We start from the raw sequence: 288,358 nt of genomic DNA, 5'->3' as shown, positions 1-288,358 counted from the left end.
ACATTGTTGATGTCTGTGTGGAGTGCTAGTAGCGCAGTGTCATCTGCGTACTGAAATATTTGACTTCGTGTGGCTAGGTTATGAACATCGTTAATGTATGTGTTGAATAGAGTAGGTGAAAATATGGCGTCTTGTGGGAAACATTGTCATTTCTAATCCCAGGATGTAACATGTTCCTATTTTTCTTACTTGTGTTCTGCTTGAGAGATAGTTCCTGAACCAGGTATGTAGTGTTTCTCTTATTCCGATTGAGTATAGTTTGGTCCAGTAGCCCACTCAGGATTTAATATTAGGGGGGGGGGGAGTTGAGAATTTGAGAATACACACTACGCATCGCATATGACCTATGACTGAGCATCTGCAATGATCGCTAATTCATAAGTAGCATAGAAATAAAAGACACGACGCAAGATAAATTTAAAAAAAATGAATTTTAATTAGGAAAAGATTGATTTTTGGAAACTTTTGTGATGTTTTTTCCTTTTTCTATGGGGAACCAGGGCCCCATGGCTTCCCTCTGGGTGCGCTACTTGTTTAGTTAATAGTATGTCATGTTCAAGTGTATCAAAAGCTTTGATTAAGTCAAGAGGTATATGGATAGCAGACTTGTTTTTACCGAGAGCTTTGTTTATGGTGATGGCGATGTCTTCTAGAAAGTGAAGGTGCTTTTTGTTTTCTGAAAGCCGTATTGGTTTTGTGAGATAATGTTGTATTTCTGTAAATAGTTCTGTAGTCTGGTGTGTGTTGTTTTTTCCAGAATTTTTTAGATGAATGGCAGGTTAGCTATTGGTCTGTAGTTCTGTGTATTACTTTTTTTACCATGTTTGTAAATTGGCGTAATTATAGCAGTTTTTAGTTCTTGTGGAATAATGGCAGTGTCGAATATTATGTTCACGAGTCTCAAAACTATTGGATTTATTTGTTCGTAGTGTGATAAAAGATCTACGAGTTTTATTTCGTTTATTCCTGGAATAGTCTTTGGTTTTGGCTGTAAGTGTGCTTCCTTCAGTTCCTGTTTTGATACAGGTGGAAAATACGTAGTTTGCTGTTGACATTGTGTTGGTAATTTTTTGTTGATCGTTGGTAGATTATCTTTTTTTGAGTTGTATAATATTATTTGTGAAGGCGTGGTTGAATTAGCCTGCTAGTTCCTCATGGTTTATATCCTGACAGAAGCATTTTGCAATAAAATCATGTGCTGAAGTTTCTTTTTTCGAGTTAGTAATTCGTTAAGTATAGCAAATGTTTGATTCATACTGTCATGAATACTCTGTAAATTTTGAGAAGTAGTATTGTGTTTTAGCCCTACGAATTTTTGTTGTTATTTGATTTCTTGAGTTTTTAAATGTCTTCATTTCTCTATGGGTTATTGTCTGTATGTATTTTCGTATTGATACGCTTTGCTGCTTTTTTGAATATTTGTGAACATTAGTTGAAAATTCTCATATAAAGTTCCATAATCATTTATTTTGTGCAGGAATTCCAATTTGTATTTTTTATAAAGTTGTTGACAATGATCTTGAATATGATAGTTTTGTAGAGTTTTGCAGTGTTGTGGGTAGGAGGAAGTGGTGTAATGAAACGAAGCTGAAAGACAGTAGTGATCGCGATTTTGGTGTTAATTATTGATGAGGTATATGTACTGATGTGAGCCGGTGTGTTGATATGGTCAATGCATGATTGCGTTAGTGAAATGTTGAATCTTTCTTCTCTTGTTGGGGTCTTTATGGTAGGGTTCATGTTGTACTGACTTAATATATCAAGTATGTGTCAGTGTTGAAGAAGCGTGGTCAAGAGTATTATGTTACTGCTGCCTATTAGGATGCGCCGATGTGTTGTATTGGCTTCAGTGCTGCCTAGACATGATTCTAATTCATGCAGAAAGCTGAGTAGATTATTATCTAGGGGTGAGTATATTATGTTTATTTTGTATTTGACTATGTTTGTTGTAATTTGTGATTTCCAAAATTAGTCTTTCCTCCTGTTTGAAAGGAGTTTGGTTTTCGCCCACACTGTATTTTTCTTTGGTAAATGCCACAATGTCAGCCCCTCTTTTTAGTATACATAAGTTGTAGGTGTGGTAATTATTGATGTTGTATGCATACGTTTCCGTGTGGTTTATGACTACTTTCAGTATTAGTACATCAATGTTTGTCAAAGTGTAGTTGTGTAAAATTCGATGTAGCTTAAAAATACCAAAGCGCTTTTCATCGATTTTTACATAGGCCAATCACATGAGAACTGTAAATAACCTTGTTTGTTTCTATGTATATTTTGCTAAATATTAATGTAGTTAACCCTATTGGAAGTGATGTATTTACTGTTTTAACATCAAAAACAAAGCCAATACTTTCCCAACGGAACTCTGTATATAGCTATGTGTAAGAACACAAGAACGTTGTTTACAATTATCTGTATGAGAACGTTGTTTGCGAGCTCTGCGCATAACAACTTTAAAGTTAGTATCTAAGAGTGCCGCTAGGTTCAGACAAGTTTCTGCTGACCGCCAAGATAATAAAAAAGGCAGTGCTCGGGGGAGAACAAAGAGCGGGTCGAACTTAAAAGAAGATGAAAGAGTCATGCCGAATTCTTCGGGGTTTACTACCCTTAGTGCAAGTACCCGAGATCGCAAAATAAAAGATGCTGAGCCGAGCATAAGGGACTTCCAGTCGTCGGCAGAGGAGAGGCAGTCGGAACCAGAGCAGTAGCGGCAGAGAAAGAGGAGAGGCAAGGCACCAGTTACTAAGAGAGTCCAGGTCCAGTTGCAGAGAGAGGAGTGTCCAGATCCAGTTGCCGAGAGAGCAAGGCAAAGCGCTGTTGTCAAAGAGAGCCAGAGCCAGTCGATGGCAGTTACAGTCATCGGCGGTCGGCAAATAGAGACACAAGTTCCCGAAGTAGGATCCAGAGGAGAATTTGCCCGTATACCGAAACCTTTTGTATGTGCTATTCGAGTACCGCAAATTGCAGTCCAAAAGTCCGCCAATATGCCGATGTGATACCGCTGAAGCAAGACACTTCTGAAGGAAGCCTAAAACTGCAGATGAAAGAAATGCCAGAAAGACATTAGTGTAAGACTCTTGACTGAATGTGCGACACAGCCTCTGTAAGTTCCATCCTTTTTGTACATTATCGTTTATAATCTAGGACAGGCATGGACAACATTTCCTAGCTCGGGGGGAGCCAAATTATCATTCTGTCTCCAAGTAAAGGGCCGGACCAAATTATTAAATAAAATAAACTAATATTAAATTAATTAAAACAAGTTGCTTCTTCATATTTCATTTATTTATAATAAATGAAATATGAAGCTCTGATATAAAGCTCTACATAAATTTTATAATATAATGAACGACATAACAATTTAATGTGAAGATTGGCCTTGTACTTCAACTATGAGACTATCAATATTGACGTTAATATTACTTAAGGATAATCGCATAGAATTTTTGAGGTTTTCGTTCGCTATTCTTGTCCAAATTTTTGATTTATTTTATTTCATCCTCGAAAAAAAAACTGTTCACACATATATGTGTGTGCTGCCGAAAAGACAAATGATTTATCTTGAAAAGGCGCGTAAATTTGTATATTTTTCTTCTACTAAATAAAATTTATTAAAATCCGTCAAAGCAATGTTGTTAAATTGTGATTTCAGCATTAAATCCACCTGAAGATCAATAAGTTCCATCTGTAAGTTTTCTGGCACCTTATTAACATCAGCATCCATCGGACGAGCAAATATATAGAATATGGAGTCTGTTTTTGAAGACGGCAAACCTTGTATCATATTGCTCTATTAGTGCCTTCATTTCATCTCCATAACAATTATAAGTGATATTTTTATGAGTTGCTAGAGTAGGAAAATGATAACAATTTTTAGCTCTTATCTGACTTTCCCACAATCTTAGTTTATTACAAAAAGCTTTGACATGTTCATGCAGTTTATGAACCAATTGTCCTTGTTTCTGCAATTTAAGATTCAGTTCGTTTAGTTATCCGGTGACATCTACAAGGAATGCTAAATCACACACCCACTCATCATCTTTTACTTGGTTAGTTGTGTTTCCTTTTATGTCCATAAAATCTACAATGTCTTGTCTCAGATCATAAAAAAATCGTTTTAACATTTTACCTTTACTCAACCACCTTACTTCACAATAATAAAACACATCTTCATAATCCGATAATAGGTCTGCCAAATACTCCTTAAATTGGTGGTGATTAAGTGCACGTGACTTAATAAAGTTAATACTGGCTACTAAAACTTCCATACCATTTGTGAATTTAATCGATTTTGCACAAGATTTTGTTGGTGGATAATGCAATGAAAATTTGTTAAATTTTCCGGATGGATCTGTGTGAACTCCATTTAAGCCCAAATCTCTCAAAGACTGTGTTGACTGTTTCAAATATATCTTCGCCGGCAGATGTTCCTTTTAACTGCCGAAGCGCCAATAATTCTTCTGTGATGTTGAAATCCGCATCAACTCCTCGAATAAATATTGCTAGTTGTGCTGTATCGGAGGCATCGGTGCTTTCATCCAAAGCAATTGAAAATGCTTGAAATCTAGCAATCTTCTCTTTTAAACTATTTTTGATATCATCAGCCATAATTTCTATACGTTGGACAACAGTACGTCTCAACAAACGAATATTCTCGAAGTCATTTTTCTTTTCAGGACATATTATATTTGCAGCATCCAGCAGACATTCTTTGATAAATTCTCCTTCACCAAATGACTTAGAATGCTTAGCGATTTTTTCGTTTACCACAAAGCTGGCTTTGACAATGCTGTGGCGCTGCGTTCTTTGCTTGTTGAACATTTGCTGCTGGGTATCCAATTCTTCTTCAACTTCTGTATTTCATCTTTCATAGTTGTCCTTCAATTTTTGGGTGATCTGCATGTCTCGACATAAAGTGTCACTTCAGGTTGTATTCTTTGTTGTTTGATACGGATTCGTTGCACAACAAACATACAGGCAAACTTTTATTCAGATTAAAATAATAATCCTCCGTCCAGTTGTTTTGAAATTGACGATTCTCTGCATCTACTTTTCTTTTTTTTGCAGTAACCTCTGACATTGTCCCAAATTTATAAGCGATATTCAGAACTGTCAAACAAAACTGTCTTCTACACCGCAGGCACCGAACAGAACATAACATTAATACAGGCACTGAACAAAGCACAACACCAACGCAAGTACCGGACTGACACGTTGTGACATGTTCACACACGAGACTAGTCAAAGTAAGAAAGAAACCTTGGTTGGAGAAAACATAGTGTGTTTTGCGCAAGTCATATGACGTCAGCTTAATGTGAGTTAGTAGAGCACACCATGTTTTCTCCCACCATGAATCAGACAAACTTCGCTGAAATAGATTAGGGCCAGATCAAAAGAAGTAGAGAGCCGGATCCGGTCTGAGGGTTACCCATAAGTGACCTAGGATATATGTTACATATGGTCTGTTAAGAATTAGTTTAATAGTTATAAGGAGTGTCCATAAGAGACTCAATTGGCATGTTAGAAGTTGATAAGAAATTTGTAAAAATAACTTAGCAGAGAGTTAGCTAACTTCTTTGCGAGTAAACTAGAAGTTTAATAAGCTGAATTTGTAAGCAGAGAGTAAATAAATTTTGGAGTTAAAGAGATTATTTAGTGCTGAAGTAAAAGGGTTCTAATTTTATGCTATAAATTTTATAGATGGGTAGACAAAGCAATCTCCCTGATGTTTGATTCATGTATATTTCATATTAATGTAAATAAATGTGTTTTGATTATTTGCTAAAAGAGTGCTGCCTGATTTATTTTACAATGCGCTGTATCTAAAAATAATCGGATTTGTGTGCGGGAAAAAACTAAGGCATGAAAAGCACAGTTTAATTACTTAAGAACTACGACGGTTTATTTAAACTTTGTTGAAGGAATTTACGCTAGTAAGAGAGAGAGAAAGAGAGAGATCTACCGGACGTTTTATTGAGTCTTATGCCGAATATTGATATATTGGATGGTGCAGTCCTACAAATAAATTTTCTAGTGTTCATAGCAGTGTTATCAATGTAAGCCAGTGTTTCTTTATACTTCTTTTGTTTCTGAGTATGACCGTGAAGTCGGTATTGGTGGAAATGTTGTCTGTCCATTTCTTCAAAAGAGTCAAAGACCTTGAAGTTTAAATTTTCTGACTGGATATGTTCGCCTAGGTTTGAAATTTCTATGATATAGTTTTTAACGTAATTTCAAATCCTTTTCCTCACGGATGTGGAGCATTAATATTTTGTACTGGTAGGCTGTGTAGGACAGATTCTCTTGCAATTATATAAACTCGAGTGTTTTCATTCTATCTCATAAATACTTGTGAATCTTTAGTCCACTGGAACTTGTAGTTTTTCTTTTCCTTGCTTGGTATAAAAGATTTTTAAAGTATGGAATACAGTGCTCAGGGAGGTTATATCGTAGTGTGTAGTGATCGTGCAAGCTCCTGATAAGATAAGCATTATTTTCAGTTATCGTTGATAAAATTACTTAATATTGCGTAGTTGTATTTGCCTTGCGTATTTTAGTGCGTCTGTTTGTGTGTTTTTGGTGTGTTATAACTTATTATTTGATAAAACACGTTGTGTTTTATCAAATAATATGTTTATCAAATGGCCAAATAATATCAAATAATATGTCAAATAATATCATATCAAATAATATGTTTTATCAAATGGCGAACCAGTAATGATGGTTCGCCATCTTTATCAAAGAACAGTAGTATAAAAGAAATGAGTAAGTGTGCTAGCTGTGAAATGTACGCTTTGCGGAGTGCGGTCGGAGTGTGGATAGATGATAATAAAGGATTGAATGTGTGTAGAAAATGTAGGGAGAATGAGGAATTGAAGTGTATTTCGGATCGTGAGTGTGATATTTTTGTCAAACTTCAGAATGAAGAAAATAGCGATATGACAAGAAACGGCAAGGTCGTACATGAGAATTATGAGAGTGTAAATGTAGAAAGTGTGAATGATAGTATTAATGGTTTCTCAGAGAATAAAAAAGATGAGTTAGATGCATTGAGTGAGATCGCGTTGATGAATGGTGCGATAGAAAGGGCAAAACAGCAACTAGATTGCATGAACAAAAGTCGACTAAATGAACCGACCAATAATAAAAGGTATGACAGGAAAAATAGACGTATGAATGTGAACATGAACAAAATGAAGGATAGAGTGCTGTATGGAGACTCGTTAGTACGAGGTGTGTTAGTAGAGGATTTGACAAAATCGTACCAACCTGGTGCAACCATAAAGGATGTAACTGAGTCTATTAGAGAGCAAAAGGAAAGGGTGAAATAAATGATTGTTGTGGCAGGTACGAATGATTTGAAAGGAGATAAAATGGAAATGATAGAAGACCTGAATGAATTATTTGAGGTAGCAAAAGAAAAGAGTGAGAGAGTTAGAATGATTAGTCTTATGCCACGGTATGACAGTGAAATGTTTAAAAGGAGGGCCATAATTGCGAATGACTTTATGCGTGGGTTATGTATGACGAGTGGTGTGGAATTTGTGGACGTGTGGAGTGAGTTTGATGGGTGAAAGGATCTATATAATATGGATGGCTTGCATTTGAATGGTTACGGTGTAAGAAGACTTGAGAAAGTGTTGCTGAATGTAGTGGATGTGCAAATTCAGGGAAACTAGATTTGTTAAGGGGGGGAGTACATATACAGTCCTTAGGGAGGCAGTTGAATGTAAGAATGAATATAATATGCTAGAGCAAGTAAGGACAACAAACCAGAGTGGGACAGTTAATATAAGGCATCAAGGTAGGGTTGGGGCTAATGGGGGTCTTAAATTCATGTACACTAATACTAGGAGTATTAGGAACAAGAAGGAAGAGTTTTTGGCCATGGTTGGCACTTCCAGACCACAGGTTATTGGTATTAGTGAAACATAGCTGACTGTAGATGATATAGCTAGTGGGGTTGAATGTGATGGGTACAGTGTGTTCAGGAATGACGGAGAGAATAAAATGGGGGAGGAGTATTCTTGATAATAGCTGATGAGCTACAGCCAAGGAGAATAGAAGATGAATTGCAGGATAGAGAAAAGAGCACATTTGAGACCATTTGGTGTGAGATTGTGGCTAGCAGAACTAAATATACAGTTGGGTGCTGCTATAGACCAGGTGATGGAAAAGATGGTGGTGACAGTATGCACAAGCAAATAGAAGAAATGAGTGGAAGGAGGGTGATTATTATGGGAGATTTCAACTATGGTCGCATTGATTGGAGTGAGGGGAGGACACACGGGAGGAAGGAATTGGATTTTATGCGGTTATTAAGGGATAACTATCTGCGACAGCATGTAATGGAAAATACTAGGGGTCAGAGAGTGCTTGACCTAGTAATTACATCTGAGGATTTGGCTGTAACAAATATGACCACATTGCCACCAATCGGTGAGAGTGATCATAGGGTCTTGACTTGGGAGGTGGCTAAAGGTGTAGAATTTTCAATTAAGACAGGGTACATGTTAAATTATTGGGCTGGAAAGTATGACAAGCTTAGGAGTTTGATTGGCTCAGTGCCATGGCATGTACAACTGCAAGGACTAGAAGTTGATAGTGCATGGGAGGTAGTTAAGAAGTGTTTGCATGAAGCAATGGCTGACTGTATACCTAGAGTCCGAATAATAAATCAAGTAGGGGTTAAATGGATGAATAACACCATTAAGCTTGAGCTTCAAAAAAAGAAACAACTATGGAGGGAATTTAAGGAGAAAGGTGACCGGCAGGCACATGAATGATATAAATCGCAGGCCAGAAGGGTGACGAGTGTGGTAAGAAAATCAAAAAAGGATTACGAAAGAACATTGGCCATGCAGGCTAAAGAGAATCCTAAACAGTTTTTTAGATATGTAGCGAGTAAAAGGAAAAATGTACATGGCGGAATGATTTTAAAGAATGCCGATGGTAGGGAAGTAACTGAATCAGTTGAGATAGTTGAGTTACTGAGTGAACACTTTGCAAGAATATATCATCCAGGTGGTGACATTGCAGAAACGAATAAACCAGTAGATTATACGGGAATTGTGGTGAATGAAGTGGAGGTGAGTAGTCTATTGCATAACCTAAATGTCAATACATCTGTTGGATTGGATGGTATACCAGCTCGTGTAGTACGAGAAGCAGCTAAAGAATTGTCAGTACCCTTGACCATTTTGTTTAATTTGAGTCTCGGGACTGGGTTAGTCCCGAGCGGGTGGAAGGAGGGGAAAATAGTTTCACTGCATATAGGTGGTTCCAAGACTGCTGTTGTAAATTACTGACCGATTAGGATATCAGGAAACATTGTCAAGGACTTAGAGAAATTAGTCAAGAAAAGAATACAGGATTGGATAGATGAAAATGGGATATTGTATGGGGGACAACATGGTTTTGTGAAGGATAGATCATGCCTCAGTAACTTGCTCACGTTTTACAACACAGTGACGGCTGAACTGGATAGGGGTAGTGGGTTTACAGTGATACTACTGGACCTTGCCAAGGCCTTTGATAGGATACCACATGGAACATTAATCAGTAAACTGGAGCAGACGGCGATGGATATAGGTTTGGTGATTGGATAGGAGGGTGGTTGAAGGAGAGATACCAGAGAGTGGTTTATTCAGGAGTGGAGTCAGAAAGACGGCTTGTGACTAGTGGAGTGCTGCAGGGCTCTGTTCTTGGACGACTGCTTTTTATTTGTTCATCAATGATATTGGAAAGGATTTGAGAGGAAGTGTTCACTTGTTTGCTGATGATGCAAAGTTGGGTAGAGCAATTGTGAATGCACAGGATGTCAAAAGTTTACAGGATGATTTGGATAGTTTGGAGGACTGGGCTAGGAAAAATGGATGTCAGTTTAATGTGGAAAAGTGTAAGGTTATGCACTTTGGGTTAAAAAGAATAGCAGCAGTATATCGCATTGATGGAACCGTACTCCAGGAGATTGATGAGGCCAGGGATTTCGGAGTGCTGGTGGATAGAGAGTTGAAGTTTAGGGGGACACATTGCAAAAGTGACTAAAACAGCTCACCAAATCACTTGGCTTCTGAAAAATACTGTAACATGCAGAGACAAACAAGTTGTTGTTCCTCTGTATCGAGCCTTGATAAAATCCCATCTGAATTCTGTGCCCAGTTATGGGCACCAGGGTTTCTTCATGATGGGGAGGAAGTGGAGAGGGTCCAGAGACGAGTGACCAAGATGATAACAGGTCTGTGGAATGAACCTTATGAGAATAGGTTGAAGATTTGTGGGTTGCAGAAATTGGACGATAGGCGAAGGAGGAGTGATATGATTGAGACATTCAAATTACTGAAGGGTTTTTATAAGATTGATCCAGAAGATATTTTTGAAAATATGACTGGTGGTGGGAGGACTAGGGGCCATGCATGGAAGCTGGGCAAGAGCGTGGTTGACAAGGGTGTTAGAGCTAGGTTTTTTACTTGGAGAGTGGTGAATGAGTGGAATAAGCTTCCAGAGTCTGTTGTGGGTGCTATGACCATGAATGAGTTCAAGGCAAGATATGATAGATACTGTGTGAATGTTGAATAGTTATTCCAGACATGATGTTAGGGCCTCCCTCGATGAGTCTGTCGACTCCTTGGAGTTTCCCGGAACAATAATAATAATAATAATAATAATAATAATAATAATAATAATAATATTTAAATTGGTGTTGGGAGTTTCTTGTCAGTTAGGATCGATGTTGTCGACCTTGTTTTTTTGCTTGCTGCAAGAATTCGGTCTCTCAGATGTCTGCTTGTAAAAGAACGATGATTGGTGGCAGTCTCTCTCTCTCTTTTTTTTTTGTGGGCTTCGGCTGATAGAGGCGATGTCTGTGGTTGCGAATGGTATGCCAATTTTGGTGCCCATCAGTTGCACTATGTTGCTTAAGTCTTCTGTTTTTTCTTTTGATATTCCCTCTATTTGAAGTTATTTTTGGAGTATGTGCTCGATTTTGCATTTCAGGGTGTTTATCTCTTTAGACAATTCTTCATTTTCGCGCTTAATGTTTTCTTGTGTTTCTATCGCTACCGCTAATATCGTCTTTACGAGTGTCTCTGACAGTTCCTAACATTTCTTCAATTGTCACGTTATTGTACTGTATGTAATGTTCATACTCCTCGGATTTTTTATTGATTTGCTCCGTGTGTGGGTATTTCGCATATCTTTAACCATGAGTTTGAATGAATGTACGTTATATGTAATTTTTGTATCAGGAAGAGACTTACCTTGATGTGCGTCATGACTTTTGTTGTGTCTGTTCTTTGTTCTTCATTTTCTCACGGCATTGTATACAGCGTCATTCGGTACGTTTCGAGACTACTTTTGCTTTTCAAGTGCTTTCTGAGATCCTTGACCAGTGGTAGTGTTGTCTTCGACTGCATCCAGAACAACGGAGCCCGTCCTCTTTCTCGCTTGATGGCTTATTGCACTTGTTACAGATCATTGTGCTTGGTGACTTTCGATGTCTCGGTGACCTTTGGACTTTCTTCCCTTTAGCAACTGCAGTGCGTCTTTTAAAATGGCGACATCCTTTTTTCCTTGCTGGTTGGTGATAATAGTTCACTCTATTTACACTATCAGCGCAAAAAATGTGAATATTATTTAGCCAATTTCGATGAATTAAACGTCCCTCTTCAGCATAACAAGTGGAATTAAATAGCAGCACTTTCAAATTAAAAATATTAGCTAAAACCATTTTAACACTATAAACACGGATGCAGCGAATAGTGATAGCCTGTGTAGCTCAGTAGAAGTGGCGTTTGCATTCTACAGTGCGTGACCGCATGAAGAAAGGATTTAGTGGTTCACATCTAGTCGCCGACTAGAGGAAATTTTTCTAAGCGTTTTTTCGACCGGTTCCCGAGTTAGTCGATCTCTGGCACGGGCTAGCGGGATTTTTCTCCCGGAAACTCGGGTTTTTGTCCCGTAAACTTAAGAAAATCGACCGTCGAACCCACACTATTTTCAGACATTAAAAATATTGTGTTAGGGTTAAGGACCACGAGATGGCGGCACTAGCTTGCGCCTTCTTCACTGCGTACCGATGATTCAGTGATAGCTTTGGGCCAGCTATTTCTCTGATTGGTTACCAGTGGAGATTGAACTGCCCACTCAGTCTCCAAACGTTAGATAGGGTAAACGACTCCCCTACTCCCTATACGGGAACAACATAGGCGTTAGCTGATTTTTTTTATTAGTAATAATAGTATACTACATAATAATATACTACAACATAATAATAATAATAATTAATCTTTATCGGTGCACTTGGTGCAGTTTCCATGATTTTAAAGAAAACAAAACTAGGATACGAAATTCCTAAATATAATATTAACATATCTCATCTGTTGTATATGGATGACTCGAAGTTGTGTGTAAATTCGGCATAGCAGATAGACTCTTCGCTGAACACAGTTCGTATTTTCAGTCAGAACATCGAAATGGAATTTGGTCTAGATAAATGCACTGTATTATCTATTAAATGAGGAAAAATTAATGCCATAGCAATTTTAATTTTGATGAAGAGAAATATATAAAACCAATTTCAGCTGACGAACACCATAAATTCCTAGGCATATTAGAAGCGAGTGCTATTCTCCACTCGAAAGTTAAATAACAGGTAGCAGCAGAATAATACACCAAAACAGCTAGAAATATTCTGAAAACAAAACTAAATGGATTAAACACAATTAGAGCAACGAACTCTTGGGCTATACCAGTGATCCGTTACACAGGTGGCATAGCAGATTGGACAAAAGAAGACCTAGAAATATTGGACTATAAAACTACAAAATTAATGACTATGGATCATGCATTACATCCACGAAGTGTTGTTGAGTGGTTGTACCTACCAAGTATAATAGATGGACACAGTCTGCTGCAAGTAAGATAGAATGTGGAAGAAGAAACTAGTTTAAAAAGTTACATGAACAATAACTCTGAGCAAATACTTCAAGAAATTACACAAGAGGGCCTTCTAAAAGCAACAGGAAACAAATTGATTCCAAAAAAAAAAAAACAGCAAAATAACCCATATGTGACTGGGAAAAAATCCTTGCATGGCCAATTTCTTCGAGATACTGAGGAAAACAAAATTGACGTGAACAAGACATGGCAGTGGCTACAATATGGATATATTAAAAAAGAAACAAAAGGATTTATTCTATCAGCTCAAGAACAGGCTTTACAAACAAATGCAATCAAAGCAAAATTGTGAACATCAATAATAACATAAATGCAGATTATGCGATCAGAAAGATGAGACTATAGAACATCTAATCAGTGCCTGCATCAAGATAGCTCAAACTGACTATAAATACCGCCATGATAAAGTGGCCAAAATAATTTATTGACATGTATGCAAAAAATATGCCTTTCCTACTTCTGATAACTGGTGTCAGCATAAAATAGAGACTGTATTGGAAAACGAAACAGCAAAAATTCTCTGGGACTTTAGAATATAAAACTGATCAGCATTTGAAACACAATAGACCTAACATCAGATTTTCAAACATTGAAAGGTTTGGATTATTGATATCACAGTACCCAGTGATAATAACATTAACAATAAAGAACTGGAAAAAATTATTAAATGTCGAGATTTGGCAATCGAAGTTGACGGGCTGTGGCTTAAACACACCAACGTCATCCCGACAGTTATCGGTGCTTGTTGCAGTTTCAAAGAAGCTATCCAACTATTTACAGCAATTAAACATCAACGAAGTTACCCCAACTGATCAAAAAAAAAAAAAACAGCATTACTCGGAACAATCTATATTTTATGACGTTACCTGGAAGGCTATTCTTAGATTCTTGGATAGAATCTGAATTATTCTCTATCACTAGTCAAGTTTAGACTTAGTTTAGACTGTGTATCAATGATGTGAATAAAGTAATAATAATAATAATAATAATAATTAATCGTTATCGGTGGACTTGGTGCAATTTCAAAGAAGCCATCCAATTATTTAGAATTAAACATGAACGAAGTGAACTCATATGCTCTACAAAAAACGGCCTTACTTGGAACTCCTATCTTAGGAGTATGTTAAATAACAACAAACAGGTGAACAGAAAACCGACCGTTCATTAATGAGAAATGTTTAAAAATATTCAGAAGCATTGATCAGTTTTTGGACTGTATGGGATATTACGAGAATGTCCTAAACAGGGCTTTGTTCTTCAACAACAAACTTACAACGGAATCAGTCCCAGAAGAGTGGAATGATGGAAAAAATTGCCCCTGTACAAGGAAGAATTCAAAGTTAGTGATGTCCAACGAAAGCACAGAGTGCGTATATGAGTGGCGAGCATATTAGAGAGGCTGGTTAGAGACAAAACACCAGGAGGTTATGCTGGTCTTGAAATTCATGCTTGTCCTTGTTATCATTCAGAGAGTGAGGTGTGATTGAAGTCTGATTAGCGGAATAATGAATTACTGACCATTTAAAACTATTACAGTATTTAGAAATTTATTTACATTTAATCATACAAATACAACATTATTTTACAAATGATATTCTATCTTTTTTAATTTAGCTACTTGAATACAAATTCTAACCCACGGTTTTTCTTTATGAAGACTGGCTGAAGCTCACTGGCTAGAGCTATGTTGACTGCATATGGCCTGTGTTTAAGCAACAGAGTGAGACGATGTGAAATGGCTATGCGCGCGCATGAAATCACAGTGCTGCTTCGAGGACTTAAAAGCTCCTACAACCGAGCAAGCCAACGTAGCTTTGACTAGACGAGCAAGCATCGGCCTTCGATACACAACGCAAAGCTCAATTATTGCTGCACAAGCTTAAGCCATCTTTTGTCTACAAATATAAAAGCCTAAATGGAATGCTTATAAATTGCATTAGAGAATTTGACTGTAATGAATATGACCATGTTGCCACCAATTGGTTAGAGTGATCATAATGTCTTGACCTGGGAGGTGGCTAAATGTGTGGAATTTTCAATTAATTCCACATGAAATTTCCAATTACATGTGGAATTACCAGGCTGGTAAGTATGGCAAGCTTAGGAGATTGCTTGGTTCAGAGCCATGGCATGTAAAATTGCAAGGGCTGGATGTTGATAGTGCATGGGAGGTGGTTAAGAAGTGTTTGCAGGAGGCAATGGGTGACTGTATACCTAGAGTCCGGATAGTAAATCAAGTAGCGGTTAAATGGATGAATAACACTATTAAGCTTGAGCCGCAAAAAAAAGAAACAACTCTGGAGGGAATTTAAGGAGAAAGGTGCAGGCCCATGAACTGTATAAAGCACAGGCCAGAAGGGTAACGAGTGTGGTAAGAAAAGCAAAAGTGGATTATGAAAGGAAATTAGCCACGCAAGCTAAAGAGAATCCCAAACAGTTTTTTTGATATGCCGCAAGTAAAAAAAAAGTGTATACGGCAGAATGATTTTAAGGAATGCCGATGGTAGGGAGCTAACTGAATCATATATATCATATGATATATATGAATCATATAGTGAAATTACTGAGCGAGCATTTTGCAAGAGTATGTCATCCAGGTGGTGATATTGCAGGAATGAAGGAACCAATAGCTTATACAGGAATTGAGGTGAATGAAATGGAGGTGAATAGTATATTACAAAACCTTTATGTGAATATACCTGTGGGATTGAATTGTATACCAGCTAGGGTCTTACATGAAGCAGCTAAAGAATTGTCAGTGCCATTGACCATTTTGCTTAATTTTAGTCTCGGGGTCTGGGTTAGTCAAGAGGGGTGGAAAGAAAGGAAAATAGTTCCACTGCATAAAGGAGGTTCAAAGGCTGCTTTTGCAAATTACCGACCGATGAGCATATCAGGAGTCGTTGTCAAGGTTTTGGAGAAAGTAGTCGAGAGAAAAATACAGTATTGGATAGATGAAAATGGGATACTGTATGGGGAACAGCATGGTTTTCTAAAGGGTAAACCATGCCTCACTAACTTGCTTACGTTTTATAACACAGTGACGACTGAACTAGATAAGGGTAATGGGTATACAGTGTTACTGCTAGACATTGCTAAGGCCTTTGACAGGATACCAAATGGAATTCTAATCAGTGAACTGCAGCATATAGGGATGGATATATAGGGTTGATGAGATGGATAGGAGGTTGGTTGATGGAGAGATATCAGAGAGTAGTATATTCAGGGGTAGAGTCCAAAAGACGACCTGTGACTAGTGGTGTGCCACAGGGTTCTGTTCTTGGACCACTACTATTTAATTTGTTCATTAATGATATAGGAAAAGATGTGAGAGGAACTGCTCATTTGTTTGCTGATGATGCAAAGTTGGGTAGGGCGATAGTGAATGCAGATGTCAAAATCTTGCAGGATGGCTTGGATAGATTGGAGGACTGGGCTAAGGAGAATGGATGTCAATTTAATGTGGCAAAGTGTAAGGTTATGCATTTTGGGGTTAAAAGATTAGCAGTAGTATACCACATTGGTGATACTGTACTCCAGGAGATTGACGAGGCCAGGGATTTGGGAGTATTGGTGGATAAGGAGGTTGAAGTTTAGGGGACACGTTGCAGTGGCTAAATCAGCTCATCAAATCACTTGGTTACTGAAGAAACTTTGACGAGCAGAGACAAGCAAGTTATTGTTCCTCTGTATCGAGCCTTGATAAGACCCCATATTGACTACTGTGCCCAGATCTGGGGAAGGGATTTCTTCTTGATGGGGAGGAGGTGGAGAGGATCCAGAGGCAAGTGACGAAGATGATAGCAGGTCTATGTAATGAAGCTTATGAGAACAGCTTGAAGATTTGCGGGTTGTAGAAATTGGTTGATAGACGGAAAAGGGGTGATATGATTGAGACCTTTAAAATACTGAAGGGTCTCTATGAGATTAATTCAGGGAATATTTTTCAGAACAGGACTGGTGGTGGGAGGACTAGGGGCCATCCATGGAAATTGGGCAAGAGTGTGGTTAGCACGGGTGTTAGAACTAGGTTTTTTACTTGTAGAGTGGTGAATGAGTGGAATAAGCTGCCAGAGTCTGTTCTGGGTGCCATGACTGTGAATGAGTTCAAGGCAAAGTATGATAGATACTGTGTGGATGTTGAATATTTGTTCTTCACATTATGTTTAGGACCTCCCTCGATGAGTCTAAGTACTCCTTGGAGTTGCCCATAATAATAATAATAATAATAATAATAATAATAATAATAAATGCATTTATTAACTAATAAATATTACTTCTTTTTCAATTAATGAGCTTGCACAGCAATCATAGCAAGCATGGAGAACTCGCCCCTGCAAAACACAAACCAGCAAAACCAGCGTTGAAGAGAAATCTTTTGAGAGAACAGCATAACATTCTTAACAGGGTATCATTGATTAGTAATTTGGCCACAATTTATAAGAGGGTTAGTAATCTGGATTTTTCTAAAGCATTTGATCGAGTACCACATGAAAAACTACTATTAAAACTGAATACGATAGTGATTTCATAACTTGGTTACACAGATGGTTGAAGGATAGAAGCCAGCGAGGGGATGAATGGGGTACAGTATCCAAGAAAGGAAGGGAACGAGCATCAGAGTACCACAAGACTCAGTTCTCAGATCACTGTTATTTTTTAAGTTATATAACAATGACATATCTAGTAGGGCGCTAGCATCGTCCTTAGCAGTGGCTTACTTGATACGCGTTTTTGAGATAAGTCCTTAGGTTTAATAAATATTGGCGGTATTGTTAAATATAATTGATGTTATTTTCTTTATTTTGACTGTGTTGTTTAGTCATGATTGTTATTTTGAAATATTATTTCAAAGGCGTTCTTTATTAGGACACCGATGCTTATGAGAAAAATGGCAGCCAACAGATAGAAGTTGAATGATATCAATATGCGGTATTTAGTGCAATGTATCGTGTGTACAATGTATTCATCGCCGAAAGTGAATGGTTTGTGGTACCAGAGAAAACAAGAATGGAGAGAATGTTTGTGGGAAATGTTTCGTGAGCAAAAGCAAGAAATGCGAGTGGTATCGAGGGAGGATGAATGAAATGACCGATATTAAGAATAAAAGTGTTGTGGAGAATGTAGAGGAAGAAGAAGGGAATGAAAGTGCACGAAATACAAATGAAAGTTTGAAGGAAGTGGATGAAAGTAATAACATGGATGATGAGATGCTAGTTGCAGAAAGTAATTACACTCTTACCTACACTCCTTCACAGGACAAAAACGTGAGCTCGAGCTTCTGGAGAAACGATTGGCATGCAGTACAAAAGGCATAGAAAGAAAACCAAAATAGGAAAAGAAAGTGCAAGTGCGAGAAATTGGGAAAAAAAGAGAACGTATCGTATGGGAATTCGATGATAGGAGATATACTTAAGGAGAAAACAACGAAAGCATATTTCCCAGGTGCAAAGACAAAGGATGATAATGAAGTTGTACCTTTGCAGAAGAAAGAAGTGGACGGGTTAATTGTTTTCGAGCAGACACAAATAATTTGAAAGGTAGGAAGTATGCAGTAAGAGATTATATGAAACAGTTAGTGGAAGAAGAAAAAATAAAGTGTAAAAAAGTAAAGATTGTTACTTTGCTGGCTCACTATAATAGGATAAGTTTGAGAAGAAGAAGAGTCATGATTACTAATATGTCGATGGCAGTCATCATGCAAAGATTATGCAGGAGGAAAGTGTGCATTTATTGTGCAGTGTTAAGTGAATTTGATTGACGAAATGACCTCTATATGTTAGGAAAAAGTGTTGTTCACAAAGAGAGAGAGTTTGGAAGTGAAAGTTCAAACCCATGGAAACTACAGATATTAGGCAGAAGTAATCAAGCATGTGTCTCGCCATCCCTGGAATAAATGAATGTGAGTGCAAGAATGACCAGGAGGAAATAACCACCACTGGATAGATGAGTGCAGAAATGATTGTGCAGATCATGGTTAAATTCCTCAGGTTTCAAATCTGAATGGGCAAGTAATGACATTATGTAGGGGTAATTGTGGATCACAAGGAATGATAGAATGCATTTAAGCGAATGCCCTGAGCATTGGTCAGCTTGATTTAGTCAACAATATTGGCATCGACGAGACCTGGTTGTCAGAGAGTGGTGTAGTTATAGGGATAGAATTTAACGGATATTGTATTTTCAGAGAAGATAGAGGAAATAGGGCAAGAGAAGAGGTTTATTGATGAATACTGAAGAACTTCAACCAACAAAAATAGAAGTTAAGGAAAATTATAGATCTGAGGGAAATAGCTCATTTAAGGCTGTCTGGTGTGAGATAGAGGCCAATAAGACATGATATATTGTTGATATATGCTATAATTCTGCTGTCCTGAATTATAGCATATACGAAGAAGAAAATGTAGATGGCATACATCGGCAATATAGCATAATGAATGTAGGCCAAGTAATTATCATGGGAGACTTCAACAATGGGGAATATAGATTGGAAGGAGGAAAGGACACATGGCAAAATAGAAAGGGAATTTATGCAGTTACTAAGGCACAATTACTTGAAACAGGCGGATGGAATCACGGCGTTTGAGAGTGTTCTATCTGGTGATAGCAACAGAAGATTTATCTATAACTGCAGTAGAAACTCTATCTCTAATCGGGGAAAGTGACCATACAATATTTTTCTAAGAGGTTGCTCAGCATGTAAACTTTTCAGTAAAGAAAGTGTTTATGTGAAACAAACCTGACGATGTCGTGTCAGTCTAACCCCGGAAAGGGATAGAATTTTTGTTAAAAACACTAGTTCGAAAACGAGTGTTTTTAACTCCACAAAAACTTACTATAATATATATTTCAAACGAGTATTATGACCAAAAAATAAACAGGAAGCTAAATTAAATAGTTTTCAAACCAAATGTCTGCATAACATATCAAAAATATTTTCTCCCCAACACATAGCAAATGCTGATTTATATAAGCCGACTGTGCAAAAATCATCACTGATAAAATAAAAATAAAAAAAGAAGACTGAAATTGAATCAACACATACTAAGAATGGACAGCAGAGATTCCTAAAGTGGCTTTGTAATGGATCTCAGATGGAAAACGGAAAGGCCTAAATAAACTTGTCAAATAACACCAAAGAAAGAAGAATCGCTGGCTGAAAGCTGAACTGGTGGCTTAGGATAGAAGCATCTGAAAGAAAAGGATTTCGGCCTTATCCTCTTAGTGCCTTATGAGGCACTAACAGGATAAGGACGTAAATATGTGTATTTATTTGATTATGTCGATAAGTTATGGATATTTAAAGCATATGGAAAGAGATTGTTTGTGTAAAGTATGACTTGAATATAAGGAAAATGGATGGATATATATTAAGATCAAAATGTATATATATATATTAAGTAAAAATATATTAAGATGGATATATATTAAGATCAGAGCAAAAGTCGGAAACAGCGAGTGTCGTACAAATGTAGTAAATGACATAACAGAAAAGGCAGAGGGTAGTAAGACAGAGGAAAAGTAATGGAACTGCATAGACGAATACAGAACAGTAACATCGCTACTATGAAGGACGGAAATAGTAAGATGGAGGGACGAATTGAGACGCGTGCATGATTGAAACAGAAAATTGTGAGATAAGTGTGGTGATTGGAGGTGTAAACAGGAAGATGACTTGTAGAAGTAGAAGATAATTGTTGCAGTAGATTTGTGGAAAGGTATCGTGCTGTATGGAAACTGTGGTAAAAGATTTGAAAATGGAGTTGGTGTTGAAAGTATGTCTGAGAGGAACAACGATAGAAAGTGACTGAAGCTGTGCAGGTATGCAGGAGTTGACTGCTGATATAGATCAAATGACTTACGAGGAAGTGTGAATGAAGTAGCACGGGATTTTTCCATTAATATATAAAAAATAACAAAATAGAAATAATAAATAATAAAAACTAAATACGCTTCTTTTAAGATAAAAAATATCTACTTAGTCTTACATTTTAAATTTGCTTTCATTATTTCACGGCCTCAACAAAACTAACGGCCCCCCCAAGGGGGCCCGCGGCTTACAGTTTGGGAAGCGCTGCTTTATATGATCTGCTGAAGATTTAATATACCTCATTGTTGCTTTCATTTGCAGCCTCTGCCATTGTTCTCACTCAGTGATTTCATCCGTATTACTGCTTGTAATAACTAAAAAAATCAACATGCAAAGCAGAATTTGTAAGGACCAAAGGCACTAGATACGTCTCCTGTCTAAATGGCATTCGTGCCTTTTGAATTCTTGCCAAGACTATGGATTGTAATTTTGGTCTTTTCATGTTTTCTCCACTCTCACGGCCTTATGATAAAACATCCTAAATACAAGGAAAGCCTATTTTTTTCAACTTTTTTGCAACAGTTCTTTTTTTTTAAGTCTTGCATAGACAACTAAGGTGTATACTCCTTCACTAGTCCACAAACTAGCCACAGTTTACTTCCTCTAAAACTTCTCCAGAAAGTCATCAGAAAAATATTCTGATGACTTTCTGGATATATTTCCCACCACCAATAGCCTTGATATGTATGTCTCATGGCCTTAATGGTATTCCTCCACTTCTAATAAAAGCTTATGCTTCATACCCATTTTGTATTGTCTATAGAGGCTGTCATATGACTCATTTGATATCGATTGAATACTTTGGATGCAAGGTCTATCAGATGTTTCCAAAAAAAAGAGAGGTAAAAGTCAACCATTAAACTATCACCCTATTGCTCAGACCTCAATAATTTTAAAAATAATGGAAGAGGTCCTCAACAGCCAACTGCTTTACCAATTACTTAGTGATGACAAAGAAGGATCTTGCCTCTTTCCACAACAGATATCCTAACATACCCCACCAAACTTTCGTGATGAATGCCATAGAAAAATAGAAAGAAGCTCAAGTAATCGCTCTTGATATTTGAAATGCAATTGATCGAGCCTGGCTTGTTGGCCATATTACTAAGCTATCATCTTATGGTATTCATACTTTTCTTGGTGAATGGATTATCAGATTCTTCTCTGGTCGTTTATTTCATGTTATAGTGGATGGTTTATTTTCATCATCTTTTATTCAATGCAAGAGCCTGTGTAGCTCAGCGGATGTGGCGTTTGCACACCGCCGCGCTTGGCCGCACGAAGGAAGACTTGGTTTCGAGTCTAGTCGCGGACTAGAGAAAATTTTCCTAAGCCTTTTTTCGACCGGTTCCCGAGTTAGTCGATCTCTGGCACGGGCAAGCAGGTTTTTCCTCCCGGAAACTCGGGTTTTTCGTCCTGTAAACTCAAGAAAATCGACCATAGAACCCACATTATTTCAGACATTAAATATATTGTGTTAGGGTTAGGGACCACGAGATGGCGGCACATTTGAGCCGTCTCTCTTCACTGCGCACCGCTTAATTAGTGATAGCCTTGGGCCATCTGTCTCTGATTGGGTACCAGTGGAGATTGAACTGCCCACTCAGTCTCCAAAAGTTACATAGGGCTAAATAGCCTCGCCTACTACCGTATACGGGAATAAAAAGGCGTTAGCTGATTTTTTTTTTTTTTTTTTTTTTTATTCAATGCAATGCAATGCTGGTGTATCCCATGTTTATGTGCTTACACTTACTCTTTCAATGTAAGAGAGACAGAAGTCATTGATGTATGCATTCCGGCCACTGCATTAGAAGCATTTATGCAAATTTACGTAAATATCACTTAAGCAGTGAGTAACGTTTATGTACATGCAAAATACTTGGTCACGTGAGTCACCACGCATTCTAGGCAGCTCTTTAAAAATGACGCTGGTCTGTAATCATCAATGTGTTGATCACAATGAGAAAAAACAAAAGATTTTTCAGATTGATAAGGAGCATATTGTGTGTGCTCTTCTGACTGGAGCCACGATTTTGAAAACGACATGGCTGACTGGTATCTCGAAAGTTATCCGGCTGTTTAATCAGTGGAAAATGACACATATTGTTTGTCTAAAAGCTTTCAGTGACGATATCGCCATCGTCTGAGAAGGATTATACAGAACAAATATAACTTCCTTTGCACAGCAATTGAATGAAGCATTTAATGATGACAGTTCCCGATTCATATTTCACCGAACTGTGGGCAGGGAATTGAAGAGGATTGGTATTAGCAGTCACAGTCCTATAAGGAAACCACTGATTTCGGCAGTTTCTAATTCAGTGGCCGGTGTTTGTAGCACAAGCCTGTTGGATTTAGTAACGTCGTCTCATACAATGATAATAGGTGTCACCCCAATGCTAGCAACTACAAAGTGAATTCACGGAGTTCTTCACTCGGGAAGTGGCTGGGCACTCCCGACATCATAGTTATTTATCATAGGTAAAGTTTCTGGAATTCCAGATCACGGGACTAAATATGATAAATTAAGGAAACAGATAGGTGACAGGCTGTGGCGTGATCATTCGATGGGGAGAGAAATCAGCAATACATGAGACTTGATCTGGAATCAGTTATTTATGCAATGTCAGATGGTATTTGTAACTTTGCTCTAACACCCCTGCTAAACACACTCTTGCCCAGCTTCCATAGGTATCCCCTAGTTCTCTCACCACCACTCCTGATCTCAAAAATATCCTCTGAATTAATCCTATAGAATCCCTTTAGCAATTTGAATGTCTCAATCATATCTCCCCGTTTCCGCCTATCAACTAGTTTCTGTAACCCACAAATCTTCAACCTGTTCTCATATGGTTCATTCCATAGACCTGCTATCATCTTAGTCACTCGCCTCTGGATCCTCTCCACCTCCTCCCCATCAAGAAGTAACCGATGTGACCAAATCTGGCACAGTAATCGAGATGAGGTCTTATCAAGGCTCGGTACAGAGGTACAATAACTTGCTTGTCTCTGCTCGTCAGTTTCTTCAGTAACCAAGTGATTTGATGAGCTGATTTAGCCACTTTTGCAATGTGCCCCCTAAACATCATCTCCCTATCCACCAACACTCCCAAGTCCCTGGCCTCATTAATCTCTGGGAGTACAGTTCCACCAATGTGGTATACTGCTGCTAATCTTTTCACCCCAAAATGCATAACCTTACATTTTGTCACATTAAATTGACATCCATTCTCCTTAGCCCAGAACTCCAATCTATCCAAGCCATCCTGCAAGATTTTGACATCTTCTGCATTCACTATCGCCCTACCCAACTTTGCATCATCATCAGCGAACAAATGAACTGTTCCACTTAGATCCTTCCCTATATCGTTAATGAACAGATTAAACAGCAGTGGTCCAAGAACAGAACCCCGCAGCACCACTAGTCACAGGCCGCCTTTTGGACTCTACTCCTGAATAAACTACTTTGATATCTCTCCATCAACCATCCACCTCACCAACCCTATATCCATTCCCATATGTTGTAGTTTACAGATTAGAATTCCATGTGGTATCCTGTCAAACGCCTTTGCCAGGTCCAGCAGTATCACTGTAAACCCATTACCCTTACCCAGTTCAGCTGTCACCTTGTTATAAAACTTGAGCAAGTTACTGAGGCATGATCTACCCTTCACAAAGCCATGCTGTCCCCTGTACAATATCTCATTTTCATCAATCCATTGCTGTATTTTTCCCTTGACTACTTTCTCCAAGACCTTGACAACGAAAAAATGCCAACAGAAGATTGTCAGTTCATGAATGGGAAGCGTTCAGATTAATACAAGAACTTGGTGGTAATAAAGCTGTAGGACTGGATGGGATATCACCATGTATATTGTGGCGTTGCTAGAAACAGATGTCAGTGTCCTTTACTTGGTTCTTCAATGGAAGTCTGGTAATTGGAACAGTCCCAGAAGACTGAAAAGAAGGAAAAATAGTGCCATGGCATAAGGGAGAATGCAAGTCACTGGTGTAGAACTTAACACCAGTGTGTATATCAGACGTACTGGTGAAGGTGTTAGAGAGGCTGGTTATAGATATATGAATTACCACAGTACAAACTTAGATTGATGAGAATGGAAATCTTTCGATCGTTAAGTGGTTAAGAGATCTGGTGTGAATGAGAATGGAAATATCCATGCATTAACTTGGTTACAATTTATATCAGGATAACTAGTGTGTTGGCCAGAGGAAAGGCTTATACAGGAGACAGTGCTTATATAATTTAACAAAACTCAGAGTAGAAGCCTGTGTAGCTCAGTGGATGTGGCGTTTGCACACCATGGCGCTTAACTGCACGAAGGAAGACTTGGTTTAGAATCTAGTCGGCGACTAGAGGAAATTGTTCTAAGCCTTTTTTCGACCAGTTCCCGAGTTAGTCGATCTCTGACACAGACATGCAATTACATGCCTACATGGAAACTACTGATTTCTATGAAGAACTGGAAAGTTTGTCTACAGCAGTGTCAGGAACACCGTAACTGGATATAAAACTGGAAAAAAGTGATGTGGTCGGACGAGTCACAGTACACCTTGTTCTGTACCAATGGTTGGCCAGAGTCTATGAAGCAATGAACCCAGTTTGCATTAATACAACTTAAGGTCCTGGAGGTGGAGTCGGGCATGTTCTGTTAGTACAGAACTGGTCTCTGATACTACTGGAAGGTCTGCGTGTCCTCCAAGGAATATCTGATCTGAATACTTGCCAATCACAACTTCCTGCTATGCCGACTTTTTATCCAGTAGGGGATGATTGTTTTATGGACAACAATGCTGTCCATTGTACAAGAATTGTTCAGCAAGTGACAGTGACTTCCACCACAAAGCCTAGGTCTGAACCTCAAGAATGTGCAGGATATGTTACAAAAACAGATCTGGGAGCAAAATCCTTTCAGCAAATCTGAGCCAGTTAAAACAACTACCCTGCTGAATGCCTGGTATGTTGAAGACGTAGATGCAATCCAATATCTTGTGGAATCTATGCCAAACCTCATATGCGCTGTAATTCGAACTAAAGAAGGTCCAACACTGTATTAAAAGTTTCTAATTCAGTGGCAGGTATGTATATATTGATGTGTACATGAGGCACATGTTACATAAATCATATGATATGAATCACATAACATGTGCCTACTGGCTTGTCTTGGTTCCATCTGCGTTATCACGAGAATGCATTATAGTTTTCAAGGAACATATAATCAACTTTAAATCTGCTGGGATGAAGAATCTTGGTTTGGTTCCAAAGAACCCAGTGCCTACTATTAATGGTAGGGAAAGCAAGGTTATAATTCTCATGATAAAAGTTTAATGTAGTCCTGATGTTCTTGGATTCTAATTTTATCAGAATGGCCAGTCTGCTCAAAATACCAGTTGACATGAAGAGGGTACACACTTAGACAGCTGGCAGAGAAAGACATGGTGAGTTGTCCTTGGTAGATGGTGTTAAAAGTAGAGAGCATCTGAACTGGTTTGAAGGTTGTGTATAGACTGTACTTGCAAAGAATCCATGTTATTTCTTTTGATGTTTCTTTGAGATGGGGATAGAGATTCTTTTTACACCAGATTATAGTCTGGTTGAGGGATGATAACCATCGATAATTTTCTGGATAGTAGTTTTGTTATAACCATTAGTTACCAAAGTGATTTTTATTTTATTTAATCCTTCCAACAGATGCAAATCAGAAGAGCAGACTGTACAAGTTCTGTGCATGTGTGACGTTTGTTAATACCTATCTTCTGTAATGGATGACAGTGTGAAGATTGATGGATTATCTTCCAGAGAAAATCCATTTCCTATAAACAGAATTCATATTCAATAGTGAAGTTGATAAGGGAGTACAAAGATTTTTTATCCAGAAACTGCAATAACTGCATCTCTGAGTGGACCACAGATACTGGGAAGATATCAAAATTGAAGCAAAGCCAAATATGAAGGAAAATGTTACTGAAGAGTGTTTTCTAGATGATCCATAAAATAATCAGCTAAAGCTAGGACTGCCCATAGCTGTTCATTTAATCTGCTGGTACAGCTTATTCTGCCATGTAAAATAGCCTGCATAGATAGTAAATTTAAACATGCTAACAATGTCCTCAGAAAAACCAGCAGTAAACAACTGAAGAGTTTCCTAAAGTGATATGTTGGTGAATAGGGAAACTCCAAAGGAAACCATTATTTTATTCTTCAGCAAACACAGTTGTTTGCTGAAGGATAAAAGTTTTATTTTTGAAATCACTGGTGTTTTTAACATAAGAACTATCATGTTCAGTGAAGTTCTTTGGAACAAAATCAAAACAAAAAATTCCAGCAGATTTATATTTGAGTGTCTGTTCCTCAAAACTTGCAAAACTTTATGCCATCATCCAAATCTTAACCATTTTAAGTTTCTAAGTACTGAGAAGTAATCACCATAAAATGTTCATTTTTTTAAAAAATATCGAATAAACTATTTAATTTTAAATTACGTATGCATTTTGTTCCTTTGAACTCTAATAGTGCATTCTCCTGATAACTCAGCTGTGACCAAGACTTGAGTCAGCAAGTTAGTGAGCATATACTACGTAACTCAAACCTTGCAATTCGTGTTTTGAGCATAGTTAATGCATCTTCTTTTTAACTCCCTGACTATGTCCATGTACTAATGGATGAAATATACAGGAGTTAATGCTTGTAAATATATAATATGTCCTAGTACATATGCTCCTTTAAAGCATCTCATCCCATTTACACTATCTGCAAATTGTATATGTTTTCTTTTCTGGGAGAAAACATATACAATTACATAATATGCATAAATACTATAAAATAAAGTTCTTAAATAAATTAGAAACTAATCCAATTCAATAATCTCAGGGACAGCAAATACATGTTTGGAAGTGTATAACTTGCAAATATATACTAATTATGTTAACATAATAAAGGAAGAGGCAAAAGACTAGTGGTGTGTGGCATAAGGTACTCTGGGATCTCCAATCAAGAATAATTAAGTCTGCCAAAAGATTAGTATACCAAATGGCAATTCATAAGTTGGCAATGTGGTGAACGACACTATCATACCGACCTGTTTTCAAAGTAATACCTATTTTAGTAAATAATGATATCCATCAGCATCATTTTCTGGTAATAGTCCCACAATATTTCATGATTACTTTCAACAATATACTTTAATATTGTCTATAATTTATCAGACCTCTTAAGAAAATAACTATCCTAAATTTCACTTCTGCAATGTACAAATTTTTCCTCCCAATCAATGGAAAAGAGGGAGGGGGAAATAATTTACTACAGAAATATTTTAATAGTCTGTAAAAGAAATTAAAAAACAGAATGTTAATTAATTATGTAAAGTTCTAAATAAACTGGTTTTGTATTATGAAGACAACCATGTTTGCTGTTTTATATGAGAAAACTTCTGTTCAAATTCTGTATAGGACATAAATTCTTTTCAGCTGAAGGTAAGTCAGCTAGTGTCATATGCCACAGAGATATTCTGAAATACCTACTTTTGATATTTTCATTTTCCAGTCTGTTTAAATGACCATACCAATTTAGATAAGCTTGGCTCACACATTTTAATATCATTAACATCAATTTTTCTGATATCTTAATTTTTTTAAAATATGGTTTGCAATTAGTGCCATTTTTAATGGCACTAATTGCAGCAAACCTAATTTGTCCCTAATTTATCTCTGAGCTCTCCAATCCATGATCTCCATTCTTTAATCAACTAACATTCGGGTTCAATTCTGAGTTCTTTATGTTCAAGCTGGTTTGACCATTGTCTTGTGTGATAGACTGGTAGCTAATTTTGCTCATGTTCTGTGTTATTCAACTGGCACTTCCCATCATGCAGGCTATGTTTATTTTGTTATCAATTCCTTATTTATTTGTAATTTTGTATCTTCACTAAAAAGAAATTGTGGTAAATAAGCTAAAATGTATTACTAGAAGCTCACTAATAAGAATCCAATTAATGTTTGTGTTCTTGCTTATAACTAAGTCTTTTTCATTGTTAATTTCCATGCCAAATCTGTCAAACCAATTACTGAATCTGGTTAAGGGCTCTTTAAGACCTGTGGTAAGAAGATGATACATATTGCAAATAATAGTGTAAATGCTGTACAACCATGACCTCATTTAACAATTAAACCATCTTCTTGACATCAGTGCCATGCTCATATTACTGCTTTTGACAACTATGTTTACAGTGCTTAGAATTAACTAATATCCCTGCCAAATTTTGAAATGTATAAAATGTAGCAACAGCGTAATAAAAAAATCAACGTTTTATATTCTTTAACAATCGAAACAAAGATTCGGCTGAAAACAGAGTATATTTATTAACAAAGACCCACAATTAATTGCAAATATTTAAATCATTTGGGTACAGCATGTTTAGGAAGGACAGAAAAGACAGGAGGGTAGTACTATTAATGATCCACACTATCACCCACAAATCTCTTATTTCCTCTACCTCCAACAATATAGTCTCACCAAGCATAAATTCTGCATTCCATCTTTGTTTTCCAAATTTTAAAACCTTACATTTTGCAACATTGAACTCACATCCCCATTTGCTTGCCCAATCACTCAATTTATTCAAATCTTCTTGCAAGGCCACAACATCTTCACTACTCTTTATGGTTCGTCCCAACTTTGCATCATCTGCAAACAACTGAATATCTCCATCCAAATCTTTGCCAATATCATTAATATACAAGTTAAATAGTAATGGCCCTAAAACAGACCCCTGAGGCACTCCACTAGTCACTTTCCTTTTCCTGGATATCGCACCCCCATACACAACTTGTTGATACCTATCAGATAGCCAGTCTCCAATCCAATGCACTAATCTAATATCCAACCCCATCTGCTCTAGTTTGACTGTCAACTCATCATGAGGTACTCTAACAAAAGCCTTTGCAAAATCCAAGTATATTACTGTGTATCCTTCTCCTCTGTCCAAGGAAGCAGTCACTTTATTGTAATAAGTAAGTAGATTACTAAAACATGACCTCCCTTCAGCAAATCCATGCTGTTCATCAAAGATTATACCATTGTTGTCAACCCAATATATGTTGAACTAAAAAGCTGTATATTATGCAAAATCATGAGAATGCTATCTTTGGTTTTGTGGTATCAGTTACTGAATAGAAAATATCAGCAATGCATGGGAAGCTTTGAAAAGGTGCTTAAATGAGGTAGTACCTGAATGTGTCCCCACCCAGTTTGAATTAATCTTATTAAGCAAGAGATCCATAAGATGTTGTAGGAATATTGTGAGATATAATATAGATGAGGGAAAGGCATATACTCCATTTTCCTAAACTCGGCAAAGGCATTTGACAGGGTGCCACATGATAAGCTGATATTCAAGTTGCAGCACATGGGTCTGGATGTCAGATTGGTCAACTGGATTCAGGATTGGCTGTCTGATAGGTCAGAGAGTTGTGTATGGTGGAGCAATATCAAAGAGGCAGAAGGTTACAAGTGGGGTTCCACAGGGCTCAGTACTAGGACCTATATTGTTTAACCTTTATACCAATGACATTGTCCATGGATTGCAAGGGGATATTCGGTTGTTTGCAGATGATGGGAAGGTGGGAAGGGTTATTAGTAATAGTGCAGATGTGGTAGCCTTGCAAGAGGATTTGAATAAGTTAGATAGATGGGCAAATGAATGGGGGGACAGTTTAATGCAGCAAAATGTAAGGTCATGAGGTTTGGGACACATCAATGGGACGAGTTAAACTGCAGGAAGTAGGAGAGACAAGAGATCTGTGCAAAGGGAGTGAAGGTAATACAGAGGATTGCTGCAATAATGAGAAGGACACTGACCTGCACAGATAAAATGGTTATCATTCTGTTTTATAAAACTCTGATCAGCCCACACTTAGACTATTGTTCTCAGATCTGGTCCCCAGGATTTGAAGGGGATAAATTAACTGTGGAAAGGGTACAAAGGCAGATAACAAAGATGGTGTCGGGACCGTACAATGTTAGTTATGAGGATCGGCTGAGGGAGTGTGGACTGCAGAGTTTGGTGGATAGAAGGAGGGGTGATATGATTGAGACTTTTAAACTGTTGAGAGGTGGTTACAGGGTCGACACTGGGATTCCCCATTCTGATATTTGCCACATCACTCTACTTGAGACTGCCTGCCATTCACGATTAGCCTCGTATTTTCTGTTGAATACTATGGCTACTCCTTTTCCTTGATTCTTTCGCTTGGTTGAACAACAGGAAGGAGTCATGACAAGGGGCCATCCCTGAAAGTTACGAAAGGAAACAGTGAGAAAAAGGGTGAGGAGTGGTTTCTTTGCATGGAGGGTGGTTGAACCACAGAATGCATTGCCTGATGGAGTGGTGAGAGCGAAAACAGTCAATGCATTTAAGGAGTGGTATGATAGACTGTGTTTCCTAGGAGGGACCTCCCTCAATGAGTCTTGATAGACTTGTGTTTCTTAGAAATGACCTCCCGTGATGAGTCTTTTGACTCCACGGAGGTCTGAATAATAATAATATAAGTGTGGATATAAGGAGTTATTAAATATACATAAAATGCAAGCCAGAAAACATACAAGTATTGTATAGAAAGGTAAATTAAATTGGAATATAAAAAAAAGTGTGGGCTAAAGGCAAACCCAAAGAATTTTATTGTTATACTATAAGTAAAAGAAAAAAGAATGAATGTGGAAGAATGGTAAATGCAGATGGCATTCATGTGTCAGAAGATGAGATTTTTCAAATGACGAGTGCTCACTTTGCTAAGATCTATCAACCAGGTATGCTAATATGCTGATGAGATTGTTCAGTTATTGAGTGCTTTATTTGGTGAGGTGAATGAGATTGAAGAGCTGTTGCACAACTAGATAAGAATTTGGCAACAGGGATAGATGAGATATCAGCACATACACTAAAGGAATGTTCAATCAAACATCCCATTAGTATATGTGCTTGTATAAACTGAGTCAGAAAAGATACCACAGGAATGGAAAGAATGTAAGCTAGTTCTGTTGTACAAGGGCGGTGCAAAAACCAATATGTCTAACTACCAACCTATCGGTATCTCTGGAGCAGTGGTGATTTTAAAGAAGTTGGTAAGGACATGCATACAGAAATGGATTAAGAGGCAAGCTATAATTTGCAAAGAACATTAGGTTACTAAAGGGAGAATAAATCTCGTTTTAGCAATTTGTTAATATTTTATAATAATGTTATGGCCGAGTTGAGTAGAGGGAATGGACATACCATGATAGTTGGACTTTGCTAAGGAATTTGATAGGATATCATATATATATATCAAAGGTTGTTGCATAAACTGAATAATAAGAGTGGCTGACGGACAGGTATCAGAAAGTAGTATATGGGGAGAGGGAATGAATCTATCAGATTTAAATTAATCATGTGATGTATCCCACTGTTGGTCAATCTATACATTAATGATATTAGGAAGCATTCTGACAGGAGATGTTCAACTGTCCACTGATGATAACAAGCATGGCAATCAGGAATACTACTGATGTATAGCATTTACAGAATGATCTGAATAAGGTGGAACAGTGATCAAATGATAATGGTTGTCAGTTCAAGGTTAGTAAATGTAAAGTTATGCACTTTACATTATTTGGCACAATGAGATTTCCAATGGCATATTATAATGGTGGAATTATACCATAAGAGATTAGGCTACAGATCTTGGAATTATGGTGCAGTGGCACACCAAGGTGGGGGGGGGGGAGAGGGATCCTCACCCCAAAAAAGAAAAAAAACATTAGGAAAAGATTTTTGGAAAATTTTCTAATTAAAATTCATTTTTTTTATATATGTTGTGTCAAGTCTTCTATTTCTATACTACTTATGAATTAGCAGTTACATAAGGTGGGAATATCCTATAGCTCTCAGGAATCGCCGCTATGAACGAAGTGGTGCTTGGGTGGACCGAGGGAAACTTCATTTGCCCGAGCTGGGTCAGTGGTGGTCACAGGTATCATGTATTGGCGATCACTGCAGATGCTTAGTCATAGGTTGTATGCAGTGTGTATTCTCCAATCATCTAATCAACTCAGCCCCACCCCCTCCCAAGATTAAATCTTGAGTGCTCGGCCTCTGTCAAGATTAAATTCTGAGTGTGCCACTGTTATGGTGAATAGGAATTTGGAATTCAAAGGTCACACTGCCAAAAACACAACTGTGAGGATAACTGCGATGCTGAAACACACACTGAGATGTAAGAATAAGGAAGTCATTTTGTCTCCTGAGTTCAAAGGAGTTGTGGAAAGAGTACAAAGATGACATGAGGATTATGAAAAGCAATTGAGAATGTGTGAACTGCAGACACTGGCAAACAGGAGTGATATGATAGAGTTCCATAAACTTCTGAAAGGGTGTTATATGTTATCGATTAATGGAATTTTTCATTATATGGAAAGTGTGAAGAGGAAAAGGGAGCATCTATGGATGTTAAAGTTTGTATATAGTTAAGGGGTGAAAGCTAGATTTTTCTTTCATAGAGCAGTGAGCGAATCAAGGGCTCTATTATTATTATTCTTCTTATTATTATTATTCATCTATTATTATACACTCTACATAATGTAAAGTTAACTGAGAGATTAGTTAAAAAATTTTCGATGCAAGAATGATCCTTTTTCAAACGATAAAAACTGAAAGGTCATGTAAAAACATGAATAGATCTAATAAACCATTTTAAAAACAGCTACATACACCAACACTGAACAAAAGATATGCTAATAAAAACAGGTGTCAAGTCATCACAAATGAAACAGAAACTTGCCCATCTCACCTAATGGCTAGATAATTGACTCAGCTGAATTAAAAAATAACTTAGAGGGTACATCAGTTACTGTATAATGCAAAAACTGTTGCTAAAACTTAAACACCATGGTAGAAACTTAATATAACATTCCTTTAATAAAATTTTATATGTACAACTACAAGATTCTTGCAGCAACATCTCATTATTCTGATGAACTTGAATGCCTTCGTTTTTTACTTTTATAAGAATCATGCTTTGAATGCTTATGCTTGGAATAAGAGTGTTTTTTGTTATGCCCACTATCATGAGAACTCCTTTCTCTCACTGATGAAGAATAACTATAACTTGAATTAGTTTCATAGTGCTTAGATGAACTTTCATTATCTGTTGCATTTTTCATTTTTTTTCCATGAGGTGACCTGTGCCTGGATGAACTGTGTGAAGAATAATGATATTCACTTTTGTTCCTTCCACTGTCAGATTTTTCACTATGGTGTCTTCGTTTCACCTCTTTCTGACTTGAAACATAAGGAGTGTGGTGCTTTTGTTGATGTTTATTCGTAGCATTAGATTTATGACTATCAAAACTATGAGATGGTGAATTCTTATTTCTACTTGAAGAAAATGCAGTTTTATCACTGTCTAATTTAATACTCCTATCCAAGTATTTATGATCTGATTTTCTTGAGATGTGCATTTCCTTTACTGTTGTATTTTTCTCTGATGGGGTGTTACTTCTACTATGTTTTGTTCTCTTTTTATGAGAAGATTTCTTTTCTTTTGATTCATCTACATCATCACTACTTAATAATAATTCATAATCACCTTGCTGATGGCCCTTGGCACTTTCTTTCAAGATACATTTTGGCTTTTCCTTTTCTTTCCAATAGATATTTTTCCCTTTAAGTTTAGCAACTGATTGACTAAAATCAACATGAATGCGCCTATCATCAATCAGAACATTATCCATTTTAAAGTATGCATTCTCACAATCTTGTTCTTTCTCAAATTCAATAAAAGCATATTGTAATGATTCCCCAGTTTTTCTATCTTTTATGACTTCGCAACTCCTTATTGGCCCAAAACGTGAGAATATTATCTCCAAATCTTCAGCAGTTGTTACAGGATTAAGTTTACATACAAACAGTACATCTTCAGGAGGTTTTATTTCAGCATCCGGAATATCTCCAATCATCTCTAAAATAGTAGCTCGAGCTTTGGCCTCTTTATCTTTAATCTCTTCTTCAATTTCCTCTATGCTTTTGCCTTTAGTGTCATCAATCTCTTCATCAGCTGCAATGCGGTCTGACTTCAGCTGTTCTTCAGTAGGTTCTGGTGATCTATCTGGAATTATGAGACCTTCTGGATCATCATATGGATCATCGAGTATAACAGCATGAGTAATTCTAATATCTTGGTAAGGTCTACCATGATCATCACAAATAGCATCATTGATTTTATTTAAAATTTCAGCTCCTTCAGCAACTTCACCAAATACTGTGTGTACTCCATCTAGATAATCAAGATCTTCACCAAGTGTAAGGAAAAACTGAGATCCATGCATATTATTTCCATTATTTACCATTGACAGAGTACCAAATTTCTGGTGCTTAAGTCTTGGTTTTGTTTCTGCTTCAAAGAATTTTGCTTGCTCACCATATAGTTGACAAAACACCGACTCTCCACTGCGTCCAGTACCTGAAGGGTCTCCACTTTGTGCAATAAAATTATGTTCTATTTTGTGGAACAAACAGAAATTATAAAATTTCATCTTGCATAATTTCAGGAAGTTCAAACATGTTCTTGGCCTCTCATCAGTATATAAGTCCACAGTAATATCCCCTACTGTTGTTTCCAAAATAACTGACATCTTCATAAATTCTCTCAAATGATGCTGTAGAAGATTAAAAAAAGTTTCGTATGTGATTAGTTCCATAAACACAAAATATACACTTTTGAACTAATACTTTTCATAATTTTAATTCCACAAGAAAATAAAGGTATAGTTTGACTTATATGTGTAAAATGGTTACTGTGTCTGTCTATCTACCTACATATATATATGTATTGACCATTTGCTCTGCTAATAGAATTTTTTGTTTGGTATTAATGAGTTGAGTGACATCAAGTTAACATTTTGATTAATATTTTCCAACTTCAACAATGTTACTGTGAATGCTAACATTTTGTTATATGTTTGTATGTTCTGTAGTTTTTTTTTTTTTTTAATTTTAATATATAAAAGCATTCAATCTTCAAATAGAATAAGCAAATTGCTGAAAACATTAATAGGCTTAAGTTTAAGCGAAATTCTGTACTATTCACTACTAAAAATTTTTAGCCCAAGAGAAAGTCAAAAAATAAGAAAGCAAACCTTATTTAGTGAAAAAAAAAAAAAAAAAGTAGATGCACTGAAATACCATATTAATGTTGTGGCAATATACAACTATGATATCAAAGATTAATTTCCTCTTAGCATATATAAGACTAGTCTTTAATGCATTTCAACATTATTACTGTATAAGGAGGGTGTGAGCAGAAGAGTGAGGAGAAGGTTCTTTACATTGAGAGTGGTTGGCGAGTGGAATAAACTGCCTGAATGTGTTGTGAATGTAGACACACTGAATCAGTTTAAGGCATGGTTGGATGAACTTTGTTTGTGATAGTGTGTACCTCTCATGACGAGTCTCTGACTCTGTGGCAGTCAGATATTAATAACAATTATTACACAAACCAGCCACTGAATTAGAAACTTATTTAATACCGTGTTGGTCCTCCTTTAGCCCGAATTATTGCACATGTGACATAGCTTCCACAAGGTGTTGGATGTATCTATGTCTACAACATATCAGCTGTTGTTCACCAGACAGTTGTTTAACTGGCTGAGATTTGAAGGAATAGGACTTTGCTTCCAGATCTGTTTTTCTAACATGTCTAATACATTCTCAATGGGTCCAAATCCAAGCTTTGTGGTGGCCAGGGAAATGGAAGTCGCTGAACCACTGCTGAACAATTCTATACGATGGACAGTAGCACTGTTATCCATGAAACAACTGTAACATGCTGGATAAAAAGTCAACTTTACAGGATGGACTCGATCAGCAACAATGTTCAGATATTTCTTTAGAGGACACTTGACCTTCCAGCAATATCAGGGGACCTGTTCTATACCAACACAACATGTCTCACACTATTTCCAGAACCTTGAGTTATGTTTACAAGGCAAGCGAGGTTGTTGTTTAATGGGGCTCCTGCCAAACTCTCTGCCTAATGTCAGTACAGAATAAGGTGTATCATGACTCAGACTACATACTTTTTTTCCAGTCTTCCTGTGTCTAGTCACGGTGTTCCTGACACCAATGAAGATCAACTTTCTGGTTCTTTGCAGAAATCAGCGGTTTCCGTATAATCATGCAACTGCCAATACCGATCCTCTTCAATTCCCTGTGCATAGTTTGGCGAGATATGGGTTGGGAATAGCCTTCAATTAAATGCTTCAATCAATTGTTGCACAAAGAAAGTTCTATTTGACAAGCCTTCTCAGATGGCAATCTCACTCATGACAAATTGTCTAAGAAATAGTTATACCTCTTAGAGAAAGCAATGTGCTTATTTTTCCACTAATTAAATGTCTGGGATCTCATATTTTGAGAAACCAGTCAGTTCTGCTGTTTTCAAAATCATGCCTCCAGCCAGATGGGCACACACAATAAGCCCTTCATTTAACTCCATCAGTCAGAATTGACAATTACTGACCAGCAGCATTCTTCTTAAATAGTTGCCTAGAACAGTGCTTCCCAAACTTGTGGATGTAAAGGCCCCTTTGGAAAAATTAAAATATTTCACGGCCCCCATTGAAAAAAAAAATCTTAATACAAACATATATTATTATAATATTTATTGTTTTTATATTCAATAAAAAACATACACAGCAAATATTGCAAAAATCAAATGCAAATATTACATTTTCAGCATCTTACATACTCATTTGACATGGTCTTAAAACATTTTAAATTTGTTTTCTTTATTTCATGGCTCCCAAGGGGGCTGTGGCCCACAGTTTGGGAAGTGCTGGCCTAGAACATGTGGCAAAGCATGTGACCAAGTATTTTGCATATACATTGCATAAGTGATGTTGACATATACCTGCATAAGTTTCTAATTCAGTGGCTGGTATGTGTACTATTATTGCTAAGGAGATACTGTATTTTCACACTCCAATTGACAAACCTCAGCTGTCCTACCCAGTCATTCTGATGTAAAATGTAAAGGGAAGCAGATTAACTTTTTTCTTTATGGCTCTGTCTTCTAACCACATTACATTCCATAGTCATTATGACACAAATCTAGCAAATATAAACATAGATGATGTGCCAGATTGGTGTATTTCTTTGAAGTATTATATCACATCCACCTAATTATGGTATCTTAAAGCAAATCTTATTTAGATACTCATGTCAAGTCAGCTTAGAGAACTATTAACTCACATAACCTTACTGCACAGAAACACACATTCATTAACCATCACCCACCACCCTCTGGCTACATATTCTTACTTACTCACCACTCTCTATGAAAAATTTTACCATTTTTAATATCAACAACGCTTCCACTTAAATTTTAGAGATTTGTATTTGTATTCTCCCTCCTACCAAGAAAACTCTCTGCTGTAATTTATACTTTAAGAGAACTGCCCCATACATGTCTATTATATCCTCCTCTTGTTAGATGATCAAATCTATACACAGTAGTCCAGATGAAGCTGGATCAAGGTCTTGGCCTTGTAAAGAGGAACAAAAACTTTTGTTAATACAAAATAACTTTAATTACTTAAAACCACTAACTCTTAAATTTCAACCTTTATATCCGTCATCAACAAGAGTATAAAAAGTATACCACAAACTAACTAACCTGACCTTTAAAGGGTTAAATATATAGTATCGTGTTGTCAGGGCCATTGCCAGATTAGATTGCACCCTGAGGCAAACAATTAAATATCGCCCCAGATGGATTATAAGACAAAAATAAGAAAATCTCCAATTTCTATTTTGTTTTTATTACAAGAGAAACATTAATGCAAAACGATTACATAATAATACTAAATAAACGTTTGCTCTAGGAGGATATCGCACAATAAAACTGTTTATAAACTATGTCCGCCTCTGTTGATATAGCTGCTAGGCCAACCAATCTTTCTTGGGTCATTGCTGTTCGCAAATAATTTTTAATCAGTTTAAGCTTGGAAAAACTTCTTTCCGCACTTGCTGCTAACAGGAATTGTTAGTCTAGCGATGGCACCTACCGCATATGGCTGAATGAGAGTCCTTATTAAGCAGCACCATGAGGCAGCCTGCCTCTATGCTACACGTCGACGGTACTGCGTGTTGTTTAAGAAAACTGACAATGTAGACTAGAAATAACTAAAAATATTTAATTACTTTCTATATTTTGCCAAAGTTAAATCGGCATCTTCAGGAATTAATACACTGGTATTAAACATATGCACGTAGGCACACTTCAGTAACAAAGATGGAACAGAAGATATGCAGGATGACAAAGTCCTATAAGTCAACCTACTGGTTTTAGTTGAGTGTTCCAAAGCCAATACACAGCATAATTATAGAACTCAAGGAATGAACCTGTAATAAGAAAACATGAAGAAACTCAATGAATTGGAACATAAGACATGATAACTAATTAAACATAATATGGACTTCATATTAGCTTAGAACTTTTGTTCCAGTATCAAGGCATCTTCAGTATGACTCAAACACATGAACTACACATACATGATATACACTGTGTGGAAAGAAGTTGAAAGAATTCCCAGCGGCAAGGTGCATCATGCCATGTAATGAGTCACGTGTTTGTAACAGGTATAAATTAGAGGAATATGATGCTCCCAAGTCAAGTGCAACTGTGTCTGGCTGAAATAGCTGCAATCAGGGAACTGATGGAATTTGAAAGAGGAGTTATGATAGGATACCATGTTGCAGGCCTATCTGTTCAGTAGATTATTGAAAAATTAGACTATTCCCAGGCCGATAATCAGTGATACCATACCGAGATGGACGTGCAGGAGTCAACTACAAGTGCTACCCACAGTGGACGACCCACCACACTCACTGAAGTTGACCGTAAGGAGCTATGAAAGATAACATGAAAAAACCCATTTGTTGGCCAACATAACATCATTGCAGAGTTCCTGGCATTGACTGGAACATGAATCTGTGCAAAAACATTCAAAACCGAGGCTCACAACACGGGTTTCCATGGTAGGACTGCAATATGCAAGCTCTGCATTACCTGAACCAACTTCGTGTTGTCTTCAGTGAAACAAACAGCATGTACGGTGGGAAATGGAAGCTTGGAATGCTGTGTTATGGAGCAACAAATCATGCTACACCCTCTATCAAACAAATGGAAGGGTGTGGATCTGGCAGATGTCCAGTAAATGCCTCTTACTACAGTGTGTAATCTCAACTATGAAATTTGGAGGTGGCAGTGTGATCCTGTTTAATCCTGATTTAGTCTTGGAACTCTGTTTGTGGTGCCATGAACACTGAATTCCGAACTGGCCAATGTCTCTTTCAGCAAGACAATGCACAGCATCATAAGGCTGCTGCTGTAATTGCATGGTTTGTGGACATGAATGTCACCACACGTGACTGGCCTCCACAGATCCCTACTGAACATATGTGGGAATGAATTGAAGCGTCGGATGAGGTCAAGGGATGTCCACCCCACAACAGTCCAGAATCTCATTACATGCCTACAGAAAGAATAGTCCAAAATTTCCACTGATTGGTATCATATGCCTGTGGATGTTATGTCCCATAAGATTGCTGCAATCATAGCAGCGAAAGGAGTTCTACATCTTATTAAGGTGGGCACCATGGCTGTTTGTTCCTCACGCTACGGTGTCTGTTGACTTTATTCCAAGCAGTGTCAAGTGACGTGGTCTAAATACATTAAGATTTTAATAAAATAACTAACAAGAGATCATTAATTTAAAAAAAATAAAATAAAAATCAATGTTGCAGAACTTGTGTAGAACTATTTCCCATAAATGGGAAAATTATAGTCCATCACTTCTACTTAAATCAGATGATGTAGCAAGTTTCACAATTTATATAATAGTTCTATGAGATAATTACTTTCATGGAGAACCATAATTATCTTCCAATGGATTTGATGTCTGGTGGAGACAACATGTTCCACAAATTCCAATTATTCTGGCTAATGGAATTTAATGTGATTTTGATACTCATCATGGTGCACAGCCAATGATCTACCTGTTTGGCCAAAATATAATCTACACTGGAAAGGAATTTGACATACTCCAGTGTAGGTTAAAAGCAGAAGTTTATCTTTGTAGAGTCTAGAAATTTTGTTGATAGGGTGAAAGGACATTTTTACAGCAACTGATTGAACAGTATGGCTATATATTCACAAACGCCTCTAACGTAAGGAATGGTAACACAATGGACATTTTCTGTATCACCATTATGATGAGAGGAAGTGACAAAGAAACTATCAATTATTTTATTGATACAAGATTATGTAAATCTATTAGCAAGAAAGGTGGACATGTGATTTATTTCCTAAGAGACAGAGAAAGCAGTGTTTTTGTAATGCAGAGTAAAAGTGATTATCTACATAGAACACACAAAGAAAGTTGCAAAACCTTGCTACATCATCTGAATTTAAATAGAGGGGATGGACTAAAATTATCCTTTTTATGGGAAATAGTTTCTCAAAATTCTGGATTTTTTTTTTTTTTTTAAATTAATGATCACTTGTTAAAGTTACTGTATTAGAACCTTAATGTACTTAGACCACATCACTATATCATGTATGTGTAGTTAGTTCACACATTTTCATTACTGAATCTACCAGTTTCTGTTCTTGTTGTTTAATTTGAGTCATATCGAAGATGCCCTTGATACTGGGACAAAAATTCTATGCTAATAAAAATTACAAAAGTAAAATCCGTATTATGTTTAATTTGCTAGCCTGGTTGGCTGAGCAATTAAACACAGCATTAGCTACATTTAATTTGCTCAGCGTCAACTCAATGTTTGGTCTCGAGAGCAGGGTTTATGGACTATCTAAAAATAAATAATTACAAATATGGATGTTCATTTACTCAGTTGTTAAACATATTTTTTAAAAAAACTGAATGACATAAATCGAGAATTTGGGATAGATCTAACAACATTTTCCGTTGCCATGACGAATTGGAGAGAAAAATTGTAGAATCTAGAGAAATCATCCTCAACTCTGTACATTTAAATAATAATTTAAGCTATAACCTCCCAGACTGTCATTCTGCTGTCATCAAATACTGGCACTCATGAGATGCTATACGCACGCACTCACCCAACAATATGGTCAACGAAGGTACAGCTTTGGATATGTTAACTACACTATACATATTTAACTACAACGTTAAATATGTATAGTGACTTTCCTGTGCTGTTCACAGTTTTTATCTTCAATGTTTAATGTTTTTTCTTTTCTTTTATAAAAACACCTGAAGAAGGCTGTAAAAAGCCAAAACTAGTCGTGTGATGCTATTAAATCTTTTTCCTCGGTTTATGTCATCCACTTCTTTTAATATATATATATATATATATAAAATTGATAAAAATTGGAAAAAAAAAAAAGAAAAACTCAGCCCACCAACAGTACAAATGTATTACAGGTTTACTAATAACCTTTCATGGGTGAGAACCACATTTAAAAAAAAAAAAAAAAAAAAAAAAAAAAAAAAAAAAAAAAAAAAAAACATGAAGCATCTAAGAGCAAGATGAACAGACTGAGAATGAAACAGGACAAGAGAGTGTTTGACAAGCTCTATAAAAACTATATATTGCTAAGCAGAAGAGCAGTAACTAAATAAGATGAGCATCCCCTCCCACAAAAAATTGTGACTTGTAGGTCTAACCTACAAGTCATGCTGGATATTTCAGTACTTGGAGGATATTTCATATGCGCACGCACATGTGTTCATGATCAGTATGGTGTAAGAGGCCTCTGGACTAGCAACCTCTTGAAGAATAAGTTCTGTTACCTGCTGAGAATAACTTAGATTACAGGATTAAACCATGTAACATTCACTGTATGGCATACAAGAGTGAATATCAGGATTTGCTGCTAAAGTACGCCTATGTAGTCATCACTAATAATTATAATCTCCATTTTGATTTTTTTAATATATATATATAAGAAGTTACTAGCAAAGATAATTAGTTCACTATAGTGAAATGCAAGTGTTAGTTTTTTTTTTGTGTGTGCGTGTACTGTATTACACACACACACACACAGGCGCGTGAGTCCTGATGATCTTGATTTAAAGATCAAAATGTAGTTAATAATTTAGGTAAAGTTCATTTACACTAAATGACAGTTGATTCCACAAATCTGTTACAATATGATGTTTTAAAATAAATATTAATATCTTCAGTACTTTAAGGATAGAAGATCTGTCATTTCTTATCACTATTTCCAAATTAAACAGTAGTATTTTAAGGACAAGAGCCTCAGCTGGAAAGCACTGAGTTTGAACCATGTCTGATGCAAAGAACATTTACCAGGCCTTTTCAATCAAAAGTTAGTCAGTCTCATACAGTGGTGAAGTTTTTTATTTATTTTTATTTTTTTTTTATTCCTGGAAACTCGGGTTTTGTCCCTCAAAAAAAGCAAATCAGCACATGACCACATATCTACAGGCACAGAATACTATTGGATAAAGAAGGTAATGAGAAATCTTGTTCTATAATGATCCCTAATAATGTAGCATTGATATACTACCAATTATTGGGTTGAGGGAAAAAACAGTTTAAAGACAAAATATTCCATTGCCTCACTGATTGCCATCATTATTTTCAAGTGCTCCTCCATGTCATCAACCTATTATACCACCCTATCAAACCCTAATTTATATAGTAACCAAGTACTGATGTCAAATGCTTCTGAAAAATCCAATAATACTGAGATACATTCTTTCGCCTTCAACTTCAAGACCTTACCAAGCACTCCGGAAATACCAACAGGATTGTTGTGTTCTACTTGATCTGATGCCCTGTGCAAATGAAATAATTCATTGGGGCTTGTTGCCAATGTTTTCTTCTCATTCAAAGAGTCCATGGATTTAGATGTCCACTTCTAAGCTTGCGGTGCCTGGTTAACTATCATCTCTCCTTGAACACATTCACCAAAGATACACTCTTAACTCAATAGTAGTCCACTGTAACCATATCCCATATCTTTATTCAGCTTTAAGGAATGATCCCAAAAAGATGGCATAAGCTGCAAATTCCATATGTTATACTGTAAGATCCCCTTACTAACTTCTATGTTTCTATCATCTCCTTTCTTTTCCATCTATTTCTCAAACTTTCAAGACGACCACAATATGTAATAGCAAAGATAAAGAATCTCATAAAATAACTTATAAGTTTGCATAATGTACCCACTTTTCTGTGTCTACAGTCAACTAAGCTGCAAACACATACCTTCAATCTATCTCACAGGGAGCACTCCACCATCTTCGTCACTCATCTTGGATCCTGTCCACCACCTTCCTCACCAAGAAACCCAGATGACCATATACTTCAAACAGCATTATATCTCTGCACTTTGAGGTGCAGAGATACACCTTGCATTTATTGATATTTAAACTACAAAGCACTCATTTGTCCAAACTAAAAGTCTATTCAAATCTTCCTGAATGGAATTAACATCAGCATACTTATAATTCTCCTCAGTCAATTCACATGAAATATCATTAACAAATACCGTAAGTAAAACAGCATGGGTCAAAATACGAACTCTGAATCATTATTATCCTAAGATTCCATGGAGTCAGACACTCATCTAGGAGGACCCTCTGTCATACACACAGCTCATCACACCTTACATTAAACACATTCAAATCCTCTGCAGACACCACTCTCAGGCAAGGCATTCCAATCATTCACAACTCTGTTTGCAGAAAACCTACTTCTCACTCCTCTGTTCACACCTCCCAGGGATGACCTCTTGCTGGAAGTTTTTCCACTTGGTTATATTATAAATTAAAGATGCCAAGAAATTATATTCTTGGTTTAATCCTTTATCCAAGTGTAAGCAAACAAAGTTTGCACCTGAAGTATTTTCAGGACAGAACAACTCGTATATAGAAGCTAATGACTTCGCATCATTTGTCTTAGTATCCCATAATGCAAAGTACATAATGACTGCCTTATATGACTTCATTATACATATCCTTACAGACATGTATAATGCTATATATTATGGGAAAGGTTACCTAGATGTGACGATGTGATACTAAGATTGAAGTAATGCAAAAGTCATATTTCCATATATGAGTAGCCAAAAGGTGTCACACCTTATTATTAAAATACTCTGGATTAGAGATAGTTGTCAGAAGTTTTTCCAGTTGGACAGGAAAAACTTCTGACAGGGCAACTTGTATATAGAAGCTAATGACTTCACATCACTTGCCTTAGTATCCATAATACATCGAGGTCTCGTCAGTGGGAGCCAGACCCAGAGGTGATACTAAGAAATATGACTTCTGCATTACTTCAATCTTAGTATCACCTCTAGGTCTGGTTCCCACTGATGAGACCTCAATAAAGGTTGAAACTGGTTTGGGTAGCAACCCTTTCAATAATGCACAGCATTATACATGTCTAAGGATATGTGCTCTGCATTATGGAATACTAAGGCAAATGATGTGAAGTCATTAGCTTCTATATGCAAGTTGCCCTGTCCTGAAAATACTTAAGATGCAAACTGTGATACACTTAGATAAACCAAGAATATAATTTCTTGGCATCTTTAATTTATAGGGATGACCTCTTATTCTCCCACCATTTTATGAAAAACCTCTTCAACATTGATCCTATAACAACCTCTGTTATAGGAGTGATATGATATAGACATACAAATTGTACCAATTTGTATGTCTATATCATATCACTCCTACTGCTCCTATCCACTAGGCTCTGTAAAATGCACCTTTTCAACGTTCCATCATGTTCAACATCAAAGAGATCAGAAACCACCTTAATCAATCGCCTCTGGACCCTTTTCAACATCTCTCTGTCCTTTTGAAAACCAGGTAACCAAATATGTCCACAGTAGTCCATATGTAGCCTAATCAAGGCCTTATACAATGGAACAAGAATTTCCTTACTTCTACAAGTCAGTGTCCTCTGCATCATTTCTAGAATTCATTGCTGACCCCACAATTTTGGAATGTCCTCTAAATTTTAGATCCTTAACCACCATCACTCAAGATATATATATATCCCCACCAAGAGTAAATTTTACATACCATCTTTGTTTCCCAAATTTTAAAACCTTACATTTTGCAACAACGAACTGGCATCCCCACTCCTGTGACCATTCACTCTAATCATATCTTCTTGTAAGGCAAGAAGATCTGCTCTGCTCCTTATTGTTCATCTCAACTTTGCATCATCTGAATATCCCCATCCAAATCCTCGCCAATATCATTAACTTACACAAGTTAAACAGCAATGACCCTAACACAGACCCCTTGAGGCACAGCACTAGTGACTTTCCTCTATGGGATACTGCTCCCCCATACACAACTTGCTGATACCTATTACAGAACCAATTTCCAATCCAATGCTCCAATCTAATATCCAATCCTCATCTGCATGATTAGTGGATAGTTTGACTATCCACTAATCTATCAAAAGTCTTTTCAAAATCTAAGTATACTGCTCTGTATCCCTCACCTCTGTCCAATAAAGCCATCACCTTTTGTAATAAGTAAGTAGATTACTAAAGCATGATCTTCCTGTAGGAGATCCATGCTGTCCATCAACCATACCATTGTTGTCAACCCAATTCTGGATCCTCGTTCTCACCAGCCTCTCCAACACTTTAACAACATCTAATGCACAGATAGGCCTATACTTTGATAGTTGAGTCTGTCACCTGCCTTATGAAGCAGCACAATCTTGCCTTCCTTCCACTCCTTTGGAACTTGACCAACTCTCTTGCACATTACTTCAAAATACGTGATATGTTATCAAGTCCCAAAACCTTATTAACATTGTTTGCTGAAACCACCATATACCTCTTACTCACCTCAGTCTCTCCTTCTCATCAACTACTCATATTCTCCATGATGATATCACATAAGAATTCAAGACCTTTATGAACTGCTCATTAACTATCTCAACTATATCCTCTACAGCAATTGTTCTTACATCATTTTCTCCAATCAGTGTCATCCTTCCATAATCACCTTTTTTGGCTGGCTACATATCGAAAGGATTCCCTAGGATTCTATTTTTGTCTTCGTTAGTTAACTGCTGCTCATACTTCACTTTTGCTACCCTTACCGAATTGCCTTCCTGGATTGTTCTTTGTAATCCTCGTGGAATTGTTATTACCACTCCTCTCGCCTCCATAATGCCTTTTTCCTTTGCATCACATACTTAATCTCTTCATTCGTTCTTTTCACAGGTACCTTATTTAACCTTCTGATCCTTGGAATACATTTAGACATTGATTCTACTAGATAGTTCTTGAATATCACCCAGGCAACATTGATCTCCTTTTCAGCCAACTTCTCATTCCATGTTACACCTCCAAGCTGTGTCCTGAGTTTCTAATAATCACCAGCCTCGTAGTACCACAGATACGCTTTCCTCACAGAGATCCTCACACTGCTGACAACCACCCAGGTAATCACTTCATGGTCACTCTCACCAACTGGAAAGTGATTTCATACTTCATTTATAATAACATCCTCTGATAAGATGATCAAATCAAAGACCCTCAATCCTTGTGTGCCCTTTGTTACATACTGCCTGAGGTAGTTGTCCCTCAAAAAAAAAAAAAAAAAAACACAAGAAACTCATATTTTTTTTTTTTTACTTCCAGTTGCTATTTCATCCCAGTCTATGTTGCCATAATTAAAATCTCCCATAATGATCATCCTTTTCTTATTTGCTTGGTTAATTTGATTATACATTTCATGGTCACTACCATCTATATTACCAGGTCTATAACAATATCCGACTAAGTATTTCATTCTATTCACCTCTATCTTGCATCATACTGCCTCAAAACCACTCACTATTTTCCTCTTGCATCTCTATCTTGTACGGACATAACTCCCTCTATCAATAACACTCCCCCCTCTTCCTTTTTACCCTTCTATCTTCGCAAAATAGATCATATCCTTCCATCTCTATTCCTGTCAGGATGTCATTCTCATCTAACCATGTCTCACTTATTCCAACAATTTTTGTGTGAACAGATTCAATTAATGCAACCATTTCATTTGCCTTGTTTTTTTTTTGTTTTTTTTTACACTTCTGTAAAAAAATTTTTACTTCAAACATAACAGCTCATTCCTGGATCCATAACCACTGATTAGATGTGACTTTTCCAAATTTAACTTGAGCAATTTCTTTTTTCTCCTTATTCATCTTAGAACTCTCTTCAAACCCAACTGTTTTCCCTTGATCCCAGGTCATTCCCTTTATACATCGTATGTAAATCAATCGAATCCTACACTCTATCCCTAGCCAAATTTCTCAAATACCTTGACAATGGAAACTTCTATACTAGAACTATGCTTGTGAAGCAGTACTATTTTTTTTTCTTTCCACTCTTCAGGAACCATTCCTACTGTAAGACTCATTAAATATCCAGGTCAAGGACATAGCTAACTCTTTTACATATTCCTTAACAGTACACAATGATATGTCATCCATTTCCAGATTAACATTAATATCTAGTCCAATCAACACTTCATACGCCAGATTCGTTCACTCAGGATCAGTGGCTGCTTGTGGCTTGAAATCGAGGGGGATGCTGCAACTTTCGAAATATACATGCACACTGTAAGTACAGTGTATACGTGTTTGGATAAAATATCAAAATTATGGTAAAAATCGAAAAAAAATTAACCATAAAAAAATATTATTTATTATCGATAAAATTATACAGTTTAGTACAATTCAAAATTACTTAAAAATAAAATATATTCTTCTTGTTTTGTTTCATGAAAAAATATTGTTTATTATTGATAAAATTATACAGTTTAGTATAATTCAAAATTACTTAAAAATAAAATCCATTATCACAACCCCAATAATGTTCTAAATTAAAAACCATAACAAATGTTTTGTCTTTAATTGTAACGTCCAAATATTTAAAGAGACTGAGTAAACATGATAAGCACTACAAACATTACTACTGGTGCAAACTGCATATAAACAGTGAAACTGCATGACGGACAGTGCCGCATTATGCTAATAGCTCAAAATGACATGCATATGCTTGCATGCGTAGCAAATACTAGCAATATGACACTGGTAAACACAGTGTCATATTGCTAGTATCCTTTGCCCTCGTAAGTGCTACAAGATGGATTTTTCCTCGTAGACAGGCTTATACGTTGGTTATGCATTATTAAAACACTTAAGGAAATGAACAACATAGTTAAGGATATAAATTAAATTATACTTTAATAAATATTTTCCGATATTTCGGCAACGTCACGTTGCCATCTTCTAAAGGAACTTACAAAAAAAGGCACAAGCACGTAGGCACTACAAACACAGTAACTGGGAATGAAGAGATGAAGCTATTGTTCTCCTAAAAGTCCTGATGGTGCCCTCTAGCGGGCTAAATAGGTGTTCTTGGCCGTTGGGCTGAAGGTCTGCTGATGTAAGCCTCCCAAATTTGGGGCAGTTGCATACAACCAAATTTGTTGAGGTTTGGAGAATTCTTAGGGCTGAGGCTGATTCCATAAATAGTCTTTCGAATTTGTATTTGCTACGGTGTATTACTGTAGCTTTCTTCCACCATATTCTGTGGCATGTATCCAGAGCATGGTCTGCAAGACCAGAATGGCTGTACTTGTGAAACCAGATGTAGTCCTTGTGTTCAGAAATTCTGATATTCGCTGTCCTGCCTGTTTGGCCAAAGTAAGACAGTCTACAACTGCAAGGGACCTGGTATACACCAGGTAGGTCAAGGGGAAGTGGTTGGTCTTTAGTAGAGCGGATAAGGGATGCCAATTTTCTGTAAGGTTTGTAACAGGAGGTCAGGTCATGCTTTTTTAAGATTTTGGTAATCTTTTCCGAGGTGCCTCGGATGTAGGGAATGGTGATGGATTTAGAATAATCCTTGTTGTGGAGGGGGGAGGATCTGTGGTTTGTAGGTTCTAATATTTTTTGGACTTTTTTTGGGGGGTAGCCATTGACTGAGAAAGTGTTGAGGATGTGATTTAGTTCAGTGCTTAGGGCCAAGTCGTTTGAACAGATTAGTTTAGCCCTGTTGTATAGTGTTTTCACTATTCCATATTGTTGTGAGGGGGGAGGATTGTTGGTGAATGTATCTGCCTGTATGGGTGAGTTTTCTGTAAACTGAGAAAACCAAGATTCCATTAGGCTGGCGGGTGACTAGTGTGTCTAGGAAAGGGAGGCTGTTTTTTTCCTCTTTTTCCAGGGTGAATTTGATTCTGGGGTGTTGATTGTTTAAGTGTGTTAAGAAGGAGAGAAGTGTTTCAGAGCCATGTGGCCAAATAGCGAACACATCATCAACGTAGCGAAGCCATATGGTTGGTTTTTGTGGGGCAGAGGCTAAGGCTTTTTCTTCAAAGGTCTCCATAAAGAAATTGGCCAAGGTTGGGGAGAGTGGTGAACCCATGGCTGTCCCCCTCTATTTGTTTGTAGAATTTTCCCTGCCAAACGAAATAGCCTGAGTTCATTGTGAACTGAAATAAGGCTGAGATATCGGGAGAAAATTTAGCTTGGATTAGCTCTAAAGTTTCCTTGAGTGGGACATTTGTAAATAAAGAGGAGACGTCAAAGCTGACCATTATGTCAGTGTGTTGGAATGTAAGGTTTTCTATACTGGCTTTGAAAGGGGCCGAGTTTTTTTTATGTGTGATGGTGTGTTGCCAGTATAGTGTGTGAGCTCTTTGGCCAAATGTTTAGCTAATTTGTATGTGGGAGAATCAATGCCATCCACTATGGGACGTAATGGCACATTTTCTTTATGCATTTTTGGGAGTCCGAAAATATATCAAATAATAGTCCAGTGGGGGGGGGGTATAGAGTTAAATGGCTTTAATCTGTTGGTAACTTCTACAGGCCAAGAAGTGACTCTCTTAAGGAGCCTGTGAAGTTTTCTAATTTGAGAGTTGGTGGGATTGTAATTGATGGGGAGGTAAGTAGCCCAATCTAATAGAAGAGCATTCAGCTTACCTGTGTAGTCCTTTTGGTTAAGGACTACACTTGCATTTCCCTTATCCGCTTTGGTGATAACTATTTCTTTATTATTCTTCATTTCCTGTAGAAGGTGGTTTCCGGTGGAAGAAAGCTACAGTAATACACCGTAGCAAATACAAATTCGAAAGACTATTTATATAATCAGCCTCAGCCCTAAGAAATTCTCCAAACCTTAACAAATTTGGTTGTATGCAACTGCCCCAAATTTGGGAGGCTTACAATCAGCAGACCTTCAGCCCAACGGCCAAGAACACCTACTTAGCCCGCTAGAGGGCACCATCAGGATTTTTAGGAGAACAATAGCTTCATTTCTTCATTCCCAGTTACTGTGTTTATAGTGCCTACATGCACGTCCCTTTTTTTGTAAGTTCCTTTAGAAGATGGCAACGTGACGTTGCCGAAATATCGGAAAATATTTATTAAAGTATAATTTAATTTATATCCTTAACTACGTTGTTCATTTCCTTAAGTGTTTTAATAAAGATGGATTTTTATTATTTTTTTATACAAAATAAGAGAATTGTATAGGATTGTTGATGATAAAATTAAATATTACAAGCAAATATAAATAAATTAATAAATATATTTATATATTGAGAAACATTGGGGGTACTGCAGTTCTGCAGTGCGCATGCACGAGCCACACCTGCTCAAAATACAGTTTAATGGAATAATTACAGCAAAAGGAAATAATTAAACAGCAGTTTCAATATTTTGTCTCTGTCACAGAGGCATCTTCAAGAATACAATGTTAAAATTGCAATAACACAAAAGAAACAATAAGTGGAAGAAATGAAATTAGACTAAATAGAATACAGTCTTATGAGAGGTGCAGTTGACTAGGCATAGATGTTGGGCAGGAGGTTTAATTAGTTACTCAAATCTTGAACAGTTTAACACAACCATATTTATTAAGATTATGCTGGTTGTTTAAATCTGGCACTGATATCAAAAAGTCTTTCAAGTTGGTATTTACTATGATGGGACATGATAGTTTTCCATCTGATTCTGTGCAAGGTATCCAAAGTGGTCCTGACTGACCACAGTTGTTGTGGCAGATGTTTTTTGTGTTCATCTAGATAGATGTTAGCAGATCTCCCAGTTTGACCATAACACGATAAAGTCAAGCTGCAGAGATTCTGTATTAAGTATGTTTTTTACTCCAATACTGCATCAGCAAATTGAATTTTACCCGCTAAGACATTGCAAATATCATTTTGGAAGTTTTTTCCCCACTTGGTTAGACTATAATAAATTTAGTTTAATCCAGCGCTTCCCAAACTGTGGGCCGTAGCCCCCTTGGGGGCCATAGGTTTTGTTGAGGGGGGGGGCAGTGAAATAATGAAAACAAATTTAAAATCATTTAAGACTAAGTAGATTTTTTTTATCTTTAAAGAAATGTATTTAATTTTTATTATTATTATTTTTTTGTTATTTTTTATATTTTAATGGGGAAAAAAATTACACATTGCTACGGGTTCACAAATTTTGCTTCCCGTATTTCGGCGCTTAATGAATATTAGTAAATATATGCTTATTCATATAAGTATCATTTCAAAGCAGAAATCTAAGAATTGCTGTTTCAAATATTTCACCTGATATTGGTGTAGCAGTACTGAAACACATCCATCACATTAAATTATTATTAAACTTCTTTTATGTTTTTAATTCTTTCTTTATTACTAATCGTTTTACGTTTCATGTGCCTGTACTGCAACTGTACAATAACAATATATCTATCTACATAAAAATATGAGATAATGTGCCATGTCAAATGTGTATATAAGATGCTAAAAATGTAATATTTGCAATGTTTGCTGTGTATGTTTTGTATTGAATATAAATACAATAAATATTATAATAACATGTCTACATTACGGATTTTTTTCCAAGGGGGGGGGGGCGGAAATATTTTAAATTTTCCAAAGGGGGCCCTGACATCCAGAAGTTTGGGACTCCTTTATCCAAGTGTAAGCAAAGTTTGCTTACACTTGGATTACCAGACCCACTTCTGGATCTGGCTCCAACTGACAAGACCTCAATAAAGGTCGAAACCGGTCTGGGTAGTGACCCTTCCCTTAATGCATAGCATTATACATGTCTGCAAGGAAATGTGCTTTGCATTATGGGAGATACTGGGAAGGAGTGATAAGAGCTTGGTCCACTTTTACCACGAGTTGCCTCAGTCCTGAAGATACTTCAAGCTCAAACTTTGTTTGCTTACACTTGGATAAAGGATTAAACTAAATTTATTATGGTCTAACCAAGTGGGAAAAAACTTCCAACATCTTTCTCTAAATCCAGAGTAATTTAATAATAAGGTGGTACACCTTTTGGCAACTCGTATAGGTAAATATGACCTCCATTGCTTCTGCCTTACTGTCACCACTTCTGGGTCTGGCTCCAAGTGATGAGACCTCAATAAAGGTCGAAACTGGTCTGGGTATTGGCCCTTCCCTTAATGCATAGCATTATACATGTCTGCAAGAAAATGTACTTTGCATTATGGGAGATACTGAGACAAGGAGTGACGAGAGCTTGGTCCACCTTTACCACGAGTTGCCTCAGTCCTGAAGATACTTCAGGTGCAAACTTTGTTTGTTTGCACTTGGATAAAGGATTAAACTAAATTTATTAAATGCAAATATCATTAATATAAAAGTTAAACAACAATAACCCAAGAAGGCAACCCTGTGGTCCATCACTGGTAAATCACCTCTTCTTAGACTCAGTACCTCTATACATACTTTCCTATAACAGAATCCTGTCAAATGTCTTCGCAAAATCCAGACATATTGTAGTGTATTCATTCAAAATTCTGCTGTCACTATAACAGAATGTACAGTAATCTCTCTCAATTAGTGCATTTTCGATTGGTGCGTCATTTTTTTTTTGATACCCAAATTCGATTAGTGCGCCTATATACATCTTAAAAATAAATGTTACAGATTTTAAAAATTTTCTATCTATATATTTTTATGGCTAACTATTTTAAAAAATCACTCACCAGAATGAAATAATTTAGTTACCGATTTAAAACATTTTACAAAATTATTTTTAATGGCATACTACACTACTTCCATGTACACTATTGCTTCTCGGCCTTTTGGCTAAGATCAAAGTGTAGGTATCACACTATATATACTATGTTACAAATTTTTACCGCCAAAATTTATGTCTTCAGCTATAGTATGCCAACAGATTTGAGATCCTTCGACACTTTTTGTTGCATGTCACAAAAAGGAGAATCCATTCCGATAATAGGGTAATTAATCCGTCTTCCGGGATGAGTTGTTTATTATTACACGTCGAAAAATTAACTGCTCTTTTATGGTCATTGTAGTTTTTGAAGTGGGAACTATTTTGCTTGTATAACAGTTGGGAAATTTTATCTATAAAGCACGTGATTTTGCATGATGGCGACTGATTCATACATCATTTCTTTTTCCCCTTCAATGATAACGTCCAAGAGTTAATTAAATCTCATTCTGAAGAATTGAGCGATTCAGACCTGCTAAATTTAGATGCACAGTGGGAAGATCCCAAAGAATATGAAGAAAATTTAACCATTGATAGTCAGCCAAAAGAGATTTTTCACAGAAACAATTTGAAAATATTTTTCGTACAATCGAAGTTTTTAAGCAGCAAAAGCTAAAGCTAAAGAATAATAAAATTTATATTCTGAATATGTTTTATTGTCTTTCAGCTTCATGGTTTTCCTTTAACTAGGCCCTGAGACATACCTTAATTCTTTTATAAAAAAATTAAGGGTCAAAAAAGAAATCTAAGGAATGAATTATGCATTTTCCCATAGGTTACTACATTCAATTAGTGTGTTTTCGATTAATGCGCCTGTTTTAAAGAATGCATTAGGTGCACTAATCGAGGGATTGCTGTATTCAGTTTGCTAAACCTACTTTTAACAAAGACATGCTGTCATCTATAGAGGATTACAGTGCTAATTACTAACCTAATCAGCCTCTCCAATACCTCAACGACTTGCAGAGATATTGAATGATCTATAATTGGTTGCATCAGTCTCTCCATCTTATATAATGCAATTATATAAGATGGAGGGACTTGTCTCCTCCTTTCTTTCATTAGGAATTCATTTAGTGTATTACTAATTCCATTGCATTACATATATTATATTCAAATATGTAAAGTGTATATACTGAAGTGAAGATACTGGTTTAATTTAAGATTGAAACTAATAGAACAATATATATATATATATATATATATATAACAGGATGTTATTATAGGCATGGGAATGTGTGAGTACTGTTCATGAAATGTCGAGACAAAGTGGTTGGGCATGTAAAATACAGGTGAATCTAATGGGAGATTTTAATTAAATGGATGTGGACTGGAAGCAGATAGCATAAGAGAACAAGGAGGACAAATCTGTTAAGTTTCTGAGGGATAACATCTAAAGCAGCATATAATGGAACATCAGGTTTTAGTACTGGAACTAGTGAATGAGATGTCAATACTGCTGCCAGATGGTGAGAGTGATCTGGTTTGGAAGGTGGTCACATAGATGAGTGTTTCTGTCGGGGGGGGAAAAAAAAAAAAAAAAAAAACAGCTATCTGTGGGGGTAAGGTGATTATGAGCTCTGTAGGATACCTATGCAGTGATATTTTTTGGACTTTCCAAATCATTTCTTAAATATGCCAGATGGCAAATCAGCAAGCTGGAGATCGATAACACAGAGATGTACCAAAGGGGTTAGTTCTGAACTCCTGTTTTATTTTTTAATGCTATTTCATGTAGACTGAAAGGGGGATCTTCAATTTTGCTGATGATATAAACTTGGAGAGTTATAAGGGATAATGCTGATGTTAAATCCCTTCAGTAAAGTTGAAATACTTTTAGCATGGATGAATGAATGGGGTTGCAGATTTAATGTTAATAAGTTCAAGGTGTTGCATTCTTGGGTGCAGAGGTATAAGGCTGAGTACTGTATTGATGGAACAGTCTTCAGGAGGTGGATGAGATTCAAGATTTGGGCATGAAGTTTGCAAGGTACATAGCAAGTGTTGGACTGCATGCTGCAATCATAAGGAGTACATTGACAAAGTAAGAATAAGGAGGTAGTTGTGCCACCTTTATAAAGCATCTGTCAGGCTACATGCAGCTACTGTGCTCAATTTGTTGCATACTTTCCTTTATGATGTGGAACCACCAAGTAGGGTCCAGACAAGTAACTATGTCAATATCAGGATTTAGGAAGTTAGTTATGGGGAAAGGTTGAGGGAATGTAGATTACAGAGTTCAGTAAATGGATAGAAAAAAAAAAGATATATTCAATGTGTTTAAGTTAGCGAGGAGATATTACTCGAGTCATACTATAGAAAAGATTATACAAAGGAGAGAGAGGGGGAAGCTATCCCTCGAAGTTGTGTAAAAGGTATGGTGAAAAGTATATTTTTAGATGGAGAGTGGAATAAATTGTAAGAATGTGTTAAGAATATCTGAGGTGTGAATGAGTTTAAGTTCAATATGAAAGATAAGCTGCTTGCTGAATGAGACCTCCTGACTTGAATAAATCTGCATTTCCATGTAAGTTTGTTATAAATAAGGAGATTTAAGAACCCATCTTGACTATTAGTGTATTGTAAAATTTCTCTCCTCCACATAAATGAATTTAACAGGTTTTATATGAGTTTTGTTTATTCTGTTATTTGTTTCTATATTTAATTTGCCCCTTCACTAAAAATTGTGCCTAAACAGCTGAAATGTTTTACATATTTAATATTTTCAATGTTCCTGCCTTTGATAAGTAGAAAATGCATGGAAACAAGGCACAGCAGCTATTGTAAAAACACAAGAAAGCACTTTATACAACAATTAGAGCAAATAACAAGAGAATAATCCCAGAAATTTGGGTAGCCTTAGAAGAAAGAAAAAACTCTTCAAAAAATACTCAGCATTATAAAAGACTGAAAAACAAAATAGATTGAATGTGCAGATCTGCCAAAAATGTTCGGTGAAGAAAAAGCAAAAATGTGTGAATAAGTCAATAAAAAGAATGATAGCAACTGTATATAAGATTATAAAAGAACAAACACAAACACCAAAAAAAAAAAACTACTAAAAATGAAAGATAAAAATAACATTGAAACAGGAACAATTCGAGTTAAAAATAAAATTTGGAAAGAATATTATCAGATACTTTTCTAGAAAGAAGACTGAAAAAATACAAATGAAGTGACAGAAAGCACCATCTATAATAAAAGAAGAAATTTTGAATGCAATGAACCAAATGAACTTGTCTAAGTTAATTGGTTATTATGAACTTCCCAACTGAATTATGGAAATATGGTGGCACAGCAATCATCAATTTCCTGTTGAACTTTTTACTATATACTGGTGAAATTCCAGATGACCGAATAACAGGTATCATAATACCAATATCCAAAAAGGGAGATAACTAAAAGTATGAAAATTATAGACCTATAATATTACTAAGTCATTGCTACAAAATTTTCATACACACCATACAAAATAGAATCCATACATTAATGAATAATACAATAGAAGATCAGGCAGGCTTCACTTCACACCTAGGAGGTCAGCTATAGACCATAATTTCAGTTAATATCCTGGCTGAAATGTAATGGACAATACAACTTAACTATATACTGCAGTTTGATAGACTTCAAAAAAGCATTTGATTCCATTCACTGGCACAAAATGATATTAACATTATTTACATGGTCACTCCATGGAGTCAAAAGACTCACTGCAGGAGACCCACTTTATTCATTAACACAATACCTATCATACAGCTCCTTAAACCTATTCACTGTTGGGATACTCAAAACCATGTCTAGCAACCCATTTCACTCATTTACAACTCTCCAAGAAAAGAACCTAGTCCACACACACTTAGACAGCTTCTAAGTGTAGCCCCTTGTTTTCACCCCTACTCCTCACATATTGAAAAATTTCTACTGTGTCAATCTTAAAGGATCCCCTTTAGTAACTTATAAGTTTGTCATATCCCCCTCTCCTCTGCCTGTCAACTTAATGCTGCAATCCACACACACCCTAAATTTATTGTCATAGGGAATATACCACAGACATGTCACCAGCATGATAACTTGTCTCCAGAACCTCTCCACAATCCCCAAGAAATGCAGATGACAAAAATCTGTGCACAGTAGTCAATATATGGCCAAATGCTGGCCATATATAATGTCCCCATCTTTACTTGTCAATGTGCTCTTCAGCATCCAAGTACCTTCTGAGCTATTTTGCCAACTCTTGCAATGTGTCCTCTATGGTTTGTTTGGTACAAGCTCCTGCATAAAAAATAAACAAATATTTCATTTTTTCTACTCTTTGACCCCACTTTCCAAAAAAGTGCAATTCTTTGCTTAATCACAGTGAATCATCAGAATAAACAACAGTCAAAATTATCACTAGAAACCATAAAGATTAAACAATCAACTCATTAGCTGATACTGGGAATACAGAAAAGCTTATATATGACATTTCTTGACCTGGAAAAAAAAAGTCTGATTAGATTCTACAGGAAAGTTAGGGATAGGAAAAGAAATAGTTATGACCAAGAATATACATGTCAAATGTGATGGCTGAGTGAAGACTAAAATAGGTAATACACTTAACAGAATGTGACAAAAGCATTTTATCATCATTGCAGTTAATTGTTGGAAATAATGGTCTAGGATAAAGTTAATCACTAGAATGGAGAAACAACTATGTCTGCAGATGATGTGGTGATTTGAGTACATTCAGAAGAGCTAAGCAACAGATGGAATTATTATTATTATTATTCAGGCCTCCATGGAGTCAAAAGACTCATCATGGGAGGTCCTTCCTAAGGAACACAAAGTCTATCAAGACTCATCGAGGGGAGGTCCCCCCCCCCTAAGAAACACAAAGCCTATCATACCACTCCTTGAACTCATTGACCGTTCTCCACTCCATCAGGCAATGCATTCCATGGTTCAACCACTCTCCATGCAAAGAAACTACTCCTCACCCTCTTTGTTTCCTTTCGTAACTTCCAGGGATGGCCTCTTGTCATCACTCTTTCCTGCTGTTCAACCAAGCAAAAGAGCTCCCCAGTGTCAACCCTGTAATCACCTCTCAACAGTTTAAAAGTCTCAATCGTATCACCTCTCCTTCTATCCACCAAACTCTGCAGTCCACATTCCCTCAGCCAATCCTCATAACTATCATTGTACAGTCCTGAAACCATCTTTGTCATCCGTCTTTGTATCCTTTCCACAGTTAATTTATCCCCTTCAAATCCTGGGGACCAAATCTGAGAACAATAGTCCAAGTGGTCTGATCAGGGTCTTATACAACAGAATGATAACTGTTTTATCTCTGCAGGTCAGTGTCCTCATTATTGCAGCAATCCTCTGTGTTACCTTCACCACCTTTGCAATATGTCCCCTAAATTTCAGGTTTCTATCGATCATCAATCCCAGATCTCTTGTCTCCCCCTACTTCCTCCAGTATAACTCCTCCCATAGAGAATGGTACAACACAAACTATGGGCTGCATATTGATAACAAAATGAGTGAGAGCATCGTTTAATATTAAAAAAAAAAAAAAATCAACTAACGCCTTTTATTCCCTAATAGGGAGTAGGCAAGGCCTTTATACCCTATCTAGCTTTTGGAGACTGAGTGGGCAGTTCAATCTCCACCGGTAGCCAATCAGAGATAGCTGGCCCATGTCTATCACTAATTATAGCAGCTGCCGATGAAGAGGATGGCAAACAAGTGCTGCCATCTCTTGGTACCTAACCCTAACAAGATATGTCACTGTCTGAAATAATGTGGGTACTACGGTCGATTTTCTTGAGTTTACGGGAGGAAAAACCCACTTGCCTGTGCCAGAGATCGACTAACTCCGGAACCGGTCGAAGATAGGCTTAGAAAAAGTTCCTCCAGTCAGCGACTAGACTAGAACCTAGGTCTAACTTCATGCGGCCAAGCGCAGAGGACGCAAGCGCCACTTCCACCGAGCTACACAGGCCTCGTTTAATATTATCATAGAGATAATGTACCAGTTACCAGTGTTAGATTCAATGAGAAAGTCTTGAAGAGTAGTGAAAACAAATATTTAGGAATACTTTTTAGTTAAGGAAGTTAAGATCAGGATCACTGAGAATTTCACTGAATCAAAGCTTTTATTAAAAATAATTTAGTAATTAATCAACAATGGGACAGTGAGAGTCGACAGAAGTACAAGCTTTTGATTAAAAGAAGTTATTTTTGACCATTTTGTCTGATGCAGTAAAGATATGAAGCCTAACAAAATGAGACAGGTGCAAAATAATATTAAAAAAAAAAAAAAAAAAACTTTTCATTTCTGAATGAAAATGAGTTCTGAGAACAATGTGGACAAAAACAAAAGGGCAGAATAAGAAATGTGTATATTAATAATGTTTTGGAACTAGAAATAGAAGAAATTCTTGTAAATTTTCACTTGAGGTGATTTGAATTGAATTTAGAAAGAATACCAATATGAAATGAAAACTGAAGGGAGGAAAGATGAAAGAAGAGATTTTTTTTTTTCCCCTTGAGAAGTGAAAAATCAATGGAAAGCTGATTTGTATCAGGAACAGCCAAAGAAAGTTCACAAGCTGAAAGTCAATGGGTTTCGCTCTATTATTTCTTTCTACAACAATTTAACTTTAAGCTGAAAATCGTGATTTTTAACAATACCTGAGTAAGAGGTTAATCCTAAATATGGCATGGAAGCTACAAATATCTAAAAATAAAGTCATATTCACTAAAGTCAAGATTCACAAATTACTGAGAATTTCAACTTGCTATTAAAATGAATTTTGAGTTTCATATTGTACGAGCAAATATTTTCAAAATATTTTATTAACGTTTTTTATTTTTTTTTAACAGCCTTCGTTTTGAAAAGTATTTTTATACATACTCGATAGCAAATAAATGCATGCAGACTGCTGTATATAAAATTACAAGAAAATATTTACCTCCTCTAGCTAAACAAAACGAAATACACCAACTAACAGTTCGATAATAAACTTCTCCACGCTAATTTCCGTATATGAAGAATAAAAACACAGACGTAAAAAAAAAAAAAAAAAAGAAAGAAAGAAAAATGTTCAGTAGGCCTATCCAAATAATTGAATAAAAATAACACGTATGATTTCTTCAAAATGCCATAATAATAGAAGATTAATAAGCACATTACTCAAAGAAAAATTCCCTACAAAATAACACTATTCATAATAGCTATAGTACCTTCTCTGTAATATATAATATAATATATACACACAGAGTCGGCGCTAGGGTCTTTGTCGCCCGCATGCAATGTATAAGCGCCCCTGCAACGATCCGGGCGTGTATGATTCTTTTACGATAATAAAAATTTAAATTATTTGAAATTTCTTAAATAAATTTTGACATAACAAAATTGTTGGTTCGTGAAATGTAACGAATCGGGGGTGTTGACTAGGCAGGGTAATCGTTAAAAACCCGAATATTCAAAAAATTCTCAAAAGTTAAAGCAAATTTTGACAAAGCCACTTCACTTTAATCGTTAAATATAATGATACAGGGATTATAGCCTTCTCACCGACCCGAATCGCTAACAAAATTAAAATGAATTTTAATTAAAGTTAAAATTTATTTGAACTGAAGTTTAAAAAATTCTTGCATTTTACAAGTTACTAAATTCTTAGTAACTTGTAAACATTTTTTAATAATTTTTATAAGTGGAACTATCTTTTTGGAAAATAAAAGAAACTCAAGCTAGATGAGAAAATAAGAAAAGAATTCAGAAATAATTAGAACATTTAATATAAGTATTCAAAAAATAACATCTTTACAGAATAACAGAAAATTAAATTAAATTACATAAATATACTTGAAATTTTTTAATTTAAATTTTAAGGTTTTTGATTTCATATTTACAAAATTAGAAATAATGGTCTTAACGTCTAATTCCGTACATATATCATTTTCAATACAAACTAACAAGCTTTTTTTTGACATACTAGTTCTTAAGTAGGTTTTAATCAATTTCAACTTGTAAAAGGAACGTTCACCGCTCGCTACGCTAACAGGTAAGGTTAATAGTATTCTTAAAGCAATTGAAAAGTTAAGGAAAGATAAATTATTGGACACAATAAAATTAAGAATATCGAAAGGGTTTTGAATATTTAAATTATCCTTCCGAAAATATCCCGGAAAGCACATAACTCGTCATATAGTTCTATTGCATTTACGTCTTTATTGTCACCGTCCTTCAAGAGAATCTTTAAATCGTCACAATTTTTTCGTAAATCTTCGTTATTAATTTGTAGTAATCTATACAAGAAAAGTGAAATTATCATAATATGTTTTTAGTTGTTCAAAACGTTATATTAACGAACACATTGCAACGTCTAGAAGTGTATAAAACACATTCACTCTAAATTTATCTTCTAGCGATTGTGGCGTTTCGTCATGATGCTCTTAGTCAAATTGTCATGTCTTCTTTCGTCGTCGAACTTTCGTACCAGTTTTAAATTCTTTTTCTCCATCCACCTCTTCACTCAGTTCTTTTGCCGTTTTTAGAACTTCTTTAAAATTTGTATCTGATCGATATTCTTGTAAGAATATTTTTAAATTTTCGATAGTTTCTAAAGCAAGTGTAATATTCATATTTTTGTTTTGAAGCATTTTACTCACATGGTTTATTCTGTTCAGTAAATCATGCCAAGTTATAAAAGAACAAATAAATTTATAGTCCTTTATTTTAGTACATAATGTTTGTGCTTCAGGCCGAATTTCTTTATTAAAATTTTCATTATTTCAAATTTCAAAAAGTGCATCGTTAATTTCTCTTAATTGATATCATAGAGGGCGGATTGCATTAATTTTACTTTCCCATCGCGTTTCTGATGGTTGTGTCAATCTTAATTTTTTACGAACTTTAAATGGATTGTCCAACGTTTGTAAGAGAATGAAAAGAAATTTTATATTTCTTGAATAATTGCAAAGAAACTAATTGTATTTGCATTCACTTTGGCTGCATCGTTAACGATTAAATTTAGAGTATGAGCAGCACATGGCACGTAAAAAGTCGAGGATTTTTGTTCAAAAATTTTGGAGCCCATATTTTTTCCCTTTCATATTTGCCCCATTTTCATACCCTTGACTTCGCATGTCTTCAATGGGAATGTTCCATTCCAGTTGTTCCATTATTGTTGCACATAAACCACATCCTGTGGAATCTGATATATCTGCAAAACCTAAAACGTTTTCCCTGATCTTGACAATTCCATTGTCACAGAAAACAAACGAATAATAATGGTCATTTGTTCTGTTTTACTTGCATATGTGTGCAGTCTAAAATTATGGAATAATATTTTGATTTTCGAATTGATAATAAAATTGTATCCCTGATTGCGTTACTTAAAGTATCCAATATTTCATTTTGACTGTCTTTACTCAAATAGTGTACTCTATTGTTTTTGTAGGGCTCTTTCAACATGATTTTCCAACGGGATCAAACTTTGCAAACAATTCGACTAATTTTAAAAAATTGCCGTTATTCCTTTCATATAATTTATCAGATAATTTGCGAAAAGCTAAATTTTGGCTACCAAGGAATTTTATAACTTCAATCAAGCGTTCTAAAACACTCGTCCAATGTTTCTTTTCCATTTCATTCACGCTTTGAGTCTGGCAATCAATAGTAGTTTTGTTTTTTTAAATTTTTATCAAGTTCCTTCCATTATAAGAAATTTTTCATGTGAGTTAAACTAGTCTCATGTCTATGCAACGTTGTACTTACATTTCTCCAATCGTTATAACCTTCTACAAGACTACTTGATTCAGTAGGTGCGAAAAGTTTGCAACAAAAGCAAAAAACAGTAAAAGGGATATATTATATTTTTCTTTTGAACAGACCCCATTTCAATTAAGACAACTCGTAATATTTCATCAATATTTCCCCATTCACCTGGATCTTCAAAATTTACAGAGACTAACAACGTGTTAGTTTCGTGGTCAACTACAACTAAATCTTCTCCTAAATGTTTTTTTCACTTAAATCATGCGTCTCGTTATCTTGTTCAATAGTTGCAATAGTTGTTTCATGCAAACTGGATGATGAGCACGGTTCTTCAACTCTGATTTCTGATGTATCGAGTTGGTTACAATCTGCATCAGAGTAGCTCAGTGGATGTGGCGTTTGCACACTACCGCGCTAGGCCGCACGAAGGAAGTCTTGGTTTCGAGTCTAGTCGGCGACTAGAGGAAATTTTTCTAAGCCTTTTTTCGACCGGTTCCCGAGTTAGTCGATCTCTGGCACGGGCAAGCAGGTTTTTCCTCCCGGAAACTCGGGTTTTTCGTCCTGTAAACTCAAGAAAATCGACCGTAGAACCCACATTATTTCAGACATTAAATATATTGTGTTAGGGTTAGAGACCACGAGATGGCGGCACATTTGAGCCGTCTCTCTTCACTGCGTACCGCTTAATTAGTGATAGCCTTGGGCCATCTGTCTCTGATTGGGTACCAGTGGAGATTGAACTGCCCACTCAGTCTCCAAAAAGTTAGATAGGGCTAAATGGCCTCGCCTACTCCCGTATATACGGGAATAAAAAGGCGTTAGCTGATTTTTTTTTTTTTTTTAACAAATTTATTAGGAACCCTAGTTTGTTTCTTAATAGCTGCTTCTTTCGCAGCATGATGCTTACGATTTTGTGCACCGGATAACTTTGTTTTTTAAATTTTGATTCCATTTCTATTTTATATCCACAAGAAATTATTACACAACACGACACAGAGACGAAATAATAGTCCGCACTGCGCTACTGTCAGTAGCCTATTGAGATGAGTACTATATTACACAACACGACACAGAGACAAAATAATAGTCCGCACTGCGCTATTTTCAGTAGCCTACTGAGATGCGTACCATATGACTGGTTAACTAGCAACAAATGTTTTGTACGAAAATTCGTTTCTGCTCATAAAAACAGTTCACCGTTTCACTTTAGATAGACTGCAGTAGACACAACATTCTGCAAGCAAGCATTTAGCCTACAATCGCTGCAAAATTATAAACAGCCGGCTGATCAAAGAGGGGGCAATATACAATTTTTTTTATTATTCGGTGTATCCGGCCTTATTTATTTTAATATTGATCATTCTAAGAATTTTTTGTTAGTATGATAAAAATTTTGTTTCTTAAAAATGAACTTATCAACCGTGTCCAGGCGGCGGCGCCCCCTTCGTAGCGGCGCCTGCATGCACCGCATGCACTGCATACTCGCTTCCGCCTGCCCTGTTTATACAGTATATATATATATATACTGTATATATATATATATATATATATATATATATATGTATATATATATATATATATATATATATATATATATATATATATATATATATATATATATTACAAAAAAAAACGTGACAGGCACTAAGACTATACGATGATGGATAATCGCGTTTCCACACATGACTTTCTGATTGGCTAGTCACCCAATCATGTGCAAATATAACAACTGTCGTACTTCTTATAAAAAGTTGGCTTTTGGGTTCAGTCAAGAATGAGAGTGAGTTGCTTTGGACTTTTGGCAAGATCAGATGTATTATTTTAGATTGAGCCTGATTAGATTTCATACAAGGTTTTTCAGGAATTTCACATTGCACTGACGCTGACAATTTGATTCCTACTGTCCCCCCCTCTGCCTGAAACATGCAATAGGTCTGATGACCGTGTAGGTCCCCACCCACTATGAGGACCAGTGGTAGATTTAGGGTAGTTTAGGGAGGTAGGATTTCAATCTGTGGACAAGTGTGTTCTTAACACTACTTTCCTCATTTAGTAGGACGCTACAAGTTTAAATATTGCTAGTAGACCACCTTGGTCTACAGGATTTTTTGCTGGCAGGCCCTAGCCCTGCGGGATTATATTAGTAAGACAACAGGCACATTTCACTCTGAAATCTCCCACATTCTTTACTGCTCTCAAACATTTTCAGCCGGCAGGAGACCCCGCCCAGATATGGAAAAAATCAAGGAGCAGTCCCTAGAGGTAATGAAGCTCATAATGGACAAGATTGAATCCGATGAAACAAGGAAAATTCATTACTGTTCTGTCACCAAAATCCCCCTGTCAAAACACTCACAGGGGGGGTATTCTTACTAAAGATGCAGAACTATAGAGGACCAGATGGATGAAGACTCGCCAACACCGGATATCCCGAACAACACTGAAAAGGTTCCACCTGCTATATTAAGGAACAAGGACAAATGGACATCTGTCTCATCAGCCCTAAGGGAACATAATATCTCATATTCCTATGTTAAAAACCAAGATGAAGGAGTCAAAATCCAGCCAGCCTCAGTAGCTGACTAATAGACAAATGATATAGCTAATGGATATCAAAATTCTTTCTTACCACACATATTTGTTTTACCCAGTGAAAAGAATCTCAAGGTGGTACTTCGTGGGGTAACCGAAGGTGTCACCTCTGAAGAAATCATTGCTGACCTTATGAGACAGGGCCTGACTCCAGGATGCTCATGTCAGATAAATGGCCTATGCCACTGGTTCTGGTAGAGTTTGAAAAGACGCAGAAAAAGATATACGAACTGACCGCTATCTGGCCTCAGAATTTCTACTGAGCCGCTAATGAAAAAGGTGTCAGCTGGGCAGTGCCATAGGTGTCAAAGATTTGGCCATGCCCAAAAACTATGCAAGGCCAATATCAGTTGTTTAAAATGCGGCGAGGGCCACCAGACCACCATATGCACCAAGCCAAGATCAATGCCAGTTAAATGCACCAACTGTGGAGGACTTTACCCTGCCAACTACAAGGGGTGCATTTCACACCCAATGAACTGCGGGTCAACAAAATCTATCCATCCAACACCCTACAGCAACGCTCAAGGCAGTCGTGCAGGTCGCACCCTGGTCCTAACAACTCCAGTTCGACAACTCAGAAAAGAAAACAACCTGCAGCAATGATCAAAACTTATGCCAATTCTGCACGAACTAAGGCTATTCTATCCCATGGGAAAATAAACTCTAATCTAACGTCAGAATTAATTGCCCTACTAACAACCATGTTACAAGAATTCAGCATGACAAATCCTTCACTATCCTCCACGAAAAGAATCCTGCATGATACCCATTCAATTTTGTCAGCCCTCAGTAATTAAAAAAAGAAAATACAAACCTAACTCTCTCATGATCACTGCGTAGAAAGAAAATGGACTAAGCAACAAAATTCTGGAATTGCAAGAGTTCATTCACAGACACAACCCTGATATAATCTTAGTAAATGAAACACATCTCAGGCCAGCTAATAACCCTAAATTACGGAGCTGCATATTGTACAAAGCAGACAGACTCTACCAGCGGAGGAAGTACAGCCGAATACATTAAAAACTACCTAAGCCGCAATGTCCTGACCAATCCCCAAACCAAGAACCTAGAGATAACAGGTGTTGAAATTCATACAAACAACTCTGGCAGTATCAATATCTATGTAGTATAAAATCCACCCAGCATTTCATTCCTTGTATCTGACTTGGATTCCATTCTCGGCTCCACAGACTCCACCATCATGGCTATATACCCATCAAGCTGTATACTTTAATGCCAAGTATACAGCTTGGTACAGCTCACCAATCAATGACGAAGGCCGTACTCTAAACCATTACTCAACGCAAAATTATATTGTTATAGCCAGACCCACAGAGCCCACCCATCACAGTCCAGCTGGAAGCTCAAATGTACTCGACATCGCAATTCTCAGAAACATCAGATACCAACACCAACTGGAAACGCTAAACGAATTATCATTTGATCACAACCCCCATTTTGCTAAAGCTCGGTACACAAGAGCAATTCTCTCCTCCGCACTCCTTTATATCTTGGGACAAGCTCTCCAGAACTCTCTCAGATCACATCGGCCCAGCATCTATTATCCATAATAAAGAGGAGATAGACATAGCCATAAACAACCTTACTAATCAAATCAAAAAAGCACTAACATCAGTCACACAAACCACAGTGTTTCACACTAGTGGTCGGATCCCTGATGAAATCATGGATCTAATCAGAATGAAAAACAAAGCCAGAAAGAGGTACCATAGCACAAGAGCCCCACAAGATAAAAGAACTCTGAATTATCTAAATAGACAAGTCAGTGAAACTCTACAAAAACATCGAAACTAAGATTGGGGAACTAAACTGACGAATCTAAACCCAGAGGATAACTCCATCTGGAAATTCTTAGGACCCCTCCGCACTAAAAGGCAACTTATACACCCAATTCAGACAAAGAAGGGAGTAGCCCACACTGACAAACAAAAAGCAGAAGCTCTAGTTGACATCTTGGAAACTCAATGTAACCCTTCTTATGAAAATATGAACATCTACCTTATCTACAAGATTCACCACCGAGTCAAGAAGGTCATAACACAACAAAAGGATAACTCAGAACCTATCACACCCACTTCTCCAGCAGAAGTTATAAATATCATAACCCATTTGAACAACGACAAGGCTCCAGGTCCTGACGGAATCAAAAAGAGAATAATCAAACTATTCTGCAGAAAAGCCATTGTGCATCAAGTCAATATAATCAATGCCATCCTCAGATTCAAGTATTTTCCCTTAACATAGACGATGGCGGATATCATGGCAATCAAAAAAATTTGGAAAGAACTCTCAACTCCCCGAAAGCTACATACCTATAAGTCTTCTATCCAGCCTCAGAAAGGTAACGGAAAAAGTCATCCTTACAAGGCTTCAGGAATTATTCCGGACAAGCAGTTAGGATTCAGAAATAGCCATAGCACTGAACAACAAATACACCGGCTGGTTGAATATATCACTAAACGTTTCAACTGGAACCTCCACACAGCTGCGGTCTTTATAGATGCTGCGAAGGCTTTTGATAAGGTGTGGCATCAGGGTCTTCTCTACAAACTCATCAAATTCAATATACCAATTAATCTAATAAAAATAATAGACACATACCTCAAAGACAGATACGTGCAGGTCAAAATAAATGAAACTGTATCAACCAGTCGCAATATCTTGGCAGGTGTGCTGCAGGGGTCACTTCTGCCCCCCCCCCTACTGTTTTCTATCTACATAGCTGATATCCCTCAAATCCTAAGCTCCTCAATCCATGCATTATATGCAGATAATACTGCTTTATTAGCAAGATCTCTAAGCCCTAAATTGACTATAACATGACTCTGAATTAGTACTCATACACTGGAGAAGTGGCTGATGGACTGGAGGATCCAAGAAAACCGTCAGCTCGAAGACATCCAAAGTAATCGCTCAACTCTACCCTATGACCAACAGAAGAAGCAAACTGGATACTCGAAACAAACTAATCATATACAGGATGGTAATATGCCCAGTCATCACTTACGCGTTTCCTGAATGGAGCCATTCCTCGAATACAAATAATCAAAAGCTACAGAGGATACATAATAAATGCCTGAGAAAGAATCTGGATGTCCGATAGTTCATTAGAAACTCCCAGATTTACCAAGAAGTCAACACTCTCTAAATCACATTCCTCCTTCATGATCTAGCAGAAGAGTTCTTCACCAAGGCAAGCAATCATCCTAACCAGAGTTCAGTAATATTCTTCTCCAAAAAGAGCGTCCACCTGCTAGGAGTCAAGATTCCATTGCAGACTGAGGTCAAATATCTCGGCGTGATGCTTGACAAAACACAGCAATTCACCAGTTACATAAAACGCATAAGCTCGAAGACATCCAAAGTAATCGCACAACTCTTCCCCATGATCAACAGAAGAAGCAAACTGGATACTCGGAACAATACTTGGATTGTAATACGCTCAGTCATCACATACACATCTCCTGCATGGAGCCATACCTCGAATACAAATATTCAAAAGTTGCAGAGGATACAGAATAAATGCCTGAGAATGATTCTGGACGCCCCATGGTTCATTAGAAACTCCCAGATTTACCGAGAAGTCAACACTCCCTACATCACATTCCTCCTTCATGATTTAGCAGAAAAGTACTTCACCGAGACTAGCAACCATCCAAACCCGTTGATCAAGCAAGCTCCAGATTACAACTAAGCAGAGTTCTACAAATACAAAAGACCCAAGTCAATTCTATGCTCAGCTGAACACAACTAATCTCACTGCCCTTCCAGGGCGAGTTTAAAGCTCAATAACCCACCACTCAATGAACTTCCCTCTCAGACAAAGGGGAATATGAAAAGCATTTATGCTTTACCCATCAAATCAGTAACGTTCTGCGTCAGTCAAGTAATGATTCAGAGATAATCACTAAATCCTAAAATTCTTAAATAGCACACCGGAATCGTTGTAAATTACAACTGTATGGAAAAATATATTAATGTATTTTAATAATAAAAAAGTCTCAAAACGCAAGATCCTATAATGATTTGTATCTTGTAGACGCAACTAAGGAATCCTTGCAGCCTTTTTTCTTTTTTTACCAGTTCCCGAATTAGCCGATTGCTGGTGACATTAAGCATGAGTGGTCTTTGGGAAAATCTAGTTCTTCACCCAACAACACAAAAATCGACAGTAGAATCTCCGGCAATCGTAAACTCAAATACCGGTGACGACTGCTAGGTAACGATAGAATAGATGAAAACCTTGGAGAAATAACATGGGAAATGGAGAGCACGATTACATCAAGCTGTTGAGAGAACTTATTTCTGTTTGCAATTTTTAGAGGGACATGATTACACAGATAACTGTCACCATCATATGCTCTCTATTCTAACGAATATGAGGCGTGTTCAAAAAAGGACCGAAATTTTTAAATAGCGTACCAACCAGCACAAATAGCGCGCTTCGGCCACTGAGCGCACGGAGCGGCAGGTTTTGACAACAAACTGCTTTACCCCGTTCTGCTAAGAGCATTAGTCATCGAGTTACATTCCCTGAAGTGAGCGCGTGCACAAGCTCTTTGTCGGATTAGTGACAAAGTGGCAATGAAGGGGCTTGAAGTTCAATGCGTGTGTGTGAAATTTTGCTGCAAGCTTGGTATCTATTTTACTGAGACATTGCAATTACTTAACCAAGAATATGGCGACTGTATGAGCCGAACGCAGTGGTTTGATTAGTTGGTATAAGCGTCGATGGACGAGTCGGTCAACGATCAAGGTGAAGTTGGTCGTGTTTTTTTATTTTAAATGCTTTGTCCATTGTGAATTTGTATCACATGGTCAGATGGTACACAAATAGTTGTACCAGGAAGTTTTCGCGCGTTCGAGGGATGCTGTTCATAGGAAGAGGCATTAATTGTGGGAAATCCAGACTTGGATGTTGCACCACGACAATGCGCCGCTCCTCACCCACAATTATATGGCAAAACATCAGACATCCATTGTGCCCCATCCACCCTATTCTCCGAACATATCCCCAGAAGACTTTTTCCTGTTTCCCAAACTTAAAACCACTTTGAAAGGACGTCGTTTCCAAACCATAAAGAAGATTCATCAAAATGCTATATGAGAACTGCACACCATCACAGAAAGTGCGTTTAAGGAAACATTCCAACAATGGAAGAAATGTTGGGAACGATGTATCACTAGAAGGGGAGGAAGGGAGAATTATTTCAAGGGGACAGTGCTTAAAATGTTTCAAAATAAGCAATAAAGTCTTTTTAGGAAAAGTACACACCTTGTATTACTATGTTAAATATCCATCGTGAATTTCTAATCAGCAAGAATAAAAAATCGCAGTTTCTTTGAAAGGAAGAAAAAACAGAAACTCAGTTTATTCGGGCCCTTGATCCATCAACTTTGCGAACTGCTGGCAGAAAATCCTAGAGAACTTTCTTGTCAGTAAGTAAAATTAATCTCAAAAAGTCCCTCCATCTACCCACTTTCTATCTCTCTCTCTGCTGATATAACAACTGGAAGACACAATAAGACTATGAAGACAATAAAAAACGTTATTGTCGGTAAGTAGAGTTAATTAGTAAGTCCTGCTACCCTCCCTCTCTCTCTCAAACACAAACGTATAAATTTAAATTTTAAAATTAATTTAAAAATAATATCATCATCATCATCATACGTATCAAGGATTTAGGCCTAGTATGGCCTGTTCCGGCCTTAGAAGTCATCGTTGAATCGTTTAAGAGGACGTCCTGGTTTTCTTTTTCCTAATGGCTTGTACTTTAAGGCTTGTTTTGGTAATCTTTCTGTTACTCTCAGGGGACCCTGTAACCCTAGAGAGCGCGTCCCCTGGGTGGCGGATAGGGGAGCCCACCATGTGTGTGTGTGTGTGTGTGTGTGTGTATACAGGCGCGTGCGTGTGTGTGTGTATATATATATATATATATATATATATATATATATATATATATATATATATATATATATATATATATATATATATATATATATATATATATATATATATATATATATATATATATGTGTGTGTGTGTGGCGGGGTGGTCCGAATATACTGAATAAGGACTCGTGGACCAACAGGGCCATACGGGGCAATCATCTTGATTGTAAGGGAAGCGGCACTCCCATGTACCCCTAGCTGGATCTATCCTCTCCTTCTTCTACTTTAAGGAAGACCCACTTACTTTAATCTTTCGTATAAGGCCTTATCAGCCAACTCTTCTTACTTTATGACCCTTGTGCTATTAGAGTACTCGAGGGCCATGGGGTCTTTTCATTTCTGGCCTTACAACTATGTCCTCTCTATAAACCTTACTATATTTCTTCTATAATCTACCCTTTCCTCTTCAATATACCCTATTCCTCCTATGGGTTTAAATTCGGAAGAAGGCGAGTTCAGAAGCCTTAAGGTAGTAGCCCTACGACTGAACTATTCCATCGTCAGGCTAGTCCCCTGACATGGAGAACATAACCATACTTGTAAGCTGACAGAAAAAGATAATCGGATTGAATCTATGCGAAACGACCCTGGAATGGAAAAGGGAAAATGAAAATGGAAACGACAAAATATAATACACATAACTGGAATGTAAGAGGAATAGCATATAAAGAAATAGAATCAGACCAGTTATTAAAAATAATATATTACCACATATATCAAATCACAGAATTTGTTTAACTCAGTGGAAGTGGCACTTGCACATTTCTGCGCAAGGCCGCCTGAAGATAGACTTCAGTTCAAGTTTAGTCCCCGACTGTAGGAATCTTCGAACAGTTCCAGAGTTAATCGATCTATGGCACGGATTTTTACTCCTGGAAACTCAGGTTTTTCGTCCCTTAAATTCCACAAAATCGGCCGTTGAATCCACATTATTTTATACCCGCATTATAACAGGATATGTTAGGGTTAGGTACAAAGAGCTGGCAGCATTTGTTTGCTGGTCTCTTCATCGGTTGCGCATTTAATTACTGACAGTCACCGCCATCTATCTCTGGTCAACTGTTTGAGGAAACTGAATTGTCCAGTCAGTCTCCAAAAGCTAGATAAGTTTAAAAGGCCTCACCGACTTCCTATATAAGGGAATAAAAGGCATCAGTTGATATATATGATTTTGATTTGATATCAGATCACAATGTATTTTGGTAGATAACTATACTTTTACTGCATGACATATAGTATCACAGGCAATTAGATATTCCCATGTTAATGTACTTAAAAAGAAAGAGATTCCAATGATGTTGCATGGAGTCACATGTGACACTTGCCTCAAGACACAACATGTATAATAACTATGAATAATCATCATATTGCTTCGACCAAAAATCAATCGAATATTTTCAGAACCTCGACAAAGAAATACCTTGGCATACTGAAATTATTCTGAAGACTCACAGTTTTCCAACACACTGTTACATGGGCATCTCTAATAAACTAGTTGCTTAGTATATTACTACTATTAAGAGTGACCTCCAGGGATTCAGAGACTCATCCAGAAAAACAAAGGCACGTAATATATGTACCAGCTATCACACTTGTTCTTCACTTCATTCCCACTGCTTGCAGAAACACACACATTATCCAATGGCAATCCATTCCAATCACGCACCATTCAATTAGAGAAAACCTAAGCCCTCACTTCTTCTTCTTAGCGGCATTCATTCTCAGCTTCGAAGGATGCCCTCTTGTCCTTTCGGTATCCTTCATAAAACAAAAAATTCTATTAACTGAAATCCTGTCTAAAACTTTGAAAAATGTATAAGTCTCAATCATGTAATCTCCTCTTTCTACTGTTTGCTGATGCCTGCAGCCTACAAATTCGCAATCTGTCTTCATAATCAGAATTCCACAATCTTGATATAATTTTAATACCATCCTTTGTCCCAAAACCCAAAAGACCTAGAAAAAAGTATACACAAACAGCAGTAAAATAGGCTTAGAAATGAATCTAGAAAACACAAAATGGATGAAAAACATATACACAAGTGACAGTCACCTATGTATTGATGACATCCCTATAGAACAAGTTGACTCATACAATTTCTTAGGACACACGATGAAAATGAATAACGATTTATATGAAAAAACTAGCAAAAAGAAAGGTAGCTGCATGGCTATCATTCAAGCAACAGGCTAAAAGAAACACTTACTATCTAAATCTTAACATCTCTCCGAAGGCAAAACTATTTAATAGTGATATTCTACCATCACTCACATATGAATCAGAAACATGGACCACGATAAGAAAAGAAGAAGAGATCTCAGAATAACTCAGCGTGCAATGGAACGCAGGATTTGTAACATCAGCAGAATGGAACATGTTAGAAACACGGAACTAAGAAAGTGATCCATAAAAGATGTGGTAACTGCAGTATATGAAAGAAAGATGAGATGGGCAGGTCACAGAGCCAGACTCAACGATAACAGATGGACATATAGAATACTCAACTGGCAACCAAGAATAAAGAGAAATCCAGGAAGACCAGCTACAAGATGGGAAGATCCACTCGTAAAATCTATGGGTATAACATGGAAGAGAGAGGCTCAAGATCGAGATCATTGGAGGCATCATTGTGACCTGCACTAATGGAGAAATCCTAAGTGAAACATGGGTCCATCAAGGTAATCAAAGTAATCTGTTTGCAAATATACTCAAAATCCCTTTGACCTAATAAAAATGTAGAATGCTGATGAAACTTCATCAGCATTCTATCTGCTAAAATGCAATTATTCCCCCTCCCCCCCGCCGTTAAGAGAAAATTCTCTTTACGTGCACTGTATTAGTTGGAATTTCTTTACTGTCCTACGATATTTGACCTTTTTTGCTGCACAATTTATTTATTTTGCCTCTTCCCAAGTAAAAACGAATTTCACATGTGCGAAAATAAATAATCAAAACGTTTGTTTACATTGGAAATATTATGTCAAATATTTATATATTTTACATAACATTTATTGAAATAAATATGACATTTTGCTTTCTTTTCTTGCAAAATAAAATTATATGGGTCACACATTTCAATTTTAGGAACGATTTTTTTTATTATTATTTATTTATTTATTTTTATTTTTAATGAACAACAAATGATGTTAAACTGCGTTACTGGGGGTTTCCGATTGTGAGTATTTTTAATATCAAAAATTTATATCTAATGGTATATTATCAGAGAATAATTCTCCTTTATCTTTTGCTTAAAACTGCAAAAGTACAATTACTTTGGAAAAATAACGAATTCAAACAAAAAGAAAGTGCACATATGCTATCTAGCAGAATTTTGTGTGTGTGTGGGGGGGGGGGGTGATAATTTTGGGAGGGGGGATGAGCTATTAAAGGCGAACTAATTCTGTTATGAAAATTTTGGAAATAAAATTTAAATTTGACGCATGCACCTACACATGTTTCGAAGGATAAAGTGTAGGGAAAATATCGCTACTTCCAAACTGCCGCATAATACCGAAAATATGTAAATAACAGTTGACTTCATAACTGCCATTTATTTTGATTTGTAGGGAGTGATTGGGGGAAACCAAGAAAGTTGAAATGCAAAAACCTACAGATTACGTTTATAAAAATTATGCATTACATGACATGATTCAAGATTTACATATGATTCTCTATAAAGCAAAATTTTAAAGTGCGAACCTTCGTGCAATCTCTGAACTAACCTTCGAACTAAGATTATGAATAAAAAAGAAAACTTAATTTGGAACAGATGGAGACTGTATTCATTTTTAGATTCGGATTTTCATGAATTTATAAATTAATTGTTTGGCAAAAATAATTATCTTCAATCAAGTTCTGGAAGAATTTTAAAATGTATTGGTGATTAAAATAATTAGCCAAAAAATTGATAGCGACATTGATTTTCCATAGTGATACAATATCAAGTGAAGAAAGTATGAAAGGATTTCTTATTTTGCGCTGGCATTAAAAACTATAATTATACGATAAAACAAGCAGCAAAATGAATATAACTCATAGGTTATTTAGACTGATATAACTTAGATTCCGGTTACCGAGCAAACGGCAAGCAACTGCGTTTCTTGATGTAGGCAACTGAACATAGCTACTACACACGCCAAATAATCTTGTTAAGTGTTCTTTTTGGCGTGAAGGATTATTGACCATTCTAATGGACATGACTGTCAAACTACACTTCTTATCCATGTTCTTTCATCAGGTGGACAGAATATTATCCAGGTTTGCTGAACGTGTCCAGCAAAGAAATGGTATGCTTACATACATATATTTTATGGAATATAGGAGCTCCTGTTAGTTTTATATAGTTTTATATGTAGCAAAATCTGGTTCCCCGAAGCCTTGGCGCCTATAGGTGATTGCCAGGTTCGCCTAATGATACAAACGGCCCTGGAATAGGGATATTATGGCTTTCTGTTTATTGTCATATAGTTGCTGTTCGATTTTTGGGTATTTCTTTTAACAGTTCTACATATTCACTTGGTATGGATTAATTTTTTAGTTTCTATTATTGCAGAAGTTTTGAAGCTATCAAAGAGTTTTTAATAATCTATAAATCCCCAACAAAAAGGTTTTTGATATTCTATTTATTTCATGATTTGCCTCAGTGCATGTGATTACGTTTACTAAGGATATAGTAAATTGTACTATATGCTTTTTGGATTTACCCTGCTCAATTGGTTGGTTTAAATCCAGAATAGGCGTTATTTTCCACATACACGTGTAAATTATATATTAGGGTACTTGTAAAATACACTGAATCAGTCATACTTGTAAACATATCTTTCATTTGTCATGAACTAAATGGCAATATACAAGAAAAGATGGTGTTGTTTTAATATTATGCCTATAGAAATCTAATACTATACCTTATGATTGTATATTCTGTATTTTCTATATTCTATATTATATTATTTTCTAGGTTATATTCCATTTTATATATTTTATAATTCTATATTTTATTGTCTATTATAATATAATTTACTTGATTATAAGCGGGCACACTTTCATGTGTGTAATATGACTGTGTTTGATTGGGAAGAAATACTTGTGTTTCTCAGAGAAAACAAGAGTAAGCCACTTAAGTTTCCAAGAGTGCTAACAGGTGAGGAAGCACATTAGTGTTGAATATTTATGCTTCTCCGCCTACAGGGATCCCACAGAGGTCACTAATGAATCCTCTGTTTTTCTTAATTTTTAGGAACGATAGTAATAATTGAATTAAGGGATTCATGACACACTTTTGCAGAAAATCCCAAGGTGAGAACGATGGTTAATAATAATAATGATGTGTCAATACTCTTACTTCAAGCAAATATAGATAGATCATTTCTGGTACGAGAATCAGAAGTCACCATCTAGCAGCTTAAATTGCCAAAAAAATTCAAAGCATAATACTAAGAATAACTACTCTTTGAATAAAAGTAATCCAATTGTTATCTATGTGAATAATAATAAAGTTTGTAGTTGTGTGGAAATGATGCTTACATTCATAGCACTGGGAATAATGAAGAAAAACCCTTCTAGGTTTGATGACCGGATGACCGGCAAGTGAAAGTTAATGAAATTGTTGAAACTATAGGCATTTCAAAAGAACGTGTAGGATATATTTTGCATGAAGAATTGCAAATGAAAAAGCTTTCCACAAGAAAATGATTTGGTGCCACGCTTGCTCACAGCAGATCAAAAACGCACTCGCATGAAAATCTCTGAACAGTGCTTGGAGCGTTTTAACAAGAATAAAGCTGATTTTGTGCAACGATTTATTACTATGGATGAGACTTGGATTCACTATTACACAATAGAATCCAAAGAGCAGTCAAAACAGTGGACAGAAGGCGGTCGTTCAGCACCAAAGACAACGTCGGTTTCATCAGCAGGAAAGGTCATGGCATCAGTGTTTTGGATGTTAAAGGCATTTTGTTTATTAATTATCTTGAAAAGGGTTAAACAATAACTGGGAAATATTATCCCAATCTTTTAACCAGACTAGGCGAAAAAATTCGTGAGATAAGACCCGGTTTGCCGAAGAAAAAAATCATCTTTCGTCAGGACAAAACACCTGCCCACAAAGGTGTTTTGGCAATGGGAAAATTAAGGGATCTGCACTATGAATTGTTGGACCAACCACTCTATTCCCCAGATTTGTCTCCCTTTGACTTCTATCTCTTCCCAAAACTAAAACTCTTCCTCACTGGTCAGCAGCTTTTATTTAAATCAAGACGTGATTGATGCTGTAGAGGGGTATTTTGCAGATCTTACTGAGAACTACAACAGGGACGGAATAATGGCGCTGGAGCATCGCTGGAATAAATGTATTAGTCTTAAGGGAGATTATGTTGAAAAATAAAAATAATTTTGAAATTATAAATTCGTTTTTTTTCATTGTTAGGCCGAGAACTTTTCAGACCACTCTCGTATAAGTGGCATCTGAATAACTTGTCTCTATGTCTTGGTACCTATCCCTTACAGGATATGTTATTGTCTGAAATAGTTTTGATCTTACCGTCCTTTTTCTTGAGTTTACGGTATGAAAAAAGCCTCCTGTCCCATTCCAACTTTATTTTGGGCGGGTGTAGCGCAGAGGATGAAACGTCACTTCCACTAAGCTACACAGGCCTTAAATTTAAAAGAAATGAAGAAAAGGTCTCAAAGGTAATATTAGAGTTCAATGTGAAATTTTCTAACTAGTGTAATGCTGTTGTACTCGAGCGAAAATTTAATATGCATGAACAATAACTGTTGACAATCATATAATCATTTTTCATAGAAAGCAGTGCATTGACAATATTTAGAGTACAGTAATCGTATATTGACTCTATGTCATCGAGTGCATATTGATGTGTTGCAGGAAAGCACAACACCTCATGAAGAAATGTAGCGATTTTGCATGTTGCAATTATCAGAAATTAGGGAAATAATTGTGAAAGATTTGACTGGTGTATAAAGCTGCTAAGGAAATCAGAAAGTTTATTATTATGATACTTTTTCAATCAGTAATCATTAAACTGGATAAATCTCTTTCAATATTGTAGCAGCAAATACTTGAAGTGAACTGAAAAAGGCTCCAAAACACAGGTAATTTAAAAATATCAATTTGGTGTAGCCTGGTCTAATCATCATAGTTCTAGTTTCATGTAACAGAACTTTTTAAATCCTTTCTTCAATGTGTTCCCTAGTTAACTCAATCGACTTAACTTGGGAAGAAACCTGCATGACAAGTAGCTTTTTTTCCTTGTTAGGGTTAGGGTTAGGAATTTCGGGTTTTTGTTCCATAAACTGAAAAATATCGATAGTGCAACAATATATTATTTCAGGCAATAATATATTGTGTTTGGATGATGTATTACGAGACAGGCACTTGTTTAGCCTTTCTTCAGTGGATACTACTAATGATAATTAAAATTAAATATATTATTGGACCAGCTATCTGTAACTGGCTACCTGTGGAGACTGAACTTCCCACTCAGTCTCCTAAAGTTAGATAAGGCTAAAAGGTAATGGGCTAATTCCTCTAAGGGTATAAAAGGGATTATGAATTTTTTATTTAGTGTAATAGCGCTAGCTAAATATAACGAATACGTTATCGATTGGTAAAATGGTTCAGTTACAGACGCATTAAACTTCAATTTCATGTGGCTCTAATAAAAATGAAATATAAGTAATTTCAAGAAGTGTAATCTATTAAATAGCACTCTTGTATGGAAAAACAATTCGGTGGCATTTTAGCTTCTAATGATATGCTTAGAGTTTAAGATGCGTTAGATACTTAGATTAATAGAAATTAAGAAATCATTTTATTGTTTATGGAAAGGAGAAAAATAAATATCCTATTTCAATTAATCTTTAGAGATATAATATGTACTTTTTCTTAATTATAAAAATGTTCTTCTAGTGAGCGACTGGAATCAGTCACATATGGGTTCCCATGGGTAGCCGACAGGTTAATGCAGATGACTTTCCATATTTTCTTCTCACATGCAGTTTGGGCGATGTTCTTGCTGGCATACTCTTTATGCCATTATTATTATTCAACTACAGGGCATAGCTCAGTGGAAGTGTTGCTTGCTTCCTCTGCTCTTGGTCGCTCGAAGTCAGACTTAAGTTCAAGTCTAGTTCGCGGAATGGAGGAACGTTTTCTAAGCCTTTCTTCTACCGATTCCCGAGGTAGTCGATCTCTGGCATGGGAAAGCGGACTTTTCCTCCGGGAAACTCGGATTTTTTTATTTCATAAACTCAAGAAAATCGACCATAGTACTCACATTATTTCAGATAGTAAGATATCTTGTTAGAGTTAGGTAACAAGAGAAGGCAGCACTTGTTTGTCAGCCACTTCATCGGGGGGCTGCTATAATTAGTGATAGACATGGGCTAGATATCTCTGATTGGCTACCGGTGGAGATTGAACTTCCCACTCAGTCTCCAAAAGCTAGATAGGGTATAAAGGCCTCGCCTATTCTCTATAAGGAAATAAAAGGCATTAGATAATTTATTTTAATTTTAGATTCAGTTTCTGCTCCAGTTCATGGTGCAGCAGTAGAACGGTTTTCTGTAGGCTGACCCCCAGATAGTGCATGGTACCAAACCCGATAGTAACGCATCCGCTGGAAGCTTCCCGATAATCTGTCTGCTTACCTTGTAGGTTCTGGATTGAGGGGATCACGTCAATATTCAGGAGGAACTGTCCTAGGTCACACTTGGACTTGTGTGTGTGTGTGTGTGTGTGTGTGTGTGTGTGTGTGTGTGTGTGTGTGTGTGTGTGTGTGTGTGTGTGTGTGTGTGTGAATGATGTGCACAAGTCCCTCACTCCAGACGCACTACCCTGTTCTGTGTTTCCTGAATCAACCATTATACACATGAGGATCAATCATTAAAATACTAGCATTTTATCTGTGGATACAAAAAATCGCCAACAAAAATAACAACAACAAACAAAAAATCGAAAAATACGTCCAAAATAACAAGAAAACTATTTCTAATTAAAAAATGCTTCCATATACATTTCACCAACATTCTAGGCACTAAGCAATACTAAACTAAAGTAAACAATAGTGACACTTCCCCAGCACTTACAGATACCAAAACCTGATCTCTCTTTCCTAACGGAGCCTCAATTGGCATCTACATGATCATAGTCGACGTCAACTGTCCCAACAATATCTTGTATAATGCATTCCTCAAAAAGGAAGGACATGCACTTTTTCTAGAATCTGATATTCCTTGTCAAAGTCTATCCAACTTCGAATTTCTGCTTTTTGTGCTGCTGTGGCTCAAGACTTCCTTATCTCACTTTACAACCTTCATTTGATGCCTTTATATAACTCTTCTAACTGACAATCATGATGTCGTGTTTTGAGTACCTATTACTAAAAATTGATTTCTTTCAAACTAATTACATAAATTTGAGAATGTCCTTCTTGGGGAGACATTATTGTCGATAGCAAAAAATGGGCTCCCCTATTCACCTTTCTCAGATCAAGCTGGGAGGGAATCTGAATAATTGGCTATCAGTAGGCTGACCATATTTCCTTGAGACAAAAACGGGACATTGGGATGGCAAAAACGGGACGGGGGTTATGTAATATTCTGTATTCATGAAAAAGTAAGACGATTAAAAAAGTTTTACTTTGCTCAATATGTATAGTGATAAAACATTAGTAATTAATTCTTCTAATTTGATACGTGCTGAAGAAAATTTTGATTCTTAATTTTTATTGATCAATGTCGACAAGCAGTCATTTGCGAGAAAACGTTGGCAGTGACCCACAGTATGATAAGTAACAAGAGCTTCACTTGCTGCAATTTTATAATTTTCGCTATCACCATCACGTCTCACCATAAACGAGCTAATGTTTTTAACTTAAACCAGAGTCTTTTCGGCATCCTTTTGTTTCTGGCTATGTACATGTCACGTCTACCTCCATGAACAATGGAAAAATGGAAATTACAATGTTGGCATACCACTTTTGTTCCATCACTACCCAGATTGTCCAGTTTAATAATATTTGAATTCTTTCTGGAGATCGTCATTAAAACTGCGGTTTCGCCTCTTTGAGATTGCAAGGATGGACTTAAAGAGTTAAAAAATAAAACTTAAAACTAAAAATTATGAAATTTAAAATACCTTGAAAAACATTGAAAAACAAACCGGTTAGCATACAGACAAAGCAAAAACTAACGTTACAGCAGGACATGCGCTTCGTCTGAGAAGCAATTATTGCCAAAATGTATTTAAATACAAAATTAATGACGGAAAATCTCACATAAAAAGTAAACGTAATCTCACGTAAACGGGTAATTTTGGAATTGCCAGTTATTGTTTAATTTGAGCTTAACATGTACTGAAGGTGCTTGTGACACACAGACGAAAATTATTAAAAATTAAAAACTAATAGTTTTTAATAGTTTTTTTAAAAAAAAACTATTAAAAAATATTTTAACGTGAGATTTTCCGTCAATAATTTTGTATTTATATGTCTACTCACAGTATTTCCTTACTAGGAGCAAAATGTATTTATTATTTTCTCTGAATAAATCACTGCAGATATCGATATTTAGTATCGAACAATGCGACTCCATGGTTATACACATTACTGGTATCCATGATATTGATATACGATTATAGGTTAGTCATGAATAAAAATTTGTGATCGACCAATATTAAAGTATATCTATAGGTTTTATTAAAAACGGGACAAAATTGACATTTTTATTAAAACGACGAGACGGCTGGGAAATATGAAAAACGGTACTGTCCCGTTCAAAACGGTATGTTTGGTCAGCCTAGCTATCAGTCATAAACTAACAGTTAGTCAGGTTATAACTGTTCTTTCTACAACACTATTGATCTTTTCAGAACTAATTCTCGATCCATATACACTGTTTATGTCTGTTCCTCCTTGACAATTCTGATCACATTCTTATTGAAGTCTCCATCATTACAGATCATCTTCCTCCCACCCAATCTCTGCCTAGTATCGTATGGTATTATAATTGTCTAATGTGATGACCTCCAGAAATGTTATACTGTTTTTCCACCGTCAGATTTTTGCTTTCGCTCTCCCAATTCACACAGCTGCACTGAACTAATAACCAAATTAATCTCCACTGGAATGAAAGGCTTTATTGCCCACACAATTGCAAATCCCTGACCTATATCCAAGCTATGGTTCTAAAATAAATGCTTCTGTAGTTCATGATAAAATCTATATCTTACATTCAAAGTCTTAAATTATAAACACCAACTGTCATTCAGTACATAAAACATTAAGAAAAGTATAAATAGTTATCAAGAATTCCAAAGCAGACTGCATAAGAATGAAATCTAATAAATTTATCTCCTACTCAGCTGACACTCAAGCCTTCTGGTCCCTTACCACTTCACCCAAGGAAAAGGCAGAACGCTTGGCATCAGTTTTTTTCCTTCAACTCTTGCCTAGACAATCAAAATAAAACACATGCTGTTCTACTGTCCACTGCATGCCTCCTCTGAACTCTCGCCAAAAGGACATCAGGAAATCCCTCATTATTATTGACACTGAGATGGCTCCTGGTCCAGATGGTATTCCTCGTGATGTGCTCAAGACTTTATGTGCTCCACTTGAGGTGCTCCATAAATAACACATATTCTCTTTTGCCTATGTAAACTATCACATTATACGAGCAACTACCCAGTCAATCCAGTCATATAGTGCCAGGCCACGGCAGCCATAAGGAACTGCCATAAGACAACAGCCCCTGCAAAATGCTCAGTGCCAGATATCATTAAATTCTTTGAAATATCAAGAGCGGACATACGAGTTTATTTAAATCTTTCTACGTCCTGTGTCTAAAGGTGGGTAAGATTAGTTAGTGGGATAGCAGTAGGACGAGAATGCATGCAGAATCTATATTAGCGATTACTAATTAACTATTGAGTCTCTAGATAATTAAGATGCCAGTTTAATAAACTTCTCTTAATGAACAGTTAGAAAAGGGAGATAGTTATCTCCCTTTTTGGGGATATGCTGGATCTATGGAAGCAAACACTTCATATGTCTCAGATGCGACCAACCTTCGAGTACTGTTCTCACATTTGGTGGGGAGCACCAAAATCCTCCCTAAGAATTCTGTCACTCTATCATATCTATCATGCTTCAGCGCTGTAGGTGCTTTCATGGGCATTGCACCTCTGAATTGGCCGCTAACCATTCTTCTGCTTTCTTTTAACTACACACATGTAAGAACTAGAGCAGCCATATGCTGTCAAGCCCAAAACACACCGAACTCAACTTCTCATCAGCTTCCTTCATTCCATCCACTGCGAATCTTTCTACCAATTTCTCCCATACTTTTTTTCGCACTGAATACAACTTCCACTCTTTAAGGAATATATCAAATAAAATAAAAATAAAAATAAAATAAAATAAAAATCAGCTAATGCCTTTTTATTTCGCATAGGGAGTAGGCGAAGTCGTTTAACCCTATCTAACTTTTGGAGGTTAAGTGAGCAGTTTAATCTCCACTGGCAGCCAATCGGAGATAGCTGGCCCAAGGCTGTTACTAATTAAGCGGCACGCAATGAAGAGAGACGGCTCAACAAGTGCCGCCATCTCGCGGTTCCAATCCCTTACACAATATGTTTGATGTGTGAAATAATGTGGGTTCTACGGTCGATTTTCGTGAGGTTACTGGACGAAAAACCGTGCTTCTGGAAGAAAATACCCGCTTTCCCGTGCCAGAGATCGACTAACTCGGAAACCAGTTGAAAAAGGCTTAGAAAAATTTCCTCTGGTCGACGACTAGATTCGAAACAAAGTCTTCCTTTTTGCAGTCAAGCGCCGTGGTATACAAACGCCACATCCACTGAGCTACACAGGAATATGTCAACAGGTTAGAAAATATTTCCTTAATCATTTGTCCACATATGACACTGTAGTGTTTTATGTCTTTTGACCTTTTGTGTGTGGGCTTATCATAAAAAAGAGCTAGACAGGTATATACACTGAAGTAAAATATTTGTGTTGGATATTTTATTACAACTTAATTCAGAATATTAACAAAATGGCAATGACCATCACTTTAAAGTTGTTATGATAGTGATGCACAATATATTGAATAAATTATCGCTCTGAGAATAAAACACACTTGATAACCTTATCACCGTGTTTTATAAACATCCTAAAGTCATCACTCTTATCCTCTTCTCTGTGAAAAATAAAATGCTTTCCTTTGCCGTATCATGAGCATTTGCAATGATATATTGAAATACTTAAAGTAAATTCAATAATGCTTCTATTGGCCTTAACTTATTAAGTAAATTCAATAATGCTAGAATAGGCCTTAACTTATTGAAATGGAGAGACAGTCATATCCAACCTTAGATGAACAAAGCTTAGCTTATGAATAAGAGCTAAACCTATACGATCGCGAGTTGATGCACTGTGTTGTGTTGTTATTAGAGTTACCGAAAGATAAATCTTTTTTTTTTTTTTTAATGTTTTAGTTAGTTATATTAAGTTATCTTAAGTTATCGCATTGTAGTTTTTGCGTAATATGGATTTTTGGTTGACTGAGTTATTTAGTTTGTAATTAAACGTTGTATTTGTGTGTGTCACAACTTCCTTGGAGGAAACTGAGACACACATTATTGTTATTCCTCCATATAAGACATTGGAACGTCCCTGGATTAATGTGTTCATGTGTTGTCTCTTGATTTTCTTGCGAATGAGGAAGAAACCCAAGAACAGGGGCGCATCGGCAATATGTGCAATGTGTGCGACGCACACAGACGCCAGGATAGTAAAGGCGCCGAAGATTTGGTATGATATTTTAAATAAAGTGAATTAAAGTAAATTTTGTCAGCAAAATACTGCAATCTTCATTTATGAATCTCCAACTTGCTTTAGATTCATTGAATGATCTAAATCAATTTTTAAATGATTATAGGCCTGATGAAACTTTATTTTTGTATTTTTAACAAAGTAGACTTTATTTTTTCCAAATTATTTTTGTTGTTTTTGTTTTTGTACCCTTCTTGTATGTGTGTTTTTTATACAATTTTCTGTAATCTCTGCTTTTTGTTCAATAAACTTATAATTAATATATTTCGTATTTCATTTTTACTTATATGTTTTTATAAAGTGATAGTGATTTTTTATTGGGGGGAGAGGTATGGGGGGGTCAACTAAAGTTGTGCGCACAGGCGCCAGACACTACTGGCGCGCCCCTGTCCAAGAGATCACATTTGAGCACAGGATTCAGAGGGGAGCAACTAAAATTGTGAGTCTTCTGTTGAACCTTTCCTAAGGATAGATTGACAGTATGTGGATTGCAGAAGTTTGCTGGTAGGAGAAAAAAGGGGTCATGATATAAGCATTAAAGTTACTGAAAGGTTTTTATTGATTGTTTGCAAGGAAAATGTTTCAGTACTTGGCTAGAGGGAGGGAAAACAAGACATCAATCCTGGAAGTTGATAAAAGTGGTCAGTAGGAGTGTGAGGACTAGATTTTTCTCTTTTGTAGTTGTGAATGAATGGGAAGGGTTTCCAGAGTCAGTTTATTAATACTTTGTTTGTTAATTGGTTGAAGAAGAGGTATGATAGATTGTGTGGATAAATTTGTTCTCACTGATTAGTCTTCCGACTCTAAGAGGTGCCTGTACACAGTAGCGCACCGAGGGGAGGGCAAGGGGTCCTGCCACCTCCAAAAGAAAAAGTTAAAAAACACTAGAAAATTTTAATTAGGAAAATACTTTTCCTAATTAAAATTCATTTTTTCATTTATGTTGTGTCATGTCTTCTATTTCTATACAACTTATGAAGTAGGGGCACATAAGGTGAGAGCCCTCTATAGCAGTGTTTCTCAACCTATGGTCCACAGGCAGACTTAAATCAACCAAATAAATCTATATATTTTAATTATCCAAAAAAAAATATTAAAATTGAATAAGTAAAAATTATTGAAATAAAATGGATACTGAAAAAAAAACGGCAGAATGTTTATTCAATGAACATTCTGCAACTGTGTTAATTTATAATAGCCGAATGACGAGTAATAAAAGAGGGGTGAAGTGAACAACAATATGATTTTATTGCATCCACCTTCCCTTGCTGTTTTTTTTTTTCAGATTTGAAGTGAACATATTATCCACATGACCAGATTTGCTTGTTGCTTATTGATTTTTATTGTTGAAGATTTTCCTCCTTCAACCAATTCTCAATATATCTTCAGAAGTGCTAAGTAATACATGGATAAAGTGTGTTGTGAGTTAACCCCAGTATTTATATAAATTTTGGAAATCGCACGACTGAAAAATAAAAGCAAGCTGACAATTGAGTTGAAATGCCAACACTCTTCAACCGAATTCCAATAATATGTGAAACTGCCATAACAACATTCACTATATATATATATATATATTTCTTAGTTTTAAGACGTTTACAAATTTTAACACCTTCCGATGAACTTAATTACTGGTTTAGGGCAGGCGAACTCACACACATCTAATTAATAACAATAGCTTTTAGTTAGATACTGTGTTTGCCAGTATCTAACTAATGAGTTTGTTTGAGTCTATACAGCATAGTTTCTGTATGAGGGGACGGATGATTCATGAATTAGTGTCATTTTTATCCTAGTTGTTTCTAATTGCACTATTTGTTGAGAAATATATTACACAGACTGCTAGTACCTTATTCACAGACATAATAAAAGTACTTGTTTTTCTTGCCTCTTCAATATAGTGACAATTGGAGAGGGCGTGTGTTTACCACAGAGGAAGTTACTATCGCCCCCGCTCTGAACGTGTTTCAGCTTTTTTTCATTTGTGAGGTATATGCGAAATTTTAATTTCTTTTTTCGAAAAGTAAAACAGGGGTGCGAGTTGTATGCGAGAGCGAATTATATTTGAGTAAGTACGGTATTTCAATTACGAATAAGTACATTGAAACCATCTTTAAACGGAAAAATAGTTCAGATGACAGTGATAATACAAGACGAGTTTGTAATGACAGTTTGTGTGTAATTTCTGAAGAGAAAGAGGTCTGTAACAAATCCACAGAAACACAGAATTCCCATCAGTTGCAATGCGATAATATTAATACACCGAACGAAAGGGGAGATTTGCTGACTTGCTGGAACCTCGACCAGTGGATCGCATTTAAAGGTAAATGCAACTGGCTATTTTGTAGGAACATTTTTCTGTTTTGTGGCGTTCTCCTTTTACGGTAATTATACCTATATTATTGTGTTATTATTCAACAATTCTTTACAGTTTTGAATGTATATATAAAGTCAATATCAACAGTAGCCTGATTACGAACCCGTGATGACAGGGACGGGGAGGTTTGGAGCTTTTCCGGATAGTATTCAAAGCTAAATACAATTGGTTATTTTGTATAAGGCTCCGAAATTTATTAGTTTAGAATTTAACCACTGAGAAAGGTTTGTGTCAACCTCAAAACTCTGAAACAGAATTTGGAAACATATTTTCCGAATAACGTTTATAAGAAATTTCTGTGGGTTCATGATCCATTTCAGGTTTGCAGTCACGAAAATGACCGTTCGTTATCGAGAAAAGAACTAATCGAGTTTTCAAGTGACAGTGAACTTAAAATGCAATTCTGTGATCGTGTTTTGGCTCAATTCTGGATCTCGCCTTCAGTGAAAAGTGAATTTGCCGATTTATCTGAAGAAGCATTGAAAATCGCCATGCAGTTTTCTACAACCAATCTTTGTGAGAAAGGATTTTCATCGCTTCTTCAAATAAAAACAAAATACAGAATTCGTCTTAGTGTGTGTGCCGATCTTCGACTGAGGTTGACTAATATTGAGCCAGATATCCAGCAACTCTGCAATGCCGAGAAGCTCATCCATCTCATTAAAGTAAATAGTTACATAATTATATAATATTATTTATTTGTTTAATAAAAATTAATACTTTGTTCAATGATGATACACTATTAATCATTTACTTCCAAGTTAATTGTTTTTCCATATATATTCAAAACATGCTCTTATATTTATTATGTTACAAATAGCACAATTTTTCCCAAATGTTCATAACCCCCACATACGTTTTTTAAAAAAAAATGCCTAAAACAATTCTATGGACCACTAAGTTACGTTTTTAAAAACGTAACTTAGTGGTCAATAGAATTGTTTTAGGCATTTTACAGGTCCTTGGGAAAGGGTGAGAAATGCTGTCCGAGCTGGGCCAGAGAGGATCACGGGTATCATGTATTGGCAAATCATTGCAGATGCTCAGTCATAGGTCGTGTGCGATATGATTGTATTCTATGCTATTTTCCATTGGGTTTGTTGAAAAGCATAACTTGAACTTTAAACTTAGCTTTCCATCTCTGAAGAGTAACCTTTATCGTACGTAAATTCTTCAATAACATTGTAAAGCTAAATTAATAAAATATTTTATTTTATTTTTAGGATATTGTATTTCAAATTATGGCTGAAAAACGTATGCAGAGGATTTTATTGAACTATTTCAAAAATTCCAAAAAAAGATTTTTCAAATGTTAGTAACAATGTTTGCGCTATTAATATTGTCAATACCAATTTGGATTCGGGTTTCCCAGTCGTAGGTTAGACAAAACCATCGAATTATCCAGAAGAAAGTACTTCCTTAGTTATTAATAATTCTCACGACATCGCATTCTTGAAAGAACGAACATTTAATTCTGACAATAATTTAGATATCATGAACAAGTTGTGGAAACCAGAACCAAATTTAAATTTTCCTGCAACCTGTGCTGCAAATCACAACTGAAATTTTCAATACACATGGTTTGAAAAATTTACATGGTGTGTGTACTCTCAAGTTGCAAATAGTGCGTACTGTAAATATTGTGTTTTTTGCACCTGCTAATGTTGGAAAATCTAAATCTGAAGTACCTAGGCAGTTAGTTATGTAAGGTTGTAATAATTAGAAGAAAGCTATTGAGAAATTTAATAATCATCAAAAAACAAAATATCATATAACGGCTGTTGTGACTTACGAAAGGCTAAACAATATTCGAGATGGAAAATATATTTCCAATCAATCGACAAATTGATGTAGATAGTGCATCACAAACTGCAGTTAATCGGAAACGATTAGAACCGATTATAAAAACAGTAATTTTATGTGGTCGACAAAAGATACACTTGAGAGGACATCATGATTATGGAGAATTTTCATTTGAATAGGAGCCAATCGCCAATGAAGGCAATTTTCGAACTTTGTTAAGGAGAATCGATGGGGCGATGAAAACTTGGCTGAACATTATAAACATTCTGCCAAAAACGCTACCTACATTAGCTGGAACATATAAAAGCAAATTATAAATGCATGTAATGAAATCATTTTGAACCGTTTAGTCCAAAAAATTAATTCGGCGAAATGTTTTTCAATTCTTGCCGATGAATCTGTACCACTGAACATCTTTACTTGTGTGTCAGGTATATAGACGAAGAAAATGACAACAAAGTTTGTGAAGAATTTTTACAATTTGTTCCTGTAACAAGCACTACAGGAAAAAACTTATCCGACAAAATATTAGAAAGCTTAAATAATTATGGCATCGATTTGTCATATTTACGTGGGCAAGGTTACGACGGTGCTGCATCAGTGAGCGGAAAGTTTAATAGTATCCAATCTCACATATCAGCTATATATCTACAAGCTTTATATATTTTGCATCACATAGTTTGAATTTGGCAATTGGAAATGCTGTATCAGATTGAAATAAGAAATTTCATTGGCATAATTGAAAAGGTACACAATTTCTTCAATACCCCCCCCCCCCCACTAAGAGACAGGACGTCCTTGTTGATAAATATACACCGGATACTAAGAGACAGAAACTATGCCAAGTTTGCCCGACTAGGTGGGTGGAACGCCATGAAGCCATCATGACGATGGTGGAATTATATGATGCAGTGATTCATAGTCTTGAAACAATCATTTCTTGGGAAGACAGAGACCTGTTCTCTAATGTAAAACTTTTGGATAATTCATTGTGTAAATTTGGTTTTATAATATCTCTGTTTAGCTGGCAAAAAATATTTGCGTACCATTGTCTAAAATAACGCAAAAATCTGTCAGCGACCTCTTAATTTCCCTAAATTTTGTTGATGATGTTGTGGCTCAATTAAATACCATTCGTGAAACATCAGATTCTTCATTTAAAGATATTTACGATGAAGCATGTATAAAAGCCAATAATTTTAATATTGACATTAAAAAGTCAAGGACTACATCAAAACAAACATTAAGGTCCAATGTTCCAGCCGATTCTGTAGAAGAGTGTTTCAGGAGAACTATTTTCATTCCATTTATTGACCAAATATTTACTCAACTTCAGGAACGTTTCACTCGGCACCGAAACATTTTGAAAAATTTTTTTTTTCTCTTCTACCAAATGGAAAAGATGCTCCAACAGCAAGTGCAATGGAAGATTTTCGTCAGTTGTGTGAATTTTATGCCGACGATTTGCCTTATATCCAGCAATTTTAAACGCCGAATTCAAGTTGTGGTATAAGAAATTTGAAAAACCGTTTGAAATAACTCCATGCCAAAATTCCGTTAATGCATTTTCAAAGTGTGACAAAATGATATATCCTAGCATCTATAAATTATTAAAAATATTTGCAACGCTTCCGGTAACAACATGCTCCAGTGAAAGGTCATTTTCTAACTTATGCCTTTTAAAAACCTATTAAAGATCTACTATGACACAATCACGATTGAACGGACTGGATTTGCTGTATATACACAGAGAGATTAATGTAACCACGACTGAAATAATTCAAGAGCTTTGTAAAAAGAAAAGAAAAGTCGATTTTATTCTTTAAATAAATTTTTATAATCACCTAATGAATTTTATTTAATGAATGAAATTGAACGAATTTTAGTTGAAGGGATAAAAGTATTTATAATTTAAATTCAAATTCATTGCATTAAAAATATTTTTATCCTTTCAATCTCCCCCCCCCCCCCACCTTCAAGATTAAATCCTGGGTGCGCCACTGCCTGTACGAAAGCAACAACAACAACAACTGTTATTATTATTATTATTGTTGTGCATTCACCAACAGAAATTCTATTTGCGCTACGGTATTGAAAAGAAGAAAGAAAGAAGGAAATCTTAAGAAGGTGAACATATCGGCTCCAGGTTGAACTCGAGTGTTTTAAAGTAGCGCAAATAAAGGCAACTTAGTTGTTATAGCGTTGCGTTACACATAAGCTCTCTAGGTCGAAACTTTTAAGCTTCAACATAGATTGATTTCTGCAATTACCTATTAGTCTCTTTCTTTAACAATTTTTTTTCCCAATCTTCCAACCTTTTTGCTTTTTTTTTAAAATTTTTCGCTTGATTTTCTAAGCGGCGCTGTAGTAGTTTTCTGATTTCAGCTTACATATGATTTTTGTTGTTGTAATTTGGGAAAACGTAGTTTTCCACGTGCAGTGTTAATTTCTTTTACTAAGGGTGTTTGTCGATCCTTATCCAGTTCTTATTATTAAAAAATAAAATAATATAATATATTTTGTTTGCTGGCTATTGTTTGTTTTATATCACAAAAGTGAAAATGTAATGTATTTCTTAAACGACTTTTCGGTTGTTATAAATGGAGTACACATTATTAAACTGTTTGCAAAAACAAGTTTACGCCTGCCTATGGTGAACACAAATTCATTCATTTAAGGAGATATTGGTATTAGTAGGAACGTCAGTAGCATGTGTGAGCGAATGTATTGTTGTATCAAGACCTCTTTGTACCTGAAGTGTTAAAAATGAATAATCCAGGTGATAATGTTCTATTTAGAAAGGATTTCTCACCAGAAGAGATTTCTGAGAATTATACCCAAACAATATTCGCTGCATATGGACATGCCAATACTGTCCCACCAACTGCTCCAGGTAGTTTTACTCACTATTTTTCGTTATGTATTTCTGTGATTTCTTTTTAATGTTGCCAGTAGTGCCTGATGTTAATATATTACAATGTCAATATTTTAAGCACCTCCGTAGCGCAATTTGAAGAACGACAGAACAGTGTGCTTTTCGACTGGAAAAAGAAGTTGTTCGATTCGCGTCGTGACGAAAGGAAACGCCTTTTATATGGGCGTTTTCCGTTGGAGGTGAGTTAGTCGATCTCATATGGAGGTAATAGGGATTTTTTCTCCCGGAACTTCGGGCTTTTCATCCCGCATACAGGTAAATCTGCCGTGAGAACACTCAGTTTACAGACAAAAATTCTGTTATAGGTGGGCGGTAGATGGCGTTATGTAGTTGGAGGATTAAGTAGAGGAGATGGTGAATTGTGTAGTGGACTGGTGTGCCCTCCCAGGATGAACCCTTCCAGGTGTCACATAATGATAATAATATTGAGACACCTACATCCATTCTTGCTTCCTGAGATTAGAAAAGAACACACAAAGCAAATGCATACTTAATTATAGAAGTAAATTACAGCAGTAGTAACCAATGCAAAGTAATATTTGTAAACATCTCTATTAATACTAAAATCTTACTTTTCACCAACACATTTAATATAATAATAATTAAGGTAAGATACAAGATTGGGAAAGCTGGTGAGTGTACTGGCTTGGTATGACTTTTCTGAAGAGTGGTGTTAATGAATAACATTGTGAAAATGTGTAGGAAGAGAGAGAGAGAGGGGGGGGGGGGAGTGATGTTTGGAATATGTGCATTTTTGAATTGCTTGTGATGCTTTGCATTTGAATTTGAAGTGCAAGTATTTGCAATTCCATGAGCAAGTGAATTAGAGCAATGCTTTCCAAACTGTGGGCTGTGGTCCCCTTGGGGGCTGTTAGTTTTGTTGAAGGGGCCGTGAAATAATGAAAACAAATTTAAAATGTTTTAAGACTAACTGTGCTACATCAAATGTGTATGTAAGATGCTAAAATGTAATATCTGCATTTGCTGTGTATGTTTTGTATTGAATATAAATACAATAAATATTATGTGTGTATTACAATTTTTTTTTCGATGGAGGCCGTGAAATATTTTAATTTTTCAAGGGGGCCTTTACATCCATGAATTTGGGAAGCACTGTATTAGAGCAGAGAAATAGATATTAGAATGGAGAGTAGCAAGCATGGCCTTGTGTGTGTGTACGAAGCTAGCTGAGGAAGTGGTATATTGTAGAGACTGGAGAGGGCAATAAAAGACATGGGATCATTCATAGAACCAGCACAGCTGGCATGCACATAGATGAACACTTACAACTTTTTCTATATGGAAATCTATTTTTATATGAATATCAGGAATAAAAGGAATGAGCATTGATGATTGACTCGCTCTGTTCAAAGATTATTGCTTTTAATGAAGCATGTTTGACAGAAAATGATGTCCAGACAGGAATAGAGGTGGAATGGGTATATAGTTTTTTTTTTAGCAGAATAGGGGAAGAAACTGGATGGTGGAGTGTTACTTATGACAGCTGGATATTTGTGCATTCCCACAGTAGAGAATCAGGAGTGATATGACACTGAGGGCATTGAGAGTACAAAGTTTAAAGTGGTGATCGCAGGAGTAGATATTAAGTTGCTGTAGGCCACTGAACTCAGATGGTAATGAGTAGGAAATCTTTAGCCAAATTGGCTTGGTAAGTGGAGAACAGGTGGCAATTATAAATTTGGACTATGATAACGTACATTGGATAGAGGATGCAACATTCAATAATAAAGGAACTCAATTTTGGAATTCTTGATGAACAAATGTCATAGACATCGTGATAGAAGTAAGAAGTAATCAAATTAAGATTTTTGGTCATGGTATCAGAGGATTTGATTGTGACTGATAACCTTGCCTCCATTTGGTGATTGTGTACTCTTAGAGGTTGCAGAGACATTCAAAAGAGAGAAAAGAACATATGTGGGATGGGGGACCGATTTGAAGAAGTATCATGGAATGAGGAATTTGAAGGTATAGAAGCATGGGAATCAAAAAAGGAGTAATTTTAATGGTGCAAATTGTATATATAAGTAAAGTTTTTAGTTTAATGAAATAAAGATAATGCTAGGAATGAATTAAACATTATTTTAATGCTTCTGTGATTTTGTTTTTTCTAATATCCAAAATACAGCTTCAATTGGCACTCAAGTAAATACTCCATTATATAACATGAATGAGAAAAATAAAGAAATTTGGATCACTAAGGAAATCAAACAGAAATTAGATGCAAAAGGAGTTGGTTATGGAAAAAGTATGGAGTGAGAAGGGGAGAACAGTTTCACAAGGTATCTAAAGTTCAAGCAAGGAGAGTGATGGGTATAGTAACAAGGGGAGAACATTATATGACAGGAGACTGGCATCAGAGTTCAGGGATGTCCCAAATAATTCTTTTGATGTGGCCAGCAGGAAGAAAAAATTATTGTGGGTGAATAACCTTGTTAAAATGAAACAGCTGGTTGTGTGATGAATATTTAAGGATATTTCATTCTGGCAAAGCTGGTTTTATTCATAGGGGGATGGAAAAGAAGATTGAAGGATTAGAAGTGAGTGAAGTGGATGTGTTTAGAATATTAAGTATTTCAGACATTAGCTAGGTGGTGGAACAGACTGGATGAGATTTCACCATATATTTTAAGGAATTGTTCAAATGAACTTAAGAACTAACAGTGTCATCAATTTGCAGTTTATTAATGAAATCCTTATAACTGGAAAAGTTCCTGAAGAGTAGAAGGAAGGTAAGATAGCATTGTTGTATGCATGCAGTGATAGAATAGAGATATCCATACCTATAGACCAGTTTATATTACTTCTGTGGTTAAGATTTTGTACAAATTGGTAAAAGTTTGCATATTGACTTGGGTAGATGAAGGAAATAGAATCTGAGCAGGTTGGCATGGATGTATTAAGGGCTGATCTTGTTTCTGTAATGCGGTTGCTTTTTTATATAATAGCAAGAGTGGCTACTTTATATATTGTAATTTTTTGGGATTTTGCAAAAGCATTTGACAGATTGGCACATGACAAGCTGATATTTAAGCTCCAAACAATGAGATTAGAGTTGCTTAAGGGTCAGAGCTAGACAACTGGTAGGAAACTTCCACATAGCCTTTTAAGGAATTTTAATTAAAGTTAGACTGAGTAAAAAGGATGGGCTGGCAGATTGGTATTCAGCCAATCAAGTTGTATTTTGTATTAACTTAAACCAAAAGATGATGGCACAGCAAGATGAAATATCATGTTGGCCAGGCCAGTTAAACAAGGCAAGCTTTTTTTTTCTCTCTCTTTTTTCATCAGATAAAAACAGGATTAATTGTGAAAAGCCAGCTGCTGAATCAGATAAAAACAGGATTAATTGTGAAAAGCCAGCTGCTGAATCAGATAAAAACAGGATTAATTGTGAAAAGCCAGCTGCTGAATCAGATAAAAACAGGATTAATTGTGAAAAGCCAGCTGCTGAATCAGATAAAAACAGGATTAATTGTGAAAAGCCAGCTACTGAAACAAACTCAACACCGTCAAAATTCAATATAGGCACTATTGACATAAGAAGCAGTACTATAAAAGGAACTGGAGAAGAATTAGAGAACTACCACAGGATATAATCGGCATTACCAAAATGAAGAAGATAAATGCTGGTGCAATTTTTCTAAATATCAACTAGAAAATATTATATTCAAGCCATAATGATCATCAAAAGAAGGAACTAGTTGTAGCATTTAACTAGTTCCTTCTGAATACAAGGATAATCTTGAATATCATGCAGTTTCATGTAGAGTGATGTGGGCAAACATCAAAATGGGGAAAATGAGATTTTATATTAAGTTGTTGGAGCAACTATGTAAATTAGCAGTTAGAACTGAGGAAGATAATGTACATGGTTTGATTTAAAATCAGGTATAAGACCACTTGATTTAAAAGCTACACTATTTCTACTGCTGTTCATCATTTAAATGGATCATGATATGAAGGAAAGTGGCATTACGCCTGATATCAGAATTGGAGATGTTAATCCCATGTCGAATCGGAGTAGGAGTGAGAGAGAGAGTTATGGGAATGACAGACGATGAGAGAATAGAAACAGTAGAGGAGAGGGAATGAGAGAGAGGTATGGGAATGATAGAAGAGGAGAGAATACAAACAGTAGAAGAGAGAGGTATGGGATTGAGAGAATAGGAGCAGTAGAAGAGAGGGAATAAGAGAGAGTTATGGAAATGATAGAAGAGGAGAGAATGGAAACAGTCAGAGAGTGAGAATGACAGGGAGTGCTGGAACCAGGGATAGCTTGATGCAGTGGCTCACCCAGTGAGAGGGCTAAGGGGCCCTGGCCCCCCCGAAAAGAAAATGGAAATAAACACTAGAAAATTTTCCAAAAATCTTTTCCTAATTAAAATTCTTTTTTTAAAAATTTTTTATTAATGTTGTGTCTTCTATTTCTATACTACTTGTCATGTATTGGCAATCACTGCAGATGCTCAGTCATAGGTAGTATGCAATGCATAGTGTGTATTTGTAAATCGTCTACTCAACTCCCCCCCCCCCCCCCCCCCAAGATTAAATCTTCAGTGCTCTGGGCCCCCCTCCAAGATTAAATCCTGAGTGTGCCACTGGCTTGATTCCAGGACAGCACGTAAGTAGGGGGAACACAGAGTGAAAGAGTTAGAGGAGAGAGAGTGATGGATGCTGGTCAGCAATCAAGGAACAGAGTGGTAAGAACTGTGATGTATGGAGACTTGATAATTTACGGTGTGCAAGATAGGATGCAAGAGAAGTGGCATCCTGTCTGGAGGAACGATAGATTGTGTGGCTATGGCAATTAAGTGGGGTGAAAGGGTGGATGAGATGATTGTGATGGTGGCCATGAATTACTTGAGAGACAGCGTAAATCGGTTGGTGAGAGATCTGAGATTCTTGCTTGAGGTTGTACAAAAGAAAGCACAGAGAGGAAAGATTGTGTGTGTGTTGCCCAGGTATGATAGTAACGAGCTGAGCAGAAGAGCAGTAATACTGAATTGTATAATAGCCAGAATATGTCAGAAGAGAGGATTGGAATATGTTGATGCTTGAAGAGCATTTGAGGATAGAAAGGAACTGTATGCGAGAGACTGCTTGCATTTGAATGAGGAAAGATGTAGGCATCTGGAGAGATTGCTGTTTTCTGAACGAGTCATTCTGTCAATACTGGGAAACTAGAATTCCCAGAGTGGATGGTAGCAGGGATGGCCTCTTGTGGGAATGGGTGCTTTGGGGAAGGGGGAAGCCATCAGGTAACACTCAGTCCAGCCAGGTCTGGAAGGAATAATGATAGGAATAGAAGCAGTGACATTTTTATGCTTTACACTAATGGCAAAGTATTCGGAATAAAGCAGATGAATTGGTGGCACTGATTGCATCAGCCTGGCCAAAGATTATTGGTATCTCTGAGATGTGGTTAATGGAAGATGATATAATAACAGGAATAGAAGTAGCAGGGTACAGCATTTTTTGGCAGAATAGGAGAGAAAAACATGGTGGTGGAGTATTGCTTATGATAAGTGATGAGTTATGTCCTCTAAGAATGGAAGCTTTGGATGGCAGTGACACTGATGCATATGGTGTGAGTAGGGGGGGTGGGCAAGACAGGATATTTAGTTCGGTGTTGCTACAAGCCAAGGAGTACAGAGGGTGGGGAGCAGGAGATGTTTAGGTAGTTGAGCTTGGCAAATGCAAGAAGAATGATTGTTATGGGAGATTTTAACTTCAGCAGTATAAGCTGGGAAAAGGAAAATGCATGTAGTAATAAGGGAATGGAATTTCTAGAATTTTTGAGGGACAAATGTCTTGCACAACATGTTCTAGAAGGAACAAAAGGTTCAAGAGTTTTGGATTTGGTCATGGCATCAGAAGAGCTGATAACAATTGAAATGACATCCCCTCCTCCCCAGTTTGAGAGAGTGACCATGTGGTTTGACTTGGAAGATGAATAGACATGCAGGAGTATCGAAGAAAAGGGAACATATGTGGAATTATAAGGTGGAATTGGAAGGCCAGGATATTGTTAGTGCTCGGGAAATTGTGAAGGAATATTTGTTAGCAGCAATAGTAAGCTGCATTCCATGAGTGAAGAAGCGGACACAATTTGGTGTAAAGTGAAAGACAAACAATATCAAATAGGAACTGCAGGTGAAAAAGAGATTATGGAAGAGATATAAGGAGAGGGGTGGAGAGCAGATGCATGAAGAATATAAGACTCAGGCCAGGAGAGTGTCTCGTATGGTGAGAAAGGCATGACTGGAATATGAGAAGAGATTGATACTAAGATCCAAAGAAAATCCTAGGGAATTTTTTAGCTTTGTGGCCAGTAGGAGGAGAAATGATTGTGGAAGAATGATGTCAGTAAAGCTGTGGGACTAGATAGTATTTCACCATCTAGTCCCACAGCTTTCTGTGATTTTGAGAGATACGCTATAGAACTGACAGTTCCATTGACCTGGCTTTTCTATGAAAGTCTGGCTATGGGAAAGGTATTCAGGGAAAGTAAGATAGTGCAATTGCATAAGGGCAGTAGCAGATTGGAAGTGTCTAATTATAAGCCAGTTTGTGTGTCATCAGTAGTTAAGGTCTTGGAGAAATTAGTGAGGGACTATATACAGTGTTGGGCAGATCAGGGTAATGTTATCTGTGAGAATCAACATGGATTTTTTAAGGGTGCTCTTGGTTTAGTAATATGATTGCCTTTTATAATAAAGTGACAAGAGCAGTTGAGGGAAAGTGATATAGTGCCATTTTTCTGGATTTTGCAAAGCCATTTGACAGGGTGCCACATGATAAGCTGATATTTAAGTTGTAGTGCATGGATTTAGATGTAGGGTTAGTCATCTGGATTCAGGATTGGCTATCTGATAGGTGTCAGAGAGTTGTGTTCGGTGGAGCAATATCAAGGAAGCAGAAGGTTACAAGTGGGATTCCACAGGGCTCACTACTAGGACCTGTATTGTTTAACCCTTATATCAATGATATTGTCAATGGATTGCAAGGGGATATTCAGTTGTTTGCAGATGACGTGAAGCTGGGAAGGGTTATTAGTAACAGTGCAGATGTGGCGGCCGTGCAGGAGGATTTGAATAAACTATACAGATGGGCAAATGAATGGGGGTTTCAGTTTAATACAGCAAAATGTAAAGTCTTGAAGTTTGGGATACATAGATGGGAGGCTGCGTACTCGATTGGAGGAGCTGTACTACAGGAAGTAGGGGAGACAAGAGATCTCGGGGTGATTGATAGAAAACTTAAATTCAGTGAGCATATTGCAAAGGTGGTGAAGGTAACCCAGAGGATTGCTGCAATAATGAGAAAGACGCTGACCTGCAGAGATAAAAGCGTTATCATTCCGTTGTATTAGACCAGTGTTTCTCAAACTTTTTTCGACTACGTAACACTTCACAAATCCTGAAATTTTAACGGAACACCTTGGTTATTTTGTAATGTATAAATTAATAATTAATTGGTAATTTAGCTGATTGTTTATTATTAATCAATAATTGATAATTATTAATTAATAATTAATTAAACATCAATTAAACCATCATTAAATTAATTTCTGCTGACAAATTAACTTAAAAATGACAAATTCCAGAACTTCTCGTGGAACACCGGTTAAGAACCACTGTATTAGACCCTGATAAGACTATTGTTCTCAAATTTAGTCCCCAGGATTTGAAGGGGATAAATTAACTGTGGCAAGAGTACTGAGGTGGATAACAAAGATGATTTCAGGACTGTACAATGTTAGTTATGAGGATTGGCTGAATAAATGTGGACTGCAGAGTTTGGTGGATAGAAGAAGGAGAGGTGATATGATCGAGACTTTTAAGCTGTTGAGAGGCAGGTGCAGGGTGGACACTGGGGAGTTCTTTCACTTGGTGGAATAGTGGGAAGGAGTGATGATAAGGGGCCATCCATGGAGGTTGCAAAAGGAGGCTGTAAGCAAGAGGGCGAGGAGTGTTTTTTTTTGTGTGGAGGTGGTTGAAGTGTGGAATGCACTGTCTGATCTAGTGACGAGAGCAAGAACAGTTAATGAGTTCAAGGAGTGGTATGATAGACTTTGTGTTTCCTAGGAAGGACCTCCCATGATGAGTCTCTTGACTCCATGAAGGCCTGAATAATAATAATAATAATAAATAATTTTGGTATAAGTATATAGGCTTCTTTAATTAACTGCTGTAACAAATTTGGTATGAAAATCAACAATGACAAGACATGACTATGAAAATAAGCAGTTAATAGCTTCATTTCCATCCTGAATGGAAAAACCTATAGGACAAGTAAAATATTTCAGCTATTTGGGCTCAATTTTTAGTAATGATGGCAATTTAAATATTGCAATAACCAATAGAATAAGCAAAACTGGTATGGCAGGGATTGAACTGAATCGATTTATGTAGTGCAAGAGAGAAATTAATTGAAACTTTGAATTACAGTTTGTGACAGTGTTCAAACCAATTTTGACTTTACAGATTGGAAATAAGAGCTGGAATGGAAATAAGAGTTGGTCAAAGAACTGGAGACTATAGGTGTGTGTTTGGTACAAGCATGATGACCAGAATAGTTAACTGATGTTAACTATTCTGCTCTAATTACATCAGTTAACAGAATAGTTAACTGATGTAATTAGAGCAGACTTATTACACTGAAATGTCTAACATCATCAGAGGCCTAACAAATAAGACTGATTTGGAGGAACACTGTTGTTAATTTAGTAATAATGTAAACTTTTCATGTGGTTCAGTCACAGTATTCTGCACAACCCTTGACAATGCATATCAGGAATTTGATGATAACAGTGGGTTAAGATATCAGGTTAATGGACCCGATATCTAAAACCTGCTTAACCTTTATGTTAAACATGTTACCAGACTACAGTGAGATTAATAGCATGTGCACTACACATAATGGCACTTCAAGATCTGAATAAATCGGAAAGGTGAGAAAATGAATGGAGATATCAGTTTATCATAACTAAGTGTAAGGTTTGATAAATTAAAGATGCCAAGAAATTATATTCTTGGCTTAATCCCTTATTATTATTATTACACCCTGCATGGAGTCAGTATACTCATCATGGGAGATTCATTCACCTGACAACATATTTATCTTACTGAATCTTAAAATCCTTAACAATTCTCCATATAAAAAATTACTCCTTGCACTCCTCTTTGCCACACTTTTACATAACTTCCAGAGATGGCCCCTGGTTCTTTCCCTCTTGCCTTCTATTTCCTTTTATAATCTATTCTGGATTAATCTGATAAAATCCCTTTACTGACTTATATGACTCCATCATATCACTTTTCCATATCCACCAAACTCTGCAATCCACATTTCTTCAACCTCCCTCTCCATAATCAGCATTCCAGAATCCTGATATTGTAGACATTCATCTCTGGATCCTCTCCAATGTTTCCACATCACATTGAAAATCAGATGACCAAATCTGAAGACAGTAGTCCAAGTGTGGTCTGGCCAGTGCTTTATACACAGCTACCTCCTTATCCCTATATGCTAGAGTACTTCTCATAGTAGGACCACAACGTGCAGTCTTTGCAACACTTGCAATATGTCCTTTACACTTCAGTCTATCATCAATTCATCCACTTCCTGCAGTATAGCACCATCAATATAGTACACAGCCTTACGTTGTATGTATTCTTATGACAGAGTTCAACTATCCAATGTTGATAGCCACTCTTGATAGTCTGTAGGATATGGATGCAGTCACTGTAAGGGCTTTGCCATGTTCCATTTATGTAGGTGATAGCTGCATTTGCCCTGATTCATCCTAATTCTGCTGATAGTTGTCCATAGTCTTTTAAGAAGGATGAAGCCAGGCTGGTTGCTGCAGGGATCTTACACAGAGAGCCATTTGTTGGCAAGTTCAACGTTCATTGTTGGTTCCACATGTTATGAGTTGAAGGTGCTGGACCAGAAAAGGCTCCAATTATGTTCCAAAATGGGTGGCTTGACTTCAGCTGGATTCTAGAGGGATTTATAAGAGTTGTGTGATTTTCTTTTAGTCAAGCCTATTTTCTTCATATATTTGGTGGGACTATGTTGGAAAGCACTGGTAGCCATGGCAGAGGGGTAGATTTCAGGGTCTCACTAATTGTGCGCATGGTTATGTTCAGCTGGGATTCAATAATGTTTGTGTGAGCACTTCTTTCCCAGACTGGTGCACACTCTGTACCAAAAAACAAGGGCCAGGCCCAAGATCCTAAGTACCTCAGCTCTGCAATCCCAGCTAGTTCCACTTAGTCTTGAGATGATGCTGTTTCTCATTTTTATTTTGTTTTTTATTTTAGGAGTGTGATTTTTGTAGGTCAGACCTCTATCTGAATTCACTCCCATGTATTACAGATGAGGATCATTCTTGACTGGGCTGGGCTGCCACAGAAAATTAGTTGAGTTGAGTTGGCAGTTTGCCTGCTTGTTGTTAAGATGGAAAGGTGTGGACGCTGTTTTCATGGGATTTGGCTTTAAATGCCACTGCTTGAAATATTCTCGAGAGTCTCTAAATCTGTGTTCAAGGCATCCTCCAGGGAGTTGAAGGAAGGTGATCGGTGAAGTATCACCATGTCATCTGTGTATACATATATTTGTTTGATCTTGTTGAGGGAATGTTCGAAATATAGATGTTAAAAAGAGTTGGAGCCAAAACTGGAGCAAGTCATTCTGAAGGCATCTGGGTCTGTTTTTCCTTCCTCTAATATGGACCAGAATTTTTCTGTTTGTGAGCATGGATTCTAGGAAGTGTAACTTGTTTTTCCTTTTTATGATGAACTAAGCTCTGATCCAGACTATATCATAGGTTGATGTAAAGTCAATGAAGACAACACCAGATTTTAATTTTTTTTTGGAAGCCAACTTCAGTTTGAGTTGTTAAAGCTAAGTCTTGATCACAGTAGTTTCTGCCAGGCGTAATGCCAGCTTGCTCTATAGCAGGGGTCGCCAAAGTCATTTGCCCGTCGACCCCCTTCAAGCGTTTCTTGACTTTTTATCGACCCCCCTTATATTTTACTATTACGTAATTATAATAGGACAAACAAAAAAAGATGCTTATGTGAGTTTTTAGATTGTTTATTTTATAGTTACAGTGTTTATTGTATGTATAATATAGTATATATTATTATATCACTATTACTACTACTATTACTATCACTAGTAATATCACTAGTATTACTAGTGATATTAATAAACTACTGGTATTAATATCACTGGTATTACTACCAGCGCTGCTCAACTCTTCAACATAGTGAAGTTTAGTTCGTGAATGAATAATGATTGAATTATAATATGTATGTTGATGAATTTTAGAACATTAATGCTCACTTGTATGTCGATGCGCAAAAATGAGACTGGGATCGAATACTTGTAAGTATCAGTAAATAAGAACCACGCACGTGTTGCAATCTCACTCCCACTGTGCCGGCCGGCAGGAACCACCAACATCCGTTTATTGGTAAATACGTCATTTTGGTCTACTTGATTGGCCTCAGTAACTATTTTCATGACCTTACTCCATCTTACAGGTCCTATTCCTGGACCTGTAAAGATGGAGGGTACTGATCCCATGATTCACTCTTAATTGCATTGTCATTACCTCCATGTCTTTTGTCATGGAGGTAATCCAAGTTAACTGAATTAAATATTACCCATACAATGATGTCTTATATTTTTCTGTCGACCCCCAATCGGCCCCTGAGCTCGAATCGACCCCTAACAATGTCATATCGACCCCTTTGGTGACCACTGCTCTATAGGGAGAGCTATCTTGATGAGCAGAGTTTTTCCAGGAGCTTGTAGGTTGAGATAGAAGGGCAATTGGGATGAAGATTTCCAACAGAACTGGAGACTTTACCTGCTTGGGAACCACAATTGTCTTAGATTCTTGCCAGAGGGCTGGTAATTATCCAGTAGAGATGATGATGGAGAACAGTACTGACAGCCATGCTGGTCAAGCTGTTTAAGAAACTCAGAAAGGAGGCCAGCGGCCTTGCCATTCTGAGTTCGAACACATGATTCGTTACGTGACATAATCCACCCTGCCCATGAGGGTGTCTGTTGACTTCTTTCTAAGTACTTTATCTTTCTGCACTCCAAAATGCAATACTTTACACTTATTAATAGTAAAACTACAACTCCATTCTGTTGTCCAAGTCAAAATTCTATTCAAATCTTCCTTTTATTATCATCAGCAGTGCTAGTTGTAATTCTTCCCAAATTTGTATCATCAGCAAACAACTGAAAATCCCCAGTTAGTCCGTAGGATATATCTATTACAGACATGTTAAACAGCAGGGTCCCAAGAACAGAACAAATCTTGGCATGCCGTTGGTTACCCTCCTTTTTGAGATGCTGCTTCAGAGAGCCAGTTCATCTAACCAGTACTGTCTACTTCTATCCTCTGCAACTTGTGCACCAACTTATGTGATAATCTATCAAACTCTTTTGCAAAGTCGAAGAATATCACTGTATATGATTCTCCCTTACCTAACACACTCATTGCCTTATCATAAAATGCAAGTAAATTGCTAATACAAGACCTACCCTTTACAAATTCATGCAGACCATCATAAATAATACAGTGTTCCTCAACTCATTCTTATATTTTCTATTCTTAACCAATCTCTCTCTCTCTCTCTCTCTCTCTCTAACATTTTGACTGCAACTGCAGTTATACGTCTATAATTGGAAATTTCTGCCTAGACTTAGGCTTGTGGAGTGATACTATTTTGCCTTTTTTTCCACTCCTTAGGAACCTTACCCACTGCAAGACTTTCATTAAATAACCAGGTCAAGGTCATAACTAACTGGTGTGTTAAGTCTGGGAGGACATCATGTTTGAGTTTTAATGGAATATGACAGCACTAGGAAAGGATTAAAAACTAATTTTATTGCTTATATTTCATCTCGGTCACTGAGATATCTTCAGAGTACAAATAACACTTCTAGCATACACACAATACTTAAGACAACACAATACTTAATAAAACATGTAGGATACTCTAAAGTACTATCTAGGTGGTGTGCCCTCTGTGGGCATTTGTAGGCAGCCTAGAATGTAAACTGGGACCTCTTATGATTGTTTCCAAAAACTGGCAAACTCTCTTACCCCCCCCCCCCCCCCTCACTGGACTTACTACATCCTATATAAAAAACTCTACCCATTTTAATACCTTGATTGAAAATCTAAATAATAAACTAAATAATAAATAATAAATAAACACTAAATAATACAGATAAAGCCTCTTTATAAGGCTTTGATTATTGTGTGCAGATTTGATCTCCTGGATTCTGAGAGGATAAAGAAGCCTTGAAAAGGGTGCAAAGAAGAATTACAAAGACTATATCTGGATTATGGGATTTAGATTATGATGAAAGATTGCGAGTATGTGTTTACAGACTCTGGTTAAAAGGAGAAAGAGAGGTAATATGATAGAGGTCTATAAACTTTTGAATGGGTGCTATAAGATATTGTCTGATGAAATTTTTTGTTATATGGGAGGTGGGGAGAGAACATGGGGGGGCATTCAATGGAAGTTAAGTTTGTTCGCAATCAAGAAAGGGGTGAGAGCTAGGTTTTTCCTCTCACAGAGTAGTGAGGGAGTTTGAATAGTTTGCCTTTAGGGGTAGTGAGTGCATCTAGTGTGAATGAATTTAAGGGAAGGGATGACAGCTGGTTTGGGTGATTTATAGCCTACCTCAATGAGTCCTTGATTCCCTGGAGGTCTCAGATAATAATAATAATAATATATTGGTAAGCTTTGACATCGCCTCACTGTTTACCAGTATTTCCTTAAATGATAGCTTAAAACTCTTTAAAAATCTTTTTCCTTTCCGATATCTTAGATTTCTTTTCCTTTGTCATCAGTTCCGATTATTTTTCTTGGAAGACCAAAATTTACAAACAGATAGAGGAAACTGCTATGGGTTCCCCCACCCCTACCCCATCTTGCAAATGTTTGTTTACATTTAAAATTTTGAAAAACAAACCAGCCTCTCTCAAACCAGATCTGGCTAAGATATATAGATGATGTGTTCTCTATTTGGCTTCATGGCTCAAATGCATTAGACTCCTTCAGTCACCTCAATAGTCTACATCCAAGAATCCTTCCTAGACACTTTAGTAACATGCCTTCCGTATTGTAGCCTCTCCTTCACTGTATATAGAAAACTCACTCAAATAGGCAGATACATTTACAAACTTTCCTTCCACCATCCCTCTCAACAATATGGCATCATTAAAACTATAATCAATAGAGCCTATAATCTTTGTTCCAGTGGAACCTCTCTTTCAACTCAACTCAACTCAAGCATATACACACTTTCCTATTCAATGGTTACAATGATTAAAGAATTAAAAAAATAATCAGTTCCTCCCCCATTCCTCAGCCATTGCTTCAGACAGAAATGTCCTCACCATCTCCCCTACATCTGTGGCACATCAGAAAAAATAACCAGGTTTTAAAAAAGTACAACCTCTACACAGCTTTTTAAGCCCCATCGGAAGCTTGCTGTCTTTTTCTGTTCTACTAAAGATCAGATCCCTCTCTTAGTGCCTGGAGTATATAAAGTACTTGTTTCTGCAAGTTAGCTTACTTCAGACTGACAGGTTTTAGATCAACCACTATCCATTTAGATGAACACAAATTGTACATCTGTAGTTGCGACTATGGTCAATCTGGCCTTGCAAATTGGATACAACTCAAAGGATCTTATGGAAGAAAAATCACCATACTTCACCATAGTAAATTTAAAAAGGAAAGACTGTTTTTAGAATCTGCAGCATTGAGAAATCTAATTTAAACAAATATGGATGCATAAAACTTCCCAAAATTTGGGAAACAGTAATCATCAGAGGTCCCTTCTCGTAGACAGGCTTATACGTTGGTTATGCATTACTAAATCACTTAAGGAATTGACAACGTAGATAAGAATATAAATTAAATTACACTTTAATAAATATTTCCGATATTTCAGCAATGTCACGTTGCCATCTTCAAAAGGAACTTACAAAAAAGGCACATGCACGTAGGCACTACAACACAGTAACTGAGAATGAAGTGATGAAGCTATTGTTCTCCTAAAAGTCCTGATGGTGTCCCCTAGCAGGCTAAGTAGGTGTTCTTGGCTGTGGGGCTGAAGGTCTGCTGATGTAAGCCTCGCAAATTTGGGGTTGTCTCATACAACCAAATTTGTTGAGGTTAGAGAGGAGATGGAGAGGAGTGTGTCAGAGCCATGTGGCCAAATAGCAAACACATCATCAACGTAGCAAAGCCATATAGTAGGTTTTTGTGGGACAGAGGCTAAGGCTTTTTCTTCAAAGGTTCTTTATGGAGACCTTTGAAGAAAAAGCCTTAGCCTCTGCCTCACAAAAACCAACCATATGGCTTTGCTACGTTGATGATGATGTGTTCGCTATTTGGCTACATGGCTCTGACACACTCCTCACCTTCTTAACACACTTAAACAACCAACACCCCAGAATCAAGTTCACCCTGGAAAAAGAGGAATACAATGGCCTCCCTTTCCTAGACACACTAATCACCCGCCAGCTTGATGGAACCTTGGTTTTCTCAGTTGAAAACTCACCCATACAGGCAGGTACATTCACCAACAATCCCACCACCACTCCTCACAACAATATGGAGTGGTGAAAACACTATACAACAGGGCTAAACTAATCTGTTCTAACGACAAGGCCCTAAACACTGAACTAAATCACATCCTCAGCACTTTGTCAGCCAATGGCTATCCCCCACAAAAAATTCAAAAAATATTGAAACCAACAAACCACAACCCCCCCCCTCCACAACAAGGCTAAATCTATCACCATTCTCTACATCCAAGGTACCTCGGAAAAAGTTACCAAAATCTTAAAAAACCATGACTTGACCTCCTGTTACAGACCATGCAGAAAATCGGCATCCCTTATCTGCTCCACTAAAGACCAACCACTTCCCCTAGACCTACCTGGTGTATACCAGGTCTCTTGCAGCTGTAAACTGTCTTACTTTGGCCAAACAGGCAAGACAGCTAATATCAGAATTTCGGAACACAAGGACTACATCCGTTTTCACAAGTACAGCCACTCTGGTCTTGCAGACCATGCTCTGGATACTCGCCACAGAATACAGTGGAAGAAAGCTACAGTAATACACCGTAGCAAATACAAATTCGAAAGACTATTCATGGAATCAGCCTCAGCCCTAAGAAACTCTCCAAACATCAGAGCGCCTAGTTTACATTCTAGTCCACCTACAAACTCCCATAGAGGTCACACCACCTAGATAGGACTTTATAGTCACTCACTTGTTTCATTAAGATTGTGTTGTCTTTGTGTGTGTGACAAGTGTTATTTGTACTCTCTGAAGATTACTGAGACAAAATATTGGAAGCATTAAAATTAGTTTTTAATTCCTTCTTTAATTCTTCATTAAACCTCCAGCATGATGAGGCCTAACTAAGTGTTGCACACATTTCTTAAAAATATGTGGTGATATGTCATCCATTTCCAAGTGTTATTAACATCTAACTGAATCAATATCTGATACCTCGATTCTTTCACTTCGAATTTTCCTAATACTTGCCTCCCTTCTATATATTGCACCGTGTCATTTACACCAGTATGATATACATTGATAAAGTGCTCGTTCAATAATTCCATTATATCCTTTGTTATTCTGCTACCATGTTATTCTGCTATCATGACTACCCACCAGTGTCACCTGCCATAATTATTTTTTCTCTTACTTGCCGCATAGCATAAAAATTCCTTTGATTTAACCTTGTCCTGACTAACCAATCTCTTCTCACACTGCACCTTTTCTTTCTTTACCATGCTCGGCATCTTCCTAGCTTGCACATTATACTCTTAATGGATCCAGTCACCAATAGCTGCCATGTACATTCTACATAGCATTTTCTTTTTCTGCATACCTTGCTTGATTTCATTATTCATCCATCTCACTCCTACTCTGCTTATTTGCATAACTTTTGGTATGCAAAGTTTGCTTGCACTTATCCAAGTGTAAGCAAACAAAGTTTGCACATGAAGTATTTTCACAACTGGGATACTTGTATGTACCAAGAGTTAAGCAAATAAGCAGAGTAGGAGTGAGATGGATGAACAGTGAAATCAAACAAGGTATGCAGAAAAAGAAAATGCTATGTAGGATGTACATGGCGGCTATTGGTATCCCTTAGTATCCCATAATGCAAAGCACAAAGATCCAAATAAGCTGGAAAGGTGAGAAGAAGAATTGGGATATCAGTTTAACATTACTAAATGTATGGTTTCTATAAATTAAAGATGCCAAGAAATTATATTCTTGGTCTAATCCATAGGTTCCCAAATTTTTTCAGACCACCGCCCACTTTGCAAGACATAAATTTTGTAAACCCCCCCCCCCCATTATAACAGTTTTCCGCGTTCAAGCCGTTTGATATTTTTGACGTAAATAGCAACTGATGATACATTACTGCTTATGCCGTTAAATTTTTAAAAAGAAGTGGCCAATATGTGCTTCATCTTGAACACAGTTATTGCTATACCGATTTTGGTGAAACGTAGCCCATATGTAAAGATTGTAAAATGTATGCTCGAATAACATTATACACAGTTTAAATATGAAATTGTGGAATACAATTAAGAGATTGCATTGCATTAGTAAGAATCTTATTGTAATAATTAAAACACCATTAAATATATTACAAAATTGTTTATTTCTAACTTATAAAGTAAAAATACAAAGCAAAAATAACAAATTAATGTGAAGTTTCATACAATGGTTTAAATATGAAAATTCGAAATACATATTAAGAGATTGCATTACATTAGTAAGAATCTTATTGTAATAATTAAAACACCATCAAATGCATTAGATGGTTTATTTCGAACTTACAAAGTAAAAATACAAAGAAAAAAATAACAAATTAGTGTGAAGGATGAGCCTCTGGCATTTTTAAAAGTTTGTTCATATCGGGTTCAACTTTCGTTAAAAATAGTCGTAAATCGCCATGCTCAGTTATATGCAATCGGTTCTTTTTCTTAGATAGTAAATTCACTACAGCACTAAACCCACGCTCAGCCAAATAAGAAGATGGAAATGCAATTAAAAATTTCTGCACTATTTCCCATAATCTAGGATACTGTCGGTATTGATTTTTGAAGCCAGAACTCTTGGTATCCAGTTTTGAATTTTATTTTTAGTTCTTCATTTGTTGTGAGTTTTATGAGTTCCACTTCTAAATTTGATGATCCTGCTGTGCTTACATGTGAGAAAGGATCTTGAACCCAATTTGGTATATTCATGTTTAGAATATCCTTGAATCGCTCATTGAAATCAGCATGGAGAAACTCCAAGTGTTGGCAGTATGCAAGTAAATCTTCCTTTTTGAGAGACACTGCTGATAAATTTGAAAAGTGGCTGTATTCCCCCTCGGTCCATATTCCGTTTGAACAGAAGAAGTTTCCCTACAAAAGCGGCAATAACTTTTTTTGTTTTAATTCAATTCAATTCATCACCTTGTAGTTGTAGATTGACTTCATTAAATATTTTATGGAGGTCTGTCAAATAAGCGATGTCATTTTTGGATGTAATCAGGTTGGCCTGCAATTCGTCGTCTCTGTTTTCTAGGAACTCTAGTACTGAATCAAACAAATTGTAAAATTGATTCAGACAAATACCTTTTGAAAGCCAGCGAACTTCTGTGTGAAGCAGCAAACGATTGAAATCTTCATCGTTTTCACTACAAAGTTGGCTAAACAATCTGTCACTCAATGAATTGCTTTTAATCATGTTGACTATAGTAACGTAATGAAGCGACGTGTGCAGGCGTTCACTTAAATTTTTCGCAACCAAATGTTGACGATGAAGAACACAATGTATAGCGAGTACATTTGGTACTGCTTGTTTCAAATGCGCTATGAAACCCTTGTGGCGCCCTGTCATTGGTGGAGCACCATCAGTAGCAGCAGACAAAATATTACGAATAGGAATGTCTTTCTCTTGAAAAGACTTATTCATGATATTAAACATAGATTCTCCCTTTGTATTCGCTTCCAAGTTTTTAGCAAATAATAATTCTTGACAAACTTTTTCTTCTTTTATGAATCGTACGTATGATAAGAGTAGTGGTTCATTATTTGGGAAAGTTGATTCATCGAGTTGAATGGAAAATTGGCATGTCTTCAAATAATCGCACAATGATGTTTCAACGTCTTCAGCCATTTCATCAATTCTTCTTTGCACTGAATTATTGCTCAAAGGAATTTTCCTGATGATATCTGATGCTGGCTTATGAAGCATAGCGTTTATTGCTTCTTTTACTGCCGGCAAGATTAATTCCTCACCAATTGTGTGTGGTTTTCCCACTTTTGCGATTAATAATGAAATATTATAAGAAGTTTGTAATCCGTCATTATCTTGTTTAGTGGACGACGTAAAAAGTTTTGATATAGTTAGATGTTTAAAATATTTTTCTTCTAGTACTTGAAAATAGGACAAATCTTTATCCTTTTTGTCAGCATGCATTTTAGTCAAATGCTCTTGTAGCCTAGAAGGCTTCATCTTCATTTGAAAACACTTTTTGGCAAATCAAGCACATGGGTAATAATTGGTTCGTAGGAGACTGAATAAAACCACATTTCAAATACTCAATACTGTACTGTCAACATTTCTTCTTATATTCAGACATGATGAAGTAATAAAATTTGCAAAAATATTCACAAAATAAAAGATTTAATTTACACTTTGTATGACTCCACTTATCTATCACACTTTCGACTGATGATTGTTGGCAAAGCACACAAAAAATAATGAAATTTATTCCTAAACCACTGGTATTTATAGATTTGAAATCTAGTCCGAATCAACTTGCATGCATTGACTTGTTTGCGATACCATCGTACTCGTGCTTAGAACAAGTCGCTGCAAGCACCCATATTCCTGTCAAAACATGCTGAATTGAGTGAAATACCTACGTAATAGTTGACTGACATACTACTAGTTAAGACTCGTCTGCCGTGTGGTTAGACTAAAGCCTGTATGGCACTATCAATTTTTACAATAGCAAAAAATTAATAAATTTTTTAAGTATATAAAAATAGAAGTTAAAATATCCTGTATGACACGTTCATTTTTTTTATTTTGCATGCAAGTTCATTTTGTTCGTCCGACCATGACATTGTCTGAATAATTATAAATAATAATTAATAAACAAAATAATTACACAAGACATAAACAACAAACTTACAAAACATAACCACATAAAACAGTATAATAAGCTTCGAATAATATTTGCTTTGTTTTTTCCCTCTAGTTAGCATAAGTTAGTACTAACTAGGCTAACTAAAATTTACGGTTTTATTTCTTGCCATTATTATTTTTACTCATAATATTAAATTATATAAAATTGGGTTTATTTGTGTACAAATCAATTAGAAAAATGGTTTTATATATTTTATATATATTTTGAAATGAAATATAACGAATATATTTGCTAAATTTTGCAAAATTTAAATATACTACTGTATGTGCATCCCCCTTGTCCAATGCATTCGGCACCTTGTTATAATAAGTAAACAGATTTCTAAAACATGATCTTCCTTTAGAAAACCTGTGTTCTCCATTAAAGAGAATTCTACTGCTGTCAACCCAGTTTTAAATTCTTGTCCTCACTAGCTTCTAGGACCTACATCTTGACCACAACTCTAGACAAACAAATTGTCCTATAATTTGAAGACTTATTCTTATCACCCCCCCCCCATATGAAGTGGAACAGTTTTGCCATCTTTCCACTCCTTTTGAATTTGGGCTAATGAACATTCTCTGAAGATATGCTGATACACAATCAAGTCTGGTGGCCTTGTTGACATCAAGTTTACCACTGCTCTCAATTTTTGCCTTATGTTACAATCACAAGGATGGAATACTTTAATGAACTGCTCATTAAACACCTGTACTATATTCTCCTTGTTGTTTATCATGCTTCCATTATCACTGACTAGCATCCTTCTCCTCTAATCATTTTCCCTTCTACTGGCCACATATCAAAAAAACTCCCTAGGATTTCTTTTAGTGTCATTTTCTAACTGCCTGCTCATACAGCACTTTTGCTGTCCGTACTGAGTGAGTCACTTTTCTTGCTTGCTCTTTGTACTCATGTAACTGATTATATCCACTCATCTTGTGCTATCTCCACAATGCCTTCTTCCAGATTGCATGCTTCACCTCTTTAGTCATCCATTTTACACCTACCTTATTTAATCTTCTGACTTTGGGAATATACCCAGTCATTGCCTCTAGCAAATACTTCCTGAGTAGTAGCATTGATTTCTTTCCTGTCCAATTCCTCATTCCATATCAGTGCAAGCCACCTCCTGAGCTTGTCATAATCACCAGCCTTATAGTTCCACATATAATCCTTTCTCACAAAAGCGTTCATAATCTTCACTCGCCTTCTCATCTCATCATTAACATACTTGGGCAACACATTGACTTCCTTACCTACCACACTGTTATATTTCACTCTCCTTAACTGCCTCATGACATTCTTCCATACATTCTTCTTGTTACCAGTCAAATCATTTGTGCCAACTACCACTACCAACTCTTTTGCTTGCATACCCCTCTTATCCAATGCTTCATCTGACCTACTCATTCTACCTCCTGGAAAAACAGACATTGTGCGCCTTTTCACTCACTACATCTCTTATCTTTGAATCTCCGTACATTGCCACTCTCAAATCAGAATTATCATCATCATAACACTAATTACGTATAGACCATATTGGTCTGTTCCAATCTCATTATCCATCCAATATCCTTTTTTTGAGGTCTGCCCTGCCTTCTCTTTCCAATTGGCTTATATTTTAGTATTTTTATATTTTAGTATTTGTTTAGGATGTCGGGTGTTGGCCATTTGGTTTAGTTTACATGTTCAATCCATTTTTGTTTATAATTGTTTAGTTTTTCTTCTATTAATTTTGTTTTAGTGCTTTTAAAATGTCTCCATTCCTTTTTTGATCTAATAATGTGTATTTTGCAGTTCTTCTCATAAATCTCATTTTACTTGTTTTTATTCTTTATCTTGTTTGTTTGTTGTCCAAATTTCACCCATATAATATTGTGGGCACTGCTAAAGTATTCTATATTTTCAAGCGTGTTTCTTTTTGTGCTATATTTGGGTTAAGTGTTCTATTTATCAGGCTTATAATCTATAAAAATTTTGAAGTTTTTAATTTTATGTCTTTTTCTCCTTCATATGATATTTCACATCCAAGATAACTGAAAGTATTTATCTGTTCTATTATTTTATTATTAATAACTATTTTGCTTCTAACTGGAGTTTGTCCACAGAATGCCATTGTTTTAGTTTTATCTATGGAAATTTTCATTCCAAACTGTTCTACTATAATGTTTAAATTATAGTAGAACATAAATCTCTTTGTAAATTGTCTTCCTTATCTGATATTATTACCTGATTATCTGCAAATAATAGTGTATTTATTTTGTTATTCCTGGAAATTTCTATACCTTGATTGTTTAAGGTGTTCCACTGTATTATTAGCGCCTCTGTAGCACAATCAGAAGAACGACGGTACGTTGCGCCCTTCAGTTGGAAAAGGCCTAAATTCCTCCGTCATTCGTCTCGTCATGATGGAGGAATCTTTATATGGACTTTTTCAATCGGAGGTGAGTTAGCCGATCTCATACGGAGGTAGCAGGGTTTTTTTCTCCCGGAAACTCAGGTTTTTCATCCCTCATACAGACAAATCGACCCTTCAGAACACATGCAATTTACAGACATAAAATACTAGCTGTGGTGGTGATGGGCAGTAGATGGCGCTGATGTAGATGATTGGTAGTAGAGGTTCGGTGTAGAGGTGGAGACGGAGAGTTGTACAATAGGTGTCCTCCCGCGATGAGATGAGTCTTCAGACTCCTTGGAGGTGTCACGAAAATAATAATAAAATAATAATAATAATATTTCATTAATGTAAATATTGAAAAGTGTTGGAGACAGAGGGCATCCCTGTCTTACTCCTTGGTTTATAGATTGTTTTTCAGATGACTTTTCATTTATTTTTATTTTTATTTCATTATCTTTATATATATTCAATATTGCATGTAGTAAAATATTAGGTATATTTATTCTTTGTAATATATCAAACAGTATATATCTTTTTACTTTGTCAAATGCTTTTTCTTAATCTATAAACAAAAGATGAGTTTCCAAATTAAATTCTCTTCTTTTTTCTATAAGTAGTTTTAAACAGAAAGCTGCATCCATTGTAGAGCGTCCTTTTCTAAATCCATTTTGACATTCTAATAATATTTTTTCACTGTATATTTTTAGTTTTTCATTAAGTATTCTGCTATATATTTTGTAGCATGTATTCAATAAACCAATACCTGTGTAGTTAGCAGGTTTTGTTTTATCTCCCTTTTTTAAACATAGGTATTACTATGCTTGTATTCCATTCTATCAGTATTTGTCCATTTGTATATATTTTATTTAAAAATTTTAATAATCTTTGATGAAATTTTTTTCCAGCAAATTTATACAGACCAGATCTGAGAAAAATAGTTCAAATGTGGTCTGATCAGAGTCTTGTTCCTTTAAGTTTCTTTTTTGTTTCTGTAAGAACTGCAATATCTATATTTTCGTCATTTAAAATTTTATCTAATTCTTCTTCTTTATATGCTATGCTTCTAATGTTCCATGTAGCATATTTCACCACGTTTTTCTTTTTTCAAACTTTCTTAACCTTTTCCAGTTTGCAGTCATTTCCGATGTTTTCTGTCCGGTTTGAATTTCGTTGAGACTTGAAAGTAATATGTGTTTCCCTGTGTCTAGTGACTAGCATGATGATAGATATCCTAGTGGTGGGGCTGCCATTTTAAGACAACTAGACTTGCCTTTTTTAGTAGATAGTGGAAACTACAGTTTGAGAGGAAAGAGTCACCCCCCCTCACCCTCAAATTGCTCTAATAGCACTGGGGAGGAAGGAGTAAGAAGTAAGAGAGAGTAGAGGGAAAAAAGCATAGAAGACCAGTCTCCAGATTTGATATACCAAGTGTATATTGTACAAAGTAAGATCAGGTCTAGCTTGGGTATCTCGGGTTTACCATGCCCGTACTCACCAATGTGATCCCCTGAGAATATCTAAAGTTGATATTTCTTTCAAATCTTTCACTGTATTCTTCCCCACTTTCCCATACAGTTCTGTAATTCTTCTCAGTTCATTCCTCATATGTTTAATCTCTTGCCTCATCTTTTCTAACTATATTTTCATGTCTTCAATTAGTTTTTCAGTGCCATTTATGCAAATTGCATTTTTTCTACTTTGCATGTGTGCTGTCTTACCTCTCACTGCTGCTGCTAACTCACCACCATCTATGCATGCTGTCTTATCAGTCAACATCACTAACTCATTGGCACTTTCGCCCACTGCCTTACCATTACCGTTTGAGCATTCAGCCGTACTACCAACTTCGCTTACTCTATCTACATTATTATTATTATTATTACCCAAGATCCCATGGAGTCAGACTCATCTAGGAGGTCCTTTTAGCTCATCATACCATGCTTTAAACACACTCAAATTCTCTGCAGACAACACACTCTCAGGCAAGGCATTCCAATCATTCACAACTCTGCATGAAAAAAAACCTGCTTCTCACTCCCGTACTCACTCTCTTTATAGTTTCCAGGGATGACCTTTGGTTCTCCCCCTGATCTCCCACTGTTTTCTGTAGAACCTCTCCAGCATTGATCCTATAACAATCCCTTAATAACTTGTAGGTCTCTATCATATCTCCCCTCTTCCTCCTGTCCACCCTCTGCAAGTTGCATCTTCTCAATCTTTCCTCATACTCCACATTCCAGAGGTGAGAAACTACCTTAGTCAGTTGCCTCTGGACCCTTTCCAATATCTCTTCATCCTTTTGAAAACCAGGTGACCAAATCTGGGCACAATAGTCCATGTGTGGCCTAATCAAAGCCATATACAATTGAACAGAAATCTCCCTACTTCTACAAGTCAGTGTCCTCTGCATCATTCCCAGAAGCCTTTGTGTTGTCTTCACAATTTTGGCTATGTATCCCCTAAATTTCAGATCCTTATCCACTATAACTCCCAGATCTCTTACTTCCTCCACCTTCAACAATATATCCTCACCGAGCATAAATTCTGCATCCCATTTTTGTTTTCCAAAATTTAAAACCTTTCATTTTGTAACATTGAACTCACATCCCCATTCCCGTGCCCAATCACTTAATTTCTTGTAAGGCCACAACATCCTCTCTACTCTTCATGCTTCATCCCAACTTTGCATCATCTGCAAACAACTGAATATCTCCATCCAAATCTTCACCAATATCATTAATATACAAGTTAAACAGCAATGGCACTAAAACAGACCCCTGTGCCACTCCACTAGTGACTTTCATTTTCCTCGACATCCACGATCTTTTTGCTCGCTACCGCTTACATTCAGTGATATCTCATAATCCATAAGTATGCTACACTTCTTACATACCCAGACTCTCTTGTCTTAATTCCCTCCACATAAATAACTTCAACCTCTTCCTAAGCATGCATACTGTATTCATGATATCTTACCATTTTTGAAAAATCCATGCCACTTGCATTCTTCTTTTGCACCATCTTGTGTTTCACTGCCATTTTACTTGCACACTAAACTGCACACAAGAAACACAAAGAAATTTAATAAATACAGAACTTTAACTACACTGAACACTGCCTACCGATCACAACTATCATACAACGATATTTAAATGACTTATTATCGCTATTGCCACAAGCAATTTTAAGATTTAAATTTACCTTTTCACGGCAATCTCGGTGACATGGTAAATTCTTTCCAGTCATGCTTATTTCAGTACCTTTCCTCCACCCTTTCCTTGCAGCTGCCTGTGTAGGGTTCACCTCTGCTAGCAAATTTACAGAAATATTATTTTTCAACAAACATCTCGATAAGCAAAGATTTCACATTTCTAAATTTGTGAACCTAATAAGGACATTATCCTAAGATGAAGTGCCCCAGGTAAAATCAAGCAGATGTTTGCTGATCATAAAATTAATTTATACTTTTGGGTAGGGGGGTTGTAATTCTCATGAAGGGAAAACCACTTCATTTTTTAGCAAGCTGTTGTTAATAATTTACTAACACAATCTGCATATAATAATCAGAATTTCTCAACAAACAATTGTTTTCCCCTCTTACCTTGGCATTTAACAACAGTTTATCAGCATCTAACTTTAGAAAGTAATGATAATTGATACAGTAGCAAGTGATAAGTGAGAAAAAAAAAGTAGAAACTTCTATTTTTTAATCAACATTGCTGTTGGACTAAATTTAAGAATGATTTCATATTATCATCACGATGCACCAGTGAAAAGGTATTCAACCCATTGGATACTAATAGGCACTATTTGTATCCAAAAAATAAATTAATAAAGGTGACCCAGAAGATTGCTACAACTGAGAAGCACTTTGACCAGCAGAGATAAGAGTGGTGATTCTGTTGCTGATCAGACCACATCTGTATTGGTCTTACACTGGGGAATGAAATTCATCCTCTCCCTGTAGACATTTACAAACATCCCTTGTCCATGATGGGATTCTAACCTGTTGATTGGAGAACAAATATGCCATCTGCTCAGCTAGCCATGCCATTTGTTTTTGTTGTTGTTATTATTATTATTATTATTATTATTATTATTATATACACCCCTCCAAGGAATCTGAGGACTGATTTAGGGAGAGCCATTTTAATCACTTGCAATATACATATATATATATGCATTCAAGATGCATCCACATTATCAAATGGCAGCCTATTCCACACACTTGCCATGAAAAGAATCTGGACTTCACATTTGCTGGCCTGATTGGCTGAGTAGTTAGTGTACCTGCTCTCCAACTGACAGGCTGTGGGTTCAAATCCTATACATGGTATGGGAGTTTGTGATTGTCTTTAGGTGGTAGATGAATTTCATTACCTGGTGTGAGACTGCCACCTTGCTTATTGGAGACCTGAATGGGCTTGAAATAGTTTGCTCTAGAGTAGGGTTTTTTTGTGTAAAAAATGAATTTAAAAAAAATACAAAAACTAAAATTAATAAAAATAAATACAAAAAAAATCCTTTTCTTACCCATAATTCAAATGTATATTGTTTACAAAAGCTTTTCACAGGTGGGAGCCGTAAAAAAAAAAAAAAAAAAAAAAAAAAAAAAAAAAAAAAAGAGAGAGAGAGACAGATATGATCTTAGATTCTGCCTGAAAAATCTTATTTGTATCTATATTGTAAGTTTACCATGACTGACTTTTATGTTTCTGTCATCTCAAGTCTCATCTATCTGCTCCTAAAACAATGAAGGCTATGTTCATTCAACCAGCCTCATATGCACAATTCCATATCATTTTGTCACTCACCTCTGGATCTTTTCAGTCATCACTTCTCTATACCCAGGTAATCATATCTGTGCTCAGTAATCCAGAGACAAGCAATTTCTTTAGTCTTACAAGTTATTGTTTTCTACACCAATGCAGTGAAAATTTTAGTGGCCACTAAATCTTTAATTCCTGTCCACTGTAGCTCCCACGTTTCTAGATTCATTTTCTACTTGCAGTACTCATACTTCATTTAAATTATCATTAAGGTGATAATGCGAAGGTTACGTAGTGTCATTCATTCACAATGCATGACCTTCATCAAATTGATTCTTATCAACATTTGCTTGAAGAATTAATCACTGGGCTGGTCTGTAGGAATTCTGAATCACATATGTGCCTTATCACTCTTCCTAATTCAGAACTACTGTTATTTAACTTATATATTAATGGTATTGAGGATGGACTAGAGAGTGACTGATGATAATGCTGTCCATGGAGTCAGTAGACTCATTGCGGGAGACCCAAACTATCAAAACAATATCTATCATACCTCTTCTTGAATTCATTTACAGACAAAGAACTCACAACTGAGTCACAATTCAGGCAATGCATTCCACTCATTCACCACCCTCCAGGCAAAAAATCTAGTTTTCACACCCTTGTTAACTCAGTTTCATTTTCTGATACTTCTCGGCTAGCCATCTTGCATAACCATCTCTTTGAGTTTGCATAACAACCATATATGTGTGTGTGTGTGTGTGGTATCCTCAGCTGCCTTGGCAGAATCCATAAGTATTATACTATGTTTCCCATATCCAGCTCTGGGGGTTACTCTATATTTCTTTATTCTTTTTTTTCTTTAAAGAACACGACACAGATTGCTAATGCACAACCTGTCTTTAACAAATCCATGCTGTCCCCTGAGATCCTAGTGTTGTTTACCCACATCTGGATGTGATTTCTAATTATCCTCTCTAAAACCTTGATGACCACACCATAGATACTGATTGATCTATAGTTCTCTACATTGAGTTAGTCGATCTTGCACAGAAGTAATAGGGCTGTTTTTCTCTCCCAGAAACTTAGGTTTTTCATACCACATACAGGCAAATTGGCCATGAGAAACATATGCAGTTTATAGACAAAAAATACTGCTGTTGGTTGTGGTGGGAAGCAGATGAGGTTGATGATAATAGTAGTAATAGTGTCGTTGTTTGTAATAGGAGAATGCTTTGTAATTGGCTGCTATATTCAAATCAAGCTTTTGTAACAACTTCAATATATGTCTATCTCTACTTTTCCCTCTACATCATCCAGAGTTAATGGAGCTGCTCCGAATACATCTGTTGATGCATTATTATTATTATTATTACGAGTATCTCCATGGAGTCAGTAGACTCATTATGGGAGACCCAAACTATCAAAACGATATCTATCATACCTCTTCTTGAATTGATTTACAGACAAAGAACTCGCAACTGAGTCAGGCAGTGCATTCCACTCATTTGCCACCCTCCAGGCAAAAAATCTAGTTCTCACACCCTTGTTTCTACACTTTTCCTTAATTTTCAGGGATGACCTCTTGTTCTTCCATCACTATCACACAGCTGAAATATTTCCTCTGCATCAATCTTATAAAAACCTTTTAGTAATTTAAATGTTTCTTTTAAATCCGCTTTTCTCCACCTATCAATCAACGTCTGCAATCCTCAAGCTCTCAATCTATCAATGTAGGGAGCATTTTTTACATCGCTCACCAGCTTAGTTACTCTCCTCTGAACTCTCTCCACACCCTCCTCATCTCCAAGGAATCCAGGTGACCAGACTTGAGCACAGTAATCCAAATGTGGAAGTATCAACGGCATATAAAGGGGAATAATAATCTCTTTATCTCTGAATGTTAGGGTGTTCTTCAATAACCAAATAATCCTATGTGCAATCTTGGACACCTTAGCAATGTGCCCTCTGAACTTTATCTCCCTATCCACCAACACCCCCAAGTCCCTAGCCTCATCAATCTCTTGGAGTACCGTTCCATCAATGTAGACACAGCTGATAATCCCAAAATGCATAACTTTACAATTTTCCACATTGAACTGACATGTATCTTTTGTTTCTTTTCATTGTGATATCATTTTCATCATTTCTGTGTATGCTGTTGTATTCCAGACCATTCTGAAGATATCATTACCAATAGTGTAGTTACTAACACACTTTCCTGTGTTTTATGTTGGAACACAATGTTCATAATAACTAATAGTATAGATAAGTTCAACAGGTATTTACCATTATTATTAGCCCTGTCTTTTTGTCCAAATTTTTTCAAATAATTTTTTGTTGATCTGGGATTAATTCTGAGCTTATTTCTTTATTTTTTTATCAACCTAAATATTGCTAAATGTATCTTTCTCATTGGATATTTATGATTCTGATTTAAATACTTGCTTCCATGATTCCTAATGTTATGTATTTAAGCATGATGAAACATATCATGTAAAATATATTTAAGTGATTAAGAGACTTATTTGTGGTTATGTTATAGCATTTAATTGTCATTAGTTTTTTTTTTTTATATTATCTTGTGTAGATAGGATAATGTTGTATTTTAGTGTAATCTATCAGATTAAGTATCACCTTTTTTTTCCTTTTTTTTTTTCTTTTCCAGAAAAGTGTTCATCTTTAGAATGGCTTACAAATGTCAGTTTTACACCAGTAAATGCTGAAGCTTTATCAGAACTACAGCAGTTGGAAAGGTATCTTTTTTTTTAATGATGTATTTTTTGCAAGTATGTATTTACTTGTATGCAAGTAAAATTTTAAAAATTTTACATTTGTTTTGTTGAAAGAAATTTCACTATAAATTATATGCACTACTCAATTCTACTAAATTATATGCTCTTTCAGATTAATGATAAATCATGGATTTTAAAAACTGGTAGTACTGGTGTTTGGGAGTAAGAATAGCCTTCACCTCATCTGGAGTTTTTATTTGTACTTTCAAATATATATATGCATATCAAGGATTTTGGTGAGAAGGAGAGTCCTCTTCTTCACACTACTTCTCAGTTTATTTTGGGAGAGATAAATATGGTGAAAAGTTCCACTGGGATATTTGTAAAGTGGGAAAATGGTATCAGATAGAAACTCAAATCTTTAAAGAGGTATGCAGACTGACTCTTCACACAATACTTTTAGTTCATCGTATTAGTGAAGAAAGCATTCAGAATGGTTCTGTCAAGATTAACTTCCTGTTATTCTAATCAGGAAGTTAATCTGATCTGAGATAGAGATAATTAGTATCTCTGGAGTGGTAGTTAAAGTACTGGAAAAGTTGGTTATAAGTAAAATTTAGAAATGAATAGATAAGAATAAGATACTCTATGAAGAACAACACGGTATTATAAAAGATAGATTCTGCCTTAGTACTTTATTCACATTTATAATGAAGTGATAGTGGAATTGGATAAATGAAATGGCTACACTATGATATTGCTGGACTTTGCAAAGGCATTTGACAGAATACCACATTGAAAACTATTGGAGCAAATGAGAATGGATATGAGGCTGGTGGCATGGATAGGGGATGGGTGGCTAACAGACAGACATCAGAGAGTAATGTATGATGCAGTGGAGTCAAGGCAAATGCCATTGATTAGCAGAGTGCCCCAGGGAGCTGTACTAGAGCCATGCTCTTTTAATTTGTATATTCATGATATAGTGGAAGATTTAAGGGAAGGATATTCAGCTGTTTTCCAGTGATGCAAACTGGAGAGGGCACTAGTTGATAAAGATAATGCAAGTATCCTACAAGATGATTTAAATAAATGGGCAGTGTGGACAAAGGACAATAGTTGTCAATTTAATGTTGCAAAATTAGTATTAGTATTACTGCCATTTACTTCCAAGCCTCGATTGTGGGAGATCGAACACTCACAGACCACAATATCTATCATACTTGCCTTTCATTGTTGGAATACTTACTACCCACTGGCAATGCATTCCACTCATTCACTACCTGGCAAACAAAAAATTGCTTTTTCACATCTTTATTCACATGACCTTTGTACAATTTCCAGGGATTACCTCTTGTTTTTGCATCACCCATTATCCTATATAGTAATTCTCCTGTATCTGTTTGGTAGGTTCATCTCACCAACTTATGTCTGAATCACATCATCCTCCTCCTCCTATCTGTCAATCTCTGAGGGCCACATTCCCTCAATCTGTCCTTATACTCATTCCAGAGACAGTCTTAGTTATTCACTCCTGCACTCTCTCTCTCTCTCTCTGTTCTATCACCAGTATAGCTAGGTGACCAGATCTGTGCACCAAATGATGCCTAATTAGCACTTTATAGAGTGGAACTATACTTCCTTATCCATACTTCTCAGGATTCTTCACATTATAGCAGCAATTTATGGGTAACCCTTACAAATTTTGCAATATATATTCCTGAACTTCAGTTCCATATCCACCTAGATCCCTTGCTTCTTCTATCTCCTGAAGCAAAGTTCCTCCAATGTGGTAAACATCATTCCATCTTCTCTGGCCACAGTGTAAAGTTATTTATAGGTTGGTGCTTTGGGCTGAAGAATGAATTTCTTGAATAGCTCAAGAAATTACTCACACATGATATTTCCTGATTCCAATCAGTGCTGCCATCATTGATCACTCTTTATCATCCTCCTGTTGCTCACCAGTCTCATCTGTCTGAACATTTCTGAATCATCTTCCTCTGCATTCCATGGTCTGTAGCAACATCCCACTAAATATCTAAAATTTGTGCAAACCTCAACCTCATGGCCTCAAAGCCATTATCATTACTGCTTTCTTCATGTTCCACAATGAGAATACACAACTCTTCTGAAATCATCAGCAATATTTCATCTCCTCTTTTAACTTTTCTGTCTTTTCAAAAATGCTATAACTATCACTTTCTATTCCTGTAAGCACGCCATTCTCTGTTAACTGTTTCTCACTAACAGTGATTTGTGGACTGACTAACTGTATCGAGAAACTTTTCACCTTTATTCCTAATATCCCTGTCAATTCCTAATCTCATCATTCAAGTAATTTGACTATGCAGGTCCCATTGAGGCCATTTCTGCATCCCTATCTTGTCTTTCTTTGTCCCTTACATCACACCAGTTTTGGTATCTTATACTCACAGTTCCACCATCTAGGTTTTGTTTCCTGGCCAGCCACATACTCTTCTCTTCTCATCAACAGTTCCAGCTTCGCACTACTGTTCTCACTCAGATGCAGACCATCTGAGCAAAAGCAAACAGCTCTCTCTCTCCTATCTTTAAATTTATCACACACATCAACAAACTTAAGTCCTTTCTTCCTACACATTCTAGCTATCATGCCATTCATGATGATTGCTCTTCTCCTTGGCTCTACTATCTTATCATACTCTGGTAATATATTTGCAGTTCTCCCTCTTGTGCTCTTTTGTTTCACTGTCTCTTGCAACACTCACAAATCACACACTACCTCATCTCATTCACATTTCCTCACAAGTCATTTGTTCCAACCAGCACAGTCATCTCTGCATTTCCGCAGTCTCAGTCACTATTCCTATCATTGCTTCTCTCAGACATACTTTCTTGACACCTGCCTGATTTTTACATCTTTCATCATAGCACTACACCACTTTCCACTATTCCACTGCAATCATTAATCTCGGACTCATCTGCCACCTTCTTCTGACACCTTCAACTGCCAGTCATTTCTATAATTGTCTTATCTCGCTCTGCACACATTTATATCCTTTCTCAACCTCACTGTTTCGTTTCTAACATTCTCACTTTTGTTCATATCTTTTGTACTTGATTACGTACCTTGTATCTTATGGATGGTATCAGATTACAGGAAATAGATGAGGCTAAGGGTTTGGGGGTGGTGATGAATAGATTTGAAGTTCAGAGACATATTGCAAGAGTTGGCAAAAAAGTTCAGAGGATTACTTGGATGAAGAACATGTTGACAAATCAAGGTAGGGATTTGTCAACATGTCATAACCTTACAAATGTCAACATGTCATAACCTTACAACATGTCATAACCGAATCATAACCTTACAAAGGGAGATTGTTATCCCTCTTTGTAAGGTTATGATTCGGCCATATCTTGACTACTGTGCAGATTTGGTCACCTGGGTTTCTTGGAGATCAGGCAATGATAGAAAGGATTCAGAGATGAGTGACCAAACTGGTGAGAGGTCTGGAATGCTGCCTATGAGGAGAGAAAGAGAGATTGAGAGTGTGTGAATTGCAAAGTTTGGTTGACAGGCAGAGGAGAGGGGACATGATAGAAAGTTACTTAAAGGGACTCTATAAGATTGACATAAGAATTTTTTCAGCACAGCAAGGGGTCATCCCAGGAAGTTGTTTAAGAATTTGGTTAGTAAGAGTGTGCAGACTAAGGTCTTTGCTTGGAGAGTTGTGGATGAGTGGAATGGATTGCCAGAGGTAGTTGTGAGTGTCTTAACAGTGAACAAGTTTAAGGAGAGGTATGATAGATTTTGCATAAGTAATAGTCAGCATGGGTCTCCTGTGATGAGTCTTTTGACTCCATGGAGATAGTATAATAATAACTTCTCTTTCATTCTGCTTCTTTTCTTTGGACCACTCTTCTACAAAGACTGCAACCTCTAGCTGTTCAAGAAACACATCGGCAGATTTTTGCTTTCTCCTTATTCTTTTATCCACATATACACACATAAACACTTGATATGCTATAAGTTTTTGCAATCTTTATTGTGTGGGGTTGATATTAAAAAAGATTACCATGAAATCAGTAAAAGAATATTATCAAGGCAAATTTTCAGATCCACCATTAAAAAATACTTGTAATTCTTTCAGGAAAGAAAACACATTTGTAGATTTGTTACCACAGTCTTCTGGTTCCCATCTGCCATACAGCTGCGGGAGGGTAGCTATATGCTACCATTCTAGGGAGAGATGATTATGAGCAAGGTGGTTTCCCATTGCCTTCCTTGCCGTAAGTATTTATGACTGTAACCTGTGTGTTCACGGGGCCGGTTTGCCTGCTCGCGGGATGAAAAACCTCAGATAAACTGGCGGAAAAAACCTTGCGGCCCACGCCCAAGACTGGCTAACTTGGCTATGGCTGAGGAAGATCCTTAAGCTCCTCACGTCGTGGACGGGAATCGAACCTAGGACACTCCTTCCCCAGGCATATGGTTGCGAAGCGCAAAGCCACTAGGCTAACCGCACGGACACTTAGTAAATTTCAATTTAGATACAGATTGTATCTTACAGTAATCTCCCATTTATCCAGTCAAAAAAAAAAAGAAGCCAATATTCTATGAATCTCTCATCAAAACAGTGATCCCACAATTAAGTGACTTTTGTATGTCAACCAACTTCAGGTATGGCATAACACGGCATAATTGTACCTCCAATTATCTGGCCCTTCAGTTACCTGAAAGACAAATTACTTTCCCACTGTGGTTGGATAAATAGTAGATTACTGTATTTTTATTATCTATATTTTTATTACATTTTTATTATTTATATTTTTTAAGATATTTTTATTAAATTATTTTTGTTATATTATTAATGTATCTGTAGATCACTATGTATCATAGATCACTATGAAATTTAATTACATTTCATGAAATTTATTCATAATCCCTGGCTATGCAATCATTTAAATTAAGTAGTCATTCTTACACCATTTTATCTTGACTTTTTTATTTTATTTTTATTGCTTCCTTGTTTATTTTCTAGGATCCTGTGTTCTGTTGCCATCTGAATGAGTCCTATTTTGATTTCCTTTGATGCACTCCTGTTTTTTTTTTTTTTCCATCCCATTTCTAATATGTATCCTCATGGGGCATACAGGATAGTATGATATCATTACATGAAAAGTTTACATTATTACCAATTTCCTATGAATAGTTTCTTCAAAATCCCCTCCACCATCAAAATGAAAACTTGCAGTTATGTAAAAAAGATGACTGGTGATATTCTAGCAAAGCGAACAAAGACAAGAAGAAATAAAATGAATAGTTAAGGTTAATTGGTTTATTGGTTTATGTTTGGAGAGAATGAACTGTTAACTATCTGATCTATTTAATTGATCAGCTAGTTAACAGTTATATTAAGCAGAGATAAAAGGCAGAGATAAAGATATTATGCAGGGATAAAAGGGTTATCATTCCATTGTATAAGACTCTGATCAGACCACACTTAGACTATTGTTCTCAGATTTGGTCCCCAGGATTTGAAGGGGATAAATTAACTGTGGAAAGGGTACAAAGGCAGATAACAAAGATGGTTTCAGGACTTCAGGACTGTACAATGTTAGTTATGAGGATCGGCTGAGGGAATGTGGACTGCAGAGTTTGGTGGATAGGAGGAGGAGAGGTGATATGATTGAGACTTTTAAACTGTTGAAAGGTGGTTACAAGGTTGACACTGGGGAGTTCTTTCGCTTTTTGGTTGAACAGCGGGAAGGAGTGATGACAAGAGGCCATCCCTGGAAGTTACGAAAGGAAACCGTGAGCAAGAGGGTGAGAAGCGGTTTCTTTGCATGGAGGGTGGTTGAAACATGGAATGCATTGCCTGATGGTGTGGTGAGAGCAAGAACGGTCAAATGAGTTTAAGGAGTGGTATGATAGACTTTGTTTCTTAGGAAGGACCTCCCATGATGAGTCTTTTGACTCCATGTGGAGGCCTGGATAATAATAATAATATTAATGTTATAAGTAACTATTGAATGATTTGAGATATTTCATGAATTATGAGTGTATTTCAGAAACATAAGATAAAAGCATATTATCTTGTGCTTTAGAGTTAGCAGACTAACTCTTAATGGATTAAGAGTTAGTTTGCATCATTTTTTCTCGTTAGTCATGATGGATAAAATATGGTAATTTGTTGTGGTATGTAACATGATTTAGTTTCTATATGTGAAGAGTGTTGCACTATGAAAAATTCATTGTCAGTTTCTAAAAGCATTTGTAGAAAATATCATTTTTTTTATTTTTTAAATAACGAAACCTGTGGTGAGTTCATAATTAAAAGAAACACACTGAAGCTCTATTACACAGACCAAATTTAAGCCGCAACGACGTTCTTACTATTCCTAAAGTATGGGAAATTGTCATACAAAATTATCTAAATTTTTTTTTTTTTTTTTTTTTTTTTTACTTCTGTAACACGTTACACACGTTTAATGAGATTCTATTGTAATCATGTGCCCTAACTGTATGTTATTCCTATTATTGTTTAAACTATTGTACTGATGATGTCCTAAGATACTTAGGATGAAATATTTACAATTAAATAATTTTCACTGTGTTTAATACATGTGTTTCTTTTAATTAGAAAATATCATGTCAGTAATAGAAATAGGTTTGGATTTAGTGGAATGCTAACAGCAGAAGAGATGTGCAAAGTTTCACATGTAAATTGAAAAAGTGCTCAGTGGCAACCACCTTGCAGCATAATGACATTATGCAGCATTCTTATTTTCTGATTAAAGGTGTTTGACTGATTTCTTCTATGTCAGTAGATAGATACTTTGGTCCTGATGGTGCCCTCTAGCGGGCTAAGTAGGTGTTCTTGGCCGTTGGGCTGAAGGTCTGCACATGTAGGCCTCCCAAATTTGGGGCAGTCGCATACAACCAAAGGCCTACATTTGGGAGGCCTACATCTGCAGACCTTCAGCCCAACGGCCAAGAACACCTACTTAGCCCACTAGAGGGCACCATCAGGACTGTTAGGAGAACAATAGCTTCATCTCTTCATTCCCAGTTTTTGTGTTGTAGTGCCTACGTGCACGTAACTTTTTTGTAAGTTCCTTTAGAAAATGGCAATGTGACGTTGCCGAAATATCGGAAAATATTTATTAAAGTTTAATTTAATTTATATCCTTAAGTACGTTGTTCTATTCCTTAAGTGTTTTAATAATGCATAACCAACGTATAAGCCTGTCTACGAGAATGTATATCAAAGTCAATTTGAATCATGTGTACCCTATGTCTGAATAATGTCCTTTAGATAAGAATGCTTTTAACCTTATTTTCAAAACACATCATTACTCTTATTTCCTCCATAAACATCTTGGATTAGTTGGTGAGAGATTTATTCCCTTACTGGTCCAAAAATATACTACTGTGTTATCATTAGGTTTAATTTAGCATACTGTTTAAAGGTATAGAACCATTTTATGTTTGAGTGAGCAAAATTGAAAGAGAGCAGTTTTACCTTCCACTTTTTTGGGCATGTGAAAGACATCTTCAGATGATTATTATTATTACTTGACACCTCCAGGGAGTCCAAAGACTCATCGAGGGAGGGCACCTACTCTACAACTGTCTTCACCACTCAATACACAAACCACAACGAACCATCACAAATGCCATCTACCGCTCACCATGACTACTAGTATTTTCACAGACAATCACAAACATCCATGACCTCGGCAGGATTCAAACTCGCAGCCTTTTGGCTGGAGAGCAGATATGCTGACCACTCGGCCAATCAGGCTGGCAATGTGATATTGTTCATATTGTATGAATGAAAAGGAAAGAAGAAAGCCCGAAATTCTGGAGTCCAATCATGGTTTATCTAAACATATTCAATAAATATGAAGCTTGAAGTGATGTATCGTGCTGGATAATGCAAATTTTTTAACATACAGTTTTACAGTTGCTGCATCTAAAAAAAGGCATGCCATATCTTGGCATAGCAATGGTAGCCACCTTAGTTAATTTTGAGATTATCTGCAGATAACTGACTCATTATCTGCATATTAATTAATTGTGGATTATAAATGCAGTATATCTATCCATATGGTCATTTATTTAACTAAACTTTTAGATTATTTTAAATAACTGTTCTAAGAAATGATTTTCATTTTAACTGATATTTTTTGCTGTATGGGTGGAATCGGGTTTTTATACATGAACTGAAACAAAAGACTTCCATGGGTAAACAGTGTTTTTTTTTTTTTTTTTTTTTTTTTTGATACATGTAAGCATTAAAGATATATTTGTAAAGATGAGTGAAAAGAGTGAAAGATGAATGATTTCAGTGGAATGTAGTATAGTGGTGTATATACACAGTGCTATGATGAAAGATGTAACAATCAGGCAGGTGTCAAAAAAGTATGTCTGAGAGAAGCAACAATAGGAAATGTGACTGTGTAGAGGAGAAATGAGGAAATCAGTGCAATATTACTGATGATTTCAAAAGAGTTGTCCACTCAGTGTGGAACTTGAAGAAAGCAGTAATGTTAATGGCTTTGAGGTGATTTAGTGTGAGGTTTATGTTAGCACAAATTTTAGATATTTAGTGGGATGTTGCTACAGGGAATGTAGAGGGAGATGATTCAGAAATGTTCATATAATTGAGATTGGTGAGCAACAGAGGTGTGATAATAATGGGTGATTTTAATGATTGCAGCATAGATTGGAAGCAGCAAATATTATGTGAGAGTAAGGAGATCAAATTCCTTGAGCTACTTAGGGACAACAATCTTATGCAGCATGTAGCAGACTGGCGTACCCTCAGCAGTATGAGGAGTATAAGATGTGAGCTAGGAAGGTGACGAGTATAATAAGGAAAGAGAAATTGGCATATGAAAAGAGATTGGCTGAAGCAGAAATCAGAATGCTAGAGAATTCTACAATTATGTTCTAGTAAAAGAAAAGGTGAATCTGGAAGAGTTACTTTAGCTGCTGGAGATGGAACACGAGTCACATCTGCTGAAGATATAATGGAAATGCCCGGTGATTATTTCATTAGTGTAGTTCATGTAGGGAGGTTAAGAATGGTGTTGAATAGTAATAAGGAGGAGGTCAAAAGACTTACAGTTCAAGAATGGGAAGTGTTTAGAATATTATGTAACCTTAATGTTAATAAGTTTGTGGGACTGGATGGAATATTACTATTATTATTATTATTACCATTACATGACACCTTCAAGGAGTCCAGAGACTAACTGAGGGAAGGTACCTACTTCTACAACTCTCTGCCTTCACTATAATTACTAACCATACTGAACCTCCAGTACCATTATCATCTACACCAACGCCATCTACTGCCCACCATCACCACTAGTATTTTTTTTTGTCTGTAAATTGCATGTGTTCCCAAGGCTGATTTACCTGTATGCGGTATGAAAAACCCGAGTTTCTGGGAGGAAAAAACCATGTTACCTCCATATGAGATTGGCTAGCTTGCCTTCAACCGAAAACCCCATATAAAGATTCCTCTCATCATGACAAGAATCGAACTCAGGCCTTTTCTGATTGAAGGGTGCAACGTACTGTTGTTCTTCTTAGGTTGCAACTGAAGAATAGGAACAATGTTGAATGGAAGTAATGTCAGAAGAGTGTGAAGAGGGAAAGATAGTACCACTGCAATAGGGAAAATCCAAATCAGTAGTATCATATTATAGGCCACTGTGTTTATCATGTGTAGTGGCAAAGGTATTAGAGAGGCTGATTAGAGACAGAATTCAAATGTGCCTAGGTCAATGTGAATGGAAATCTTTTGAGAGAGCAATATGGGTTTGTTAAGGAGAGGTCATGCTTTAGCAACTCAGTTACATTTTATAGTAGAATGAGCAGTTATTAATATAATTTATCTGGATTTTGCTAAAGTATTTTATTGAGTACCATATGATAAACAACTGTTGAAATTGGGCAGGATGGATATTAATAGTCTTTTGGTAGCTTGGTTACCAGGATGGTTGACTGACAAGCAAGCAAGTCGTGTATGGAGGTGCAGTGTCTAGAAAATCCAAGTCAGTAGTATCATATTATAGGCCTCTGTTTATATCATGTGTAGTGGCAAAGGTATTAGAGAGAGAATTCAAATGTGCCTAATGCATTTTATTGAGCTGTTATTATTAAAATTATTGACTACTGAAATGGGTTGGCTAAGAAGATTACTTGGAGTATCTATACTGGATAGACTAAGAAATGAAGACATAACGAAATGACTAAAACAAGAAATAACAATAGTAGACAAAATCCAAGAAAGATGACTGTGATGGTTTGGCCATGTGACCAGAATGGGAACAGAAAGATTGCCATCTAAAACCCTGAATTAGATGGCAATCTAATTCAGGGCTTTAGATTTTGTCTATCCATCTAATTCAAGAATTAGATGGATAGACAAAATAAAAGAGGACCTGAAAACCAAATCACAACAAGTGACACCAAACTGGACAGAATTGTTTGCATTCTCTAGGGACAGACAGAAGTGGAAAGAGTTCATTCAACATCATCATCCACATAGATGATGGAAGAGAGAAGAAGTAGAAGAAGATTTTATTGTATTGAGTACCATATGATAAACACCTGTTGAAATTGGGCAGGATGTTGATTAATAGTCTTTTAGTAGCTGGGTTACCAGGATGGCTGACTGACAAGCGAGCAATTTGTGTATGGAGGTGCAGTGTCTAAAAAATGGAAAGTGAGGTATCATAGTGTTCTGTTCTGTTTTGTGACTACTGTTGTTTAACTTGTATATCAGTGATATAGTTCACAGTGTGAAAGGAGATATTCAGTTGTTTGCTGATTATGCTAAATTAGGAAGAATAATGTCAGGAAGTTCTGATGTGTTCTTGTTACAAGAGGATTTGAATAGGTTGGTGCTTTGAGCTAAAGAATGGAGATGTAATTTCAGTGTTGGTAAGTGTAAAGTTATGCGCTTTGTCCAGAGAAGTTAGAATGAGATTTACCATGTTGGGGAAACTGTGCTTTAATGGATGGAATAAGCAAGATAGAAACTGAAGTTCAGGGAACATATCACAAAAGTTATAAAGCTGTAAGTGTTACCCAGAAAATTGCTGCTCTAACGTGAAGAACACTGAAGTACAGATAAGGAGGTAATAGTTTCACTATAAAAGATGCTAATTAGGCCTCATTTGGATTTCTGTGCAATAGATCTAGTCACCTAGCTATATTGCTAAGGAAACTGTTACACCTGATATCTTAGGAATATAGTATTCTCAGCCATCATGGTGTAACATGAAGAATAAATATCATAAATTAAAACCCCTGCATAAAAAATGAATTATTTAATGGAAAATTTCTTGCATCCAGTAATATGTATAAAACGTAAGGGTTGTTGTTAAAGTAGCTGATAAAGGAAGGAATGTATTAATATTGTAATATGACTTAAAATAAGGAATTCTAACTAAATAAGTAGCTAACAAAGGAAAGTATAGATTAATATTGTAATACGATTAAAAACGAGAGAGTTAAGTAAATAAGTAGAAAGGGGTGAGTCATAAAATACGTTATGTGAGAGATTAAGTTATTAAGTAGAATTCATAGAAAAGGTTTGAAAGGGGATTAAGTCAGGCTAGCACAAGAAAAGCAAAGCTATCGCTTAGGGCCGATCCCCGGATTGGAACATTGAGAACGGGCTTGCCAATCAATTGATGTTTGGCGAGAAAATGCCACCTTAATTGGTCGATGATTAAAAAACAAGTAGAAGGAGGAGAAAGGAAGTAAGAAAAGGTGCCGTTAGGAGAGCAGCTATAAAAGGGTTGGTAACCCCCTGGGGGGACTTTTTTTGGATAGTCGCTTTTGGCCTTGGAGTTTGGTTTTGGTTCCGGTGGAGTTCACGGGGTTTTCCTGAGTGACAACAGGGGTGATATCTCCTCGTCACAACACGGAAACGAAAGTGAGCGGGATTTCGATTCCCGTTTTCCCGAGTAGGAAGCAAAGGAAAAATTGCCATAGAGTCCTAGAAAAGGAGGGATCTTCTTCGTTTCAACACTAGTGATATCTACGCAAAGCAGAAAGCTGTAAAGAGATCGATGTCCTCGTTGCTGATAGTAGAGCAAATATATGTGTGTTAAAGTGTTCCAGAATTACGAGAAGTTATACAAAAGGTTCGTTTGGAAAAGAATAAAGGCCCATACGAAAAGCTCAAGAAAGGTACTGTAAATCATAACTTATGTTAGCTAGAAATTTGTCTGTGAAAAGTATCGTGATTCCAATATAGAACTGTTGAAGTTATACTAGGACTTTAGTATATGATAGAATGTGTTATGTGTAGATTGACTAGTGTTAAAGATTTGTGAATGATTAAGAGTCCTAAGGTATTTTTGCATGTCTATTATATTGCACAAGATATTTAAATGACATAATTGTGTGTTAGTGCAAATAACGGTATAACGGAATAGTGTGAATTAAGTAATTACGTATCCTAAGAATTGAATGCCTAATGTAATGTATAAAATAATTGAAATGTCACAAGTATGTGTTAGCAGTGAATGATTTGTTAATCTACTTCAGTATTAATAATCAGATAGTGTGAATTGATCTAATTTGTTCACATCAGGTGAATTTATGAGTTAATGTGTATGGCAGCATAATCACAAATAGCCATATTGCTTGTAATGATTTAATGTTAGTCTATAAGTATTTTAGTTTAGTATTTGAATTGTACCATGTTTAGAAACTTAATAAAACTTTTGTTCAATGATAAAAGAGTTGTCTGATATTGCTAATCCATTGCACCGCTTAAAATCATGGTACCTAATCACGCGGGAAATTTAATGTTGAGGAAAGAGATTAAGAGTCACTACTGCAATAATATTTAAATACTAAGAGATATATTCGAGATTGACTTTCTTCCTATTTATGACAACATAAATGGTGCAGTTGATAACCACTTGAAAATATTGTACTTAGTCACGTGGAAAATTTAAGTTGAGAATCGAGTTAAGTGTCACGACTGCAATAGTTACACTTTCAGATATATTTGAGTTCTTTCTCCTTGTTTATGTATGTAATATCCTAAACTAAATATCCCAAAAGGCGCAGTATAAATACAAATATTAGGGGTACTACGGGGAGCAATAACTTAGATATTGGTATAAGTTTTGGTAAAATCTCGGGCATAGAAGTTAGAAGAATATAGATAAAAGGAATTTGTAAGATTAGAGTAGAAATCGTAAATTGGGACACAACAAAACATTACAGAGAGTGCAGAGGTGAATAACTGAGACTGTCTCATGACTGGAATGTTGAGTCTTCAGAGCTTGACAAGGAGGAGCAGGGATGATATGATTAAGACATATAAGTTGCAGAGAGGAGCCTATCATATAGATAAAAGGGAATTATATCATAGAATAATGGGTGAAGCAAGAACGAGAGGTCATCCTGGAAACTGTACAAAAGTCATGAGTAAAGAAGTAAAAAAATAGATTTTTTGCTTTACATATGGTGATTGAGTGGAATGCATTATCAAAATGAGTAGTGAGTGACTCAACATTGAATGGCTCTTTCTCCTATGTATATATACGAGGGGGGGGGATAACCAAAAATAACCAGAATCTGAACTTGATGCATGAACATTTTTTAGTTATAAATGATGTCACTAGGCATCGTGAGTGTGCAGTTTTTTACACCAGTCTGGCAAGTGGCATCATCCTGTGCAATCTGGTTCATTATTCTGGCTGCTCTTTTTTTGTTAGTGCTTACAAGCAAGTTTGGCAATTTTGTGATGGCTGACCACAAAGAACAGATGATGTGCATGAAATTTTGTGTAAAACTGCAGCCGAAACAGTTGTTATGCTTTGGAAAGCCTTTAAGGACCACATGCTTTAAAGTAAAATGCATGTCTGTGAGTGGTTTTCCCATTTCAGAAATGGGAACAAGTTAGTTGAAGATCAACCACAATCTGGCAGACCTTCAACAAGCAGAAATGATGAAAACATCCCTACTCGCCTGATCTCCCTCCATGGGACTTTTTTTTTTCTCCCATGGATAAAGAAAACCATGAAAGAGCAGCAGTTCATTGATGTGGACAAAGTGAAAGATTGCTGGAGGCCATAAACACAATTCCAGAACTATTTCTAGAAGCGGAAAAAACATTGGACAAGTGCATTGACTCACATGGAGAGTACTTTGAAGGAGACTAGAATATGGTATTATAAACTTTAATAAAAATTAAAAAAAATAATAATTCCAGTTATTTTTGGGTGACCCCCTTGTATAGTTGTTGATGTTGGATGAAGCAATAGTGAAGAATGAGAAAGTAAAAATAGTAAGTATATTACTTGGATATTATAAAAATGAATTAAGAGTAATGGCTTTGTTGGCAAACGATTCATTGTGTAGTCTGTGTAGAAGTAATGGATGCAAGTTTTTGGATGTATGGAGTTAGTTTGAGAGAAGATTAGATTTGTATAAGAGGGAAGGTCGACATTTGAATGCGTTTGGTATCAAGAGTTTTGAAAAACTGATCACTGGTATGAGACCTAACACAGAGAGAGTCAGGGAAACTAAATTGTGATGGGAGCAATGGTGAGAATCTAAGTGTAAGAGCTATATTGTTAAGTAACTGTGCTAATGATGGGAATAGGTATTATTATGGAAATAAATATGAGGAGAGAATTATTATGTGTTTTTCTGGTTCATACTTATCAAGCATGTGCAAAACTGTCTGCACTAGATATGAACAGAGATCTGCAAGTTGTACAATTGTGTCACACAGACTACAGATAAGAGTATACAAAAAAGCATGCAGGTAACTTATTATGTCTGTGCATGAGTGCTAGGAGTATCAGAAACTAGAGGATAGAATTTGTTGTCTTGGTCAATACATTGGGATCTCATATTGCAGGCATTAGTGAGACCTGGCTATCAAAAGCAGGCATACTAACTGGTATCAAGTGTAAAGGGTACAGCATTTTTAGAAAGGATAAGACAGGATAGGAAAAGGAGTTTTTTTTTTTTAATTTGATCCACACATGAAAGTCCACAAGACCTATAGTACATTAGTGCTGGGGGGGGGGCAAAAGGAATAGAAGAAGGGAAGAATCTGTTTTCATTTTACTTGAACAACTGACTTTGGGGAAGGCAGAGTGGGAGATATAGTTCCAAAGGACAATAGTTGATGGAATGAACGAGGAGGCAGTGAAGTTCGTTCGGTGAGTTTCAAGATGGACTGTAAAAGGATGTTGGTTAGCAGTGCCTCTTGTTTTAATTATTTTGGAGGAGACTGGAAGAATAATAGTGGCCATTTCAGCAGAGCACTGTCCATGAAAGTATCTGTAGAAGAGGTATAAAGCAGAAACTGAGTGTCTGTAAGAGAGCGAGAGGGAATTTAAGTGGGTATGTGAGAGAGGGATCATTAATTAGAGGGATTGCCCTCTTCTGGATAGAATCAAGAAATCTTAAAGAGAATTTTGGTGCACCACCCCAAATATGGGAGCAATATTCCAATGGCTGGGAGGATTTGGACTTTGTATAGCGTTAGCAGGTGGGAAGTAATGTCTTGTGTGAAAAGTTTTTTTGGCAGCTGAAGAAGCTATAGTTGAAATGTGGATTCTCTTGTGGAAGTACATGAGAAATCTGATCCAAGCACGATTGGATTTCTCTTCTTTACTAAGAAGAGAGATCCGATCTCTCTTCTTAGTAACGAAGAGGGATGTGAGCTCTTTCTTGCGAGAGATCAGACAGAACTGAGTTTTGGTGGCATTGAAATTTACAAGGTTGTCCTTGCCCCACTGGGATATAGCTAGGAGATCTAAGTTCAGGTTCCTGGTTGTGGTAGATCATGAAGATTCTAATACTTGAACACTTCAAGGTTTGTTGAATGAAAAGAAAGAATGGAGCGTATTGTTATTGGCAAAGCTATGGATAGGATTGGAAGTCTGTGAGAGCAGGTCATTTATATACAAGAAGAAGAAAATGGGTGAAAGAACAGAACCCTGGGGTACTCCTGCATTGGTGGGGAAATCTGTGGAGAGTAAACAGTCCACTATGACACATAGTGAGTGACCAGTGAGAAAGTTGGCAGTGAAAAAATGAGAAAGTGTGCTGCTAATAATATTAGATGACTTGAAATTTCTAAAGGTGAGACCTATGACTGCAGTAATAGTAATGGTTTTTCAGGTAGCAGCGAGTTTGATACCATCTGGTGTGTGGTAGAGATTAACAAGATCAAATACATAGTGGGTGTTGTTACAGACCAATTGGATTGGTTGCTAGTGACAAAGAAATGCAAAAAGAGTAATCATAATGGGGGACTTTAATTATCCAAACATTGATTGGGTAGCAGTAAAACCATGTATAATTTATTGAGCTGTTGTGAGCCATCTTCCTCGTTCAGCATGTGACAGAAGGAACTCGAGGTCAAAGAGCGTTAGATTTGAATATATTGTTAGAGGGGTTTCAGTTAAAGATGACTGTTCTGCCTCTGGATGGTGACAGTGACCATGCGGTACATACTTGGGAAGTGTAAGTTTATGAATATTCCAATCAGAAAAAGGTTACATGCTGAACTACAAAACAGGAAATTAGGACCAACTGAGGAGTATGCTGGATTCTGCAGCATGGTATCAGTTGTTGGATGGGAAGGATATTGACAATGCATGTGCAATGTTTAAAAAATACTTAAATGATGCAGTATCACAATGTGTCCCTAAGTTCGATGAATAAATAGAGTAGGAATGAAATGGATGTATAATCTTGTCAAGCAAGAGATTCATAAAAAAAGAATGATGTCCATTATGAAAATTATAAGTAGCAGGCCAGAAGAGTCACAAGTATTGTACAGTAAACTAACCCTGAGGCATGAAAACAATTGGCTCTGCAAGCTAAAGACAACCCAAAAAAATTCCATCTTTATGCTGTGAGTAAAAGAAAGAATGAATATGAAAGAATAACTGTACTGAATGCACGTGGTGCAAGGGTGACAGATGCAGAAGATGTTCAGCAAATGAGTCCATTTTGTTAAAAACTATCGTACAACATTGTGCTCACTGCTACCTCTTCACTGAATGAAGAAATTCAGGTGTATGAGGAGGATGTATTAGAGTTGTTGCACAAACTGAATAAGAATTCAGCAATATGGATTGATGGGATATCAGCACAGATGCTAAAAGAGTGTCAGCTGAACTGGCCATTCCTTTGACCAGGCTATATAATTCGAGTCTCAGAAGATTCCACAGGAGTGGAAAGAATATATGGTAATCCCATTGCACAAGGGTAGTACACAGACTGATGTATCCAACTATTGGCCTATTAGTATTTCTGGATTGGTGTTGAAGATTTGGAAAAGTTGGTTAGGATTTGCATTCAGCAATGGATGGTTGACAGAAATGTCTACTTTGCAATGAACAGCATATGTTTATTAAGGGAAGGTCATGTTTTAGCAGTGTGCTCATAATTCTATAATAATGGTACCATTGAGTTAGACAAGGGGAATGGGCACACCATGATGCTTTTGGATTTTTATTATTATTATTATTATCCAGGTCTCCAAGAGACTCATCCTAGGATGTCCTTCCTAGAAAACACAAAGTCTCTCATACCACTCCTTGAACTCATTGACTGTTCCTGATCTCACCACTCTATCAGGCAGTGCATTCCACAGTTCCACCATCCTCCACGCAAAGAAACCACTCCTTACAACCTTCCTCACAGCTTCCTTTCGTAACTTCCAGGGATGACCCCTTGTTATCGCTCCTTCTCGCTGCTCCACCAAGTGAAAGAACTCCATAGGGTCTGCATGTTAACTGCCTCTCAACAGCTTAAAAGTCTCGCTCATATCACCTCTCCTTCTTCTATCCACCAAACTCTGCAGTCCACATTCCCCCAGCCAATCCTCATAACTAATATTGCACAGTCCTGAAACCATCTTTTGTTATCCAACTCTGCACCCTTTCCACAGTTAATTTATCACCTTCAAATCCTGGGGACCAAATATGAGAACAATAGTCTAAGTGTGGCCTGATCAGGGTCTTATACAATGGAATGATGACTGTTCTTCCCTGCAGGTCAGTGTCCTTCTCAGTATTGCAGCAGTCCTCTGGGGTTGCCTTCACCACCTTTGCAGTATGTCCCCTGAATTTCAGTTTTCTATCAATCGTCCCCCCCCCCCCCCAGATCTCTTGTCTCCCCTACTTCCTGCAGTACAGCTCCTCGAATTGAGTATGCAGCCTCCCATCTATGTATCCCAAACTTCAAGACTTTACATTTTGCTGCATTAAACTGAAACCCTCATTCATTTGCCCATCTGTATAGTTTATTCAAATCCTCTTGCACGGCCGCCACGTCTGCACTGTTACTAATAACCTTTCCCAGCTTCACATCATCTGCAAACAACTGAATATCCCCTTGCAATCCATTGACAATATCATTGATATAAAGGTTAAACAATACAGGTCCTAGTAGTGAGCCCTGTGGAACCCCACTTGTAACCTGCTTCCTTGATATTGCCCCACCATACACAACTCCCTGATACATATCAGACAGCCAATCCTGAATCCTGTTGACTAACCCAACATCTAAATCCATGCACTACAACTTAAATATCAGCTTATCATGTGGCACCCTGTCAAATGGCAATATATGACTTTCCCTCATCAACTGCTCTTGTCAATTTATTATAAAAGGCAATCATATTACTAAAGCAAGAGTCCCCCTTAAAAAATCCATGTTGATATTCACAGATAACATTACCCTGATCTGCCTAACACTGTATGTAGTCCCTCACTAATTTCTCCAAGACCTTAACAACTACTGATACACACAAATTGGCATATATAATTAGGCCTTCTTACCTTCCTTCCTTTCCTGTAGCCAGACTTTCATTGAAAAGCCAGATCAAAGGAACTTTTAGTTCTTTAGCACATTCTCTCAAAATCCATGGTGAAATACCATCCAGTCCAACAGCTTTACTGATATCCAGAGTACTCAGTATTTGGAACACATTCTCTTCTTGCACCTGTATACCTCGAACCTGCCCTATCCCTCTAGTATTAAAACCTTCTTCTCCAGGATGAAATACTCCAATAAAGTGCTCATTGAACAACTCCACTATGTCCTCTGCATCAGTCACTCTATTCTCATTTTTATCCCACAATGTCATTCTTCTACAATCATTTCTCCTCCTACTGGCCGCATAGCTAAAAAACTCCCTAGGATTTTCTTTGGATCTTAATGCCAATCTCTTCTCATATTCCAGTTTTGCCTTCCTCGTCATACTAGTCACTCTCCTGGCCTGAGTCTTATATTCTTCATACATCTGCTCTCCACCCTCTCCTTATATCTCTTCCATAATCTCTTTTTCACCTGCAGTTTCTGTTTGATATTGTTTGTCATCTACTTTACACCAAATTGTGTCCGGCTTCTTCACTCGTGGAATACAGCTTACTATTGCTGCTAACAAATATTCCTTCACAAATTTCAAAGCACTAATGACATTCTGGCCTTCCAATTCTGTCCTCCATGGAACTTACCGAAATTGATATCTAAGACTGTTATAATCACCTGCCTTATAATTCAATATACATTCCCTTTTCTTTGATACTCCTGCATGTCTATTCATCTTCCAAGTCAAAACCACATGGTCACTCTCTCAAACTTGGGGGGGGGGGAATGTCATCTAAGTTGTTATCAGCTCTTCTGATGCTATGACCAAATCCAAAGCTCTTGAACCTCTTGTTCCCTCTAGAACATGTTGTGTAAGACATTTGTTCCTCAAAAATTCTAGAAATTCCATTCCCTTATTACTACATGCATTTTTCTCTTCCCAGTTTATACTGCTGTAGTTAAAATCTCCTATAACAATCATTCTTCTTGCACTTGCCAAGCTCAACTACCTAAACATCTCCTGCTCCCCACCCTCTGTACTCCTTGGTTTGTAGCAACACCAAACTAAATATCCTGTCTTGCCCACCTCCACTTCACACCATATGCTTTCAAAACCATTGGTGTCGCTGCACACCGACTCGCTCATTGACGCACTGACTCGTTCAGAAAACAGCAATCTCTCCAGATGCAAGCAGTCTCTCGCATACAGTTCCTTTCTATCCTCAAATGCCCTTCAAGCATCCACATATTCTAATCCTCTCTTCTGACACATTCTAGGTATTATATTATTCAGCATTACTGCTCTTCTGCTCAGTTCGTCACTATCATACCTGGGCAACACACACACAATCTTTCCTCTCTCTGTTTTCTTTTGTACATCCTCAAGCAAGAATCTCAGGTCTTTCGCCACCCGATTTACATTGCCTCTCAAATCATTCATGCCCACCATCACAATCATCTCATCCACCCTTTCACCTTACTTAATTGCCATAGCCACACACTCTATCGTTTCTCCAGACAGGATGCCACTCCTTTTGCATCCTATCTTGCACACCATGGATCATCAAGTCTCCATACATCACAGCTCTTATCGCTCTGTTCCTTGATTGCTCACCTGCATCTATCACTCTCTCTCTCTCTCTCTCTCCCCTCTAACTCTTTCACTCTGTGTTTCCCCCCCCCCCCCACTTACCTACTGTCCTGGCATCACTCTGTCCCTGGTTCCAGCACTCCCTCACATTCTTCTCATTTCCTCTCTCTGACTGTTTCCATTCTCCCCTCTTCTATCATTTCCATAACACTTTCTCATTCCCTCTCTTCTACTGTTTCTGTTCTCTCCTCTTCTATCATTCCCATAACTCTCTCTCATTCCTCCTGTGATTCGCCTTGCATTCATCTCTTCGATTTGCCTACTCTCATCTTTCATACTTGTCATCTCATTCACGAGACATTTTGCTAAGGAGTTTGACCGAAAACAGCATGGAATAGACTGTTGTATAAATTGGAGAATATGAGATTAGTTTATAAAATATTAGCATGGATAAGAGGATGGCTGGCTGCCAGATGGAAAATGTGGTATGTGGTTGTGAGTCTGCAATATTTAATGTAACCAGTGGTATACTACAAGGATCAATTCTTTGGCTCACTGTTATTCAATCTGTACATTAATGACATTTGGAAGATTTGTCAGTTGACATACAGCTGTTTGCTAATGAAGGAAAGATAGGCAGGGTAATCAGGACTCCAGCTGATATACAGAATTGTTTGAAGAATGATTTGAACAGGCTAAAATTGTGAGTATGGGAAAGTGACTGTCAGTTCAATGTTAGCAAATGTAAACTCATGCACTTTGGTCAGATTAGATATCCCTTGTCATATTATTATTATTATTATTATTATGTAACACCTCCAGGAAGTCCAAAGACCCATCGAGGGAGGACACCTACTCTTCAACTCTCAACTCCACCAACCACAACTATCTTCATCATCTACACCAACGCGATCTACTGCCAACCACCACCATTAGTATTTTCACAGACAATCACAAACATCCATGCCCACAGTGGGATTTGAGCCCATAGCATTTTGGCTGGAGAGTGGATACACTAACCACTCAGCCAACCAGGCCAGCAAATAATTAATGCCAGCAGCACCCAGGGTTCCCAGATGGTCTCTCTTCCAAGTACTAACTGGGCTCAGGTTTGCTTAACTTCAGTGATCAAACGAGAACTGCTGCTTTCAAACCCATCTAGCTGACATTGGTGGGATTTTGCTAGAAGAAACAGATCAGGCTAGGGATCTTGGAGTTTTAGTAGATTGCAAGTTAACGTTCAAGGGCCATATAGTAAAGATTGCAAATGTAACTCAGAGGATAATTGCAATGTTGAAATTAAATTTGACATGTAAAGATAACAATGTCATTTTGCTTCTTTGCAAGGCCTTATAAGACCTTGGACTATTGTGCAGAGGTCTGGTCTCTTTGTTTCCTTGGTGATTTTGATACAGTGGATAGAGTGCAAAGAAATATCAGGATACACTGAGAGAGTCTTCGAAATGATATTAGGATGGTGGAATGGTGATTTTGAAGACAGATTGAGAATTTGTAGACTGCAGACACTAGAAAACAGGAGAAAGAGGGATGATATGATTGAGACTTACAAAACTTCTGAAAATGTCATACAGGATTTCAATTGATGGAATTTTTTATTTTTTGGAGGGTGGGGAAAGGACAAGAGGATATCCTTGGAAGCTGACAATGAATCCCATCAAGAAATGGGTGAGAGCTAGATTTTTCTCTGTTGATTGGATTTTAATGGTATAGATGCAAACACAGATTGATAAGAAAATAACTATTTATTAACTTAAACGCTAATATTTCGCTGGTATTATATCCAGCATCTTCAGAGCATACAAACAAAGTTTGTTACAGTAGCGAGACAACTGCAATCCAGTGTAACTGTCGGATTAGTATGAGTAATTGTAGTGTGCAACACAAAGTCTAAAGTCCTAATTAGGTGCCATCTAAGTTTAAAAAAAACACATATTAATTTGGTCTTAGGATGACTGTTTCCCAAATCTTTGGTAGATTTATACAGCCATACTTGTTGAGGTTTGGAGTATGTTTCAGGGCTTCTGTTGATTCCAAAAACAACCTCTCTGACTTGTAAAAGCTTCTGTGCAGTACTTTCGTTTTTTTCCAATTGATCCTGTGTGCAGGGGTATCCAAAGCATGGTCTGCCAGACCCGACTTGCCATAGCGAAAGTTGCCGGATATATTTTTTGTGTTCACCAAGGCGGATGTTGACAGTTCTTCCTGTCTACGCATAGTAGGCTTGATGACAGGAACAGAGTACTTCATAGATTCCTGGATGCGATAAAGGATAGAATCTGTCCTTAGGTGAATGGATGAGAGTTGCCAATTTCACATAAGGTTTAAATACATTGTGTAATTGGTGTTTGTTAAGCACCCTAGATATCTTTTCAGATGTGCCTTTAATGTATGGGATGGTGATAGTTTTGTTGTAGTCTTCTGTGATAGATAGTGGGGTGGGGGATTTTTGGGGAGCATTTAGCATTTTATCTATCTTATGGGGATTATAGTCATTGGTCAGGAAGGTGTGACACAGGTGAGAAAGTTCAGCAGTGAGAGCAATGTCATTGGAACAAATTGCTCTAGCTCTATGGTTAGTGTTTTTAAGATACCCTATTGTTGAGAAGGGTGATGGTGTGATTGTTTGTGTAAATATCTCCCTGTATGTGTGGGTTTCTATAAACTGAGAATGATAAGGTGCCTTCTAGAGGACGTGATAAGTGTGTCCAGGAAGGGTAGACAGTCATTGGCTACTAGTTCCATTGTAAAGTGTATTTTAGTGTGTTGGCTATTTAGATGCACTAAAAATGTATTCAATGTGTCTGGGCCATGTGGCCAAATAGCAGACACATCATCAACATAGCGTAGCCAGAGACTAGGTTTGAGAGTGGCTGTGTTGATAGCTAGCTTTTCCAGATGTTCTATGTAGAAGTTGGCTGGGGGGGGAGAGAAGGGGGGAATCCCATAGCTGTTCCATCTAATTGTTTGTATATTTTCCTTTTCCATGTAAATTAACCTGCCTGTACTGTGAATTTAAATAGCTGAAATATACCAGGGGGAAATTGTTAATTTAGTAAGTTAAGAGTTTCAGTTAATGGTGCATTGGTGAATAATGAGGTGATATCAAAACTCACTATTACGTCTGAACTTTTTAAGGTATGGTTTTCTAAAATACTTTTTAGGTGGGTAGAATTTTTAACAAAAGAGGGCTAGTAGTTTGACTAAATGTTTCGCAAGTTTATATTTGGGACTATTTATACTATCTACAATAGGGCATAAAGGTGTACCTTGTTTGTGAATTTTTAGAGCTCCATATATCCTGGGTGTTTGAACGTGGAGGGGTTTGAGTTTGTTGACTGTTTCTTTTGGCCAGGAAGTGACTTTGTTCAATAACTTGCACACCTTATTCTTTTGTGAGTTGGTGGGATCTCTATATATAATTTGATATGTTGACTGGTCTTGGAGAAGTGCGTGCATTTTGTTTTCATATTCTGTTGTATCCATCACTACAGTTGCTTTTCCTTTGTCTGATATGGTTATGGTAATGTGGCTTTTATTGCTTAGCTCTTTTTGAGCCAAGATTTCTTTGTGTGGGATATTATTTTTGGGAGGCTTAGAATGGATTAGGATGTTGGCCACATCTAATTGAATATTATTGGCTATTGCTGGAGGTAAATCATATATCCCACGTTCAACGGAAGCCATTATTTTGGCTTTTGGAACTTCTTTAGGGAGTAACGGCAAAATTGTGTCCCTGACTTAACGCACTTGTGGTTAAGGTTACCACTGATAAGTTCACAGCGACACCATCTTGATGTAATTGTGGCCGCTGCATAGCAATGCATTTTTGGAGGATATTAAATTTCTTCTGGTGCCCGGTTTTTAACTTTGGCAAGTTCTTGGTTGGCTGTAGAGTCGGAGATGCTATCCAGGATATCCCATAGTTCCGGGTTTACTTTGTTTGCACTGTATTTAAACCTTATGTGAAATTGCCAACTCTCATCCGTTCACCTAAGGTCAGATTCTCTCCTTTATCGCATCCAGGAGTCTATGAAGTGCCCTGTTCCTGTCATCGAGTCTATCTACTATGGACAGACAGGAAGAACTGTGGACATCTGCCTCGGTGAACACAAAAAATATATCCGGCACTTTTGCTATGGCAAGTCTGGTCTGGCAGACCATGCTTTGGATATCCCTGCACACAGGATCAATTGGAAAAAAAAACAAAAGTACTGCACAGATGGTACTGACTTGTACCTTTTACAAGTCAGAGAGGTTGTTCCTGGAATCAACAGAAGCCCTGAAAAATACTCCAAACCTCAGCAAGTATGGCTGTATAAATCTACCAAAGATTTGGGAGAGAGTCATCCTAAGACCAAATTAATATTTTTTTTTTTTTTTAACCTAGATGGTGCCTAATTAGGACTTTAGTCTGTGTGTTGCATGCTACAATTCATACTAGTCCCACTGTTACACATTTCTTGCACAGTGATCTGCTTATCATTCTCCAAGGAGAGATGAGTATAATTAGGGAAATTAATTGCTGTGAAAACATGCAATTAATTCTTGGGTAGACTTACACCTCCATTTTTCATATTAGAAATACATTCATAGTACATAATACATAAATATTTTAGCAAAATAAAATAAAGTGTATATTTTAATCATCATCACTCTCTTCAAACCTAATATGTCATAGATGTTCTTTATTTATGAGTGGCCAGATGTCGTCATCACTTGAAATCTCTTGGACATCATTAGTATAATTCTCATTGCATACTTCGGCTGGTTTAGTTATCAAGAAGTCAATAATAAGACCTTGCTTATCACTATGATGCAATTTTTTTATTAAATGCATAATACAGAGCTAAACAAATATCCAATTGTCTCGTGAATTTTCCGGACCGCTCCATTGAGAGATCATTATCTATAAAATAACTTTCTTGCCAAGTCCAATCCTTCTGCTAATTTTTTTTTTTTAAACTGAATTCTTTAATGTTCTGCCAAAGTTCTGCCAAAGTTCTGGAAAGTTCTGCCAAAGATTCTGATTCTGATGAATTCATCAGAATCAGAATCTTTGGCAGAACTTTCCCCGTCATTTGGTTCGACGTCATCTATTAATTGTAGCAGTTCCTCTTCATTTAAATCTATTTCCCCATCAATTAATTATTATTATTATTATTATTATTCAGGCCTCCATGGAGTCAAAAGACTCATCGTGGGAGGTCCTTCCTAAGAACATAAAGTCTGTCAAGACTCATCAAGGGGAGGTCCCCCCTAAGAAACACAAAGTCTATCATACCACTCTTTAAACTCATTGACCGTTCTCGCTCCCACCACTCCATCAGGCAATGCATTCCACGGTTCAACCACCCTCCACGCAAAGAAACCACTCCTTACCCTCTTGCTCACAGTTTCCTTTCGTAACTTCCAAGGATGGCCTCTTGTCATCACTCCTTCCCGCTGTTCAACCAAGCGAAAGAACTCCCCAGTGTCAACCTGTAACCACCTCTCAACAGTTTAAAAGTCTCAATCATATCATCTCTCCTTCTTCTATCCACCAAACTCTGCAGTCCACATTCCCTCAGCCGATCCTCATAACTATCCTTCTACAGTCCTGAAACCATCTTTGTCATCCGTCTTTGTATCCTTTCCACAGTTAATTTATCCCCTTCAAATCCTGGGGACGAAATCTGAGAACAATAGTCCAAGTGTGGTCTGATCAGAGACTTATACAACGGAATGATAACCCTCTTATCTCTACAGGTCAGTGTCCTTCTCATAATTGCAGCAATTCTCTGTGTTACCTTCACCACCTTTGCAATATGTCCCCTAAACTTCTGGTTTCTATCAATCATCAACCCCAGATCTCTTGTCTCCTCTACTTCCTCCAGTATAACTCCTCCCATAGAGTATGCAGCATCCCATCGATGTTTCCCAAACCTCAAGACCTTACATTTTGCTGCATTAAACTGACACCCCCATTCATTTGCCCATCTATCTAGCTTATTTAAATCCTCTTGCAGGGCTACCACATCTGCACTATTACTAATAATCCTTCCCAGCTTCACATCATCCGCAAACTACTGAATATCCCCTTGCAATCCACTGGCAATGTCATTTATATAAAGGTTAAACAATATAGGTCCTAGTACTGAGCCCTGTGGGACCCCACTTGTAACCCTCTGCCTCCTTGAAACTGCTCCACCATACACAACTCTCTGATACCTATCAGACAGCCAATCCTGAATCCAGTTGACCAATCTGACATCCAGACCCATGTGCTGCAACTTAAATATCGGCTTATCATGTGGCACCCTGTCAAATGCCTTCGCTAAGTCTAAGAAAATTGCAGTATATGCCTTTCTCTCATCTAATGTTCTTGTAACTTTATTATAAAAGGCTAGCATATTGCTAAAACAAGAGTGCCCCTTCACAAATCCATGTTGACTCTCACAGATAACATTACCCTCATCTGCCCAATGCTGTATACGGTCCCTCACTGCTTTCTCCAAGGTCTTAACAACTACTGATGACACACAGACTGGCCTATAATAGACACTTCCAGTTTGTTACCACCCTTATGCAATGGCACTATCTTACCTTCCTTCCATTCCCTGGGCACCTTTGCCGAAGCCAGACTTTCATTGAAAAGCCAAGTTAAAGGCACTGTCAGTTCCCTGGCACATTCTCTCAAAACTCGTGGTGAAATACCATCCAGTCCCAAAACTTTACTGACATCCAGAGTACTCAGTATCTGAAACACTCTCCTCCTGTACCTCTAAACCTCGAACCAGCCCTATCCCTCTAGCATTAAAACTGACTCCTCTAGGATGAAATACTCCAATAAAGTGTTCATTGAACAATTCCACTATGTCCTCTGCATCAGTCACTCTATTCCCATTTTTATCCCAATATCATTCTTCCACAGTCATTTCTCCTCCTACTGGCCACATAGCTAAAAAATTCCCTAGGATTTTCTTTGGATCTTAGGACCAACCTCCTCTCATATTCCAGTTTCGCTTTCCGTACCACACTAGTCACTCTTCTGGCCTGTGTCTTATATTCTTCATGCATCCTCTCTTCACCTGTCTCCTTATATCTCTTCCATAGCCTCTTTTCCGCAAGCAATTCCTGTTTAATATTGTTTGTCATCCACTTTACTCCAAATTGTGTCCTCTTCTTCACTCGTGGTATACAGCTTACTATTGCTGCTAACAGATATTCCTTCACAATTTCTCGAGCACTAATGATATCCCGGCCTTCCAATTCCTCTCTCCATGAAACATCCCGAAGTTGACGTCTAAGACTATTATAATCACCTGCTTTATAATTCCACATAAGTTCCCGTCTCTTTGATACTCCTGCCTATTCATTTTCCAAGTCAAAACCATATGGTCACTCTCTCCAATTGGTGGGAGAGATGTCAACTTGGTTATTATCAACTCTTCTGATGCTATAACCAAATCCAAAACTCTTGAATCTCTTGTTCCCTCTGTTACATGTTGCCTAAGACATTTGTCCCTCAAGAATTCTAGAAATTCCATTTCCCTATTGTTCATTGAACTAATTAATTCACTATTGAAGAGATTGGAGCACACTTATGAAGAAGTTCGCGAAGGTTGAGTCTCATGTGCTGATTGAAACCGAATGTATCTTCAGTCTTGTTCAATTGTTATGGCAATTTACAGTGGGTGGGTTTATCCGTATTAACAAATGCGTATATCGCAAAAGTGCTCTAAGTGGCCATTCATCATCATCATGCATATCAAGGATTTAGGCCTAGCGTGGCCTGTTCTAGCCTTAGAAGTCATCGTTGAATCTTTTAAGAGGACGTCTTGGTTTTCTTTTTTCTAATGGCTTGTACTTTAAGGCTTGGTTTGGTAATCTATCTATTTTCATTCTTTGAATGTGTTCCATCCATTTATGTTTATATTTTTTAATTTTTTCTGTTACTGATTCTTGGTTTAATTCTTTCATAATTTCTTTGTTTCTTTTGTGATCAAATAGAGTATACTTTGCAGTTTTTCTCATAAACTTCATTTCTGCTGTTATTAATCTTCATTTGTCTTTTTGTTTTATTGTACAGATTTCACTTCCATACAATAAGACTGGTAGGGCTAGTATATTGTATACTTTTAGTCTGGTTTGTTTTTGAACTAGGTTTGGTTTATATATAGAGTTAATTACACCTGTCATTTTTAAATATTTTGCAATTTTTAGGTTTATATCTTTTTCATTTTCATATGTGATCATACATCCTAGGTAGTTAAATGAATTCACCTGTTCTTTAAAGGCCATAGTTTTTGATTTTTCTGTTGATATATCATACCATAATCTTTGGCTATCTCATTTAGTGGCCATTACTATAAAAAAATTTTTTTTTGCATAAAAAAAGCATTATATATTGTATGTAACTCACCAAAAAATAAAGTGCTCAGCTTGAGATTAACACATTTTTAATGCATTTTCCTGGCAGAAAATGAAGACAATTTTCAACGATAAATACTTTATACGGTAAACAATTGACGTACATGTGTGCTAAAGGGTATTTCCCCTAATATAAATTTGCTACTTATAACTACTTGCGCAATTCAGGCAGATGCAAATTTAACAAAGATAAAATTTGATTTTTTAGTCGCACGTTGAAAAATATATGAAAAGATAAAGGGTTACTACAGTTTGTAGACCATCTTATATCAAAGCTGCATTGTATTAGTACTGCATTTGACAAGGGTTACTACAATTTGTAGACCATGTTATATCGAAACCGCATTGTATAAGTACTGCGTTATATGAGGGTTACCTGTGTGTGTGTGTGTGTGTGTGTGTGTGTGTATACACATGTATATTGTTTTACTTGCCCATTTGTAGATGGAATCACAATTCTTAATACAATTTTTATTTTAATTTTTTTTTTTTTTTTTCAGATTACATCAAGTAAAAGAAGAGCATGATAAAGAACAGAAAAATGAAAAAGTGTTGCATGATCAACGACTAAAGGGAAAAACTAAAAGCAAGGTCAGAGAACACAGAAAATATAAATCAAAATCTGAGTTATTGCCAGAAAAAGTACTCAGGTAATTCATTTACTGAATAAAATTCATGTAAAATCTTATTGAAAGATGTAGTCATGATAAGAAGTAGTGGATGTTTTCTGAATTTGAATCTGAATTTAAAATGCTACCTAATCTGAATCTTGAGAAACTGTATCTATGTAGATTATTACTTTTCAGACTTTTTTTTAATCATAACCTCAACTTAAATATTTATGAGAAACATTTGATAAAAATGATATGCTACATATATTGCTTAATATGACATATTATTTAATGTATTAGTTTAATATGTGATGATATTTAATTTATTGCTTTTGTATGCAGTATTTTAGTTTACATGTATAAATACAACATGTATTTATACATGTCAGTAATCTCATATTTGAGACAAAAAAGTAGTGCATTTTCTGAAAATGATTTAGGATAAATGAAGTTTGGGTTTATTATTATTAATTTATGATCATCATCATCATTTTCTGATGTGTGTATATATGTATATATTAGGGTTACCAAGTAATTTTATAAACTTGGTTATTTTTACTCCTAATCCCAAGTAAGCAAACAGTCAAGTTTGTGCCTGAACATAGTTCAAGTCTAAAGGTGGTGCAACACCAGGGCAACTCATTGTAAAGTGGGTAAAGATCTGATCACTATTCTTAGTATTTTCCATAATGTAAAGCACATCTCACTAAGAGATGTATACTGCAATACATTATGGGTGGGGTCACTACCCAGACCGGTTTCAACCTTTTTTGAGGTCTCTCAGTGAGTAGCTAGACCCTAAATACCAAGGTTTTAGTAATACAGAGCCTTGTAGGAACTTGTATAGGTAAAGTTGATAAGGCTCTGTGAGATGTGCTTTACATTATGGAAAATACTAAGAATAGTGATCAGAGCTTTACCCACCTTTACAATGAGTTGCCCTGATGTTGCACCACCTTTAGACTTGAACTACGTTCAGGCGCAAATTTAACTGTTCGCTTACTTGGGATTAGCAGTAAAAATAACCAAGTTTATAAAATTACTTGGTAACCCTAATACATTATTTCCAAGGTAAAAAAACTTATTTACATATATATATATATATATATATATATATATATATATATATTATTAACCACACGGGTTTTAACTGCATGGGTCTACTTATATGCGGATTTTTTCGATAAATATATTGGAAAATTTTTTGGAGATTTGTGACAATTTGAAGAAACTCACAGATGAACTGTGTAGCTTAGAAAAAATTAAGAAAAAGTTAGATATGTCATGAATGCATAAAATATTATTATTAAGAGAGACTTCCAGGGTGTGAGTGAGAGAGAGAGAGAGAGATAAATCATGAATTCTATAGTTTCTAATAAGTCTCTATCTCTCTCTGAAAATCCTATCAAAAGTCTGCTTAAACCTATGAAATTTGGCTGTGTGGGATTTCTGAATTCTGTACTCTGTTTTCTTGTATTCCTTGAGTCTAAATGTAATCTACTGGTAGTATAACCTCCTGTTATGCAAACCTACATCTTAATATCATTTCTATATATCGAAATTCTACAAAAAATCTTCACAGATACTAATGTTGATATATAGAAACGATATTATTAAGACAGACCTCCAGGGAGTCAGAGACTTATCGAGGGAGGCCACATACTACGCGCACCAGCTATCATACTTATTCTTGAATTCATTCACACTACTTGCACTCACAACATCCAGTGACAATCCATTCCAATCACATGCCACCTTATGAGAGAAAAATCTAGCCCTCACCCCCTTCTTAACAGCATTCATTCTCAGCTTACAAGGATGCCCTCTTGTCCTTTCCTCACTCTCAATAAATTGAAAAATTCCATCAACTGAAATCCTGTATGACCCTTTCAGAAATTTGTAAGTCTCAATCATATAACTCCTGTTTGTTAGTGTCTGCAGTCTGCAGATTCTCAGTCTGTCTTCATAATCAGTATTCCATCATTGGGGGATTATGCTTGAAGAAATTGATGAGGCTAGGGATCTTGGAGTGTTATTAGATAGGAAGTTGAAGTTCAGGAACTATGTAGCAAAAGATTGAAAATTACTCGAAAGATAATTGCACTGCTGAAACGAATGTTCACATGTAAAGATAAGGATGTCATTTTTTTCCTCTTTACAAGGCATTGATAAGACTGCACTTGGACTGTTGTGTGCAGATCTGGTCTCCTGGTTTCCATTGTGATTCTGATATATTGGAGAGAGTGCAAATATCCTTCCCAATATCATTAATGTATAGATTGAATAACAGTGGACCAAGCTGATCCTTGTGGTACACCACTGGTTACCTTAAATCTTGTAGACTCACATCACTTATTTGATATCTGTCTGTCAGCCATCCTCTTATCCATGGTAATATTCTATAATCCAAACCCATATTATCCAATTTATGCAATATTTTACCATGCTGTATTCTGTCAGAAACCTTAGCAAAATCCAAAAGTATCATAGTGTATCCATTCCACTTGTCTAGTTCAATGGTAACATTGTCATGGAATGTGAGCAAGTTGCTAAAACATGACCTTCCCTTAGTAAACCCATGTTGCTCATTGTAAAGTAAAGATTCACTGTCAACCTATTTCTGAATGCGAGCACTAACCAATTTTTCCAAAATCTTCATCACAACTCCTGAGATACTAATAGGTCAATAGTTGGATACATTGCTCTTTGCACCACCCTTATGCAATGGAATTACCAGCATTCTTTCCATACCTGCAGAATCTTCCTTGTTCTGAGACCCATATTAAATAGCCTGGTCAAAGGAATAGCCAGTTCAGCTGAACACTCTTTTAGCACATGTGCTGATATCTCATCAGTCCCTATTGCTGAATTCTTATTCAGTTTGTGCAACAAATCTAATATCTCATCCTCATATACCTAAATTTCTTCATCCACTGAAGAGGTAGCAGTGAGCTCAATGTCGCTTACACCAGGTTGATAGCTTTTAGCAAAATGGGCACTGATTAGTTGAACAACCTCTTCTTCATCTGTAACCCTCGTGCCATCTGCATTTAGAAGAGTTATTCTTTCATATTCATTATTTTTTTACTTGAAGCATGTCGATAGAATTTTGTGGGTTACCTTTAGCTTGCAGACCCAGTTTCTTTTCATACTCGGGCTTAGTTTTCCGTGCAACAGTTGTGACTCTTCTAACCTGTTGCTTATAATTTTAATAATGGATATCATCCTTATGCACATGGTATTCTTTCCACATCATCCCTTTCTTTCAAATCTTTTGCTTAATAAGATTACACATCTGTTTGACTTCCACCCTATTTATGATTCAAACTCTCGGGACACACTCTGATATTGCATCATTTAAGTATTGTTTAATTGCTTCCCATCCATCAACCGATACCATCCCACGAACTCATGTAACCTTTTCTGAATGGAACATTCATAAACTGAGTACCGCATGAACACTGTCACTAGCCAGAGGCGGTATAGTTATATCTTTAACTGAAACTCTCTCTGACATTATAAACAAATCTAACACTCTTTGATCTCGAGTTCCTTCTGTCACATGCTGCTTGAGGAAGTTGTCTTGCATCAGTTCAATAAATGTTTTTTCATTCTTCTCATGAGATTTTGCTGCTACCCAATCAATATTTGGATAATTAAAGTCTCCCATCATGATTGCTCTTTTCACGCTCATCTTGTCTGTTTGGTGATGCATTTCTTCATCACTAGCAACCGATCCACCAGGTCTGTAACAACACCCCACTATGTAATTGATCTTGTTAGATTTCACCTCACACCAGATGGTTTCAAACTCACTGCCACATGAAATAGTGTTAGTAGTAGTACTCCAGTCATAGGTCTCAACTCTGACTGGATTCAAGTCATCCGTTATCAATAGCAGCATGCCCCTCCTTTTCTATCCTCTCTATCCTTCTATCTCTCGAGAAACTAGTCCATAAAATATACACAAATCTGTTATAAAATGTTAAAATTTACTAAAATCTTATGCACACAAACACTTACAGACCATTTATGGTGCCATTCACATTCGAGAGAAATGTAAAATGTAAAGAGGCAGTATTAAATCATAACTGCATAAAATTAATGGTTATTAATTAATTAAATATAATTAATTAGCATGAAATAAAAAAATTATGAAGATTCATTCATTAGTGTATTGGCTTTGCTACTATGAACATTCATATTGCTACTTCATTATCAATGCATGAATCACTATACCTGTAAATAAATATGAATTTCTTTTTCACATTATCTTTTCATTTTTGATGTCTAGTGTTAGTACTATGTATAACATGTATGGTGTTTTGTATCACATAAGACAATATTCACATAAGTACTGACAGACAAACGATTCATCTTGTATACAAAAGATGTAAACTTACGGTATTGATAAATACAGTATGGCATAATACTGGAAATGTATTTTCTCTTCCTTATGATTTTCTTAATAACATTTTCTTTTCTCTAGTTTACTTTATTGTAAGAATACAGTATACAATACATATAACATACAAAATATGTGTTAATCAACTGTTTATGTTATCATTAAGGCTTCCAGTCAACAATAGGCTATTAGTAGTTAAGCTTTTTTTTTTTTAGGGAGTCAAAAGTTATACATGAGTTTTTGACGGTGCAGTGGGTTGGTGATCCTAACCCCTGCGTTGTTCATGGGTCAACTGTGTATATCTCATGGGGTCTTCCAGATGTCATTGTAGCCTAATATAATCACTCTTCCATAACCTGCTTCCTATCAAAGGTTTCTTCCCAATTGGTATAATATTTTATGTTAGGATAGCTGAGTAGTCAAAGGCACTACATTCAACCTGCCGTTCATTTCTCCATGCATGGATTTGAATCCCCCCTTCTGACAAAGTTTAGAGCAGTTATGGTCAGTGATTAAGGCAAATGAGTAGAAATACTTCTGGGAAGGAGGGTCTCTGTTCGGGTCAAATGCTGTTGGCTGCAAAGAATTTTTTGAGTGGAATGGGTTATTAGAGGTGGTTATGAGTGCTTTGCCAATGAACAAGTTTAAGAAGAGATACAAAAGGCATTGTGTGAAAATAATTTAATCATATTTGTCAAGTTTCTGATATGAACAACTTTTACTTCTCTGTCTTGTTAAGCAGTCTTAACCATATTGATCTCTACATTTTAGTCTTCTTCTAGTCTCTTTCTGAATAGTTTTGCTTCAGTCAAAAGTCACCTCTTTTGTTATCTTTCATCTCTTATTTTGTTTAATTGACTATACCATGTTAAATCTTCAAGCATGAGTTAATTCTCCTGATTTTCTTGATATATTTCATCTTTGTTTTTCAGTCCTCCTCACTCACTCCCTCAGAGATCCCTGAGTTAAAATTGGTTTAGACAGTACTTCTAGATTAGTGGTTCAGGTTGATATATCTGTTTTTCCATATTAATTTATTTAACTGGCTCATTGCATGTCAACTTTGTTTATTCTGTTTTATTTTTTCATCATAAGAAGTTCACCGTAGAGATTACAACTGATGGAAATAGAAATCATTGTGTAGTCTCTGTGGCGAGCCTCTACAAACTACAGCTGATGATTTCTATTTTCATACCTATTTTTCCTATGTTTTCATTGCTGAAAACTATGAAAAATAGTTTTTTATCTTTTATACCAAATTTCCACCAATTATTTAATTTTAATAAATGTACTTGAAAATCACACAAAGGGCTTAGATAACTAGCATGAGACCTATTAATAGCCTATAAAGAATGCAACATGGAGTTTCTGACCCATTGTCCATATCTTATCCTTGTCTTCTCATGATTTATCACACATATTCATTTGTATGCTGAGTAGTTTGATAATTTACTAGCAAAATAGAAAAATGGAGATATATGGTTTGGATTTTAAAATGGATTTTAAAAGCAACTTTTTGTTATGACTGATATTGTACAGAGCTGAATAGTTTTTCATTACTTACAAACACTATGAAAACCAAGTACTGCTCTCTCTCTCTCTCTCTCTCACACACACACAAAAAAAAGCTAAATTATAAAAAATATCCCCTGATGGGAAAAAAAAGAATATTCTAAGCACTACTATAAATTTAAATCTTTTGCCTGACATCATTGGTCATTTTTTAATGTATAAATTAAATGATTGTCCAAATTTTGTTCTGTAGTCTGGTAGAATTAGTTTTAAGGCTGAGAAGCATTTCTCTATGTTCTCTATGCTTTCTTGTGTTGCAGGAACACCAATAATTGCTTTTGCAATCACAATAAGGTTTTGATGGATGAAGATAGATATGTCTTCTTTTGAGCAGGGTTGATGTCCAAAATATTTGTATGCAATGGCATCTTCTTTGTATCTCTGTAGCTTTATACTTCCTGAAAACCAGACAAACCACATCTGAAGATGCTTCCAAATTGTGTTTCAAGTTTACATTGTGCATCTTCAGATGAAGTTTTGCTGAACTCAGCTAATATAAAACTTTTTGAGCAGGGTTGATGTAGTAGAAGTGGTGCTTTCAGTTGGCATTGATGCAACAGACCTTGATTTATTTGAGGGACCGGTACCACATAGTAAGGTGGAGGCAACTGAAGAAGCTTCTACTTCCACTTTCTCATATCTTTCCATAATGTTGACTAAACTTTTTGCCTAGACTGTAAAGTGTTAATTCTTAGTTTTAGTTACATCCAGTGTTTATGTAAATCACCAGCTGTAATATTGAATGTGACAATTTATTTAATGGTGTTAATTCACAACACAGAATATAAGAAAATAATTATTATTTATTTAATTGATTTGCTAATATATTGCTTGTATTATATCCAGTATCTGTCACAGTTGCACAAAACTACAACAGTTTGGTATAACAGTCGGCTAGTTTAAAAAAAAAAAATTAATGGACAATGCAAGGAACTAAAATCCTAATTGGCACTATCCATTGTTGGATAAAGAGAGAGAAAAAAACAATTATTAATTTGATCTTAAAATGATCTTCTCCCAGATTTTGGTAAATTGATACATCCCTACTTGTTGAGGTTTGGAGAATGTTCTAAAGCTGCTCGCTTCTCTGACTTTTAATGACTTCTGTGTAGCACTTTTGTTTTCTTCTATCTCATCCTATGTAAAGGGATATACAAGGCATGGTCTGCTAGTCCTGGCTCCCCATTATGATCGTGGTGAATGTATTTTTTATGTTCCCCAAGGTGGATGTCAACGGTTCTTCCTGTTCGTTCATAGTAAGCCATGTCACAAGTATGGAGTACTTCATATACTGCATTGTGATAATGGAGGAGTTTGTCCTTAGGTAGGGATCCCAGACATCCCGTAAAATACGGTATCGTCCCGTTTTTGGCTAATGCGTCCTGTTGTCCCGAGAAAACTCTTTGGGACAGCTTTTTGTCCTGTATTTTAGAGTTGAAGACTGAATAACAAAATCGATGCATTACAATTTCTATTCTATTACAAACATCGCTCTCCGTCATTACAGGGAACTGTAGACGGCAACACTGCAACAATGATAAGTTCGTTAGAACAGTGCTCATGTGCATTGACATTATTTGTTTACTTAGTAAAGTGTGTGCATAGTAAACCTTACCACGCACACACTTGGAAAGTTAGAATCATTTTGTAAGACTAGCATATGTGATGGATGCGTATACTAAACTTTCACCCTCAGTCATAAGTGTCCCGTATTTTTTTCCAGTGTATTCACCTAAGGATGAATAGATGAGAGTTGCTAGTTTGTCATATGGTTTAAATATAGTTTAGCCATAGTCTTGTGTATCAGGTGATGGAGGGGATTTCTGGGGATCATTTAGTATTTTTTTGTATTCTTTGAGGATTATAGCCATTGGCTAAAAAAGTGTGATTCAAGTAAGTGAGTTTATTAGTAAGGGCATTATCATTGGAACAGATAGTTCTTGCTCTGTGAGTTAATGTTTTTAGGATACCATATTTTTTAACTGGTTGATGGTATGATTGTGCAGATATTTCTCTGTAAGTGTAGATTTTCTATAAACAGATAAGGATAAGCAACCATCAGGAAGGCTTGTGACTAGTGTATCTAGGAAAGGCAGACAGTCATTAGTTTCTTGTTCCATTGTGAAGTGGATTTTAAGGCATTGGCTATTTAAATGCACTAAAATGTATCTGGACCATATGGATAAATAGCAAACTCATCATCAACACAGTTCAACCAGATCACTGGTTTGAGAGTAGCTGTATTCATAGTTAGGTTTTCTAAGTGTTCTATGTAAATATTGTCTAAAGGGGGGAGAGAAACAGGGGCATTGCTGTGCTCAGATTTGGTCATTGCGATGTGGAAACACTAGAGAGGGTCCAGAGATGAATAACCAAAGTGAAATCTGTACTTTGGAGTATTGGTTATGAAGAGCTTTTGAGAGAATATGGATTACAGAGGTTGGTGGATAGGAGGAAAAGAGGAGATAAGATAGAGACCTTCAAGTTAGTTAAGGGATTCTATAAGATTAATATAGAAGAAATTTTATATTAATCTTATAGAATAATATAAAATAGGTGGAGGGCTAATAATTTAGCTGAATGTTTAGTAAGTTTGTATGTAGGACTATGTGTACTATCCACAATTGGACATAGGAGTGTATCTTCTTTGTGAATTTTAGGTGCTCCATATATTCTGGTTGTTTTTACATGAAAAAGTCTTGAGTTTGTTAACTATTTCTTTTGGCAGGAAGTTTCTTTCTTCAATAATTTGCAAACTTTACTCTTCTGAGAGTTAGTAGGTATCACGATCTATGATTTAGTACATACTCATCTTGTAAAAGTATGTGCATTTTGTTTTTATATTCAGCTAGATTCCTAACCACAGTTGCATTACCTTTGTCTGCTTTAGTTGTTACAATATTATTATTATTGTATAGCTTAATTAATAACTTAACACGTATAAAACCAACAGTAATAACTTTAATGAATTAAAGGTACACATCAATCGAATTATTCAGGTTTTGTGACCACATTTTTATTAAAAAAGACTGTTTTTTAAAACTAAACAAGTACTAAAAAACAAACCCGACAAGTTTTGTTAGTCGTCAGACTAACATCTTCAGGGGTAAAGATAACTAACAGTTTAAAGCACAAACTATAAGAAACAAGTTCATTTATTGGTATTATGAACATCAAAAAAGTTTGTTAAAAAACCGAATAACAGATCTATACAACCGCTAATACGTGTTAGCTGGAAACAATGCTATTTGATGTCGCGCTCTGTGGTTCACTTTCACTCTGTCCGAGGTCTGAACTGGGTAAGTTTTTAATAAATTTGATAAAATATCAAAATATCTTCATCCTCTGAAACCTCCACATCACCCAATGAAAAAACCCGGAGTTTATAATATTCACTGTTCCTGTAGCATCTGCTATGTAGGCCAGACGGGGAGAAATCCGCATGAGCGAACATCAAAAGGATGTACAAAAAGAGAGAGAAAATAAGTCTTGCTTGGCATTTCACACAGCTTCTACTGATCATGATGTACTTTGGGACAGAACAAACATGTCCTACATTGATAAAAACTGTTTCTCAAGAAAATTCAAAGCGGCAGCAAATATGATTAAAATTCCTACACAATGCAATAAAAATCAAGGCTTGATTTTTAAATCAAGTTTGGTCAGCGTTTATTAAAAACTTACCCAGTTCAGACCTCGGACAGAGCGAAAGTGAACCACAGAACGCGACATCAAATAGCATTCTTTCCAGCTAACACATATTAATGGTTGTATAGATCTGTTATTCGTTTTTTAACAAACTTTTTTGATGTTCATAATACCAATAAATGAACTTGTTTATTTGTAGTTTCTTATAGTTTGTGCTTTAAACTGTTAGTTATCTTTACCCCTGAAGATGTTAGTCTGACGACTAATGAAACTTGTCGAGCTTGTTTTTTAGTACTTGCTTAGTTTTAAAAAACAGTCTTTTTTAATAAAAATGTGGTCACAAAACCGGAATAATTCGATTGAACTTCTTAACCACAGAAACCTCTGCATGATTAAAGGTACAAATATTTCGTACTGAAAGTAACAGTACATCATCAGTGTAGAACAAACAGTTAAAGGAATGGAATACAAAGTACAGAACAGTTGGTGGATTACCAATTAAAATTGTTGGCACGTGCCAGAAAATTAATATTAATAAAATATTATTAAATAATTCTTAAAAGCTATTTCATTGATGGTTGCATAAGATAAGAATCTCCCAATCTTTTGGGAGAGAGAGAGAGAGAGAGACAGTCATTTTGATTCAAATTCGGGTGATATAAAAGGACTTTCCAACTTTGTTTGAAAAGGTGTTCATATTTAAACTTGCATCTGTGGAGAAGACAAGCTATATTATGTTTAGTGTCATTGCTATATTGTGCTAGACCAGACTTATGAGGTTTCATGTATTCGATGTAATACTAATGTTCCTTCATTCTTTTTTCCACAGAATGGCCTGTTTGTCCAAAGTGTGATAAATTACATTCACATGGTATCTGGTAAACACCAGTTAATGATAGAGGCCCAGTTTGTCTTTTGTAGATGGCAACGAGTGAGAAATTTTGTTGATATGAATGTATCTGCCAGTAAAGGTAAGTTTTTGATAGACACTTGTTGACAAAGTAGAGGATGTGCTTGTAAGGGGGATGTCCAAGAATGGTAAACTACCAGCCTTTTCTTTTTCCATGGTGAACTGAATGTGTGGGTGTAGGCTATTTATCTGTTGTAGGAATGTAGTAAGTTTCTCTTCAGCATGTGGCCAAATAGCAGAGACATCATCAACATAACGAAACCAAAGAGAGGGTTGGGGATGAATGTATGAGAACAAGGTGTCTTCCAGATGTTTCAAAAAATAGTTTGCCAAAGGTGGAGACAGAGTGCTACCCATGGCAGTACCTTCAACTTATTTGTAGATCTTGTTTTTCCAGCTGAAATATCCAGAATGTATAACAAATTCAAAAATCTTTGCAATATCTGGAGGGTAATCATCATATAGTAAGTTGACAGTGTCAGCTAATGGAATATTGGTAAAAAGGGAAACAATATCAAAACTGACTAACAAGTCAGACTCTTTGATTTGAACATCCTCTAGTACTCTGTCAACAAGTTGTCTATCGAAAACCTACGTTTACTGGCAGATACATTCATCAAAAGTCTGCTCATCACACCTCTCAAAAAATCACTGTTATCAAATCTTTAATTAACAGAGCACATAAAGTGTGCTCCTTCCCCTTAAACTTACAACAAGAACATTTCACTATAAAAAAGTTAATAGAAATAATGGTTACCCTAATCAAATCCAGCAGATAATTGACTCCTATGTTCCAACACCTCAGGATTCTTCAACAGACTGCAGAGTTCCAATCCCTTATATTTCAGGCATCTCAGAACCTATTGGCAGAATTTTGAAGAAGTATCATCTTATTCCTACATATTTTCCTATCAACAAAATTTCTCACTCATTGCCATCTACAAAAGACAAACCTCTATCATTAGCTGGTGTTTACCAGACACTGTGTGAATGTAATTTATCATACTTTGGACAAACAGGCCGTTCTGTGGAAAAAAAGAATGAAGGAACATCAGCATTATATCGAATACATGAAACCTCATAAGTCTGGTCTAGCACAACATAACATTAACACTAAACATAATATCCAGTGGGATAAAGCTTGTCTTCTCCACAGATGCAAGTTTAAATATGAATGCCTTTTCAAAGAAAGTTGCAAAACCCTTTTACATCGGCTGAATTTGAATCAAAATGACTGTCTCTCTCTCTCTCTCTCTCTCTCTCTCTCTCTCTCTCTCCCAAAAGTTTGGGAGATTCTTATCAATGAAATAGTTTTTAAGAATTATTTAATAATATTTTATTAATATTAATTTTCTGGCACGTGGCAACAATTTTAATTGGTAATCCACCGACTGTTCTGTACTTTGTATTCCATTCCTTTAACTGTTTGTTCTACACTAATGATGTACTGTTACTTTCAGTTCGAAATATTTGTACCTTTAATTCATTAAAGTTATTACTGTTGGTTTTATATGTGTTAAGTTATTAATTTTAATTAATTATTGTATAGCTCTTTTATAGCACTGATTTCTTTTTTGGCATATTGTTTTTTGGAGGATTTTATTTGGATGTTGGCTACATCTAAACAAATGTTATTGCCTATAACTGGAGGTTGTATATTCTCCGTTTGGAAGTCATTATTTTTGGAACTTGCCTTGGTATAATGGCAAAGTTATGTCATTGACATAATGCACTTATTGCATGAACAGATTAGTGCTAATCATGTCAAAATTAAACATCATTACCCAACACTCTACAAAACACCATGTGATATTTTAAACCAGGAACTGTGGGCTATCCTTGTCACATCTCTGACACAGCTTGTGATCAGATAAAAAATATCTTATTATTTCACTATCCATCTCCAATACAATGGCAGATAAAAATTTAAATTCAAAATTTAAAATTAAATATAAATTTCAAAAATTTAAAGTCAATACCATTGCTTCAAAAAAAAAGTTTTGGAAATAATGATTAGTGTGGGGAATATGGCACTATACACCTCCGAATCAAAAAATTAGAATAATCAAAGAAAATGTGGGCAATGATTTGAAATTCTAATTTATTGCATAGAAAATAATTATTACCAAATATGAATTAGCATCATCTAAATCTACATACTTTGTATTTTATACAACCATGTAAACACATAAATATGTAATATAAATTATAAGAAAATATTTATTTGAAATATTTTCTTATAATTATAAATATAAGAATATTTATTAAATATTTATTAAATATTTATTAAATATTTAATAAGAAATATTAAATATTTATAAGAAAACTGTTATTTGAAAACATTCACAAAATTAGAATAATTTTAACATGGTTCAAATATTAGAATAATGCAAAAATTGCAGTCAAAGGAAACAACATGATAATTAGTACCTTGTTGCATCCCCCTTAGCTTTTATGATCTTTCGTAAATGGTTGGGCATATTTATTAGCAGTTTTTTTTTTTTTTTTTTTTTTTTTTTTTTTTTAAAAACATGCCCATATAGTCTGCAGACTAGAAACAAGTTCATTTTTGTCTCTTGGAGCAACTTCTTCAAGACATTTCTTCCCAATTACCCACAAATTCTGAATGGGGTTTAAATCTAGTGAGTTTACTGGCCAAGGAATTACATTGATTTGCCTTTCTTTGAGCCATCTAGTAGTGGTCTTGGAAGTGCGACAAGAAGCTGAATCTTGCTGAAAAAGGAAATCACCATCACATAAATCTTCCAATGCCAGTAGCATAAAGTGCTCAAGAATTTCTGGGTACTTTGGCATTGACTCTTTCGTATACACAGCCTATCTAGACCCTCTGCAGTTATACAAGCCCATGACAGAGGTTGCAAATTTTACTGAACGTTTCATGCATTCTTTACAAATGCTTCTTGTTTAGATGCCAAAAACATACCTTGATGACCTATGTGTGCGTGTTTTATATATTCCATTTAATATTTCAATAACCTAACTTTTGCTAATAATATACAATTATATACTTATTTTAAATTTATTTTTCTTTCTATTTAGGATTTCTGAGTCAGCTGGTCATTTCTCAGAAAAACCTTCTGAACAGGATTCAGTTAAATATGACTATTATATTGACATCAGAGCAGATTATGATAATCTGAATTTTGGATCTCTGTATCAGCGTAATTTGCCAAAATATTTTAATAGGAGTCTTGTCTTGGGTCTATCAAAAGAAGAAATGAGACTTTGGGTACATAGTCATACCAAACAGAAAAAAGGAAATAATAAAAATAAAAAAGATAGGCGGTATTATACATGCAGTATTTATACTCTTAATCCTAGGAGTAATCATGAAATTATTTGTAAATCAATAAATGAAAAACCAGCCATTACTGGAATGTATTTACCATTAGAATTACCTGTAAAGGATCCCACTGCTTTAGAGGTACATGCCAAAATAAATGCTTTGGGTGTTTTAGATACAGCTACAACATTTTATATCCAAGGAAAAACTCCTCTACCAGTTATAGTACCTGATTCAAGCCTAGAAGCTGCTAAATCACCTGAAGAAGAATATTTTTATCAAAGAACTTTGACCTTTAATAAAGAGTTACGTGAAAACCCAAGAAATGAGCACTTGTGGTTAAAATTTGTTGATTTTCAAGATAGTGTTTTAAGTAACACATTTGGTAAGCAATGTACTAAAAATATTTCAGATTTGTTTGTTATAGAAAAGAAATTAGCAATATTAGAAAAGGCTTTGCAGTGCAATCCAGGTTCAATTGAATTAACAGTCAAAAAATTAAATCTTTGTCAAGATATTTGGGAGCCAAACAAATTACATGATGAATGGCAGAAGCTTTTATTTTTCCACCCTCTTAGCATGCACATTTGGCAGCAGTATATACGTTTTGTGCAGACTCATCTGACTCATTTTAGTGTGTCCAACACAGTTAAAGTTTATAGTAAATGTCTGAAGATGCTTAATAGAAGCTTACAAGGAACTTTCAAATCACATTTGCCACCTCCTGATTTGGAAACCAGAATGATAGGTGAGGACTGAAAATTTTATATTAAATAGTATATTTTCATGTATAATTCGAAATTTATTTACTGTCTTTTCATAAAAGTGTTTCTAGATAAAATTTTTCATGAGGTCACAGATAAAAAAAATCCATGAAAATATCATGAGAAGCATAATATTGGTAATGAAACTCCGCACATTAGTGGTGTTTTCTCTAGTAAATATATAACCCATAATAAAACTAACGGCTGTCTGTATCTAAGATTGAGAGGCATGTTGGTGAGGATTACAGCAACTGTTAATATGTCATTATCCCTTTGTATGGTGGTGGTGGTGGTGTCAGGTTTAGTTTGCAGATTTTGAAGTGCTCTAGTTTTTATTCATTATATTGATTATCAGTTTAGTCATGTCACTCATGTTGGAAGCTTAATGGAGCAAAACAGCACCAGGAAAGGATTAAAAATACTGTTTAATTCTGAAAATATTTTGTCAAAGTTACAGACATCTTCAGGTAGTATAATATAAAACTTTTAATGCACACAAAGGCAATACAAAACTCTGTGTGTGTGTGTGTGTGTTTTGTGTTGCCTTTGGGTGTTGTTACAAGTTTTATATTGTACATCATTAAAGATGTCTCTGTGATTGAGATGAAATAGTGTTTTTAATCCTTTCCTAGTGCTATTTTACTCCATTAAGCCTTCAACATGAATTCCTCCCAGCACTTTAGCCTTAATGCATAGTTTGCTCATGCTTTTTGTTTATAAGAAAATTTTTTTATTTTATGTTATCTTATTTTTTCTCTAAGAGTAGATAATTGTTTTGGCAGATTAGAAATTATACTTCACAAGAAATTCTATTCTAGTTTTCATAATTTTATCTCATTGTAAGCAAATAAAAGTTTGTTCATAAAATATCTTCATGATTAGGTTATGTGTATGTAAATAGCAGTTGACTAATTGAAGTGACTTCTATTCTGTGTATTATTAGGTGGAAAGAGCAACCTGATGTGAGGTAATCTGTGCAGGTAATCTAGCCATGAAGATATTTTAGCCACAAACTTTTTGTCAGTAAAATAAGGATAAAATAAGAATTAATTTTCTTAATAATTTATACACTTATATATTTATAGTGTGTAAATACATTTTTCCACTTTATAGTGTAAATTATTAAGAAGAGTTACATCTTGGTCTCTAATAAAATTACCAATGAACTTAAACCTTGCCATGTCAAATCTCCTCATGTATATGGAATTCAAAAATTCACAAATCCAATATTCTCTTCATCCAATAGTTGACAACATATACAGTCCCACCAAAAAACTTGTCAAACAACTAGCAAAATCAGTAATTTCTCTTTCCCCCGACCCAGATAACTATTCCTCTTTTATCAAAAATTCTGTTCACTCTGAATCCTTAATAACAAAAAAAAAATCTTACACTCTGAAAGATACATACACCATGATCAGTTCAATATTACTGCTTTGCTTACCTATGTGCTATTCACAGATACCTTGACCTTATCAAGCCACATTTCCCTGCTGACATATTTGAATTATTTAAATTCACTATGTATTTAGGTTATTTATATTGAAAGAAAAAATATACCACACTTCAGTACACTTTTCAAGTCAACATCCTAAAATATACTTCACTGTAGAAAAATAATCTGACTGTCTCCCCTTCTTAACACACTCTTAACTGACATAGCTACCATGTAGTATTCCTTATCCTTTTCTGTTTATTGAAAACCCATACACACGATGGCAGGCACTTACAGAGGCAAAAACATTATCATCTATCCCAACAGTATGGTATTCTTTAAACACTCGCACCCCCACTCAGTCTCTATTGCTCTTCTAATACCACCAACCACTCTGAGCTCTTTAACTTCCTCTCCTTAAAAGTTGATTTTCTCCAATCCCACTGTCCTAACAGTGAAATCATCCTCCTAGGTGATTTTAATGTCTATAACACCAACTAGCTTTCCTCTTTCAGTTGTACAGATCCTACAGGAAGAGAAGCTGAAACATTTGCTATCACTAATGACTTTACACAAATTGTTCATAGGCCGACCAGAATACCAGATAACCCGAATCACTCCCCAAATACCCTAGATCTCTTCCTTACCAATGACCCTTCCACCTTCCACCTTCCAAATATGCAGTGAATGTAGTGAGCCCCCTGAATAATTCTGACCACAACCTAGTGCTCATCTCCTCTCCCATGCTACAACGCTTACACGGTCACACCCACACAAGAGTAGTTTGGCATTATAACAGTGCCAAATGGGACAGCTTCCGAGACTACTATGCTTCATTCCCATGATTGGACTATTGTTTCACTGAATGCATCACCAAAGTAATTCTCGCGGCATGAAAACATACATTCCGCACACTTCTCTGAACCACCGTCCTCTATCAAACCCTGCTTCTCCAAAAGATGTGCCAAGGCTGTACAAATGAAAAATCAGGCATACCACAACTGGCTCAAATCAAGAACTCCATTCTCCTTCAATACCTATACTGAAGCCCGAAACAGATGCAAGAAAATTATCAATGCTTCCAAAACAGAATTTAAACAGGCAAAAAGCAGGAAACTTGCAGCCTGTCCAAATGGCAGCCATACTTTTCATCTCTTGCCAAAGCAATTGGTCATAACTTTTGCCCTACACTATTCCCACTCCTATTATACCCAGATGGCTCAATTACAACATCACCCACAGAAAAAGCTAATATCCTGGTTTCCCACTTTGCCTCCAATGTATGCATAACTGACAATGGCAAATGTCCCCAATCATTTCAACTGCCCAACATGCAATGCCCCCTGTATCGTTTTGCCAGAAAGAGATCATAAACCTGTTGTCTAAATTAGACAAAAAAAGGCTCCTGGCTCTGATGGCATTCCTCCAATTGTCCTGAAGGTCTGTGCACCAGAACTGACTCCTATCCTATGCAGTCTGTACATACTCTCTTACTCCACTGGTATATATATATATATATATATATATATATATATATATATCCCAAAGCCTGTAAATTGGCCTATATTCAACCCATTTTCCTAAAAAGGATGACAAATCACTGCCATCTAACTACTGCCCTATCTCACTCACCTCAGTCCTATTTAAAGTGATGGAGAAAACCATCAATTCTCAACTCCTACTCTACCTTGAAGGTACCCAGCTATTAAGCGACCCCAGTACAGATTTCGTCGATGCCAATCAACAAGTGATCTGCTCTCATATATCACCCATTTCTGGACAAATGCCATGGAGAAATTTGGCGAATCCCAAGTGGTTGCACTTGATATCTTTGAAGCCTTTGACTGGGTCTGGCACAAAGGCTTACTAAGCAAACTCTCAACATTTGGACTGTCTCAGAACTTTGGCAGATGGATTGACAGCTTTCTTTCTGGACACACGCTATGTGTGATGATAGACGGCCCCCTATCCTCTCCCCATCCAACTAATGCTAGGATCCCAGCATTAGTTGGATGGTGAGATGGTGCACTTCTTCCTCTCATTTGATAAATCTTACCCTACACAACTCACCTCAACCCACAGAACATCAACCACAATTTCCCTTAATTCTTACCTCCAAGCCATCCTCCAATGGTGTTCAGATAACCTTGTCAACTTTAACGCTAGTAAAACCCAGTTCTGTCTTATTTGCCACAAAAAAGAACCATTTCCCAGTATTATTTTTGGTAACACTCAAATTCCCAGACAAGATGAGATTTCTCTTCTTAGGAATTACCTTGACATCAGGCCTCTCCTGGCATAAACACATCGTCACAACCATTGCATCCTCAGCTTCCAAAAAACTACGATTTCTCTTTCACTCAAGACATTACTTCACTTCTAAACATCTGTTAACCTTATACAAATTACATATCCACCCAGCTATCGAATACTGCTCTCACATTTGGAGTGGGGCTCCTAAAAACTCCCTCAAAATGCTTGAATCAATACAATTAAACTGATATATAAATGACCCATCTCTTGTCAACTCACTCCTTTCGCTTTCATGTTTAGTCTCTGCAATTTGTATATTCTATAAATATTTCCATGGCAAATGTTCATCCAAAATAGCATCAATAAGTCGCCCACCAAGCACATTGGAACATGTACAGCTGCCACCCAACATCCTTTTACAGTACACCTTGATGAAACCCACAGAACAAGTTTCTTTTCCTCCTCCTCCATCCTTACTACTGCTTTACTGTGGAACAGTCCCCCCCCCCACCGATGTATTTCCCAAGGAATACAAATATACAGTTTTTTAAATTGAATGGCAACAAGTTTCTCCTTTCTTGACCCACTACAATATATGGTACTAAAGTACTATAGGTTGATCAGTCAACCCCTCGTATTTGAGCACAACATAAAAAAAAAAGTTTGTTCAGATGACCTGTCCTGCCTAGCTGTTGAACTTTGGTACCTTTGCAACACTTTTTTTTTAGCCAGTGGCTATTATTCCAATAAAATAGATATAAACTCTCTTTTAAGCTTACACAGTGATCCGAATGCATTTTTGAAAATTATGGAGATAACTACCGTGTTTGAATAAAAACTTTAGTTTAATATAACTAAAATCTACATTCGACATTTCGATCTTTATGTCAAGGTCATCTTCTGGAGCATACAACTATACAAAGAAAGCAAGCTACACTACAATCAAACTGGTTTGTTGAAGATACTGACCAACCGCTACAACAATTGTTGGCCTGACCTCTGGTGAAAAAAAAAAAAAAAATTATACATCAATGCTAGAGTCCTATTATTAGTGTTGTTTGTTGGTTGTAGAAATACATTGGGTGCAATAACACGTATCTATCTATATACATATATTAACATCATGATTATACTTGTACATTCCAGCCAGTTGGTATGGAATGGTTTCTAATACTAGCTGAAGATTGGCTAGAGTCCTGACTTATGCTGGATCTTATATGTTAGGTAGGCTGAACGTGTGCCATCCAGATCCTTGGAATTTTCATGCCATCTTTGTTGTTGATATTTGGGTGGTTTATCAGGATTTCGCAGACTTCCTTAAATTTCCTTTCATACCAGGTTTTTGTGTAGTGTAAAGAGCGGGTGCTTTTCCAGTTGATTTGGTGTAAGGTGTTGAGTGCATGGTCTCAGAGGACTGCTTCACCATAATGGTGAAGCAGGCCTCTCAGACCTTCACCATAATGTGTCTAATGTGTTCTTTTTTGCGTATAGGGATTGTGCATCCTGTTTCACCAATTTACGGTAAGTTACAGGTGCACAGATGCAATAGACTCCCGGATGTGCTAATGGGAGGAGAGGATCCTTAGAGGAGTTGAATATGGTTTTAAGTTTAGTGGGTGGTTTAAAGGTGGCATTGAGGTTATAATGTTGTAGGATTCTGTTAATTTTTTCTGATAACCCTTTAATGTATGGGATGGCTATGGTTTTACTGTAATCTAGATTCATTTTTGTTGTTGTTTTATGGAGTATTTTATTAATAGTATTTTTGTTATAGCCATTATTTATGAATGTATCGCTGATGATTTTTAGTTCTTGTTTCAGGGCTTGTTGGTAGAGCAAATTGTTGTAGTTCTGTTTTTAAGGGTGTTAATGACTCCATATTTTTGTGATGGGTGGTGGTATGAATTATCATGTATGTATTGGCCAGTGTGTGTCGGTTTTCGGTAGACCGTGAAGGATAGGCTGCCTGAAGGAAGACGTGTGACTAGTGTGTCTAGGAATGGGAGCAAATTTTGATTTTCGATTTCGATGGTAAATTGTATGCGTTCGTGTTGTTTGTTCAGGTGGCTAAGGAATGTGTTTAGCGTTTGTCACCAATGCAGCCAGATCGCGAACACGTCGTCAACATATCTAAGCCAGACTGTCGGTCTTAGCGTGGCGGAATCAAGAGCCTTTTGCTCAAAGGTTCCCATGTAGAAGTTAGCGATTGGGGGGGGGGGATAGTGGTGAGCCCATGGCTGTACCTTCTTTTTGTAGGTAAAATTTGTTTCACCACACGAAGTAACTGGACTGTAGTACTTGGGCAAAGAGGGCCGTAATGTCGGGTGGAAATTTTTTCTGTAGTAGGAGAATTGTGTCATTGATGGGGACATTAGTGAAAAGGGCAGAAACGTCTAAACTGACTAATAAGTCATCTTTGTCGAGTGTTATGTTCTTAATTTTGTTTATAAAGTGTTGTGTGTTTTTTATGTAGGAGGGGGGAATGACCTACCAACTCCTTGAGTGTTGCCGCTAATTTCTTGGCTAAGTGGTAATTGGGACTGTCTATTCTTTCCACGATTGGTCGAAGAGGCACATTTTGTTTGTGTATTTTCGGGACCCCATATATTCTTGGGGGAATAGGCGTAGCGGGGTTTGTGTTTTTTAACTGTGTCTGGTGGCCAAGAAGTGACGGACTTGAGTAGTTTCTCTACTTTATCCTTTATCCTTTTTGTTAGGTTATAATTTACCAGCTTATATGTGTTGTTATCGGCTACTAGTTGATTCATCTGAAGTACGTATGTTGACCTGTCAAGGACGATAGTGGCATTGCCTTTATCCAATTTCATTATTATTATGTTTTGTTTGGCTTTTAATGACTTAATTGCTGCTAGTTCTCTTTTTGTGAGATTGTTCTGTATGGTTTTCTTAGTGTGTGTAGGACATTACTAGTTTCTAATCGTATTTTATCGGCTATTGGTGAAGCGCAATACATAGCCTCTCTCACTCAAATGTCAACCTCACCTTCCCGTGGTCCATCCTGTTCTAAAAGTACAAACGAGGCACTGGCGACCGAGTATGGGCGGTATAACCTTAACACCCTAACAGAGTAAATGCTGTTAGATCTGCCTGTCCAGAGGCGTTAGGTAGCAGCCCTACCACTGGACTTACCCAGCGATAGGTTAGTAACCTGCCCTGGGGAAATTCAAAATACTTTCAAGTTTCATGCAAAGAAAAGCCGGATGGACTGTCAGGGAAAAGACCACAACCCAGGAAACGGTAAACGAAATTGGAAAAAGGAACACATAATGAAGATTGCAACATAGAATGTGAGAAGCATTGCACACAAAGAAGAAGAACTTGATAAACAACTAAACCAAGCTAACATAAAAATATGTATAGTAACAGAAACAAAGAAAAAACAAAAAGGTACAAAAGAAACAAACAACTATATACAAATCTACAGTGGGGTAAAAAAAGAAGAAAGAGCAAAAGCAGGTATAATGATTATGGTACATAAATCCCTAAAGAACGATATTGTATATTACAACTATTTGAATGAAAGACTAATAGAAATTAGACTCAAGACATTAAGAGGCCACATAACAATAATTGGTGCATATGCACCAGAAGAGGGAAAAGAAGAAGACAGTAATATATTTTATAAAGAATTACAGAATGCCATAGATAAAACAAACAAAACTGACTATTTACTGCTAGCAGGAGATTTAAATGCCAGAATAGGAAACAAAAAATACAAAACAAACATAGGTAAATTTGGCGAAGATACATGTAATCAAAATGGTCGCAGATTGCGCGATTTTGTCATTTATAATAATATGAGAATAATGAATTCAATGTTTAAACACAAGGAAATACATAAATATACTTGGTCAGCCAGAGGATACAAATCAGTAATCGACTACGTTATCACAAATTTTAAATTAGCGGAGTTAATTTTAGACGTAAGAGCATATCGAGGCTTTGAATTAAATTCTGATCATTATATGGTATCAGCAAAAATTCGTTTTAAACCAAAGTGGCTAAAAACACATAGAATTGAAAATTCTTACCAGCCAAGCTACAAAATTTCTTCATTACAGGATCCTCAAGTTAGACTACAATATCAAAAATGCACAAACTTAAAAACAGAAACCACACATGAATCAAGGGACATAGAAGATGAATGGGAAAATTTGAAACAAATTCTCACAAAAGCAGCAACAGAAACCTTAGGAATAAAGCACAAATGGATTAGAAAAAGAGGACTACGAGACTGGAACAAAGAAATAGAAAATATAATAAAAACCAAAAAGGACAGTTACCAGAAATGGCTAAATTCCAAAACAATAGAAGCAGAAATAGAGTATAAAAGAAATAGTGCAATTGCAAAACGAGAAGTAAGGAAAAAACATAGAGAAAGATGGAACAATTTCGTAACAGAACTAGAAAAGGATTTATTTAAGCCACAACCCAAAACCTATAAAGTAATAAAATACATGAATAAAGAAATAAAAGAAAAGATAAAAATCCAAACAATAGATTTAGAAAAATGGGTGACCTATTTCCAAAATCTCTGGACAGATGAGAACATTGAATTAAAATTTTATAAGACAAAGAATGACCTAATAGAAAATATCACAATGTTAGAACTGAAAAATATAATAAAGAAGATGAAAAATAGGAAAACGCCAGGAGAAGACAATATAAATATAGAACTCTACAAAAATTCAGGTGAAAAATTTAATGAAAGAATTTTGAAATTTTTTAATATGGTTTGGATGTCCGGAAAAACCCCTAACTCTTGGAAAAAAGCACTGGTCATCCCAATCTATAAAAAAGGAAATAAAGACAATTGCAATAATTATAGGGGAATTAGCCTGCTGAATACAGGATATAAAATATATGCAGGAATATTAAAAGAGAAACTAAGCAGCATTGTAGAAAACAAATTACTAGAAGAACAAAATGGCTTCCGAAAAGGCCGATCCTGCATAGATCCAATTTTTACTTTAAAATTATTAATAGAAAAGAGAAGAGAATTTCAAAAAGAAACACATGTGGCGTTTATTGATTATGAAAAAGCTTTTGACAAAATTAGTCGACAAAAATTGTTTAAAATATTAACCAATTTAAACATACCAAACCAACTTTTACAATCTATTCAAGAAATATATACAGGAAATAAAATAGCAGTTAAATTAGAACATACCTCAGAATGGAAAGATATATCAAGAGGAGTACGACAAGGATGTACCTTCTCACCTCTGCTTTTCAATATATATATAAATGAAATATTAACAATCTGGAAACAGCATAACCCATTTGGTATACAAATGACCCCGCAAATGAAGATAGATACACTACTATTTGCAGACGATCAAATAGTATTAGCTACATCAGAAGATGACTTACAAAGATCATTAAAATCATTAAATGATATCTCAAAGCAATATAATATGACAATATCCAAAGAAAAAACAAAAATAATGGCATTCAAAGGAGAAAACCCAATAAGAAGTAAAATAGTGATAGATAATAAAATACTAGAACAAGTAAACACTTTCAGATATTTGGGATGTGATCTATCATACGAAGAAGAAAAAGACATAGACACTAAAATATCAAACTTTGTCAAAGTAAATGGCATAATAAACAGTATATTTAAGCCATCCCTGGTACAAAAACACACTAGAATCAGACTATATAATGTCTTGTCAAAACCAACTCTACTATACGGAAGCGAAACATGGACCATGAAAAGGAAAGATGAAAAACGAATTCAAACAGCAGAAATGAAGTTCCTCAGAAAAACAGCTGGATATACCAAGTGGGACCACAAAACAAATGAAGAAATCTTACAATCCCTAAAAATCAAACCAATTAATTACTACATAAGACAGTATAAACAAAAATGGCTAGAACATTTAAATCGAATGGACAACAGCAGACTACCAAAAATATTATACAGATACAAAATAAGTGGAAAAAGAAGAATCGGAAGACCAAGAAAGAGATGGCATGAGACCGGAACAGGCCACCTGGCCTATATTCCATGTTAGGAAGAAGAAGAAGAAGATTGTTAGGTAGGGACCTGATACCTCTTTCTATGTGTTAGATAAAATCCAATTTGTTTATCTTTTTAGGTGCTATTGCATAGTTAAGTCCTTTATTCAGTAGCGTAAGTTCGCCGTTGTTCAGGGTGTGGCTTGATATGTTGATCACATGGTTCTTGCTTGCCGGTAGTTGGTTGCTCCTTGTCTCCCTTGTTTGTTGTTCCGTGTTGGTATTTATCAGGGAGGAACTGGCCTTGCACAATAAACACCAACAATGAACCTGTAACTTACCGTACATTGGTGAAACAGGATGCACAATCCCTATACGCAAAAAAGAACACATTAGACACATTAAATATAACCATTATGGTGAAGCAGGCCTCTCAGACCACGTACTCAACACCTTACACCAAATCAACTGGAAAAGCACCCGCTCTTTACACCACACAAAAACCTGGTATGAAAGGAAATTTAAGGAAGTCTGCGAAATCCTGATAAACCACCCAAATATCAACAACAAAGATGGCATGAAAATTCCAAGGATCTGGATGGCACACATTCAGCCTACCTAATATATAAGATCCAGCATAAGTCAGAACTCTAGCCAATCGTCAGCTAGTATTAGAAACCATTCCATACCAACTGGCTGGAATGTACAAGTATTATCATGATGTTAATATATGTATATAGATAGATACGTGTTGTTGCACCCAATGTATTTCTACATTGGGTGCAATGTATACAACCAACAGATAACACTAATAATAGGACTCTAGCATTGATGTATAATGTTTTTTTTTTCATCAGGCCAACAATTGTTGTAGCGGTTGGTCAGTATCTTCAACAAACCAGTTTGATTGTAGTGTAGCTTGTTTTCTGTGTATAGTTGTATGCTCCAGAAGATGACCTTGACATAAAGATCGAAACGTCGAATGTAGATTTTAGTTATATTAAACTAAAGTTTTTATTCAAACACGGTAATTGTCTCCATGATTCTTCACATCTCTACCCTTCCTACAATTAACACACAAGATTACAACCAACAGTACTCATCCTTCATATTCAAGATATATATCAGAAAAGATAGCTAAAGTTTTTTGCAAATATAATATCCATACTATTTTCAAACCACATATCCATCTAATTTCATAAATTAACAGAATAACACAAGGATAAGAGACTAACATATTTAAAAGCCATATATTTCAACCTGAAAATTATAGGTCATCATCAGTGGCATCATGTAGTTGAATGCAAAGTAGAACGTGAACAGTAAGAGTCACATGATGTTACACGTTACTATTTAAGGAATAACTGAGGAAACATAGTATTATTATTTTTTTAAAAAATAATGATGTGTGATTAGAATAAGACTCCCATAACTGTGATAGTGAGAGTCAGTTATTCTGATTCAAGTTCAGATGGTGGAATAAGGCTTCAGCACTTTTTTGAAATAAATGTTTAAACTTATAGCAGCACTGATGGAGTAAGCATATTTCAGACTGGGATATTGGTCAGTATCAATTTCATGTTGTGCAAGGCCAGATTTCTGTTTTGTATTAATGATGTAAGATGTAATGGTGTTTTTTGTATTCTTTTCTCCACTAAATAGCAAGTTTTTCTGAAGTAAGAAAGGTGACAATCACACAGAACCTGGTAGACAACAGGAAGAGCAAAAATAATAAGCTATTTTTAGAAGATGGAAACCATGAAGATAGTTTGAAAGGAATGAATGTAGCCACTAGATCATACACTGGTGTCCAAAAGCAAAGGACGAACTACATTTTTACCTGTATATGAAAATATTTTCATGACTACAGCCAAATGTGGACATAAATTTATTGCCAGCATAATAATAAATTATATTACACACACAAAAAAAAAAGTGTTGTAAAATTCAGACAAATTAATTGCAATATAATTTTGGCAAAGGTTACAAATTTCCTAACAATAAAGTTAAGGAATTTATGTACAGTGTTTACAGAAACTATGCAGAGAGACATTTCAGTATGAAATATGTCCACCCCAAACTGCGATGCTGCTGTCACAATGTCATACCATGTTTAGCACCAAGCGATTCAGCAGTTCTGACTCACTCTTTCTTTAGAGCAAAGAAAAGGCCCTATTTATTTTCTGGAGGAGAATTTTGAGCAGCAATGCATCTCCCTATTGTGTCCCAAACATGTTCTACAGGGTTGAGATCTGGGGAGCATGCTGTCCATTCAATTCGATTATTATTCTTGGTCTCCAGAAGTATCTCCACTGCTCTTGTACGATATGGTGTGGCATTATCATCCATAAAAATTAATTCTTTTCCTACCACACCACAGACCAATTGAACATGATGTTGAAGAACTTCATTACAATATTGTTCACCAGTAATAGTCCCTTTTTCCAGCATTTGCAGCTCAGTCCATCTATTAAGCATTCCCACACCATGACCCCAGCACCACTGTATCTATTCCTTTCAAGAACATTCTCTTGATTTTAAGAAGCACCACTTTCACACCAGATCAAATGCTGTCTAGAATTGGAGGAAAGACTGAAATGACTCTCATCTGTAAAGAGTACATTAACCCATTGGTGTCTTGTCTTGTTTTTATGGAAATAACACCACTGACAATGTGGTTTATGATAATGTGGTTTGCATCCCTTTATAAGCTATAAAGGGATGCAGACTACATGTCTTCTGGTGTATAGACCTTCTTGTCGCATACATCTTGCCACAGTTTTTTGAGATATCCATATTAATTCAGTAATTCTGTGGCCTTCTTCAAGTTTTCCAATAATTCTTCCCCACATGATATCTTTGAGACATTACAAGACATCCAAATTTGCAACTTTATTCCTTCACAAAAAGAGCTTCCTTCAAACACAATTAGCTTAGCACAGTCTTTTATCCTGCTGAGTGCTACCACATAATCTCTTTGTGTGCAATTCGAAAATTTGAATGTGTACCCACTTTCTTCTCAAAATTGTCAGCTATACAAATTGCCATAAGTTGATTCATCTGAATTTGCTGTTGTAATCTTCAGAAATAGTGTTTGTCCTTAAAAAGTACACTGGTGTCCAAAATCTAATTATTATTATTATATATATATATATATATTATTTTTATATTATAAATTTATTATTTATATATATATTTATTTATATTATACTAAATGTAGTTTACAGGCCACCAAACTTAAACTTGATAAAATTCTTGCAGAACTCAGTTGCTGGCTTTCATGCTCAGCTAAATATCTAATGATAATCGGTGATATAAACATAAATATTACAAATGAAAACTATAACAACACTGTGCAATACCTAGATATGCTATCTATGTATAATCTAATACCAACCATAACATCATGTTGTACCAGAGAAGAAATAGTCAGAAATACTATAACTGCTTAGATCATATAAACATTCAGGCACCACCAAAATGGCAAAGTAGCAAACCATTACTTCATGGCCCTAAACCCTCGCACACTAAGACAATATCCATGCAATGCACCATACATGAAAAGCAACACAAAACCATGATAGACGAAGAAATAGTCAACTGCAAAATAAGAAAAGTCAACTGGAAACACATGTCATCACCAGATTCAATAGATACGTTATACAACAACAACAACAACATGAAACTCACACTGGAGGAAATATATAAAAACGGCTGCAAAGAAAGTCAGAATTTGTTCAAAAACAAGCCACAATCCTTTAATAATGCAAAACATAATCCTAGATATACACAGAAAGGACATCTTATGCAAACAATTAAAGCAATATCCAAATAACGCTGCTCTAAAAACTAAATATAAGATAACAAGGAATCGCCTTACAACGCAAATAAGAAATGCAAAAAGAAACCACTAGATAGACAAATTAACCCCTACACAAAATAACATGAAACAAACCTGGCAACCGACCAATGGGATGCAGGATTGTGCTCCCAACACCACTGCCTCTGAAACCATAAAACAGAGCTTCATGAAAGACGTTAAATCTTTCCAACAACTAGCAAATGACTTTAACCAATTCTTTGCAGACTCCATCCCAGAACTACAGAGAAATATCCCTCCAGTCACAAAGTGTGATCCTCCACTTGGACCACAAGCAAAACAGACATTATGGTTCCCAACCATAAAAGAAGCAGAACTTCTCTTTGTAATACAACAAATCAAACCAAACAAAGACCCAGGAATTTATGGTATAAGACCTAAGGACATCAAGCAGCATGCAACTACATTAGATCTTATCTTACTAAAATTAATAAATAAAATATTTAAAACTGGACAAATACCAAGTATATTAAAAAATGCCATAATCACACCCATATACAAACATGGAAAAAGAAATTTAATCAATAATTACAGACCCATAGCAACACTACCAATTTTCAATCAAATTATGGAGCGGTGTTGGATTGTAACTTCTTCTAAATCACGTTTTATCGTCTTACGATTCTCTCTCTTTAGTATTTAACTAGTTGTAGGCTGATATATCAATCGAATATGAAGAAAATTTGTGTTATACTGTGCCACTCCATATTCTGAATTGCAAGAGCAATTTAGATAAATCAACCTTCAACTGTATTAGGTTATCATAAGTTGATTTTAGGCCGAGATTTTTATTCTTACTACATAGGGTTCCCGCTAAGATGCGTATTATTTTAATGAGCGGTGTAATGAAACAATCAGGCAAATACAAGATTCAAATTAAACAAAATTATTTAATGCAGTGTCACATAAATTACATCATGACACAGTATATCAACATGGACATTATAATTAAATGAATATAAAGCTCTCATTAAGATTCTAGTATACTACTCAGCTGAGCTTAAACTTTATAATTAAAGATTATATTTAACAGATCTTATTCTTCTTGTTACAGAGAACTTCTATCATAACCTTACTCTGATCAAGGTTAAATCTCAAAACATTTAAATATCAAATCAGTTTAAGATATTCAGAAAGAATACAACTCGTGAACCATCGGACATTTATTTGTAATTCTCTAAGCTCAGTTAATCAAAATTAGTTCTTGTAAGTTCGAGAATCCTAAATTACAACAAATCTGCTTCTCAATATTCTTGTTTAGTCAATGAACACTTAATTCAATAAAATAGCACTTGTCACTTGAAGAGGGGAAAAGTCTTAGCACATCACACATTAAATCTTGACTCGCTGAATGCAGCAACTAGGATCAATTTACTTTCGGCAGAATTAATTTTCATTACTAAGTATAGTATAGGTAATCTTACCAGAATATAGCTTCATCACATTAAGATGTGAAGATTGAACTACAATTTTTAAAGTCTTTGCTGACTTTTACTTTGTAGTAACACAAACTTAAAAGAATCTTCCATTTCCATGACTGATTTATAGACTCGGGAGAATATAACCTTTATGCACTTGGTTTAAATTATCCACCTATTTCTAGCACTATTTCACTGCTAGGTGTTAGGAAGTTTTGGTAAAAATCCAACTCAGAAAAAGGTAAGTTAAATTGCCAAGGGGGTTCCCAGTCCTTTAAAATCCGTTACTGGCACATCGAAATTCCCCTCCAGTCTCCAGCTAAGTTTTGTTAGTTCTCTATACTCCCCTATTCGATTCTGTTTTTACTTTCGTTTTCGTATATCCACTCCTTCCTTTTTCCTGCCAAAAACTGGTTCTCACCGGTTTAGCTCACATCAAACTTGCCTTTCCCTTTGTATATAATAGTTCACACTACAGTACGTGCTAGGAGAAATTTGCATGTTTTCTCATAACAACCAATCAAATGATACCACAAAGAATCTTCTGGATATATTGAAATTACATATATTACAGTTTCTTATATTATTGTCAAAGGAATAAAGTAAATAAAATAATCGACACTTTAATACAGAGCCTCTTCATATTTATAATATGTTTTAAAATCACAAGTAAAATTAACTAACAAAACTTAAAAGGAATTACATGAATAATATTTTATAAGCAAGAAACTAGCAGAATAAATTTAAATATGTCCTGCTTATGATATGGTAGATGATGTTAATTATGAATGAAGTATTATTATTATAAATATCTTCATTCACAATTTAACAGCAGATTGTAGTTTCTAAATCACCTCTGCACAGGTGATATAGAAACTACCTTCAAAATAGAAAACAGATCTCCGTATCGGATCAAACTGCAGTACAAAAGATACCAGTAACCCTCGGAGTGCCACAGAGAGCTGTTTTCTCCCCAACTCTATTCAATATTAATATGCACGATATTAACCAGCTCCCTCTCAAAGGCAAAATCTTCCAATACACCAGGGGTCTTCAACACATGGCCTGCAGGCCACCTGTGGCCTGGAGAGCTCTTTGCCGTGGCCTTCTGTCCATTTTATAAAAATAACTACTTAACATTAAAACGCGATTAAATAAAAAAGAATTTCATTGAAGCCCGCAGGCCACTAAGCTATACTGCGGTATTTAGAATTGAAAGATGCTTTTCAGATTCACAAGGAACGCTGTGCATTTGATATTTTACATAAAATCCTATAAAACTAAATATTAAATAGACATGCTTCTTCAGCCATCTACTAATGCCAAGCGGTACTTAAGTACTAGTACTAATGTTGCATGTAGATGGCTGAAGCAGTAATTCATTTGAGTGCGCTGTCTAGTGCCTTCCAGATACATTTCGAAGGTTCTCGATACTTCGTTATTTTCATATAAATACAAGAGGATCTTAAAAGATCCTCTTGTATTTAACTTAAAAGGAACTTAAAAAAAAAACAGTCTTCCGAATTTACGTCATATTCACTTGCTTTAGATGAGAGCACATATCTGAAGGATACAGCATAAACGGCTGTCTGTGGCACTGATCAACAATTCGCTGTGACAGAAGAACTACTAGCTCTCATACCTATGAAGGGAATGATGAAAGGCACTGATATTCTTGAAGCTGCCAAGAAAACGCTCCCCGTTTTGACCTCAGCTTAACCAACTTTGAGGGTGCCATAACTGATGGTGCTCCTGTTATGGTGGGAAAGAACAAAGGGTTTGTTGTGCTGCTATGGAAAGAACCGAAACTAGAAGGAAAAGATTTCATCCATTACCACTGTTTAATCCACCAGGAGAATTTGTGTGCAAAAACTATTGGATTTGAGAATGTCATGAAAGTTATTGTGACTGTCATCTATATTATTAGGGCAAGAGGATTGAATCATCGTCAATTCCAAGAGTTTTTGTCCCAAGAGTGCAAATTGGATCATGGCGATGTGGTTTATTATAGTGATATGTGTTGGTTGAGCAGAGGAAAGATTCTTAAGAGAGTCATTGACTTAAGGAGAAAAATACAGCAGTTCATGCAAACCAAGGGGAATCCGATTGTGGAATTTAACGATCCAAAGTGGATGACAGACTTTGCCTTTGTGACTGACATCTCGTTGCATATGAATGACCTAAATACATGGCTACAATCCAAAGATCAACTGGTGCACACTCTGTTTGATCACATCAAAGCTTTTGTGGACAAGCTCAAACTTTGGGAGGCACAACTCACAAAAAAAGACTTAACTCATTTTCAGCTTCTTGCTGAGTCCAAATGTTTGTCTCTTGATGAATACGCCGCAAAATTAACCCTCTTGGGAAGTGAATTCGAAGAGAAGATATTTGGTGATCTTTGTAACCAACAGTCTTCTTTAGATTTATTTTCAGTGTCATTCAGTGTCAGTGCTGCTGAAATGCCAGGCTCAGTACAAATGGAGCTGCTTGAACTCCAAAAACAACTCTTCTTTGAGAGGAAAATTATTCAATGTGCCCTTGCTTACATTTTACAAAGGCTACATTTCTGAGGACACATTCCCTGATCTTTGCAAGCATGCTTTGATGATGTGCGCTTTGTTAGCAAGCACATACTTATGTGAGCAGTTCTCCAGATTGAAGCATGTGAAGTTTAAGACAAGAACTCAGATTACGGACTAACATCTCGAGAATACTCTGCGCATAGCGACTTCCAACATCGACAAGCTGGTCAAGGAAAAACATTGTCAAGTTGCCCATTGACATCGTAAAAAATGAATTTTTTCTTCATTAAATTATCTTTTTTTCAAGTATTGATTGTATTTACTTATCATGAACCCGACTCCTTCCTACGCTCTTAAGCTGAGTTTGTTTATTTTTATAGGATTTAAGTAAAGTATCAAATGCACAGCATTCCTTGTGATTCTGGAAAGCATCTTACAATTCTAAGTACCACAGTATAGCTTAGTGGCATGTGGGCTTCATTGAAATTTTTAATGCGGCCCGCACTGTCTGAGAGGTTGAAGACCCCTGCAATACACAAATAGCTCAGCTACAATATCCATCCATAATAATGCAAGCATAGTCTAACAAATATGCAGCATGACATAAATCTGCTCATTGACTGACTTACCAAAAACTCCATACACCTAAACTCCGACAAATCAAAATTAATTATACAGAAATCCACTGACTCAACCAGTTGATTATATAATTATAACCATCCAACATCCACTTTCCAACATAAAAACACACAGAACAGTAAAACCACTACCATTACTCAGGTATTTTGAATTGGATTTAAATGGTATTGATGTGAACACAGATTGATATGAAAATAACTGTTTATTAACTTAAAAGCTAATATTTCGCTGGTATTATATTCAGCATCTTCAGAGCACACAAACAAAGTTTGTTACAAATGCGAGACAACCACAATTCATTGTAACAGTGGGGCTAGTATAAGTAATTGCAGCGTGCAACGCAAGACTATAGTCCTAATACAGCGCCATCTAAGTTAAAAAAAAAAAAAAAAAAAAAAAAACAGTATTTTAAAAGTTTTGAAAAAAATATAGTAGTCCAAATAATAGTTTTTGAAAGTTTTGAAAAAATTTTAATTTTAATTATTAATTAAAATTTTTAATTTTATTTATTTTAATTTAATTTTATTTATTTTTATATTTTTCAAAACTTTCAAGGACTATTATTTGGACTTTAATCTTGTGTTCACGCTGCAATTACTTATACTAGCCCCACTGTTACACCAAATTGTGGTTGTCTTGCATTTGTAACAAACTTTGTTTTTGTGCTCTGAAGATATTCATTCTGAAGAATATTTCGCTGGATATAATACCAGCGAAATATTAGCTTTTAAGTTAATAAATAGTTATTTTCTTATCAATCTGTGTTCGCAACAATACCGTTTAAATCCAATTCAAAATGTGTGACCAACACATAAGCCTATCCACGCATTACTCAGGTAGAAACAATATGATATCTTGGAATCTACTTCGATGCAGATATGAACTGGGATAACCACATAAACAATCTACAAAATAAACTCCGAACAAGAACTGGCAAACTCTACAGGTTTAAAGACATAGTTCCCACATGCCTAAAAACACTAATATACAAAGCACTATGACAAAATATACTAAGATATACAATGACAATGTATGCATCCTATGCACACTACAAACTAAATAGATTAATATCATTACAGTACAAAATGATAAAACTGATCTTTTGGAAACAAAGAAACAATACATCTTTATATACACTGCAATGTCAGAACACAAAATACTAACAGTAAAACACTTATGTCACTATTCAGCTATGCTAAAATATTATTTCATTGCCAATTGGACAGCCAGAAATGCATACCGTATAACATCAGACAACTAATTATATCATATATAAATATAATAATCACTATAGAAAGGCTACCCAACGTTTCTACATCCCAGGCATGTTAAATAAACTACCCTTTGAATACAGAATCCTTACAAACTACAATGGCCTGAAAAGAGCCTTAAGGGCATCCTATGAAAGAAATACACACCCTACACATCTTACAAATTTAATGAAACACAATATATTAGTTCAGGCTTTCCAGTTCAGTGATGTGTCATGACATTCCAAATTATCATGTGTGTGTGCTTGTGCATGCATGCATCCCTGCATGTGCCTGTGAATGAATTTCTCATCATATGGCTGTAATGAATATCAGATCTATCAAACATCAGCCTACTTCCAACACACAATCAAACCAATAAACAATAACTAACTGGTGTCATCCGAGGATGACACCAGTTAGTTATTGTTATAATAAATTTAGTTTAATCCTTTATCACGTGTGAGCAAACAAAGTTTGCACCTGAAAGTATCTTCAGGAATGGGGTAAGGTAGTACAACACCAGAACACTCCATGCAAAGGTGGAGCAAGCTACCAACACTCCTATCTCAGTATCTCCCATAATGCAAAACACATCTCCTTGCAGTTATGTATAATGTTATGCATTAAGGGAAGGGCCACTACCCAGATTAGTTTCGACCTTTATTGAAGTCTCTTCAGTGGGAGCCAGGCCCAAGGGGAGATACCAGGCAGAAGCATTAGCAAGGTCATTTCTACCTATAGGAGTTGCCAAACGGTGTGCCACCTTTTTATTAAATTACTCTGGATTTAGAGAAAGATGTTGAAAGTTTATTTTTCACTTGGTTAGACTATAATAAATTTAGTTTAATCCTTTATCCAAGTATGAGCAACAAAGTTTGTGCCTGAAAGTATCTTCAGGACTGGGGTAAGGTAGTACAACACCGGCAACTCGTTGCAAAGGTGGAGCAAGCTAACATCACTCCTATCTCAGTATCTCCCATAATGCAAACATATCTCTTGTGGATATATATAATGTTATGCATTAAGGGAAGGGCCACTACCCAGACTAGTTTCTACCTTTATTGAGATACTGAGATAGGAGTGATGTTAGCTTGCTCCACCTTTGCAACGAGTTGCCTGGTGTTGTACTACTTTACCCCAGTCCTGAAGATATTTTCAGGCGCCAACTTTGTTTGCTCACACTTCTATAAAGGATTAAACTAAATTTATTATTGTCTAACCAAATGAAAAATAAACTTTCAACATAGTTATTGTTAAAATTGAAGCTTACTAAAAAGCTTCAAGGATGCAAGCTAAGACATTACATTCTGGCCCAGATGAACATTTATTACACTTAAGTGCCGTAGTTAAAGTGCTTAAATACATCATCATCAAATTCCTGCCATGTACCCTCAAGGGGTGTATATAGGATATGATAGTACTACATGAAAAATTTACATCATTACTAACTTCCTATCTACAATTTCCTCCAAATCAGTCTGTTACTTGTCAAGACTCCAACATTATCAGATCTTATATTTCTATCTTCTAAGGCACTTTTTACTGTATCAAACTACCTATATCTTGGTCTTCCTCTGGGACCTTTTCCTGCCAGCCTGGCAGAGAACACTTGTTTTCCCAATCTTTCCTCTCCCATGTGACCATACCACCTGAGATTAGCCTCTGCTAATGCATTCCTGGATGCTGACAATGTCAGTTTCTTTCCTAATATCCTCGTTTTTAATATGATATTGCCATTGATGCCATCTGTTCATGGCCCCCTAATCTTTCTCAGGACTCTCATATCTGCGGTCTCTAGTCTTTGGTCAAGTGTTTTACTTCTGACCCCCAGCTCTCAGATCCATAAGTTAAAATTGGTTTGAACACTGTCTTGTATACAGCTAATTTAGTATTTTGACTAATTTCTCTCTTATTCCATATAAATTTATTCAGTTGACTTCCTCCCATACCAGCTTTGTTGATTCTGTTGTCTATTTCCATATTTAATTACCATCTTCACTAAAAATCGTGCCTAAGTAGCTCAAATGTTTTACTTGTTCTATAGGTTCTCCATTCATAATGCAGTTGATATTTTCAATGCTTTTGCCTATTTTCATTGTCTTTGTTTTGTTATTGCTGACCTTCATACAATATCTATTCTTCTTCTTCATGTAGTCTCCTCAGTGAGAGGGTGCAGCACCATGTCCTTCCAGTTCTCTCTGTTGGTGGGTTTCCTTTTTGTTTCTGCATAGCCATTTGATACTGTCCATGATCTTATATCTTCAAACCATGTCCTTCATTTTTTGCCTCTTGATCCTTTTCCCATAATTTTTCCATCTAAAACTGTTAATATCCTCTGTCCTGCTGAACCTCTCAGTACATGTCCTGCCAATCTCATCTTTCTCTGGATCATTTCCTGTAATAAAGATCGCTGTGTTCTCATTCTCTGTAGGACATCTGTATTTGTCACATGTTCTATCCATGGGATTTTCAGAGCTCTCCTATAGCACCACATTTCAAAGGCCATTATCTGTTGCATTAATCTCTTCTTGAATATCCAGATCTCATTTCCATATGTGAAAATTGGCCACTAATGTTCTTATCATTCTTTTCTTTGTCTCAATACTCACAATATCTATTATGACAGTTATTAATCAGGGAATCTTGCAGACTTGTAGCAGATTTATTTAGAAGTATAACATCATCCGCATAAAGCTAAGAGCTGACATTAACATCTCCAATTTTGATATCAGGTTTAATACCACTTTCCTTCATAATGTGATCTATATAGATAATGTGTACATCCTTGTCTGACACCAGATTTAACATTAAACCATCTTCCTGTACTTCCTTCATTTCTAACTGCTGACTTAATTATTAAAAATTAACTCAGCAGTTAGAAATTAATAAAAAAAAAAAAATCTACTTAAATAAAGACTAAGTATTGCTGATATAATGCCCCATTGACACTATATAATTGTAGTGTATTGAATAGCTTCTCTCTTGGTACCTTGTCATATGCCTTTTCCAGATCGACAAAACTTAAATATAGATCTTTGTTATATTCCCATGATTTATCAACTATTTGTCATAAAGTGAAGATCTGATCTTAATAGCTTCTATTTGGCCTGAATCCAGCTTGTTCTTCACCAAGCTTTTCTTCCACAATCCTTCTCAACCATTTCTAAAGTATACTTGCATAAATCTTACTAGGAACACTCAGTAGGGATATACCTCTGTAATTCTCACATTCAGCTTTATTTCCCTTTTTATATATGGGTACTATGAGAGCTCTACTCCAATCATCAGGAATTTGCCCCTCTGTCCAAGCCTTCTGAACTATGCATTGCAGCCACTGTAGGACTTTTATACCACCATACTTCAACATTTCTGGTCAAATATCATATACTCCTGCTGCCTTTCCACATTTCAAGCATTTGATGGCTTTTTCTACTTCAAGTATGGATATGTATTCCTGACTGTATGCCTGTTGAGTGTCTTTTTACCACTTTGCTATCATTACTTGTTTCATTTAGCAATTTTTCGAAATAATTACTCCATACTTCAAGGATATCTTTTTCTCTAGTTTTCATATCACCTTTATCACCTCCATTCTGAGCTTCTTTAACAACCTCCAGAATATCTTGCCACCTTCTTGATATTTATTTTCTATGTTCTTACCAAAGTCTTCCCACGACTTTTGTTTAGCTAGTTTTACATAGTGTTTAGCTTTCTTACTATTATTATGTGACACCTCCAGAGAGTTCAAAGACTCATCAAGGGAGAGACATCATCAACAGCATTGAACGATTTAACCTGTTCCAACTGGTAACTGCCCTCAAACTTGCTTAACTTTTTGCGTGAGCCATTTATTTTTAATTAAGTAGCAGAGGCTCTACCAATTGACCAACCTTTACATTTGTCTCTGTATGCTCTAAGAGCACAAGCTGACTTATTTGCCAAGTGCTTTAACTTCCTGTGTCCACCATGGTGTTCTGATTTCCAGAGAGGCATGTAGTAAAATAACCTTACCACATGCCTCTCTGGCAGAATTAGTCAGTGTTTTATTCAGGGCTTGCCACTGAATCTCCAATGTTTGGTTCCTTTCTCAATTCGTGTTTTCATTGTTAAAAAAAACCCAGAACATGTTTTGTAAATGCCGACCTGTTGGCCAAGTGGTTAGTGTATCTGCTTTCCAGCCAAAAGGCTGTGGGTTTGAATCCTGCCGTGGTCATGGATATTTGTGATTGTCTACGAAAATACTAGTGGTGGTGGTGGGTGGCAGTAGATGACCTTGGTGTAGGTGATGGTAGTTTGCGGTTGGTGGAGACAGAGAGTTGTAGAGTAAGTACCCTCCCTCGATGAGTCTTTGGACTCCTTGGAGGTGTCATGTAATAATAATAATAATAATAATAATATATAATCATAATTTTAATAATTAAAATTATTGAATTTTTTTTGTTTTTACTATAGAATTCTAATGTGGAAAATGAACCATCATCTAAAGCACTTAGTTTGCTTTACTTTGTAAAGTAACATGTTGGATTGTCATTTAAGATGATTATTTATATATGCAAATATGATGGCATTATAGATGGTGTTGGTGTAGTTGCGATCAGTTGGTGGATGGCAGATTGAGTGTTGGAGACTGAGTGTAGAGCAGATGTCCTCCTTCGATGAGTCCAAAGACTTATCGAGGGAGGGCACCTGCCTTTATTTATTATTTATTATTTTATTAAAAAATAAAAAATAATAATAATAAAATATCTTTGAGATAAAAAATTATATTAGTTATTCATTATACAAAAAAATTCTGTATAATCTTAATTGTTAATATTAAAAGAACATGTGTGGTAAATACAAAATATAGAGGCAAAAAAGTGTTATTATTATTATTATTATTATTATTATTATGTAACACCTCCAGGGAGTCCAAAGACTCATCGCGGGAGAGCACCTACTCTACAACTCTCCATCTCCACCAACCTCAGCTACCTTTATCATCTACACCAACGCCATCTACTGCCGACCACCACCACTAGTATTTTCACGGACATTCACAAACATCCATGCTCACAGCAGGATTTAAAGTTCTCCAGTCTTTTGGCTGGAGAGCTGATATGCTAACCACTCGGCCAACTAGGTTGGTGATGGCTGGCCCAGTTATTAAAAACTTGAATTGAAATCCAGTAGAAAATGAACCATAGATGCAGAGTGCTGATTTTTGTAAAATTATAAGTGTTGGAATGTCACTCAAGATGATTATTGTATATGTGTAAATATTTTAGAAATAAAAAAAAAAAAATTATACAGGCACCTCCATGAAGTACGAAGACTCATCGCAGGAGACCTCAATCTATACTCACAATCTATCATAACTCTCCTTAAATCCATTAACAGACAAAGCACTTTTTTTTTAAGGATTCTAGAGATTGGTCCAGAGATGTATAGGGTAGGAACTCTTTTTACTATTTCATTGTTGTTTGAGCTTGGATTATCATCATCATCATCAAATTCCTGACATGTACCCTCAATGTTTCACATCAATATGAAATTCAATTTTATCCTGCTCAAGACTAAATAGTGATCACTTCCAATTTCAAATCCTCTGTACACTCTGGTGTCCTGCACCAGGGAGAAAACATCACTATCAACAATACATAGTCAATGAGACGTTTCCTATTCCTTGCCTCTTCTCTCCATGTGAATTTGTGCATATTTTTATGTTGGAACATGGTGTTAGTAATAACCAGTCCATGTCTTGACCAGAAATCCAATACGTATTTGTCATTATTATTAGCTTTGCCCTTTTCTCCAAATTTTCCCAAAATATTTTTGTATGTCTGACAATTATTTCCCACTCTGCTATTTAGATCCTCAACAAGGACCAACTTTTCCTTTTCCTTGTGTCAGTTGCTTTGGCTAAAGCCAAAAAAAAATTTTCTCCACTTCTACCTTAGTAGATCCTTCTGTAGGACCATAAGCACAAAGAAGTCTCATTGTCCAATTCCCCATTCTGATATTTGCCCACATCACTCTACTTGAGACTGCCTGCCATTCTAGAAGATTAGCCTCGTATTTTGTGTTGAATACTATGGCTACTCTTTCTTTTCCTTGATTGTCATTTCCTGATTATAACATTTTGTATTTATTGCTCAGAAAGATCTCACCAGTTTTTCTGTTTTTTGTTTCAGTCACCCCTATTATGTCGATCTGGTACTTATCTAATTCCTCAGCTAGCTCCATTTCTTTGCCATTCAGGCTTCTTATGTTGATAGTACCGACCTTTAACTCTGGTGATGTTGAGTTGGGATGTGCTTTCAGATTTGTTTCAGTAGCTGACTTTTCGCTGTTCGCCCAGGTTCCCTGGCGAAAACAACGGGGGGGGGGGGGCTTGTTTAACCGGGTGATGCACCAGCCGGCATGAAATTTTGTCATGTTGTACATCATTTTCTATATTGGTTTAAGCCAATATGAATATAATTTGGTCTGCTAAATCGCAAATTGCCAGCCCATCCTCGTTCATTTAGCATCCAGGTAGATACCTAACAGGGTGCACCAAAGGTGAGGATTGGACATAGGTGAGAAGCCCTGATCGGTTCTCAGCATTCCTTTAAAGGCTATCTGGAGGTCTCCTCTCAGTTATACAGCTTTGACCCTTAAGCACCCCAGCTTGGATTATAGGAATCAAAAATATGTTGTATGGTTCACATTGAGATGCATGCACCATTTGATGTCCAGATGTTTTCACTGGTTTCAATTTAGATCATATAATGTGAGCATGATATAATTGAACTATATTAAACAGCAATCTGCTCACTATCCTTCTCAGAAGATTGGAATTATTAAAAAACTGTTACATCATGAACTCTAGTGTCTGTCTTGATATGACACATAAAATTCTGGTGTCTGTCTATCACCACCAGAATTTATCCACCAATATCCATGCTACCAACTTCATATCCATTCCCATTTAATCCAACTTTTGTAATGGATTTCCGTGCTGTTCTGTCAAATGCCTTTGCAAAGTCCAGCAGTATCATGGTTTAGCTATTTCCCATATCTAATTTTGTCACTTTATTATAAAATATGAGTAAATTACTAAAGCAGGACATACCTTTTAGAAAGCCATGCTACCCACAATATTCTTATCCACCCACTTTGGAACTACTTTCATCTATTTTCATCCACTTTCATCATTCCATTCTCTTTTTACCAGCATTCAGCTGGAACTGACCCCAGCAACCAGCTTTCTCCTGGAAATCTGCTCACAGCCACAAATAAATAGTTCTTCTTTTGTGCAATTTCAAATTACAGTGTGTGTGGTTAATATAATCCCCTTGTCCTACTATTGTTATCCCAATAATTAAGTTTCTTGGGGTATTTCGTCTAAAAACAATCTCTCTCCTAATGAATTATTTTATATTGTAGAACAAAATTCAGATAAAATAATAAAATACTGTATGACTTAAAATTGTGTCTCCTTTACTGGAGTTTTGCCCTTATGATTAAGTGCAGAATCTAGTCTCTCAAGCAAAAATATTGAATTGGGTACTCAATTCAGGAAGTAAAGGTAGGTGGGGCCTAAAGGGATGCTTCATTTTCTATATATTAATTCCAGAAGTATCAGAAACAAGAGGGGAGAGTTTCTGGCAATAGTTAGCGCAACCTTGCCAAAAATTATAAGCATTAATGAGACTTGGATAGCAGTAGATGATGTAGTTACAGGAATAGAATGTGAAGGATTTAGTATTTTCAGGGAAGATACAGAAAATAGGATGGGGGAAGGGTTTGCTGATGATAGCAGATGAATTGCAGCCAAAAAGAATAGGAGATAGGCAGGAGGATGGCTGTTCATTTGAGGCAGGCTGATAGGAGATCAAGCCCTATAAGACAAAATATACAGTTGGTTGTTGCTGTTACAGCAGTAACCTCACTTGGCCAGGAGTTCCACTGATGATCTGGAAGACATGCCGATGCATGTCTTCCAGTACAAGTCAAGTGATTGTTATTGGTGACTTCAACTATCGAGATTTAGACTTGAAGGAAGAAACATCTCATGGCAGGAAGCAAATGGGATTATACACCTATGAGAGATAATTACTTGAGGCAGCATGTAATGGAGAGGACTAAGTGTGTGTGAGAGTATTGAACCTTGTAATAGGATCAGAAGAGTTATCCATAACCAAGGTGGTCACATTGCCTCTGATTGGCGAAAGTGACCATGTGGACTTGACTTGGGAGATTGTAAAACTGAAGAATATTCTGCCAAGAAAGAGTATATGTTGAACTACAAGGAAGGTGATTTTGACAAGCTTAGGAGGAAACTTAAATTTGTGTCATGGCATAAAACACTGCAAAGGAAGGATATTAGTAGTGCATTGGAGATAGTGAAGGGTCATCTACAGGAAGCAGTATTAAATTGTATACCTAAGGTAAGGATGGTTAATCATGTTGTAGTATCATTAAGCATGAGCTGCAGAAGAAGAAAATGCTGTGGAGAGTATATAAGGAGAAAGATGACTAGTAAACTCATGAACAGTATTAGAATCAGGCAAGGAAAGCAAAATTAGACTATGTGAAGAATTTTGCTGAATGTGCTAAAAGAAATCTCAAAAAGTTCTTTCGTTATGTGGCAAGTAAGAGGAAGAATGACATGGAAGATTAACCTTAATGAGTGATGAAGTTCACAAGGTGACAGAATCATATAAAATAGTTGAGTTACTGAGTGACCACTTTGCAAGGGTATATCATGCAAGTATATCTGCACTTTTCCAGGTGCAGACTGTGGAACAGAACATGAGTTATTAGTGGCTACGATACATGTGAAACTATGGAAACTGAAATCATCATAAAAGTCTATCAGATATGATCTTGGAAACATACCAGCTGAATACAATATTAGCATACAGAACAGATTCAACACATTCAATTTGTGTGAAAGAGAACCAGATGAACTATGGGAAGAGATTAAAGATATAATTAGAACTGAAGCAAAGAAGAATATCCGAACAGTTTGTAAGAAGAAGTCCAAATGGCTGTCAGAAGATGTCATTAAAACTGCTCAGGAAAGGAGGAAAATGAAGGCCACTGGAAATTTGGAGGAAGTACGGCATTTGAATGCAGAGTTTCAATCACAAGTCAGAAGAGACAAGGAAAAATACTTTAACCAGGAATGCCAGCAAATAGAAGACCAAAACAAGAAAGGAAAAACAAGGGATCTTTTCAAAAAGATCAGAGAACTAACAGGAAAGTTTAGTGCCAAGGTGACAATATTGAAAAGTAAACACAAAGGATATCTTACAGAAACTGCAGACATCAAAGAAAGATGGAAAGAGTAACAGAATGGAAACAGAAGACCTTTACAGAAAGGACTCCAAAATTACTGAGAAATTTGAAGAGCAGAATTATACACAGGAACCAGTACCAGTGGAGAGTGAGGTGAGATGGGCACTGCAACAGATATCCAGTAAGAAAGCACCAGGAGGAGATGGAATACCCATTGAGCCTGCTCAAAGCCCTGGGAGAAGAGGCAGTTAAAATTTTAACATCTCTGTGTCAGCAAATTTGGATCACAACTACATGGCCTAGAGAATGGAAAAAATCAGTTTATATACCTTTTATTGAAGAAAGGCGATGCAAGAGAGTGCGAAAATTACAGAACTATAGCATTGATTTCTTATGTAATTAAGTCTTACTTAAGATCATTCAGAAAAGACTGGAACCATTCATGAAGAGAGAAATGCCAGATGAACAGGCAGGATTTCCAGAAGGCAGAGGAACAAGAGATCAAATTGCCAATGTGAAATTGATAATAGAAAGAGCACATGAATATTACAAGAATGTCTACCTTTGTTTCTTTGACTGTAGCAAGGCTTTTGACTCTGTAGATCATGTGAAACTGTGGAATGTGTTAAGAACAATGGGAGTCCCAGAGCATTTCATTATCCTTCTGAGGAATCTTTATTATGAACAAGAAGCTACTTGTCCAAACAGATCTTAGAGAAACTGTGTATTTCACCATAGGTAAAGGGGTGTGACAAGGATGTATTTTATCTCCATACCTGTTTAACTTGAACAGCGAATACATTTTAAGAATGGCAGGGCTGGAGGAGTCTTCAGTTGGAATTAAAATTGGTGGAAAAAATATTAATAATTTGAGGTATGCAGATGATACTACCTTGCTAGCAGAATGCAAAGAAGATTTGAAGGAACTTATTGTGAAAGATAAAGAAGAAAGTGCTAAATATGGTCTTAAATTTAACCTCAAAAAGACAAAAGTTATGGCAACATGTGATCTTAATGATTTTGAAGTAGATGGGGAGAAAATGGAAGCAGTTAACAATTTTGTGTTCCTAGGATTCCAAATTGATAAAGATGGTTATTGTACTGAAGAAGTTAGAAGAAGATTATTACTTGGAAAAAAAGCAATGACAAATTTAAGCAAGATCTTTAAAGATAAAGATATTAGCCTCGCAACAAAAATCAGAATCGTGAAAGCAATGGTATTCCCTGTGGTTCTGTATGGATGTGAAAGTTGGACTCTGAGAAAAAGTGAAAGAAGGAAGATAGATGCATTTGAATTATGGGTTTGGAGAATACCATGGACTGCAAAGCAAACCAATAAATCAGTGATAGACAGAATAAAGCCAGATTGCTCCCTCGAAGCTATGATCATCAAGCAAAAATTGTCATACTTTCGACATATTATGTGAGCAAATTACAGTCTGGAGAAGATGATGATGCTTGCTAAAGTTGATGGAAGCAGGAGAAGAGGAAGACCAAGAATTAAATGGGTGGATGAAGTTAAAGAAGCAACTGGAGTGTGCTTGGAGGTTCTGAAAGACATGGTCAGGACAGATCGGAATGGAGAGTGTATGTTCGTGTAGTCGCCAGGAGTTGGAAACAGCTCGATGGATCATAACACACACAACATCATGCAAGTGAGGTTATTGCTGTAACATGTGACAGATACTGATGTGGAAATTATTATTATTATTACGTAACATCTCCAGGGAGTTCAAAGACTCATCGAGGGAGGGCAACTACTCTACAGCTCTCTGTCTCCACCACTTAATCCACCAACTACAACGAACCGCAACTATCATCATAATTTACACCAATGCCGTGGCCACCATCACTACTAGTATTTTTCACAGACAATCACAAACATCCATGCCCACTGCGGGATTTGAACCCGCAGCCTGTTAGCTGGAGAGCGGATACGCTAACCACTTGGCCAACCAGGCCGGCTGGAGGTTGATGAATTGGAGGTTCTTAGGATATTGCAGAATCTAAAAGTAACTATGGCTGTTGGATTAGATTTCATATCAGCTTGGGTGTTGCAAGAATGTGCAAGGGAACTGGCAACCTCTGACTACTGTTTAATTTTATTCTCATCTCTGATAGAGTTCCAAGGGAGTGGAAAGAGGACAAAATTAATTCCCTTGAATAAGGGAAGAGTGCAGTAGCTGATTATAGAGCAATCGGTATATCAGGCGTGGTGGTAAAAGAGCTGAAAAACAGTCCAAAAAGAGAATTCAAGAATGGGTGGATAAAAATATGATACTTTGGTGAATAATGGCTTTGTGAAGGGTCAGTCATGCCTTAGTAATTTAGATACTTTTTATAATAGAGCAGGGGTAGCCAACTGCGCATCCTTTTGGTTCCAAAATAATTCTGGTAAGACTTAGAAGAGCCACAACCTTTGACTGATGCGATGGTACAGGAGTAAAGGAGTGAGTGAGTGTGGGCATGGCAAGGTTGTAATGAACTTGTAAGAACTGCTTTGACTAATTGCACACCTAATTTTAAGGAGCTTACTAAGAAAATGATACAAGGAAGGCCTCTACTAGTAAATAAGTAACTAAAATTATTGTGTTTCGACTTTAAAATTATTCTAATTGTTCAAAGTAAACTTCATTTAATGTGTTTCGAATTAAACTTTTTTATTTCAATAATTTTTATTAATCCTGTGTTTTTCTCTCTCTTCTCTCTTTTTTTATTTTGTTCCTCTTTTACACTGTCTCCTCTTCTCTTTTATTTTTTTCTTGGCAGATCATGAAGAGCCTCATGATGCGTGGATGTGAGCAGCATGCGACTTGCGAGCCACATTGTGGCCACCCCTGTAATAGAGTAACAGCTGAGTTAGATAAAGGAAATGGGTACATGAAGATTTTGCTGAATTTTGCCAAGGCATTTGACAGAATACCACATGGAACTCTGTTACACAAATTAGAACAAATGGGGATGGATATGACACTGGTTATATGGATAAGAGGGTGACTGCTCGACAGGTATCAAAAAGTGGTATATGGAGGGGCAGAATCAGGCTGAAAACGTGACAAGTGCTGTGCTGCAAGGTTCATTGCTGGAACCACTGCTGTTGAATTTGTACATAAAAGAAATGATATGGAAATAACCTGAAAGGAAATATTCAGTTATTTGCTGAGGATATGGAATTAGATAGTGTAATAGTTAATCAAGACGATATGGAGAGGTTGCAAGACAATTTAAATAGGCTGTCAGTATGGGCAAAAGATAATGGATGCCAGTCAGTTTAATGTGAAGAAATGTAAAGTTATGCATTTTAGGATAAAGATTACATGCTGTGTACCACATTGATGGAACTGTACTCCAGGAAATAGATGAAGCTAGAGATTTAGGGTAGTGGTAGTTAGTTAAAATTTGGAGGACACATTACAAATGTTGCTAAGGTAGCCCATAAGATTATTTGGGTATTGAAGAACACACTAACAAGTAGAGATAAGGAAGTTATTATTCCTCTTTATAAGGCCTTGATATTTCATATCTTGATTACTGTGCTCAGGTCTAGTCTCCTGGTTTTTTTTTGGGGGGGGGGGGGATGAGGAAGCAGTGGAGAAGATTCAGAGGTGAGCAACCAAGATGGTGAGTGGTCTCTGGAATGTTTCTTATGAGGATAGATTGAGGGTGTGCGGATTGCAGAAGTTGGTTGATAGAAGGAAAAGATGGGATATGATAGAAACGTTTAAGTTGTTTAAAGGGTTTTATTGGATTGATGCAGGGGAAAGGTTTCATCATTTGGCTAGAGGAACCAGAGCAAGGTGTCATCACTGGAAGTTGAATAAAGGTGTGGTTAGTAGGGGTGTGAGAACTATATTTTTGCTTGGCGAGAAAAGTGAATGATTGGAATGGGTTGCCAGAGTCCATTGTTTGTCTGTTAATGGGTTCAAGGAGAGGTATGATAGATTGTGTGGATAGTTTGGTCCTCCTACGATGAGTCTTTGGACTCCAAAAAGGTGCCCTTACAATAAGAATAATAATGATATTGTCAGTTTGCAACTTGCATTAGTATTTTCTTATTTGTAGGAATTCTATTAAAACATTTTCCTTTTTTAAATCCTATTTAACAACTGAAAATAAAAATAAATTATTGTATCAAATGTTTTTAAAATATAATTTTTCTTTTATTGTAGATATTTTTACTCATCTATGTTATTTTCTCCGATATTGTGGCTACAGTGAACGTGCAATAGCCAAATTTCAAGCTTTACTTGAATTTAACTTATGTACTCCTCCATTCTTGAATAAATCACTACCTTTAGAACAAGCAGTAACCTTTTTTGAGCCCTTCTGGGATAGTGGAGTTCCAAGACTAGGTGAAGAGGGTGCTCTTGGCTGGGATAATGTGTTAAAAGACAAGGTGCTATCATCTACTAAAGTAGTTAGTCATGAAGGTAATAAAATTGAATCAAAATAAAATAAGAATAAATTAAAGTATATTAAAATAAAATGAGAATAAATTAAAATATATTAAAATAAAATTCAGTAAAATAAAATTAAATTAAAAAATATATATACATATACACACATGCAAAGAACTAGATGGTATCATTTTTGGTTCCTTGTCTCTACCCGATTTCTATAGAATGTCTTAAAACTCTAGCACTTGCACACCTGTGAGTGGCTATGCTATGTATGTTTCGTCTCATGGCCTATCCCTTGCTAGACACTCTACTTACTTGTATGCCACATTGTCCATTATCCTTTTATCTTTATTGGAACCTACATACACATTGGAAGGTATTTATGTAAGCAGTCACCATCATCCATCCCAACAGCACAGTATTCTTCAAACACTTATTTGTTCTAGTGACTATAAGTCTGAAAGGAAATCACTGTGTTTTCCTTATACCACCACACCTGACCCACAAGATCACAATAAAACTATTTCATCTCCTCTATCTAGGGCATGGACATGTTTAAAAAAAAAAAAATAGTTCTTCATAAATATAATCTCCATGCCACATTCAAACCACACAGCTAACAATCTTCATCTGTTCTCTGAGGAATCAGCTTCATCTTCTTGCACATTCTGAAGTGTATAAAGTTTTATGTGCCTGTATTTATCCTACTTGAACAGACCACTATATCTGTTAAGCTCTTCCTTGAAGCATAAAAACCACATTTGCTAATATTGGTTTGGCAAGTCAAGATCGACAGACTATGTCCTGGTACTCTTTCATGCAGGAAGTGAAAGAAGATGCATGCATGAAAGTCCCTACAGGTCTGAGGAACTATTTTTGTAATCAGTTATGAAGCACTCTATAAATTTTGCATTAATTTGCCAGAGATCTGGATGATCTGGATAAAATACAAATGGAAATATCCTACATACTAAATTCCAATAAACAGCTAAGTTGCAATTTAACAAAAGCAGAAAAATTAGCCCTTAAATCTTTAAGAAATAACCAAGGCTTCATTATTACTGAAGCAGATAAAGGGAATGCTACTGTCATCCTTCATTGGACAGCATACCTGGGAAAAATGAATTGTGGTCAAATGCCAATTTGTATTCGACCACAACAGGTACCAAAAGATTAACTACAACCCTATGGTCTGCCAAAAATACACAAAATAAACACACCGCTACAACTGATAGTTGAAGGATTTGACAGCCTCAATTATCACTTAGATCAAGAAACTAGAGGCTACTACTAGAAACTAGAGTTGGTGGGGTCATTCCTCCTCCTACATAAAAAATACACAACACTTCATAAAGAAAATTAGAAACATCACACTCAATGATAAAGATTTATTAGTCAGCTTTGACATAACTGCCCTTTTCACTAATGTCCCAATCAGTGGTACTATTCATCTCGTACAGAACATATTTCTGCTTGATATCATAGCCCTCTTTGTCCAATTACTTCACTCTGGGTATTTCTTGTGACAAAATAATTTTTACCTACAAAAAGACGGTATTGCTATGGACTCATCACTTTCCCCCCATAGCTTTTCCTTTAGTGTTACACAGTGATCAGCATTCATTATCCCATCGCTAACTTTTACACTCAAGACTTCGAGCAATGAGCTCCAGATTCAGCAAACCTAAAGCCCAAAGTCTGGCTCAGATGTGTTGATGATATTTTTGCCATTTGGTTCCACAATTGCGAAACATTAAATACATTCTTATGCTACCTGAACAAACAACACAAATGTATCTAATTCACATTGAGATTGAAAACAATAACTCTCTTCCTTTTCTAGACGTGTGTCACTCGTCTTACCTCAGGCTTCCTCTCCTTCATGGTCTACCACAAACCTACACACACAGGCCAATACATACATAAAAATTCATACCACCATCCAACACAAAAACTAATGGTCATCAGTACCCTCAAACACAGAGCCCTAACAACTTGCTCCAATGAGCAGGCACTGAATAAAAATATGAAATTATTAACCAAACATTTGCAAAAAATGGCTACAAAAAAAAAAAAAAAAAAAACAGTCCAAAAGATCTTCCACAAAAATACTATTAAAAGCAAAAAAAGATTACAAGAATGCCATGCTATACATTAGGGGCATATCATTAAAAATAGATAGAACACAACATAAATACAATATTAAGGCAACCTTCAAACCTCCTGCAAAATTAAGAAATTTACCCAGCTCATCCATAGATTCTCTTCCATACCTTGCACACCCAGGGGTTTACAAAATTCACTGTACCTGCAACCGACCTTACATAGGGGAAACAGAATGCACAATCCCAATTAGAAAAGATGACAAATGCCACATTAAATTTCTCTGCTATGGTAAAACAGGCCTGTCAGACTATGCACTTCAAACATATCACAGAATTAACTGGAAAGCTACCAATTCCTTACACTGCACCAAAACCTGGTTTGAAAGAAAGTTCGTTCAAAGATGGATGATGCTGAAACATCATTCATGTAAACAAGAATGATGTATTAATAATTCCAAGAATCTGGAGGACCCATCATCAACCCATGTAGCATCCAGAACAATTCCAAACAGAAGAAAAACTTAATATGAGAGGATTTTAAAAATTGTTTAATTTAGTTCTGCAATAAAACTTTTTTTTATCATCAGTAAAAAATATAGATAAAAGCATTGCTATTATTTTGTGAATTAATTTTTAATTTTGTATATATTTTGTTTAGTAATATTTTTTTGATTTAAAGTTTTTTTTTCCACCAGAGGTCAGGCTAGGGTAAACGATTAACAAAGCATTTAGATTCATCTTACTTTGGTGTAGTGCCATGTAGCTTGTGTCCTGTACATATGTATGCTTTTCTGATGATGACCTCAATGCAGAGGTCGAAACGTTGAATGTTATTTTCTTAATTATTATAAAAATAATTATTTCAAAATGTTTATTATACTTTGTGTTATATTATTATATTATATACATTATAATATTATGCATTAATTATTCCAAGATTTATAGCAGTATTGCCATTCTGCTATAAATCTTTGAATTTCTTCAACTAATTCACTTTAACTAACCCACAAAGTGAAATCACAGTGTATTTTTTTAAAAAAATGATTTGATTCATGTAGCTACTGGAGTAGCTATATTTATGTGGCTAATTCAGCTTAATGATCAGACAGTCAGCAGTTATTTACATAACAATGAGGTTTCATATTTATGATAGCAGACCCATTCAGAAGCAAGACTGATGGGGAAAAAATAAAATAAAATGTAGATACTTTGACTTATCATGGACACCTATTAATAATTTATTATTATAAAAATTATTATTTTATATTATGTCATTTTACATTTTTATTTTCTTTTATTGTATAGAAACAAAATTACAAAGTAGCCAGACCTCCAAACCAGTAGTGCCTTTATTTACATATTTCTGCACCATATATCATTTTGCACTGTTCTGTGGTGTATGCTGGCATCACAGTCTGTGATAATATGGCCCTTCAGCTGGATTTCATGAACTTTATTACCTAAAAGAGTTTATCAGTCTTTTACATATGGCACAGTTGTAGGCAGATAAAAAAAAATGGACGATGCTGTTTTTCATTTCCATAATGAATTTCTCTCTCTCTTTTTTTCCTGCCACTAAGCACAATATTAAATAATACAGACTGAAAACTCATTTGAAAATTAGTTTTGTCTTACAAAATGAAATGATTTGAGCAAACTGTTATCTTAGTAATGGGTTATGGTATTGTTGTTGAAAGATAGCAGTAGTGCTATTATTAGTCTATATCATAAGTAATCAAGAGTAGTACACAGTCTTGCCATAAATACTGTTACAACTTTCCAGCGCTGCCCACAGAATTGTGCAAGCCCAGTTCCATTAGTGCCATTGGCACAGTCAGCATTCATATGGTTATCAGTAGAGAAAAAGTTGCCTACCTGTGCGAGTTAACATGAAGTGGGGAGATCATGAGAACTGTGTATAGCACTTCACAGGGTTGGAATGCAGCCACCTGTTTTCAACACACTAAAAACACTTGGGATCAGTAGGATGTTTGCGTATCAGAATATTAACCATTATAACAATACAGAAGACATATCTGACTGTCAAAAAACAGGTCAACCATGCTGTGTTAGAATGCAACAGCTTGTGATGGCTGTGAAGACATGCCTCTACCATAATCCTGTGAGAATGAAGAAAGTGATGTTACGAGTGATGAACGTGAAAATCAAAGGCACTTCTCTGGCAGTATGAAAACAACAGACACAGAGATATGCTCTTCACAGATGAGAAGATTTTCACCATTAACCCCCAGAACAATTGGGTATATATGCCTTGGATGGTCACACAGCACATGCATAGCACCCAGGATTCAGCGGTCATCAACCCCTCATCAATGATGGTTTGGTTTGGTGTGTGTGTGTGTGGGGGGGGATCCAAGTTGCATTTCTGCTAAGATTGGGTCAAAACCTCAGCCAAAGTGTATCGAGACACCATGCTGGAACCTGTGGTTTGGTCCCTGAACTTGTTTGGTCCCTTGCTTCACGGTAGATAGTGGAAAGCTGAAAAGCCCTGATCCTTGTCCTGCATGGGATTTGAATCCAGGTTTTTCCATCAAAAGGGTATCATTGATATCCTTGTTGTTACCTTAGTTATGATATTGCTGTTGACAGATGGTAGCAGTAATGCTAACCTAAATCTTGGGTTTAATATACAACAACACAACAAAAAAAAAACTTTTGCTGGAAATCAAATTTGACTTCTGTAGATTAAAATGGTGGGCATTTTTAATCTACATGTTGGACAGTTGGTTTGATTGTGTTCAGCTTCATAGCTTCATTCTCAATGGAGAACCTATAGAACAAGTAAAATATTTCAGCAATTTAGATACAGTTTTTAGTGAAAATGGCAAATTAAATTTGGAAATACACAACAGAAAAGCAAAGCTGGGAAATCAGTTGAATAAATTTATATGAAATAAGAGAGAAATTAGCCAAAACACCAAACTAGCAGTATACAAGACAATGTTCAAACCAGTTTTAAGTTATGGATGTGAGAATTAGGTTAGAAATAAAAGACTAGAGACCACAGATACGAGGATTCTGAGAAAAATTAGGGGCGTGAACAGATGACATTAATGGCAGAACCATATTAGAAATGAAGATATTAGAAAGGAACATGATATTGTTTGCATTCAAAATTATGTAAGCAGAGCTAATCTAAGGTGTGGTATTGCCACTTAAATAGAATGGTGAGGAATGATTAGCAAAATAGGTGTTTGATAGCAAGAAAGAGACCCAGAGGAAGGCTAAGGTCTAGGTGGATTGATTCAATCAGAAGTGCCTTAGAACAACGAATTGTTAGATATGGCAATATTGGAGTGCCAACAAGAAATACACTAATCTGGCGAAAAATTGTTGATAGAAGATTGTTAATAATGTAATGTTGTATTGTCATGGTATCCTGAACAGAAAAGTGATGATGATGATGTTCTTAAGTGAAATCAGGTGAGTTTAGATAAAATGAAGAAGCCAGTCTCATATAGAGGCAGCAGGGTTTTCCATCCTGCAAGACAGACATTCTGGCCAGAGAATACAGGAAAGCGGGATTTGCTAAAATAGCAGACTATGCAGATAGGATTAACCCAGTAGTATGCTGGTGAATTTTTAACAACCTTCCTCTTTTGGGATACTATCCCCCCCCCATACACAGCAGGCTGTGTATGGGGGGGGGATAGTAATGCTGAACAAGTTACTGACTTAACAGCCAGTAACTTGTTCAGCTCACTAATCTGTTATCTGATCCTATCCATTACAATTTAATTACAACTTGTTGGAGTCTATCATAGAGCTTTGAAGAATGCTATTGAATATGCATCTTCCAGATCCATTGAATGTTTCACCTTGTAGTACATGAACAGATTGCTAAAACACGACCTCCCTTTCACATCCATGCTGACCTTCACAGAGAAATTGCTATGAACAACCTAATTCTGAACAATCCTAGCCTATAACCTTTCCAACTCCATAACCACAATCATAAGGCACATTGATTGGCCTATAAATTATAGCCTCAGTCTTGTCACTATAGTTATACCCTCTTTCTGCTCCTTTGGGACTTGCTGTTGTCAGACTCTTGTTAAACAGTGTGTGCTAAGAGTGTCATTAACTACTTCCTGGAGCATTGCTTTAAGACATTCAGTGATAAGTTGTCAAGTTAATGCCTTATGTAGTTTCCTTAATTCTTCATATACTGCCTGCTCACCACTAGTTCCTCCTCTTCCATACTCTTTACACTCCTCATGATGTTTTCATCATGAGGAGTGTAAAGCCTCTTTTCATCTCTTTTCATCCTATACTTCCTAAACTTCCTATACTTCCTAAAGTATACATGTGGGATATACAAGCCTGATCACCAGTTTGTGTCCCATATGTGCATTTTTCTCACAGAAGTTCTCATTTGACTGGCTACAACCAGGTAATCACCTCATTCCTTGCCAACTGAAGTAAGATCATACACCCCATTCACAATCATATTTTCTGATGATATCAACAGATCTAAGATGCTCAGCCTTTGTGTACCGTCTGTTACATATTGCCTAAGATAGTTGTCATTCAAGAACTCAAATTCATTTTTCTTATTCCCAGATGTTATCTCTTCATTACAGTCAGTATGGCTACAATTAAAATCCCATGGTGATCACCCTTGTCTTGCTCACTAAACTGATTTGTCTGTACACTTGTCTCCACATCCCCCAGCTTTACAGCCACATCCAACTAAATATCTCATCTTGTCTACCTCATGCTAGGCATAATTCCCCTGCCCTTCCTGTCCTCATGATAAAGATCATCTTATCTAGATATCATTCAACCACATGTTACTTATTTTAACTATTTTTGGGTGAATCAGTACAACAATTTCATCTCCTTTATTTCTTATACCCCTGGCACAGTAATTGATTTCTTGGTCTGTAACTAGTTCTACCGCGCCCCTCATTTCTGACTTTACACCTACTCCTACCCACTCACCTTTATCCCATGTACAGAAAATATTCAGTTTGTTGATAATGTGAGTTGGGGAGAATTATAAGAAGTTCCTCTGTTATCTGGTCTCTTCTGGAAATTTAAATATTCTGTTAGTTTGAACAAATGAGCAGGGGTTGCCATTTGAAAGTTTTCTACTTCAAAATACAGAGGTGAAATGCCACATACTCTGTTGGTGGAAGTGTGCTGCTAAGCAGATGAGATTTGATTTCTGAAAAGGTTGATAGACACTTGAGGTTCACAGTATATACTGGCATGAATTATGAGACCTACACAGCATATTTCTGCTATGATAAGGAGACTGCTGATAACATCTGGATTAGACCACACCAAGATTGTGTTCAAATTTGGTCATCTCCTTGTGATTTGGAGAGGATACAGAGATATTGCTTCCATACTCTGGAATATTGGTTATAAAGAGAGGTTGAGAGAGAGAGAGAATATCACCATATCCAAGCTTTATCCAGCATGTTTGTTACTTTTTTTCATGTTATTGATAGTTGGCTTGAAAAGTTGCATGTTTTTCTCTAGAGTAGGATTTCTGGATTATGTAAACACAATTACCAACACATGGCATTCATATGCTATAGATCTTGCAACTTTTTGTATGTGAGTCCGATTATTTATTTATTTATTAAAATAAATAAATAAATAAAATTATTGGAAGATTGAATGATAATAGATTTGTAAAAATGATAAAGGATTGAAAATCGAAAGTAGGATAGAAAGACTTAAGAGATTGGGGGAGAGAAAATCACATATTATTAAACTGGTATAGTTGGGTTTGAATCTTATTTTAACATGTATGTTTTTTGTGAGTCTTTAAGTGGCAAACAGTTTTTGTCATCACTTGGAGATTATCACCCTGCTTATTAAGGTTTGCTTATTAAGAAGTGGCTTGAAAGAATACCATATTTGGGTTTCAGAGCAGGATCCCAAGATTATATAAACTCTTAGCCTACAGTGCTAATGTACTACAATCTTTATTATTATTATTATTATTATTATTATTATTCGTGACACCTCCAAGGAGTCCGAAGATTCTGTGGGAGGACACCTATTGTGCAACTCACCGTCTCCACCACTACACTGAACCTCTACTACCAATCAACTACATCAGCGCCATCTACCGCCCACCACCACCACAACAAGTATTTTTTGTCTGTAAATTGCGTGTGTTCTGAAGGGCTGATTTGTCTGTATGCAAGATGAAAAACCCTGCTACCTCCATATGAGATTGGCTAACTGACCTTTGATTGAAAAACATACATATAAAGATTCCTCCCATCACGATGAGAATCGAACATATGCCTTTTCCAATCGAAGGGTGCAAAGTACCGTTGTTCTTCCAATTGTGCTATGGCTTACAGCCTTTTGTTGGTAAGATTCACATTAAAAAAAAAAAGTCTTACCAACCTTCCAAGTAATTAGCATATTGTCATGTACATATAGCCTATCTATTTATATCATTATGCCCTATGTCACATTAGGCTGAGAACCACCAACTGCAGTTATCCCTTTTTCTGTCAACAAATTCTGTCCCCCTTCACACACACACACACACACACACACACACACACACACACACACACACACACACACACACATGCATGCATGCACACCTCTGTTAGTCTTTCGTTCTTTCTTGACCTTTCTTTGCTAAGTGGGTTTTAGTCTTTCTGTTTTTCCTTTTTTTTTTCATTTCAAGATCCATGACAAAGCCAGTTTGAATGTCTCCTCTGTCTGTTCTCACTTTTTATTTCTTGGCCAACTTTTTTTTTTTTTTTTTGGCTGTGTCTGTTTATATTGCTCATTGCTCGTAATTTGTTATAGGTTGTAGTTGGAATATTTTTCATTTTACTTAAACACTATTTGAAAATTATTTATGGCTTCCTGTTTGGTCACTTTCAATGTCTCTGATTTATATAAGCAAAATCTAACTATTCACCTATTGCTTTCACCTCAGTGTTGTCCAAAGAAATGGAGAAAGTCATCAGCAATGAACTTTGATGTCTGGAGAGCTGTCAACTAATCAGCAGTCACCAATATGAATTTGCCAATCAAGATCCACAACAGATCTCCTGGCCTTCATCGCTCACCTTTGGACACATGTCATGGAAAAAGTTCAGAGAAACCTGTGCTGTTGCACTCAGCCTTTCAAAGACATTTGATATGGTCTGGCATTATGGACTTCTTAGTAGATTCCTCCCTCTGTGTGATTGAATTACCAGTTTTCTCTTAGGTTGTTGAATACATGTATTTTTTCCTCAAATGTTCCTGCTAATGCAAGTGCTTCTCAGAATTATGTTATTTCATTCCCCCCCATATATATATATATATAAATGATTCACTCTTATTGACCTCAAATCCTATTCACAGTTTTGCTGATAGTACTCTCTACTCATTCTACTCATATAGGATAAAACTTTTCAGACTTCTTGTGCTTTAAGATCATCTATAATAAGTGTCCTAAACTGGTCTTCACACTATCCTGCAATGGGGCAACAGCAACCACAACCTCAATGCTTCCAAAACAGTTTTTCCTATTTTCTCACAAAAAAAAACAGAACAAAAAAAAAACCCTTTGTTCTTCTCTACTTTTGATAATGTTTAACTTAACAGCTAAGACCAGATCTTTCCTCTTTTGACTCTTACTCCTAGTCTTTCCCGGCATAATCACATCACTTCTGTAGTATCTTCAGCTTCTAGAAAACTTACCATACTTATTCGTTGTGATGCTACTTCTCTCCTGCTCAGTTGCTTACTCTGTACAAATCCAATATCTGCTCAGTTGAATATTGCTCTCATGTTGGGGGGGGGGGTGATGTGCATAAGACTTCTCTAAAACTCTACTTCTCTAGCCACCATAGCGTAGTTGGAAGAATAGCGGAACATTGCACCCTTCAATTGGAAAAGCCCTAGGTTTGATTCTCGTTGTGATGAGAGAATCCCTATATGGGCTTTTTCGGTTGAAGGTGAGTTAGCCGATCTCATACGGTGGTAGCAGATTTTTTCTCCCGGAAAACTCGGATTTTTCATCCATACAGACAAATCGGCCTTCAGAACACACACAATTTACAGACAAAAAAAGTGCTGTTGTTGGTAATGATGGGCAGTAGATACCATTGATGGTAGTAGTGTCGTAGTTGGAGAATTAATTAGTAGTGGAGAGGATGAGATGTATTTAGCAAAGTAGAGTAGTGTGCCCTCCCATGATGAGTCCTTGGACTCTCTTGAGGTGTCACGTAATAATAATAATAAAAATTCTTGATGAAGTCCAAAAGAGAGCAGTTTGGTTGATTGATGACAGGACCAGACCAGAACTCTCTCTTCAGACACTGTTTCAGTTTCTGCATTGTGTGTTTTCTACAAGTGTTTGCATGCTCACTGTTCAACAGAACTAGCCTCTATTATGCCATCCCCCACCCACCAAATTTCTACAAAAGTCTACAAGAACACAAGCAATAGCTGCCAACCAACTTTTTACAGTCAAGCAGACTCATTAAATCTGTTACTTCCAGTTGTCTTTTATTCTGTTTACCTCAGTTCTGTGTATCATCCTTCCCCATGAAGTATTTTTTAATGACTCCAGCTCTCAAGAAGAATATTAACAAATCACTTTGCTCTTGACCCCATGGCATTTATTTGCTATAGGCCTCGTGTGTGTGTGTGTTTGAGAGAGAGAGGATAAATCATGAATTCTATAGTTTCTAATAAGTCTCTTTCTCTCTCTGAAAATCCTATCAAAAGTCTGCTAAAAACCTATGAAATTTGGCTTGTGTGGGATTTCTGAATTCTGTACTCTGTTTACTTGTATTCCTTGAGTCTAAATGTAATCTACTGGTAGTCTAAACCTCCTGTTATGCAAACCTACATCTTAATATCATTTCTATTTATCAAAATTCTACAAAAAATCTTCACAGATACTAATGTTTCCATTATTATTATATTATTATTATTAAGACAGACCTCCAGGGAGTCAGAGACTTATTGAGGGAGGCCCACATACTACACACACACCAGCTATCCATACTTATTCTTGAATTCATTCACACTGCTTGCACTCACAACATCCAATGGCAGTCCATTCCAATCACGCACCACCCTCTGAGAGAAAAATCTAACCCTTCTTAGCAGCCTTCATTCTCAGCTTCCAAGGATGCCCTCTTGTCCTTTCCCCCATCCTGTATAAATTGAAAAATTCCATCAACTGAAATCTTGTTTGATCCTTTCAGAAGTTTGTAAGTCTCAATCATATCACCCCTCTTTCTCCTCTAGTGTCTGCAGTCTACAAATTCTCAATCTGTCTTCATAATCAGTATTCCACAATCCTGATTATCATTTTAACACTCTCCTTTGTACTCTCTCCAATATATCGGAATCACAACAGAAACCAGGAGACCAGACCTGTGCACAATAGTCCAAGTGAAGTCTTATCAAGGCTTTTGTAAAGAGGCAAAATGACATCCTTTATCTTTACATGCGAACGTTCTTTTCAGCATTGCTATTATGTTTTGAGTTATATTTGCAATCTTTGCCACATGACCATTGAACTTCAACTTCCTCTATTAACACTCCAAGATCCTTAGCCCTCAATCAGTTTCTTTCTAGCATAATCCCACCAATATAATATGGCATTGGATATTTAATCATGCCAAAGTGAATGACTTTATATTTACTAACATTGAACTGACACTCCATTTTCCCATGCCCATAATTCCAGTCTATTCAAATCATTCTGCAAGTACTGCATATCGGCAGCATTCCTGATTACCCTACCTGTCTTTGCATCATCAGCAAATAGCCAAATGTCACTTGTCAAATCCTTCCAAATATCATTAATATACAGATTTAATAACAGTGGACCAAGCACTGATCCTTTGTTACCTTAAATCTTGCAGACTCACATCCCCATATACCACTTTTTGATATCTGTCAGTCAGCTATCCTGTTATCCATGCTAATATTCTATAATCCAAACGCATTTTCTCAAATTTAAGCAACAGTCTATCATGCTGTATTCTGTCAAAAAGCCTTAGCAAAATCCAAAAGTATTATGGTGTATCCATTCCCCTTGTTTAGTTCAGTGGTAACATTATTATAGAATGTGAGCAAGTTACTAAAACATGACCTTCCCTTAGTAAACCCATGTTGTTCATTACAAAGTAAAGATTCACTGTCAACCCATTTTTGAATGCGAGCCCTAACCAATTTTTCCAAAATCTTCACCACCACTCCTGAGATACTAATTGGTCGATAGTTGGATACATCAGTCTTTGCACCACCTTTGTGCAATGGAATTACCATACATTCCTTCCATTCCTGTGGAATCTTCCCTGTTCTGAGACTCTCATTTAGCACATTGTGCTTGTATCCCATCAGTTCCCATCGCTGAATTCTTATTCAATTTGTACAAGAGCTGTAATACCTTGTCCTCATAAACCTGCGTTTCTTCATCCAGTGAAGAGGCTACAGTGAGCTCAATATTGCATACACCAGGTTGATAGCTTTTAACAAAATGGGCACTGATTAGTTGAACAACCTCTTCTGCATCTGTAACCCTCATGCCATCTGCATTTAGAAGAGTTATTCTTTCATATTCATTCTTTCTTTTACTTGCAGCATATCGATAGAATTCTTGTGGGTTGTCTTTAGCACGCAGAGCCAGTTTCATTTCATACTCAGACTTTGCTTTCCATACAGCAGTTGTGACTATTCTAGCCTGCAGCTTATAACATTCATAATGGACGTCATACTTATGCAAACGCTATTCCTTCCACGTCGTCCTTTTCTTACAAATCTCTTGCTTAATACAATTACACATGCATTTGACTCCTACCCTATTTATTCTTTAAACTCTTGGGACACGCTCTGATATTGCATCATTTAAGTACTGTTTAAATTATTATTATTATTATTTGTGACACCTCCAAGGAGTCCGAAGACTCAAAAATGTTTACCATGCACTGTCAATATTCTTTCCATCCAACAACCGATCCCATTCCAGTGAACTCAGTACACTCCTCAGTTGGTCATAATTTCCTTTTTTTTTTTGTGTTCAGCACTTAACCTTTTCTGAATGGAACATTCATAAACTTTGTCAATTCCCAAGTGAGTACCACATTACAGTGTTCATTACAAAGTAAAGATTCACTGTCAACACTCTGACCTCAAGTTCCCTGACTGATCTCTCTGACCTCAAGTCCCTTCCTTCACATGCTCCTTGAGGAAGTTGTCCTTCAACAGCTCAATAAATGCATTTTCATTCTTGTCATGAGATTCTACTGCTACCCAATCAATATTTGGATAATTAAAGTCTCCCATTATGATTACTCTTTTCATGCTCATCTTGTCTATTTGGTGATGCATTTCTTCATCACTAGCAACCGATCCACTAGGTCTATAACAACACCCCACTATGTAATTGATTTTGTGAGATTTCACCTCACACCAGATAGTTTCAAACTCACTGCCACATGAAATATTGTTAGTAATAATAGTACTACAATCATAGGTCTCAACTCTAACTGGATTCAAGTCATCTGATATCATTAGCAGCACGCCCCTCCTCTCCTATCCTCTCTATCCTTCCTCGATACCAGTTAGTAGGTCTGATTCTGATAGTCAGGTCTCAATAATAACTACAATATGAGGTTTCAACATTTTGACTAAGGCAACAAACTCTGTCCTTTTGTTTCTGATATTCCTAGCATTCGTGTACAGCAGGGCTGGTTTTATCATTAGGCTAACCTAGGCAATCGCCTAGGGGGCACTAAGATTTCGGGGCACCAGATTTTGCTACATAGTTTGGGGAAAAATTGCAACCTTTGAAAAAAATTAGTAATCCTTGATTAATAATAAAAAAAACTGAAATAAATCAAGCCATCCTGGTGCTCGCTGATGATCCTACATTATTTTCGCCTTTTTTTAATGTTCAGAATAATATATTATTTTTATAAATATCCACATGTGTAGGTGTACGTGTGCTTGTGTGAGTATGGCAAAATATATATAGAGAAACAATGTATAGGGGCACCTAAATTTTCTTTGCCTAGGGGTATCAGATACTCTCAGACTGATCCTGGTGTACAGACATAATAATTACCTGTTTTTTTTCTTTTGTATAGTGTTGTCTACAGTCTACCTGACACAGTTGGACAACTTGCAGATCTCTATTCTTCTCTAATGCCTTATACATGTAGACATCTTTGCACACATTTGATAGGTCTGAACTGGATGAACACAAAGCTGAAATTGTTCTCTCCTCGTCAACATTTTCCATGACCAAGCCCGTTCCCATCATTAACATAGTTATATAACATTGTTGCTCTTACACTCACACTCACACCATTCCTCCCTTTATAATTTAGTTTCCCTGACTCTCTGTGTTAGGTGTCATACCAGTTATTAGTTTTTCCAGACTCCTGATACCAAATGCATTCAGGTGTAGGCCATCCCTCTTATACAAATCCAATCTTCCATCAAACTCACTCCACACATCCAAAAACTCGCATCCATTCCTTCTACACAGCGTATACATCGAATCGTTTGCCATCATAGCCCTTCTTCTTAATTCATTTTTATCATAGTAAGGTAAAATACTGACAATTTTCACTTTCTCACTCTTCACTCTCGCCTCTTACAACAACCCTTTCATATCCTCTCTCATACTGAACTGATTGCGAGTTATATCATTAGTACCTACTATAACTACGATTTTGTTTACTTTTCTTTTCTGTTTATGAATTGCTTCCTTTATATTCTTAATTTTTGCTCCAGGAAAACTGGACATTATAACTCGCTTACCTGATTTCCGTTATTTCCTGACTTACTTGTTTCCTTGCTTTGTTGTTTCTTATTTTCCTGCATAACTTTCTTTTTCACCCTCTGTTCGTTTAAATGTGCCTCTTGACTTTTTGCAATTCCTGTCGTCTCTCTCTGAAGATCTATTTCAATTTTGCTATTTTGTAGGTTAATTCATTTTTATTAACCTCCTCCACATTACAAATAACCTCGTTAATGGGGCTAACCTTCTTGTTCTCACCTGCGGTGTTTTTTTTAGCATTATATTTCTTGCCCTTTTTTTTTGGTGCCATTTTAAACATATACTAATTATTGAAATATCATAATAAAAACATGTGTTAAAATACTAAATACACTAAAACCTATACTAGTATACTATAAAACACTAATTTTCTAAGGGAAAAACACAATAAAACAGACAAAAATCACCAATTTTACAGGAGCACTAAATTCACTGACTGACCACAAATCAGATGATCTTGTTAAATTATATTTAACAAGATCGTCTTTCTTTGGTATCATGGTTCTCATCATTCCCTTTCGTTGTCTGGATATCTTTTCACTTTTGAACACTTTATTAAAGTTCACTTGCAATTGATTACTAGCAGTTTCTTTAATTGTCATAAGCATTTGTAGTGTTATACTGTCTTTACTTTCCATTGATCTTCTATACTGTGTTCAGATATCTTATTTTTAAATATTGGTTCTAACATAATATTTAAATCTGTACTTATTATTATGATTCAGGTTCTCCATGGAGTCACAAGACTCACTGTGAGAAGCTCATCCTAGAAAACACAGTCTATCATACCACTCCTTGAACTCATTCACTGTTCGTGCTCTCACCACTCTATCAGGCAATGCATTCCATGTTTCAACCACCCTCCATGCAAAGAAACCACTCCTCATCCTCTTGCTCACAACTTCCAGGGATGGCCCCTTGTCTTTGCCCCTTCCCCCTGTTCCACTTCCACCAAACAAAAGAATTCTCCAGTGTCAATCCTATGACTACCTTTCACCTCTATTTCATTAAATGTCTCACTCATATCACCTCTCCTATCTATCACTATCTATCAAACTTTATAGTCCACATTCCTTCAGCCTATCCTCATAATTAACATTATACAGTCCTGATATCATCTCTATTATCCACCTACTCACTGTTTCCAAGGTTAATTTATCCCTTTCAAATCCTGTGAACCAAATATGAGCACCGTAATCCTGGTGTGGTCTGATCAGGGCTTTATACAATGGAATGACAACTCTTTCTCTTCTGGTCAGCATCCTTCTCATCGTTGCAGCAATCCTCTGGATTATTTTCACCACCTTTGCGATATTTTCCCTGAATTTCACGTTTCTATCAAATTTTCCCCTCAAGATCCTTTGCCCCTTCCACTTCTCCCAGTGCATTTCCTCCAAGATTTTACATTTAGCTGAATGGGCTTCTTCCAATATTGTACTTATTAAATCAGTTATTTTCTACATCTCCATCAAGCTTATCCTCTTCACTTACCAGCATGCTCTTTTTATCTCTTATTACATTTTCTTCTTTCTCTTTCAGAGCATATTTTCCTTATCACTTCATAAAGTTTTCCAGTGTAGCTCAACTCACTATGAAGTATTAAAGGCAAAGCTTCTTGGCTTCTATGCCACCATACTGTCCACATAATTTCTGTTATCCTTACTATCAATGTTTTAACTAACTTTCCTTTCTCCCCTATGTATAGTTTCTATGATGAAATTTTTTAATATTTTCAGATTTTAATTTCGCACCTTTCCTCTATCAGTGTTCAGGCCTTGTTCAATAACAATTCTTTATTCTTATTTCCTTTCTTAATATCTAAACAATCTCTTGTGATCTCATTATATATTATCCTGTCCTAATTTTGTTTTTTGTTTTTTTTCATCTTTTTCAATAATGTTTCTTGGGCATTCCCCTTTCTACTTCCTTTCCCTCCAAAATCTGCAGTATTGTAATATTATAACATAATTGTATTGTAATGTAATGTAATTGCAGTATCATAATGTAAAACTTTTTCTTTATTTCATTTTTGAATTGGACATGTCATATCCTTCCCCTTGGATTTTATAAGTGTTGCTGTCACCAAGTAATGAACAGATCGTACACCTAACATCAGAGTAAGCTTTTTTTAAAGCTGCCTACGATTACTATGTTTTCAATCTGACCTGATATATTTTTAACTAAGTAATTTAAGGAAATTACAGCATCACTAGGATATACATTAAAATAAATTTTAATATACTTCAATATTTCGGCAACGTCACGTTGCCATTTTCAAGAAACTTAAGAACAAGCATGTGCACGCAGGCACAACAAACAGTAAATGAGGAAGAAGCAGGAAGCTATTATTTCTCCTAAAGTCCTGATGGTGCCCCCTAGCAGGCAATGTTGGTATTCTTGGGCGATTGGGCTGAAGGTCTTCTGATGTAGGTTTCCCAAATTTGAGGCAGTCTCATGCAGCCAAATTTGTTGAGGTTCGGATTGTTTCTTAAGGCTGAAGCTGATTCCATGAAAAGCCTTTGATACTTGTATTTACTATGGTGTACTATCGTGGCTTTCTTCCACTGTATTCTATGGCAGGTATCCAGCGCATGGTCAGCAAGACCAGAGTGGCTGTACTGGTGAAACTGGATGTAGTCCTTATGTTCTGAAATTCTGATATTAGCTGTTCTGCCTGTTTGGCCAAAGTAGGACAGCTTACAGCTGCAAGGGACCAGGTATACACCAGGTAGGTCTAGGGAGGGGGGAGGTTGGTCTTTAGTAGAGCAGATAAGGGATGCCAATTTTTTATATGGTCTGTAACAAGAAGTTAAGTCATGTTTTTTTAGGATTTTTGTAATTTTTTCTGAGGTTCCTCGGATATAGGGTATGGTGATGGATTTAGAGTAATCCTTGTGAGGGAGGGGGGTTGTGGTTTACTGGTTTCAATATTTTTTGGATTTTTTTTTGGGAGGGGGTGGGGCAGCCATTGGCTGAGAAAGTGTTGAGAATGTGGTTTAGCTCTGTGGTTAGGGCATTGTCATTTGAACAGATAAGTTTAGCCCTGTTGTGTAGTGTCTTAATGACTCCATATTGTTGCGAGGAGGGGTGGTGGGATTGTTGGTGAATGTATCTGCCTGTATGGGATGGGTTTTTAATAGACTGAGAAAACCAAGGTTCCATCAGGCTGGCAGGTGACTAGTGTGTCTAAGAAAGGAAGGCAGTTGTTTTTTTTCTTCATCGGGAGGAAATTTAGCTTGGATTAGCTCTAAGGATTCTTTGGGAATTTGTAAATTGCGACATTTGTGAATAAGGAGGAGACATCAAAACTGACTATTATGTCAGTGTGTTTGAGTGTAAGGGTTTCTATGCTGGCTTTGTTTTTTATAGCTGAGTTTTTTATGTGTGAAGGTGTGTTGCCGGTATAGTGTGAGAGAGCTTTGGCCAAATGTTTAGCTAGTTTGTATGTGGGGGGATCAATGGCATCCACTATGGCACATTTTCCTTATGTGCCATAGTGGATAAATACGGGTCCATAAATACGGGGGGGGGGGATATGGAGTTAAATGGTTTTAATTTGTTAGTGATTTCCACAGGCCAAGAAGTGACCTTCTTAAGGAGCCTGTGGAGTTTTCTAATTTGTGAGTTGGTGGGATTGTACTCAATAGGGAGGTAAGTAGCCCGATCTAACAATAAAGCTTTCAGCTTACCTGTGTAATCCTTTTGGTTAAGCAATACTGTGGCGTTCCCATTATCAGCTTTGGTGATTATTATTTTCTTGTTTTTCTTTAATTCCAGTAGAGATTTAATTTCCTTACTGGACATGTTGGCTTTTGGTGGTTTAGCTTTGGTCAGAACACAAGCTACATCCAGTCTAATATCGTTGGTGACGTGGTTTGGAAGGTGTCGTATCCCGCGTTCAGTTCTTATCATAATATCTTTCGCAGGTATTCTTCTGGGCACAATGGCGAAGTTGTGGCCGTGTGCGAGGGCGTTGAGTGCTTCAGGTTTCACATTAATTGACGAAAGGTTGACTACCGTTTTGGTAGGGAGTTGTGGTTTCGAGATCGAGTTGTTTTTTAAATTTTCAAATTTTTTGATGTGTCTATCGTACTTTTTTAAATTCTTTCTCTGCTGCAGTGCACGAGATGTTGTATAAAATAGACCAAATTTCTTGGCTTAAGGTGCTTGAAAGGTCATCTTCGAGTGCCTCTATAGCTGAGTTAGCTTCACTCAGGCAACAGCGAGTCGTGGCCATTTGTTCTCTGAGTAAGGCTTGGCTGGCACGGTTATAAATACGAAGTGCCTTTTGTGAAGAGAAACGGTGCTTGAATTTCACATAGTTAGGAATTACCTTTTTATCCCAGCAGCGTTTTAGGAAGGCGAGATGATTCAGTTGTCTTGATAGCTTTAACTTCATTTTACCATAATGGCATGCTTTACGTGCAATATCATCTCCGTGGATTATTGTAATTCTCGTGGAAAGGCTTAGATGTTGGTTATGCATTTTTAACTAAGTAATTTAAGGAAATTACAATGTCACTAGGATATACATTAAAATAAATTTTAATATACTTCAGTATTTCAGCAACGTCACATTGCCATTATCAAGAAACTTAAGAACAAGACACGTGCATGCAGGCACAACAAACAGTAAATGAGGAAGAAGCAGGAAGCTATTATTTCTCCTAAAGTCCTGATGGTACCCCCTAGGCAATGTTGGTATTCTTGGGCGATTGAGCTGAAGGTCTTCTGATGTAGGTTTCCCAAATTTGAGGCAGTCTCATGCAGCCAAATTTGTTGAGGTTCAGATTGTTTCGTAGGGCTGAAGCTGATTCCATGAAAAGCCTTTCATGGAATATATTGATACTTGTATTTACTATGGTGTACTATCGTGGCTTTTTTCCACCGTATTCTATGGCAGGTATCCAGCACATGGTCAGCAAGACCAGAGTGGCTGTACTGGTGAAACCAGATGTAGTCCTTGTGTTCTGAAATTCGGATATTGGCTGTCCTGCCTTTTTGGCCAAAGTAGGACAGTGTTGCAGACCATATAAAAAATTTGCATCACTTATCCGCTCTACTAAAGACCCCCCCCCCCCCCCACAGACCTAACTGGTGTATACCAGGTCCCTTGCAGCTGTAAGCTGTCCTATTTTGGCCAAACAGGCAGGACAGCCAATATCAGAATTTCAGAACACAAGAACTACATCCGGTTTCACCAGTACAGCCACTCTGGTCTTGCTAACCATGCACTCAATACCTGCCATAGAATACGGTGGAAGAAAGCCACTATAGTACACCGTAGTAAATACAAGTATCAAAGGCTTTTCATGGAATCAGCTTCAGCCCTAAGAAACAATCCGAACCTCAACAAATTTGGCTGCATGAGACTGCATCAAATTTGGGAAACCTACATCAGAAGACCAATCGCCCAAGAATACCAACATGGCCTGCTAGGGGGGCACCATCAGGACTTTAGGAGAAATAATAGCTTCCTGCTTCTTCCTCATTAATGTTTGTTGTACCTGCATGCACGTGTCTTGTTCTTAAGTTTCTTGAAAATGGCAACGTGACATTGCCGAAATATTGAAGTATATTAAAATTGATTTTAATGTATATCCTAGTGACATTGTAATTTCCTTAAATTACTTAGTTAAAAATGCATAACCAACGTCTAATCCTTTCCACGAGAATGACCTGATGTATATTTTATATATTAACCACATCATTTTATGAATTTCTTTATACTTAACATATTCACACGGAGATGTCTCATGCTCTCTAGCAAAATAAGACGAGACACAACTCAGCATGAATATGTTGATGAGCTATTCCATAATAAAAAAAAAAAAAAAAAAAAAACTATCAGTAAATCGCCATGCTAATTTCTTTGATTGCCTATCTCATTAAGTACTGCTCGTTCATTTTTATTAGTACTTTGTCATTCATATTGTCATTCAAATTATCATGCCATTTTGTATTTGTTCCTATACATTTCTGTAATTGTTCATAAAGTACCTCTTTTTCAAGATCCTTGTCATTTGTTGGTGAATTAATCCAGCCATTATTATTCGATCATTCATAGGCTTCCAATTACTTTTGTCTTTATTCATTATAAAGTATCCCTCCTCTTATTCTTTTCATCAGATTCTGAATATAGTATTTGGAAACAGAAAAAGACAAAATTTATTTTTTTCCAAAACCTGTCCATCCATCTTAGGTCACATATCCTTAAATATCCATTCTGTATTGCCTCATTTCTTTAATAACTTTTGCCAATTCTTTTGCCAGTTCTAACATTTGTTATTGTAATATGTTGCAATTAACATGTTTGGTTAGGTGAAATTGGTGACCTCACCTGTTCTGTAAGCTTTGTCTTTAATACTTCATCCATGTTTTATCCTCTTAACATCTTAGATAGTGATTATCTGAGATCTCACAGGTTACCACATTTGACACTTGGTTTATTTGGATTGCTTGGACTCTGTTTTCATGATCAGGGATTTTTTTAGAGTAATGGGTACTTATAGCCCTTCATCCAGGCTTAGGGTAGTTCCAAAGTGCAGTTACTTGCATATTATTTTTAATATGCAAATATTTTAACAGCCAGCATTTTTTTTTTATTTATTTCAAGTGTGTGTGTGTGTGTGTGTGTGTGTGTGTGTGTGTGTGTGTGTGTGTGTGTGTGTGTGTGTGTACACATTTATATATGTGGCTATTAAATAATGAGATTGGTTGCAAAAATGTGATTTATTATTACAATTGTACAACTTAATTGTTATCTCCTTCAACATACTGCCTTCCTCTATCTATACACGGTTGCATATGAATTTTCCATTGTTGGAAGCAGTGCTGCAAGTCATCAGGTGTTATCTGCTTCAGTAGCACTGCTGTTTTCTCCTTTACCGCATCCACTGACTGAAAATGGGTGCCCTTCAATGCGGATTTCAACTTTGGAAAAAGGTGAAAGTCACATGGAGCTAAGTCCGGCGAGTAAGGTGGATGGTCCTACTGGGATCTTCTTATCAGCCAGATACTGCTTTTCAGACAGTGTACTGTGGGCTGGAGCATTGTCCTGATGGAGAATCCAAGCATTGTTCTTCCACAGATTGGGTGTCTCTTCTCCTCCCAGAACCTCAAGGTAATAATGTTAGTTAATTGTCTGACCCTCAGGTACCCATTCGATCATTACCATGCCATTGATATAAAAAAAAAAAAAATCAGCATTGCCTTCAGTTTTTGACTTGCTTATTCTTGCTTTTTTCATTCTCGGTGATGTGGAAGTTTTCCAGTGCATCGATTGTCTCTTTGTTTCTAGATCATACTAGAAAATCCACATCTCATCACATGTGATGATCTCCTGTAAGTCCGGCTACGCTGTCAGCTGTTCCGTGATGTCAGTGCAAATTTGATGTAAAGGAGAAAATGGCAGCTCTAAGGACTTGCAACACTGCTTCCAATAATGGAAAATTCATATTCAATGGTGTATAGATGGAGGAGGAGAGTATGTTGAAGGGGGATAACAATAAAGTTGTACAATTGTAATAATAAACCACATTTTTGTAACCAGTCTCGTTATTTAATAGCCACACCTCGTATATATATATATACATATATATATGTATTTATTTTGTAGATCTTAATCCAAAAGAAGATGAAATTCTCAGTAGCATGCACACAAAGTGGGAAGTGTGGTTAAAGCTTGAAACTCTTCGTGAAAATTTCCACTGGTTACCATGGCGTGCAGATGTAAAAATAGGGGAGAGTGAAGAAAGTTGTGAAGATTCAGATAGGATGGTTCTTGTGGATGAAGTGAGTGATAATCTTTTTTGGTTTACTTCAAAAAAGACATGCTTTTATGCTTCATTAAAATTTTTGCAATTTATTGGAGTGAATATTCACAATGAGCATTGCTCTGTCAGACCAGATGTGGTTGCTGATAATCAGCTATTAATGGAAACTACAGATAACATTTTACAAATGCATGCTGCACATGCAGAGTTAAAGCAAATTTCTGATGTTATTTTATTTTCATCTTGGACCCTTCCTGAAAATGCAGTACCTTTTATAAACAGAGTATTTGAACAAACCCAAAAGATTTTTACTGCAGAATATAGAAAAATTCTACAGCTTCTGTGGGTGAGATTTAATGTGGAAAAGTTGAAAAAAGCAGAACCAGCTCAGCTCAAACATGAAGTAAAGAATATTAAAAAGCTATTGAAAAGTATGTTGAAGGAAGATGAAAATAGAAATAACTTGATTTTGTGGCAAGAGTATGTAAAATTGGAATGGTTAACAGGCAACAAAAATGAAGCTGAAAAAGTATTCATTACACTTCTGTCCACATGTGCTTCTGCTGATATGAATAAAAAGTATTCAAGAGAATTGTGGGAATTTTTGAAAACATTTATAGAGTTGCAGTTAGGCCTGACTACAGACACAAAAGAATCTCTTTGTAGTCATGAAAAAACTCTACTGTTCAACAAGCTAATTGGATTACTGGTGTCTGTGTGCAATGAAAATGCATATGTGTCATTCCAGAATGAAGTTCCACCAACAGTTTTACTTAAAGTTAGGAATAGACTTAAAAAGACACTGGAAACAGAACTTATATATCTTTCTACTGAGCAAGATAATGATTTCAATTGCACTTGTTTCAGTCTTATGTCTGATGTTTTTGCAAGCTGTGCTGTATGTTTTATGTATCTTCAATATTTTACTCAGGGTGCAAATGGTGTTATGCAGGTGTTCAAGGATATTACAGAAATGCTGGAAACAAGGTTAGTTGATTTACGTCATGTTGTTTTTCTTTCCCTATTTATAAAATCTATAATTGAAGAAAAAAACCTATATCATTTCATAAAATTTATTAAAATAGAGGATATTGAATATCCATTATTATTTTATAGCCAAGAAGTTAAAATAATGTTTGCCTTTGAAACTTTTACAAGTTTTAAAAGTGATCAATAACACTTTTGTATTTGTGGAAATACAAACATTCAGTATGAGTTGTCTTGGACTTAAGAAACTTTTAAATGTTTTGGAAGTAAACGTTATTTGCTGACTTGATTATGAAATAATAGATATTTATGTCTTAATATTCTCTTTTAATAATTTTCTGTATATAGCCTTTTAGGTTCTTTTCATAGTAATTGTGTTTCCTGCACCTGTCAAGAGTTACTTAAAAGCAAAGTACATAAAGTTCAAGTGTGAATCCACTGAGATATTCTAAGTTTGTCTCCGATGAAAACCAACAGTTTGAAATAGCTGTTAGGCCAGTGGTGAAATCCCTAATCTAAAGCAAGTGAATACACAGGTTCCTGGGAAAAGTTGCCTTTGTATAGTGCTAATGCAACTCGTGCTACAAGTCTTTGTAAGCTCTTAAAAAATGTATAAAAGCTTAATTAGTTAAATTTTCTTGGCTATAAACTAATAAGGAATATTTATTATTCTCTCTTTTATAAATTATAGATATATAAAGGATGAGTTTAGCAAAGTAACCTGCCTAAAGATGAGTGAGATAAACTGCATAAAATAATTTTTATTGTTTTTCATTGTGACTTGTCAACCTCTTATTCTCTATGAGCATATTTTAGAAACAGCTATCATTCATTATTATTTCAGATTGTGTGTGCACATGCACACTATATATGCACACACTATGTTGAAATAAGCATTGAGACATCACTGTATTTCAGAGAAGCCTAAGATGCACACACCTCAGTAGTGTGCACAACTTTTTTCTCATTTAATTTAGATGTCCTCCACCAGTTTTTGATAACGAAGCAGTCATTTTGAACAGTTGTATACTATTCCATGTTATACCATTGTTAGATCCACTAGTCTGGTCTATACCTGACATCACCATCCTGAAGGTGTATTTTTGAGGTTGAAATTGGCATCCATGTAGGCCAGCTGAGTTTTCATCATAATTTTCATTAAACCAAGTTGCAGTAGCACATAGTATATGTATAATCATGCTAAAAATAAAAAAAAGACACAAGCTTATTCTGTAAAATTGCAACAACTTACAAAGCATTGCATTAGCTAACTGCTGAAAGAAGAGAGCAAGATAGAGCTTATGTTCACAGAATCACCAAAAATGGATGATGGTTAAAGAGCACATAACATCCAGTAATGCTTCAAAACTTTTCTTATATGGCAAGAGCAAGTTCCTTCTGCAAGGAACTTGCTCTTGTGTAGATTTTTTGCCTTTTCCAGTGAATCCTGCTGACTTGATTATGAAGTTGATAGCATGCTCTGAAACCTCAGACTGTTCCAATACATGTTACCTGATGTATTTCTCATGTTCTTTGTGGAAGCATCACTGGTCTTTCAGATTGGCTTGGCCAAATTACGTTTCTCAGATCCTTTGTGAAGAATCTAATAACCAGGGAGTTTTAGTAGAGGAAACTTTACTTTTTACCAAACCTAAAAATGATGGAGACTTCCAGGATGAAATGCAACAAAAATGTCAGGAGTTCTAAGTATCTTACCAATGTATTTACAGATTAGATTCCTTGAAAATAGGACTCCACACAGTTAACTTCTTGAGAAGTTAAAGATAAAGCAGCTTTGTACTTGTTTATGTCATTGTTTGATGACATAAACAAATACAAAGCTGCTTTATCTTTAACTTATCACTAAAATCATAAGATAGAAAAGAAATGTGTGTCTATGTGTGTTCAATTTATTAATGTAACAAAGTGTCTTGAGTAAAGAGAATGAGCTTGATGGATGATAATCCTTATAAATATCATATTTCAGCATAAGTGTGGTTGTAACTCATTTTTTGGTGTAAAAGAATAAAGGCAGACCAGGGAATGAATTTAACATTAGTTTAATAACTCTGGTGATTTGTATGTTACACAGACATCATTGGAATACAATACAAAAATTCTAATGTATGCACAAAAAATGAAGTGCAAGTGATTAGACTGCATTACAGTTTCCCACATTGTGTGGAGATTTACACAATTATATATATTTATTGAGGTTAGGTTGGTTTTTACTGGAACAAATCCCAGTACACATCCCAACTCAGCAGAGTTCAAGATTGGTACTCTCAATGTAAGAAGTCGATGGAAAAGAAACTGAAGTAGCAGAAGAATTGGATAAATTCCAGATCAACATAATAGGTGTGAGTGAAACAAAGAAGGCAAAAACAGATAAGATCTTTCTAAGCAACAAATAAAAAATGTTATAATCAGGCAATAACAATCAAGGAAAGGAGTAGCTATAGCATTCAACACTGAATACAAGGATAATCATATGGAATGACAAACATTGTCAAGTAGAGTGATGTGGCCAAATATCAGAATGAGAAACTGGACAGTGAAACTTACTGTGTCTATGGTCCCACAGAAGGATCTACTAAGAAAGAAGTAGAGAAATTTTTAGCCACTAGAGAAGTTTGCTGATAACAAAAAAGAGAAAAGTTGCTCCATGTTGAAGATGGAATCAGCAGAGTAAGAAATTGATACAAAATATAGAAATATTTTGAGAAAATCTGGTGAAAAGAGAAATGCTAATAATAATAATGCTAAGTACCTGCTGGTTATCTGTTCAGGACATGGAGTAGTTATTGTTAAAACCATGTTCCACAAAAATGTGCACAAATTCACAAGGAGAGAAGTTGCAAGAAATAAGAAAAGTCTCATTAATTTTGTTGTTGATAGCAATGTTTTCCCACTGGCTCAGGATGCAAGAGTATACAGAGGATTCGAAATAGGAAGTGATCACTATCATGTTTAGCAGGATAAAATTGAGTTTCATAGGACACAACTCATCACTTACTATAACTAACATTCCACCTCTCCATATACCCTTCCTATCCTGCTGAAATATGAGTGCATTGACCAACATTAATGTATTGTTAATAGCCTCCACTTGACCCTGCAATTTACTACACACTCTCTCATCTTCCGAGCACTATTTCCACATGAGGTGCCATTTCTGTTAACTTCCAGCCTGGCAACTCAAGTTTCTCTTTTCTAGTGTATTCACTTGTCTAGAAACGATAGCCCCAACTGCTTATATCAGTCTCTGTTCAATACTATCCACCTCTTGCATACAGATCCTTTCTATAAATTAAAGATACCAAGAAATTACATACTTGGTTTAATCTTTTATCCAAGTGTAAGCAAACAAAGTTTGTACCTGAAGTACTTTCAGGACTGGGGTAACTCGTGGTAAAGGTGGTATGACTTCACATCACTTGCCTTAGTATCCCATAATGCAAAGCACATCTCCTTGCAGACATGTATAATGCTATGCATTATGAGAAGGGTCACTACCCAGACCAGTTTCAACCTAAGGTCTCTTCAGTGGGAGCTAGACCCAGAGGTGATACCAAGGTTAAAGTAATGTAGAAGCCATATTTTTCTATACGAGTTGCCAAAAGGGACTGTCAACAAGTGTCATACCTTATTATATAATAATAAGGTATGACACCTTTTGGCAACTCATATAGAAAAATATGACTTCTCCATTACTTCAATCTTGGTATCACCTTTGGGTCTGGCTTCCACTGAAGAGACCTCAATAAAGCTCAAAACCGGTCTGGGTAGTGACCCTTCTCATAATTCATAGCATTATATATGTCCGCAAGATGTGCTTTGCATTATGGGATACTAAGACAAGTGATGTGAAGTCAATACCACCTTTACCATGAGTTGCCCCAGTCCTGAAAGTACTTCAGGTGCAAATTTTGTTTGCTTATACTTGGATAAAGGATTAAACCAAGTGAAAAACTGTCAACAAAGATCCTTTCTATCATCAAATGCACCCCAAGCATCCACACATTCCAGACCTCTTCTCCTACACATTGCAGCAATTATCTCATTCATTATCACTGCTCTTCTCAACTGCACTATCATACCTAGGCAACACAGTCTCCCTCTCACACACTTTCACTGCACAATCCTTGACATCAACTGAATAATAAAATCTCTTACTGCTGGATTCATACCACCGTTCAGGTATTAATTGTACTAACATCACTGAGATCTTATTTACATTTTCACTTCACGTCATTGCCACACTTTCTGTTGTTCCTTCAGACAAACACTTCTTTAACTACACACCACAAATTATTGAATCTCCACACATCACATCCCTCACAGCTCCATTCATTCTTCTTTTACTGGCATCCCTAACTCTTTTTGCTTCTGCACTTTCTCTCTTATTTTCTTCTTCTCATTTCTCTATTCCTTGGATCCTCTCTCTCTCTCTCTCTCTCTCAACTTCCTCTCTCATTTTCTCTATTTCCCTGTCTCTTCTGTTCTCTCACCTTCTTTACTATCTTGCTCTCACACTGTCATTCTTATCTCTTATTTGTGCTCTTTTTCTTCCTGCACCAGTCAATTACTATCATGTTTCGTAATCTCTCCAGTCGCCTTCCTGATTTCAGTTCATGTCTTCCATTTCCTTTAGTAACACCAATGTTCTTTAGCTGTGTGCATGCACACTGGTCAAAAAAGGAGAGCACATGCCTAGTAATTGTGCATACAAAATTTTTGCTATCAGAATTTTAACTTACAGTCAGTAATTTTTGAATGTATGTAAAAATTAATTATATGATAAATCATACTTGTCACTTATTTTATTTAGTAATTTCTCTAGTGTCTCCACTCCAATATTGCTCTTACCCATTCCAACTTAATAACTCTAATTAGTTACTGTTAGTCTGTGCCATGTAGGTAAACTGATGCTCGCATCAGCAAGTTGTAGAGGCATATTTGTTCAGGTCAACTGTCTAGACAGCACAGTCACTTGAACTCATGCAAATTATAATGGATGTTTTGTATCTTTTTAGATTTAACCAAATCAAATTAATTTGGTGCTTGCAGTTTTACAGGATATAGCTAGACAGAAAAAGAGCATAAATATGTTGGCAATTGTACTGTGTTAAACCCTAGAATCTCCTCTAGGGTTTAGAACTTGACATAATTTATTTATAAATTATGTCAAGTATTCAAGTACCTGAAGGAATAAGCATTTAGGTTGCTCTCATAGAAATATTTAGTATGCGACATACAAGATCTTTTAACAAAGCTGTTGTCACTAATTTTAGGCATATTAAATTAAGAGTTTATGCATTGTGATGTAAATGGAATGCTATTACTTGCTATTTATAAGCCACCATTATTATTTTTTATATATTCCTTTCTTATTCTCACTATTCCATCTTACTATTGCGTACTTAGTTTATCTACCTTTCACACTACGAGTTTTATGCCTATGGATACTAGAAAATTTATTCGATAAGACTGTGCCACCAGTATCTTTTATGATACTGGTGGTGCAGGTTTAATTGGCATAAAACTCAGTAATGCGGCTGGTTGATTTCTCTCTCTCTTTCTCTAACACAAATTCCTTCAGTAAAACTTTACACAAACAGTCGTCTATTTGCACTTAACTATATGCTTTGGCTATCTTACTTGGTTTCCTGCTCTTAAGTTTGCGTTTTTTTAGGAACAGTGCATTGTAAAATAAACTATCAGGTGGCACTCTATTGACATATAATTAAAACACATTTATTTACAATGAAAACAAAGTACATTAAATAAGCGATAGGGAGGTTACTCTCTCTCTCTCTCTCTCTCTACCTATCTTTATACTTTTGGTATAAAGAAACAAACTTTCCCTTTTCAATATTAAATGACTGTACAATGTAATTACTCTGTTACTTCTCTGCTTAAAAAAATCAAATTGCCGAGACTAATATACTCATAAAGAGATTAGCTAGCCATGGCAAGTTATCTTACAATTTACATTCCAGTTAACAACAAATCAGAGGACTCTCTTATAGATATTTCTTATCAGTTCTTCTATGACATATCTCCTAGATTACAAAAAGAATGTACATAAAAAGATGTAACACACTTACAGGGGCTCTTTGTCATGACACCTTCCAAAGTCCTTCATCAAAATCTCTATGGTTTTTCTTTCATCGCAGGCCTTAGGTTTCCATCCAGGGAGTCTTGCTTCAGGGGGCGTTTCATCAGAATATCAGCGGGTCTTGGACTACAATCTTCCCAGTATTCAAAAGCTCAGGCAAGAAGTTTCAACATTCAAGCTTGAAGATCATTCTGCGGCTTTTGGCTTCGGTTGACTTCCCACAGCACTAGGACATCTGACCGGCACTTTGCATTGGCTGTTCTCCCAATTTTTCCTCTGGCATGGGTTTGCAGTAAAGTCTGTTCCTCTAGGTCCGACTGCTTCTGGTTCTCTGCCGACTACCTCTGGCTCTCACGGCAACTGTATCTCGGCTCTCCTCTGTCAGCAAGACCTGGACTTTCCCCTCGATGTTCGGCTCAGTCCACTTTTATTTTCGCCTTCTCGGGACCTTGCACCAAGGGTTGTAAACCCTGAAGAAATCGGCAGTTCTCCATGAACCTTTTGTTAAGGCCGACCCCTTCTTTCTTCTCCACCATGCACTTTTTTTTTTGTCTTGTCGGGCAGCGGAAATTTCTCTGAAACTAGTGGATCTCTTTGATACTAACTTTGAAGGTGTTCATGTGCAGATCTCGCAAGCAACTTTCTCACACACTTAATCGTAAACAACTTTCTTGTGCTGTTATACATACTATTATATAAAGTTCCGATGACAAAGCATTGCCTTTGTTTTTGACATTCTAGAAACTTTCATTAAAACAGTAATTACAGACAATTCCCATAGGGTTATTTAAAAAAAATATTTAGCATAAAACATATAGACAAACAAGGTTATTTTTGTAACATTCTCATGAGACTGGACCTCTGTAAAAATTGATATAAAGCGCTTTGGTATTTTTAAGCTCCATCGAGTTTTACAATGGCCCACCCCCTTCATGAAAAATTTTTAAGCCATGAAAAATTTTTCCATATAGTGTTTCTATGTCGTGGGTTGTATATTCTCTAGGTCGGACAGTACTCAGGTTTGTCATTTAATTTTGAGCAGGGAATGCCATCAGCCTGAACCTGTGGGCTCTTTTGTGTGCTGTGATTCATGTTTGTCACTATTCCTTGGGCATCTAATTCCCTTCCGACCTCTTGCTCTCCTTCTATTTCTCCCGTTACCTGGGTGGTGATCTCCACAATCATTTATTTCTAATATATTCACTTGTATTCCATTTTAGCATTTTTATCTGTGGCCTCTAATTCCTCTTTCTCAAAGAAACCTTGACACTGAAGATGTGTAAGGTCTCTCCCCCTTTAACCTGTTCAGTATCTCTAACAGTTGGGGAATCAGGCAAAGAATTTTCCCTGTCTTTTTTATCAACAATTTTATTTTTCCTTGCTCCCCCCCTTTCCTAGCTGGGAACGGTCGCTTCCTGTGTTGCTCTCATCAACATTTTCACCAGCTCAACGGCTTTGACTACCTCTCTGCCAGGCAACCTGATTAAATCCCAAAATGGAAATCCCTTTTTAGAAAAATCACAGGAGAACTTACGTTTCTCTTAAAAGTCTGTTCCAAGAACTGCCTTTGCCGTGGTTTGAGAGGATTCCAGGAGAATTAACAACTCAGGTGAAACGTTTAACTTAAAATCTGGCAACCACGTGTTCACCTTCACTTTCTCCGAGGCATAAACAGAGGCGTTCGCAATTCCACTTAATATGATCGGCCTTTTTAGCATAGTGATACAGTCGGGCTCTCGCGATTTCAGTTTCATGAATAAAGACCCGGTAATCACTGAAACTTGGGAACCAGTGTCCAAAAAAACTCTGCATTTTAGCCCTCTTTATTTTCCCCTTATCATAGTCATAGAATCTCCATGTTGGTTTCTAATGTTTCTTGGCTACTTCTTAGTCCTCCGTGTGGGATGATGGTGAGTCATTACCACATTAGATTTCCAATCCATCCTTCTATCAGAGTCTCTTCTACCGCTATAGCAATATCTGGCAATGTGCCCAAACTTATTGCATCTGTAGCATTGAGGTACTTTCCTCCTGGTTTCCCTTTCAGTACACTTTTGTTCAGATCCCAGCTGTTCCTTGGAGGTTTTCTTGAACTCCCCTAATTGGTTTAGAATGGAGGCAAGTTTCTCCATCAAGGGCTGCTGTAGTCTTTCTACCCCTTTTTTGATATAAGAGTGTATTTCTTCCATGTTAATAGACTCTGCAGCCTTCAATCTGTTGAGGTCTATTTCATTTACTTCTGTGGTCTTATTTTCCTCTTTTTCTCCCTTCTGTTTGTCTTTACTTTTTTCTTTAGAATTCCCTGGATTTTTCTCTTTCTTAACCTCTCTCTTTTGATCTGATACTTCAGTAATGTTGTGCATCTGGCTGGCACTGGATTCAGGATGAAGATTGCCTAGCCTTTCTTCTTTTTCTTTTATGGCCTGATAGCATTCTTCTAAGGTGTTTATTTTCCTTTTGTAAGCTGTCTCTTTATATTCTTCTCTTACTCCTAACCTGAATTGGTTGAAGACAGCCCAATCAAAGTGACTCTTTTCATCACTGGCCACACTATTAGCTAAAGTGAGAAGTCTATTGTAATAAACAGTGATAGATTCCTTTTTTTCTTGTCTACATTTTTGCAGCCTCCACAGGTTCGGACCCACGCTTTTAACTTTGGAAAACTGAGATATCAGGGTATCCTTGAATTTATTGTATTCCAAAGTGTCTCTCAGTATGGGAGAGGAATACAAAAAATTCTTGGCCCTTCCAATCAGTTTATTCCTTAAGATTATTAGAAGCCGGAAGTCTGACCAGTTTTCGACTTTTCTTAGCTCCTCTACAAACTCGAAGAAGGAGAACACATCATCATCGTGGTCCTCTCCAGAGAATTGAGGGATTATGAGGTGAGGATTTACTGTTCTAAAGAATTCTACATCCCCCATCGTGTTAGTACTAGTGACTCCCGAGTTACCACTGTTCACATTCACGGTTCTTAAAAAAATTTCTTACACTATATATATATATATATATACTTTCTATTTATTTGCCTGTTCTTTATTTACAAAATTGTTCCAATCCACTGTGTATTTTATCCTGTCGCTACTGCGCCATTGTAAATGGAATGCTATTACTTGCTATTTATAAGCCACTGTTATTATTATTTTTTATATATTCCTTTCTTATTCTCACTATTCCATCTTACTATTGCGTACTTACTTTATTTACCTTTCGCACTACGAGTTTTATGCCTACGGATACTAGAAAATTAATTTGATAAGACTGCGCTACCAGTATCTTTTAATTGGCATGAAACTCAGTAATACGGCCGGTTGATTTCTCTCTTTCTCTAACACAAATTCCTTCAGTAAAACTTTACACAAACAGTCATGGGCTATTTGCACTTAACTATGCGCTTCAGCTATCTTGCTTGGTTTCCCGCTCTTAAGTTCACTTTTTTTTTAGGAACAGTGCATTGTAAATGTCGTAAATAACTTTCTTGTGCTATTATACAAAGTTCTGATGGCAAAGCATTGCCTTTGTTTTTGACATTCTAGAAACTTTAGTTAAAACAGTAATTACAGACAATTCCCATAGGGTTATTTAAAAAAAAATACTTAGCCTAAAACATATAGACAAACAAGGTTATTTTTGTAACATTCTCTTGAGACTTGACCTCTTTAAAAATCGATGTAAAGTGCTTTGGTATTTTTAAGTTACATCAAGTTTTACGGTGAATTTTGCTATTGTGAGCACAGGCTACTGCACACATTAAGTCTGAGACTGGAAACTTGTGCACCAAATGTTTTTCATGCACACATAAGTGGGAAAATTCAAGGGCATATTGCTCATCACCTTTCTTTCCCTCTCCACACACCCTGCTTTCACATGACATTAATTCATTCAAACATGATTCTGTTCTCAGCTGCCACATCTTTAACTTATGTGAAGCATAAATGCACAGGCATTTACATGAAAACATTGCCAGTCTGAATGTATGTTAGTGAAATGAGATTTGGCAATTATGGATATAATAAGTGAAGCTAAACATAAATAAGAAGCAATAATAAGACTGTCACATTAACTGAAAGCTAGGTATTGTATATATAGGAAAAATAAAATTCTTGTAATAGTAAAAACAACAACCTGCTTTTAGCTTTGTCCTGTATTGACAAAAAATGTAATTATATAGATTTTTTAGTTTGGTTTTAAAACAATGTGGGATTTAATATCCCCTTAATTTAAATAATTATATAGTTTATATCATATAACTGTAGCATTTTGAACTGATTTTGTCTCTTTTCTCCTTGTCATATACTTTTTCAAAATCTACAAAACTTGTTATCCTGAGATCCTTGTTACATTCCCTGATAAGTACCTCTGTTTGGTCTGAACTCAACTTACTTCTTCCAGTTTTTCTTCCACAATTTTTCTTTGCCTTTTCTGAAGCTTGTTTGCATCGCTAGAGAAATTCGTTTATACTTTTTACAGTTTCATTTACCTTTTTTTATAGATGGTTACTGTGAGAACCCTATTCCAATCATTTTCAATTCGACCCTCTAATTAGGCCTTCTGAATTATGCAGTGTAGCAACTGTAAAACTGTTATACCTAGTTATTTCATCTGCTCCAACTGCCATTCCAGACTTGATGCTTTTTATTGCTATGATATGTACTCCGGACTGTGTTCCTCTTGAATATTTTCCACTTCTGTTTTATCATTTTTTAAAATTGTTATTGTTGTTCAGTTAAAAATCTTTCTAATTAATTATGCCAGTCATCTGGAATATCCTGTGACAAAATTGTGTTTTCGTGGTGCTTTTCACAGTTTTCTTTTTTATACTTTTCACAGTTTCATTTACCTTTTTTTATAGATGGTTACTGTGAGAACCCTATTCCAATCATTTTCAATTCGACCCTCTAATTAGGCCTTCTGAATTATGCAGTGTAGCAACTGTAAAACTGTTATACCTAGTTATTTCATCTGCTCCAACTGCCATTCCAGACTTGATGCTTTTTATTGCTATGATATGTACTCCGGACTGTGTTCCTCTTGAATATTTTCCACTTCTGTTTTATCATTTTTTAAAATTGTTATTGTTGTTCAGTTAAAAATCTTTCTAATTAATTATGCCAGTCATCTGGAATATCCTGTGACAAAATTGTGTTTTCGTGGTGCTTTTCACAGTTTTCTTTTTTATACTTTTCACAGTTTCATTTACCTTTTTTTATAGATGGTTACTGTGAGAACCCTATTCCAATCATTTTCAATTCGACCCTCTAATTAGGCTTTCTGAATTATGCAGTGTAGCAACTGTAAAACTGTTATACCTAATTATTTCATCTGCTCCAACTGCCATTCCAGACTTGATGCTTTTTATTGCTATGATATGTACTCCGGACTGTGTTCCTCTTGAATATTTTCCACTTCTGTTTTATCATTTTTTAAAATTGTTATTGTTGTTCAGTTAAAAATCTTTCTAATTAATTATGCCAGTCATCTGGAATATCCTGTGACAAAATTGTGTTTTTGTGGTGCTTTTCACAGTTTTCTTTTTTATACTTTTCACAGTTTCATTTACCTTTTTTTATAGATGGTTACTGTGAGAACCCTATTCCAATCATTTTCAATTCGACCCTCTAATTAGGCCTTCTGAATTATGCAGTGTAGCAACTGTAAAACTTTTATACCTAGTTATTTCATCTGCTCCAACTGCCATTCCAGACTTGATGCTTTTTATTGCTATGATATGTACTCCTGACTGTGTTCCTCTTGAATATTTTCCACTTCTGTTTTATAATTTTTTAAAATTGTTATTGTTGTTCAGTTAAAAATCTTTCTAATTAATTATGCCAGTCATCTGGAATATCATGTGACAAAATTGTGTTTTCCTGGTGCAAAAATTCACAATAGTAGTCACGCCATCTGGATGCAAAAAAAGGTAAGGCTAAGGAACTGATTGTCTTTGTTGGCACAAATGGTTTGAGAGGCAAAAAGTATTCTATGAAGGAGGATGTAAAGGAGCTGTTTGAAGAGGAAAAACTTTAGAGCAAGAAGGTGAAGATTGCAAGTCTCTTGCCACACTATGATAGAGGTGAACTGAGGAGGGAGGCATTGGTACTGCACAACCTATGTATTGATTCTAATGAATCAATACATAGGTTGTGCAGAAGGAATGATGTAGGATTTGTGGTCTGTATTTGATGGAAAGAAGGATTTGTATAATGCTGATAGTCCGCATCTAAATGGTTTTGATGCTAGGTGTCTAAAGAGAAATCTTTGTTCACTGAGTATGCTGAAGCGCAAATTCAGGAAAATTTAAGCAATTAGCATGGAAGCAGGTGATTTTGTGTGGAGGCACCCATGAGGTGAGTGAGTGAGAAGGACCAAGTGTGGAATCTAGTCTCTCAAGCAAAAATATTGAATAGAGTAGTCAATTCAAGGAGTAAAGGTGGGTGGGGGCCTTTAGGAATGCTGTAGTTTCTATATATAGTGATGTCAGAGGTATCAGGAACAAGAGGGAGTAATTTTTGACATTGGTTAGTGCAACCATACCAAAGGTTATAGGTGTAAATTTTTATATCTTTCTGTTATATTATTCTTTCTATTATATTATTTTTATTAAATCCTTGTCAGTTGCTCCTTTGTAGAATATTTACTTTCTTTGACCTTTCATTTATCTGTTTATTTATCTGCATGCTTGCTTAAACTTCTTCTTCCCCCCCCCTTTTTTTTTTCTGTTGTTAGTTAGACCTTGTGAAGTCTATCTAACGTAACAGTCCCTGAGCAATCGCACAATGTCAATTAAGAAATTTATTTATCTTAACGACTGCACCACTTAATTGACCTTTTTATGTTTGAAAGTCGGTGAGAAGATGACAAAATTTATTTAACACTTCTATACAAATTCTTTATATGCAAGTCATGGCTCGTTACTATATTCTATTCCCGCAGGCTCGTTAATATTTTCGGAATAGTGTATTGGCTAAGGAATGAGAACCAGGGTTACAAAACAAAAACATTTATTATCAAACTAAAAGATGTGATACAGAGCACATAAAAGTTAATTTAAGATTAACTTAATCAAAACCACTTTAACACACAAATTTACTTGCTATCTGAGCAACAGAAACTATAGTGCTTTCACTAGCAGAAAATAACCTAATCAATAACCTTAAAATAACCTTAAAAGATTAACTTAATCAAAAGCACTTTAACACAGATTTACTTGCTATCTGAGCAACAGAAACTATAGTGCTTTCGCTATCAGAAAAACCTATTTTTCTTTGAAATAAAAGTGTCTTCTATGACACAACTTGGCTTACAAGTATGAATAAGTATTCGGAGGTGATTACATTCAACTTTCTTTCAATATATTCAAAACTTAAATGACACTAATTCAGACACTATCACAATCAACCTGTGAATTAGACATACTCAACAATACATAATTTTTATTTCACATTCGCTTTTCCTGCTAGTTAACAAGTAACCTCTCTCAATCCTTTACGATTTCGAGTTACATACACATAACATACTACAACAAAATTATGGCTTACTTGTTAACAATCTTAAGAGGAAAGTTCGACATATATTCCGTTATACGCACACATTGGAACTGGAACGTCCTTCTTCCGGTCACACTGGGGTTCTGCTGTAGCTACCAGGAGCCTAGAGCGAGCTGGCAGCGGTGAACATCAGGCGACGGTGGCAGGAAAACAAACCTCCTGGATTTTGGGAAGGAATCCCATAGAACAGTAGGTGAAGAGTCAAGGAACAAAAAGCCTAGAACCACGTGCTGTATTGCCTTTTATTCTATTCTCATTCCTTTGTTCTAAATTTGGAGTATTCCAGGATTAGCCAGAAGCAATGAACGAATTGACGTCATCGCTGGCCTCTTGACTTTACGATTTTGGTGGCATTCGGCACTAATCCGGCTTATTTCTTATTAAGCTCTTAACAAGTCTAAAGTGCAGGTGCATTTTAACAGCAATTTATTCTTTTACAATTTTATATTATTACAACTAAGTACATTTTTTTTCTTATAATTTCAGACAAAAAGTATTGTAAAATATTTAGCGAAAATTCTCTAAAAAAAAATAATTTTTTGCGATATTTTACATAGGCATTAAACAGCAGATAATGTACTTATAGGGATAGAATGTGAAGAGTTTAGAATTTTCAGGGAAGATAGGATGGGGAAAAGGGATTATTGTTGATGAATTGCAGCCAAAAAGGATAGGAGGGAAGATGGCTGTTCATTTGAATTTGAAGCAGTCTGGCATGGGGGAGGGGGGGGTGTTTCCACTGATGATCTGGAAGACATGCATCAGCAAATTAGTACGAGTATAGGTTTAGTGATTACTATGGGGGAGACTTCAACTATGGAGATATAGACTGGGAGGAAGAAACATCACATGGCAGGAAGGAAATGGAATTTATACTCCAGGAAATAGATGAACCTAGAGATTTAGGGGTGGTGGTAGACAGAGAGTTAAAATTTAGGGGACGTATTGCTAAGGCAGCCCATAAGATTATTTTTCTATTGAATAACACATTAACAGGTAGAGATAACGAAATTGTTATGCCTCTTTATAAGGCTTTGATATGTCCACATCTGGATTACTGTGCTCAGATTTGGTCTCCTGGGTTTCTTTAGGATGAGGAAGCAGTGGAGAAGGTTCAGAGGCGAGCAACCAAGATGGTGAGTGGTCTGTGGAATGTTCCCTTTGGGGGATTTGTGAATTGCAAAATTGATTGATAGGAGAAAAAGAGGGGATATGATAGAAATATTTAAGTTGCTTAAAGATTTTTATGGGACTGATGCAGGGGAAATGTTTCAAATCTTGGCTAGAGGGGCCAGAACAAGTAGTCATCCCTGGAATTTGAATAAAGGTGTGGTTCATAGAGGCGTGAGAACTATATTTTTTGCTTGGAGAGTGATGTGAATGAGTGGAATGGGTTGCCAGCATTAGTTGTGAGTGCTTTGTCTGTTAATGGGTTCGAGGAGAGATATGGTAGATTGTGTGGATAGTTTAGGTCTCCCACAATGAGTCTTCAGACTCATGGAGGTGCTTGTTCAACAAAAACAACAACAATAATAATATGTTACCTTTCTTAGCCGTAATTCCTTTTACGGTATTTTTTTTTTTTTCTTTTTTTTCATTTCTAAAATTTTTCAATAGTTCCCAGAATATTCTGCCATCTTTCTGATATTTATCTTCTTACCAGTGTCTTCCCATGAGTTTTGCTTAGCTACTTTTATGCATTGCTTACTTTCTGACAATTTTTTTTCTGTATTCTTTCAGAGCATGTGTTTATTTTCTAGTAGATTTCAATATACTTTCTTCTTTATTTCAATTGCCTCCTTAACCCTCAGTACAGATGGAGTTCTAATTTTTCTGTCATTGCAAACAATTTCACATGTTCTGCCTTTAAAGCTGAATGAATTAGTGTTTTATTCATGTTGAAGGTTTAATGGAGTATTGACAGGACTAGGAAAGGATTAAAAACTAATTTCAATGTTTAGATTAGATTCTTCCAGTATTTCATTTCAGTCACTGAGATATCTTCAGGGAGTACAAATAATGTGTGTTACAAGTGTTATTTGTAACAGAATTTGTAACACACACGCAAAGACAGCACAATACTTAATGAAACATGTGGTTGACTCTAAAGTTCTATCTAGGTGGTGCACCTCTGTGGGCATATGTAGGCAGCTTACGATGTAAACTGGGACTCTGACGATAATTGTTTCCCAAAATTTGGGAAGTTTTATGCATCCATATTTGTTTAGATTAGGTTGATTTCTGAGTGCTGCTGCTGCAGATTTCAAAAACAGGCTTTCCTTTTTAAATTTACTATAGTGGTTTTTTTCCCAGAAGATCCTGTGAGTTGTCCAATACTTGGCCTGCAAGGCCAGATTGACTATAGTCATTATTGCAGATGTAAAATTTGTGTTCATCTAAACAATGGACAGCAGCTGATCCACCTGTCTGTTCAAAGTAAGTCAGGTAAATCAGCCACTGTCCATTTAGATGAACACAAATTTTACTTCTGCAATCATGACCATTGTCGACCTGGCCTTGCAGACCATGTATTGGACAACTCATGGGATCTTCTGGAAAAAAAAAAACCCATCATTCTCCACTATAGTAAATTTAAAAAGGAAAGACTGTTTTTAGAATCTGCAGCAGCATAGAGAAATCAATCATAATCTAAACAAATATGAATGCATAAAACCTCCTAAAATTTGGGAAACAGTAATCATCAGATATCTCAGTTTGCATCCTAGGCTGCCTACAAATGCCCATAGAGGGCATACCACCTAGATAAGACTTTAGAATCACCCACATGTTTCATTAAGTATTATGTTGTCTTTGTGTGTGTTACAAGTGTTATTTGTACTACCTGAAGGTATCTCAGTGACTGAGATGAAATATTGGAAGTATAAACATTAAATTACACGATAACCACAGTAATTAACTTTAATGAAATGAAAGTACAGATATTTCATACTGAAAATAACAGTACATCATATTGTGGAAACAAGCAAATCATAGGAATGGGAATACAAGGTACATACAGCAGTCAGTAGTTTACCAATTAAAAACTGTTGCCACCTGCTAGAAATTAATATTAATAAATAGTATTATTAAAAATATTAAAAACTATTTTTGATCATTATATAAGATAAGAATCTCCCGAACTTTTCGGAGAGAGAGAGAGAGAGAGAGAGACAATCGTTCCAATTCAGATTTGGCCAATGTAAAAGGACTTTGCAACTTTCTTTGAAAAGGCATTCATATTTAAACCTGCTTCTATGGAGAAGATCAGCTTCATCCCACTGGATACTGTGGGAAGTATGAATACTATGTTGTGCCGAACCAGACTTTTGAGGTTTCATATGTTCATTACTTTTTTTTCCACAGAACGGCCTGTCTACCCAAAGTATGTTAGATTACATTCATAAGGTATCTGGTAAACACCAGCTAATGATGGAGGTGACAGTTTGCCTTTTGTAGATAGCAACAGTAATGAGAAATTTTGTTGATAGGAAAATATGTGGGAATGAGATGATTCTTCTTCTTCATATTGGAAGTATTAAAATTAGTTTTTAATCCTTTCCTAGTGCTGTCACTACTCCATTAAATCTCCAACATGATGTCCTCCCAGCACTTTAAGCCTTAACACACAATGTTTTATTCACTGTGCCACTGAGTCTCCAAAGTTTAATTTTTTTTCAAACACTTTCATTTTTTTTTCTTGAGTACCATTTGTATATTTGATCACTTCTACAATTCATCTCTGAAAGCTGATTGACTAGTTCTTTTTAGAACTTTTATACATATTTTTCTTTTCAATACACAGCTCATTTTTATCCTGTCCAACACTAAATGGAAATTATTTCCTCTTTCAAATTCCCTACATCCTGAACCAATGTGAAGATATTACTATCAACAGTGACATACTCAATGAGACTTCTTAATTTAATTTTTATGTCTTATCTCCACGTGAATTTGTGCACAACTTTATAGTAGAGCATGGTATTGGCAATGACTAGCCTTATCTTGAACAGAAATCCAGCCAATATTTGCCATTATTATTAGTTTGACCTTTTCTCAAAATTTTTCAGAAACATTTCTGCATTTTAGTGGGCATTTCATACTTGGCTCTTTAGGCCTCCAACCAAATCTTTACTTTGTTACCAAAATATGATAGTACTGAATTCAGGAAAGGGCTAGGATGACAAATGATTTCCTGCACATGCTATACAGAAGAAAAAGGATACCACCTGCTTTTGAATATATGGAATGAATTTGGAGGAATAATGGAGTTATATAAGAATGACCTGCACTTGAATGTGTATCATATCAGAAGAGTGGAGAACTTAATCATTGGCATGTGATCTAATATGGAGTCTCAGGGAAACTAAATTGTGATAGGAGGAATGGTGAGAATCTATTCATGAGAGCAACTAAGTTATATAGCTGTGTTAATGTGATATGAATGCACATAATCATGGAGGTGATTATAATGAAAGGATGATTGTCTGGTTTGGTCTTATTAAGTATATGCAAGGATTTTTGAATATAGGAGACATTTGATATGAATAGGTATGCAAATTGTCTGCCCTGTGTCATGCAGACTACAGAAGCAAGTATGTAGAAAAGGTGACTTATGTCTGTACACAAATGTCAGGAGTATCAGAAACAAAGAGATATAGTTTGTTACTTGGTTGAATATGTTATGTCCTCAGATTGCAGGCATTAGCAAGACCTGACTCTCAGAGGCAGATATGTTATGTTATTATTATTATTGCATGGGAACCTGCATGGAGTTCTAAGCATCATCATGAGATACCCAAACTATCAGCACAATATTTATTGTATCTCCATTTGAAACCATTAACAGACAAAGCACTCACAACTGACTCAGGCAACCTACTCCATTCATTCACCACTCTCCAAGCAAAAATTTAGTCCTCACACCCTTGCTAACTACATTCTTACCCACTTTCCAGGAATGATCCCTTGTTCTGTCTCCCCCCCCCCAACCAAGTTCTGAACTATATCCTTTGTATTAATCCTATTTATTTTTATGGAGATACCTCCCTTTTTTCCCCTGCCCCTATTAGGACAAGGTGAGCCCCTCATGGGGATTTAAGTATTTATGATTGTAGATCTGTGTGTATGTGTGTGCTCACAGGACCAGTTTGCCTGTTCTGAGGGATGAGAAAACTGAGTTTCCAAGTGAAAAAAACCCTCTACCTCCATATGAGACCAGATAAAGGTTCCTCACGTCATGGACGGGAATCGAACCAGGACTTTCTCTATACCGACTAAGCTATGGAGGCACTATTAATCCTATAAAATCTTTTAATTAACTTAAATGTTTCTATGATATCTCTTCCTCTTTTCTTTGCCGCCTTTGCCTGTTTTTCCAACTTTTGCAACCCACAAATCCTCAATTTATCATCATAGAGAGCATTCCTCAAGCTACTCATCTTCATTGACACTCGCCTCTGAATCCTCTCCACCACTTCCTCACCCTCAAGAAACCCTGATGACTAGACCTGAACACAGTAATCCAGATGAGGTCTTATGAAGGCTTTATAAAGAGAAATGATAACTCCCTCATCTCTGCTTGTTAGTATGTTCTTCAATAACCAAATAATCCTGTGAGCTACCCTGTATACTTTAGCATTAAGCCTTCTAAACTTCAACTCTCTATCCTCAAATCTCTAGCTTCATCAATTTCCTGGAGTACATTTCCCTCAGTGTAATACATAGCTTGTAATCTTTGTATCCCATAATGCATAGCTTTACACTTTTCCACATTAAATTGACATCAATTATGTTTTGCCCATACTGTTAGCCTATTTAAATCATCCTACTAGCTCTCTACATCACCATGATTAACTATTACCCTACCCAAATTTTCATTATCAGCAAACAACTAACTCCCTTCAAATTATTTCCTATATCATGTAGGTACAAATTAAACATTAATGGTCCAATCACAGAGTCCTGCAATACACACTGGTTACTTGTCCTCTTCTGGATTTTGCTCCTCCATATACTACATTTTAGTATCTCTCCATCAGCTAAGCCTTTATCCATATCACCAGTTTCCTATCCATACCAATTTATTGGTATGGATAGGAAAGGATTGACTTCCATGTGATATCCTGTCAGATGCTTTTGCAAAATCCAGCCGTATCATATTGTAGCCATTCTGCTTATCCAACTCAGCTGTCACACTTTTATAAAAAAATTAATAAATTACTAAGCATGACCATTCACAAAACCCTGTTGCACCTTATTGAGTATCATATTCTTATCCACCCATTCATGAATTTTCTTTTTGACCAACTTTTCCAGTACTCTTACCACCACTCCTAAGATACTGATTGGTCTATAATGTGCTACCATTAATGATATCCTTAGATATCATTAATGGTAGCACATTAATGAATGACTTAGATCCTCTTTTATGCAAAGGAATTATTTTGTGTCACTCTCTTGGGACTTTGCCAGAGCTGAGACTTAAATTAAACAGCCTAGTTCCAAAGGCCTTGCCAGTTCCCCTGCACATTCTTTTAAAATGCAAGTCAATATTGGCATCAGTAAAACCTGGTAAAAATTATTGGCATTGGTGAGACCTGGTTGTCAGAGAATGATATATTTACATCTAGAATGTAATGTATATTGTATTTTCAGAAAAGATAGAGGAAATAAGACAGGAGGAGAGGTATTATTAATGATAGCTGAAGAACTTCAACAAACAAATATAAAAGTTAAGGAAGATTGTAGATCTGATGGAAATGGTTCATTTGTGGCTGTCTGGTGTTGAGATAGAGGCCAAGAGGACAAAACATATTGTTGGTTGCTACTATAGAGCTGAGGGTCCAGAAGAAGATGTGGATGACATCAGCAGATTAGCACAATGAGTGAAGGTCAAGCAGTTATCATGAGAGACTTCAACTATGGTGATACAGGTTGGAAGGAGGAAAGGGCATGTGGCATGGAAATGGAATTTATACAGTTACTAAGGGAGAATACATTAAACAGCATGTCATAGAGAGAACCAGGGGTTTGAGAGTGTGAGATTTGGTAATATCATCATTAGATCTATCTAAAACTACAGTAGCAACTGTACCTCCATTTGAGGAAAGTCACCAGTAGTCTTGTTTTAGAAGGTTGTTCAACATGGGGAATTTTCTGTGAAGAAAGGGTTTATGTGGAACTACAAAACTGGCAATTATGACAAGCTTGGAGCAGTGCCGTGCCATACATCAAGCTGCATGGAATGAATGAATGTAATTAGTGTGGGAAGCAATCATTGTTTGAATGAGGCAGTATCAAACTTCATACCCAGTGTCAGGAAGATAAACTGAGTAGGGATTAAGTGAATAGCAATATAAAGCAGGAGATGCAAAATAAGAAAGCATTATGGAACGAATATAATACAAAAAGGTGATCAGCATGCTCATGAACAATATAACATGAGCAAGGAATGTAACAAGTATGGTAAGGAAGGAAGGAAGGCTAAATCAGATTTTGAGAGTAAATTGGCTAAGTAGACCAAAGTAAATCCAAAAGAGTTTTTTTGCTGTGCAGCAAGTAAGAGAAAGAATGATTATGGAAAGATAACTTTACTCAGTGCTGATGGTAGGAACAGTACAGTAATGAGGGTATGAAGCGCCTGTGGCAAGTGTCTAACTTGCGCCCCCCAACCCAAAAATGACAAAAAATTTTAAAAATTTAAATGTAACAAGTTAAATTTTACTAAATGCAATATGTTAAATACTTACTATTAACCCATCAAAATGAGTTGCAGTATGTTGCAGAATTTGTGTGTCTAAAGCGGCATATTGCTGAAATTTAAAAATACAGTATAAAATAGCGGACTTTTATATCTATTTATTTATTTGAAAGAATATTTTTTACGTTTTGCACTCCAAACCTAGTTGTGCCCATGGCAGGCGCTTCTTTCGCCACGCCCTCATTTTGGCACTGGATAGGAAAGTGACAGAAGCAGAAGAAACGTTGAATGATTGAGTTCTCGTTACATTTTATGGCTATCGTTTCCGATATTCTAAGCATTGTTTCATTGTCTTGTCTGTCTATTATGATGGCCTTGTTGATTTGCGGGGTATGTTTTTATTCAAGGGCGTGAACTGCTATTTCTGTTTTCCCTGTTGAATACATAGAATACAAAGTACAGAGAAAACAGAAATAGCAGTTCACGCCCTTGAACCAATACTTACCCCACAGATCGATATTTATGGAAATATGTATTTATGCAATATCCATAAATACATATTTATGGATATTTATGTATACATAAAAATAATATATGTATATATTATAAAAAAACCTGGATTTTTTTCAAATTAATTCTCCCACATCATAATAGATAGACAATGCTTAGAATATCAGAAACGATAGCCATAATATGTGACGAGAACTCAATCAACGTCCACTGACACTACATAATCTCTGAGTGTTAGAAGCTTCACAACATAAAAATTAGGTCACAACTCCGACCAATAGACGATAACACAAACACTTCAAAGGCAGAAACACCAAGCCGACGCGACATAGCATCCACTTCCTCCATGAGTTCAGACGACGACCCACACGGTCGAAATGGCTCACACCCCGTCAACCCTCTCCCTGGCCCCCCCCCTTTTCCTATAAACCCTTCCGCTAAAAAAAGTTGCTATTTTCAGCCTCCTTTTTCATCTTTTTCCCACCCTACAAAAAAAGCACTCTGCCCACCCTTAAAAATAATATATATATATATATTAAAAAAAAAAAAAAACTCGGGTTTTTTCAAATTAATTCTCCCACATGCCTAAGCCCCCACTCCCCTTTCAACACCATAACAACAGAAGTATGCACACCACAGAAAGAAGACAGGCAACAACATCCAAGAAAAGTTATGTATGAATTTTCTTCTATTATGCTACATATATTTGTCTCTAAAATACATCTGCAATGCCTAAGAATTCTTGAGTAAAAAGCTAATCACATTAAAACAGGGGCACTCCTAAACAAAAGCAGGCAAAATAGCCGTAAAAATAATAATTAATACAACCATATTTATTAAGATCAGGTCATTTTTTAAAAAAATTCTGTTGCTTATTAAAAAGCATTTTTAATGCTTTCTTTTGAGAATTAGTGGGATCATATAGTGGTTTATAAGTAGTACAGTCTCTGAGCAAGAAATTCATCCATCTTCCGATTATATTCACTCACATTGATGACCACAGTAGAATTACCTTTGTCATCTCTAGTGATTATTATTCTACTCTCTGCATAATTTACAGAAAGAGAGGAGTTGGCTGTTAGAGAGATTTCTTCACGGCAATGAAACTTGAGAAAGGATGTTTGCTATGCCAAGCCTGATATTATTGGTGATGGTAGGAGGCAAATTGCAAATACCAGGGTTCTATGTCAGCGTGAAGTCTAAAGATGGAGGGCTACTGCAAAGTTGTGGCTGAGGCTAAGAATGCTAATGGCTCTATTGCCAAGCCTTTTAGATGCAAGGTTTATTACAACTTTAAACAGCTGACTTTGCAGCTGAGAAAAAAAAAACAACTTTGCAGATTGTTATATTATTGTGTTTCTCCTTAATTTTTAGAATATTTATCTAATATATTAGAGAGAACAGTCAAAAGTTCAGGATTAAGAATTTATGAGAATTCTGCTTGGAGAGAGTTAATGGTGGCATTGATAACAGATAGAGTAGCACATGCAGCACCAATATGTTCTTGCAGTAAAGCAAAGCTGACGTGTAGATACAAAGAGCTTTAGAAGAGTGAAATTTTTTCAGCTTAACACATGTAGGAATGATTCCTCTTTCCCTGCACCTTTTCAAGAAGGTTAGCAAGTTAAGTTCCCTTGATAAACAAAGTTTCCACTTACCTTAGCTTTGCATGTTATTGGGGGGTGGGGGGGGGGGGGGGTGGGGGGGGGGGGGGGTGGGGGGGGGGGGGGGTGGGGGGGGGGGGGGGTGGGGGGGGGGGGGGGTGGGGGGGGGGGGGGGTGGGGGGGGGGGGGGGTGGGGGGGGGGGGGGGTGGGGGGGGGGGGGGGTGGGGGGGGGGGGGGGTGGGGGGGGGGGGGGGTGGGGGGGGGGGGGGGTGGGGGGGGGGGGGGGTGGGGGGGGGGGGGGGTGGGGGGGGGGGGGGGTGGGGGGGGGGGGGGGTGGGGGGGGGGGGGGGTGGGGGGGGGGGGGGGTGGGGGGGGGGGGGGGTGGGGGGGGGGGGGGGTGGGGGGGGGGGGGGGTGGGGGGGGGGGGGGGTGGGGGGGGGGGGGGGTGGGGGGGGGGGGGGGTGGGGGGGGGGGGGGGTGGGGGGGGGGGGGGGTGGGGGGGGGGGGGGGTGGGGGGGGGGGGGGGTGGGGGGGGGGGGGGGTGGGGGGGGGGGGGGGTGGGGGGGGGGGGGTCAGACTAGTGAAACCTTATCAAAATGAACCAATAGGAGGCAAATATATGGGTGCCTTGAGCATTCATCATGCCTATAACGTTTGGCTAGGGCAACTTGTAGTATGGCAGTGAGTGTATTCCCGCAAGCTCTTTTGTCAATTTTCACAGAAAACTTTTATAGTTTTTGTATTCGGCTTTGAAATGATGTTGGATATAATATCCACTTAATTTATATAATTTTGCATCGCCGAAGTGAAGCCTTTTGGCTCTTTATTTTAGTATATACTTCTTCTTCTTCTGCAGCTTTTCCCACTTAAGTAGGATTGCTGTTTGTTGTGAGTCTCCTCCACAACTTCCTGTCTTGAGCTGTAGCCACATCCAAGTTCTTCATCCTCAAGTCCTCCTCCACCATCTCCCTCCATCTCTTCTTTGGGCATCCGTGCTTCCGTTCCCCTTATATAGTCATTTTTCAGGTGATCCTTTCCGGTCACACCGCGCATCCACCTAAGTATTCTCATCTCCGGCTACCTCTATCCTGCTGATGTTATTTTTCCAAAGCATACATCATAGCTGGTCTCACTACTGTCCTGTAGATTTTGCCTTTTAGATTGATCAGCACCCTCTTATCACATAGCACTCCAGCCATCTCTCTTCAGTTCCTCCATCCTGCATCCCACTTCCTTCTCAGCCTCACCATCCTCTTTCATTGTTGAACCTAAGTATCTAAAGTCACTGACCTTCCTGATGACATTTCCTTCCAGCTCCAGATCTGTCTCCTGGCTGTCATCCACTTTGCAACACATATACTCGGTCTTACTTCTGCTCAGTCTCATACCTCTCTCTTCCAGTACTTTCCTCCAACTGTCCAGTTTGGCTGCCACTTCTTCTCTTGATTCTGCACATAGCATGATGTCATATGCATACGACATAGTCCAAGGTGCGTCTTCTCTCACTTCCTCCGTCACCACCTCCAACACAATATTAAACAGGAACGGACTTAATGCTGACCCTTGTCAAAATAGTATATACTATTTTAGTTTAAATCTCTCACAATTATCACTCGTTCAAACTGATGTGCTTAAACATTTGCTGATCATCACTCTATGTGTTTCCTAGCCTGAAGCAATATCCAACTAAACATTTTGTACTGTCCACCTGATACCATATACTTTCAAAACTATTAGTGCCATTTCCTTCCAAATTTTCCCCTGCAAAAGGTCTCAACTCATGACTTATCATAAGTAATGTAGTGCCCTCCTTTTGAGCTTTTTATCCTGCCAAACTATTCTATATCTTCTATTTCTAGTGAGTGATTATTTGTTATACTCCATTTGTTAGAGTCAACTGTATATATTATAAAAGATTATTATTATCATTGCATGGACATCCTTTTAACATTGCATTTCTTAATATAACTGGCATTTTTCAAATCAAAAATAAATGTGAATGCATAAAGCTTAACAGAAATTAAAAAAAGAAAAAAAAGTTAAATAAATTAATGCTGTTTCACATAGTTCATTTATTAAATCCCATACCTTCTGTATCAATTATAAATGTTTTTAAATATACCAGTTGTCAAATAGATTTGCATTTCAATTTGGCTTAGTTTATTGATTCCCATTATTAAAAAAAAAAAAAAAATGACAATTGACAATTATGTCTTTAGGGGTGAAGCAAAATGCTTTTCATATTCCCTGCTATCTGTTGTGGTTACAGTGAGGGTAAAATTTACGAGTAGTTTGCTCGCCCTGAATGGGCATGGAGATTATGCATCGTTATAGGACGCTAATATAGCTTTTGGTCTTCTATATTTGAATATGTCCGTTGGCTCTTATGCTGCAGCTTGTTGAACCAAATCGTTTTGATGTGTAGACATCTTTAGGAAAAACTTGGATGCTAAGGATTATAGAAAAGAGAGAATATAGGGAATATTTGTGTCTCTGTGGAGTTGATTGTTTCTAACATACCACGGGGCGTTCAGAATCTCAAGCACTTGTTCTGCACTCGCTGTATTTTGATAATGTTAGCATTAGAGGTGTGGCTCCAGGCTGGAGAGGCATAGGTGATTATAGGACGAATTGTCAGCTGGTATAGTTGCAATTTGATTCTGTTGCTGAGCTTGCTATTTCTATTAATTAGCGGATAGATCTGAGCTATGGCTTTAGATGCCTTTGTGCATGCAGACTTGGTGTGCTGATTGAAACATAGCTTCTTGTCGAGAATCACACCCAGGTAATTTGTTTCTGTCTGCCAGGGAATTTTAGTATTGAATAGTAACACATCTCCTGCAGGAGACATTGGCCTTTTTGAGAAAAGAACGGCTGAGCTTTTCAGGGGGTTGACTTCCAATCTCCACTTGGAGAACCAACCCTCCAGCTTTAGAAGGTTTTCTTGAAGCTTTCTGGTAATGAAATGGGGTCTGAGAGATCTGGTTAGTATTGCCGTATCGTCCGCATATAGGGCCAAAATGGAAGTCATCGGATTGTGTGGGATGTCTGACCTGTTTTCTGTATACATGTCAGACATCCCACACAATCCGATGACTTCCATTTTGGCTCTATATGCGGACGATACGGCAATACTAACCAGATCTCTCAGACCCCATTTCATTACCAGAAAGCTTCAAGAAAACCTTCTAAAGCTGGAGGGTTGGTTCTCCAAGTGGAGATTGGAAGATCCTGCTTGTATCCTGCATCCCACTTCCTTCTCAGCCTCACCATCCTCTTTCATTGTTGAACCTAAGTATCTAAAGTCACTGACCTTCCTGATGACATTTCCTTCCAGCTCCAGATCTGTCTCCTGGCTGTCATCCACTTTGCAACACATATACTCGGTCTTACTTCTGCTCAGTCTCATACTTCTCTCTTCCAGTACTTTCCTCCACCTGTCCAGTTTAGCTGCCACTTCTTCTCTTGATTCTGCACATAGCACGATGTCATATGCATACAACATAGTCCAAGGTGCGTCTTCTCTCACTTCCTCCGTCACCACCTCCAACATAATATTTAGCCAGTAGAGATCCCTGTGGCACTCCAGCAAAGATATGGCGCTGGGACGATGTAGAACCATTGATTTTAACGTGCATTGATCTATTCTGAAGATATGAATGGATTAGATGAACCATTTTAAGTGAGGTACTGGCTGAGATAAGTTTGTGCAGGAGTCCAAAATGCCAGATTTTGTCAAATGCTTTGGATAGGTCTAGGAAAACAGCTCCTGTGCACTGGCACCAGTTGTAACTGGTGGTGATGTATTCGACAATTCTGTGGATTTGCTGGGTAGTACTATGGTGTTGCCGAAAACCAAACTGTTCTTTAGGGAGGATGTTTAGGTCATTTACTGAGGTTTGGAGTCATGAGAGGATGACCTTCTCTGCAACCTTACCCAGATTGGCGATGAGACTGATTGGACGATAATTCTGCGGTAAGTGTGGGTCTTTGCCTGGCTTATGTATAGGAATCACATCAGCCAGTTTCCAGGTGGAAGGAAAATAGTGAAGTCTTAAGATTGCATTTATTATACTGGTCAGGTGCACTATAGCTTTTCGAAGCAGCAGCTTGATCACCCTGTTTGAGATGCTGTCTGGTCCAGGAGCTTTATTGTTCTTAAGTTTTTTAATAATATCATATAATTCAACAGGTCATGTGGGTGCAATATGGTCAGCACTGGTATCTGGGAGGTTTAATGCATGCCTGACCTATCTGTGGATTTTGTACAGATGATTGAAATCTAAGTTGTTATAAGAAGGTTTGCACTGATCCTCAAGATTTTTTAGTATGGCTTCTGCCTTATCTGCATCTGTGTGGACTAGGCCCTGTTTTGAGATTATGGGGAGAAGGGATCTGTTTTTATTTTTGATGTTTTTCAGTAGTCCCCAGATAGAGTGATCAATAGGTGAGATAGAGGCTAACTTTTTATCCCAAACTTGGTTTCTATAAGTTTTAAGTGCAACTCTTACTGCTCCATTCAATCTATTAAGCACTGTCTTGTCCTGAGGAGTGCGAGTGTTATGAAATCTCTTCCTAGCTCTGCTCTTCTAACTGATCAGGTCCATAATGTCCTCAGGCAAACGATCAGGCTTGGGAACAGGTTTCTGGAAGGTTGCAACCGTTATAGCAGACTTAATCTGTTGGGTGAAGCTATTCACTGCAGATTCCACATCTTCTGGTGTGCATATGTGAGGGACGGGTCCAATTTGATCCATAAGTGCTTTAGACAATCTCTCCCACGATATGCCTGAATGAGAGGGAGGAGACAGGCATTCTTGTTCTCCCAATTGCAGTAGAATTGGGTTGTGATCCGACGACAGCTCATTTAGTGATATAAGGCTGTACTGTTGTTTAATGTCTTGCAGGATAGCTATATCCAGGATGTCAGCAGTGCCAGACGTACTGAGATGAGTTGGTTCAGTAGGTCCAGCCACAACAGCATAGTTTCATCCTGTGTAGCTAGAAAGGATGCGACCATTTTTATTGGTAGATTTACTGTTCCAAGCAGGATGTTTTGCATTGAAATCTCCAGCGATGACGACCGGTCCTTTTACTCCAAGGATGCATCCAGATCTGAGGTCAATAATGTCTTTAATGGAGGGTTGTATGCAGAAAAAATTTTAAGGTTTCCAATTGAGTTTGTGAGGACATTAATTCCTGTGATTTCGAGGTTATTGAATGATGATTGATATAGTTTTTGATAAGGGTGGCTGTACCTCCACCTCTATACCCAAGTCTGTCATTTCTGTAAATCTGATACCCTCTGATTTTCAGGGTGTCAGCAGGCCTCAGGTGAGTTTCATCAATTAGCAATATATATCTGGGTTGTATCTATTATTAAATTCCTGGATTTCTAGCAGTTTATTTTTTATACCGTTGGCATTCCAAGCAATAATCCTAAGAGAGTTTGGAGCGATTTTTTTCCTATGCATCAGAGAGTGCAGATAATATGGATTGGGTTTGCTGTAAGAATCTTTTTCTGACACTTAGGGATGGATTTGAGTTGCTGAAATCCTGCAGCATGTTTGCAAGAGAAGAGGTGATAATAGCTGATAGATTTGAATGTGGATTATTCATGTTCTGGGTTTGTACTATCTGTTTGGAGCGGACCACATCAGCATATGTTCTCGCTTGATGTTGAAGATTAGTTTACTTAAGGGGCTCAGTTAATGATGGACAAGCACCTGTTGTCATGATCTCACTCTTCGAGAACTGAGGAGCCTGAGCTTCAGGAACTCTCGCACTAGATGACGAGGTAGATTGATGATTTGGATCATTCCATCTGTTTTTGGGGTGATGTATACACCCTCTATAATTAGCAAGGTGAGGACCCCCCACAATTAGCGCACTTAGCCGGGGTGGATTTTGGCTTGGCGCAGGTGTTTGTGGGGTGATTCTTGCCACATTTTAGGCATCTGAACTGAGCTTTGCATAGCTTCTGGACATGGCCACATTTCTGGCATCGGTGGCACTGCCCAGAAGATGCTTTCTTTCTTAATGGTTCTAGGGTGATTTTGAGTCCACAGATTGATTTTAAATTATAGATGTCTTTGTAAATGTTTATGAATTTCTACTAAAACTAAAGGCATAGGTGTCTTATTTGATCTAAACATTCTAGTGACCTTTATGGGAGGTAGATCCTGTAAGTTAAGGTCAGTAACTATTTCATCCGTGTCAATATCCTCGGAGACTCCTCGTAGGACTACTTTCAGATTTTTTTTGGAGGCAAGTGAAAATGTGTGATATTGAGTTCTTCTTGCATCCAATTCCTTTGTATGATTTCTATAATCAGCCACCGTGGTGGGCTGAATTTTTATACCTTCGTCTACATTTTTAGCAGGTCTATAACTTATTTGTAAGTTAGCCATGATGGTTCTTAATGTTGTCCATCTCTGCTTTTCCCTTAGGATAATCGGTGGCACCTTTTCATTGGGGTAAGCAGAGGGATCTGAAATGGGAACATCCTCGTCCATACCAACATCATTTGTTGGCTCAGCAGTGAGAGTTTTTCTCTTCTTACGAGCGTGGATTTCTCCTTGATCAGAAGGATTAGAGGTAGAGACAACTAGATTGAGTTTTTTCTCCATTTGAGGAGAGTCTTCATTTTCCTCAACGTCGATTTCAGGTGAGGAATATAAATTTAAGTAGCCGGGCCAATCCAGTTCAAACTTTTTGAGAAGCTTTTTAATAAAAGTGAGTGCTAGCCTTTTATCGAGTGACTCGATAATGATGTCGGGGTCAATCATGCTAGTAGGCCATGTTGTCGGCTGGAACTTCTTTTGGAGTTTATCAATAAGTACAAGAGCCGGCTCTTTATCGAGCAAATCAGTGAAAACGTCTAGGTCAGGTACGCTCATATCATTTTAACTGCATATGAGCGTTAATAAAAATCCCGCAGGTCTGAAGACCTGCCAGCAGAATTTTTTTTAGAATATCCCGCAGCTGCAAAGGACTGTCAGCAATATCAAGCATAGGATAAAGAAAGCAATAGCAATTAAATTGCATCTAAACAAAGTCTTACCTTGATATTTCACAAAATGCAGAACACCATTGATCCTAACAACCACTAATTAACCAAAAAAAAAAAAAAATGCTAACTATGTGCAGTAAATTAAATTTTCCAATGTACTGTTAAATCATTGGTGTATATAGATGTTTTTTTCTTGCTTATGCATAGGTCCTATTTTTTTTAAATATACGTATTTCTAATCTTTCTTATCAGCAATTCTATATCTGATATCCTGTTTTTAATAGAAATATATAAAAACAATTGTTTTTTTAACAACATTTTTGGTTTTATGAGCATATTATTCTTATTGTATGGGCATTTCCATAGGGTCCCAAGACTTGCTGGGGAAACCCAAACTATCTACACAATATCATACCTCTGCTTGAATTCATTAACAGATAAAGTACTCACAACTGACTCTGGCAACTCATTCCATTCATTCACTACTGTCCAAGTGAAATCTAATCCTCACACACTTGCCAGCTACACTCTTACCCAATTTCTAGAGTTGGTCCTGCTGCCTCTAGCCAAGTTCTGAAATATTTCCTCTGTATTAAACCTATAAAATCCTTAAGTAATTTAATTGTTTCTATCATATGACCTCTTTTTCACTGATCAACCAATTTTTGCAAGCCACAAATCCTCAATTTATCCTCACAGGGTGTAATACACTTCCTTATGACCACCATGGTCACTTGCTTCTAGATCCTCTCCACTATTTCTTCATGTGTAAGAAATTCAGGTAATGAGCCATGAGCACAGTAATCCATTTTGGAGACTCAGTCTCCAAAAGTTAGATAGGGTAAACGGCCCTGCCTACTCCCCTTTGTGAACAAATAGGCGTTAGCCAATTTTTTTTTGAAATAGTATGGGTTCTAAGGTTGATTTTCTTGAGTTTATGGGATGAAAAAACCAGAATTTCCGGGAGAAAAAACCTGCTTGCCTGTGCCAAAGATCGACTAACTCGGGAACCGGTCGTAAAAAGGCTTAGTAAAAGTTCCTCTAGTCAGCGACTAGACTTGAACTTTAAGTCATATAGAGCCTATGCGGCTCAGTGAAAGTGTGTTTGCACTCCTCAGTGCTAAACCACCCAAAGACATACTTCAAGTTCAAGTCTAGTCGCTGACTAGAGGAACTTTTACTAAGACTTTTTACGACCGGTTCCCGAGTTAGTCAATCTTTGGCACAGGCAAGCAGGTTTTTTCTCCCGGAAACTCTGGTTTTTTCATCCCATAAACTTAAGAAAATCGACCTTAGAACCCACACTATTTCAAAAAAAAAAAAAAAAAAAATCGGCTAACGCCTATTTGTTCCCAAGGGGGAGTAGGTGGGGCCGTTTACCCTATCTAACTTTTGGAGACTGAGTGGGCAGTTCAATCTCCACTGGTAGCCAATCAGAGAGATAGCTGGCCCAAGGCTATCACTGATTCATCGGTACGCAGTGAAAAAGGCGGCAAGCTAGTGCCGCCATCTCGTGGTCCCTAACCCTAACACAATATTTTTAATGTCTGAAAATAGTGTGGGTTCGACGGTCGATTTTCTTGAGTTTACGGGTTTGCATGTGAAGTCACTTCACAACTGGGCTACCTGTTTATAAGAGGCTAAGGCAGTTGTGAAGGTTCTATATGAAGCCTCTATATGCAAGTAGCCCAGTTGTGAAGTAACTTCATATGCAAACTTTGTTTACTTACACTTAGCTAAAGGATGAAGCCAATAATATAACTTTTGCCCTACGGAGGCTAAGGGCCTCCGTAGCGCAATTGGAAGAACGACGGTACGTTGCGCCCTTCAATTAGAAAAGGCCTAAGTTCAATTCTCGTCATGACGGGAGGAATCTTTATATGGACTTTTCAATTGAAGGTGAGTTAGCCGATCTCATACGGAGGTAGTAGGGTTTTTTCTCCCAGAAACTCGGGTTTTTCATCCTGCATACAGACAAATTGACCCTGTAGAACACATGCAATTTACAGACAAAAATACCAGCTGTGGTGGTTGTGGGCAGTAGATGGTGTTGATGTAGGTGATTGATAGTAGTGGAGACAGTGTTGTATAGTAGGTGTCCTCCTGCGATGAGTCTTCGGACTCCTTGGATGTGTCACAAATAACAATAATAATAACTTGGTGGCATCTTTAATTTATAGTATAATCAAGTGGAAAAACTTTCAACATCTATCTCTAAACCAGAGTATTTTAGTAATAAGGTGTGACACCTCTTGACTACATGTAGATGGAAATATGATTTCTGCATTAATTCAACCTTGGTATCACATGTCTGTAAGGATATGCTTTGCATTTTGGGATACTAAAGATCTGATGTTAGCCTCTATATACAAGTAGCTCAATTGTGAAGTGAATTCATGCAAAAACTTTATATAAAGATGGCAAGAATATATCTTCTTGACATCTTTAATTTACAGCTTGTAATCTTTTTATTCCAAAATGCATAACTTCACACTTTTCAACATTATATATTAACGTCAATATGTTTTGCTCATACTGTCATTATAAAAATAAAAAAAAATCAGCTAATGCCTTTTAATACCATATAGGGAGTAGGGAAGGTCGTTTTAGCCCTAACTTTCGGAGACTGAGGGGGGAGTTCAATCTCCACCAGTAGCCAAACAGAGATAGCTGGTCCAAGACTATCACTAATTATATATGGCTTCTGATGAAGAGAGGCAATTTACAATGCCTCTTGTAGTCCCTAATCCTAACACTATGTTTACTGTCTGAAAATAGTATGAGTTTTATGGTTGATTTTCTTGAGTTTACAGGACGAAAAACCCACTTACCTGTGCCAGAGATTGACTAACTCGGAAACCAGTTGAAAAAAGACTTAGTAAAAGTTCCTCTAGTTGGCGACTAGAATCAAACTTATTATACTCTCTCTCTCTCTTTGGGTAATCTAGCACTATGAAAGGCACATGCCACTTCTATTGAGCTACACAAGCATTTGCTTCCTTGACTATTCCCCATGCACTGTCAACATTCTTCCTTTGCAGATCTTTATACCATAGTACTGCTTCATGCTGCCTCTTAAGCCTGTCAACCTGCTTAGTAGTTCTGCATATGTTCCACATGTCCTGACATCTAGCTACACTGGCATCAATATGGATGACATATATTGTTACTCATGCACTCCATATCCATCATATATTTCAATATATTATAAATGATATTATAATTTTAATATGCAGTTTGCATCCACGATAACTCTGACATGTATACAAGTCAGGGCCGGTTAAACCTCCATCCTTTTAATAATACACTGCACCGTTGACAAAAAAAAAAAGAATCAATTTACTGTCTGTCTTTCTTGATATAGTGGTTACAAATCTTTCAAACAAGTCACTTTTTTTAATGTTTTCTTTATAGAAAGCCCCCCCCCCTTGCCACACACACACACACACACCAATAAAAAGAAGATAAGAAAAAGGGTAGAGAACATATAGTATGGTATTTCTATAATAAGAGGAATGCTTAATCATGATGAAATCAGGTTTCTTGAGTGCCAAGACTAAGGACATTATGGCATGAGAGATAGGTTTGGAAAAACTTTACGCAATACTCTCTCATCCAGAGCATACAATAATGTAATATAAATTTTTTTTTCTACTTGTATATGGAAAATCTTGGTATCTTCTTCATGAGACATCAATAAATGTTAAAACAGGTCGATGGTAACTCTTCCCATAATGATTTTGAATTATGGGATACCAAGGCAAATGATGTGAAATCAACAGCCTCGGCATGCACGTGAACCAGTCATTGGGTATATATTCGTCGTCGTCCGGTAGCATCCTCTAGCAAGAGGGTTGCAGCAGATGAGCAGCTCTTCTCCATTTCTCTCTGTCTGTCGCTTCCATCATTCTTAAACCAGTCCATTTCATGATGTCATTAAACCACTCTCTAGTTGGTCTTCCACGTCTTCTCTTTCCCTCAACGTTCCCTTGTAATATAGTTCTTGTCAGGTGTTCCGAAAAACCTCTCAGAAGATGTCCTGCAAATCTGGTCTTTCTTTGCATAATATTCTTTAGCAGTGTTCTTTCCATCCCAACTCGTCTTAAAACTTCTTGATTCGATATTCTTTCTGTATAGCTAATCTTTTCCATCTTTCTATAACACCACATTTCCAATGCATTAATTCTTTCCATATCTCTCTTTCTGAGTGTCCATGACTCACTTCCATAATTTGCAATACTCCAAACTGTTGCTTTAACTATTCCAATTCTAATGCCTATTTTAGTGTTCTTGTTTATTAAAATTCTCTTCATTTCCATAAATGCCGATTTAGCTTTGCCTATTCCAACTCTGAAGTTCCTTTCTCTGAGATCCAGCTACCTAAATATTGAAATCTTTCCACTACTTCTAAAATCTTTCCTCCACATCTTATTTTTACATTATCTCCTCTTTTTCTACCCATTATCATTATCTTGGTCTTTTTTGTGTTAATTCTTAGTCCATACTCTTTACAAGAGTTTTCAATTCTTTGAATAATTTGTTGTAACCCATTTTCACTTTCTGCCATCACCACTACATCATCTGCATATCTTAAGTTATTAATGATTCTTCCGTTTATTTTTATTCCTTCTTCTACATCCTCAAGTACCTCTCTAAATATTTGTTCACTATAAAAGTTAAACAATAATGGTGATAACTTGCATCCTTGTCTAACTCCTCTCTCCACTGGGAATTCTCCTGTTTCCTCTCCATTTACGCATACTGACTCTATTTGTGACCAATATAATCTCTTTAAAATTTCCAAGTCATAAGAGTCAATATCAGTATTTTCTAGAATGTCAAAAAGCCGTTCATGTTTCACTGTATCAAATGCCTTTTCAAAATCTAGAAATCCCAAAAACAACTTTCCACCATGGTTTAGTGTTTTCTCCCCAATAATTCTTAGACAAGCTATAGCCTCTCTAGTTCCTCTGTTGGTTCTGAATCCAAACTGTTCCTCATTCATTTCTTTTTCTATTTTATTCCTAATTCTCTCTAAAATTATTTGCACCAGAATTTTTGCTGTGTGAGTTATAAGACTTATCGTTCTAAAATTATTAGTCTAAAACTCCCGTCTTTTTTGGAATGGGGATAAAAATTGATCTTCTAAACTCCTCTGGTAATTCTTGTCCTTCATAAATTCCGTTAATAATTTGCCATAACACTTCCATACCTTTTTCACCTATATTCCTTATAAGTTCTATCTGTATACCATCTATTCCAGGTGATTTTCCTTCTTTCATCTTTTGAATTGCTAGATTCAATTCCTCCCTCATGATGCACAGTCTCTGCCCACGATGTTCTTTCCTATGATTTTCTCCTCTTTCCCTGTCTTCATAAAGTTTACTTACATATTCTTCCCATCTCTGTAATATCTTCTCTTTTTCTATCAGAATTTCACCTCTTTCATTCTTGATTGCTTCAGTCCTTAGCATCTTGAGAGACGGATTGCTAGAGGGATTCGTAGTCGTTTGTGTTTGTGAGAGCTCCTGATAAGATAAGTGTTATTTTAAGTTATCGTTGATAAATTTACTTGAATATTATGTAGTTTTGTTTGCCTTGCGTATCTTAGTGTGTCTGTTTGTGTGTTTTTGGTGTTTCATTTTAAAATTTGATAAAATACGTTAGAAGTAAGTATGGCTCCGTAGGAAGGAAAATGGCGGCCAGTAATGATGGTTCGCCATCTTTATTCAATAACGGTAATATAAAGGAGATGATTCAGTGTACTATCTGCAAAATGTACGCTTTGCGGAGGGCGGTCGGAGTATGGTTAGATGATAATAAAGGAGTGAATGTGTAGAAAATGTAAGGAGAATGAGGAATTAAAGTGTATTTCAGGTCGTGAGTGTGATATTTTTGTCAAACTTCAGAATGAAGAAAATAGTGATATGACAAGAAATGGCGAGGTTGTATCAGAGAACTGTGAGGGCGTGAATGTAGAAAGTGTGAATGATGGTATTAATTCAGAGCAAATTAATGGTTTTACAGAGAATAAAAAAGATGAGATAGACACAATGAGGGAGATCGCGTTGTTAAGCAGAGCAATACAAAGGGCAAAGCGGCAGCTAGAGCGTATGAACAATAGTCGACTGAGTGTACCAGCCAATAATAAAAAGTATGATAGGAAAAATAAGCGTATGAGTGTGAATGTAAACAAAATGAAGGAGAGAGTGCTGTATGGAGACACGTTAGTACGAGGTGTGTTAGTAGAGGATTTGACAAAATCGTACCAACCTGGTGCAACAATAAAGGATGTAACTGAGTCTATTAGAGAGCAAAAGGAAAGGGTGAAAGAAATGATTGTTGTGGCAGGTACGAATGATTTGAAAGGAGATAAAATGGAAATGATAGAGGACCTGAATGAATTGTTTGAGGTAACAAAAGAAAAGAGTGAGAGAGTTAGGATGATTAGTCTTTTGCCGCGGTATGACAGTGAAGTGTTTAAGAGGAGGGCCATAATTGTAAATGACTTTATGCGTGGGTTATGTATGACGAGTGGTGTGGAATTTGTGGACGATGGGCGAAACGATCTATATAAGATGCATGGCTTGCATTTGAATGGATATGGTGTAAGGAGACTTGAAAAAGTGTTGCTGAATGTAGTGGTTGTGCAAAATCAGGGAAACTAGATTTATTAAGGGGGGGGGGTTAAGTAGATATATAGACCTTAGGGAGGGTTGAATGTATGAATGAGTATAATATGCCCGAGTGAATAAGTACAACAAATCAGAATGGGATAGTTAAAATAAGGCATCAAGATAGGGATGGGGCTAATGGGGGTCTGAAATTCATGTACACTAATGCTAGGAGTATTAGGAACAAGAAGGAAGAATTTTTGGCCATGGTTGGCACTTCCAGACCACAGGTTATTGGCATTAGTGAATCATGGCTGACTGTAGATGATATAGCTAGTGGGACTGAATGTGATGGGTATAGTGTGTTCAGGAATGACAGGGAGAATAAAATGGGGGAGGAATATTGTTGATGATAGCTGATGAGCTGCAGCCAAGGAGAATAGAAGTTGAATTGCAGGATAGAGAAAAGAGCACATTTGAGGCCATTTGGTGTGAGATTGTGGCTAGCAGAACAAAATATACAATTGGGTGCTGCTATAGACCAGGTGATGGAAAAGATGGTGGAGACAGTATGCACAAGCAAATAGAAGAAATGAGTGGAAGGAGGATAATTATTATGGAAGATTTCAACTATGGTTGCATTGATTGAAGAGGAGAGGACACACGGGAGGAAGGAATTGGATTTTATGCGGTTATTAAGGGATAACTATCTGCGACAGCATGTAATGGAAAATACTAGGGATCAGAGAGTGCTTGATCTAGTAATTACATCTGAGGATTTGGCTGTAACAAATATGACCACATTGCCACCAATTGGTGAGAGTGATCATAGGGTCTTGACTTGGGAGGTGGCTAAAGGTGTGGAATTTACAATTAAGACAGGGCACATGTGGAATTATCGGGCTGGAAAGTATGACAAACTTAGGAGTTTGATTGGTTCAGTACCATGGCATGCACAACTGCAAGGACTAGAAGTTGATAGTGCATGGGAGGCAGTTAAGAAGTGTTTGCATGAAGCAATGGCTGACTGTATACCTAGAGTCCGAATAATAAATCAAGTAGGGGTTAAATGGATGAATAACACCATTAAGCTTTAGCTGCAAAAAAAGAAACAACTATGGAGGGAATTTCAGGAGAAAGGTGACCGTCAGGCACACAAATGGTATAAAGCGCAGGCCAGAAGGGTAACGAGTGTGGTAAGAAAAGCAGAAAAGGATTACGAAAGAACATTGGCAATGCAGGCTAAAGAGAATCCTAAACAGTTTTTTCGATATGTAGCAAGTAAAAGGAAAAATGTATATGGCAGAATGATTTTAAAGAATGCCGATGGTAGGGAGGTAACTGAATCAATTGATATAGTTGATTTACTGAGTGAGCACTTTGCAAGAATATATCATCCAGGTGGTGACATTGCAGAAATGAATGAAATAGTAGATTATATGGGAATTGTGGTGAATGAAGTGGAGGTGAGTAGTCTATTGCATAACCTCAATGTCAATACATCTGTGGGATTGGATGGTATACCAGCTCTTGTCGTACGAGAAGCGGCTAAAGAATTGTCAGTACCCTTGACCATTTTGTTTAATTTGAGCCTCAGGTCTGGGTTAGTCCCGAGGGGGTGGAAAGAGGGGAAAATAGTTCCATTGCATAAAGGTGGTTCCAAGACTGCTGTTGTAAATTACTGACCGATTAGCATATCAGGAATCGTTGTCAAGGTCTTAGAGAAATTAGTCAAGAAAAGAATACAGGATTGGATAGATGAAAATGGGCTATTGTATGGGGGACAACATGGTTTTGTGAAGGGTAGATCATGCCTCAGTAACTTGCTCATGTTTTATAACACAGTGATGGCTGAACTGGATAAGGGTAATGGGTTTACAGTGATTCTACTGGACCTATGCCAAGGCCTTTGACAGGATACCACATGGAACCCTAATCAGTAAACTGGAATAGATGGGGATGGATATAGGGTTGGTGAGATGGATAGGAGGGTGGTTGATGGAGAGATACCAGAGAGTGGTTTATTCAGGAGTTGAGTCCAAAAGACGGCTTGTGACTAGTGGTGTGCTGCAGGGCTCTGTTCTTGGACCACTACTTTTCAATTTGTTCATCAATGATATAGGAAAGGATCTGAGAGGAAGTGTTCACTTGTTTGCTGATGATGCAAAGTTGGGTAGAGCAATTGTGAGTGCACAGGATGTTAAAATTTTACAGGATGATTTGGATAGTTTGGAGCACTGGGCTAGGAAAAATGAATGTCAATTTAATGTGGCAAAGTGTAAGGTTATGCATTTTGGGGTGAAAAGAATAGCAGCAGTATATCGCATTGGCAGAACCATACTCCAGGAGATTGATGAGGCCAGGGATTTGGGAGTGTTGGTGGATAGGGAATTTAAGTTTAGGGGGCACATTGCAAAAGTGGCTAAATCAGCTCACCAAATCACTTGGCTTCTGAAAAATACTTTAACATGCAGAGACAAACAAGTTATTGTTCCTCTGTATCGAGCCTTGATAAGACCCCATCTAGACTACTGTGTCCAGTTAAGGGTGCCAGGGTTTCTTCGTAATGGGGAGGAAGTGAAGTGGATCCAGAGACGAGTGACCAAGATGATAGCAGGTCTGTGGAATGAACCTTATGAGAATAGGTTGAAGATTTGTGGGGTGCAAAAATTGGTCGATAGGTGGAAAAGGGGTGATACCCTTCAGTAATTTGAGACATTCAAATTACTGAAGGGTTTCTATAAGATTAATCCAGAAGATATTTTTGAAAATAGGACTGGTGGTGGGAGGACTAGGGGCCATGCATGGAAGCTGGGTAAGAATGTGGTTAACAAGGGTGTTAGAGCTAGGTTTTTTACTTGGAGAGTGGTGAATGAGTGGAATAAGCTGCCAGAGTCTGTTGTGGGTGCTACGACCATGAATGAGGCCAAGGCGAGGTATGATAGATACTGTGTGAATGTCGAATAGTTGTTCTTGACATGATGTTAGGGCCTCCCTCGATGAGTCTGTCAACTCCTTGGAGTTGCCCAGGATAATAATAATCTTTCTCCTTCCTGTCATCATATTAATGTTTTTATAAACACCTTTTATGTCCTTTCTTTCTGCCTTTGCTGTTGTATCTTTACTTGTTTCATCTAACCACTCTTCCTTTTTCCTTCTTATCTCTCTCTCTTTGTATCTCTCTACTCAAGTCTTTATACTGCTTTTTTTTCTCCTCTGTTTTACTATTAACTAACTTTCTTCTTTGTGTTATTTTCCTCAAAATATTTTCCGTCATCCATGGTTTCTTTCTTTTCTCTCTTTCCTTTTCTTTTTTTTGACTAAATGCAATTCTGTAGCAGTAATTATGCTTTCCTTCAGAATCTTCCATTTTTCACTTGCATCATCATTTATTTGTATATTTCTATTTATAGAATTCATTCGCTGTACTTGGTATCTTCAGCCACTCCATGTTCCATGATTTGTTCCGTTTCCCTGTAGTTACCTTTTTTAGATTAATCCTTACCTTAGTTGACAACAATATGTGATCTGTATCACAGTCTGCTCCTGGATATGTTGTCACATCTTTTATAATGTTTCTATATCTTTTGTTTATCAAAATATAATCGATCTGATTTCTTCTACTATTTATATCCTCCCCTGGGGCTTTCCATGTGTACAATCTTCTTGGATGTTTCTTAAACCAAGTGTTCATAATTGCTAAATCATGCTTTCTACAGAAATCCAACATCATATCTCCTCTTTCATTTCTCACTCCCAATCCAAATATCCCAACAATATCTTCCTCCCTTCCTCTTCTGATTTTTGCATTCATATTGCCTTGTATTATAATTATATCTTTTGTTTCTTTACATTTCAAGCCCTGTTCTATATCGCCATAAACTCTCTCTACCTTCTCATCCTCATAATCACAAGTAGGTAAATATATCTGGATAAGTAGAATATTTCTTGGTTTTGCTTTCAACTTTACCACTAAAACTCTGTCTGAGATTTGCCAGTAGCCTTCCACACATCCTGCCACTTGTTTATTCAATATTATTCCAACACCTGCTTGATGTTGCTCTTCCCCTCCTGAGTAAATTATTTTTTATTCCATCCTCTGTTCTAAAATCACCTTTTCCTTTCCATCTCACCTCAGCCATTCCCAGAACATCTATTTTCAATCTTAGCATCTCCATCTTTACAATCTCCAATCTTCCAGTTTGATGTAAGGTATTCACATTCCAAGATCCAATGCGAAAATTACTTTTAGCCCCTTTTCCACATGAATACTTTCCATCTTCCACTTCACCTCCCGCAGGCTTTAGTAAAGAAGATTCATATGACTGACATGCAATCTGGTCCATATCCATACGGAAACAAGTAACCTCCCTGGTAGCCAATTGCGCAGTTCCGGACCCAGGGGACCCATCCTGAGCTGTGCATTGCTCGTCATTTTGATTTTTACTGCTCATCCAAACTAGGGAAAAGTAGAAGCATAGTGGTTTCCCGTTGCTTTCTATGCATGAAGAGATAAAAAAAAGTAGAAACAGTGAAAGAATCACCCCGAGCCCTCGATTACTCTAATAGCATGGGGGGGGGAGTAACAAGAAAGAAGAAAAGGATAGAAAGAAATAAGAGTAGGAACCATCCTATAGATAATATAACAGATGTATATTACATGACATAAGGTATGGTCCAGCATCAGGTACCTCGGGTTCGCCATATTACACTTGATTAAAGCAATATAATTTACTGTCAAGTATAACAAACAAGACTTGGCATTTCCTAGAACACTTCTTTCTAAATACTAAAATTGGAAACTGAATTTCTATAACAAAATAATGTAAAGCATTTGTATGTCGTATTTCAAAATCATAATTTTTCCAACTTTCCATAAATTATATTTTAAGTCATTATATATGAATATCAAAATTATTTTGATTCTCATGGAAAGGCTTAGATGTTGGTTATACATTCTTACTAAATAGCTTAAGGAAATTACAACGTACAATAGAATATACATTAAAATAAATTTTAATACACTTCCAATATTTTGGCAATGTCACGTTGCCATTATCACAGAAACTTAAATACAAGACACGTGCACGCAAGCACAACACACAGTAAATGAGGAACAATGCAGGAAGCTATTCTTTCTCCTAAAAGTCCTGATTGTGCTCCCTAGCAAGCAATGTTGGTATTCTTGGCCGATTGGGCTGAAGGTCTTCTGATGTAGGTTTCCCAAATTTGGGGCAGTCTCATGCAACCAAATTTGTTTAGGTATGGATTGTTTCTTAGGGATGAGGCTGATTCCACGAATAGCCTTTTGTATTTGAATTTACTATGGTGTATTATCGTGGCTTTCTTCCACCATATTCTATGGAAGGAATCCAGTGCATGGTCTGCAAGACCAGACTGGCTGTATTGGTGAAACTGGATGTAGTCCTTGTGTTCTGAAATTCTGATATTAGCTGTCCTGCCTGTTTGGCCAAAGTAGGACAACTTACAGCTGCAAGGGACTTGATATACAACAGGTAGGTCTGGGGGGGGGGGGACGGTTGGTCTTTGGTGGAGCGGATAAGGGATGCCAAATTTTTATAAGGTCTGTAACAAGAAGTTAAGTCATGTTTTTTTAGGATTTTTGTAATTTTTTTCCGAGGTGCCTTGGATATAGGAAATGGTGATGGATTTAGAGTAATCCTTGTTGTGAAGGGGGGGGGGGGGTATTGGTTTGAATATTTTTTGGATTTTTTTTGGGGGAGGTAGCCATTGGCTAAGAAAGTGTTGAGATTGTGGTTTACTTCTGTGGTTAGGGCATTGAACATTTGAACAGATAAGTTTAGCCCTGTTGTGTAGTGTCTTAATGACACCATATTGTTGTGAGAGGGAGGGGGAGGGGATTGTTAGTGAATGTATCTGCCTGTATGGGTGGGTTTTCTATAAACTGTGAAAACCGAGGTTCCATCAGCCTGGCGGGTGACTAGTGTGTCTAAGAAAGGAAGGCAGTTGTTTTTTTCTTCTTCCAGGGTGAACTTGATTCTGGGGTGTTGGTTGTTTAAGTGTGTTAGGAAGGAGAGGAGTGCATCGGAGCCATGTGGCCAAATAGTGAACACATCATCAACATAGCGAAGCCATATGGTTGGTTTTTGTGGGACAGAGTTTAAGGCTTTCTCTTGAAAAGTCTCCATATAAAAGTTGGCCAAGGTTGGGGAGAGTGGAGAACCCATGGCTGTCCCCCCTCTATTTGTTTGTAGAATTTTCCTTGCCAAACAAAATAGCCTGAATTCATTGTGAACTGAAATAGGGCTGTGATATCGGGAGAAAATTTAGCTTGGATTAGCTCTAAGGATTCTTTGAGTGGGACATTTGTGAATAGGGAGGAGACATCAAAACTGATTATTACATCAGTGTGTTTGAGTGTAAGGTTTTCTATGCTGGCTATGAAGTGGGCTGAGTTTTTTTGTGTGTGTGAAAGTGTGTTGCCAGTATAGTGTATAAGGGCTTTGGCCAAATGTTTAGCTAGTTTGTATGTGGGGGAATCAATGCCATCCACTATGGGATGTAATGGCACATTTTCTTTATGTATTTTTGGGAGTACATATATACGGGGGGGGGGTATGGAGTTAAACCAATACAGCCATAGAATGTGGTGGAAGAAAGCCACGATAATACACTGTAGTAAATTCAAATATGAAAGGCTATTCATGGAATCAGCCTCAGCCCTAAGAAACAATCCAAACCTAAACAAATTTGGTTGCATGAGACTGCCCAAAAATTTGGGAAACCTACATCAGAAGACCTTCAGCCCAATCAGCCAAGAATACCAACATTGTCGCTAGGGGGCACCATCAGGACTTTTAGGAGAAAGAGTAGCTTCCTGCTTCGTTCCTCATTTACTGTGTGTTGTGCTTGCGTGCACGTGTCTTGTATTTAAGTTCCTGTGATAATGGCAACGTGACGTTGCCGAAATATTGGAAGTGTATTAAAATTTGTTTTAATATATATTCTATTGTACGTTGTAATTTCCTTAAGCTATTTAGTAAAAATTATTTTGATATTCATAAATTCCATTGTTAACTAGTGGCGAGAGGTACTGGAGGGGAAACACTCGTTCTGCTCTGAGTAATGAAATGCCCAACACATTGCATAGTCTGTTCTAAACATACAGGGCAACAGTGAAGCTATAAAATATATGTTTTACTGTTTCCAGTCACTTACTAATGTCACAGGTTGCATATCTGATGTTAAATACCTCCTGATGACATTTATTGGATGGCAACCATATACAATTATGAAAGTAGAATCCCTCTTGCTTGGGATTCTTAGAACTTCGTTAAATTATTGAGCAGAGTGTCACTGTTAGTACTCAACTATAAAAGTTTGTGGCATTTTCATCAGTGGGAGACATTTGTGTGAAAGTACTGAGGTAATGAATGCAGAAGTCATATTTTCCACACCCACCCACAACCAAAAAAAAAGATATATGACCTTATTATTATATGCTCTGGATGAGAAATAGTTGTAGAAAATTTTCCCAACCTACCTCTCATAACAATTAGAGATAACATAAGAATGAATGTCCTTACCTATAATAGAGATTTAAAACATTAGATCAGAAAGAGAGAGAAAACGAAAGTTGATTATTTTGAGAGGTACAAATGGTATGAAGAGAAGATGAAAGAGTTAATGAAAGCTACAGACAGGAACAATGAGAGAATAAAGATTTTAAGTCTGAGTGTAATATCATGGGTTATGAATTTGAATGGGATAGTCAGTATGAGGTGTAAAAATAGTTGTAACCCAAGGAGATAGTGAATTTATATGTGCAAATATCTTATGGGATAGTTCAACATGATGAAAAGTTACAGCATTCATGAGATTTTATTTGATAAAGCATGATCTAGTTATAAAACATAAAGAGTATAGCATTTTAAGAGATGAGAAAGAACAGGATGGTGGGAGATACTACTAACAATAACAGAACTGCAACTAACAACAGCAGAACTTAGTAGGAAGAAAGAAATGTAAGAGGCATTGCATTTGAGTCAGTCTGGTGTGACATAAAGATCAACAGAACAAAATATATTATTGGTTACTGTTAGAGGCCAGGAAGAAGAGGTAGCAAAGGAAGAACAGTCAGGAAGGCAGTCAAACTGTATAACCAATTCAGGAGAATACACAAGGGAAGAGTCAAATGAATAATTAGCATTGTTAAGCAATAAGAGCAAAAATAAAAATAATAAGAAAGAAGAATGGAACAAAGAAAATGTTGTATAGGATAAAGGAGCAAGATGTTCAGTAGGCTCATATATACAGTAAAAAGCACAGGCAAGGTAAGGATAGCAAATCAGATTATGGGAGAAAGTTAGCCAAGTAGGCCAAAAGAAATCCTAAATACTTATTTCACTATGTGGTGTGTAAAAGGAAAAATGATTACAGTAGGATAACTTTAATGAATGCTGATGGTATGGAGACAACAGAAGAAGATGAAATAAGAAAGTTGAGTTACTGAGTAATCACTTACTTAGGGCAATAATCCAAGGTGAAAATGCAGCAGTGAGAATAGAAGTAGAGGAACCAGGGATTACTAAGGATATTTACGGAATCTTAATGAAGCCATAACCAGGGAATTAGAGTGTTTCTGATTAAGTTGTTGAATTTAAATCAACTCTGGCTAGATCCTAAGGGAGTGTAAAGAGGTAAAAAAATTAAGTTCCAAGAAAGAAGTAACAAATACATAGATCAATTTCTTAGGAATAGTGGTTAAGGTATTAGACAAGAAGATCAACGGCAAAATTCAGTAATGGTGGACAGGAATATGGTTCTATGGGTGGAGGAAGGAGCACTGTTTTGTGAAGAGTGCTGTTAGTTTTGCCTTATTAATTTAACCACTTTCTATAATAAAATGACAACTGAGACAGATAAAAGAAATCACTACACAATGATAATGCTGGATTTAGCAGAAAGATTTTACAGAAGAGCACATAAAATTATTACATAAATTAGAGCAAAGGAGGATGGTTATTGAAACTGTGATATGGATAAGAAGGTAGCTGATAGGCAGACATAAGAAAATGATGTATGAAGGAACAAAATACAGGAGAAGACAGGTTCCATCAGTGCTGCAAACCTCCGTACTTGAATCGTTGCTGTTTGATTTTTATATTTAATGACACATAAAATAATTTTAAGAAAAATGTTTGGATATTTTCTGATGATGCAGAAATGGGTAACACAATAGTTAATAAAAGGTGATACAGAGATACTACAGGACAATTTAAAGAGACCGATATAGCAAAATGTAAGGTAATTAATTCTGTTTGGAATGAAAAAAGTCTACAAGTTGGATACTACACTGAGAGAAATGGACTACAAAACATTGATTATGCTAAATATTTGGTGGTGATGGTAGTTGAAAACTTGAAGTTGAGAGGATATATTGCAAAAGTGAGCAAAATATATCAAAGGATTACTTGGATGATGAAAAGCACAGTGACAAATAGAAAAAGGAAGGTTTATTATCCCTCTTTATAAGACTTTGATACAGCCATATCCAGACTAAACAGATTTAGCTACCAAGATTTTTTTTAGAGATGACAAAGAGTCAAGTGAAAAAGATGGACAATGTCTGTGGAATGCATCCTAGGAGGATAGATATGAAGATTTGCACTTCACAAAAGTTAGTTGATAGGCAGGGTAAAAGGGACATGAAACAGAAGTTACTACAAGAGTTTTATAGGATTGATGCAGAAGACATTTTTTAATATAGCAGAAGGATTTTTTTTAATAGATGACAAGAGGGAAAGGAACAAGGAGCACCCTGGAAAGAGTATGGCTATTAAAGCACTGTGGACTTGATTTTTTGCTTGAAGAGTGGTGAATGAGTAAAATGATTGCCAGAGGTTGTCGTGAGTGCTTTCCAATGATTAAGTTCAAGAAGAGGTATGATAGGTATTGTCAATATCTATTGTAAACATGAGTCTTTGGACACTATGGAGATGCTTGTTTATAATAATTCTTTCTTTCTTTTGTGGTTGCACTATGGTCAGCATTCACTATGTGAAATTATGGAGATGCTCGCCCATGTTAGAACAGTGAATTAAAACTAAGATAAAGTAGCATTCACTGTTTCAACCTTTATATCAAGGTCATCATTAGGAATGAACACACACACACATTGCATCACAATATGCTTTAATAAGCTATAGCATAACACTGCTCTGGTGAGCTATTTGACCCTAGCCTGATATCTGATGAGAGAAAGAAAAAGAAGAGCAAAAATTAAATAAAAGTTATAAGTAAACACTTAAATAAGTGGGACAATATCAACTGGTACTAGTTAAATTCTCTACAGTCTTGTTATTTTTAGATTCTGTTTAGTTTACAACCAGTGGTCGACAGACACTAATCTATATTTCTCCTGTTTCCTTGCGTTTGGAGGTTTGTGAAGTTCTGCCATACATAGTTATATTGGTTGCAGATGGGCCTTTCAGACTTTTAAGACTCTTAAGCCATCATTTCTTCTGAGATTGGGAGTGATGGATTAGCAACTCACAGGTTTCTTTGAATTTTCTTTCATAACCAAGTTTGGTAAAATGTAACTGGACACCTTAAAGTCATTTCTGTGATGCATTTTGAAGTACATATTAGAAAGGCTCAGGCCTTTCTAATATGGCCTTTTCCATAATTAAAGAATGTAATGTGTTGTTTGCTTCCAGGAATTGGAAGCAAACAACACATTACTGAAGCCCCCCCCCGCTCTCCCAGGGGTATAACAATGAGGGGTTCTCCAGAGGAACAGAGTTGGCATTTCAATTCTGTCGGTAGTTTGAATGTTGCCTTAATATTGTATTTTTGCATTGTATTTTTTCAGATGTTTCATAAATGTTAATAATAATAATAATAATTATTAATTTTGACCATGAAGGAAAGATGGCCTGAGGAAATCTGAGTGACAGGTGTGCTTAGAAAAGGAAGCATGTTATTGTTAGACCTCCATGAAGTCAAACAGCGATTTGAATGCATTTACTGTCACGACACTTCCAGGCAATACATTCCAACTATGTACAACTCTCCATGCAAAGGAATGGTTATGGCCTTTATTTTGATCTTTATTTATCTTTGGTAGCACTCTTGTGAAGGGTTCTGTTGATTGCTTTCCTGTTGTAGGCATTCTTTATAAATCTTTTGCTTATTTTTCAGAGCCTGCTCATGGGAGCAAAATGTTAGAGCTCTATTTAAACACTTATGAGAACTTGTAAGAACTAGGATCCAGAGGTGGGTTGACAACAATGGTATAATCTTTGATGGACAGCATGGATTTGCTAAAGGGAGGTCATGTTTTAGTAATCTACTTACTTATTACAATAAAGTGACTGCTTCCTTGGACAGAGGAGAAGGATACACAGTAATATACTTGGATTTCACAAAAGCTTTTGATAGAGTACCTCATGATAAGTTGACAGTCAAACTAGAGCAGATAGTGTTGGATATTAGATTAGTGCATTGGATTGGAGACTGGCTATCTGATAGGTATCAACAAGTTGTGTATGGGGGTGTGATATCCAGGAAAAGGAAAGTCACTAGTGGAGTGCCTCAGGGGTCTGTTTTAGGGCCATTACTATTTAACTTGTATATTAATGATATTGGTGAAGATTTGGATGGAGATATTCAGTTGTTTGCAGATGATGCAAAGTTGGGACGAACCATAAAGAGTAGTGAAGATGTTGTGGCCTTGCAAGAAGACTTGAATAAATTGAGTGATTGGGTAAGCAAATGGGGATATGAGCTCAATGTTGCAAAATGTAAGGTTTTAAAATTTGGAAAACAAAGATGGGATGCAGAATTTATGCTTGGTGAGAATATATTGTTGGAGGTAGAGGAAATAAGAGATCTGGGGGTGATAGTGGATAAGGATCTAAAATTTAGGGGACACATCGCCAAAATGGTGAAGACAACACAAAGACTTCTGGGAATGATGCAGAGGACACTGACGTGTAGAAGTAGGGAGATTCTTGTTCCATTGTATAAGGCTTTGATTAGGCTACACATGGACTACTGTGCCCAGATTTGGTCACCTGGTGTTCAGAAGAATGAAGAGATGTTGGAAAGGGTCTAGACGCGACTGACTAAGGTAGTTTCTAACCTCTGGAATGTCGAGCATGAGGAAAGATTGAGAAGATGCAACTTGCAGAGTCTAGTGGATAGGAAGAAGAGTGGAGATATGATAGAGACCTACAAGTTGGTAAGGGGTTGTTACAAGATCAATGGTGGAGAAGTTCTACAGAGAATAGTGGGAGATCAGGGGAGAACCAGAGGTCATCCCTGGAAACTGTATAAAGAGGGTGTGAGTAGGGGAGTGAGAGGCAGGTTTTTTTCGTGCAGAGTTGTGAATGATTGGAATGCCTTGTCTGAGAGTGTGGTGTCTGCAAGGAGTTTGAGTGTGTTTAAGACACGGTATGATGAGATGTGTGTGTGATAAAAGGACCTCCCAGATGAGGCTTTGACTCCATGAGGTCTTGTTTAATAATAATAATAATATTTTCAAGGATGTTGATGACACTTAATTTTGATAATAGAATGAGTCTTTGTGTATGTACTGGCTCATCTGTGAAGGCTGATGATACATCAGCCTGAGAGAATCTATGACAAGTGTGTCCAGAAAAGGAAGAACGTTATTGTTTACAATATCCACGGTTAATTGGATGTGTCTTTTATTTGTTTAGGTGGCTTAGGAACGTATTTAAAGTTTGGCAACAAAGTGGAATCAAATGGTGGCAAACATACAGTCAACATATCTGAGATTCTATATTTGGAAATGGTGTACTACCCTAATAAGAACAAGTATTGCTAGATTAATTTACCCAAAATTTGGGGGATTCTAAGACCAACAGATAAGCTACATATGTATCTAACTTCAGTAGATGCATAGGATAACTTTAGTTCTCACTTTGCTAGTTACTTGATTGAAGCAGCTTGTGTTTTCTGACCAGTGTTTTTGCACTGGTTATAAGTTAATATGCTCGTAAATAATAACCAACATACAAGCTGTGATCCACAATATTACATAATTATAATTTTATAGATATATATAAGTTATATATATCTATATTTATATAACATAGATATATATAACTTATATTTATATAACAGCATATTAACTTATATATTTATATATATAAGTTAATATGCTGGTAAATAATAACCAACATACAAGCTGTGATCCACAATATTACATAATTATAATTTTATAGATATTCTAGAATTTCTGACTTGCTATACTAAAATATTCATTTATGCTGCATGCAACGAACAAGTATGTATATTTAGAACTTTCATTTAACTTCAACCTTGTAATTTTCTATTTACTTTTAACATTTCACTAATTTAATGACAAAGAAAACCCTAATATATTGCATACCATGAATATTATTTACTCCTCAGTATAATAATGTAAACATAGTTTACATTATTGTAAACTATGTAAAATAATATTTTAATAATGTAAAAAATAATGCAATCTAAAAATGTATGGGAACAAGGAGAGTAAGTTTGTGGAATTTCTGAGAGATGTGTATCTTAAGCAGAATGTGATTGAAGCAACTAGAGGCTTTAATGTTTTGGATTTGGTGATAACTTCACAAGATGTAGTTAGTTGTTAATGAGGTATTAACACTGCTGCCAGATGTTGAGAGTGATCATGAGGTACTTGTTTGGGAAGTGATGAAACAAGAAAAGGTCCCTGCCAAAAATGGATACATGAGGAAGTATAAAGCAGATGATTACAGGAAGCTCTGTAGTCAGTTAGTATCAGCAAGTTAGGTGGATGAGCTGAGCGGAAAAGATGTTGACAATGCATGGAAACTCACAAGGCAGTATCTGACAAAAACAATGTATGACTGCATACAGAGGGTTAAGCAAGTAAATAGAGTGGGAGTGAAATCAAGCAAGCTGTGCTGGAAAAGAAAATGTTATGGAGGAGGTACAAGACAGTTGGTGGTGATCAGACCCACGAAGAATATAAGGTGCAGGCTAGAAAGGTGACGAGCATGGTGCAAAGGTGTAGTATGAGAGGAGATTGGCTGGTCAGGCTTAACTCAAGGAAATTTTTCCACTATATGGCAAGCAAGAGGAAAAATAATTATGGCATATTAACATTGATGGATAGTCATGGCAGCAGACTAACAGCTGCAAAGGATATACTGGAATTATTGAACGAGCATTTTATCAGCGTAGATCATACTGGTATATATTATCCAGTACAATATATAGAAGAGAGGTAAGTATTAGGAGAATTGGAAATGAAAGAAACAGAGGTGTATCAGATGTTGGTTGGGTTAGATGTGAATAAGGCTGCGGGAATGGATGATATATCACCACGTATTCTTAAGGAATGTGCACCACAGTTGGTTATGCCCTTGACCTAGTTATTTAATGAAAGTCTTGCAGTGGGTAGAATTCCTAAGGAGTAGAAAGAACGCAAAATAGTACCACTCCACAAGCATGGTTCTAAGACAGAAGTCTCCAACTATAGGCAGTCTGTATAACTGCAGTTGTGGTCAAGGTGTTGGAGAGATTGATAAGGAACAAAATACAGAATTCTGTTAAAATGGACATGGCATTCTTTATGAAGGTCAGCATGGATTTGTAAAGGATAGGATAAAGGGTAAGCAAGACAGGATATTTAGTGGTATGTTGCTATAAGCCAAGGAGCACAGAGGGTGAGGAGCAGGAGATGTTTAGGCAGTTGAACTTGGCAAGTGCAAGAAGAATGATTGTTATGGGAGATTTTAACTACAGCAGCATAAGTTGGGAATGCATGTAGTAATAAGGGAATGGAATTTCTAGAATTCTTGAAAGAAAGATGCCTTAGGCAACATGTAATAAAGGGAACAAGAGGTTCAAGTGTTTTGGATTTGGTTATAGCATCAGAAGAGCTGATAATAACTGAGATGACATCTTTACCCCCTGTTGGAGAGAGTGACCAACTAGTTTTGACTTGGAAGATGAATAGACATGCAGAAATATAAAAGAAAAGGGAATGTATGTGGAATTATAAGACAGGTGATTATAGTAGTCTTAGATATCAACTTGGGGGAGTGCAGTTCCATGAAGGGCAGAATTGGAAGGCCAAGAAATCATTAGTGCATGGGAAATAGTGAAGAAATATTTGTTGGCAACAATAGTAAGTTGTATTCCACGAGTGAAGAGAACACAATTTGGTGTAAAGTGGATGACAAACAATATAAAACAGGAACTTCAGGTGAAAAAGAGATTATGGAAGAGATATAAGGAGAGGGGGTGGAGAGCAGATGCATGAAGAATATAAGACTCAGGCAGAGAGTGACTAGTATGGTGAGGAAGGCGAAACTGGAATATGAGAAGAGACTGGCCCTGAGAACCAAAGAAAATCCTAGGCAATTTTTTAGCTATATGGCCAGTAGGAGGAGAAATGATTGTGGAAGAATGACATTGTGACTGATGCAGAGGACTTAGTGGAGTTGTTCAATGAACACTTTATTGGAGTCTTCCATTCTGGAGAAGTAAGTTTTAATACTAGAGGGATAGGGCAGGTTCAAGGTTTAGAGGAGAGTGTGTTCCAAATACTGAGTACTCTGGATGTCAGTAGAGCTTGTGGCACTGGATGGTATTTCACCATGGTTTTTTTTTTGAGAGAATGTGCTAAAGAACTGACAGTTCGGTTGACCCGGCTTTTCAGTGAAAATCTGGCTATGGGAAAGGTACCCAAGGAATGGAAGGAAGATAAGATAGTGTCATTGCATAAAGGTGGTAGCAGACTGGAAGTGTCTGATTATAGGCCAGTTTGTGTTTCATTAATAGTTGTTAAGATCTTGGAAAAATTATTTAAGAACCATATACTGCATTGGGCAGATGAGGGTAACGTTATCTGTGAGAGTCAACATAGATTTGTTAAGAGGCACTCTTGCTTTAGTAATATAATTGCCTTTTATAATAAAGTGACAAGAGCATTCGATGAAGCAAAGGCATATACTGCCATTTTTTTTTTATTTTGATAAGGCATTTGATAGGGTGCCACATGATATGCTTATAATTAAGTCGCAGCACATGGGTTTAGATGTCAGGTTAGTCAAATGGGTTCAGGATTCAGAGTTGTGTATAGTGGAGCAATATCAAGGAGGCAGAAGGTTACAAGTGGGATCCCACAGGGACCAGTACTGGGACCTGTATTGTTTAACCTTTATATCAATGATATTGTCAATGGATTGCAAGGGGATATTCAGTTGTTTGCTGATGATGTGAGGTTGGGAAGGGTTATTAGCAATGGTGCAGATGTGGCTGCCCTGCAAAAGGATTTGAATAAACTAGATAGATGGGCAAATGAATGGGAATTCAGTTTAATGCAGCAAAATGTAAAGCCTTGAAGTTTGGGATGTATTGATGGGAGGCTGCATACTCGATTCGAGGAACTGTACTGGAGAAAGTTGGGGAGACAAGAGATCTGGGAAGTGATCATTGATACAAAACTGAAATTCAGGGAATATATTGCAAAGGTAGTGAATGAAGGTAACCCAGAGGATTGCTGTAATACTGAGAAGGATGCTGACCTGCACAGATAAAACAGTTATCATTCCATTGTATAAGACCCTGTTCTCAAATTAGGTCCCAGGATTAAGGGGGTAAATTAACTGGAAAGGGTACAGAGGCAGAAAACAAAGATGGTTTCGGGACTGTACAGTGTTAGCTACAAGGATCGGCTGAGGGAATGTGGACTGCAGAGTTTGTAGATAGAAAGATAGGTGATATGATTGAAACTTTTAAACTGTTAGTAGGTAGTTACAGGATTGTTGACACTGGGGGAGTTCTTTCACTTGGTGGAACAGTGGGAAGGAGAAATGACAAGGGGCCATACCTGGAAGTTATGAAAGGAAGGGTGGTTGAATGGAATGCATTGCATGATAGAATGGTGAGAGCAAGAATGGTCAATGAGTTCAAGGAGTTCACGATGAGTCTCTTGACTCCATGGAGGTCTGAATAATAATAATAATAATAATAATAATAATGATAATAATAAAAGGATGGACAAGTTCTTTGTTGTTTTTCTGTCAAATTCAAAAGTGTATATTTGGATGTCAGCTATCTTGGCCATTGGGCCAAATAACAATCACATGAACTACATAGCATAGCCAGACTAAGGTCTGAATATGAGAGTAATGAGTGTTCTCCTCTCCAACTTAGAACAAAAACTTTTACTTATTTTCATTTAACACTAACTGTGGTATATGGATATATGATTTTTGTCATTGAGTAAGCTATCAGTACCTCTATGGGTCTAGTTCCCACTGATGAGACCTCAATACAAGTCAAAACCAGTTTGGATAGTGATATGTCCCATAACGTCCAGTATTACGTCTGGTAATACTTTGGTAAAATACATTGCTAGCCTGGTTTGCTACGTGGTTAGCATATCTGTTCTGCAGCCAAAAGATTGCGGGTTTGAATCTCACCATGGGCATTGATGTTTGCGATTATCTGTCAAAATATTAGTGGTGGTGGGCAGTAGATGGCGTTTTTGTAGTTGATAGAGAGACTGAGAGTTGTAGGATAGGTGCCCTCCCTTGACGAGCCTTTGGACTCTTTGGAGGTGTCAAGTAATAATAATAATGCAATTATAATATACCAGGACAACTTGATGCAAAGAGTCAACTGTCTTTATATGCAAGTATCATAGTTGTAGAGATATTATTATTATTATAATTCAAGCCTCCATGGAGTCACAAGACTCACTGTGCTAGACCCATCTTGGAAAATACTGCCAATCATACCATGCCTTGAACTCACTGACTGTTCATACTCTCACCACTCTATCAGGCAATGCATCCCATGGTTCAACCACCTTCCATGCCAAGAAACGATTCCTCACCCTCTTGCTCATAACTTCCTTTTGTAACTTCCAGGGATGGCCTCTTGTCTTTGCTCCTTCCCCCTGTTCCACTAAACGAAAGAACTAACTACCTACTTCTCAACAGTTTAAAAGTCTCAATCATATCACCTCTCGTTCTTCTATCCACCAAAGTCTGCAGTCCACATTCCCTCAGCCTATCTTCATAACTAACATTGCACAGTACTGATACTATCTTTCTTATCCACCTCTGCACTCTTTCCACAGTTAACTTATCCCTTTCAAATCCTGAGGACCAAACTTGAGCACAATATTCCAAGTGCATTATGATCAGGCCTTTATATAAAGGAATGACAATTCTTATTTCTGCAGATCAGTGTCCTCCTCAGTATTGCAGGAATCCTCTGGGTTATCTTCACCACCTTTGCAATATGTTCTCTGAATGTCAGTGCCTATCAATCATCATCCACAGATCCTTGACTTCCTCACTTCTCCCAACAGAATATGCAGCCTAAGAAGGATATATCACAATCTTCAAGACTTTACATTTTGCTGCATTAAACTGATACCCCCATTCATTTACCTATCTGTCGAGTTTATTCAAATCCTCTTGCAGGGCTACCACAAATGCACTATTACTAATAACCCTTCCCAGCTTCACATCATCTGCAAACAAATGAATAATCCCCTGCAATTCATTGATAATCTCATTAATATAAAGGTTAAACAATACAGGTCTTAACTCCGCCATGGGATCCTTATAGGTCTCATGCCAGTCCCAAGCCTGGATAAAGGAGGAGGGTCCGTCAGATGAGTGTCAATGCTCTGACTGCAAAGAAAAAACAAAATTGTTATCTGATGGCTATACGACCAACGGCTTTTAAACATGCTGCATCAGACGTCACCCGGATGAACAAGGTCCACGATACCAATTGAGCAATCAGGATTGAATCAAAAAGTAGGATACCAAAAGGGAACAGAAACTAACAGAACTACTATCAGTAGGAACACAGAATATACGGACACTTTGGATGTCAGGAAAACTAGAATTATTTCGCGAGAAAATGAAGAGATATCAGTATGACATACCAGGACTGGCAGAGATGTGATGGACATCATCAGGAGAGATAAATGGATGTGAAGTCATATGATAAGGGCATGACACCAAGCACGAAGCAGGAGTTGGTTTCCTTCTTAACAAAAGAAAAGCTACAAAGGCACTGTTAGGCTACAAACCAGTCAATGAACAAATCATAGTAGCAAGATTTCAAGCAAAACCATTTAATATATCAACAGTCCAGATATATGCACCCACATCTGACAGCACAGATGAGGATATTGACTTATTTTATTTAACTAAGATCTGACAGAGACAATAGAAACAATACCAAAGCAAGATGTACTAATTATTGAAGGAGTTTGGAATGCCCAAGTTGGAATAGATAATGATGGTTGGGAAAATATGGTTTTGGAGAAAGGAATGTATGAGGTGAAAATATGTTAGAATTTGCTAATGATCTGTAACACAAGATTCCAGGAAAAGAGTGTAGAAAATGGACAGGATGATCAAATGATGGGAAAACCAAGAACATGATCAATATGATTACAATTAAAAGAAGATGGATAACATCAGTACAGCAGTGTTGAACTTTTCAAGGAGAAGATAGGGACTCAGATCATAGTTTGATCAGAGATTGCAAACATCAAGTTGAAATTAAAAAGAAAATATAAACCCAATCATCAGAAATGAAGAGATATAGCAAGAATAAGTGAAGCAGATATAGGAAGAAGGTACAGAACAGTATTAGAAGAAGAACTGAAAAGTGTGGACAAAGAAAAAAATTCAAATCTAAGAGTGAAAGGAGTAATGAAGGCAATAGAAGATGCCATTGAAGAAACAGTACCAGAAGAAGAGAAGATCAAGAAGAAATGGATTAGACAAGAAACGCTGAAGTTAGTACATGAGAAAAGAATGCTTAAGAAGGGATACATCAGAACAAATAGAGGAGCAATATAGAAGAAAGTGTAATGAGATGAAAAAAGCAGTCAGAATGGATAAGATGAAATGGTTAGAAGCCCAATGCAATAATACAGAACAGCACTATGGAAATCATAAAACTAGGGAGGTGTACAAAATGATTAGAACCATTAATAGAAGGTGACAATCAAAACAGACCACAATTAAAGATGAATAAGGCAAAGCGCTGATGAATAAAGATAAAATTGTACAGCAGTGGACAAGTGGCAATACTGAGGTTATATGAAGAAAAACTAGCTTTAGATAGAGTTGGGAAATTGATTGAAGAATTGGAGAAATGACTACATGTAATGCCAAAAGTATGGTTACAGAAATGCACCAACTATGTAATATGATATAGAAAGAAGGGAAAACGTCAGAGGAGTGGGTGAAATTGATATTAGTGACATTTTACAAGAAAGGAAATAAGCCAGAATGTAAAAATTATAGAACAATTGCTTTGACAAGTCACCTTGGTAAGGTGGTGATGATGATATTGACAGAAAGATTTAGAACACAATTGGAAGCATACCCTGCAGATGAGCAAGCAGAATTTAGGAATAGAACTATTCAACAGATTTTGACAATGCAGTTATATAGCAGAAAAAGCTAGGAGAAAAAACAAAAACATAAATAATTGCTTTGTTGATTTTCAGAAGGCATTTGACAGTATCAACCAGAAAGTGACATTAGCAGTGCTAGAATCCTATGGAATTGATAGAAAACTAATAGCTATATTAAAGGATGTTTATAAGAATGCAGATGCAGCAGTTAGAATAGGTGATGATTTGGAGGAATGGTTTACAACAAGCAGAGGTACTAGACAGGAAGGGGGGGGGGTCAATATCACCAAGTATTTTCATCTCACATTTAGAAAGAGCAATGGATAAAATGAAGGAAGGTGCAAAAGGAATATCAGTACATGGGATGAGAATTAACAATCTGAGATTTTCAGGTGACGTTATTATTGAATTAAATGAGGAAGGAAAGAGATTTGGACTTGTTATGAACTTTGAAAAAACAAAGAATGGTATTTGGTGCAAATAACATCAAACATATTTGACAAGACATATTTGATATAGAAAATGCAGAACAATTCACATATTTGGGAAGTAAAATGACATGATTTGGACTGTAAAAAAGAAATAAAGATCAGGATTGCAAAGAGAAGAACAAATCTGAAGGCCATGGATAACATCTGGAAAAGTAAAGTGATCAGCCTGCAAACAAAACTAAGGGTATTGGAAACATGCATCTTTATCGGTGCACTGTATGAATCTGAAATGTGGGTAACAAATAAGGAATCAAGAAAAAAAAAAAAATTTGGCATTTGAAAGAACTTGTTACAGGAAGATTCTAAGAATATGATAGGTACAGAAAATCACCATGAAGAACTCTATTGGAAGATACAACCACAGGAGAATTTAATACAGAAGATTATACAGAAGAGATAGACAATACAGAGAATGGATAGATGACAAAAAGGACTGCTGTGGAATGGGTATACAGAAACTGAGACACTGTGCACTGGACAAAGAAAGGTGGAAGAAGATAGTGAAGGTGTCATCGGACACCAGTGGGCAGTGAGCCCATGGTTCATGATGATGACGATGAATACAGGTCCCAGTACTGAGTCCTGTGGAACTTCACTTGAAATCTTCTGCCTCCTTAATACTGCTCTCGAATACACAACTGTCTGATACTTATCAGACAGCTGATCCCAAATCCAATTCACTAACTAGACATGTAAACCCATGTTCTGCAACTTAAATCTCAGCTAATCATGTGGTGCTCTGTCAAATGCCTTTGTAAAATCCAAACAAATGACAGAATATGCCTTTCCTTCATCAACCACACTTCACTTTATTATAAAAGTCAATCATATTACTAAAACAAGATCACCCTTAACAAATCCATTCTGACTCTCATAGATAACTTTACCCTCATCTGCTCAATGCTATAAATGATACCTCACTAATTTCTCCAAAATCTTTACTGATGAAATACAACATGGTCTATAGTTTGACACTTCCACTCTGCTACCACCCTTATGTAGCAGAGCAGCATATCTTAACCTCCTTCCACTCCTTGCCTTTCCCATGACCAGACTTTCATTAAAAAGCCAGGTCGAAGGACCTGTCAGTTCTTCAGCACATTCTCTCAAACCGGTGTAAAAATTCCATCCAATCCCAACGCTTTATTGAGATCCAGAGTACTCAGTATTTGAAACACACTCTCTTCTGCCACTTCTAAACCTCAAACCTGTCGTATTACCTATAGTATTAAAACCCACTTCTCCAGGATAAAATAATCCAATAAAGTGTTCATTGAACAACTTTATTACTTTATTTATATGTTACTTTGCATCAGTCACTCTATTCCCATTTTTATCCCACAATGTCATTCTTCCACAATCATTTCTCCTCCTACTGGCCACATAGTGAAAAAATTCCTTAGGATTTTCTTTGAATCTCATGGCCAATTTCTTCACATATTCCAGTTTTGCCTTCCTTACCATACTAGTCATGGCTGCCTGAGTCTTATATTCTTCATGCATCTGCTCTTCACCAATCTCTTTATACCTCTTCCATAACCTCTTTTTTTTTTTTTAACTTGTAGTTCCTGTTTGATATCCACTTCACGCCAAATTGTGTTCTCTTCTTCACTAACAGTATACAGCTTGCTATTGCTACTAATAAATATTCCTTCAAGTTTCTAGGCAGTAATGATATCTCACCCTTCCAATTCTTTCCTCCATGGAACCACCCTATATATCACATGTTTTTTTAATTCCACAAAAATTCCTTTCTCTTTGATAACCCTGCATGTCTCTTCATCTTCCAAGTCAAAACCACATGGTCACTCTCTCCAACTGGGGACAGAGATGCCATCTCAGCTTATAATCAGATATTCTGATGCTGTGACCATATCTAAAAGTCTTGAACCTTATGTTCCTTCTTTCTGGAATTCCATTCCCTTATTACTATATACAGTTTCCTCTTCCCAACTGCTGTAGTTAAAATCTCCCATAACAATCATTCTTCTTGCACTTGCCAAACTCAACTGCCTAAACATCTCCTGCTCTTCACCATCTATGTTCCCTAGCTTGTAGTAACACCCCACTAAATATCCTGTCGTCCACCTCTACATAACACCATATGCTTTAAAAACCATTAGTGCTTTGTCCTCCAAAATCCTCTACTCTGACCAGAGAAGAAGAGTTTTAGTTTTTGGGAAGAGATAGAAGTCAGAGGGAGCTAAATCTGGGGAATAGGGTGGATGTTCCAACAATTCATAGTGCAGATCCCTTAATTTTCCCACTGTCAAAACACCTTTATGGGCAGGTGCACTGTCTTGATGAAAGATGATATTTTTCTTCTGCAAACCGGGTCTTTCCTCCCGAATTTTTTTGTCTAGTCTGGTTAAAAGATCTAATATTCCCTGGGTATTGTTATACCCTTTTTAAGATAATTAATAAAAAAAAAAACCTTTAGCATCCCAAAACACCGATGCCATGATCTTTCCTGCTGATGAAACAGACTATCTTTTTTTTTTTTTTGGCGCTGAACTATTGGCTTCTGTCCACTGTTTCGACTGCTGTTTGGATTTTGGTGTGTAATGGTGAATCCAAGTCTCATCCATAGTAATAAATCGACACACAAAATCAGTTTTTTTTCTTGTTAAAACACTCTAAGCACTGTTCAGAGATTTTCATAAGAGTGCGTTTTTGATCTGCTGTGAGCAAGTGTTGTACCCACCTTGCACAAAGCTTTTTCATTTGCAATTCTTCATGCAAAATATATCCTACACATTATTTTGAAATGCCTATAGTCTCAGCAATTTCACGTACTTTGACTCGCTGGTTATCCAATATACCACATCGTGTACTTGGTCAATGATTTCTGGTGTTGTTACACTTTTTGGACGTCCTTCACATGGATCATCTTCAAGACTGGTACGGCCACGTTTAAACTTGGCAGCCCATTTCTTAATTGTCAAGAATGAAGGAGAAGAGTGCCCATAAACTTTTATGAACTTCGAATGAATTTCTTTTGGCGTTAAACCTTCTTTTACAAAGAATTTCATAACCACACGATACTCAATTATATTCGTTTCAAGGGATATAGGCAACTTTTGCTTCAGACAGCTGTATAAAACAAACTACTTGATACAATGACTTGCAATTTTACATGGATGCTTATGACAGATGTACCAACTTATAAAAAAAAAATTGTGCCGATAGTGTTGCCATCTATGGTCGAGGCCGAGATCTTTTCAGACCACCCTCGTATATCATCTTCCATCAACCATGTCTCAGAGATCCCAATAATCTTTTGATAGGCTGATGATATTGGTGCCACCAATTCATCTCCTTTGTTCTGGATACTCCTGGCAATAGTATAAAGAATCAACGCATTGTCACTGCTTCTATACCTATCATTATCCCTGCCAGACTCCACTGGATTGAGGATCACTCGATGCATTCCCCCTCCTCCCAAGTGTATATTTCCACAAGAGACTACTCCTGCTCCCATCCACCCTGATAATTCTACTTTCCCTTCATTGACACACTGACTTGTTCAGAGAACAGCATTCTCTCTCTCTCCAGATGCTTATGTCCTTCCTCATTCAAATGCATGCCATCTCTCGCATACAGTTCCTTTCTGTCCTGAAATGCCCTCCAAGCATCCATGTATTCCAAGCCTCTCTTTCAACGCATTCTGGCTGTTACACTATTCATTATTGATGCTTTTCTCTGTAGCTCTGTATTATCATACTGGACAATGCACACGCACACAATCTTCCTTCTCTGTCTTCTTCCATATAACCTCAAGCATGAACCTCATCTCCTGCCACCTGATTCAAACTGCCTCTGAAGTCAATCATGCCAGCATCATGATCATCTTATCCATCCTTTCACCTAGCTTAATTGCCATAGCCACACTTTCTATCGTTCCTCCAGGCAAACACTCCTCTGGCATCCTATATATGGCATCCTGGTACTCCCAATTAACACCATCTTGCACACCACAAATCATCGAGTCTCCATACATCACACCTCTTACCACTCTGTTTCTTCCTTACTCACCTGCATCCTTCACTCACTCACTCTCTCTCTCTCCTCTAACACTTTTTTTTCTTTGCTCCCCCACTTACCTGTTCTCCTGTCATCTCTCCATTCCTGGTTCCGGCACTCTCTCACATTTTTCTCATTCCCTTTCTTTTACTGGTTCTCTTATTCTCTCCTCTTTCATAACGCATAACACACTCTCTCTCTCTCTCACTCCTACCCAATTAACACCATTCATCCCCAATTAACACCATCTTCAAAAATTTCACAATGTTTCAAACTTTTGTTTACTCATTCATGGAAAAATTATCTCTACAGAGACAGTTAATAAATATCTATTAAACAAAGTTAGCTGTGAAAATATTTTATATACAAAATTTTGTTTGCTAATGCTTAAGATCGTAAGGATGGATGTATCTCAAGGGGGTGATATGCTGATTTTTCTAACTTTAAAAAGCCAGAGGTATATGATTCTTGGTACTCACGTGGCTATATGTTTTTCAATAAGTGATACATTTGGTTTTACACTTTGAAAGGTCAGGTTCACTCTTGAGGGCTAGAAGCCAGAGGTGTTTGATAGTCAACTTTTATTTTTTGATATTTGTATTTTTAGTATTGGTTTTGGTGTTTTTGTTTCATCATGGAGTGGTATATTATTTGAATTTAAAACATCACACTGTTTATTAGATTAGGTGTTTTATGTATGTGCTTAAACTTTTTGTCTTGTTTGTTGTTACGTCTTTTTCTGTTTGATTATTTAGCAATTTATTTTTAATCTTTTTTGTGTATCACATATTTTGTTTTTGAATGCTTCATTAAACTATTTATGTGGATAGTTGGGAGGAAAAATGGTGATGGTTTCCAGTTAAGAAATACAACAAGGAGAAGTATAGTCACTTATAAAATAACAGTAGGTCCAATTCCTGGGTAGTGAAGAAATTCTATTAATGATATCTTTATAAGTGTTGGTATTATTAATCAAGGCAGATATAACAGAAAAATTTACCACATGCAGCATAATAACTACTTTTGGTATACATGTTCATTTCTTAGTTATTAGAGACAAGTGCCTCTGGTATAACTCTTACTTTATCAGCACACTAATAGACAGAACTGTATTAAAAATGGAGACATCAAGAACAGAAGTAGATATCATTGATATATATTACACATATGTGAATGAGTTCATCCAAAAAGGTAGAGGGATTTCACAAAGATTAACTAAGAAAAAAAAGTTTAAAGTAAAACATGACAGAAAAAACCCAGAATTATATGTAGGGGGATGGATGTAGTTTGTCAGTTTTCAGACGACATGAACTGAGCATATCTCGGAAGATATGCTCAGTTCATATCTTCTGAGTGGCAGTTGGGTTGATGTGGGCAACCTTGACGCAAGGAGAGAGAGTGGCTTTCAATAAATGCCACTTTCAATAAAACATGCTCTCAAAATTATATTTAAAATGATAATAGTTGAGAGGTTACTGTTCTTCACTGGCAGCTGTATGTAATATATACAGCTGCCGGTGTGTGTGTGTGTGTGTGTGTGTGTGTGTGTGTGTGTGTGTGTGTGTGTGTGTGTGTGTGTGTGTGTGTGTGTGTGTGTATGTGTAATGTACGGTACACTTTGACATCTTGGCACAGTCAAACTTAAGACTATTCCACACAACTGATTTTCTATTGCCTATTAATACTATGGGGGATAAGGGTTTTTTTACCAAGATCGTACTACGTGGCGAAGAGTCACATCCTTCCAGAGATGCCCCCGTTTTCACAGAACAGTGTGGATCTAGACTGGAAAGTTGAAAAATATTCCAGAGGAAGGCAATAGCAAACTACCTCTGTACCTTGCCAAGAACATTCTATGAACATGCCAAAAATGAGAAAGTACGATATAGTGCTGGATGGCAAGCCCCCCAAGCCTGAAGGCATCCAACATGCAACTGGGGAAGAAGAGAGGGCTTC

The 288,358-nt window shown here is 36.6% G+C and overlaps 2 protein-coding genes across 2 annotated transcripts; one reads left to right on the top strand and one right to left on the bottom strand.

Annotated features, from left to right (window-relative positions):
* Positions 1 to 33,804: 33,804 nt before the first annotated feature.
* On the bottom strand, positions 33,805 to 61,177 carry LOC150097370 (peptidyl-prolyl cis-trans isomerase-like 4). Its single transcript, XM_090407242.1, has 2 exons — positions 60,936 to 61,177; positions 33,805 to 35,534 (listed from the first exon to the last, which is right to left on the bottom strand). Exon 2 carries the CDS (start codon positions 35,514 to 35,516, stop codon positions 33,843 to 33,845), a length of 1,674 nt encoding a protein of 557 aa, XP_090263368.1. The 5' UTR covers positions 35,517 to 35,534; positions 60,936 to 61,177; the 3' UTR covers positions 33,805 to 33,842.
* A 31,617-nt stretch (positions 61,178 to 92,794) lies between these two features.
* LOC150097369 (nuclear exosome regulator NRDE2-like) lies at positions 92,795 to 224,770 on the top strand. Its single transcript, XM_090407654.1, has 7 exons — positions 92,795 to 93,247; positions 123,435 to 123,522; positions 152,897 to 153,046; positions 166,603 to 167,594; positions 200,435 to 200,695; positions 223,194 to 224,337; positions 224,686 to 224,770. The coding sequence occupies exons 1-7, from the start codon at positions 93,121 to 93,123 to the stop codon at positions 224,768 to 224,770; spliced, it is 2,847 nt and encodes a 948-aa protein (XP_090263780.1). The 5' UTR covers positions 92,795 to 93,120.
* The last annotated feature ends 63,588 nt before the right edge of the window (positions 224,771 to 288,358 follow it).

Source organism: Typopeltis vanoorti, chromosome 17 (genome assembly GCF_054136105.1).
Source record: "Typopeltis vanoorti isolate ZY-2024b chromosome 17, IOZ_Tvanoo_1.0, whole genome shotgun sequence".
Lineage (NCBI taxonomy): Eukaryota > Metazoa > Arthropoda > Arachnida > Uropygi > Thelyphonidae > Typopeltis > Typopeltis vanoorti.
This window is presented reverse-complemented; position numbering and strand designations above follow the sequence as displayed.

Excerpts from the sequence above, each read along its gene's own strand:
- LOC150097370 (XM_090407242.1), bottom strand. The coding sequence starts at position 35,516 with ATGAAGATGTCAGTTATTTTGGAAACAACAGTAGGGGATATTACTGTG.
- LOC150097369 (XM_090407654.1), top strand. The coding sequence starts at position 93,121 with ATGAATAATCCAGGTGATAATGTTCTATTTAGAAAGGATTTCTCACCA. Across the intron at positions 153,047-166,602 it reads TTGCCAGAAAAAGTACTCAG|GATTTCTGAGTCAGCTGGTC; the intron begins GTAATTCATTTA and ends CTTTCTATTTAG. Across the intron at positions 200,696-223,193 it reads TAAAGTAGTTAGTCATGAAG|ATCTTAATCCAAAAGAAGAT; the intron begins GTAATAAAATTG and ends TTTATTTTGTAG.